Source organism: Sipha flava, unplaced genomic scaffold (genome assembly GCF_003268045.1).
Source record: "Sipha flava isolate LNK unplaced genomic scaffold, YSA_version1 217_pilon_pilon, whole genome shotgun sequence".
Lineage (NCBI taxonomy): Eukaryota > Metazoa > Arthropoda > Insecta > Hemiptera > Aphididae > Sipha > Sipha flava.
This window is the reverse complement of record NW_020272843.1, coordinates 694,987-928,527: the sequence shown is the minus strand read 5'-3', so window position 1 is coordinate 928,527 and position 233,541 is coordinate 694,987. Positions and strand designations below refer to the sequence as shown.

The 233,541-nt window shown below is 27.3% G+C and overlaps 16 protein-coding genes across 22 annotated transcripts in view; 9 read left to right on the top strand and 7 right to left on the bottom strand.

The window, feature by feature from the left end:
* Window positions 1-12,191: 12,191 nt before the first annotated feature.
* LOC112683050 (androgen-dependent TFPI-regulating protein-like) lies at window positions 12,192-25,368 on the top strand. Its single transcript, XM_025553902.1, has 5 exons — window positions 12,192-12,427; window positions 21,461-21,607; window positions 24,228-24,445; window positions 24,904-25,064; window positions 25,126-25,368. The coding sequence occupies exons 1-5, from the start codon at window positions 12,221-12,223 to the stop codon at window positions 25,188-25,190; spliced, it is 798 nt and encodes a 265-aa protein (XP_025409687.1). The 5' UTR covers window positions 12,192-12,220; the 3' UTR covers window positions 25,191-25,368.
* Window positions 25,369-29,243: 3,875 nt separating this feature from the next.
* LOC112683038 (chorion peroxidase-like) lies at window positions 29,244-39,995 on the top strand. Its single transcript, XM_025553883.1, has 13 exons — window positions 29,244-29,348; window positions 29,460-29,570; window positions 32,269-32,439; window positions 32,832-33,061; window positions 33,316-33,489; window positions 33,567-33,731; window positions 36,631-36,855; window positions 36,942-37,069; window positions 37,732-38,106; window positions 38,851-39,223; window positions 39,421-39,529; window positions 39,599-39,689; window positions 39,792-39,995. The coding sequence occupies exons 1-13, from the start codon at window positions 29,344-29,346 to the stop codon at window positions 39,939-39,941; spliced, it is 2,307 nt and encodes a 768-aa protein (XP_025409668.1). The 5' UTR covers window positions 29,244-29,343; the 3' UTR covers window positions 39,942-39,995.
* Window positions 39,996-43,310: 3,315 nt separating this feature from the next.
* LOC112683015 (androgen-induced gene 1 protein-like) lies at window positions 43,311-48,307 on the bottom strand. Its single transcript, XM_025553847.1, has 5 exons — window positions 47,675-48,307; window positions 46,351-46,500; window positions 45,326-45,543; window positions 43,661-43,821; window positions 43,311-43,588 (listed from the first exon to the last, which is right to left on the bottom strand). Exons 1-5 carry the CDS (start codon window positions 47,981-47,983, stop codon window positions 43,554-43,556), a joined length of 873 nt encoding a protein of 290 aa, XP_025409632.1. The 5' UTR covers window positions 47,984-48,307; the 3' UTR covers window positions 43,311-43,553.
* A 7,649-nt stretch (window positions 48,308-55,956) lies between these two features.
* LOC112683014 (zinc finger protein 300-like) lies at window positions 55,957-59,288 on the top strand. 2 transcript variants are annotated; one of them, XM_025553845.1, is made up of 6 exons: window positions 55,957-56,116; window positions 56,343-56,532; window positions 56,625-56,909; window positions 57,444-57,619; window positions 57,689-57,961; window positions 58,904-59,288. In XM_025553845.1, the coding sequence occupies exons 2-6, from the start codon at window positions 56,389-56,391 to the stop codon at window positions 59,049-59,051; spliced, it is 1,026 nt and encodes a 341-aa protein (XP_025409630.1). In that variant the 5' UTR covers window positions 55,957-56,116; window positions 56,343-56,388; the 3' UTR covers window positions 59,052-59,288. The 2 variants fall into 2 exon arrangements, with proteins under 2 accessions (XP_025409630.1, XP_025409631.1); XM_025553846.1 differs by having other exon boundaries at window positions 58,888-58,975.
* Window positions 59,289-61,407: 2,119 nt separating this feature from the next.
* On the bottom strand, window positions 61,408-64,130 carry LOC112683013 (translation initiation factor eIF-2B subunit delta). Of its 2 annotated transcripts, XM_025553843.1 has the most exons (8): window positions 63,802-64,130; window positions 63,041-63,142; window positions 62,848-62,978; window positions 62,676-62,790; window positions 62,439-62,618; window positions 62,235-62,362; window positions 61,739-62,097; window positions 61,409-61,660 (listed from the first exon to the last, which is right to left on the bottom strand). In XM_025553843.1, exons 1-8 carry the CDS (start codon window positions 64,015-64,017, stop codon window positions 61,467-61,469), a joined length of 1,425 nt encoding a protein of 474 aa, XP_025409628.1. In that variant the 5' UTR covers window positions 64,018-64,130; the 3' UTR covers window positions 61,409-61,466. The 2 variants fall into 2 exon arrangements, with proteins under 2 accessions (XP_025409629.1, XP_025409628.1); XM_025553844.1 differs by lacking the exon at window positions 63,041-63,142 and having other exon boundaries at window positions 61,408-61,660.
* A 1,514-nt stretch (window positions 64,131-65,644) lies between these two features.
* On the bottom strand, window positions 65,645-68,794 carry LOC112683001 (AP-3 complex subunit mu-1). The gene is made up of 10 exons (XM_025553816.1): window positions 68,448-68,794; window positions 68,186-68,370; window positions 68,006-68,118; window positions 67,819-67,940; window positions 67,597-67,756; window positions 66,557-66,670; window positions 66,268-66,453; window positions 66,049-66,207; window positions 65,936-65,986; window positions 65,645-65,867 (listed from the first exon to the last, which is right to left on the bottom strand). Exons 1-10 carry the CDS (start codon window positions 68,480-68,482, stop codon window positions 65,733-65,735), a joined length of 1,260 nt encoding a protein of 419 aa, XP_025409601.1. The 5' UTR covers window positions 68,483-68,794; the 3' UTR covers window positions 65,645-65,732.
* A 3,774-nt stretch (window positions 68,795-72,568) lies between these two features.
* On the top strand, window positions 72,569-85,566 carry LOC112683009 (Bardet-Biedl syndrome 2 protein homolog). 3 transcript variants are annotated; one of them, XM_025553836.1, is made up of 13 exons: window positions 72,765-72,881; window positions 73,863-74,048; window positions 81,600-81,788; window positions 82,246-82,428; window positions 82,659-82,881; window positions 82,988-83,130; window positions 83,228-83,275; window positions 83,352-83,537; window positions 83,945-84,103; window positions 84,162-84,383; window positions 84,459-84,625; window positions 84,692-84,840; window positions 85,219-85,566. In XM_025553836.1, the coding sequence occupies exons 1-13, from the start codon at window positions 72,765-72,767 to the stop codon at window positions 85,317-85,319; spliced, it is 2,073 nt and encodes a 690-aa protein (XP_025409621.1). In that variant the 3' UTR covers window positions 85,320-85,566. The 3 variants fall into 3 exon arrangements, with proteins under 3 accessions (XP_025409623.1, XP_025409621.1, XP_025409622.1); XM_025553837.1 differs by having other exon boundaries at window positions 72,795-72,881; window positions 73,987-74,048; XM_025553838.1 differs by lacking the exons at window positions 84,692-84,840; window positions 85,219-85,566 and having other exon boundaries at window positions 72,569-72,881; window positions 84,162-84,399; window positions 84,459-84,585.
* LOC112683010 (uridine 5'-monophosphate synthase) lies at window positions 74,954-78,691 on the bottom strand. Its single transcript, XM_025553839.1, has 7 exons — window positions 78,551-78,691; window positions 78,215-78,487; window positions 77,989-78,111; window positions 76,205-76,310; window positions 75,806-76,091; window positions 75,498-75,715; window positions 74,954-75,435 (listed from the first exon to the last, which is right to left on the bottom strand). Exons 1-7 carry the CDS (start codon window positions 78,689-78,691, stop codon window positions 75,140-75,142), a joined length of 1,443 nt encoding a protein of 480 aa, XP_025409624.1. The 3' UTR covers window positions 74,954-75,139.
* A 27-nt stretch (window positions 85,567-85,593) lies between the features above and the next one.
* LOC112683011 lies at window positions 85,594-86,389 on the bottom strand. The gene is made up of 2 exons (XM_025553840.1): window positions 86,271-86,389; window positions 85,594-85,872 (listed from the first exon to the last, which is right to left on the bottom strand). Exons 1-2 carry the CDS (start codon window positions 86,305-86,307, stop codon window positions 85,625-85,627), a joined length of 285 nt encoding a protein of 94 aa, XP_025409625.1. The 5' UTR covers window positions 86,308-86,389; the 3' UTR covers window positions 85,594-85,624.
* A 4,115-nt stretch (window positions 86,390-90,504) lies between these two features.
* LOC112683032 (thioredoxin domain-containing protein 15-like) lies at window positions 90,505-94,062 on the top strand. Of its 2 annotated transcripts, none has more exons than XM_025553876.1 (6): window positions 90,505-90,805; window positions 90,867-90,958; window positions 91,075-91,335; window positions 91,849-92,051; window positions 92,130-92,260; window positions 93,683-94,062. In XM_025553876.1, exons 1-6 carry the CDS (start codon window positions 90,754-90,756, stop codon window positions 93,904-93,906), a joined length of 963 nt encoding a protein of 320 aa, XP_025409661.1. In that variant the 5' UTR covers window positions 90,505-90,753; the 3' UTR covers window positions 93,907-94,062. The 2 variants fall into 2 exon arrangements, with proteins under 2 accessions (XP_025409661.1, XP_025409660.1); XM_025553875.1 differs by having other exon boundaries at window positions 90,507-90,805; window positions 90,867-91,012.
* An 84-nt stretch (window positions 94,063-94,146) lies between these two features.
* LOC112683031 (SET domain-containing protein SmydA-8-like) lies at window positions 94,147-96,603 on the top strand. The gene is made up of 7 exons (XM_025553874.1): window positions 94,147-94,413; window positions 94,481-94,905; window positions 94,974-95,228; window positions 95,322-95,475; window positions 95,727-95,879; window positions 95,934-96,102; window positions 96,166-96,603. The coding sequence occupies exons 1-7, from the start codon at window positions 94,243-94,245 to the stop codon at window positions 96,435-96,437; spliced, it is 1,599 nt and encodes a 532-aa protein (XP_025409659.1). The 5' UTR covers window positions 94,147-94,242; the 3' UTR covers window positions 96,438-96,603.
* A 7,064-nt stretch (window positions 96,604-103,667) lies between these two features.
* On the top strand, window positions 103,668-110,564 carry LOC112683045 (protein wings apart-like). 2 transcript variants are annotated; one of them, XM_025553893.1, is made up of 13 exons: window positions 103,668-104,111; window positions 106,149-106,374; window positions 106,440-107,704; window positions 108,088-108,215; window positions 108,280-108,400; window positions 108,456-108,920; window positions 108,978-109,200; window positions 109,271-109,380; window positions 109,454-109,553; window positions 109,626-109,808; window positions 109,938-110,026; window positions 110,084-110,185; window positions 110,264-110,564. In XM_025553893.1, the coding sequence occupies exons 1-13, from the start codon at window positions 104,106-104,108 to the stop codon at window positions 110,366-110,368; spliced, it is 3,123 nt and encodes a 1,040-aa protein (XP_025409678.1). In that variant the 5' UTR covers window positions 103,668-104,105; the 3' UTR covers window positions 110,369-110,564. The 2 variants fall into 2 exon arrangements, with proteins under 2 accessions (XP_025409678.1, XP_025409680.1); XM_025553895.1 differs by having other exon boundaries at window positions 103,669-104,111; window positions 106,149-106,359; window positions 110,264-110,563.
* A 1,475-nt stretch (window positions 110,565-112,039) lies between these two features.
* Window positions 112,040-131,212, bottom strand: LOC112683044 (serine protease nudel). Its single transcript, XM_025553892.1, has 19 exons — window positions 130,986-131,212; window positions 129,037-129,192; window positions 126,904-128,964; window positions 126,620-126,823; window positions 125,763-125,926; window positions 125,517-125,650; window positions 125,019-125,408; window positions 124,651-124,934; window positions 124,286-124,561; window positions 123,605-124,196; window positions 122,752-123,047; window positions 121,990-122,161; window positions 121,237-121,476; window positions 120,112-120,472; window positions 118,937-119,105; window positions 117,520-117,699; window positions 115,781-116,039; window positions 115,579-115,686; window positions 112,040-112,865 (listed from the first exon to the last, which is right to left on the bottom strand). Exons 2-19 carry the CDS (start codon window positions 129,188-129,190, stop codon window positions 112,577-112,579), a joined length of 6,333 nt encoding a protein of 2,110 aa, XP_025409677.1. The 5' UTR covers window positions 129,191-129,192; window positions 130,986-131,212; the 3' UTR covers window positions 112,040-112,576.
* An 8,847-nt stretch (window positions 131,213-140,059) lies between these two features.
* On the top strand, window positions 140,060-145,731 carry LOC112683021 (translation machinery-associated protein 16). Its single transcript, XM_025553859.1, has 5 exons — window positions 140,060-140,205; window positions 140,291-140,370; window positions 141,007-141,147; window positions 142,384-142,526; window positions 145,604-145,731. Exons 1-5 carry the CDS (start codon window positions 140,203-140,205, stop codon window positions 145,714-145,716), a joined length of 480 nt encoding a protein of 159 aa, XP_025409644.1. The 5' UTR covers window positions 140,060-140,202; the 3' UTR covers window positions 145,717-145,731.
* Window positions 145,732-149,156: 3,425 nt separating this feature from the next.
* Window positions 149,157-150,651, top strand: LOC112682975 (tigger transposable element-derived protein 6-like). Its single transcript, XM_025553774.1, has 4 exons — window positions 149,157-149,238; window positions 149,308-149,595; window positions 149,650-149,843; window positions 150,232-150,651. Exons 1-4 carry the CDS (start codon window positions 149,157-149,159, stop codon window positions 150,649-150,651), a joined length of 984 nt encoding a protein of 327 aa, XP_025409559.1.
* A 39,241-nt stretch (window positions 150,652-189,892) lies between these two features.
* LOC112683039 (B-cell receptor CD22-like) overlaps window positions 189,893-233,541 on the bottom strand; it is a 109,007-nt gene continuing 65,358 nt past the window's right edge. The window contains exons 2-6 of the mRNA XM_025553884.1: window positions 200,911-201,119; window positions 200,544-200,679; window positions 199,029-199,162; window positions 197,087-197,306; window positions 189,893-190,094 (exon numbers count right to left, since the gene is read on the bottom strand). Coding sequence (XP_025409669.1) covers window positions 190,033-190,094; window positions 197,087-197,306; window positions 199,029-199,162; window positions 200,544-200,679; window positions 200,911-201,119 — 761 coding nt within the window. The 3' untranslated portion in view covers window positions 189,893-190,032. The remainder of the gene's footprint in view (window positions 190,095-197,086; window positions 197,307-199,028; window positions 199,163-200,543; window positions 200,680-200,910; window positions 201,120-233,541) is intronic.

Sequence of the window (233,541 nt, the reverse complement as noted above, 5' to 3'; positions counted from 1 at the left end):
TATGTATGATAACTGATAAGACAATAAGTACATCAATTAATATCAATGTAGTATGTTATGTTATGTTTTAAAAGTATTGATTAAATACATTACATTGTATATTTAATCAATTTACAGTTTATATTAATTTATGGTAATATTGATACTATTGATTTGACTTAACATGGGGAATAATTTATTTTATAATTATACAAACGTAATTTTTATATAAATATTTTATAAAAATTTAAAATTGCTTAAATAATATTTAATATAGGAGGGTGAAATGATAAGTTTGCCCCCTCAAATTTTTTTCTGGAGGGGCAACAACCCACTCGTGCCACCCCTAATACCATCTATGGATTTTCTTGATTAACAAGTAAGTATGCAGCAAAAGTGTTGTGTATCATTTTATTGGATTGTGGACTAGTTGGTATTTTGTGACAAATAATAATTTCAAATAATGCTAGCTTATGATTCACCTAATAAATTCTAGACCAGATCCTATCAAATTCGGGTTAAGTTTATTAAAACATTGATTAAAATAATATAAAAATAATCCAACTTTTTAACTACATTTTTTGGGAGGTATATTCCTGAAATACCACCACTATCAAAACTTTTGTCAAATCATTATTTGTTTTATTTTTATATTTATAATCCGTTTTATTTTAAACAGGATTTTATAATTTTCAAAAATACGGTAAATAAATTCAAAGAATAGTTTTTTTTGTTAGTTGTGTTTGAGTATTTCCTATCTACAAAAAGATAATTTAATGAACTTGTTAGTAAGTTTTTACAGCCCAAAAAATGTTATATCAGAATATCAGACATGATTTCAAATTAACCTTCACTCTGCTTTATGTTTATGCTGACCGCACAAAATTTTATGCACGTAAACCTTCATCGTTTAAGAATAAATTTATTATTTTTTACATACAATGGTTAACGTAAATTACTGCACTTTTTTTAGTTTCTAATAAGAATTTACTTATTAAACAAAATAAGTTATTTTAATTTCGTCATTATGAGAATATATATGATTCGAACGATTATCAATGATGTACAGTTTATCGTAATAAAGTAGAGATTTTTTAGGAGATATGATAACATGCTCATATCTCCTCGGTGATTACTCCGTTTTTCGAAGAATAATTTTATGAATTCATAACTTTTTAAATCACTTGAACATAATTTTTTACTTCAATTAAATGTTTATAATAGTTATTTTTTTTATTTTATTTACTAAATCACGAATATATCCTTACACGAGGGTAGTGAAATACGTCAATGACCTCTAGAAATTCAATCATAAGAGTTTTCACGGTCATCTGAACACTTAAATAAAAATTCTTACGTAAAAAACATTCTGAAACACGATATCCTGGAATCATAAAAAAAAATGTATAAATCAATTAAAAGACTTGTACATTTTAATCCAAATAATTAATAAAACAGTAATAACTTGGCAATATTTATAGTTCTTTTAGACAGTCAAATATTTTATATAAATTGTAACTATCATAATTTTTGCTTTATAATAACTACCTTTAATTGATAGTAAAATATTTTATTTTATATACCATTAATTCTAAATTCTTATACCAATTTTATTTTTGTGAATGGAAATTCATAATACAACATGAAAAATGAATCAATAATTGATTATTTAGGAAACAATGTTTAGTGCATCAATGTTTTATGCAGGGACTGGAACCTTTACAATTTTAAGGGTTTCGGTTTCGGTTATGGTTAGGTTATATTTAAAATACAAAATTAAGATTTCGGTTAAAACCTTTTTTAACCAGTTCCAATTTTTTTTTCTTAACATGGAAAAACTATATAAAATGTATTTTATTGTTAAATGTTTCACTCTTATAAAAAAAAAAAAAAAAAAACCTTAAATTAATCAAAATAGTACAATATTATTGTAGTTATGAAATACTGTTTTAGGTACCTGTGAAAATTTTGCTATCAAATTGAAAATTGTAATGTTTTGTTTTTTTTTTATAAATCCTTAAATTTATTATGATATACTTCATTTTTGGTTTTATTTTAACTTGTTAAAACAAATTTCAAAAATGTTACTGCAGTTAAAATATAAATAATTTTTTTTTATATAATATGTATTACAAAAACATAAAATTGTTATGGTATTATAATATATTAGTTATATTATATTCGACATTTTAAAAAAAAAAATCTGTATAAAATATTAATAGCAAAATAATATATTTTATATTAATGTATATGTTAAATTTATATAATAGTTTATTTAAGAGAAATTTTTTTTTTTTTTTTAGTTTTAGTAAGAAATCTTGTTGACATGATACTCTTTTATGTTAAGTTTTGGTCTGTGATGTTTGATTTTTGTTAGCAAAAAAAAAAATATATAAATAGTTTTTATAGTCATTATTTTTTTGTAGTATCTTCAGAGTTTTAGATTTTTAGAGTCAATTTTTTCAAATAATCAAATAATCTGTTGGTACGCACTAATAATTCATTTTCTAGATTTTTTGAAAACATATAACTACATCATGTTATTCTAATTAATATATTAAATACACACAATTTTCTTTTTAAATCTATAATATTATTAATACATACATGATATATTATAAGAACTAAAATAACTTTTTGAACCTGAAGTTAAAAAAATATTTTGATCAAGATTCCGGTTCCAGTTTAGATTCTTTAAAGATTAAGGTTCCATAATTTGGCCAAGTTTCAGGCTCCAAAACAAATTTTTTTCGGTCTATTCCAGTCTCTGGTTTTATAAAATATTCTTGGTTCGGGGTAATCTGAGTTCCAAATAATTGCGTGAAAATGGATTAGGTAAATTCTGCCCAAAAAATGTTGACGTGCTAGGTAAATCCCGATTATCATGTATTATAATATTAATACAATATATAATCAGGGTCTAAGCAAAAATAGTGCCACTCCCTCTATTTTTATGTGTTATACCTACATGAAAAATATTTTATTTTTTTTATCTTAAAGAAATAATAAGTAGTGTTGGGATTATCAGGATATTTTTATCTATTTTAATATCAAATTTATAAGGTTATATAATTTATTATAAATTCATTAGGTGCATGTATTAAGATTTTAGGAATTCATATAATCAAATATTGATTGCATTTTAAAATATTTTTCACTTTTAACCTTACAAATAACTAAACCTTTGTCATCAAACAATTACATTTTCTATACTTATCAATATTCTTTTTAAAAAAAGAAAATACTTAACTTCTTTAAAATATTTACCCATTTATTAATTATAAAATATTAAATAAAAATCGTTACATCAAGGAAATGTCTCGTATATTCATTGTTCAATTTTTCAGAACCTTTATAAGTTAAATATATTTTTTCAGTATTAGAGTTAAATTTTCTCGATAACATTTATTATTAATCTTTTGGTATAGTGATATGGTAAAATAACTTTAAATTATTTTATATATTATATATTTATGTTGCTTCATACATTAGCCCAAACCATAAACACATTTCAATTAGCTTTGTATTTTATATAAAATACTCAGACGGAATTTTTAAAAACTCTGTTGAATATTTTGGGTTAGATACACCGAAGGTATTTGTTCAACAAATCAAAATTATACGAAAGATATTGCGGAAAAATATTTAGATATAAATGTTCCTATAAAATATTTAAGTAAAGAAAAAAAGCATAATTATAAAAATTCAAACGAATACCATATTTGCGAAATATCTATGAATGAAATACCTCCCTATTATTACAGAAAATAGAAACAAATAAGAAAGAATATTATACAGTCCTAAAAAATAAATATATTCAAACAGAAAACTACGAAGAAGAAGTATTGAGAAATATAGAAACTCAATTAAAATATTTTAATGAAAAAAATGTAGAGATAAAATGTATTTGAAACAAAATACAAGAAAAGTTCGGGATTATGACCACTTAACAGGAGATTACAGTGGAGCATCTCATTCTTATGGTAATATCAACTACCTAATTCCTAGATTTGTTTCTTTTTTTTCCATAAACTATTAGGTCACGATGCGCATTTATTTATAAAATAATTCAATGAAAAAAATCAAAGAATAAACTTAATTTTAAGCACTGAGGAGAAATATATAATAACTAAATAAACTAAATAAACTAAATATATAATATATAATATCTTTTTCTTAAATATTTTATCTTATGAATCAAAAGATTTTGTAAATAATCGATGTAAAAACAGACATAATAATAATACAGAGGGTATTCTGTGGAAATAAAATCGAGATAAGATTTTTAGATTCTTTAAAATTTCTATCTTGTAGCTTAACTGAATTATTTAGTAATCTAGACAAAACCCAGATTAAAGAACTTGGAATACAATTTCCAACAAAACATCTAGATTTAATTACAAAAAAATTATCTTATCCTTTTGAATAATTGTATCGAAAAGTAAGTGGAAACATGTTTACCTCCAAAAGAATTAATATTGTTCTATAATTCTCTTAAAAAATATATATATAACAGAAGATTAGTATAAAAATGTTCAAGAAATTCGCAATATATTTATTATAAAAAATCTCAAAGAATTTACAATGTTATATAACAAGATCGATGTGTTCTTATTAACAAATTTTTTTGAAAACTTTCGTGATCTTTCTTTGAGAACTTATAACATAGATCCTTCATGGAATTATACAACCCTAAGTTTCTCGTAGAATTTTATACTCAGAAAAACAGGAATAAAATTAGAATTATTATCAAACTATGATACGCATTTATTCGTCGAGAAAGGATTAAGAGGTGGAATGACATAATGCAGTGGCAGATATTCTAAAGCAAACAATAAATATATTGAAACGGAATTTATTCCTAATAACGAATCTATATTTACAATACTTGAACGCAAATAATATTTATGGAAGGGCAATGAGTAAATGCTTACCTTCTGGACAGGGGCGGGTTTTATCACTAACCAAGGGAGGGGCTAATAGAGGTTTAAGAATTTAGTTAGTTGGTTTTTTAAATCTATATAAAATTTTAAATCACAGAATATGTTTTTGAGTCCCTCATAAGTAAGTCATTTTTTTCACAATAATGACGAAGTTTAAATAGTTACATTATTAGTATCAAATTTAATCTAAAACCATTTTAAAATATAGGTAAATACATATAATGAACAACAAAAGTGAACTATTTATTTATAAAAAAAATATATAAAATAGATATCATATTCATTAATGACCATTGACGATATTTTATTATGAATATTAATGTATCATAATACTTTGCTTTGTAAAATAGATAGCTTAGTCCTAAGGAAGGAGGGCTAATGCTCCCTTAGCCCCCTCCCCTTAAGCCCGCCTGTGCTTCTGGAGGGTTTAAGTGGTTTAATACCGAAATAGATTTAACAAATATTTCTATTAATTCTTCCAAGGGTTATATTTTTTAAATCGATTTAGTTTATCCTAAATAATTCCACGATAAACACTCAGATTTATCTTTACCTTTAGGCTAGTAAAAAATAATCGAGACTGACAGATATTATAAGGCTATTTGTTTCAGTAAATCAGGAAAATCGATTTTATTATTTATAAGTTTATGGATAAATGACATATCTGTACATAGTCGTTTATGATCTAAGGTAGGAATTTGGCAACTAACTTATAGCCACATCTTTTACTGGTTTACCAATAATGCCAATTTTATAAACAATCATGCGGAAGAATGGTCTTCGAATTTTTTTAAGTTTATTTTTATGACCAACTAGAGTTGGGTTCTAGACAGTTTAACCAAATTGAGAGACATATCTTACAAGAACTAAGTATAAGATAATTAAAGAATTAGGATTGTTAAATTCAGAGTAATTTATTTTCAACTATTTTAAGTTATTAATTAATATTTTTATTTATTATTATAATCAATGGACATAAGCCCTTTAACAAAATATTATAATATAATATAAGAGTACAATAATTGTTAGCACATGAAAAAGATTAGACGAGCAATAATATAAAAAAAATAAAGTAGCACATAATATAAAAAGTACAAAAAAACTAATAAATAAAAAAAATAATAATATGTTTATATAAAGATTAAAAATTAATTATTGTTTTAAAAATAATACAGATTTCGTTTTAAAAATAGGGTGAAATATATTAAAAAAATCTAAGACAGCGGAGATTCTATTGGCATTTAATAGAGCTCTTGACAAAAATGAATTTTTTCCACAATTTGTTTTAGATTTAGATATATAAAACAAATCAGAATTACGAGTTTTCTTAATAGGGATTCTAAATCCAATTTAACTTAAAATTTCTTGGCAATCGATATAATTATTAAGAATATCATAAACAAACATAATATCTATTAAATTACGCCTGATGAAAAGAGAGCCAAGACCTATGCAATCTTGAATCAAATGAAAAGTGTCTTTGGATATAGTTCAATGGGTAATATAAGCAATTATTTTTAATAATTTATAATATTATAGTAAATAATTACTAACACATTATAATTAAAGAGGCCTAATTTCAAACCATTTATAGAAGTATTTAACCATTTTTCAATGATAAATAATAAATCACTACAAAAATTAATAATAGAATTACGAAAAAAAAAAAGTTTGATTCTAAGACCCCTTACATTTTGGTAAATTATATGGAGGCTAAATAATTTTGAGGTTTCGGTGGGGATTTTGAAGCTTTTCTGCCATTTTCACAATTCGTGGGACGCCTTTGATAAACTTGATTGTCAAACCGACATCCCCATTTGATGAACGAGCAGCTAACTCCTTACATAGCTTCTTTATGGAATCCCTTTTACATGGTGTACGATCTGAACTAATATTTATCCGAGAAGAAGGAACTTGAAGAGAAAGTTTACGTTTATTTTTAAGAACATCAAATGTATTTGATGAAGTCAAATATACAGCTTTATTGAGCGAAATTTATCACTTTAATGACGACTTAAATGAATACATTTGACAGTATAATTTCGGAGTCAACAACAATAGATTTTATCACGTTATTAATCTCATTAAAATCGTGGGTAATACATTCTTCGAAGCGAGTGGACTCATAATATACAACATTAAAAAAAAAAAATGAGATTTGTTACTCTACTATAACGATAATTTATTTCATAGATAATAAACTCATTATCTAATGAGTAATTTGAATCAAGCGAGCTAGAATTTTTCAAACTTTCAAATTCAACAAGCAGTTTTTTAATCATCATTTTTAAATCCCGCAAGTCTTTTAGATTACGATCACAATCAACACAGAAAATTTCAAAATTCTATTTATCATTGAGACACATTTGATTTCCGAAGCAGTAAGTTCCGAAGACTTCTTATGTACAAGAGCAGCACATTCATCGCATTTTATAGGTTTATTTAATTCTGCGAAACGAGTATCACATACTTCACACTTTAAATCCTAAAACTTATCACGAACTGAAAAATGTAATTAAAATATTAATGCACAGAAATAATGATAGCAAAAACTAAACGTCTATTTGCTACAAAGGCCAACGATGAAATGTTCAGAGAAGCTTAAGTTATCTGATAAAGTAATTAATAAACAGGGACGGTGCTGTGGTTTGCTAGGCCCAGGACAATACACTTTTACGAGGTCCAAAATTATTTTAATCTTTATTATAGGAGCGATTGTGAAAAGAAAAATAATACGGAATTTTTAAATAAGCTATTATTGATGATGAATAATAAGAATAATAAGAATACTTGAATATTATTTGTATACTGTATTCTAGTATACTTATTACTTGGTCCATTGGATATGACTAAAAACATTTTTTTTTTTAACGAAAGTTTCTAATAGATTTTGATAGTCATTGCTGTTAGATATTTCTTGTTCAATAGATATAAGTGTAATATCTGAAAATTTCTCTTAGCTTAATTTATTTCACAAAACGTTTTGAGGTAAGTTTCGAGTAACTTCTTTCGATACAAGCTGATGTTACTGGTATTTAATTATAAATGGTTCATACATTAATCATTGTTGTTAATATTTAAGGACAGAACATGCAAAAAAAACTACGTGAAAATTTCTGAAAAAAAATATGTTAGTACAGTTGTAGTCAGTTTCGATGGAAAATGATTAACATTTCTATGTGAGAAAGAAAATTTTAATAGATTTCCAATAGCAATTAGTTTCAATGTAAGTGAACAGTTATGTATCCTTTTCATAAAATCAGTAACTGGTTAAGATCAAGCTTTAGCAGTTTATAACACATAAGTAGAGCGGAATCTTATAGAAAATATTCAAGGTATTTGTTGTGGTATGATATCTTCAAATATGGGAAGATTGCAAGGATCGTGTGTTCTTAAAAAAACAAAAGCTTGAAAAGGATCTTCTTTATTTGCCTTTAGACACCATATATTTGAAATCATTCATATATGTTTATTTGATAAAAATATAGCTTAATCTACTACCCCTAATTTACCTTTGTTTAAAAAATGACAGCAAAATTGGTCTCAGACTGAGTCTATGAATATAAAACCAGGTATTGAGGATAAATATGTAAAATTGAAATTATATGATGCAACAGAAAATATTATTAAATATTGTAATGCAAGAATATCCGAAAATAAACCAATAGAAGATAACAACGAATTAATAAAGTTATCAATTATATTTCTGGGTGGTAAATTTTATTATGGTAATTATAATTAAACTCCAGATGACTATTATCATGCACGATGAATAGCGAAAGTAATATAAATCTTACAAATATGTTTTACATCTAGAACACTTTTATTTAACAGCTGACAAAAAAATTGGAGTTTGCCGCTTTAAAAGTTATAAATGATTGTGCCGAAAGAGCAGTGAAACTAGTTGAAGATTTTAATTATATCATAATCAAAAACGAGGAACAAAAATAATTCCTTTTCAAATCGTGACTGACTTTCGGAAAAATCATCCTGATTCAAGAAAAAATATTTTAATTGAAGGATAAAATAAAATTATGTAAAATACTAATTATAATATAATAGATATTTTAAATGATATAATAACATTTATAAATCGTAAATAATTATAAAAATAGAATTTTGCCAAAAATTTAATTATATGAATTAAAACGAATTATTTGAATATTTTATTGTGTTTCTTGAAAAATAATAGATTTAAAAGAAAATATTTAAGTATATTTTTTTTAGTTATTTTTATGCTATACAATAAAGAATCTATCAACTTGTACTCTAAGCGATATGTTTTCAACATAAACTTTAAAAAACTAAAAAATGACAAAATACAACCCTTTGAGCAATGTTCAATCACCTTGCGCCACGTATTACTTATCATAGCCAAACTTCGTAGACATTATTTTTACAATAAAAAATATAAAATGATAACATTATAATAATAATATTATGGAGAGAACACAAATAGTTGTCAACAACTTACTGGTATAATAATTTAAAAAGTTTAATGCACTACTTATTATTTTTACTTTACAAGAACACATATGTAATACGTTAAAATTTAATTTTAATACCATTAGAAAAATATAATTTATTGATATTCTTAGTTCACGTTTTTAGTATAATGATTTTACTTTTTAGTTTCTTTGATGGGAGCAAACGCAAGGTCATGACAATATTCTCAAATCGCAAGACCCTGTACAAATGTCTCACTTGCCCTATCTTAGTTCTGTCCCTGTTTCTAAATCACGAATATAAGCAAGGTTTTTAAAATTATAATCTCCAATTTTATAATTAGAAGTTATTTTTTCTTTAGAACGAATAAACGAAATAAATGTGCATCTGGAATTATAAAAATGTAAGTTTTTTATTGAACATCAAAGAGAAAAGTTATCTGAATCACTTTGAAGACGAAGTATGTTATTAGAAATTATAAATTAAAATTAGAAAATTTAAAAATTTAAATAAGTTGAATGGAAATATATTTTTTTATAGCTTGATGCATCATTCAATTAGTAAGAGTTAAATATTCAGAATGAAAGTACATCGTTATTTTATTTTAATGTTAAGCTCAATGTCATTTGATCGGTTACAGTTTATAACAACATGATTATCTTAGTTATAAGTTTATCTTATTGTTTTTTATTTTACGTGCTGTGTTAATTGTTATTGAAGATTTTAATTACTTAATAGTTAAAATGGTGTGTTTATATTGACACTTTATCATAATTGTAAAGGAGTCATAGTATCTGCAGAGATAGGTTTTCAAACTTTGTAAAAAAAATATACATATATCTACATCAATTTAAAAATCGAAAACTTATCGATTACTAACTTAAATATTTTATTTACAAAATTGAATACTCGAAAAGTTATATCAAATTGAGTTACTCTATTTTATTGAAATTATACATAAATTGACTAACTTTTGTGTGTACACACGACTACTATCCGTTAACCAACAAATCATTTTTATTCAAAACTTTAATACTTCTCGAATGATTTTTAACATAAACGTATAGTGTAGTTTAAAATTAAAATGCATTCAATTAAGCTAATTAAGCATTATACGAAGGAGGAAATAAGATGGAAACATAATTATCAATATTTCCTTTGTATGAAGTATAACTTTAAATGAATTTGATTCTTATCACGATACATTCATCATTCGTAATTTTAGCTATAGTCATGCCATACGGATAAATAAATAAAAAACGATAACTATACTTTACGTACCATGTAGTACATTAGCACGTGAACTTTACAACTGATATGAGGTTGAGTGTTTTTTAATTAATATTTTGAACCGAGATAAGCTAGTGAAATAATATTTTATGTACTATTTAAAGTTAATTGAGGTGCTGAGTTAAGAAAAAAAAGTGTCAGGTCCGCTTAGGTCAATAGTTTTTAAACACTATTGATCTTGCCGATTAAAAGTATTAAACGTCTATAAAATTACATCTATATTTATTTGGATTTTTTTTAACAAAAATAATGCCAAACCCTATGGGATTAATTATCTAACCATTTGAGTTTGTCAAATTATACTTTTGCATATTAATTTTATTGAATGAGCCATAAATATATTCAGTATAAAATATTATAATAAATACGTTAGTATTGAAAAATGCTAAATTGGAAATTAGAACCAACTGTCTAATACCCTATCTTAAACAAAGTTTCAGTCATACTTAATACATATTATACTTAAAAATTCCGTATCAAATTATCTTCCAGGGACTATCAAATTAGGTTAAGTACAAAAAATATAATCCAATTTTGTTATTGTTTTAAAACTTAATAGAATAATTAAACAATAATAATTAATACAGACTGGTGTATTTATATGCATTAAATTTTAGAAACAACAAAAGTATGTAATAGGAGTTAATTAATAGGAATTAAAAGTTAATTTTTATTTTCATTTAAAATCAAACTAATAATATACCTAAGCAATATCCTGCCGATTAGTCCGGTTCATTTTTATAGGGAACTATACTGCTTATCAAACGATTATCTGGCAACTTTATGTACCTTGAAGACCTCAAAACATTATTTATAATACATGTACATATACATATATACCTACATATATTTTCATAATTTTCGTATTTTATCTGAATTACAGTTTAATAAACACAAAAACTACGTTCTATTTTGCAAGATTTTGGAGAAATAATTATTAATAAAAAATCACAATAGTGTAACAGTCATACGAGATTGTCAGGTACCTGGTAAAAACTTTGGAAATATCGGCAAATTTCGCTCGGCGAGACGATAATCGAGGTTTTCCGATGTTTGCTTTTAAAAGGAGTTTTTAGAGCTTTTTAAGTGGTTTTGGGGACTAGGCCCGCACAAAAATGTTCTTTTTTTGTATTCTTTCATTCATTAAATGTTATTATTTTACTATTTACGTAAAAATATATATTATAAATGTGAGTAGCCAAAATGTTGTCCCTCTAAAATGTTATCGGTGCCTATGACCAACACACACACCACATACACAAACGCACGCACGTACGCGGGCACATGCAGAGCGAGATTGTTTAGAGGTGGTGCAAAATAATAGCGTTCGGCACTGCAGAGACCACGTGATTAATGGTAATCGAGTCCAAAGACCGTTTTTGGCCGATAACGCGTACATCATTATGGGCTGTGCGATTGTAACCGATTTCGTACAAAAAATGTTAGCGTGGACGGCGGTGGCGGCGGCGGCGATGACGACCAATGCGTGCGCGCGTTCGAAAGATAGGCGCGCGCGGCAAGTGCGTTACGAGCGTCCGGGCAGCCGATCATTTCGGTCCGACATGTACACCGAGGCGCAGACGGTCAGGAGGACCACCGCCCGCCAGCCACCAGCGGCCATCGTCCGGCTCGTGGTGCACGCCGTGCTCGCGTGGCTGTATGGTCACGCCATGTGGATGTCCGGTTCCGTGGACTGGGACTCGATCTCGTACCCAACCATCACCGAAGTGGGAAAGTACATGCGGTTCATGCTCACGCTGTGGACGCTGGTGAGTAACGGGCGCGCCGTGTATACGTACCGACCGGTGTAAGAGCGGAACCGCGGCTGGCAGTGTCGGTGTAACAGGTAACCCCCGGAAAATATTAGCGGCGAGGTTAAGATTTTCCTAGGCATATTTTACCCCTCGGTAAATATATCCTAGGATAATTTTACCTCCCGGTAAGAATTTACTAAGAATATTGTACCTCGAGGGAGGTATGATTTTCCTAGGATATTATTACCCCCCCCCCTCCCACCAGAACAATATTCCTACGTTCTAAAAACACAGTACAAATACAATTATTTTTTTAAGCTATCTGTTTTTTAATGTAAAGACAATGGTGTACGTATGAACGTTATTTTATTAATAAAATTTGTTTTTTCTCCTTCCTGCTATCTACTTAAAATAATTTTTATTAACAAATCATATGCAATTTTAGATTTCATTACCACAATTTTGTTAATTTTCTATATTTTATGATTTTCCGGTACCTGGCGTAATAAACATGTAAAAAAGTTCGCTGTAGTCGATAAAGCCTTTTTCCAAGAATACTATGATTTCGGTGAAATCGATAAACATCTGGTTGTCACAGTATTATTACCAATCTAAGGAAACCCATGGTCAATAATTAGATACCAGACATTTGTAACACACGTATACACGATAGTATACTAATCAAAGGTTCGTTTTTATTGGCCCGACCGGGTCAGCTAGATCATTGTATGCGTTGCGACTATTGTGACAATATAAAATCTATATTTTATTTTTTGCCATCTATGCTCTGCCCCGGTGGAAGACGTAAGCGCCAAAATGAGATAATAAAAATTAAAGTCGTATCATACAAAAGCGCCCAAAATCCTAGGTATACACAGTGAGTAATGAATGTAGTGAAAAGTACAGATATGTGAAAAAAGTGGGATTAAAAAATCAACTAATTTATTAAATTTATATTTATTTGCATGTATAATGTATATCATAATTTATTATTGATATTTTTTTTATAAAACCGCAATTATTAAATAACTACTTAGATAAAACAGTAATTTTGGTGCTTATATTAAATGTTAGGTATAACAGGTATACAATATTAGATTGGTGCTTATCAGGGGCGTATTTAGACTTGCTTTTAGGAGAGGGGGAACTCAAATTTTTTCTTTAATTCAGGTTCAAAATTTATAAACAAAATTTTGGATTATATTTAAAATCAGGTGAATCCTTAATATTTGTGGTTCTTTTTTTTTTTTTTAATCTAATGCTGGATTCACTTAGAATGGTCTCTTGTGTAGTTCTTTTTTAACACTTATCTGTGTTTTGAAAGTTTCACTTGTGATTTATTTAATATTTCACTAATTATACTTGGTTAGGTTAGGTTAGCCCATATATAGACCAGGGCTTTAATCAAAATAAAATATATTGTTTACTGTTATGGGATATTTAAACGTTACAAGCAGTTGAACGTTTAACGCTATAAATAATTTAAGCGTTATTAAATTTAAGCGAATAAACGTTATACAAATTTAAATTTTAAAAACATTTCCTTGTACCGTTATTGAAAATTAAAACGTTATGAACAATTTAGCGTTTTGTGTTATTTAAATTAGTATTAAATTTGAAACGTTTTCAAATGCAATACTTAGCAATCAATACTATGTAAAATAGCATTACATATTTTAAATATTGTACTACATATATATATATATATATTACCTTTAACCAGTGGTGTATTGGTAAATATATTTGTGGGTATATGGACTAAAAAAATATGGCTATTAATCCTAAAATAAATTTTCTTGCTTCGCTCGACAGTTATTTTCTCTCGATACATTCGAAAAAATGTAATTAATCTTGTGTAACTACATGTTTATAACTTCTATTAAGACTATAAAATATAACACCACAAGATAACATTTGCAGTGCGTTATAAAATATATGATGCAGATTTAAGAACCATGGGTTGAATATTCACACTTCATACTATTTTATTCAATGTTATTCACTACCAGTGGCGTATCCAGGGGTGGGGTTAGGGGTAATAACCCCCCCCCCCCTCGAAAATGTTTAATGTATGTATATTGTCTATTGATTATAATAAAAACACACAAAATTCAAAAAAAATTGAATGTTACATTTTCTATAACCCCTCCCGAAAAAAAATCCTGGATACGCCACTGTTCACTACAATTAAATTATAACTGATGATGCTTATTTATATATTATTAGTTAAAAAATGTATGCTGTTTTAAACATCCTTTTTATATATATATTATTTAGATTACCTAGTAATTTAAGTCAATTTTACAAAAATAACTATGTTTCAAATCATTTTTACTGATAGTTATAAATATTTTTACATGGAAATTTCTTTTATGTTTCAATCGTTAATCGTTTTCTGTTATGTTATTCGATATTAATTTTAATCGTTTTTCGTTTCTGTTTCGTTCTGTTATCGATTTCAATCGCTTTTTGAAGAGTTTATGTTATACTTATAACGTTATAAAAACGTTTTGGTGTCCTGGTATGGACACTAAGTATCGTTATAAAATGATCCACATTAAATAAATTTGAAATGTTTATCTCACATACATCATATATCACAAAAATAATCGATTCCTTAAATACGGATTCAAGAGGGGGAGTCGCCCCCTTCACCACCCCCTAAAATACGCTTCTGGCGCTTATGTTATTACATATTTTGGCGTAAATTATAGGTAAATTTTGTACCTTTGGCGCTTATGTTACATAGCCCTCTGTCCTTCTAGATTTTAATTTTCTAAAAATTGGTCCGATAGTAACTTTGAGTTGACCACCCTTGAACTATAGCATAGTTATTATTTATAGTTATCTACATTATTTGATACGTGCCTACATTTATACATAATTACCTCATATAGTCGTTGTTATTGTCACAATAGTCGCAATGCATACAATGATCTAGCTGACCCGGTCGGGCCAATAAAAACGAACCTTTGATTAGTATACTATCGTGTATACGTGTGTTACAAATGTCTGGTATCTAATTATTGACCATGGGTTTCCTTAGATTGGTAATAGTACTGTGACAACCAGATGTTTATCGATTTCACCAAAATCATAGTATTCTTGGAAATTATTTGTAAGGCGTTATCGACGGGCGGGACACTTTTCGGCCAAAATGAACCTTTCCCTTTTCGGCCATTCTGGAATGTCCATTTTCGGCCAGTACACTATTTTGGCCACCAATTAAAAATATTCTACACGGTTTTTTCTGTAATACTATACCAATTATTTTTTGTATAGTGAATCATATCTTAATAAAAAATATTAAGTTACATTATATTATAAATTTACACAAAAAAAAAAAAAATAAAACTAGGAAAATTTAATTTTTTTAATAACTGTAGCACATGCACACATATCCTCTATATTCCTCTATATTAAGACTTATTAGGGATTACTGATTATATTATGGGGAATTCAACATCTATACGTTAACGGTCGATAAAAGTAATAATTAACAACTATCTATACCTATAGAATATCTTTCATCATTATCATCGTTCTATATATTAAACTTATATTGGGAATTTTCTTTTATCAATTTATCATAAGCAAAACTCATAATTTTAATTTTTAGATATTATTTTACTTTACATAATACGAGATTTTAATTTTTTAACATTTTACCAAAGTTAACAAGTTATTAATTTATTTACTATTAAAAAAAATCTATATATATTAATATTTTTATAAATGCTTACCTATAATATCTATGTACAATAATTTATTATATAGAATGAATTATATTAAAAATAATTAAGTTCCTCAAAGTAAGTTTATATCAGTGTTAAATAAAACTGACTGATATTTGATAAAAATTATTTATTTTCAATTTTTTCAAAAAAAGGTTTATTATAAGAAAATATGTATATATGAAGTTTTAAAATTGAAAATACAAATTGGTATTTAGGTATATATTATAAAATGGATCAAATTACAACCGTATCGACCCAATGACTCCATACAGAATCATTACTTCAAAAACTTCAAAAGTTGTGAAAATTAAAAAATCAAAATTTTTCTTATTTGATGCTTCTTTAATCTAGTTTCAAAAAAAAAAATTTCTAAAAGGTATTCATATAGTGGGCATCAAAGGGTTAATTGACATAATATGAGATTTTAAAATAAATTGTAAATTATGAAAATTATGACTTTATACTTTCTATATATCATTTGACTAACGTATTTTACTAAATAATATTATAAGATTATTATACAAAAAATAATCGGTATAGTATTACAGAAAAAACCGTGTAAAATATTTTTAATTGGTAGCCAAAATAGTGTACTGGCCGAAAACGGACATTCCAGAATAGCCAAAAAGTGAATTGGCCGAAAAGGGAAAGGTTCATTTTGGCCGAAAATGGTTCCACCCGTTATCGACTACAGCGAACTTTTTTACATGTATATTACGCCAGTTACCAAAAAATCATAAAATTTAGAAAATTAGCAAAATTGTGGTCCTGAAATCTAAAATTGCATATGATTTTTTTATTAAAAATTATTTGAAGTATATAACAGGAAGGAGAAAAAACCAATTTCATTAATAAATTAACGTATATACTTACACAATTGTCTTTACATTAAAAAACAGATAGCTTAAAAAAATAATTTATTGTATTGTATATTTGTTAATATTTTATTGTATTTGTGCTGTGTTTTTAGAACATAGGAATATTTTTCTGGTGGGGGGATAAAATAGGATAGTCATATCCACTGAAGGGGGTATAACGACTGTGTAATGCCGATGTTATACGTTCCGAGCAAGAACGGTTTAAAGTTGCGTAATCACGGTACGGGATTTGTTCTTTTCAACTTTATATTTTCCGGCATTTTTCGACCTACCGTCCAGGCACGATAGGTACCTGCCAGCGATCATACAACGAAGTTTTCCCAACAAATACCGACATATTCCCACGGTCTGTCCATTATAGTAATGTATATACCGACACGGTCCAAGTGGAGAAATTGCCATAGTGAACACTGACTGGGCATTATATACAATCCCCGTGTTTTTCGAGATACGTGAATAATATTATATACATGGACTAAGTATTGTCCAAAAAATGGCCAGTACTGACAGTGTCAAGTGAACAAAAAAATGCTTTACATAATAATAATAATAAAAATATTATGTTTAAGCTTAAATATTTATTTATTTTTTTGTTACTCATTTGAAAAATATTAAATAATTCAATAAAAAAAAAAAAAGAATTGTTGTGAACATTAAAAAATAATATCGTAATACATTGATACTTATATACGAGTATTTTGATACGTAATTACGGAGTTTGGAAATGCATAATATTCCAGAAACTTTACAATTGTATTTCCTCGTATCACATTTTTTAACACAAGCGGAACGGTCATAAACTTGACCTCCTAGATTTGAAAACCGTTCAGCTACTTCTTTGAGTGATAATCGAATGTAGGATACCGGAATAAACTTATAGGTTTAACGTGTGATATAAATTATACATAGTGACCGTAAACAGTCTAACATTATAATATAATATACATTACATATATATCTATAGTATATATATAATATATAATAATATAAATAATATATACTAATAGACAGTGACGTAGCCAGGATTTTTAAATGGGAGGGGCTAACTACTTTTTTGGATAAGTAAGGTAAGAGAGGATATGAGAATTCAGCCTTAACCCCCCCCCCCATCTACCATCAAGTTTCTGAGCGTAATTCAAGCATTTTAGTATAGTTTTAAAAATATTTATTAATATATAATTTATAACAATAATAATTTTGGTTTCAGTGTTCAGTCACTTGCTCCACTCTGACAGCTGCATCCTCTTCGGCGAATTTCTGGCAAATTCAGTTATTATTTCACTTTCATCGAATTGCTCTTTTTTATTTATATTAGCCATAGCTAACCCATTCAGTCTGTTTTCCGACATGGTGTTTCTTAAATAAATTTTTAAGCGATTAAGTGCTGAAAACGTTCTTTCCGGAGTGAAAGAGGTAACTGGTAACATGGCGAATAATTGTAAAAGTATTTTAATGTTAGGTCGAAGATTGGTGTGATGAGAGAGTGAATCAAGAGCAGAATTCGGTTTTGGAATAGTTTTTTGACTCCATTGTTGCCTCCATATAAACAGGTTAGCTCTGATTGTAGATGAGGTATCATCATGGAGATCTTGGACATATATTTTAGCAGTTTTTATAATATTTTTATCGTCATACATATTTAAATTGGCGAGAATAAGTCCTTCAAGTGGCATAACATCAATAAGCCTTTGATTAAAACGAGCATCCATTGATTCTATTAAATAGTCAAGATACATTATACATATAAACACGGCCCTTGGGGGAGCTATAGCCCCCTTAGCCCCCCTCCCCTTGGCTACGTCACTGCTAATAGATATATAATATAGACCAGTCATTGTAATATTATTATAACTAGTCAATAAGGGAAGTTAATGTTTATAATTTTCAAAGCCCAAATATTTCTTACATTGTATATAGGGCGATGATAATTTACGCCACATGCCTATAATATATATCCACCACTAACAGAAACATACCGAATGCACCTCAATGGTGTATTTAGAATTTTTTTATGGGGGGGGTCCAATTAATTTTCCAGACACATTTAAGCGGGGGACTCCACTCCCTCTCACTCCCACCATAACACTTAAAAATAAATTAAATTTATTACAATGCATTAAACATTATGTATATGATATATGGTAACTCTAAGATCGTTTAACACTTTTAAACCATGTACTTTTTTTTTATTCACTAGGACTTAACAAATATATTATACTTATTTACAGCAATTTTTATTTAAAAACATATTTAAGCAAGGGTTCTTCATTTTTTTACATCTTATAATCACTTTCAAGTTTACTTGCACATTCCACTCGAATAAAAATCTCTGTAAAATAGCTGTGACTTGTGAGTATTTTTAAGAAAGCAGACATATTTAAAAGTAACATGATATTGAAAAATACACAAAATGAGACAACTTAACTATCCATAAAAAAAATTAAGGTTAAGGGAGATTCATCCCCCATATCCTCCCCCCCGTAAATACACCACTGATACACCTATATTTTTCTCGACCTATCTTTGTAAAATCTTAATTTTAAAATAGAATATCTGCTAGTACATCATTTTTTGGACATTTCTGCATTCCTAAAGTTACTTTTTAGCTTCTAACCTTTAATAATGCTGTATTATCTTCATAGTTTCTTAATCCTTGTATTGCAAAAATTTTTAAACGAAAATAATAACAAAATTTAAGAATATAAGTATAAGAAATTATTACATTATTCTAAATATTTTTTAATCACACTATCAATATATATATATGTATATATATAAAATATGAAATCGAAAGTTCATGATTGGAGCATTATTGTATAATAAATGCTAATAAATATGACAGGTTTCAATTTAAAAAATCATCATCGGGTGTAAAACAACACATAATAAATATAGTTAACCTTGGACGGCGGTATACATCAACTTCTTGGATGAAAACAATCAACTAAAATGAATTATAGACGCATTATTTTTTTAATTATCAGTCGATAAGTTATATCCGTAATGCTGATTATTGAACACTAAATAAAAATCTAGGGTAACATTTTATAAGAATTAATAGAATACTTTTGGGTATAATGAAATATTTTCTTTTAACTAATTTAAAACACAAATTTAATATGAACAAAAATGTTTTCATTTATTAATTATCAGAATAACAATACTTATTTATCTATATAAACAACTTTTATGTTTTAATATTTACTTAAAATTAATGTATTAATATTTATTTAAATAAAAAAAAAAAAAATATAATTAAATTAAATTATTGATCATTAGTAGGGTAGAGAACTTGAAGTATTTGAAAATTTGTTTTGCACAGGAACTGAAATAGCAGAATACAAAACAAATACGTTTCATAATATAATATTTATTATATATTGTTTAAACTAGCCAAATTTAATTTTCTAGTATAGAGTTTAAAAAACATCTAATATTGATGGATTAATAAACCTAGCTATTTAGGGTAAAATTCTGTATTACAATGATAAATATAATAAAATAATAATATTAACTATGATTTCTGTACCACGATAGGTACCTAATTCGGTTGTCAGACTTTATAACTACTATTAATGTTCATATTATAATATTACTTCTGTTTTTGATTTTTTTCTATAAAAACACTTTATCTTTAAATATATGTCTTCGTACATATTATTTGTATGTTATTTTATGTATTTTCATCTAATATAAATCATTCTTATCGGATTATATTATTGCTATACGCTTTATGCGCATTTGATTTTTTATAATAAATAATCACCATTGATAATAAAAAATACATTCTTGATAGAAAAACACATTTTGCTTTCTTCTTAAGTATTTTTATTTTTATATATAAACACACATTAATTTTTTTATTTTATTCTATTTATATCATATTGGGTGTAAAATCTGGATTTCTAGATAGGATTACACTACTAATTAAATTTAATAAAGAATAATATTCACGCGATTAGGATTTGATAATTAATTCTCACTTATTCTGAAACCGATTTATATAAAAATGATTTAAAGTTACATTTAATTCTATATATTATAGTTATAGTATAGCCATATTTATTATAAAAATGATTTATATTCCATTTTTTTTTTTTTTTTGTATAGTACAAATATTAAATAATGTAATAATAATAATTAATGATAATTAATAATAATTAATGTATTAATAATTAAGATTTTATTATATCGTGATTTATATTTTATTTTATTGAATATATTTTTATTATTTAAGTACCTATATATACAGTTAATTTGTTGTATAAAGTACTAATATTCTTAATATTTGTATTTAATTTTAATTAATTAACATCAAAGAACAATAAATACTTTGACATAAATATAGAACAAATATTACATACATCATGAGAATATTAGTAAAAATATTGAATATTAAAAAAAAAAAATAATGTTTTTTTTGTTTTTTTTAGTGTATGCATTTGGGATTTTTTTCAATAGCTACTGTATTGGACTTTTTTGAACTACTGTCACTGCCTGTCATTATTAGAAAAATTAACAATGCAATTCGAGAGATAAATGACTTTTTTTTCATGACCGTTATGGTGCCATTATCATTGGTAAATATTTTTTTAAATTCTTGCGTCAAATACATTGTATTAATAAGAAACAAATACTCCTACGATGATTATTAATTAAAACAATGCTCCAACTTGTAAATAAACTGGAATATTAAAATAATTAAAAAAAACCACAGCCAATGGATATTTTATACATATTGTGTTTTTTGATTAATATTTATAATAAAATAAAAGTTAAAAATGAAATAAATTTTTAACACTCGCAAATTAATATATAAATAAATAAATGCTTAGCCTGAAGTATTATTATATTTGTAAAGTATTACAAATACTGTATCTATTTATATATTGTTATTATTTCTTGTACACTACCATGCACATGCACATGTATATGAGTTATTTACTCACTTCCTTGGTTTTTTTTTTTGTCCACTTCGCGTTTTTCTACCCCCGAAGAAATTATTTTTCAGTACAAATAGTATCAAATCGTCTATTATGCAATTGATCATGTATATAATATGTACGATAATTAGTATACAAATTTCTAAAATGAGCTTTATTATGCGTTAGTGTATCAATATATACTATATAATAAATATGTAACAATAACAATTATATATATAAGATGCGACTTTAAGGTTGAATGCCATACAAGAATGGTTGAATAATATTTTTGTATTGGTCTTATAAGCTTAAAATAATGTGCTATTTCTCTCAAAAATACTATTCTGAGTGAAAGAGATATTGTGAATTGATTTATATTTTTAGAGATGGTTATTATAGTAGTAGAATCTACATTTTAAATATAGCAGACTACAATTTCAATGTATAATTTTTGCAAGAAAAAGCTAGGTAGGTGAGTAAATGATATTAAAATATTATTATGTTCCCCTGTGTAACCAAACTACAACCGAATAAAAACTAGAAATTTTTTTCAAGTACTATTATGAGTACTAAATAAATGTTTAAAGTATCTACGATCAATATTTAAAGGAAAACAATTATTTAACTAATATTATTTAATGAAAATTCATTAAAATTTCATTTTTTAACACTTATATAACTTTTTTGTGTCTTTTCACTAATTTTTTGTTTTGCTAGAAAGAAAACATTATGAAAAATTGAAACATATATTTAAGCCTTTCGTACTACTAAAATAGTCATACGAAATAAATAATAATAACTACCAAAATGTAGCAGACTTTCATAATTTTTATCGTTTTGTCAAAATGTAAAATTCAAACATTAGTTATCTTTTCTATTTTTATTAATCAGTATGAAATATGTAAAAAAAGCCTTATGTTACATTTTCAAAACTTTTTATCAAACCAATTTTCGAGAAAAGCTAAGAAAACATGAAATTTTTAATTATTTATAAATAGCATAACAAAATCTTTTGGAAATCATACAATATACAGAAAAACATGATATAATCATTTAGTACAAATTTCAAGTTTTACGAAAATAGATTTTTGAATGATGATGAAAAGAATTTGATTTTGTTGAAAACCGGTGTAACGTAAATGTAGCCGTTCTTTTAAAAACTTTTCATCAGTTTTTTTTTGTAATTATTAAGAAAATATTGGAAAATTTATCAAATTACATCCTTCATTAATATACATAAATCATATATACTTAAAAGGAAATTTATATAATGAATTGACAAGTTTTTAAAAATACAAAAGACTAATATCACATGTTATACTGAATTTCCGATTTGGCCAATATTTCAAAACCTACTTAACCTAATTTTTCATAAACCTTTTTATAACCTTTTCATAAACATTATATATTAATTAATTAAAAATTCTTGAACTTACAAATAGTGATAATTTATGATAAATTTTATATCTTAAATCAAATTGCATGATTATTTTTTAAATTTTAATTAATAATAAAATGTTGCTTAAGAATTTTAATATTATCAAAATGACCTTTCTTAGTGAAGAGAAATAAAACAATTTTAATTGATTAATGCGTAATATACATAATTTTGTGTTTTCAATAAAAAAATATTAGAATATAATTTATAGTTCTATGTAAACAACTTTTAAAAAATAAAAACAATCATACAAATACAAATATACGATTTATATACAAGTAATAAACTATGACAATAAATAGGTAACATATATAACGTATAAAATTTTTTTAATTTTATGGAATATATAGGCAACAAAACCATCTTGCATCATTATTTATAGCACTTATATAGATACTCATTAGTCAACGGAGTGCTTAAAAAATATTTGTGTTTGCGATCAAATCGATAACAAAATCGAATAAAATGTTAAGAATATTTTTGAATTTCATACATAAAAAATATTATTTTTCCTTTTTATATTTGTTTTTTATATTAAACATAGTGAAATTTTAAAACGTCAAGGAAAAGAGTTAATGGATCTGCATTTTTTATCAAAATTAATACAGTATTATTCTTTAATTATCTAAAAACTTTTTTTGTTCGGCCATCAATAAATAAAACCAACTATACAAGGATAATAACAATAACACAATGATAATCATCTACTTAACAAAAATAACATTTTACAATTGATACGATCAAAATAAAATAAATAGTTATTGCATATAAATTATTTAAATAAACATACTTTTTAAACTAATTTTATATCAAAAATCATATTTGAATGTGTTTTAGTGCGTCTGCGGCGGATTTTGGGCTGCTTGGATATTGTTTGGTAATGCTGTTTATCCGTCAGAGATAAACAACATTATCCCAGTATTTATTAATCATGTGTCACATTCAACACCTATGTTCGTTGCATTCATTGAACTACTGCTCATTTACCATCCATCGCCAAGAATAAAACCAGCTATTGCTAGTCTCCTCACTGTTGAAACTATTTATTTAGCTACGTAAGTTATTCATCATACACGATTATATGCTAATAATTATACAAGTTTTATTTCATTTTCAATTTCTGAAATATAAAAACGACTAAATAATTGTAGCTACAATTACTTCTAGTACAATTATATTCTTTTTTAAATGTATATCACTAGCTCACAGGAACTTATAACTCATTAATAATAAATTTTAATTTGATGAACGTAAACAAAATAAAAATAATTACTAACTTTTAACGAAGCCTTGATAAGTATATTGGTAATCGACTTGCATTTAAAATGCTATTTATGTATGATAATTATATTTTTAAATTTAAAATAACAACAAATAACCTTAAAAAATGCGCTACTATCTTTTGTCAATTGCAATATTATGTTCATGACCACATAATATAGATACAGAAAACGCTATAGATTTCTTCGTAGTAATATGTTATTAAAATAACTGTGACAATATTATTTATCAGGATGATCGTGTTACGAGTTCAAACCGGAAGATGGGTGTACCTATTAATCGACATTTATTTAGATACGATTCTGAAATTTATCGTAGTGTTTTCATTCCTTAGTTACATTATACCTACTATTTTCTTGGTTACTTGTCTCAGACTCAATAATTTCGTTTGGGGTAAGTTTATAGTCATTCAACTATTAAGCCTATTAACTTAAATTTCTTTTCAATTTTACAGGTTTTAGAATAAATCAATATGATACAGAAAATGATTCACTTCAACGCAATAAAAAAATAACATGAAAATATAGTTATATATAAACATGTGTAACAAAAATATGGTTTTTAAACCAATTATTTTTTTTATTTGTTAACTCTTTTGAATATTTATCATAACTTTTAATTCTTGATCGATGCATTTTATGTTCGTTAATCATATATTGTATTAAAATAATAGTTTATTTTTTAATTTGATTTTTAATACAGTCCAAAAAACATGTTATTAAAATGTTTATAATGTATATATTATAGGTAATGTCCACATTGTCCAGGTAATTTACACCTGATCCATATTAACCGTATAACATATACATTATCTACCTTAAGTATATATAATTTGTACATTATCCAATGTGGATAAAGTATGAATTAGAAAAAAAACCAAATCATATTGATCCGTAAAAACTAATTATTTATTAAGCAAACTAGGTATTGTTAAGTTATTATTTTATAAATAAAAAATTAAATATAGTAATTTATTGGAACAGTTCAAAGTCGGGTGCCATTTGGCGTTACAAAATTATCTCCATATTTACATTTAAATGTAAGACATATACTTTTATATAATAAATATTTAAAACCTTGACTGCCGGATAGATATTTTGTATTAGATATTTCACATATACTAAGTTATATATTGGCTACTATTGGTTATATATTGTTACTATAGTGGTCTATTGGTCTCAAATGATTGTTTTTAATAAATTATTTACATTTACCTATGTTATGTCATATTCTGTTTTCGTTAGAAAAAAAATGATTGCCTTATTATTATATATATATACACTATCATACATGAAATGTTATCAATCAAAAAGAATACTTAAAAGTTCTATCGTTTTTCTATAATTATTAAAAACGATTCATCAATAAGACACATTCTAAGTTGAACGTGATAATTTATCGGGTCTATTTGGAACTGCTAAGCCATTCAATGAAAGCAAATAAATACAGTTTATTCATAACGAGTAAAGCAATACTATGATTACCAATAGATACATCCGAAATTAAAATAAGTAGTTAATATGTATATTCATGAAATATTGAACACTCGAATAAATAAGTTAATGGAGCTGTAGCTATGCATTATATTATAACATTAACATCAGCAGATTGTGACACAAACATTTGTAACGTCATAGAAAATATTTCGATTTCATCATATATAAGAAATAATATGTATTGAAATACGATGAAAAAAGTCGAAAAGAAATAAACTTTACAAAAAAACCTATTTATATAACATAAATGTATAGTAATAATAATAATATAAATTCATATATTGATGCTTTTCAACTCAATCTTGTAGACTGAAAATTTTGTTAAACACAAATATTATCGGAGATTGCAAAAAAAATTATTCATAGATCAATTTTAAAGTAATTTGTTTATTGATAATCGTTTTTGATTTTTTCACCACGGTCTTCAAAAACAGTATTTTTGTATGAAAATCGTAGAAAAAAATAATATGTAATTTCATAATTGAAACCGTTATTTGAAGTCAATTTAAAAAACAGGTCTAAAACTGTATAAACCTATAATCTACACGATTATAAATTGGAAAGGTTTAGTTAAAACAATGTGCTAGCGGTTTATTGAAGTCAAATTACTGTTATTAAATATATATCCGTAGTTTGTTTAGATTACTCTTGGTAAATTTCACGATAAAATCGTTAGAATAGCCTTAAGTATCAGCGAAAGTAACTAAACTTTTCATTTTATTTTTAATTTCTATACACTTTTTGATACTTAGCTATTAATTAAATAGAAAATCTTTAACCGTTTATGTACTGGACGAAATACTCACAAAATTACATATCAATTTTTAGTACTCTACAGAAGAAATTATACATAATATTCACAGCATGACTTTATTGTAGTGAATTACATAAACTTACACATCATCATGTTCCTATGTGAACGCCACCAAACATCAACTAGTACTGTTGGTAATAATGGTATTCTATTTGATGTAAGTTACCTATTTATGGTATAAAATAATAAAATCATTTTTTAATCTTTAAAAATAAGAAAACTTAACACATTTTTAAAAAATTTAAAATCTTTTAATCTAGTATTGAACAAATTACAAATTGTGCATTATTCTTCTAATCTCACTTTTTAAAAACCTTTTTCTTCCTTATTTTATTAATTTATGATAACACTAATATAGTACTAACATATCGACCATTTTGTTTTAAAACCACTTATAAAATAATAATTTACGTGATCAAGATGTATCGGATACATCTGAAGATATGATATTTTATTTTTTAATTTCTACTTTTCAATTACTTAATAACTTGTAAGCATATATAATTAAAAAAAAAATAAAATATTAATCTTCATACACAATTTAGTTTAACACAAGAAAGATCAGTTAATTTTCATTTGAGGTTCCAAATAACGGAAGATTACTCAAACATATACTTGTTGTCTACTGTATAAAAATTTAATTGAAAATGCGTTTTTATTGGACGATATAGTAAGTAGAAACTTTCACGTATATATAGTTTTATTAATTCATTTAACTGCTATTTGTTAATATATTAAAAACTACTAAATTATTTAGAATAGGATGGATTCGATATAGTCTTCAGCTAATCGGTCAACATCACTTAGCTTATTATTATTATATAACAATAAAAAGTGAACTAAAAAAAGACGAACCAAATTAATATTTGCATAAAATATAAATAAAATATCACTCATAAGTTCTCAATAAATAAATTTCAGTTTTTAGTATGAAAAATAACTTTGCACCTGATTGTGTTGAATGCAAATGATTGCATTGTCTTTACTCGAAAATGGTTTAATCATTATCGTATTGTTTTAAGTAAATGTAAGGATAATAAGGAACCTTAAATTATATGCCTATATTAACTATTAATTTAAACACAAATTATTTTAGTACAATTATAAATGATAATAAAAATATTGTCTTTGAAATATACCTATGTATTATTTAAACTATTTATGTTTCAATATCTGAAATGTATTCGTTTAAATATTAGCTATATTGACTTTGAATGTACAATCATACATTGATATCGTTATTTTATAAGATTAAAATATTTCTATATAAAATTACACCCTAGAATAATGGCTAATCGTGTCGCTATACCATGAATGAATACGGACTACAATATAATTAAATCGGTAGAAAAAATTAATAAATACAAATTTACGAAGAATTTCTTTATAAGTAGTACTCGTATGTAGAATATATTTGTTATTCAACGATTAAAATACAAATTACCTGTTCAACAATAAATTAATTCTTAAAAATAAATAGCCGAAATAGTAGGTGTCCTCGATATTTGTGAACTCGTTAAAGAAGGAGACATTTTGAAAACATTGATATAACATTTAACAATTTATAAATTTGTTTAATATTATACTGGTACCCATGAGATAGAATGAAAAATGAAATGCATAATACATAGTAAAACGTCTTATAAACATACCTACAGGTGTCGCTAAGGGGTATCGAGGGGTATCTTTGCTACCCCATAAAAAATTATAGATTTTAAAAATATATACAAAGTTTATTATTCAAGCGAGTACGAACATAAACTATCTATTATTGTGATAATGGTATGTTACATACCTGTATAAAGAAAGCTGATTTAAATAAAAATAATTCTATACGAAATACAATTTTAAATAAAATGTGTTTTTTAAATTTTAATTTTTAACACAGTTTGTAATGATAGGTTTTTCAAACTCAATCAATAAAAAATGATGATTATTTTGATAAATTAAAATTGAAAAAATACAATATTATTTGTAATTATACTACACATAATTATAACATTATTTTATGTTTTTAATGAAATAAATGAAAAACTAATTTTGTGAAAAAAAAATTTTAATTGAAAACAATGGGGACACCCAACTTTACCATCGTTTGACTTGATTTTTATGTTTTCAAGTCTATACCAACTTGACACATCAATAAAGTTTCCCAAATTTTAAGGATTGAAACGTCATCCATCTACATATACGCTGATTGGTGTATGTTTTATGAATAAATTACTTCAACAACACATTGAAAACGAAATCGACTTTCGTTTGGGCCGCCTCTCCGTATGGCGTCCCATGGCAGCGGGGACACCTTTTATAAAAGACTGCAACCCAACGGACTGCTCATCATACATATTGTAACTATTGCAAAATGAAGTAAGTTCTGCCATATTTATCATAGATTTGCATTGCTATGCTTAATTTCATATGATTATTTTTTACTGTCTGTTTTGAGTATAATAAAAATAGTGATTATTTTTATTTTAGAACTCCAATATTGTGGCACATCCTCCTATCGGCCTTGTTGGCTCAGGGATATGCTTGGAGATCAGACAATGAAGAATGCGCTTTGCCTTTAAAACACTTCAAATATATATCGTAAGTATGAGTAGTTAAGAGTTTTTTTCTAGAAAATACGGTTAATGGATTCATTTTTAAATGCGTTCTCATATTAATTGTTTTCAATTAAAATAAAAAATAAATTATTATTATTTACATCATATTAATATTAATTAATATATTTATTATATTTTTTGATTATATTTAATATAAATTTTTATCTATTTTAAAATAATAATAAAAATTAAAGTTTATTCCAATTTGTTTGATAAAATTGAATTTGTAAATGATTGATAAAATTTAGACAGCTTAAAAATATTATAAGATACTTAATGTCCAAAATCAATAGAATCTATTGAAAAATTAATGAACATAATCTTCATTATACCTTCCATCTATTTATGTATTTATTCAAATCATGATAATAATAATAATGTATAAATAATATTTATATAAGTCATAGGCTTATTGATATTTGATTTAAAGTGTTATATTTTTAATATTTATAAAATACAATATATTATATAACATATAATTATTATACATACAGATAATTGATTTGTAAAAAAAATTTAAAAGAGTTTTAATTTTTGAAACAGGAAATAACTGTTTTTTTTTTTTTAGTATTATTTATTTATATGTAAATTAGTGATAATTTTGACAGAAAAACTACCCAATAAACTATATTTTATTTTTAAAATAATAAGCTATCATGAAATTATCCTATAATATATACTTTATTACTTCATAAACAAGTATAAACAATTCAGTTACTTCTATTTTATGTTTAGAATTGATAAATAATATTAAATAACTATTTTAATTGGTCGATTCATTTAATGAACCGATATTTTTCTATAATAATATTATCTATTAATATTTAAAAAAAAATATTTAAATTAAAAAATGCTATAAATTACAGGTTAGCTTAATATTATATTCTCAATAGATAATTTAAAAAAAAATTCGGTAACTCTATGGAACCTTTTGTCTATCCTCATTTATCGATGTAAAAAAAACTAATATGCGTATTAAAGTATCAGTTCTCGACTATTTCAGATTTTATTTATGTCAAACTACGAATTATGGATACCCTTAAGTCTTCTATCACTCAAATAAAAATAAACTTCATATAAATATATAAAGTAAAAAAATATATGCCTACATCACAATCGTATTAAAACCGTGCAAACTTACTTCATTATTGTATTGTACACAAATATGATGTCGGTGATCATGGCAATTTTTGTTTTTTTATATTGGATATTATTTAAAATATGGGTTTTTGTATTTAATTATTGAAGCAATGACACCTCAATCTAATTTTTACTCGAAAAAAATGACATTAAGATCATACGTATATCATATCGTATATGATAATTTGTTATATAACTAACATTATTCCATACAAATACATAAATTTAAATTTTGAAAAATACCACTTATAATTCTTATTAAAATATATACTATATATCTCGTTGTATCTATTTATAATAATAATAATAACTAATAATTTTATTTAGCAAAACAATATACAATTATATACTGATAAATAAAAGTATATAGAATACATATTTGCAACTCCCCTTTAAACATGAAGCTAATTATTGGAATATATAAGTTTGAGTTCAGTACAATACGAAGATTAAGATAAATTGAACAGTATAATTACAACATTAATAAATATGTATGGATTTAACAAAAAATATAATTATAATTTTACATTTTTTAACGTTCTTATATCAAATCAATAGTCGTGAAATCTAAATAATTATTAAGACTTTTATAATATTATAAATACTAATAGTAAGTTGCCTACATATTTGAGTTGCTACAAATAAAAGGCTTTTTAGATCAAGTTGTTTTTTAAAAACTGATACATAATATTAACTGATATTTTCTTTGTAACGGATATTATATGAGTGATACACACATTTAATTAAAATATTAAAATATGATTTGATGTCATTCAATACATAAGTGTTTATTTCCATGGTAAACAAATAATTATTTTATTCTATTATTATTATGGTGTATGTATCGTTATTATTGGCAATGATTACCAATAAAAATAAATATATTTCATTATTGTGATAGATGAAAAAACTTTATCGAATGGGAGAAAGTTTAAAAGCATTTCACTTACTAGGAACACCTTGCGACATTAATCTGTTATGACTTCGCTAGATGTATTTAAGAAAAAACCGCACTATCATCCCGTTTAATTTTAAAATAAAATCGATTAGCAACAATTAAATTCGACAATAAAATCATATTGGAACTGTTTTTATACATTGTACTATTCTAAAACAATAGAGATTTTTTCTAAGATTTCCGCATACATATATTGGGTGATCATTACGAGCGTGGAAAGTTAGAAATTTTCTTTCGAACTTGGAACATGAAAGAGAAAGTGTTTTGTATATTCTAAAGCAGAACTACACATCCAATGTATAAATTGAATATAATTTTTTGTTTGTTATTTAATTTCTATAAAAACAAATTTAAATTTTTTTTTTTTATTGCCAAGAACTATAATTTTCATGAATAGGTATACTTTTAAATTTATTTTATATTATTTAATTCTGGTTTAGAAATCCAGTGAAATTAAAATGTAATTTTTTCATAAAAATTTAAATATTTATGAATAGTAATTATCTATACTTTATTACACCCATAATCTTTATAAAGAATAAAACTATTTAAATTAATTTTCCCTAATACATTTTGATTGCAGGCCAGCTGGTTATGGCGAAAAATGTATAACGTATAATAATGTTTCGGAAGCTTTTCGCGAAGCATGCAGAGGCGTCTTAAACATAGAACCTGGAACTAACGATTTGACGGATATTCAGTTGGATAATTTAGGAGATGTGATACAGGAAACAACAAGAATTTTATGTGAATGGTCAGTATTTAATAATTATGTATGACTATCAAATATTTTAGGATCAATATTTTTTTATTATTTAATTCAAATATATTTAATATATTTAATAAATTTTAATTAAATATATTTTAGTTTTATATTTGATATAAAATAACTTAAAAAATTAATATTTAAATTGTGAGGTTCACTAGAAATTTCAATTTTAATTAAAAAAAAAAATGTTTTTACCATAACTATTAAATACTTAAGAATTTACTATTTTTAAGTTTGAATTTAAACTTGTAATCATCCACAAGGACTGAATTCAGTAAAATATAAATAATTATATTTCATCAAAATAATGATTTTATTATTTCTTATAAAATATATTTTATAAAACAAGCAATCTTAACTGAAGAATTTCGTTTCAGGTTTGGACTGACAAAAGATCAAGTGCGAAGTCTGTTACCGATTATAAATACAGAGAACACGGATATAGGTGGATACTGTCCAAAAGAGTTAAAGACGTACCCGGGAAATGACTGCGGAAATGGAATTGAATTCCGCTCAATCGACGGAAGGTGTAATAATTTTGTTCATCCACAGTGGGGCGCGGCAAAATTACCTTTCAAAAGACTTCTTCCACCTGATTACGGAGATGGTGAGTATATGTTATAAACTATTAATATTCACATAGTAGTACATGAACGTTGTAATACGGAAATCCTATACAAATTGATATAACCAAACTATAAATTGTTGTTTCATTTTATAAACACTACATTACAATAATGAATAATTTTGATTTAAGTAACTTATCTATCACGCCCGTGTCTAATGAAAATGCCTGAATACTAAAATAATATATAATAATATTTTAATAATAGTATAATTGATTTGAACGTTTTATTTCAGGTATAAAATCCATCAGAACAAGTATAACTGGATTTCCGTTGCCCAATCCTAGGTCTGTCTCTGCACGAGTACATAAGGACGTAGCTAGACCGCATCGCACTGATGTTACGTTTTTGTTCGCTGCTTTTGGACAACTAATCGATCACGACCTCACACTCACAGCTGAAACCAAAGGTACCTTATCCAATGAGTTATTATTATCGTTATTACATTATTTGGAATTAATTTATATTACTTCTTTATGTGCATAGATCCAATCACTAGACAAGAAATTAAATGCTGCTCAGGAGCCAATCATCCATACTGTATACCAGTTAACGTACCAATCGATGACCAATTTTTCGTTGGAAGTCATCGTCAAAGGTGTATTGATATGATAAGATCACTGGCTGGTGTAAACACTGATTGTCCCTTAGGTAATTATATCAGTAACCTAAAAGGTCATGATTTCAAAAATAATTTATAATTCATCGAACGTGATTAATATGTACACATTACAGGACTTTAAGTGATTGTGTACTTGGTTTTTTTTTTAAATTTCTTGTATGCTTAACTCATCAAAGTTATTCACTAATAGCTAGATTTCTTCATCCCAAATAAAAACTATAATGTTCATTATTTCTTTTATTCCTACTTTTATTCAATTTTTGTTTTTTTAGTGACTTTTTTTAATTAAAAGCAATATTTAGCCACATAAATAATATAAATAATATAATAATATAATAACTATACTTATAAAAATATCTATTTATAGATATTGTATATATTTTAATTGTATACAATTTAAAACAATCTCAGTCATAACTGCTCGAGTTCAATAAAATGCATTGATAATATTTTCCGACTGTTCACTAATATATTATTTTAAATTAATTTAGAATCTATTTAGTCATATTAATAATATTCTTTCATTGGTATTGATTCCAGTAAGTTAAAACTAATAACTAATAAAGTTTCTCTTTTGTAATCATATAAATTGGTTTCCTATGTAATAAAAAAACCCCAATATTGGAGTTGTAGGGATTATTTCACTTTTTTGGTTTTTCATTTGAGCCATATTTCATTTTTGTAGTATAATTATTTTCTTTATTTTTTATTATTTCCTTTAACAATATCACAAATTTAAATATTATTATTTTACTACTATTAATACTTTATTAATTTATAAATATTTAAAACATATAATATGATTTTTATGCGTATAAATGATTGAAAAATAACACAAAACCTTCCAATAATAATTAATTAACAAGCCAAAAAATTGCATTTATTTGGTTGAACCTAACCATCAATATTAATAAATTATTCTTTTTTATAATCTACAAGTTATATACTATAAATTTCAGTGAATGTCAAACAAAATTTCAATCAAATTCGATACTTTAAAAGTGACATGATTTTATGGGTTATTACATAAATCTGTTAACACGTATTGAATATTTTTAGGTACATTACTTCGTTTTGTTTGAGGATAGTCATCGAACAACGAAACACCATGAGAGAGTTAGGTAGATCAATAATTAAATGACCATAACGGGGAGGGGTAGGATATTAATTGACCGACACGTGGAGAGGGGGTAATGGAGGCAGGTGCAAAAACCAATGCTACCACTGCCGCCAAATATGTTATATAATCTCCGTTATATACACGCCCGCGATACACAAAACGTGAGGTTATCGTATATCACCGCCATTACGGGGCGTGCATGCGCAAATCGGGGGTTGATATTACACAGTCACCTTCGCACTACCGTCGGCTGGGACCCTAGTACCGGAGACCTTTTCGCAGGGTTCGGCGTTCGTTTTAAACCACCCTCGGCTTTGGTCATGGTTGCACATGGGATCCCGTTGCTGGCAAGCGATTGCAGTCCCTTTTTGCGAGCACACGTCACGGCGATCGTGGTTCTTTGTCCTCGCTCGACCGAGTCCCTTGACACCGTCCGCGAGCGAAACGGGTACAGTGTGGTATTCGCGCGCAAACCTGTAGTGCACTGGTCGGTTCATCCCCATCGGTATTCCTGCGACCCTGGTCGCCCAAGACGACCCGTTTGCGTTGTTTTGCGATGGTGCAACATTCACGACCGTTTTAAGAAACCAGCGGTCACGTAAGACGAGGCAATATAAACGTCTCGGACGACTATAGCGCGAGCGCACCACCCTCTGCGATTTTTAAAGCGGCGGCATCGTCGTTATTAATTCCAAGACCAATAGATTTTTGTTTGCTCTTTTTCTTTTTTTTTTCGCATGACATCATCGCTAGAAAGAGGGAAGGCGTGAACAAGGGAGAACGGTTTGAATGAGAACGAGCGAGGGGCGAAAGAACGATAGAGAAAGAGAGATTTTAATAAAGGACAGAGTGTCTTGTCCCGCCAGTCGTGATGCCAACAAATCGGTTTTTTTCACCTTGGCAAAAAGGGATCGGCTGTATTGACGTATATATATATATATATGTATATCCTAGCCCCGTGAACGCTGCCGTACATTCCAAGCATGATTGATTCTGCAGCTGTTTGTCCATAACCATTTTAGAAACTCTCGGTTCTTAATATTATTAGGATCCGTATAACATGCAATTCTTAAAACTAAAATTAAAAAAATTAGTCGGCATATAAATGATTTTTAATGATTGACTTATTTTATAAAACATTTTATGACCAACACACATAAGTAGGGTTTCTATATGATCTATGGCGTATGTCTTGATCGTCATTACGTTTTGCGCGTTTCTGATGATTATTTTTTACCTACCGTCCATGAGATAATTCGTACTACCGTTGCGCAGTTTTTTTTTTAATGTACATTAACTTTCCTGATTTCCAAAATATTTTTATTTTTAGATTTACATACGACTACTTTCGTTTTTCTGTATTCATCCGGGACTGGATGACTTTAAAGTAATTCCGATTCGACGATAACAAAATTAATCCGAAAGCGCACTTAAAAATATTAATCGTGTAAGAAAAACCGTGTTTCAAATAATTATATACTAAGTATCATAATCAAACTATTTGACAACAGTAGTGTTTAATATAAAAACTTGTGTTACTACGAACGAAACTTGATTTTACTACGCATTATAATCATTTTATCGATCGTCGATATTTAATCGATTCTCTGCACTTTTTCCATACAGTTTCTCATGTTAAAATCGTGTCAAATAATTATATACTAGGCATAATAATCAAACTCTTCAATAAAAGTAGTGTTTAATTAAAAAACTAGTATTACAACGAGCAAAACTTGCTCATATTACGTATTATAATCATTTTATCGATCGTCGATTTGTAATCGATACTTTGCACTCGATCTATATAGGTCCTCGGGTTCAAACGAATGCTTTAACATCGCCTATCGATGGCAACTTTATATACGGTTCTAACGAGGACTTGGCCAAAAAACTTCGATCCTTCGAGAATGGCAAATTAACTTTGGTTCCAATCTTACCGGGTCACAGGCTTAAGCCAATACTGCCTCCAAAGAAACACCAACCGGACGATGGATGCATTAGACCCCATCCGGATCTATTTTGCTTCTTAGCAGGTAATACTACATACTATTAATTACAGACGCTCGCAATGCATATAACTCTATAATATTGTTTTAATTGGGCTTTGAAACGTCATCAGGTGACAATCGAGTGAATGAGCAATTAGCTCTTGGTGTACTTCACACTATTTTCGTTCGAGAACATAATAGAATAGCTGACGAACTCTGTACGATTAATCCACATTGGGACGATGAACGACTTTACCAGGTAATGACGAAATAATTTAAAATACCTACTATTGTTTACCATTATTACAATTTATTAGATAGTTTTCTACAATATCTAACTGGCTTATCATAGCTACTAATTATAATAAAAAACAGAAGTAAAATAATATCAGTCGTTCAGTAATTACCAGACCCGGCTCAAGGGGTAGGCGACATAGGCCCACGCATTTTTCCTGGACAATTTTTATGCATAAAAAATAAAATATTTATTAAAATATTCACACTTAAGGGGTGGCAAAAACTAAATTTCGCCTATGTTTGTTTAAACACTTGAGCCGGGCCTGGTAATTACTTAATACTCTACCTACATCATTTAAAAAATGTTAATTTTTAATGATTATATTAATGAACCATATGGTACGACAAATATCAATAATTACCAATAAAGTTATATTTGGAGTTCAATATTGTCGTTTTATCATTACTCTAACTTTCCTTAACTTTTCAACACGAGTGCGTTATAAGCCTACTAAAAGAAATCAAACAGCAAGAATAGTTTTAATTGGCTGGAATTGAACTTTGTTTTATTTCCTGACTCCAGATCTTACAACCAAATGTATTATAACGGTTCCGAGGAACAATGCAGATTAGAGCGTTTTGTAAAGAATTTAATAATACTTTTTTTTTCTTTACCGTAAATAGGAATCGCGGAAAATTGTCGGTGCAATGATTCAACACATTACTTACAACGAGTTTCTACCAAAGCTTTTGGGTAGCTTTACGATGAAAAAGTATGGCCTAGAACTGTCACCGCAAGGATATTCGAATAGCTACGATCAAGATACGGATATAACGATACCAGCCGCATTTGGCGCCGCGGCTTTCCGGTTTGGCCATTCGTTGTTGCCCGATGCTATGGAACGATGGAGCGCCAGTCACAAGTTCCTGGGTTCTAGGCGATTCAGTGAAATTTTCCAGCAACCATACGATCTCCACAAGCCCGGTTGGCTGGACCAATACCTCTTGGGCATGTTAAACCAAGCGTCACAAGCTATGGACGACGCGGTCACATCTCAAGTAAGAGGAAACATTATATTTATTTTTTATATATATATTTTTTTTTCTTCCTTGTTACCTCCACTCCACATGTACACACACACACACACACACACAACTTAAAAAGTTTGTGAGCGCTGATGAAGTCTCAATACCTCATTGTTCTCTAATCATGACTATCGTTTTCTTAACAAAGTTAACAATAAGGTAATAGAAAATATGTGGTAGAATAGATTGGTAATATAAATAATGGTGGAGGGACAAAAAAAAAAGACAAATATCGAAAATCTGTTGACCAAGACCATAGCACAATCGATTTAAAACATAAAACAGTGTACAAATTAAATATTATTTGTATTTATTTATAATAATAGACTAGTAATAAAATAAAAAAATGAATATATATTATACGAGTATATATCACATTTCAATGATGACGATTTTGTGACTAAAACAAAACACATTTTTTTCCATTTTTTAAACATTGAACGATGAGATAATATGCATATATTGAATAATAAGTTATTGTGCTGAACGGTTCATGCCGATGTTAGGTTATAATGATATATTATCATTCGTATGGATTAATCATAATAAATTGTTTTATATGCTATTGCAATGTTCCACCATATTCATGTCCCGTATCAGTTGGTTCTTATTAATTATTCTTTATTCATTTACTTTACCTTTATAAAATTTATCTATTTTAATATTATGATTTAATAAATTAATTAATAACAATTTTAATCGTTAACTGTGACGTAGGTGACAAATCACTTATTCCAAGAACCGGCCAATGACTACGGCAAAGATCTGGCATCAATCAACATTCAACGGGCCAGGGAACACGGAATACCAAGTTATTCGGCCTGGCGACAATACTGCAAACTTCCATCGATCAAAACATGGAGTTCCATGTTAACGGACATCAGTAACGCTACGGTAAAGGCTTACTACGACTTGTACACAACCCCGGAAGATGTGGATCTGTGGTCGGCAGGTGTATCGGAACGGTCGAACGACGACAGCATTGTGGGACCGACGTTTGGCTGCATCATTGCCAAAACGTTCAGCGATTTGAAAAAAGGAGACAGGTTTTGGTATGAAAATCCCGGTCTCCCAAACTCATTCACTCTAGGTAATTTTTCGTACGATCCATTATTCCTTTTGGTATCCCTCTGATTTTAAATACTGAGTTCGGAAAGGACTGACAGTTTTTGTATCAGTTATTAGCATAAATGTATTTTATTATACAGTAGTAATTTATACATGTATTTCATAAATAAAATATTATTTATGACAATAATTTTGATCACAAATTATATTTTATTACAGAGCAACTGACTGAAATCAAAAAAGTACGATTATCTCGGATCTTATGTGATAACAGTGACAACATTTTAACGATTCAACCATTTGCTATGGAGTTGCCGTCACAACACAAGTACATTTTCTATACATATTTGTTTTGACTTATCATTTATAGCTAAATTTTTTTTTTTTTTTTTTACAGAAATATCAGAGTTTCTTGTAAAGGTCATATATTACCGCATATGGATCTATGGGCTTGGAAAGAATATGCAGGTTGCTGTACTAAAAAGAAGGTAAGTAATTTTGTATTTATATTTTGTTCGCATGAGTGTTAGAAGTTATACATACAGTTTGTTAAATGGTTCTACTTAACCTACAAAGTAATGTGTTTAAAGTATTCACAGACTCCGAACCTAAACAACCTAAATCCTCAAGTACACAAAGTTCAAGTGAATGAATGGAATAACGAAGATTATAATCTGCATAAGTTAATCCAAGCAATTGCTGTTAACATATCGTCATCAAAACCAAACAATTGGAGATAAAACAAAAATATTGTCATCACTAATTTATTATTTATACATATACTTATTATCGATTTAAGGATATTTTTTAATATGTTGAATATTATAATATAGTTATACATATTAAATATTTTAAAATTTCTATTATTTAATAAACAAATACTTCGCTCCATGTTTATCAGCATAGGTAGTGTTTAGTAAACATGCCTGGGTACTATATTAATGTATAACCTATAAACAACGATTCACCAGACACAGCACTCGCTAAAATCTCGACTAAATAGAAAAATAAAGCTTAAGCACTTAGGTTGTAGTATAGCGCTATCTCTTACATAAATAAGCAAAATCATGTTCACTCCCCATTTTTTATTGTCACCCGAAGAAACTATGTTAATATCCTCTTACTCGTAATTACAATTGAAATCATAGAAGCAATATAAATAATTTACCTCTGCTCCACATTTACGATATAATTCATAATTGAAATCTACTAAATACCTTAAATTCTTAAATCACTAAAATATTGATATTTATCATAAAAATACATATTTTAAATTGGTTTAACAATAATCATTCCGTTATTAGTTATTAAGGATTATATTACTAAAACATTACACAACAATTCTGATAAAAACAAAATGTGTACCTTATAAGCATATAATCCGAATACTTGGATTACAAAAAAAGAACAGAGAGAAATCATCTAAATCAAAAACAATTTAATAATTAAAACAAAGCTAACCATGCAACTTGAAAAAATATTCATAAAATAAAAAAAATACACGATAACTCCAGTAATACTAAAAAGCTGTTTTCTGGGAAATCATATACAAAGCTACGATAGGAAAAATGTAACCGATCAACAAGAATTACATGATAATAATGTATTAAGTAAAAAAATCTTCCGGCTATGATTAAATAATAAATACAATTATAAAAAGTTCTTAGAAAGAGCTGTTTACATTTAACAATACTATTTCATAATCTACTGAAAATACACTTCTTTCGCAGTACTATCGATTGGAAAGATTTAACTAACTATTGTAATCGTTAAAAAACATGCATATTAGAATTAAAAAAAATTATTAAAAAAAATGCATATTAGACTAACAATTGTATAGTAGTCACTCGATAATTCGATATTCAGGGGACCGAGTTAAAAATTCGATTTATAGAGGTTTTCGATTTACCGAATGTTCGAATAATCGAAGGAAAAAAATTAATAAATAAAATACATTGTATATACATATATATATATATAACGTTTATTTTGACATTAACTTATTATAAATATAATTATGTACATTTTAAAATTATTATTTAATTTGGTTTATTTTGGTATAGATTAGGTAGGTAAGATACGATAACATTAAACTACGATAATATTTAACCACCGTCGTTATTAGTTTCATTACGAGTACGTTAAATAGATTGTACATAATCTTTATACATATGAACGTACATATAATCGTGTTTAAAGAAATTCGAATTATAGAGACTCATGAAAAAAAATTCGAATTGTAGAGTGTGCCTCACCGACAGACATTTCGAATTATCGAGGGGACCGGAATACATGTATTTTTTTCTAATTATAAAGGTTTTCTCATGGGACTTAGCGTTTAGTTCAATTTATGGAGTTTTTCGAATTATCGAGGTTCGAATTATCGAGTGACTACTGTATTTACTCAGTCAATGACATTTCTCATTCAAAGTTACAAATTTGGATATTAATTGAATTGCTCAAAAACATAACTTTATTAGTTTAATTAAACTTGTTATATAATTCTAAGCATTATGTTTTGAATCAAAGTTTTTTTTTCAAAAATTTAAGTTTTAAAAAAAATTATACTACATAAAACAGTATGTTAATAATATTAATTATATATTAATATTATTAATCATAAATCATACTGTTAAAATAACAAAATAAAATATATTTTAACAATGGCTTATAAATTGCGAAATATGAGGTGAGTGAAATAAATGTGCACTTCGATGTAAAAACCAGATTTATCAGGTTACTCGGTTATCGGGGATAAAGAATCATTTAAATCTGAACAGTAAAAACAATATATATTATTATAAATTATAAATTTTCTTTGAGAACATTATATACTTAGTATAACATTATTTTATCAACATTTCTTTTTTTCTAAAAAACCGTCGGAGATCTTTGTCGATATACTTTTCACTTGGGAGAGGTAAGTTTACTGAAACAATTTTACTCCTTTCTCTAAGTAGACAATTATCACGTGTGTGAACTTCACAACCTGTGATGTTAGTCCGGTGGATATCAGTAAAGAGCAACCAGAACAATTACAGGGGAAAAAGACTACAGAATTAATTTTACAGAATGTTTTTTGAACTAAATATTATGAAAATATAATATATTATACATTGTACACAACGTTAGGTACAAAATAAATATGATTAATAATTATTGTAAGTCTAAAACATATACATTAAAAATATACAATTAATTCAATAAATACATGAGAACATTAAACAATTTATACAAATAATAACAAAATTAACAATAATCAAATTATTAATAAATAAATATCTCTCATAATATATAATTATAAATTTCAATTTAAATATTCAAAAATCATCAATAATAGTATTTTAATATATATTTTATATAAATATATCCTATCCATATAATTTTAAATTAATTATATCTATACTATATGTAGACTGTATATAATAATATACACTATGTATAACTATAAAATGAAAAAGAATAGAATGTTTTGGTCACGTATGGAGGGCAAACTGAGAAATGTTGAAAGAAGTTCTAGTTAACAAAATAAACAAACAACGTCCATTAGGAAGACCAAGGACCCGATGGGTGGATGTCGTGGCTCAAGACATCAAATATATAAAGAGAACTAGGTTTTTGACGACGCATATCATAGGGAGAAATAGAGAGGTTATGTGATGGCAGCTATGGCTCTTAATAGGCTGACAAGCTGATGATGATATATAACTATATCTACAACTTACTTAAAAAAAAAAAAAAATTATAATACATTTATTTTATCTATCCACTTGTATTTAAAAATTGTATTAAAATATTACCGATCTTCTTATTGTATTATATAGGAAACTAATACCAAATTTATATATGACTTTATTAGAATAATAATTTTACGAACATATTTAATATAAACAATCTAAATGTTTAGATTAATTTATTAATTCAAATTACCATAGCAAATATTTTATTAACAGTACCATAATTCAAATAGTACTCTTAAGAATGACTCTTTTGCGCGTTTTAAATTCTGTTGGAATTCTACAATATTTATGCAAAATTATTACATTAAAAATTCTTATTTGTAACAGTTTCTAATAATTAAGTATATTATATATTATGGTTATTTTCACATACACTTTTATTATATGCACTTATTATATATTATAATATATATTCACTACACAAATAGTAAATTCAGTACATTTAATGAGTTACAACCAATACCTAATTATGTTTTTACAGTAAACAAAACCAAAAATATTTATTTTTATAAAAGTTATTGATTATATGTATACGTACCCTCAAAAAATCATTAACAGATATACTTGTATGTATAACATTCACCTTGATGGTGGATACCACTTGTATCATTCCTATATCATTTTTTGTTCTTCTTTAATTCGTTGATCTAAAAAAGCATTTTTATTTTATTAATTTATAGTATAATGCGTGTAAAATATTTATATGATTAATTACATACTTGAAAACCATGAGCACAATTTATATCCAATCATCATACATATAAAAGGAATGACAAAAGCCGTTACTGCAAAGTACATAATGACTTCCATTAAACTTGATACGATTTCACCAATGATTAGATACACCCATCTTCCAGTCATGAATTTATTATAAAGTAAACTATAATTAAAAAGAGGCTTAATATAGTATATGAACAAATTAAAAATCATATTCATATACTGTAGAAGCAATAAAGATCATAGACTGAAAGGCTAAAATCTACCACCAAGATGGGTAGAGAGGAATTGAATAGTAAAATAAAATAATTTTTGAAACTAACTCAACTTAAAAAAATAAATAATTGAAAGATAAAATAATAACAATAAGTATACCACAGTACCATGCAATAATACTATGCTAAGTTACAAAATTTAATATTACTTAAATATCGAAAATAATGGTTGAATGTGGGAGGCTAGTTAGATAATCTAAGTGCTCAGCCTTCTACCCTAGTAATTAATAATATATATTTACAGTCTTTATCAGAGTCATAAAAATTAATTTATCAAATTAAAATAATAATCTCAAAAAAATCTTGAAAAGTTTTAAGCACCCAAATCAAATTAATGTACAAAATAAATTAAAACTATAATAAACCATTTTGTTTATAATACGTCTAAATTAGATTTTTTGATCGCATGTTTATCGTATAAAAGCTTTATGAATTATCAATATTTTCATGTTGGGATAATAGATTATTTAGTTATCAAAATCAAGAGTAAAACCAAAATATTTTATTGTTGTTTTTTAGTTCATAATCGTCATTCGTGAAAAAATTAATTCAATACATTGCTATTTTTCACCATTATTATTTCTATGATATAAAACATTTTATATGAGTAATTAACAATTATGTTATAGAATAATAATAATAAACGTATTAAGTTATCAAAGTTATCAAAGTTTTATGTATCAAGGTTGTAGTATTAGTAATTTTAATAGTAACTATTTAAAAATTATCTAAAATGATAAATTAATAATTTTATCTAAATACATATATTAAATAAATATTTATAAAATAATGTTTTAATCATAAAATGCAATATGCACAAATTTTTTAATTTTTTATTTCATTATAGTGGAATTATTTTTTTACATGGACTATTCAAAAAATATCGTAATATTATCAAATTTAAACTACACAGATTTAAAAAAAATTGTAAAATCAAGATTATGATTTTCATCTCGCTCTTATAAAATTAACACGTTTCATTTAAATCGGAAAATATTTCTTATGTATGGGAAGAAAATATAAATAAATATAATTATATTATATATATAGCTATAATTATATGTTATTATCTTTAATTTGATGACACGATTGTCGTTCAAAAGTGTCAATTAATATAGAAACAGAAATTAAAACTGCATTAATCTGAAATGCATTTGTAAATTGTATTTAACCTTGAAAACTAGCATGCACCTGTTTAACATTAATAATTTGTCGGTGAAAATTTTATAGTACTGCAATGATATTATTTAATTATGTATTTATTTTATTTTATGATATAAGCAATGATATAAGCAATGCGATTTTCAAAACAATAATATTTATTGGTAAATTCAATGTGACTGTTAGTAATATAATAAATTATTGCATGGTTGCCTGTCAGTATGGTTTTACCATATGACGTAGGAGCCGGACAGTAAGAAAAGCCCTGCCGTGGAGTCTATCTTTTTAGGCAGCTGATGTTTGGTGGTAGCCATATCAAATAGTGTTAGAGCGATTGGATTTGTGTGCACGGCGTGGTTGTACCAATCCGGTATCCATTTGCTCATTTCATTCGGAAATAACAACGGTTTGTTTATTGCGCAAATTATCCAGAACATTACACATACTACCTACATGGCACAATAATATTTATACGTGAAAAAACGCGAATGTAAATTATATTTTGTGTTCATTTATACAATTTTCAATAATAATCACAAAACTTCTATTAACTTATAACTATATATATATATATATAACCTAATATAATAGCAAATATTATAAAATTAAAATTACATAATTAATTTTTGTTGTTTTGGTGTTTCAACATTTAATTGATTTCCTTTAAATTAGTCATTATCAGAACAATTACTTAACCATGAATATAATAAAATAGATATAATTTTTTAGTTGGAAATTTTGATAAGAGAATTTTCAAATAAATAATGTTTAAAATTGATGAATAAAAATATTTCATATTATTGTTTCAAATGTTTTATTAAAATACCTAATTAATACATCTATTTAATGAAATACTGAAAGTTGTAATTAAATAATGTAATCCAATAAATTTTTTTTTTTAAAAACATGTTACTATTATTAGTATAAATAGCCTTGAACATCATTATAAAAAATACAATTTAACGATAATTTATATTGATTTGTTATAATTTAAAATAACATAATTATAAAAATAATTAGACAAAATAAAATTCTTAGGTTGAATTGAAATATAATATATTATTTATAAATTGAACAATAATAATTTCTATTTATTTCTAAAAATCAAAAATGGAACTATCATAATCTAAGTTAACTTATAACATTTATTCTCATTAGAAAACTGTCAGAGGTTAATATCAATTAATAATTTTAAATGGATTTTAAAGAAATTTTCATACTTTTGGCTAAATAGTAGCAAAATAAATAAAACTTACTATTGAAACCGGAAAAACGAGACTGATAAATACAAAATCTCTTATTTTTTTATTCTGTCGTAAGTGTGGTTTGATCCATAACTTTCCAGGACCTGAGTTTGCAAAATCTACGAAAACTGTGCAATAAATGAAGTAAGAAATTTGCAAGATCTGAAATATTGGAAAAAATTTATAATTTTTTAATAATATAATAAATAATTGTTACGTTAATGAGTAAAAATGTATTTAAATGAATTAAGTCATGACCGACAAAAGAAACAATAATAATGATAATAATAATGATAGTTTTTCACTCAATTTCATTAAAATACCAGATTTAAGTAGAAATGAATAGCTTTATATATTTATTTTTTACTATTTAAATACTTTATATACATATATTGTACTCTCGATTAACCACGGGCAGATTATTTATAATCTTCTGCGGAACGAAACCATGTAATACAAATTTCAACCCTCTTATTGTATATATAAAATCGAATTTGCTGATATAGCTTGGTTTCATTTTATTTTCATTCCATTTATTCGCCTACTTTAACAAGTATAACTAGCCGGACGTATAGTCAGCGAATAATCATTTAATGGAAATAGGAGTAGCTTGCATATTTTTTAAGTATATGTACATTATGTCGAAATTACGTTACATTAACATATATATATTGTAGTTATGTCAGACTATAAACATTGAAAGAACTATAACAGGCGATCAGTAATATTTATTAGTTATTGCTTTAAAATTATTATTTTAAAAATTAAGTTAAGTTATATTTTTAAACACACAATTTTTTTTTCTTAGTTGGGACAAATAATATAATTATACTAATTTTTCCGTTGAGCCAACATATGTAATAAATAATTATAAAGAAAATGTATATAATTTAATATTTAAATTATAAAACTATTAAGGCTAAAATTTAAGTTTAAGATTGTTAAAAATTAGCAAATACTATTGAAATACCGTTGACACATAGATGGTAAATAACAACTTAAAAGTTAACAGTTATAATATTTCCTTGAATTTATCGAAATAAGCACGTACATTTATATGTACACAGGACGGTGTCATATAAACATATTATACTATGGCACTATTGAAATAAGGATGAAGATTTTTCATAACGACTGAAAATATGACAAATCGTGGGGATTCGACGTTAAAAACAACACGGGATAAACGATTGTAGGGATTATTTAGCACCACATCCTGCACACAATCACAGCAATGTAGCGTAGGAAAATATTCAAACGCGATCGACGAGTATTATTATTTTTATTATTATTATAATCATTCGCCGACACCTCCTCACACCTCGGAGCCTCTTACCAGATTCCACACGGACACGCATTTCCACCGCCAATTGGAACCGTGATCACCCAACGTGGGAAATTCGATGTCGTTCAAGTCCAATATGAACAATCCATAGTAGGACACGTACACGTAGTAGCACGAGATGAACAACCGGGACACTCGGAACAGATGCTGACGCTGGGCTTTGGCGCGCGACCATCCTCTTAACCCGGCAGTGACAACGCGCGTGGTCCTCTCAGCGGACACCTCATCGCCGCGATCCATCGATGCAGCCGACCGGGTGTACGCTACAGTTTTGATTTCCGGAACATGGTCTTGATCCATTGCTGTGGTCGACCGAACGTACGGTTAATGATGGTGTAGGTACTAAAAGTTAGCCAGGGACGTGGTCGATTCTCCACGATCGGTGCGATGCGCTCGCCGTGACGGGTGTGCTGCTGTTGCGGTCGCTGCACTGCTGCCGTCTGACCATCACCCGAACGTCGTCCCGTTCGGCGCACGTTACATATTATATAATAAGCATAAATTGCGTCCGGCCATAATGGTGCCGGTCGTGCGGTACCTTTACCCGTAAGTTTTACTCCCTCCAACACGGACTAGTCGGTCTGCAAGCGCGATCCGATTTATTGCAGCGCGCGACGGAAATACTATTGTAGTCGGTTGTTGGTTTCGATTACCGTCAGATAGGTTAATCATTAATTATGAGCAACGATCGCATCGTGCCCGACGGTCCATACGTTTTTATCAGCCATTTTCCATCATGACGAATATATAAAATCGTGATGCGGTGGCAATGAGTTAAAGAATAAAAAAAAACTCGTTCGGTATAACCTTGGGGAGAGGGGGGAAAGGTCCAAGTATCTTATGATTTTTGGTACTCCGGGACAAAAATAAGTTTAAAAAATCTGATATTGAATTTGCATCCTAATTATTTTAATATTATTTCAAACGGTTAAAACCAACATTCGGATTTGAACTACGTTAGAGAACATTATTACTGTTACGCATATAAATTTCACATGGTTAAAAATACAATTTGTGGAAGCCGTCAAAAATGATTGGTTTTATCGTGCTCTAATAATTAGGTGGAAAATAAGCTTAAACACAATTTTAAGTACAGTTTTTATAAATAAATAATCCGATCCGTTTGATATGCACGAGGGAACCTATGAACGCTTACCTGAAGGCAAATTTTAAATATTTTTAAATATTAAATATAAATATTCAATGAGTATTTTAATTTAAAATTTTTGAAACTATATAAATCTACTAAAAAAAAATATTTATGAAGAAATCCATAAAATTCTCTAGAATTAGTGTGCTTACTTCTTTGTTTATATACAACATTCATGAGCCTAAAATAAAAGATAATCAATAATTAAAATTGTTTGTTTGATAATCCATATACTTTAATATTAACTAAAATAAATTTTAAATTTTATCGTTACATTTAATTGGTACCAGACCCTCTTGGCAAGAGGGGATCAGGAAATATTTTAAGTTAAGTATTAACACTATTTTGTCCAAATCTTAAGGAGAGATTTTTATTAAGACGAAGTTTTATTTTTAAATATTTTAACTTATTACTTTTTTCATTTTTGAAAATTGGAACATGCATTTTAAAAATTTAAAAGTAAATTATTTTTATTATTTACATTATCGTACATGTTTTGAAGCTCCGTGCATCGCTTAGTTGATTTTATTATATTGAAAGTTTCGATAACTCCGTCAAGATTGAAATTGTATGCTAGTTCCTGTTCTATGAACATCGACAAAAGGTTATCTAAACGTTTTTGTAACATGGCACTTATAAATTTAGTTTTTACTATGCTTAATTTCGAAAATAATTTTTCACATGAACACGTCGTCACACAGATGGATATGAATGATTTTATAGCTTTAAGTACATTACAAAATATAACTTCTTTGTTAGTTCCAAACACATCAAAACAATCCACCCATTTTTCACAGTATGTTTTATTATTTTTTGATAAATATTTTAATTGTATAAGTAACCGAATTTCAAGCTTAATTGGTAACATATAAATCGAATACAGATGAAAGATGAAAATTATCATCAATACTGGTTTCTAATTCTAATAAATGTCCCATATTTTCTATCATCAACATTTATTTCTTAAATAAATCTTACATTTATTCCAACTATCAACTGATCTAAGGTTTAATAATATCCATTTACTCTCATTTCTTTTATTTTACTAAACATAAAATGTTGATTGTTCATAATATCTATTTGAAATGATACTTTTATTTTTTTTATCAGCAGGAATAATCTTTTTAAGACAGTTGTTTAATGTTTTTTATAAATATTTTTATAATAATTTCCATCATTTTTCATAGATTCTAGTGATTTTTTTTATGTCCTAATAAAGTTAATTTCTGTTAACAAATTTATGTTCGATGAATACAAAACTAAGCTCACGTATAATATTCAATTTAAAATTGGATCTAGCATTTGCATGGTGAAAATGAACTCAAAACTTCCCATTTGATTAATGATAACAAATTCATTGGCCCTTGCATCTTATTGCTTAGTATTATATGTGATTTGTTTAATGGGAATTAACATAGCAGAATAATTATTTTTGATAGCATTGACCACTATAGACTAACATGCCCAACTAGTGATCGATAATAATTTTAAAGTCTTCTAGTATTTATCGATTTTGATATATTCCCAAAAACTGGATTTATCAATTAATAATATTATTTATTTATTGATAATAATGGATTAAATAACATGTAACGTTTTGATGCAAATAAATTAATCAACACTTATTAATCTTATCACAGGCTGTAATCGAATAAAAATACTGAGCATAAAAATAAATGTTGTCCTGTTTACAGAGTTGGGCATTAGTCGAATAAAATATTATTCGATTGATTATTTGAATAAAAAATTATTCTTTATTGATTATTATTTTTATTTATTATTTTAATTTGTATTATTATTTAGAGATTTTTATTTACTATATTTTATTTATTATTCAGTTATTCGTTATTCATTAATCTTTATTCGTTATTCCCTATTATCATATAAATAATAAATTTAAATCCTAAATAACGATATTTAATAATAATAGACTTATTATTTTAACTTAAATAATATATATAATATATATAAAAATGTTATTATTCTTGATACATATACGTTGTTATAGTTACTATAATGATAATTGTTATAATTATTACTACAATGACTTGAATTATTATTTAATCATTAATTATTATTTAAGTGTTAAATTATGTGAAATTTACGTAAAAATTTGATTGGTAATTTACCGATATATCTACAAAGATGTATGTAAAAACGTCAAAGGTGATAACATTTTTATAATAGTTTTCTGCTAGTAACCTGTTTAGTTACCAAAATTTAGGTCTTGATCGGCACAATTCACGCTCATATGATTGCGATTAATACAATACACAAGTTAAAAAAAAATTAATATCATTCATGATTTTAACGAATAAATGTATTCTGAATAATTGTTTTATTCACAAATAAAACTATTCAGAATAATTGTATTCTTTATTTAGTACACCACAATTATTCAGAATAAAAAATTATTCTTTATTCATAAATAAATTAGTTATTCATGCTTTTATTTTTTATTTTTTATTTTGATTTGTTTTTGTCCAACTCTGCTTATTTAATCTTTTGAATTGTGATATTTAATATTTACCAATTAATTATAACGGTAAAATGATAACAATTTGAACTAGGTTAAAATACTGAACTAGACCTTGACCCATTTATTGATGTATAAAACTATAAAGAATATTAACGGATGTAATAATTTATTGGAGAACCAGTGCAAGAATGAATTTTCAGAGGGGTAGTTGCATATGAAAACGATCATTCTCCTGAACAATATTTTTATTTTTTTTTTTTAAAATATCAAACATATTGCAGACATCTTCTTTGCTATTTTTATCATAAAATAGTAAAAACTCACATTATCCTCCACCAATTTTACAGGAACTACACAGAAGTCATAATATTTGTAAAATTAATATAGGTAACAATTTTTAAATATTTCAAGTAATTTCTGAGCATCGAAAGAATTATCCCTCAAGGGAGCACTAATAGTGCGACGTGAATAACGAACTCGGAGCCCCAAACTCTGAACTGAACTGACTTTAACTAGTTGATTCAGTTCTCCCTATACTAATCTTAATTATCTGGAGTAGACTGGTCATCCAGGTTGGGGGTTAAGCGTGGGGCTAACAACCTCACCTTGTAAAAATATATGTATTATGATAACATCAAAAATTCAGCCTCGGACACAGAGAATTGGGTATAAATTAGGACATGGAAAATGGACTATGGAGCTAAAGATTGCGACATGGAATATAACAAGTCTATTTCGAACTGACTCTTTTCAGAATCAGGGGGGCTTAGTCCCCCAAATATTTTAATAACCCCCTCAAAATCGAAACTTCGTTAGGAATGTTATTCATTGTTTTTATCTGTTCGTTTTTTTGAAAATCGTAAAATAAGAAATAGTAAAAATCTATTTACAATTGCATTAACAATACCAATTAGTTCGGCTACTTGCGAAAGAAGTTTCAGTGCAATAAAAAAAAATAAAAACTTGGCTAAGGACATCGTTGGTTCATAATAGGTTCAGCGATCTTTTAATACTATATATTGAAAAAGATATATCAAAAAATATAAAAAGCGATGATATTTTGAATATCTTTGCTGATACACATAGATATTTGTTATTAAAATAAAATATTAATTATTTTTAAATATACGTAATTTAGTGTTTTTTTAATACAATTTAAATATATCTATATTTTTAGTAGTAATAAGTTTTACTTGTGCGTGAGAAGAGGGTTTGGGGACGAAGCTCCTGCGGATTATTTTACATTGAATTATTATAGCCCCCCCCCCAAAATTAAATCAAATGTCTGCCTATAAGTCAGCTGAAAGTAGAGTAAAGTAAAAATATATGCCAACGATGATAATTTGTTGACAGTCTTAAGCCTGTAATAATTGGGAAGGACAATTATAAATTAATAGGTCGTGTGGTTTGTACCAACAGTATCAACATATCGCAACATAACGAGTATATTACAGTAGTATTATTTATATGTTTTTATTTTAGTTTTAAATATATTTTTATTGTTTTGACACATCAATGGTTTTAATGTTTATTGGTCTTAATTAAAAAATATTCCTATCATTGTGATTTTTTTAATATAAAAATAAATATTTTTTTTTTTTTTAGGGATGAAAAAGATAACAACTTAAAGTGGTAGGAGGTTAACATTATTAATCTTGGATTTTTTGGACCACATTAATGTTTATGTATTAAGCAAAATGTTATTATTTTATATTGAGTATTTTTGTAAGAATAATATTTGTGCGCAGTATCTTTAAATTACTTGTCGTAGATAATATTCTGTGGAATGAAAGTGTCTATATTGTTTAAAACTTCTTCTTTATTTACATTATTATGTTTTTTTATATTTATAATTTTCATTTTAAATTTTAGAGTTTTTGAATATATATAACCACAATAGGAACCCTAAAACCTATTTTTAAATAAGGTGGTTATCCTGTAAGCTGCGGGGTTGTCTCCAATATTAGCCATGCATTTTTCAACTACACTTAGATTTTACAAGCTGGTAGATATCCGTATTAGATATTTTGTTTTTGCCCTACTACAGTCTCGCAGATCTGCAATCATTTACTAGATGATAATCATAATAGGTACTAATTCGGATAAAAGCAAAATAAAAATAACCATGACACACAGATACAGCACAGGTAAAGTGATTGATCTTAAGTTTTGGAGAAAAAAGAAATTTGGTGATGGTAATATGCGTTTACTTTTAAACATGCATTTACACAAGAAAGAGATGCTTCAGCTTTTTAATTTTTAAAGCAACTACCGTTTGAATTAAAATATAGGCAACTAAATAAACATTTGGTTGGTATTTTAGCTTACATTTTACGGAGTACCATACAAACTGTTAATTTTTCCCCTCAAACAATGATATAAAATTTCAAAAACTTATGTTCTAGAGTTTTTTTTTATTTAAGCAACTTAGTATTCTGAAAGGTTAAAAAAACACATGAAAACAAAGTTAATTATAATTAGTAATGAAAATAATACATTTAAATCAATATTATACGAACACGCATGTTTTAAAAATAAATTGTAATTTATATAATACATGTATTAAGTATGTAAAATAGTAAAAAAATTATTCGTGCAATTGTTACTGAAAAATAATGTATACTTAAACAATTTAATAAAACTATCATTATATTTTTATTTTTATATAGTTTTATTTGTAAAAAGGTTAACATTATAATTTTACAAAATAATACTAAGTATATATAAATCATGTAATTTTACGTCGTCAAAATGTTGATGGCTACAACCAATCAGAGACGTCTGGAAGGCAAATGGATTTTTATATATAACCAGCATATTCAAATCGTTACTAATGGTCGAGATTTTTTTCATAGTTCATTGATCATTTAACACCTTCTAATCGACAAAAAACGAACAAAGGACTCGAGCACCAGTGATCCACCAACCGTATCATCTTCTGTTTACAACTGATATACCACATACGAACCAGTATAATCGACAACACCATGAACATCCCACTAACACAGCTGGCTTAAAAACTGGTATTTACGTGATATTTTTTTTTTGTCTTTAAATACCTATTAATTTTATTACCTGCTAATTCGTTGCAGATGTATTAATACTCTTAGGTGAAAAATAACTGATTTCACAAATATACACAATACAGTTAATAGGTATCATTTCGTTGTTCCCTACAATTTAAATAATATATATTTTCAAATACTAAATTCACATGAAAAAATATGTAATATATAAAAACAATTAAAATTAATAAACTATTAAAAGAAAATATCACATGGTAAAACTTCCTCAAATTATAACTATCATATGACATCAATAATTTATGAATATATTGTATTTAAAGTGACAATTTTTTCCAATATTAATCCATGAAATGTATTAAATAAACTTATTAAAAAAAAAAAAATCACTACTAAATCTTAGGAATTTAGAATCTTTATATTAATATTTGAACTTTATATAAATATAAGTTTAATCATTATTAAAAAGAAATAAATTAATTATAAAGCACAATATTATATACATTCGTTCATCGTTTTCAAATGAAAACAATTTAAATCCCGCTTTATTATTGTCATCATAACCTTAAAAACGACAATTGCATTCCATGGTAATCGTTTCTTCCAAGGCAATTGACAATGCGAATAAGCAATAAGCGTCTCCGCGCGGGGATACAATCATTTTCGATTTCACTCCGATATTTTCATTGTTCGAAATAATAAGTGTAACACAATGAACGGTAATAGATGACGCCATTAATCGAAGTCTGATTTTCAATTCGTAACCCAAATGAGCGTAAAAATGACCTGTCCTCGGTCATTCGTGATCGAGTATTTTGGAAAATTTAAAAATATATCCCGACAAATACGAATAATTTAATAATAATTATATTTATACTATAGATTAAACCGTCGTACGGTACGATAAAATGGGTTTTAGAGTACACGACATGCCGACTGCACTTTAATAATATTATGAAAAACGGTCATTTATCGTTGGGTTTAATCTTGCGTTTTCCATCGTTCTGCTGAGAACCGATTTTAACCATATAAATACGCGAACAATAATGGAACGGTCGTAATAATAAGTATTATATTCTGCGGGAACACGACGGTAACGATCCGATTCGGAGACGTTATCGGCGAGGGTCACGGCGCTCGCGAGCAGGCGTCGTCGATCGGCATCTTTTTCTCTCTTTCTCTTTCTTTTTTTTTCTCTTCCCGTTCGGAAACCATCATAAACTATATAGGTACCACAGTCTACACTGGTGCCGCCGCCGTCGCCACCGCCACCGCCTCCGCCACCGACCCCCTGCCTTGCCACCGTGACCGCCGCCGTGCCGCCACTGCATTCCTTTCTTCTTTAGTTATCCATACGTACACACATATACATACTTCACTACACCACTGCAGATCGCCGCCGCCGCCGCCGCTACATACATATATTCATTTATAACATATATTACGATAATGTTTATACCTGTACACCTCATATCACGTTAACGTTCCGAGTGTAATATATATGTATATATACATTACATATGTATGATATGTATACATGTATATATCAAAGTATAAATATTTTTTTATGACGGTAAACCGCGATTAGTGTTTTTTTTTTTTTCGTTATTGCACACATTATATCATTATTATTACTATTATTATTATTGTTGTAAAATTGTTGAAACCGTATAATATTATATTATTATTATAGAATGTATCTTGTTGATTAGTTTCTAATCCGAACGGGCTTCCAATCGAACAGCAGACTACTGTATGCGATCACAATAACACAGCTGCAGGTGAGTGGATTTATGTGCTATTCTAGAGTATGTTCAGTAGTTGTCTTCGTTGTCGACGGTTGATAATAATGACTATCGTCCGAGCACTGTTTACGATTAAAAATATGCCGCCGAAGTCAAATGGTTTTTCCGGTTTAATCAGGATTCCATTATTACTAGCCGCTTATATCTGGTTTTTGTTATGATTTTCGTCATTATTCGTTTGGTTGTCTGTTCATCCCTTTAGGACATTAAATCATGTTTGTGAGTTAGACGGCTTACTACCCTACGACATGCAGCAAACACAACAACACTTCTCGGCTACAGAATACGAATTACAACAGCAACAGCCGCAGTACTTAGGAAAACATGATGCTGCTGTCAAGTACATGCAACAACTTGGACTCCACAAGCAGAACATCAAAGTTGATTCTGAGGTGTGCAACTTGGTTTCTAAACACTTCACTCTCTTAGCATTTTTTTTATAGTTATGGGTAACATTTAATTCTATGTCATATTGCTGTTACAGATAAGACCCTGCTTAGTTGCCGATAATGTGATTAGTGATCAAAATAGCAGTTGTGGTAGTCCACCTTTATCCATTGTTGTTAATGGTGATGAACAACATGGGTCTAGTACTCCAGTACCCACATCTACATCAGTATCACGATCTAAACCTCAAGCTTGTCGAATATGCGGACGTGTTCTAGCTTCTACTTCATCTTATTATGTACATCTCAAATCACATTCAAACAACAAACCTTATCGTTGCACACAGTGTGAAGCGTGTTTTTGTCGTAAACCATATTTAGAAGTAAGTACATCTTATACAATTTATAGCGTTTCTTTGATTTTAATATATAGCATCAAACAAATAATTATTTAATAACTTATTATTACCTTGGACAAATATTTAGGTGTGGAAATAAATCAATGGTAAAAAAAAGTACTAAACATATTATATATATATATATATATATATATATATATTTTTTCTATTTTATTTATTTTATTTGGTATGTTTTATGTCAAAATCAGAATATATAACCATATTACAAAATATCATTAACTAAACCAACTGAATTTTTGCATTACTTATATAATATGTAATGAATTTAAAATTATAAATATTAATTTATAATATAAAACATGTCTAACTACATTTTAGTATTGTTTTGTTATTTGTTTTTAAATATCTATAGCATTACCATAAGTATATAGTATAAGTACTTTTATCATATAAAGTAATTTAAATAATTAATATATAATGTATTGTTTAGTAATAAGCTATAACCTGAATTTATTTTGTCATTTTTAAATTTCCAAACCATGTGTACTATTTTTCTAGGTCCATATGAGAACTCATACTGGTGAGCGACCTTATCAATGTAATTTGTGCCTAAAGAAGTTCTCTCAAAAGAGTAGTCTCAACATTCATAAAAGAGTTCATACAGGCGAGCGTCCCTATTCATGTGACATTTGTAAGAAAACATTTGCAGTTAAAAGCTATGTTATTTCTCATAAGTATGTATTTTAATATAATTTTACAGTGATTAATATTTTTTGACTATAATTATTATTTAATGAAATTAGATGGAGTCATATGACTGAAAAACCATTTGTATGTGAGCAATGTCAGTTATCATTTAATTCTAAGATCCAATTCGTAACGCACCTTAGATCTCATGACTTGGGGCCTGCACATTGTTGTCAATTTTGTGGTAAAGCTTTTGTGAAAGGATGCTTTTTAGTCAGACACATCAATAAAGTCCACCGATTCAATGTCGCTGCAGCTGCAGCAGCTACTGACCATGAGCCAGTACATAGTTCCTACATGCAATCAGAAACTAACTATTCTAGCATAAGGTATTAATTTATGATTACCATGGAATTTCAGGCAAATATATTAAGGCTTCTAATTTACTTATAAAAGAAAATTATTTAATTTAAAAAAAAAAGAGAGATTAATGCTGTTGTTTTAAGTAAATTTTAAAATTAATTTTAAACAACTATAATAACACACTTAATTAAAAATAATACAGAATTTTTTTTTTTTATATAAATCCATCATAATCAAGTAAATAATTTCTGAAAGACACATATAATAATGTAGATTATTTGAAGTAAATTTTAAAATTAAAGATAAATTGTTACAATTGTTGCATTTTGTGTAAGATTGATTAGTAGCTAATTCTTTGATTGTTTTTTATTTTATTTTTTCCAGCTATAGTTTATCAGAAATTTAAAATAAACTAAATATATATGTAAATTTAACATCAGAAATTTAAAATGTTAAATTTACAAGAATTTTATTTATTTTCGTTGTGTATTTAATAATTTACTAATTTATAATGCTTGAAAATAAAATAATATCATTTTTAACAGTTTATCAGTTTGTTAGTGTTAAAATTAGTTATAATAAATAATTTATACTATATAATATACTGACAATTATAAATGATAATTAATAATATTGTATTATAAATAAAATGTATCAACTAAATTAAATTAATAATAAAATGATTCCTTTAAAACAAAAATTATTACCATGATGAATAGTAATTGATGTTAATGTGAAGATATACTTAAAAATGAGTAAATATAAATATTAATAAATAGTAAATATAATTCACATAAAAAGTACCCATTAACACATACATCTGTGTTTAATAATATTAAATTAAACATTTATTTTGTACTTCCAATAAAATATTTTTATTTTAAATATTTAAAAAGTGAATTGAGTAAAAAGCCTATATTATTTTAGTACACTAATAAACATTTTATGATAGTTCAAAACGTTTCTAGATTTGATCCTCGTGAAATCAGTATATTACCAACTACCAAGAATGGACCTCGTTTTTTGGGGCCTCCACCGCATAATACAGATGGTCCACCACCATTAACTCACCTGACTCCCATGATGTTGGGTCCACCGCAGAACACACGGGCATAAACCTATTTCTTCTATATTTAATTAGTAGGTACTTTTAAAAAATATTAGAAAGTGTTAATATTAGTCTTGTTTTATTAGGTATTAAGTATTAGATTTACAATTAAGTTATTAAACATCTTCAAACATTAATAATGTCATCACTTTTGTGGTAATTGATTCTTCATACTTGTTTAATAACACAAAATATTTTTTTTATTAAATTATATGTATATACAGATTATATAATTTTACATTAAAATGATATGTAAAGATAAATCTTTGTATATGTGGACTTTGTAATTTCAAATATTATTTGATAAAAATATTTGCCCATAGTGCAATAAAAACAAAAGAATATTACTTTTAAATTAATAACTTAATTTAAAATATGTATTTTTTTGATTAAATTTGATGAGTCATTCTTATATGTTTTGCCTAGTCTTAACATAATTTTAGGCATTCATTTAGAAGAATAAATACTGTCAATTTATATTTGCTTATATATTTTTATTATGATAACTTTTTTTTTATAATCCCAAAGTTTTTTGTGATGAAATCTCGCTTCTTTTTTTGTTTATTTTGAAAATTATATTATATTCCTAATTATTCTTGCCGTTGCTACCCAAGAGGCATTCTATGTACAAAATTATGCCATAATAATACATTCTAAGATAAAATTCAAAATTTGCAATTACATAACTAATTTATACTTAATTGTTATAATTTAGTAATTGAGTTTCTTTTCTTTTTCTTTTACATATTTTTGTATTCATTTAATTTATTATAGAAGAATATTTGTGTCACATAATTTTAGTGGCCTAGATCAATAATTAGATTTACTACGATCAAATTAAATACAGGTTAGATATATTTTTATATATTAAAAGCAAATTTAATTTTCTTAGAAATTTCACAATTACTATTATATATTATTGAAGTATTATTAGAAAGATAAACACAAAACAAATATTATTACCAAAAACATAAATTAAAAAGAAGAAATTAATTTATAATATTATTTTAAGCATAATGTTTACTAGGTTCCTGATAAAATCTTTTTAAGAGTATAATAAATAATTATTATTGAAATCATATTTTTTTTTAATATTTGTAGAATTCTAATTGAAAATAATTGGCAATAAAACGTCGAGAATATAGGAATTATAAATGATTAGTATTAAATTTACATAATCTTAAAAAAAAAAGTGAATGTGCTTGGAAAACTATGTACGATATTTCAAAAGTGCTTTGTAAATTTGATGCAATATTTACAATTAAATTTATGTCTACATGTATATTAAATAAAAATTAGGCTTGTGTGTTTTATGTATGTATAAAGTATATTTATACAAATATAAATATAGACATAGAGTTACAGACTAGAACTGTTGTTTAAATTATTCATAAATAATATTATTTGTGGAACAACAACCAGAGAAATCAAGTGAGGCAATTGAAAATATTTATATATTTACTATAAATTATTGTTACACCGTAACCCTATATTTTGTGAATGTTTTTTTTTTTTTTTTTTTTGTAATCTGAGTGCATGATTAGGGTGATGACATATGTTTATTAATCAAAGATCGCAGTTGGTTATATTATTTCATTAAGTTAATATTATAGTAAAATAGATTGTCTGGTGTATGTGTATAATAATGTAAAAAAAAAAAATCAGCATTAAATTAAGAATATATTTTCGTTGTTTTTCATATCAATTTATTATTAGTCCTTTTTTTTTTTTTTGGATTTTTAATGTTTTCATAAGAAACACGAATTTGCCCTGTATAAAGTAATATATTTTCCATGTAAAATTAAAATAGTACCAGTTTTTAGTTCCTGGGAGTTAATTTTTATTTCATTTTGAGGATTGTATAAAACAGATTTTATTAAAAATCTAGTTTTAAATTTTGTATACTATAATTTGTGAAATTAAATAAATCTAGCATATTTTTGGTACATTGGTGTATTTATTATTTTTTTTTTCAATATCACCAATGCCAGAATGTAGTAAATAAGACAACAAAGAAATAATATACCTACATTATGAACAAATTTTTAATAACTTGTATTATACAATTTAGTTTAAGAATCGATTCTAATATTTCTTACTTTTGTAAAAATTACCTTTTTTTTAATTATATATATTATATGACTCGTATTCATTGAATTATTATTATTACTATTAGATTGTTCCAAACCAAAAATTGTTACCCGAAATTTACTGTTATTTCAAAACAGAATATTTAGCTTATTACATTGCATTAAAATAGTATTTGGGGTCAACTGATTGTCAAAAAGGTCAATAACATTTATACTCTGAATATTGTACAACAAAAACAAATTATATTTGTAATCTTATTAAAAATCAATATAAGTTGAAAAAATATATACATATTCTTATTTATTTTTTGCTGTTCATGTTAGTCAGACTTTTCATTTGTTAAGTATTCCATAATCATTTGGTCGTACCCTCAAAACAACTGGAACACTAGTACATGGTAATATAGCGATTTCTGTGACTACAGCTGTTACTAGATCTGAAGTAGTCACATCGTATCTTAGACATAACGGAATTAAATATCGATTGTTTAACCATTGTTCTTTGGGCATAACATCATTTTCATTACCTAAATTTAATTAAAAAACAATCAAACTTTAACATGGTAATTCATACTTAATGATTTCTGTATAGAAAGAGAACATACCAAGTTCATTAAAAACAATTGAATCTGTTTGTACACGTTCCGTAAACTTATATGTTTCACAACAAACTAATACAGGCACATTGAAATACTTGGCAATCAAAGCTATTTGAGAACTACCCGCTCGGCCCATGACGTAGCCATTAGCTAGTAGTGCATGTGCACCTAACAGTACCTTTGTTGCTCTAGTCATAATAAAACTAGTCGCCGAAAGTAGTACATAAGTGCATTTAATATTGTTATGTACAAGACGATGTAACAATTGACGACCTTCATACCATGGTGCAGAGTCAACCACAATTACACTGAACTTTTTGTTATTAGAGTAAGCTTCCGTCAATATCCGTTCAATTAAAGAAGAACTAAAAGCAAATTAATTTAATTTTTAAAAAATTAATTTTATATACAATTATTTAGACAAAAAAATAAAAAAATTATTAATTGTGGAAATTGTGGAAAATGGAAAAATAATGTACTAAATAAACTTGTTTTTTCTTACTATCCATAAGTTAGTATAACATCTTCATCAGCAATTTTATTTTGAGCTGCAATACAAATTGCCTTTCCAGCCATATGAATTTGAACATAAATATAATTATTTATAATATTTTCTAATTTATCTTTAGCCTGAAATAACAACATTTTTAATGTATTCTTATAAAATAATAAAATCATGTAATAATGAAACTCAAAATAACCATACATGTCCATCCGAAATATTAGTTGGTAATCTCTTTACATGCCACATAATATATTTATGTGCATTACTCATGGATACAGAAAATGGCCGACAAGCCATAAGATGATCAATGGCTGGACCCAAGTGTTCTTCGAATGATCGAGAAAACTGTTTGTGTTCAGGTGTAAGAAAATCTGATATTGTCTACAGCAAATATGTAAGTAAAATATGAAGTGTTAAAGGATAGTAATTTCAACATACTTGTCTAAGTGCGTACAAGAAGGCAAGACATCTAGCATTTGAACCGGCTACCACACAATTCCTCATTTGAACCCCCAGCTTTATAAAAGAAGGATGTACTTTGCCAGAATTTATCCTATAAAAATAAACATTATAAAATTTTTTTAATAAGTAAACAATGTTTAAAATATACTTTAATTTATTTTCCATCAGCAAAGACACTGAATCAGTATAAAGATGGTTGAAAAGTTTAACTTTATGTGTCATTGTTCCTAAAGGTTTTTTTGCTAGATTTACTGATTTAATATCTTTTACTTCTTCAACCTTAAGAGAAAATATACAAAATAATTATAAAATTGATTAGTAAATTAAACTTGTTTAAGTACTTTTTTATCAATATTATTTTCCTTATTTTTAATGTTAATTGTTTTTTTAGAAGCTTCTGTTTTTTGAGTAAGTTGTTTCTTGGGTACTGCCTTAGGAAGATTCTAAGATATATAAAGATTAATTGATAAAAATTAATTTTCAAAGGTAATAATTCATTGTACAATAGTAAAATAATCGCGCAACCATGACACCAACAGAGTGGAAAATTTCTCTACTAAAAAATAAAATAAAAAGAATTTACATAAAATAAATTAAATTATAATTATGAGAACACAATCATTCAAATTAGCTGTATTTAAATTTTAGGGTATATACTTTATAGATATCACATTGTTATATAAAAATTATTAATAATAAAACTATAAAAGATTGATATTATTTAAATTACTTTAAATTATAATGAAACAAGTACATATTAATAATGTGATAAAATTAATTTTATATTGTTGATATATATATTTTTATATAAAAATTATAATTTTTTTTCTAGTATAAGAGGATAATTTTAATCAATTTTAACAATAAGCTTAAACTTCAGCTCAAACAAATAAAACACTTCTAAACAACACTATGTATCATGATGTGCAGATATAATTCTGTTATTTAGGTTTCAACAATATTGAAACCAATACAAAAAAAAGTTCATAATGTTACAAATATATAATACTAAGTTGTTGCTGTATCATTATTTAATAAAACAGTTTAAATATATAGGTTATTCAGATCAATAGAAACTTACATTTTCTTATAATGTACTCACTGTTTTCGGTTTTGGTATTTTAGCAGGTTCATTAGCATTAGTATATTTAGATTGTTCAGAAGATGAATTTTTGTTTTTATGTTGATTTTCTTGATCGAAACCATCAGATTTTTGTTTTTCAAGTGCAGCTTTCTTTCGTTCTTGTTTAGCTGCTCGCTTAGCTTTTCGTTCGGCCTCAACCTCTTCTCTTGTCTTATCAATCGGTGGCTTGTCCATCACAATAACTTATTTTTCTTTTTCATAGAATACCTATTTGTTTAGTGTATAACCACTATTCGTAATATAATCGGATTAAGGAATCCACGAAGACACATAACTATTTCAAATAATAATTTTAATTAGATAAGTTAAATGATAACATTTATGGCATGTTACAAAGAGATTATAACCATATTTTCAATTTCTTTGTACGAAGTCATGGTAAAATTCCTCGCTTTTTGATGACATTAAATTTAAATACTTTTGAAAAAAAATCACCAAATCTCGGTATTTTATCGCCTCAATATCTACCACATTTTCCAATTTTTCGAACCAAAATAAAAATCTAAGATGATACTCGTTATACCAAAGACCTATTAACTAAACAACTTCAGATTTATGCATTATACTGCTCTAATAAATACGTTGAGGGATTGCCAACAAATGATGAATTTGTGAATTCGATAATCAATATAAGTGCAAATAGTGTTTGCAATTTTAGGGGGCTCAGGTCTATATTGGATGCTATTTTGTCAAAACCCCTAGTGAAATCATTAATTTTTGGGGGCTAAACAGTACCGTCTTAAGCTATGTAGCTTCCTTGAAGCATTTTAAAATATGCCACCCTTAAGAAAATTATAATTATATATTTTTTATTTGATGTTAATCCTCAAAAATTTGCCACCCTGGGCAATTGCCCCTTCTTGCCCCCCATTAAACGCGGCTCTGGGGCTAAGCCTCCCAGCCACCCCTATTACGTCTATGGTTGTCATAATGATTTAAAAACGTCAATTGCATGAAATCAGCAAGGTTTTGGGTATTTAAATATAGATTAAATAATTAATTTTTTTTTGTGTTTAAATATATTAAGATGTTTTATAATTTACCAAACTGATTAGTGTAGTTCAGTTAATAATGATATTAGAAAACATAATACTTATGTAGAATTCCATTAAGTTTATAAGCATTTACGTCAACATCCAAATCTATTTTTAAATTTTTAATAAATTTCGTATTTATTGTTATTGCTAAATGATATATTGCTATTATCATAATTCCTATAGATATTTGTGAGGTACTTATTTTTTTTTAAATATTTTATTTTATTAAAATGCTGATAGAGCTTGTTTCCTCATTTAACTTCACATATTAAAGCTTCCCTTAAATATATGCAAGTTATAAAACTTGCATTTACTTAATACATTAATAGGATGAAAACATTTTCAGTACCTATTTAAACAAGTAAATGTTATGTTAATAATGAATATCATTAAGATAATCAAGTTAATTTTTAAACCATAACATAAAAATCAATGTAAAAAACAAAAACAATACAATTTAGAGAATCCAAAAGTAACAACTATATATTTTAATAAATAATTTATTAAACAAAATAAAATAAAAATTGTATGTTACATAGAATATTTTTTAATTATTTATTTATATGACATAATTTCACTATTAACTATTAATGAATAATTAAATAATCAATGTTTATAATTGACATAAGATTCAAAGTATTTAATTAAAATTAGAATTAAAAAACAATTTTAAAACATAAACAATCAAGGTTATATGGTATTTGCTTGAACAATTTTTAAAATTATTATTAACACATTAAATACATAATGGAAAGCCATAATAACAGTATAATATGTTTTTATATACTTAATTTTTAAAAACACAAATATACAAATATTTGCATAAAAAAATATATTTCATTGGTGTACAAATTACATCCTAACTTGAAATTTTCCTGCTTTTGTAATGTATTTAACGCCTTTAAACGGCTTGTATTTTTCTCCATACATATCAAGGCGATTAACTTTTAATCCAGATAATGCTAATTGATTTATGGTAAATTTTACCTAAAAAAATTAAAAAAAAAACATGTAAAAACTATTGTTAAATTTTTATTAAGTTCAATAATACATACATTAATAACTGGATTTGAATCCGTAACAACTGGACTGACTGGTAGACTTATCTGAAGAAAAAAAAAATTAAATATTTATTAGTAATAACAATGATTTAGGCAAATATTCTTACAGTTCCTCTTATATTTGGAAGCTTAGTAGTTTCAATTCGTCCAACTTCCCATGTCAATACTTTAGAAACTGGATCAAATGAATGTTTACCCTGATTGGGAATAAGTGTACAATTTAATACACTTTTTGGCATAGGTACCTCTATTACTACATTTTCAATCTAAAAATATTTATTGAACATAAATACAATTAATATTTTAACTATAATTAAAGTATTTACTGTTCTTCCTAATGTTTGTTTTGGTCCAACAGTAATATCAAGACGACCACTACCAGTAGTAGTTTCTTTTAATGCAAGTGTGTGTCGTATATAAATTGGAATGGCCACTATTCCTTGTGACCCAATATGGTATGACATTAAACGGAAATTACCATCTGGAGGAATGAATGATAAAATTCTTTCTGACTAATAAGAAAACAAAAATATTATTACATAAAAATTATTATTACATTACTCTATAAATTATGGTATGAATATCATAATTTATAATAATTTCTATCATCTTTACCTCCCATCTTTTAAACCTAACACATGGATGGAAGCTCACATCATCAAAAAGTCGAGGATTCATGAATGATAATGAGAGGTCTGGCATGCCAGTTAGTTTAATGCTGCAATCAATCTTGAAAAAATATATACAACTTATTGTTAGTAGATTTTTTAAATACTTAATAAATTAATACATTTTTGCTTATTATTTATACATTACAATTATGTTAAATTATAAATTAAAAATAAAAATATTTTCATAATAAGAATTTTTCACAAAGATCTTTAACAAATTGAAATAGCTATAATCATAATCTCTACTTTTTGTCTAGAACATTTCAACAATGCCATTTTAGCAATAAACCATTTCAGCGACATGCTATTATGATTTAAAATTTTATCTCAAGATCATCAATATCTGTGTGTAAACAAATTGAATATCTATCTTTACATTAGCATCACCTAAATGTTCAAGTACATAGTAAATAAAATTATTGTATAAAAATTTCTCTATCTTTATTTGTCTTAATATTTATTTTATACAACATTTTGAAATAAAAAACGTATAAGTTAAAAGTTCAAACATATAATAATCATATTGTAAAAATCAATAACATTTGATGATTCAAGGTTTATTTTGATACAATTTTATACACGACCATTCACCGAATCAACAGATCGATAAATTGGCTAAATGATTTATCACTGAAACGGCATCACTGAATTGTTCCATTCCCCTATTTTCTAGTATTTCAATATTTTCATGAAAATGATTGTTAGTATCATTAAAATATTTTCTCTAAGTACTTTAAAAAGGTAAATTTTATACTTATACATTTATATAATTAAACTATACTTCATAAGATATTATTTATGGAATAATAATATCATACTTACTCTATTAAAATTTTAAAATTTTAATTTATCAACTTTTAAAATAAATTATTATCGTATAGTAAAATACTTTAATATTTTTGATATAACTATTTTAGTTTTTCTATACAAATAATATTTTAACCATCGTTGGTACAAAATTATTTAAAATTTAAAATATCTTACATATCCTTGAATTTCAGCAAATACTGTAGCTCCACCTTTATCAATAATAGCGTCTACTTCTTCTATTACATCAAAGTAAGCTTCATTATTTGTATACTTTACACCTGATCTTCTCCATGGAACATTGGATAACTGACCACTTGGTAATATAGCACTAACACTGAAAAACATAAATAAATTTATTTACTTAATTTTTGGATTAATTACAGCATAAATTATTACTTTGATTTTCCTGTGACAGAATTAGCAATTGTCCGCAGAATATTTGGAGGTTTAATAAGCTCTTTTAGAATGTTTGATTCCGTAGCTAATGGGAAACCATTATCTAACATTTCATCCAAAAGCTAATAATAATCAAAAATCAATAGCAATTAAGTAAAAATTTAACAACATGACAAAGGTAACTTACTTCATATACAACTACATAATTGTCTTTTACAACATTTTCAGAACATTCTGAAAAGTAATCCTCAAATGTATCAACTACTCTGTGAAGAAATTCAATGACAAATAATGGTGGTACTACAGCAAAAAATATTATTTAATTTTATTACAAATGAAATTATTATTGCTTTTGAGATTAACAAACCTTCAGTCATGCAAACAGCAACAAAATAAAGACCACATCGGTAGATACTGATCAGATAATGATGTGGTGTAGCTATAACTGGAGGAATGTCTTCTGGATTGATAGCTTTCCTATGTTGATCAAAAAAATAATCACATACTGATCGTGAAATAATACTTTTCCAATGTTTTTCAATGAACACATCACTGTATACAGAACCATTACAAAGTAAATGAGATTAATGTATAGGTAGCTCGTAACTGTAATTATTAAATGTACTTACCAAGCCGAGTTTATAATAAATAAACTATGAATCATTGTTGTAAATAATTATTTTCCAACACTGTACTAATTAATTATGATTAAAATATTGTTACAACGAATTAATGAGATCATAAATTACTTATTCACTAAGTAGTAGATATTGAAATGTAAAATAGTTATGCATTCTTTAATCGAAACGAAATTTATAAAAATGTTATCCGGACTCTAAAAGGACCTATTAATTCTTAGCGATATTATCTGATAACTCGAAAATTTGATATAACTTAAAGACGTTATCATATTATAATTATTATTAAAATGCACATTTTGTAAATTTGTGGACCTCCATTCTTTCATATCGTTCCTTAATTTAAAATTATTACAAAAATACAGAATTACAGAATATCTACTACTAAGTTATTTCTGTCGTTTTTGGAAATCAAAGTTAAGAGTTATTTAGTTATTTCAATTTTATAATCGATTATTGCCTGCACCACGCACAGATATATATCTGTGGCACCACGTGTCATATTTTATAATCGATATCAAAGTACAATTTTAATAACCTATACAAAAAATATAAAATATCACGCAGACTAGAAAAATATCTTACATTTATTAAACCTTATACTACAATACAGTTTCGACAAAACATTATGTATATCGTCTCGCAATACTTTTTACGCCCATAAATATTTCAAAAACTTTTTACCGCGGACCTATGTTACCTAAATGTAACATAATTTACTCAACATGATCATTTAACTTATTTTCAGTTATCCTATAGTTTTGACGGTTAAGACTTAACTAAAACATAAATAATGTAATCTGTTTGTACATAAAATATTGAAAAAACGCTAATCGGAGTAAACAATCCAAACATAATTCAATGTCTATTTGAATCCCAGATTGTAATTTGTAAAAATAGGTTTCCTTCTAACATTTCCCATATGAATAAATTGCATGTATATTACATTTTATTAATTATGTCCAACAATCAAGAAAACATTGAAAGTAACAGAATTCCAGTTTCCGGGACTCGGAAATCATAAACTAATGAAACAAAAACCTTAAAAATAATTTTAATCCTTGAGGACTCAAAAAAAAAAAAAAATGGTATTGTGATCTGTTGATCTAAACATTTAATTTTCTCTTTAAAACTCTTTAACTCAAGTCTATAAGTGTCACAAACAGTGGCACCCTATCTCCCTAATAAGCAATGTTAAAACAATAGTTTAAATGGGTTGGGTGATCTTGGACCTTCTCTCTAATGGTCATTATGATCATCTAGGGACCTACAGTGGCTAGAAATGTTAATTTATATCCCCCACGGGTTTGGTTGGAATATTTTTGTTGTACAGTATCTTTTGAAAAATATATTTGACAATTTTACTTTTTTTTAGAGTTCGGCGTCACTGGTCACTGACGGGATGTTTATAACCCAGGCACGTACACAAAACAATATTTTGGGAAGGGTTTTAAACTGTGCATTTTCATAATTATATAATATTATTACCAATTTTACTATAAAAAAACATATTTACCTATTCATTTTCGTGAATTTTGGGAGGGGTTTGAACTCCTTGTGTACATGCCTACCCACAACACCTATACTTAATATACATTTCTGACCAACTTAATTGAATATTTAACATAGAAAAATAAAAATAAATAAAAAACTCGGGACACTAATTCAACTCTATTAATTTACACATTGGTAAACATAAATTAGTGATACTATTAAAATACTGTCTGACACTATAATATCATATTGGCACGTTGATGAATAATTGACTTGGAAGTGGTCCAAACACAAAATCATAAATAATAATTTCCGACCGTGCAAATTCTCAGAAAAAGCTGAACAAATATTTTAAAGTTTTTTTTAGTTTCTCAATGTTTGATTGTTGTTCTGCTGACAATAAATACCTAACTACCTACTTCTAAAATCAATACTACTCTGCTAACTAGAAAGCAGTCTAGACGGTCAAATGTAAACTCCTACACTAATAATCTTTTAAAATGTTTACCTGAAAATCAAAGATATTGTAATCTCCTACATAAAATTTTTCCCTTTATAAAATTGGGTATTTAAATTCTCAATATTGAAGTTTTCATTATTTCCTCCAAAATTGTGGTCTTCTAATGATGCTACTAATGCATGTGAATCATTTAATAGATTTAATAGTAGTTTTTATCATTATCATCCAAATATCTATTTATTCGTGAAAGTTTTGAAAGATATACAGACCGAAACATACATTCATATTAGAAGCAGTCATACAACACAACGCAGACAGACAAAAACTATTTCTAAATATAAATTTTTACTTAATCAAAAAGATAAATATATTCGAAGAGAAATTTCACGTTTAGTGTTAATCTCCAAAGTAAAAATATACATAAATGATTATGACTTAGTATTGCTTTACTGAAATTTTTATTATTTTTTTCAAAAAATTTTGTTTTTAACGTATGTGATTTTGACTATTGTTTTATTAACATTTATATTATATTTTTCAATCAATTTTTATTTTATTTGTTAATATATTGCAAGCCTGATATTTTTTACAGCAACACGAGCGGTATTAATTTTTGTAGGAGTTAACACTATCTTTTGTAGGAGTTTACCATTCCCCGTCTAGACAGTCCAGGCCCGGATCCAGAGAAATTATTAGGGGAGGGTCATTTTATATTGTGAACATAATTTATTTATTATTATTATTATTATTATTATTTATTAATATATGAAATTAAATAATTCTATAATATTATAAGTATTACCATTTACCATAAATATTTCTTAACATTGTAAAGGAATAAACTTTCAACTAAAAGTTTTAAAAAAAATAGGTAGGTACATTGAAAAGAAAACTTTTTATTTAAGAACAATAAAAAAAATATTAAGTATGAAATTAAATTAAAAATTTTAGAGCAAAATCTAATTTTCTTTTGGGTTTTGAAAACATGTCAATACATAGTAGATCCGGTAGATCAACCCGATCCGGCCCAAAACTTAAACTTATAAATTGCCATCGTCCAGGCTCGGTCCATATTTTATTTTTTTTAAGTCTAGTCCGACCAGGCCCGTTTGTAAATAAAAATATGCATCAACTGTAATTTCCTTCTAGTATTGACTTAGCAGACAAAAACATTTTATTAAGACAATAAATGTATTACAAAAAAAAAAATATGCTAAATTTTATTAATTATATTTTATTAATTATTTAAATATAAAATTATTTATAGATATAGAATATATAATGCTACAAATTAAATTAATAAGTTTTGGTTTGACCGACCCGGCCCAATGAATAATATTACGATCCCACCTATAACCAACCTGTAATATTAAAATTATGGCCCGGTTCGGACCAAGCCCGGTGTGGGTCGGGCCGGGTCGGGCTAGCCCAGCCCGTGCTGATCTCTAATACATAGTTGCTATAGAAAAAATATAATTTTTATCATTGCTTGACGTATAATATTATAATTTTTTTTTCGTTTTGTTTCGTGACATTTAGCAGGGGGGGAAATCGCTCCCATGGAGTCCCCTTGTATTCGAGTGTGAGAGTCAGAGGTGGACTAGGAATTTTTAAGCCCAGGGAAAATGTTAAAACTACGCCCTATCATAGAACAAGAATCAAATACACTTTTTACAATTTTTTTCTAATAATTAGTATACAATCATATTTATTGAGTTTTAACCACATTATTAGTAATAAATTTAGAAATACCAAACTAATATTCAATAATAAATTATAAACTACAAAAATTATATCCTCTAAAATTTCATGTCTGAGGATGAATCCCCATCTTCATTCCCCTAGTTCCGATCCAGTATACAGCAGGAAGTGGCGTAACTGAGGGAAGGGTGATGTATGAAACGACGACCATCTTTATATTTTTAATTGATGATGTTTTAAACGCGGTTAAAGATTATAGGTAATAAAATAATATAATATTTATACTGATATTTTTAAATTGACCCTCTCCTCCTTAGTTGAGTTTTAACTACGTTACTGACAGCTGGTGAAATTTGTATTACTATACAAGCCGTTATGTGCTACTGATAACTCTAACAATATTTACTAATAAAGTTACTATGGTTACCGAAATATATTATAAGTAGGTATACTCTTGTAGACGTGCGTTGTGTATTACTATGAAAATAAAATAAAAAGGGTAATATATTGAATATCCTATTATCTATCATTTAATTTAGTGTTACACGTATACACCTAGCTATACTATATGAGAGGAGTTTAATTTAATTTATGATAATTATTAAAATTAAATTTTTAATTGTTTCGTGGTGTATGTACTCTTTCGATGAGAAATGGCTGTTCCTTTATTTTCATTACAGTTGAGACATAGTATAATACCACGTTTAGTTACAATTGGTAAATATGATGGATCGCATTATTGCGTAACAGCAGCAACGTCTGAAAATAAGGTGGGTAACAATTATAGGTACCTGTACAAGTTTTAATACGTTTTTATCAATTACTTAATTTATACCGTATTGCATATTTGTTAACTTCTTGGAATAAATAACAATATTGCAATCTCACCAATTTCATCTGTTCGATAAACAGAGAATGTTAGATCTATTTTGATTAGTACCCATTTTCTCTGTTCCCATATCGTAGATACTGATGATATAATTTATTAACTGTCGTAACTGACCGTATTAACTGGACGTCTCTAATTACTTTTTATTAGTGCCTAAACTTGATTACACTTGGAATGAGTGTAGTTGTATAATTACATAGAGGTATTTAACGTGAGAAATTATAATTTTTATTAATGGTTAAGGCCACGATACTTTGCAATGGCTTGAACTTATACATATTAATTTTACGACTTACGAGCGTTATATTTCTTAAATTTTAAACAAAATTATGTAAATTCCACTAAACTTAAATTACTGTAATGGTTTAAAAGTGAAAATTCTCTATTTTTACTCAATTTCTGTTTTACTCTTCAAACAAAAGTTAGTGCCTATAATATTCTATAGAGTAGAAAATTTAAAATAATATACAATATATTTTATAAGCTACAACCTGTCTATAGTGATGTCTATTCAATTAATACTGTTGTTACTGCAGATATTATTGTTATTACACAATTTTAATCATACTTAGAATAGTAATTAACATTTGTCACGATAGATTAAGTAGGTACATTTGTAATTATGCTTATTAGAAAATTATTGAACCTAAAAATTAGCCAAGCCACTTATATATTATACATCAATTAATTTTATTAAATTGAAATGTATAATATAATTATATTTAAGTATATTAAATAATTATTGTAATAGATTATGTATTTAGAATGTCTCAAGACTAATTAGTTGTTGCATTTATTTTATTATACTTTAAAATAATGAGAATTAGGGTAATAATAATTGTTATAAATTGTGTAATTATAGATTTTAATTCATAGTCCACACAAGCCAGAGAAGGACATTTCTTATTTGAATATTAATCAAAAGATTACAGCCTTATTAGCAGGAAAAGCTATTCCAAATGATGAAAAAGACATTCTTGTTGTAGGTACTGTTGGTAGCGTGTTGGCTTATAATGTAGATCTTAACAGTGATTTATTCTATAAAGAGGTGAGTTATATTATTTTAGCAGTATTTAGATTTTAGTTATATTTAATTTTTAAGTTAAGTAATTGGTTAAATTTAATATTCAGTACTCAAGTATCAATTGTTAGTCCAGAACTAGTCATTATGGTGTCTGTGTAAGAAAATTGTATTCTGACAATGCAAAAATATACAAAATTAATTTAAATTTACTGTAATAAAATTTAATTTCTCAATTTTCTTAGTAATGGATTATTTTTTAGAATGTATTATGGTTTCCAATGTAAAGTAATATGCTTTTTTAATGCCTAACTATTAAAAATGAAAAATTAAGTCTCCATAAAATAATAGTATCCATTATAAGATTATGTAATGACCATTATCTTATATAGTTGCAAGAAAATTAAACTAAAATGTACAATAAATTAAAATTATTGACATTGTAATATTTCTGGAATATGTTAAAATTCAAACAAGTAAAATTAATTACAGTACAAAAAGGTGATAAAAATAGTTTTGATTTAAAAAAAAAACCAAAACAAAAAACTTCTTGAAAAATATAAATGTAATGAATAAAAAATTGTTTAAAATTATTTATAATCATAACTTTGTATTTAAGTTTATTGGTATTTTAACAATTTTAATTGAGATTTAGTTTTATACTGGTAATAAAATATGATGACCACTATACATACACTAAAATGTTGCCAGCTTGTATACTGAAATATTAAATTACTTTAACCCTATACGAAATTCAACTGACAAAATAAATATTAGTAGACACTTTTAATATTTATTGCTTTATATATGTTACATAAAAATTTTAATAGTTGTAGTTAACTCATGCTAAAGTTTAATATAAAAAAATATTTAACTGAAAATAAAATATATTATTATTACTTTAAATAACATTAGTAACAATAATATTTTAGAACAATGAAAAGCACAAAACCTATCGTATAACTATTGGGTAACAAAATTTGTTGAATACATTTACAAAAAAATACATTAAAAGTGTTCTAAAATAAAATGGAATGTGTGATATTACACAAAATTCAAAGTATTTATCAATTTATAACTTAAAGTATAAGTTACACAGATATTTGATATTTTTCATTTTATGAATTTGAAACACGTTCTATATATGTATTCCATAACCATTCTTTGTATAATTTAGCAGCCTCAGCAGGATTGTCATCTTGAACAATGCCTCTACCAACGACAGCAATATCAGCACCTTTGGTTAAAATAACATCGCTAGGATTTTGATATTTTTGACCAAGTGAATCTTCAGAATTTTTCATATTCACACCAGGTGTAAGTTGAATTAAGCTTGGTGATGGAATTACATCATCTGATTGGCATACCAAACCAACAACAATATCTTTATATTCTTCAGATATCTTAACAGTTTCTATAATTGTTATTTAAAATTAATATTAATATATGGATAAATATTAAGTTAGTCAAACTTACCTTTAATATATTGTTGTGATATTAAATTTCCATCACAACTTAATTCTGCAATGATAAATACACCTCGATTACCTAATAAATCTTTATCTTCATTGATTACTTCTTGTAGGCCCTTTAACATCATTCCACCAGAAATACTGTGTACCGTCACTAGATCTGCCCATTTCACTATTTTATTATATTGTAGTTTTACTGTGTTACCAATATCTGCCATTTTTCTATAATTAAAGAAGTTAATTTATAAATTTATTATTAAAATTAAACTTATAATAGTATTATTTTATGATTCTACTTTACACTTTATTTACCTATCCTCCATTATAAGGAAATTGTATTGCTTTGCCATTAGTTTTAAACTATTTAGAGTAGCTTCTGTGACACCACTAATAGCATCAATATGAGTTTTTAAAATGCAAATGTAGGGTCCTACTTTTTCAGTAATATCTAAAAGTTTGTCAGCGGTATCAACATCAACAGCAACACATAAGTTGCTTTTCTTTTCTAAAGTTAATTTAAAGATTTTCTGAGTTATTTTGGAGGTTTCCAATAATTCTGATCTTTCATTAAATCCCATTTTTGTTCTTGATGGATTTTCTATAAAAGTAATAAAAAAATAATTTAAAATAATTCATTATAACACTGTTTTTAAAATGGGATTAAAGGTCTGATTATTGAAGGTCATATATTTTACACTAAAAAATGATTACTTCTACAAATTGTCACTCGTTCAACTTGATTATTTTCAACATAATCAATAACATCTTGATATTCTTCCTTGCTTATTTTTGCTTCTTCTTTTAGTATTGTCACAATCTAAACAATGTTTTAATATCCAAAATATAATGTTTGTAGTTTCAAATAAAGAATATGAATTATAATTATTGAACGTTTGCAACATATTAATTTTAAAAAATTATTCCTCAATATTTACTACTTATTTATTACCACTTATAAATTGAGTAGACTAACATAATAATTCAAAATTTAGTGAGCAGTAATTCAAAATCAAACAACAAAAGAATGTTTTAACTTACAGTAAATAATTTCCGTATATTATGCAGAATTATAGAAGAAATTAATCAAGAATGAACAATATTTTTAAAATTGTTCAACTAATGATAATCAGTAAAATAGTATAAATTTAGTAAAAAATAAGTATAATTCACCAAAACAGATTTTCATATATATCAACTTAAAATTTAAAATATTCAAGGTTTAAATTAGAAATGTATATTCAAATACAAGCTAAATTAGATAAAATGAATAAAAAGGAACATTAACACTTGATAATATTCACAAAATAAATATGTTACAATGCAATATAAAATAATATTTATCTCATTCATTATCAATTAAAAGCTTATTATAAAAGGAAAGTTTTTACAACTAATGTCAAATCAAATTAAAATATTAACTTCTACCAATCACAAACCAGTCAAGTCATGCAAATTCATAGCAAAATTAACATTCAAGTTAGGTTAAATTAATCTTATTCTCTTACGTGTATACAAACATTTTGAAACTATATAATTACATAAAAATACTATCTCTCACTTCATTTTAAATATGTTTCTATTCAATACTTTTTTTCTTACTCTCATTTCAATTATAATTTTCTTAATCATTGTGCATCCGTGATACTCAACTGAGACAAATTTTCTAAGGAACATGCTACAAAAGCAAAAGCTCTAGAAATAACATTTTTGACCCAATATTAAATAATATATTTGTTTTAGATACACTAACAACACTAATTTGTCATTTTATTGATAAAATATAAATAACTGTAAACAAACACTAACATAGTTATGAAAAAACTATCATAGGATTACCGTGTACAATTCTGTACAATTTTTGGAGAATGAGAATAAAACATTCTATATAATTTATTATTTATCTTAAAAACAACATATCTATATTTTTAAATAATGAAATACTCTGCACATAAAGTTTTGTTATAGCTATTTATCTAAAAATATAAACTTGATAAACTTGCATAAAAAATAAAAAGAATGAGAAAATCTTTTTAATATAGAACTACACAAACTAAGAATCTGTTTTAGTCAATTAACTTAAAAGCACATATTTGATACAAGATAATATTAATGTATTAAATTACAATTTACATTCTAAAAAACTTAAGATTATAATTAGATTCTTGTTCAATATTTTATCTATTACACAAAATTACTGTTTAAATAAAAATAGAACTGCTTGCATAGTGAAATTAATAATATCATAACAATATATTTTCAATTTAATCTTAAAATAGCATTAGAATTTTTAATATTAAAAATTAAATAAGATTTCAATTCAAAATTGATTTCAATAGTATTCTTACTCATAATTGCAGGGAGAAAATTAAATATTAGTATGAATTAGGAAATCTTTACTCAGAAATCAAAAAAGTTAAGATTATAAGTTTCAATATGTTAGAAATAATTAAAATATAAAAAAGCCTAAATAAGTATACTAATAAATTAATATTTACTTCGGTAATGTTAAAAAGACTTTTGATTTTAAGTCCTCGTTTAATTAAACGCTGTACTCCTCCTTGTTGTCTATCCACTAGAACAATTACATTTTCTACATTTAAATTGCTAGTCTCTAAATCCTAAAAAAAAAAAAAAATTGAAAACTAAAGTAAGTTAAATGTCTTAAATTATGTATTAATGTGATAATTAACATTATCTATAAATTTAAAAAGTAATACTCACCACAACTGTTTCTAAGATACTGTCTCCACTTGTGATGACATCTTCAATAACAATTACATTATCACCACAACAATATTCACCATCAATTAATTTTTTAGTACCATATTTTTTTTGTTCTTTTCTGCGGATCAACATGGGTAAATTTGTATCTAAAGACACGCCAGTGGCTATAGGCAAAGCAGTATAAGGTACACCACATAATCGTACTTGATTTTTAGAAAAATCGGAGGAATCTTCAAGAATGGCTGCGGTAACTAGCGAACAAATTTCTTTCTACAATAAAAAATTAAAATTAAAATCTAAAAAAATGAAGAAAAACTCAACATTAATACTGACAAGCAAGTACGGGTACGATACGATCACTCTTAGGTCCAGGTAATATTTTGATAATTCGCCGGATTTCAATTTAAATGAGCCAAACTTTAATGCTTTTACATCATGCAAATTAACAATTAATGAACGTTGATCAATCGCCATGTTTGAAATTTAAACTTAAAACAATACAAAATTGACTGAAAGAAGAAATTTACAGACCGATAACTGAACACGTGTTGCGCAGAGAGCCCTTCGGTAATATCATACTTGAGGAAAAAGTGTTGTCACAACACGTTTAATACTTAATGTACACTCACTACGGAAATGCGGGTAAAACTGTAAAAGATAACGTCATGCCCACCTCACATCGTGGTTCACCGGTAAAATCGTTGTGCCAACTTGATCGGCTATTTTATTAGACCTTGAAGAACGGCATAGACGGACGCCTCATATACAACTGTACTCATGTACAACTGCATTCCTATTATATTTTCATGCTATTTATATGACTCTAATATTATCGAATCAACGGCAATTATTCTTACAATTATTCACAAATGGGACAAATATTATTTACTTATAATCACTTATTATGTATTGTATGTAATTATTGTATTATCAATAGTATTGTATACATCGTTTGCATAGTTGTTAACGTATTATTATTATTATTATTATTATTACTTGCTATTACTATTCATGTTGCATGTCTAGACGGCACGATTTGAAAAGTGTTCGAGTGTGATCATGGTTTAATTATACAGCTTTAGGACACTTAAGACAAAAATTCAATACTTTTTATAAATTTATCAACAATTTTTTCAATTTATATTATATTATTATATTATCAATTTATTATTATGATTTATTATAGATTATTATACATATAATATAATTTATTATAAAACAAAATTGAATAAAATATTGTTATTCGGAATAACCAACTATCAATAGCCTATAATGTTAGATATAATCACATAAGTGAAAATTTTTGAACAAATTTTTGAAACTAATATATAATCCGGTAATCATCTCATTCTCTATCCGTGACTAGTTAGCTCAAGATAAACAAAAGTTCAACTCAAAGAACTTAAGATTTTGATTACTAAAATACTTTTATCACGTTAACGACAGATTGGTTGTTTCACGACCCACATGAAATGAATTGTTGGTTATAATTAAAACTCAAATTTGTATGTAAAAATATTTTTGAATATGCACATGTTTGTATACACGAAAATTCAAAAATATAAAAAAAATTCCTTATAATTTGCTAAAAAAATCATTACAAATAGGTAAATAATATCGTATAAACTATTAAAATTGGCTAATATTTAATAATTACGGAATAAGTACTTATTAATAAATTATATAAATTCAGAATTAACAACAAAAAATATTAATATTGGAAAAAATACCAACACAAAGTTAGAATAAACAAATATAATTTCAGATTTTTAATATTGAAGCTTTTACGGTTGTCACATAGTTTATATTTATACGTAAAAAAACTTATTTTTACGTCACAAGACACTATTAGCGCATATTTAAAACAGAATATGTCTTCAGGTAACAATTCTACAATAGCTTAATTTTCGTTACTTATTTCTCCGTTTAATATTCCACAAATTGTATTAATTTGAGAATACCCTGAGTTTTTAAACAATACTTACGTTTTAATTTAGCAAATTCTAATCCTATTCTTTCTTTTTTTTTTTAATTTATCAAATTAAAATACTATTTTATTTAATATTTATAAAATATTCATTTTTGTACAAGTATATAGATAAATACAGTAAATTGTATCGTCATTTTTACTCAAATATGAAAAATATACAAAAACAAAAATGATCCATATGAATCTATATAGTGTGTGACGTAAAAATTTGTAATCAAAATTATTCTCGGTGAAGTGCAGTAATATATGAATGTTGTAGTTATCAGGTTCACCTAATTTATTCAGATTACATATTCACTTCTTCTTTATTATTTTATATAACTAATTTTGATAGTTTTTTAATATTTATATGGCGAAAGGAAATATTATAAAATATTATGTTAACATTGTATTTAATAGGTAAAATTAGCAATAAATAATAGTTGTCATCTTTTATTATGTTTGCTATTCGAACCATGTAATTTCATTAGTATAAAAAACGATACAGATCTCATGAAAAGTTAGAATTAGTTCAATACAACAAACGTGAACACTAGTTGGACATATTAACCACTACCCAGCTAATCCGTGACTTCTGATTCTCGGGTCGAGCTTATGAACTCGTTCTTCAAATTTACCAGTGTTTTTTTTTATTTTATTATTATAATAAATAACATTAATATTTCTTTTGTATTAAAATAAAACAATCAATATTTCTTAATAATAACAAGTTATTATTTTATTCAACATCATTCAACGTAATAGAACAAGACCTTTTCTGGGAACGTTTCGGTACACTATAATTTACATAAATATTCGACCTCCAGTTGTTATAATATAAATATTTTGTTAATATTATAATATTATTAAAACTGATATTTAAAATGCAAAGCATATTAAGCGTAAAGTTATTACTTCCAACTGTAATCAATTACTTTTATAAGAAACTGAAAAATAATACAAAATTCTGAACAGTTCTTAAGTCATAACAAGTAATGACTAAAGAAGGTTCAGTATCCAAAGACGAAACTATTTCGAATTTATATATAAAAGTATAACCGCTTTCGAATAAAAAAAATAATCGATAGGTGTATATGTATGGTAAAGTCAATATAATTGCAAGTGAATATATTATTGACTTTGGATATAATTGATGATGAATTTTTAATTCGAAACCGGTCGTACTTTACAAATATAATAACACTCCAGCCTAAGCATCTATTTACTTATTTATTTATTTCTACATATAAACTTATTTTTTTATTTATGAATTAATTTACGAGTGTTAACTATTTAATAATTTTTAATTTTAATTTAATTTTTTTTTTATTTAGAGTTTTATTTAATATCTTCATTAAATTTTAACGTTAACAAATTTAAATTTTTTGTAAGTTTCATGTTGTACATTATTAGATACCTGATGGCGTTGCAGCAATTTCTATTGGTAAATTAAGTTCCATGAAAGATCCAGCAATTATTATTGGTGGTAATTGTTCAATTCAAGCGTTTGATTATAAAGGTAATGAAATCCTTTGGACGGTAACAGGTGACAACGTCAGATCTATAATTGTCATGGATGTAGATTTAGATGGATCTAATGAGGTAAATTAATAACTACATATTTTAATAACGTTATTATTCATAAGCCTAAAAAAAGAATGAATGCCAGTTGTAAAGCTAAAATGAAATTATAAGTATGCAGGTGTCTAGGTATGGTTAATGTAACTAGGCTAGGGAAAAGTGATAATTTATTAATTCAAGGAGAGTACTCGGGGTTGTGAATGTCGAGAACCTATGAGGAAAGCTATAATTAATGTAAATAGTTAATTGTCTAACATCTAACAAGATTCAACGTATGATTGAGGTTGATGGTTTTTATACGTAGTTGAAAGTTCAAGGTAGCTAATGATACGAGAATTTTATAAAGTAAATAACTATACAATATTTTTAATTACATTTTAATGAAGGTAGTTTGGTTAATACATTTTCCTAATCACACAGTTATCGGTATACTTATATACAATAAATAATTGTTAAAGTTTGATTTATTAAATTTCAGATACTTGTTGGTTCTGACGATTATGAAATTAGGGAATTTAAAGATGATATAATTGTAAATGAAATATCTGAAACCTCATCAATTTGTTCGTTGATTCATTTTTCACCAGGAAGATTTGCGTACGCATTAGATAATGGCACTGTTGGTGTGTACGACAAATTTCGACGAGTATGGAGAGTAAAGGTAATAATAACATGATAATTGCGAATGTTATATGTCCTCTTTATGACCCATTGTTTTTAAAATTTTTGTTTCATAGCCGTTAACTTTGATTAATACGTATTTTAAACTAGATACATGCAAAAAATATTGACTAAAATAATTTTGTTTAAAAATTATTACATAGTCAATAATATGTACTGTTGAAATTATTCTGTTGGAATAGCATATTAATTTTACATGAATAATTTTAGTCTAAAAGTTCAGTGAATTTCCTCGAAAAATATGATTTGGATGGAGATGGTAAAGAAGAACTGATAACTGGATGGTCAAATGGAAAAGTAGATGCACGAAACTCTATTACCGGGGAAGTAATTTTTAGAGATGTATTATCAACAAGCATAGCTGGTATAGTTGTCGGAGATTATAGAAGGGCAGGAAAGTGTCAAATGATTGTAATTTCAACTACCGGTGAAGGTATCTAGTAGGATTATTTTTAATTTTCAAATAAAAATAAGATATGTAATATATTATACATAATTATTTCATATAATACAGATATTAATGATAGTTTTTTTTTTAGTCAGAGGATATGATAATACAAGTTTAAAAGTGGAATCAGGTGTTCAAACTAATGTTGTTCATGATCTTTTACAAAAAAGACAAATATTGATGGCTGAGTTAAATAACTATACGAAAGCTTCTCACGAAGGGCATGGTATTCCAGTAAGATTGAATTTTTTTTATTCAGTGCCTATTTATAACTCACTCGTTCCTGTAAAAATATAGTATTAACTTTTATATTAACTTTTTCATTGTTTAGGGAGATACACGGCTTATTACTGAAGTGTCTGTTTCAGAAGAAACCATTGTAAGAACTAAGTCTATTATATTAATAGTTTTATTTATAAAGTCGTCACAATGATTCGATAATATTTCATCTTTAGGATCCATGTGTATTATTAAAATTGTCAACTAACAATTCAATGATTTTAAAAGCAGTGACAATATTTGCTGAAGGCATTTTCGAAGATGAAACTCAGGTTATACATCCGAAAAGAGATAATGTTTCGTCTGAATTGAATATTTCTTTGATACCCCCAAAAGATATATTATTAGATATTCACATTCGAGTAAGTTTGTACAACAAATTCTTTTGATATTTTAATGGGATTATAATAATTATTTATGTTTCAAAACATTTCTTTTTTAATGATGGAATAATCTAGTACCTAAATCGGTAAAATCACATTCTCGATAGAAATGTAGATAAATAGTAAAAGCATAATTTAGAGGAAAATCATACATTATAATTATTTTTTGATTAGTACTATTTATGAATGTTTTTGAATTAACAGTTTTGCATTTATACTTAAATCTATGAATTAATTATATAAATCGATTCTATAATACCTATGCAATATTATTATTATTAAGTTATATTATTGAACTAAAGAAACAATTTAATAATTAAATCAATTAATTATTAATTTATCCTAAATTATCAATATCCAAATGGATAAAATATAATTTTGATCAGGCTTTTGTAGGATCAAGTGTGGATATTGATCAATTTCATGTATTTGAACTTACTCGACAACTCCCAAAATTTTCAATGTATTTATTGGTTAATTATCCAGAAAATGAGGATGTCTTACAAAGTTATGTCAAATTTCGCTTAGTTGAAAGAGTGCAAAGGGTAAGATATTATGATTTCATACAATCAATAATTTTTTATAATAATATTACTTTTTAAGTTGGATTTATGGTTAAGTCAAAATTTTATTGTGCCACAAACAACTCCTGTAAAAAGTGATGGTCAACACTTTTGGAAGATAGCAATCAAGTCTTTGAGAGATTCTTCACTTACCTGCATCACATTTGAAAAAGAAATGATGAGTATATTCTCTGAGAATATAAACCTTACAGCCGATATTATACAGTCGCTAGCATCATATCTAAACCTTGATCAGATTGATGTATGTTACGGGGAAGGTTATTAATGTTATTAAATTATTTAAATTTTATATTAATTACCAATTATTTCTAAATAGTCTTTAGCAGAATTTCCCAAAGTCCTCGATGATTTATGGAGAAATATGCAAACCGTGAAGACACTTCAGCAAAACTCGATTAAATTAAATACGTCAATAGCCGATAGTTCAACTTTGTTAAAAAATCTTATTGTACAAGCAGAAGACTTTCGACTTTTAAATGATGTGTAAAAAAAGACTGATTTATTTATTGTATAAAACCTTAGTTTAAGTTTTTTTTTTTTTTTATTCAGATTTAATATGGAAAAATGCTTGAATGAGATTTACCTTATTGATAAACAAATGATTCAAAATCATCAAGTCACATGTGAAAACCATGAGCAATTATTAGCAACTTTAAAGAAAATTAATACAATTATTCAAAATGCGTCTCGAATTAGAGGTAAGATCATAACTGCAAATAAGTCATACTAATATGAATCTAAACCTAAAATGATTACGATTCAAAACTTACAACTTAGAAGCATAACTTACTCAACAGTTGTAAGATTTGTGGTTTATTTAATTTTTGTAGAGAAAATTATACAATATAAATCTACTAATTTAAATTATGATTAAAGCAAAAAATGTAATGATTACTTATTATTTATATTTACTCACAGACCGTACCTTAAACCAACAAATTTTATTTATTTATGTTCTAAAATAAAATATATCAGTTAAAAATAATAAATCACAAACCAGTTTTAATTTAGTACTTTACTGTTATATGTTATCTACAACTTTCTTTTAAAATAATAATATTAACATTTTATATTAGTGAACAATAACAAAACCGAAATCATAACTACTTATCGGCAGGCCGTGGCGTCAGAAAATATGACCATTTTGAAAAAACTTATAGAATCCGGAAATAAATAAGTGAATATATAATTGAATTGTTCAAAACTAACAAAAATGTAATTTTTTGATGTAAAAAGTACTACCAAAGTATGTATTCATATGTTATATTAAGACACTTGTTATACAAATTATATTCAAAAGAACTACAAAAAAGAAATATGTATAGAACAATAATCACGTCATATGGAGATAATTATGAATAAATGTTACTTATGTATCTAAAGAATACACATATACATATCCTAAGATTAAATATTATTATTAAACAAATCTAATGTACAAAATAAAAATAGTATTAATAATGATTGAGTGTGCATTACTTATTACAATTCTGTATGGGAAGAAGGGAATCTTTTTTGTATTGCCAGGTATAAAGTGCGAAATGAGTATACCGCCATTGCCACAATCAAGACGAAGCTAGTAACAAATACAACGGACATCACAGTGTCACTGATTAAGTTTTTTTTCTTCCCGTTCTTTTGGAAAGCAGATCTACAACCATTTCCAGCCTTCTCTTTGAGACGAATTAATTCTCGCATAATTTTAATTTGTTCTATTTTCTCTTCAGCACCTGTCAACATCATAATAAAGAACTTGGTTAATTAATTTAAATTCATTTTCTTGTAATAATAATAAAAATTAAAAATACCCAATATCCACAGTATAGATATAACATTTAAAAAAAATGACAAAAATCCTTAATATTTAATTTAAAAAGTATTTATTGTTACCTGCTGTTTTACATTAGAAAATGCACTAAATTAATTTAATACGACGAATAATTGAATTCAATATCTCAGATTTAATTATTGGATTTATTTAGATTAATTACCTACATACCTCCGTAATTATCTAATAATAAGACTTTAATAACCATTTTTTTTTGTGATTTTTTTAAATTTAAATGTAAACAATAACATATGGATTAAGATTTTAATTTTATATAATGTTATAATTTTTAAGACTTACTCATTCCGTCAATGTCTAAAGATGTGGCTTTTGACATTTTATTTTATTAAAATACTAATTTATTTTAGTACAAAATGTTAAACTTTATCTGTGGGTAAGCAGGAAAATTAATAGTGTTATACATACCCTTATTGATTTTCATCTGAAATTCAGGGCTACCATAGTTACATTAAAGATGCTGGAAGAGAGTTAAAGGACACACTGCATCCCAAAACTTGTTGATGACAGTGAAACATTGCAATAATTTTTACTCTCAAAGTCTCGTTGTTTTTATATATTAGACAGGCTAATATCAAATAACATAAGTTGATCCTTATATATTTTAATCTGTTATTATTAGGACCAAAACATCTACACAATTCAATAATACATAATTGAATTAACCATAAAAAATTGTATTGTTTGGGCTTTATAATTGATTTGGAAAGTTTTTAAATAAAAAAATATTAATTATTAAACTGTGAGTGTTAAAAATACAAGTTTCAATCAACTAATTTTTAATAAAAAAACTTTAAGAGATGTGATAAATATTTTACACCCAATGACTAAGTTATAATTAAAGCTATAACTGTATAAGTTTTACAATTATACAATATAATACTGTATAAAAGCGGAATATTTAACAAGAATTGGAGTCTTAGGTACTTATAATATGTCTCACTGTCACTATGATTCATATATTGCGATATTTATATGATGTTAAGTTAAAGATGATCGAATTCTGATTTTTTTTTAATAAATCATGTGTAAAGAACTGATTTTATGTTATATTTTATTATTTTATAAAGTATTTTATGAAGTATTATTTTACCGTCTGCAATAAAAAAAAAAAAAAGTATTTGTTTGCACAGAAAATTCACTTACGTATTTTAGAACAAAAAATTAATTTTTTTTTTATCTTCATAAACTTTCAAATTATTTTTAAATTAGTGTATCTGTATTTGTACAATTTTATTTAACGACGTTAGTGTCTTTTAATTTCATAGCCCGTAGGTATCAATGTTCGGTAGTCCTCAGTACATTTGTAATAAAGTAGCATCAAAACACAAAATTCATTCATCTTTTGAATTTGATTCAATATAAAGTATAATAGTATTTTGGACTTTGTTAGAAAGAAATTACAAAGTATATCTATATTTTTGACTTAATCAATTTAAAAGTACTAGATAAAACTGTATTTTGAACTTTGTGTAAAAATACAAATTACATAAAAATAAACAAATTAAAAGAAAATTCGGTAGTGGTTTTCATTCAGATTTTAAACAAGATATGACAATTGTGGATGATAATTTTTATGGATGTTGATTATTATAATTTGTTATTTCATTCGTTTTAGTACTAGAAACAATAATTGAAAAAACATGAGTTTTTCTTTGAAACTTGACCGAAAATAAATTTAAAAAATCATATCAAATCCAACTATAAATATTTAAGAAGAAGAGTTAGCCAGTTAAGCCAGTAAGCCAGTTATCATATTAAACCTTTAAAAATGTATTTTGTAACTTTCTAAAAATAAACTTTGCTACCCCAAAAAGTGGACTTTAGTGACGCCCGTGACTATTAGCATATACCGACGACGTTGTAATATTAGGCGAAAGTGAGCAGGACATTCAAAAAGTAACAGAATTGCTGATACAAGGTGCGAAAAAACGGGTACTCAACATTAACGAGACTAAAATAAAATATATGCGAATCGGTAGGAAAAATGGTCAGGTGCAAAATACTGCTGTACTACAGGTCGGAAGATATATGTTTGAAGAGGTAAATGATTTGAAATATTTAGGCACTAACTTAAGTAGCACAAATGACAACCACGAAGAAATAAAAAAACGCATTACATCAGGGAACAAATGTTTGTACGCCCTCAGGGGTTATTGGGGTCAAAACTACCGTCAAAAAAATTAAAAGAACGACTTTACATAGTACTAGCCAGCAGGGACTCCGGAACATAATATATTTTGTGGGGGCAAACTGAAGGTAGCCTCTAATCAACTACTATTACTATACTAATTTAAATTTTTTTTTTCAATACAACAATTATAGTTTTCCTGGTAGGATAAAAAAACAATTTAAGTTATTTTAAAATACTCAACAACCTTATAAAAAGATAGTGGTAAATAAATCAGTAATTTAAAATCACTCAAAAAGCCATGCAACTAAGAACCACGTATCATAATGACATAATAATATGCAATAATGACTACTGACTAGGTATAAGCTGTACGTACTGCACACGACAGTATCAATACTATAGAAACAATACTTTTGTCGAAAATAAACAACAAACATGTTATCAACAAAATATAAATATTAATGTTGATAACACGTTTGTTTTTCTTTATTATAAATAGCTCGAACGAGTGAAGATAAATTCTGTATGGAACTGTAGTCTTATCTTCAAATCAATTTTTTACTTATAGACAGAAATACTGTGTTAAATATACCATGGGATTAACTGTTAATCCCATGGTAAATTTAATTAATTTAATCTATAATTTTAGTCATAATAGATTATTATTATTACCAAAAATATTATATATATGTATACCCAGTTCAAATTCTTCTCCAAGCTGTTCCACATGAAGTATCAACTGAGTTCGTACCTATATTTGAAGGGGCGAAACATACTCTTTGCCCCTTCACAAAAAAATCTGGAGGGGCACTTGCCCCTATTACGCCCCCCGTTCCAGCGTCCCTGTGATAATGACCAGTGATAATGTGAGATATGGTCCACGACCCAAGGAAATGAGAATAGACTAGCTATCATGGAGAGGAAATTCCTTAGGAGAATCTACGGATCAAAAAGAAACGAAGACCAGACATACGAAATTAGGTCTAACAGCGAATTGCAGGAACTATTCGGAAAACCAAACATATTATTAGAAATACGCCACAAAAGACTGAGTTGGCTTGGACATGTGTTAAGGACTAAGTCAATAGCAAATGATGTATTAAGGTAGACTCCTCAGGGAAGGAGGCCGGTTGGAAAATTAAAACAGAAATGGATGGACAAGAATAAAAAAGAATTAAGCCAACTTGAGATAGACAATATTTTTGAAACAGCTCTGAACAGAGATAGATGGAAAAAATTTGTTTAGCTAGAAAATAAGAAGAATTAATTGATGTAAAAAATAGAGTAGGATTATTAAAGAATTCGAATAATGTTTTGAAATTAGTTAAATAGGTACATTGAAAATTTGTTAGTTAAATTAACATGCTATTTTACTTCTATTATATCTGGTTTTTCTGTAAAAATAATAATCTCAGCTAAAAATTATGATTATAATTTCAATATTTTACAAAATATAACGTGTTCCAATTGTTGTAAACGTATCACGTATTACTAAGATAATAAGTAATTACGATGAGTGGTGTGCTGATTAGAAACAACCACTTAAGAACGAATGACATTTCAAAAACGTGGACATAATCGACCACCTCTGACGCACATTCAGGTATAATTTAGTATATAACTACACTCGGGAACTATCATAAGACACTCTTTGATTGGAACTCACGAATGTGAAATCAATTAATCTATTTGTCAAGAATTCTGTCAAAATCTTACTGTTTAAAATTGATAAAATATAAATATTTACCCATCTCCAGTATTCGTGTTTGAATTTTTTTTTACAAATCTAACTTAATTATTTGTGTTAAAAAGAATGCCACAGTGAAAATCAATCAGGTCCACAACACAATAGTTTTACAAAATCAGATTAGATTTAGTAACACTAATTTGTAAAAAATATTTAAAAATACGACTACATCTTATTGCTAGAGCAAAAACTTCAAATATTGTTAATAAACGACATCAATTAACTAAATTTGTTTTATTTAATAAAATGTGATAGATATTGTGATTTTATTAAAAACGAATATGTTAAAACCGTTAATGTCGTCAAAAATATAGTATTTGTGATAAAAATTGTATTTTTTCACCTTAATTATATTTAACTTTTATGTTTTCTCATTTATTTAAATTTGACTTATTGAAGAACTAGTAAGAATAGTACCCAGCAAGTATTTAAAATTTTTTGCCAATCGAAGATATGGTAGATGTGTGATAAGAGCACTCCCGCCAGACTGCATCATTTTTAATGATTAATGCCATGAGTAGCTTATCTAGTTGGTACAGAAGTCTATGACCACGGTTTAAGATATACATATATATTTTAAACCGTTTCTATGACTATATTATGCTATCATATAGCAATTACCATATACCATTGTGTTTTGATAATTTAGTGTAATTCATTTTTTCGTTTTATATTTTTATATATTTCATATGATTAAGTAGTATTGGTCAGGTGTTCGTATCCATTTTTCTACTAACGTGTTGATTATTTTCTTAATTGGTAAACTGTTAAGTCTTTGAAATGGTCTAATGTAGCTCATAAATATAACCTATCATTTTTGTTGGTTCAATTTATCTCTGTTTTTATGTGCATTTAGACATTTGTGTCTTATTTAGAATCAAATTATGTATTTTTCTAATATTTTGTCATTTTTATCTTATTGTGGACTGGTATATGGTGAGATACTATTTTAGAATATTGCTCCAAGTCCAATATAACATTGAACATTTATTTTTAGCTGAATATGAAGAAAATATACACATAGACGATAGTAAATTTGGACCACTGGAAGCCCCAGATTCACCAAAAAATCTTTCTACTATACCACAAGTAACTGATTTTTCTGATATCCTAGCAATAAGCAATGCTATTAAAAACTTTCAGGTATTAAACTATTTTTTATTTACTGAATAAGAGTTTGAATTTAATTTTAATAAATTTATTAGAAAAAGTTGGAAAAAGAGCATAACTACCTGCCAACTATGCAAGCTTATTTAACTACTAGTACTGCCAGTAATGGTGGAAAAGACTTCAAATTCAGTTCCTTTTTGTCATCTGTTCTTTACGCAGAACTAATTACTGATAATACAAATACCAGTTTACCATCAATAAATGAACCATTAGCTAATGTTACAGTTGCTAACAATTCAAGGATTGTAAATTGTACTGGTTTTGTACCATTAAATCAGACTGAAGTTTCTGTTGAGGTAATATATTTTACAATTTAAATACTTTATTAATATTAAAATATTAATAAATGGTTTTAAAAATAGTTATTAGTCAATAATTGATATTTTTTTTTATCGTCTATGGTTTATCAAGAACTAAAATTAACCACTCACTCTGACTAGGTAATAGATATGGTGTATTGAAAATAAAAAATTTCTAAATCCCTATGTTATATATATATATATATATGGATATCAGATTCAGAAAACTACCATTTTCAAAGTCCCTAACAAATAATTTATTATAATCTAACATTATAACATGTGTAAATCTCTAAAATTTTTTGTATAGTTTATAATTTGAATATCATATTATCATTGTGTACTAAAGATTAAAATATCAACATTATTAATCTTGAAGTACCGTTTAAACATTTTTAGAATGACTACTTCAACACTCTTAATCTTATATATATTTAAGTTGTTTATATTAATATATTAAATTCCATTCTTTAAAATCTTTTGTGACATTTTGAATCATTATTTTTTCAGGTTGTTAATTCAACTCGACTTGGTTATGTCTTAAAATCTGATCCTGAAATAAATAATCGTCAAATGCCAGCAGTTTGTTCATTGGTTTTATTTTATGCTAGATCATGTCAATTTAGCATTTTAGCTGCTCCTCATTTCAATGTACTACCAAGAATATTTCCTCAAATTAAAATGGTAGCATTTAATGCTATATCAGAACAAAGGTACATAATACAAACATTTAGAATTTATATAAAATATACTTGTTAAATTAAAAATATTAATAACTTAACTTATAAAAGGTATAACACAATGTATGGAATAATTGGTGTGCCATCATTAGTTCTGTTCCACAATGGCAAACCAATTGCTAAATACAATGGTTCCGACTATTCACTTTATGAGTTTACCAAATTTGTTATTAGACATACAGGTATGTATGATGATCACTTATTATGTATAATTGTATTTATTTGATACTATGTTTATATAATATTTTTTGTTAGTTATTACCAGAGCTAGGATTTGTATTCAAAAAAAAATTGTAAAATATGCATTTAAATTATTATAAGATAATCATAAAAATAAAGTTACAAATAAATTATTTATTTATTGAAATACATCAGTGGTTAGCTGTTTATCTTAATATAATATAATTGAGAAATAAAATAAAATAAAATAAAATGTATGTTCAACAAAAAAATCAATGTTTATACTTTAATCAGCTGGGCTAGAATTAAATATGAAATATTAATATTAAATTATAAATATCGACTATGAAATATACTATAAAACATTCATTTTTTGCATTCTTATAATCGAAATATGCAATAATATGTATTTTATCCAAAAACATGCAAAATAAAAACACCACCATTTATCTCATGAGGTGATTTGTGGACATTACTGATAAAATCAATAATCAAAATTCCCAAAAAAAAACATACTGTTGTATACAAATCCTAACCCTAGTTATTACTATAAAACATACACCAGTAGATTTAATATGTTAAAATTATATTTATCAAAAAATGAGTGCTTGAAGATCCAAATTATTATTATTATTATTTAATATGAATTTAGTATAACATTATTAATTATAACATTCACAATTTGACATAAGACAATATAAAATTTTAAATATAAAGTAAATAAGTAAAAGTTATAGTAATAAGTAAAAATAAATATATGATAAAATATTGTGTAGGTAATTTATTGTACTGCGTCTGTTGTGGCTCTGTGTAAGTCCTTTCTTGTAATTGCTTGATATTATATTTTTCAACAATGTGTGTAGAAGTGTTGGGGATTTATTGACTGATAATCATGAAATTTTACTTGTTTTGTTGTATAATAGTTATGAGTTTATGACTGACTGCATTATATTAAATAGTAAGTGTCCTAGTGTACTAGGTCATGATCACATAAGAATTAGAGTAACCTTGGTAATAGTAATTTACCCTAAGTTACCTGTTGGGGAATAACATTATTTTTTGTCCAGCCACTGTTTTAATTTTAACTCTAAAAGTAATGATATCACCTTATGCCTACACCACAGGTATACTATTATAATTAAAATTATATAGTATTTTGTGATTTGATCCTGTTAGAGTAGTTAATTTATTTTGGGTGGAGATATAACAATTGTAGGAAAAATACTTTAAATATAAGTTAAAAAATTATGAACTGTCTAGTTTATTAATTCGAATACTAAAATTAGACTATAAACATTTTTTATAAAATGCATTTTAACTATAGTTTAATACTTTTAATGTTTAGTTATAAATATTTTTTTTTTAAAAATAAATATAACAAATAATTGATATATCAATGTATAATTCAAACTATTTTTATATAGATCTCCCTCCTAAAGAAAAAGTGGAAATTTCTGTAGCTGATTTCGTGAAGCCTGTTCCTGGATTTGGAAATCATGATTATGACTACTCTCTTTGGTTGGCCTGGTTTGTTATTATATTTTGGACGCTATATTATGTTAGGACAATGAATTTCTGGAGAAAATGTGTTGAAGACATTAAGAATATTTGGCGTGAAGCTGAAGCACAACATGAACATGCTGATTGAATCTGTATAAATATTTCCTATGTAAAATTAATATTTTGTACATGTTTAAATTTAAGTTTCTTTTTTTTTTATGTATCAATTCTTATTAGTTACAATTTCTATGATAATAGTTATAACTTTTAAGTAATTTGAGAAATTAAATGTATCTTTTTATTATTTCAAGTGTTAGTTTTCTATCTAGTTTGGGAACCATTTGTTCAGGCCATTTACTATTTATAGTGAATTCAAAAATAGATTATAGACTGTTGTATAATGCCTGTACTATACCATTTGTAGTGCCTATGCTTGTAAGTGAAAATAACGTTTTTATTAACAGTTTATTTATTAACATAGCAAATGTTGATGACTGATGCAATGAATTCTAAAAAATTAGGAATTAATTGTTGTGCATTTTGTGGTGTTGTTGCAAGTAATAAATGTGCAGCATGTTCTTTGGTTGTCTATTGTTCTAAAGAACATCAAAAAGCTCACTGGAATAAACATAAAAAAGAATGTATATCTTATGAGGTAATTTCAATTGTAAATAATATAATATTTTAAGTACAGCATCTATTTCCAATTTACTATGTTATAGGTACAAAACAATTCTAAATTATGCAATTTTCTGATTGCTAAACGAAATATTAATCAATTTGACGTTATAATCCAAGAGGAACCATTAGTTTTGGGTCCTAAATTTCCAACTTTAGAACCTATATGCGTTAAATGTTTACAATATTTGAAAAGATCAGAGTCTACAGTTGAATCTTTGTGTGAACAATGTTTATGGCCTATTTGTGGTTTTGGTTGTAAAATATCAATTAATCCTCATATTCACAATGAAGAATGTAAAATATTGCAAACAGGAGCAGACAAAATTGCCAAAACAAATAATTATATGTATGAAATTTTAACTCCTTTAAAGTGTCTTTTATTGCAGTTTAATGATAACAAATGGAGTAGGTTAATGGAAATGGAGTCTCATATGAAACACAGAGGTCCAGATTCTCAAGTATACGAGTATGCTACTTTTTTCCAAGTGAATAATTTGCTTATTAAAACATATTTAACTATTTATGTTACTTTAGGGAGATTAATTCAATTTGTAATTACTTAAGAACAAACTATTTGAGTGAAATAAAAATTAAAGCTTCGTCAGACCTTATACATAAAATATGTGGTATTTTAGATGTAAATGCTTTAGATGTTCATGTAGCAGGAATGGAATTAACTGCCTTATACCCTAATGTAAGCAAGATGGAACACAATTGTTTACCAAACACTAGTATAACATTTGATAAATTTGGTCATATTTCTGTTAGTGCTGCTAGAAAAATAGCTAAGTTAGTAAATTAATAATAAAGATTAAAAGTAAAATAAAAAGTTCAAAAATACATAGTATAAATCGAAAATTTGTTATAAATATTGAATAATAGGAATGAACATTTAAGTACTATGTATACAAATGCATTATGGGGTACTCGAGAAAGAAGAGCTCATCTTTTGTCAACTAAATACTTTGAATGTCATTGTGATAGATGTTCTGATGCTACCGAACTGGGTACCAACTTCAGTACAGTAATATGTAATGTAAGTTTTTAATTTTTAATAGTACATTTTCTGTTTTATGAACAATACAGTATTGATTTACACAATAATAATAATTATTATTATTTTACTCTAATAAAACAATAATTGTTTTATTAGATAGTAAGATACCTTTAAGTTATGTTAAAAAAAAAAGGGGGCCAACAATTTCTTTTTGGAACTATAACATAAATGTTTATTATTGAAACAAAAACATTTATTGTTGTATAAATTTATAAATTCGTATTTTATAGGTCAAAAATTTTTGTAAAGGAAATCTTACCCCAAAATATCCTCTAGATGATTCTAGTGAATGGGAATGTGATAGGTGTCCAACAACAGTTTCATCAAATAAAATTGATGCAATTTTAATGGATTTAAATCATACTGCTGAAAAAGCTCTTACAGTATGTAAAATTTAATAATTATGAACAGATATAATGTATTTTTATTGGTTTTAGAATCCGAGTATTAACTCATTAGAAAATGCCCTTTCTAAATTAAAAACTCATCTCCATTCAAACCATTATTTATGCTTCAATTTAAAACATACATTGATACAGTTGTATGGTCATTCAATGGGTTACAAACATTCAATGCTTACTGAAGATTTATTAAAAAGAAAATTAAGTATGGACTATGTTAAAATAACTTTATGTTGAGAAATAAAAATATATTGTTGTAATTTTGTAGAATTATGCAGAGACATGTTCAATGTACTAAATATTTTAGATCCTTTATACATACGGTTAAATATTTATACATCAGTGGTATTATATGAACTTCATTTGGTCTTATTGGAAACAGCTGCAAGAATATCAGAAAATAAAGCTGAAAGTAAAGGAATGTGCAATGAAGCTAAAATATTATTGTCTAAAGCATTAGATATGCTTAAAAATGAACCAGAAGGGTCTCCTGGTTTTAAATTGTTACAAGCTTATAAACCCAATAAAACCAATCATTAGTAACTTGGAATTCAATTGCTTTAGTTACATTTAGCTCATTAACTCTTTTGCAGAAAATTATTTATGTGTAATTTTAATAGTCTTGAAATAATTTTAATGAAACTTGAATTGTTTAACTCAAACCATCCTGACCTTGATTTTTATTTTATACATGTAATTATGACATTATGCATTATGTATTTTTTTTTTTTTTTTTTTTTTTTTTTTTATTTTTTTTTTTTTTTTTTTTTTTTTTTTTTTTTTTTTTTGCTTTAATACATTTAAGTGAATTCACTTTAATAAATAAAAATAAAAATAATTTTAAGGTAGAAATTTTATTTATTATTTTTTCCTTGAATTAAGTATGTACATAATTATAAAAATTCAAAATCAATTCATAACTCATTTAAAAATGTAAAGTTATGTTACTTTGATAAATAATTAATTTATACATATCTACTTTTAATTGAAATCTGAGAGTAAATTGTTTAATTTTAGAGATTCTATTAAATTCTAAACAATTAAATAAATAATAATAAAAAAGTGATTTGCTATTTATTGATTTTTAACTATACATAGAATTTATTTTCACCAACGCTATTTTATTTATTTAATAGAATATTTAATTTGTGGTTGTAGTTACCTAGTTCCACATAACCTATTGTAACCATTGCTTATAATTTAACATTGGTTTTCTTACATATATGTCATAATTAAAAATATATCAAAGGCTTTTTTTTTATGTTAGATGTATTTTGGAGCTATTTAAAATGTAAATAATAATAAATAATTGTTTATAAATATATTATATTTATCTGTGTATGTTAAAAATTGTCAGTTTTTGTTTTTTAGGTAAAAATTATTTTTGTTAGGTTGAATTTCAACTACCTGTTAATTTTCTTTAGTTGTGGCTTACGGTTTAGGAAAATGAATCATAGGAAAATGTTTATGAGGATCGAGGAATTTAAAAATAAATTTGTAATGATGTAAAAGAAATGTAATTATTATTTTAAAAATATTTCACTAAGTTGGAAAATGCCTTCAAATGCATAAAAATATATCAAAATAATGTAAAAAAAAAAAAAACAATAATACTAAAGTAAATAAAAAATTTCAATATTTTGAAATACATTTAGTTGTGACATATCAAAATTGAATATACTAATGGTCTGTAAGACTGTTACTGTATAGTAGTTACATAGATACATTTTAATTATTTATATATTTCTTTAAAAGACTTGAAAGCTAAAAGAAAACTACAAAAAAATATCATTTAAAATGAAATAAAAATGCTTTGTTAATTTTCAACTAACGAAAGGCGTGGCAAAATAAAAACTTAATACTAAATAAAAAAAAAACTCTATAGAATTCTTTGATAATCATATGAAACAAGTTATATGTTGGTAATCAAGTAGCGCTAAAAAACAGTTGTTAACATCGAAATTAGCGCCCCAATAATATTAAATAATAATGAATTATTTTATTAAATTTAATTAATTTTTGTTTATTTCAGAAAGAACGAAATTTTAAAGAAAATTATTGTGTACTTATGGTGACGCTCTACAGTTCGTGAGCAGGCCCTGATTTATGCAAGTGCAGATGGAGTACTTTGCACTTGGTCCCCAATTTCTGGGGGCCACTGATCTCCGTAAATTGTAGAAAACTGTATTCTTAAATTAATTCCATAAACATTTATTCTGTAAAATGTAATACCAACTGTCAATGTTCAGAGTTCAGTATATATTGTCAGTTGAATTTTGGTTATTTTTGTCATTCCCACCCTAGTGCCAATCAGTTACTATCACAAAATATTAAAATAATAATAATGGAAAATTGTTTGAACATCGGAAATATTTAATACCAAATAACTATTTATAGATTTATTCAAACCCAGTATTAACAGATTTACCCGTCGTTGTGACGCTATGAGCATTTTGTTCACATAATTAACATTCAAGGGCGCCCATTGATGAAAATTAAGGGGGGACAGCATTAATTTTTATTGCTAATCAAACACTTTTATTAACTAATGGAACACAAATTGCAATTTTATTTCATTTTTCCCAAATTCATCCACAAATTTTTCAGCTAAATGGAGTTCTTCGATTTTTTTTCTGTGTAAACTTAACATACATAATCCGGATAAATGATTCTTATACATTGTTGAACGTAACCAACTATAAATATTAATACACCTTGGTACCTACCAATTATGATTTTTAGGATTTTGGGATATTTAATTTGGATACAATTATTTTAAATGCCTGGAAAGCTAGGGGGAGTTGTTCCCCCTTGCCCCTCCTTGCGGGCGCCCTTGTTACCATTTTCAGAACCTCTGGTTTATATTTCATTTGATTTTGAAAATATTATACATATAATATGCTTCATTCAGTTATCTTAATCACGTGAATCAATATGAAAAAACATTAACATTAATGTTTTAAATAAACTAATATAGTTATTAAAATCCAATGTTGCCGTTTATATTAGTGTTGTGCTCGCACATCATTGATCGCCTTACCATAATAAAATAATATCATAAATTATATATTATATTATATAATCTGTGGTAATACTATTATCTCGTTATTTTATTATTATATTATTTTATTATTATGAATATTATGCTTTGGCAGTTAAATATTGATATTTGTCAGTACTGTGGTATATAAATTTCTACGCTTACACGTGTATTTGAATAGGTGAGCATTAATGTGATAATTAATATTCGAAATTTGTTTTTTCAATTTTCATGAATACTGTTTAGCATTTTAAATATAATTGTTTTGAAAGCTTGGTAGGCAATAACTAATATGTCACGCAGTATTTAAGCGGGGTGGCAAAGTGGAAAATTAAATTAGGAAAAGAAGAACGAAAAAAAAAAGTCGGGGTCTATGGATCGATCATCAATTCTTTAATAAAATACTAGGCAAGTGCTAGGTTACTAAAACATAAAATATAATATAATATGATTATTAAAGTACCTAATGTTAATATGAATTGTTAGCCATAAATCATAAGATTTTAACAAAATTAACTCAACATATTTTTATAAAAACAATAATTTATTGTTGGTTTCAAATTTCTAATAATATTTCTAAAAATATAATTTAATCTAATAATTTAATATAATTTAATCTAATAAAATAATTTCTAATAATATTTCTAATGTTTATGGTTGTAAAAAAAAAGTTGCCCACTGTGATTTTTTATTTTGTTTGTTTAAGTCTGAATTCTTGGTATATGATTAGAAATAAATTTTTAAGTCTATACATGATGTATTTTAAGTTTATTTATTTTATTCTTCGATACATTAAAATAAACTAAGAATTTATTTCGAATTATTTTATATTTATTTGTATATCATCTACATTTTAAATAAAACTGTTGAACGTTCATCTCTTACATAGACACTAATTGATTCTTCTGATAATTTTGTTCTTATTATGATAAAAATGTGATACTTATTTCAATTAATCATTTACAGAAAAATAATTTACTGTTAATGAATAAAAATATTAATTGGATTTTTCATTTTCTGAAACTGTTTGTAAAAAAAGTTATGTGGAATATTTTAACAACATTGCAATTTGGCCTGATGTAATACACTTAGTTTGAATAGTAGTAAAATAAAGTTTTCTAGTGAATTTAAATAAAATTACTTCATATTTAGTATAATAACTTAGTACAATATCAATGCATTTTTTAGATAGGTTTTTGTTTTATCGTAGCAAGAATATAATAGTTCTAATTTTGAGCTTGGCATTTTTTACTTTTTAAAAATTTTTTCGGGGAATATATTATTTCACGTCGCTACTGCATACAATATAGGAATAGGTACTGTGTTTCACTAACAACTCATTTATTAAGACAACCAGATAACGGAGTTCATTGTAAATAACTAATAAGGAACCAAAATATTATGTAGAAATTAACAAAACAAAAAATATGAATATTGATTAGGTACCTGTTAACTGTAACTTGTTAGTTTAATCATTTGACATTACACAGCAGATCGTATGTAGCGAGAGGTCGTTGAAAACAATTAATTGTGCGCGTGTGTCGGGCAACCGTGTCTTTTTGACTTACGCAACACACCGCGGTATTTTCACCGTAAGGTCCAAAAGCGTTTTTTACGTAATCGTCTAGTTATATGAATTTATTTGTAAACGGGTAAATGTTTTATGAAAATAAATATTACTACCATCTATTTATTTACACAAACAAATGGTATGTTTCCATGCATTATTTTTACATCAAAACCAACGCTGTATGGATGCAGTAACTATATGAAGTAGAAAGCACAACTGTTATATTCTTACTTCTTGTAGATCGTTAATACGTGTTAAAAGATAAATTAGATGAAAAATATTTTCAGTTTGGCGTCCCTTTCGTACTGGCGACCTGGGCAATCGCCCGGGTCGCCCATAGATTTCGCCGGCCCTGGATATACGTAATACATTTCTTAATAATATAAAATAATATTGCAATAATATAAAATATTATTGCAAATATACTTGACAATGCCGTGTATTAGCTGTACCAGTGAAAAATATTTTTCTGCATTAAAACGAATTAAAACACATCTCAGGTCTTGTATGACACAAGAACTTTTGGACAGTTTGTATTTGTTAACTATTGAAAGTGATATTACATTACATTAGATTATGATTAGATCGTTTTCCTGATCTTGGGTTTTATCTTCATCAACTTTCTACATCATTTAGTGTGGACATATTCGTACTATCATTGATAATGGAAGTCTTTACATAATCGTCGAGTAATATGTATTCTTTATCTGTAATGTTATTGTCAATCAGCTTAATGAGATTGCTAAGTTCTTTAGTTGGTGTAAATTGGTAACAACATCAGTAACGTTGATACTACAGAGCCTAAAGTCAGACCACAAAAAACATTACCTGGAGTAATTAAAATCAATATCCAAATTGGCAATAATTTTACGTAGTAATTGGGTACGATACAACTTCTTAAAATGCTGGATTATCCCTTGGTCAAGTGGTTGGCACTGGATGTCATAATGTTGAACACAAGTTCAAAATTTTTCATTTTTAAATGTGGATGAGGAGCAGCATTGTCTAAAAAGAGTAACATTTTTCTCTTATTTTTATTCATTTTATTATCAAATTTTATAAGCCAGTCGCTCATTATTTCAGTTGTCATCCAGGCGTTTTTGTTCCAATACCAATCGACGGGGAAGTTGTTGATTTCCAATTTTTTGAACGCTCGAGGTCGTTTTGCTTTTCCTATTACAAGCTGTCGTTCAAATTCACCCAACATGTTGGAACGTAAGAGCACAGTTAAACGCTTTTTTGAAATTTTTCCTCCACTGCATGTTTCGCTTTTAAACGCCACGGTTTTATCTGGTAGGTAGAATTCTAAAAAATAATCCTGTTTCATCAGCATTGAAAATATCGCACTCGGCGTAATTGGAATTAATGTCGGGTATTTTTGCTTTCCAGTTATTGACTGCCTCTTTGTCAACACTTGTTGCTTCACCACAAACAGATTTGAAAGTTATGTTATTTCTTTTTTGAAATTTTTCCAGCCAACCATTTGAACCTTTAAAATCGGTCAATCCATGTTTCTTAGCGACTTGCTTACTTTTTTCTTGAAGCATCGGTCCTGAAACAGGTAAATTTTTTTCTCGTAGTTTTGAAAATCAATGTAAAACTTCATTGTCGATGACAGAGGTTTTTGTTTTTTGAAGTTTTGTCCATTTTCGATTCTCTTCTCCATTTTCACCCCAATTTTTGTAAAGCGTATCTTTACAAGCTATGATATCCGCGATTTATGTTTTACTAACACTAAACTTATCTGTGATCGCACGTACACCTATATTTGTATTAAATGCTTAAAATTCAAGAATTTCAATTTTTTCTTTCAAACATAAACTCTTTCGTTTACTAGCTATTGCAATACGTTTACGAAACAAGTTACGTTACACTAGCACATTCGAATACAATGGAATCACTAACACAACTAAATACGAGTACGATAACTTCACAGAACATAATCTAGAAAAATGTTTCATCGACGCGATGAACCAATGGACAGATAAGATAAACTATAATTAAATAATAATTTATAGTACATAGTAGTAAGATTAGATCGAATTGGCATTCAACGATTATTCTATATTTACGATAAAAATTGTCAAAATTAAAATTAAATTGCCATATAAGTGTCCGGTATTTAGGGGTTTTCCTATATAAAAGTAATGAAAATGTCCTCGTTCCCATAAAAACGTCCGTTATTTGGAGGTGTCCGTTAAGGGAGGTTTCACTGTATATATATGTCTACTGGACTATTTCTATAATAAAATATGATATGAATAAAATGTATTTATATAGCATTTGTTATATAGTTAACTCTTAATAATAAATTGAGAACCATGAATTGAGAACCTTAAAACATTTTAATGAACTATTGAAGTACAATTGAATAAAATAAATGTATGTAACTAGGTTAAAATAATTTTTCTATTTTTTTTATAAAATTATTTCTAAATAAGCATAAAGCACAAAATATAACAAACGTTTAAAATAATTTTTAAGTTTTTTGAAACATTTCGGGTGGGGGGTTGTAGCGCACTTCCCACCACCCTCCCCATACGCGACTGTGATTCATTGTTATTTGTTGATCCAATTATGTAATAAAAATTAAGTCATTACTCATTTTATATTCTTATCTAATTTACACCTTTTTTTTTTTTTTTTTTTTTTTATAATTCAGGAGCCGGGCGGGACATGGGTTAGCATTACTGCCGCCCGGATCTAATTTACACCTACAGCACAGGCAAAAATGCTATTAATGCCATCAATTGATTAAAAAAACAAAAAAACCAAATATATAAAGTGAATCGTTCTTTTTTTGAATTGTTCTTTTCATTGCGATTTGGATTGTTTCATAAAATCGATTCATTTCTGAGAATCGCCATCACTACTATGAATAATAGTCGCAGTCTCCGGAACTTTGCAGCCACGCCCACTCGAATGTTGTGTAGGCAGTGTAGGTTTTTTTTCCAAGTCTAATCTTGTAGGTATAGTTAAGTAGTTTAGTAAAGTGATTGTTTTTTTTTTTATGTGAGAAAAAAAATGTAATGTACACATAGAACCGTAAATATGTATATCATGGAAAGATCGCGTACGTCCATGGAACACTAAATTAATCGATACCATTATCGACTGGTAACCGTATAGTGCGCGTGCGCGTTGTTGCATATTTTGTAATATTTTTCGGTACCGTTGTGCACTCTTACCGACTGTCGCTCGTGCCGCTCTTTACGTCCGTATTCGTGTTTGCCTGTGTGCACTGCTTTCGTGTTGTGTACCTGTGCATGTGTATGTGTGTATATTTATACGAGCGTGTGTGTGGGAAATGTGTATATGTGTACGCGCGTGCGAGTGTGATTTGTTTACAATATACATTTTTTTTTTCTTTAAGTCAAACGCGTACGATCTCTTGTTCCGTACGCTTAGCTTGTTGGTGTGTTGAAGTAATTGTTATATTTCTCCCGTTCGCCGGACAACTAGAAAATATTTTTGAAAACATTACGAAATGTGTCGGATGTTGATCTCTGATCGCACGTCGGTCACCGCGAAGTGAGAAAAAAAACGGTTGGAGTTGATCAGATGCATTTAGCAGTTGATTACGTCTACCATAATTAACATGCAGGTATATAAAGATAGTTATGGTTACATAATAAGGAAACTGTTTTCTTAACATTTGTGTTCAGTACATTATTCCTTTTAAATGGTGTAATGTTCGCACTGTTGGATAGTCAAGTGTTCTAAACTCGGGATTAAACTTTTTACAATTTATTTTCATTGCCAAATAAATTGTAATTTATTAAGTTTATAATCTAGTTTAGTGATGGGTATTATAGGATTTTTAATAATATAGATTTCCCTTTTGAATTAGACTGATAATTAAGGTAGTTTTTATTACATTTCTTTTAACACTTAATTATTGTATTAGGTATATTTAAAATGTATATTTAAGTTGTTCCTTTAGTCTTTGATATACATTTCTTATCATTCCATTGCATATAAAGCTACTTTCTCATTATGCATATGCCTTATATATTCCTTTTTAGGAAGAAAAAAAAATCATTAAATTAATTTTTTTTAATATCACAATATTACGTTAGTTTGATTAATTTTGGAAGTTGGTATTATGTAATTCTTGTAAAATTAATAGGTACTAGATTTTGAAACAATATATATTCTATTTTAATTATTTATTTTTTAAAAAATACACATTAAGTACAGTTATTCTATATTAATATTGTAATTTATTTGTATATATTTATTATTGTTTTTAAAGTAATGCTTCATAGAGTCTCTAAAAAAATATTTTTTTGAAAGTCTTATATTTTAAGTAAAATTAGATTATAAAGTTAAAAATAATAAAATATTTTCATAAAATTAATTAATTTTTAATTTTTTATGTTAAATAAGTTGATTAATATTGCATTTTTCCTATTAAATGTACTCTTTTAATATTGTGTGATAATTTAAGAATTGTTGCTATGGATGGTTTCTTTCATTAAACTTTTCAATTATTGTTTTATATTATACTATTTTTGTACTTGTAGATCCAAACTGTACATTATATATTTACAATTAAATATGTATATCTAGGTATATTTTGAAATTTTTTTTAATTAGGTTTAAAGCAATAGCATGCTTCATTTGAGAATGTATTTAAGTCAAAACCTTTTATAAAGAGTTTTAAAATATTTATAGGCAATCACCATATCTTTCATATTAGATATCTTTATTGTGTATGCTAAATAATGAATATAGTTATCGGTTGTGTATAATTTAATAAATGTAGTATTAGGTAAGTTCTATAATATTATTTTACAGAATATTTTTCTTGAATTTATGAAGGACCAAATAGTGGTGTTAAGTAATAGGTACCTATTTTATTTTTTAGTTCTAAGTAGTTTTATACTATATTTTCAATTTATTTACAGTTTATTTAATGAGTAGGAGAATAAAAAGAAAATTCAATCAGTCATAAATGATAGATAAGAAAGAGTAACTAGTAGTAACTCAGTGAATTTAATTATGATACAATAACTATTAACTTGGAGTTTAGGTTATCTGAACTCTCTCAATCTTCATTGTGATTTATTGGGTTTTTCATATTCATTTTAAATATTTGTGTGGAGAATTACATATTTTATGACATTACTTAAATTAATAATGTACTTATGATTTTTGAATGGTAGGACTTAAGGTTTTTTTTTTAATTAGGTATATTAACATTGTAGTAAATTATAACTTAAAAACCTAGTAATGGAGACACTGGCTTTAAGGCTACTATCATATATTTATAATTCGTAACTAATCACCATGAGTGTTTGTGACTTTTAGATATATCTCTGTATATATATTGTTGCTTTTTTTAAATTTATATTTTATTAAATACATAATTAAAACATTTATTTAATTTCCAGTGATTCAAAATTAATTTGATTTTAACTATATTATTTCAAATTATGTGAAATAATATCTAATAGGTGTTAATTTTATTAAAAATATAAAAGATTTTTAGTTTTATAGATAAAGATTTTATATTATATTTTTATAAAACCTGTAGAATGTCATATCAATTTAGACATTATTTCAAATTAATAAAATGTTTATGTTTAAAAATTGTAATTTTAAATATTTTTATAGTGTAAATGTATTTTTATTCTAGAGTACTGCAAAAGGTCCTCGATCTTACATGAAATCTTATGGCCGTGCTAAGTACTCTAATAATCCTAACAGTGTTGTACAAACGGCCATCAATTTTGATAAATTATTGTGTGAGAATACTAATAGGCCTACAGCGGCTAAATCTGCGGGTACAGTTGGTAAATGGGGTGTTACTTCATTTACTTCAATTAGAAGTACTAATTTTGTCACAGGTAATGCAAATACAGGTAATACTAGAAATATATTTTGGTTTTTAATAAAAATATAATTATTTAATTTAATTTTTCTTTAGGAAAAACTGAAGAAACATCAGGATCTCGCTTTAGTGTTGGGAAGAAAAGGCAACATCAAGAATCTAGTCCTGCTCCAAAAATTACTGTACCAGAACCTACTGTAAATGTAGTGAGACCTAAAAAGTTTTTTAAAAGTCGTAATGCTGATTCTAATAGATCTGACCGAAAGTATGGTGGATCAGAAACAACCAAAAAAACCAGAACTGTTATTCAAAAAACTCCAGAATCTTCTCCTGAGAAAGAAGATAGAATTCCAGAAACAAGTGATTTATCATTTTCATCATTAACACCTACTAAAGATCCAAGTAAGCCACCTATAGTACTTCGAATATTTAAGGGTAAATCACAATTAGTGAATGAGCCAAATTCTACTCAAAAACCTTTGCAAGCTATTGAAGTACCTGAAAGTAATGACCAAGTTACTCCTACAGTAACTACAAGAAGTCTTCGAAGACGAAATCCACAAACTACATATACTGAGCCAGAACCTGAAGAAACAGAAGAATCTCCTCCTATTATTGATATTCCAAAGAAAAGACGTCATGATAGAGCTAAATTCACAGTTCCTGCTTTAAAAATCAATATATCTACACATACAGTTATTAATCAAACTGATGATGAGTTAAGAGAGAAAATAAATGAAAAAGAAAGATCTAACATAAATGTTGATAAATCTAAAATAGAACAATTGGAAAGTGATCGCAATCAATTATTGGCTGTATTAGAAGGTAGTGATGATTCAGTATTTAGCCCTAAAATGGATACTCCTGTTGATACTCCTGTTGAAAATGAAGAAAAACTTGATGAAACTGATGATTTACTAAAACAGCTTGAAGTGCATTTCAAGTCAGATGATGAAAATTTTACTAAAGAAACAAAAGAAGATGTAAAGGTTCAACCAGAAATCCTTCCTTCAAAACATAAAGGAGTTTTTGTAGAAACTGAGCCAATAAAGCTTGATGATAATGACTTAACTGAAAGAATGGAATTGGAACAACAACCAGAAACAATTGTCCCTGCCAAAAAGAGTATTTTTAAAACTAGGAATGAGAGGAATAAAAAAGGTATGTTTCTTTATAAACATTCATGGGCTGATAAAGATAAAAAAATTGATGAAGAGAAAAAAGAAGAATCAATTCCAAATACTAGTCCAAGCAATAGTTTTGAAGAAAAACCTTTACAGAGAGTCACAAAAACTACTGATGTGTTTGATGATGATTTTGATTCAGTTACTAGTGTTAAATGTGACAGAAAAGAAAAAGGAGTAAGTTATTTTTTCATTTAATATTAATAAAAATATTTTTATATTTCCAAATGCATATATGTATACATCGTTTATTTTAACCATTAAAAACTAATTAATTTTATTTATCCATACATTTTGTCTTTAAAATTTGTTTATATTTTAATTAAATTTAAATTTGTTGTAATGGTAATTAGTTATTGTTATACATTTTTTAGCATTTTATATTAATGTATTTTTAATTTTTGGTAATTTGATTAATATTATATTGTGTAAATTTATATATATATATATATATATATCACTAATATAAAATCTTATATATTTTGTTAGATAAAAAATAATTGATAAAAATGCAGATTAAAATTGTTTAAAATAATTAATTTTTAAATTATATCTTATAGTTTTATACTGTGGTTCGAAATGTAAAAAAAGCCCATCAAATTCAAGAATCTGGAGAATTTCAAGAATTCAATGATGATGTTGAGTATATTTTAGATGCTTTACAACCAAATAATCCAATTGGAACTAGGTTTGTTGGAATTAATCATTTTATTTAATGAGCCATTATTTTATGTAGTACTCATTAACTTTAGATGTCTGTCTGCAATAACATTGGCAACTAAATGTATGACTCCAGCTTTCCGAATGCATGTCAAAGCACATGGAACAGTTGCTAAAATATTTCGTGCATTGCAAGATGCCACTAAAGATCAAGTAACATTTTTTTTTACTAATTTAGTGACATATATCATGCTTAATTATTGTTTAGAGTTTAGGGATGTGTACAGCTACAGTCATGTTTGTTTTAAGTCAAGATCGTTTGAATATGGATTTAGATCGTGATTGTCTAGAACTTATGTTAAATTTGTTGGAAAATGATACAACTCATGATCAAGCTCTTGATGATTGTGGTCTTACCGATCATCAACTACAAAAGACAAGAGAACGTGTTATTCAATTGTGCTCAGAGATCAAGTCTCAAGGAGCAGCTAAATATTTAAATACAGATAATATCACAGTAGGACAATTAGCCATGGAGACACTCTTGAGTCTTACAAGTGCTCGAGCTGGTGAGTGGTTCAAAGAAGAAATGCGACAGCTTGGTGGTCTAGATCACATTGTGCGTACAGTTGTTCAATGTTGTAAGCATGTTGATTCAATGACTAATGTGTGGTCTCCTATATTACTTGAACGTATTAAGAAAGTTGATCGTTGTTTAAGGATACTTGAAAATGTAAGTAATAAGTAAGTTTATTGTGTAAGATAATTATTTATGTATTTAATTATTTAGGTAACCATTCAAAATGAAGAAAATAATGTGTATTTAATACATTTTGAAAATGGTATTTTGATCAATACATTAATTAGAATGTTTAAAGTGTGCGATTATGAGATACCTTTGTATCCGAGTTATAATGAAAATGATAAAGACTCAATAAGTGCTGTATTGCGAGAATGTCTTACAGCCAATTTAAAAGTGCTTATTAATTTGTCACACGACTCAAATCAAATTAGTAAGTATTAATTTAAAAATTATACTAATCTATACAAATTATTGTGTTTAAAACTACTTTAAATGAACAGATGGCTCTAAAATTGGATGTAAAGATGGTGTAATTGATACAAGCTTACACGTTCTTCTCAAAGTCCCAGATTATGTTCCTAATGATGACAAGTTTGACATAATGTTTTTAGTAAGTAAAAAATCATTTGAATGAATTTTAATAATAATATAATCTTATATAATTAAATTATTTATTTTATTAGACTCTAACATTGCTGATTAATTTAGTGGAGATTAATGTTGACAACAGAAAACTTATAGCAGAAGCTCAGGCTCCTTCTAAGAGTGATAGTCTTCATGAGTGTATGTTTAATTATTTCAGTGTTATTTGGGACAATATTTTTTATTGTATTCAAATTTTTTTTTAATTTGCAGCAACTAAATCTTTTGCGATTGAAGCATTGGTGAAAATGTTCTTCCAACAAGAAGAATTAGCGAAGACTGAGGAAAAAAAGACTGATGAAATACTGGATGGTGAAAATAAGCAGACAGAGAAACCAGCTAAAGATGCTCCATTAAAAGCACATACACAATACATTGAAGAAACAATTGCACTACGTTAGTATAGTTTTTAAAAAAATTCTGTTTTACATGTCATTTATTACATCTATTATTAGTATTTATTGTTAATTATGAGTGACTTGTTTTATCAATAATAATAATTTTAAATTTATCTTAAATTCTTAGTTGTCGAAAAGGCAGGACAAAACATGCAACATACAGTAATAGCATCATACATTGCTATTTTACTTGGTTACATTACTATGGACGACAAGGTAATTAATACAATTTTTCATTATTTTTGTGAAATAATTATTTATATTTATTAATAGGAGTACCTAGAATTTGTTGGAAAGCAGTTACCTGATGGTCGATTTACAGCAATGTTAGCTGTTTTGGATAAATACTTAAATTTTATGAAGCTCACTGCTGCTGTAAGTTATATTATTGATACTAGTTTTTATATTTATAAATTAATTTCTCATTGATTTCTTTATGTCATTTTAATTTAGCCTGGTACCAGAGGAATAAAATCTGTTGAAATGATTATCAAACATTTAACTAAATGTGAAAAATTACAAGCTGAAGCATCTATTGTGCCTGGTACTTCATCATAAATGTTTATTCATCATCCATTATAATGATTAAGAATTGCATCATTGAATATTTTAAAGTTTTATCTTCAATAACTTATTCTGTATTTGCATTTAATTGTATTGATTTGTAATTAAATTGACTGTAAAGTATTCTTATTGAAACAGTAATGGAGTAATACATTTATTTCCTATTTTTTATGGCAGGTTTTCTTTCTGTTTTTACATTTTAAACTGTCAAAAAAAAAAAAATAATAATAATAATCCGTCTGTTAAACCTACGTGAATTTTTGTATGTTGTGTTCATAATTAATTTTTATATTATGTTTGTAAAAAATAATTTTTATTGTTTGGACTTTGAGCATAGTTTAGTTTTAAAACCTTGAAAAATATTAATACTCATATAAAACTTTATTAAAATTCATGATAAAAAAGAATACTGTTTTATTTTTATGATCCTATTGTTTATTTTATTGTATTTATTAAAAATTTTTTATGTAAAGTATTGATTGATATTTAATAAAAAAAATAGCTTTTTTTTAATTTGTTCATAAATAAATATTTTTAAACAAAATATTTTGTATCCATTTATATATCCATTTACAGTTTAAAAATTTTCTTTTTATTTAAAAATGTATTTATATTTGAATTAGATAAAAAAACTACAAAACTACAACTAAAATGTTAGTGCTTTGAGCCTAAAAAACTCATGTTTAATTTTTTTTAAAAAAAATTAAACGGACTTTTTTATTGTTATGCTTTATACATGATTTTGTCTAGATTTAATTTTGGGGTTAAAAATTAGTACATTTTATTTTTATATAAATTCTATTAAATACATTTATTTATTTTCGTAACATTTTGAGTATTCATATTTAATTTATTAAAATTGTTCAGTTTTCTGTTATTGTTTTTGGCATTGTTAGTTATACTAATATATTAATAATGTACAAATAATTCATAACATACTGAAATGTAGAGAAGAATATATTTTCTTTAAATTAGAGTTTTAATAGTTTTTGAAGATTTAGTGAAGCAAGATTAGGTTCCAATCATATAGGATTACATATATTTATTATTATTTTCAAATATTGACTTGTAAACTAGCACCAAAAGTTTTATTCAGCAAACTATTTGATAAAATAAGAATTGGATTTTATATTTTTACACTAATATTTAAAAATATTTGAAAATAATTTTTAATCATTAAATTAAAGTATTGTTGAATTAATTTTTAATTACTTTATTTATGCCAACAAATTAATTTTTTTTAAATGTTTATTAAAGCCAATTTTTCAGATAAAAAATAAATCACAATTGCATCATTATTGTATCTATATCTGTATCGTTTTAATTTTGCCACAAATAGTTTCTCTTTTTGACTTTTCCCTTAAGTATTTAATCAAAGCCCTGTGGACAAAGTAATCAATAATTTGATCATTTAACTCTAATATGGGTGTATTGATTGAAAACTTTGTACATCAGCCTGCTGTATGAAGTCAAAATCTTGCTCATGCACATGAATGGCTATTATCAGTTTTTCTATAATGCTTTGGTCGTTAAATTTTGATTCAATAAAATAATATATAATACATGTAGGTACAGTAAATTTTATTCAATTAAAAATAAATAATAATGTTTTTATTTAGTTATTCGTCATCTAATAATTATTCTTGGTACAACAACAGTAATAGTATTGTAATATTATAATATTACGTCAATATTCAGTGGATTAAATTTAATTATTATAATATAAAATGATATATTGTTACACTTAAGCAAATCCTACGGTCAGCGGTCGTGTATGCAGTGTACGATCACACGACAACGCGTCCGAACGTCAAAAAACCGACCGCGTGAATCTCGTAACACCGCGCGCAATGATAATCCCTAGGGTTGCGGAAGAATGAACGATCTCTCGGAAAACGGTTTTCTATTAAACGCATAACATTTATCTACACATTAGTTTTTTCTGTTTTCTCGCACCCCGTCATCGACACCGCGCGCGGGACCGAAAGTCCGAAACGAACGGGTCATCCGGAGAGAGGGCGTCAAACGATCGCGAAACAACCGTTGACGACGAGTCTTACACACTACACGGCGTTGGAACAGGTTGCGGTCGTAGGGGGTTGGGTGGATTGGTGTGCGGGAAAGGGGTCGGGGATGCGCGATAGGCACGATCGACGATCACGCCGGGCGCGACGGGGGGGGGGGGTTAGGTTAGGTTGGTGTCTATGCCGCACTCGCGCTGCACACCACGTACGTGACGGTGCACGGACGGTCCGTGTGCTGCACGATGTCGTTGGTCGCCGACCTGACGGCCACATCCGTGCCGTTGTTCAGCTGGACGATGGTGAAGCTGTCGAAGTCCACCTGGGTGCCTGCCGTTTTCCTGATGCCCACCGCGTGCCTGAAGCCCAGCCCGTGGCACAGCGAATGGTAGTCCACGTCCGTGTAGTCCTCGGTGATGCACTGCGCGTGCCAGTGGCCGTACGTACGGGTCGCCAGCACGCCCTCGTTCCTGAAAAACCGGGTTCAGGCCAATGTGATTAGGCTGGTGGTCGTACCGAGGCGTTTTCCGCCCGCATTTATACACGGATACGAACGACAACACCGGTCGTGCTATACTTGTTCCGGCCGCGTTCCATCGAGCAGAACGCGTCAAAAAAACGTACGACCCGAATATCGCATGCGTGTTTTCATTGCGAACGTATTGTTTTAGACGTAAGCTATAGTCTCGCCCTGCGCGTTTTGCCGCTCCGGTTTGCAGCCAACATTTGCAACAATAATACTGTTCGCGATTGAAATCGGTAGCAAAATAGTTTAACAGACGTTCCGTTGATCATGCGTAGAGCGTTTTATAAAACGTGTAGCACGACGGTAGTGGACTGTGCGTCAAATAAGCGCGCGGTAAAACGCGTGCGACAGAAAACGCATGGTATGACCCCGGCCTTAGCATCGCGCGTGTTAATCGACCGCAAAATGACGTCGAGTGCCCTGGACCCAGTGGTTAAAGTGTAGGGGGACGGAGAACCCCTTCTTATTTAAGGTAAGTATATGCGTCTTATTTAATTTAAGTCGCCAAAAGTCGGGGTGGATGCATTGGTCACTAAAATACAATATTGAATATATAATACTTATTACAATATTACAATATTACATGAAATTTATTTTCTTGATTTATTTGAACGAATGGAAAAAATTTCGGAGAAATAATATTTAAGTATAACCATTGATTATAGATAGTACTATCTATAATCAATGGATAACGATAAGAAAATATGGTAGATAATGTACACAATGGGTTAATTTAATTGACGCTATGTCTAATTATAGATGATCCCGAGCGGTTATTACCCATAGCTCTAAAATTAAAGTGATAGTGATATCGATTATTACTTAGAATAAATATAAACAAAATAGAATAACTATAAATAGTATAAATATTAAATTATGATAGAGGATAGACACTATCTTATAATATAGACAGTATACACCTTACGTGCAATGTACGTATTTTTTACTGTCTACGATGACCAACAACTAGCAAGGTTAGTAATTGATTCTTTTAAGTTTTGTTAAGTTTAAGTTAACTTTTTTAAAGTTTACCTACTATGTATTTCAATTTATTTTTTTGAGCAGGCATATGTATAAATTTTTTTTTGGGGGAAATTTGTTTTTACACCTTATGTAAATAAAATTTTTATGAGCATATATGTGTAACAAAAGAATCTTAGATGTCATGGGTTTTCTAAAAAAAGTTGGTTAGATTTAAAATTAGGAAGGGTAACACTCCTCAATTTTTGATTAATATAGTCCCCCCACAACATTTTCCCCACTTTACTAACTGCCTGGACCGGACCTGAGTCGAAGGGCATCAGGTGCAGTACAACGTCTGAGAAATGCTTACGATCGTAGGCTCGTGTGAGGCTGTCTTCGGGAACCTTAGATTTCCCTTCCTCCACCCGAAAATAATGTAACAGTATTGCGGTAAAACCGTCAACGTTTATTTCTATGATCCATTATTTTAATTCTTGTAAATGTACATTGTTTACTTATTTAACATAATATTCTAACGTAATATTGGTATTTATGTTTTGTAATAATTATAAGTTCTTATTATTTCATATTAGGTGTATTATTTTTAACATATTTTTTATTTTTAAAATTCTTAACATTTAAAATCATGGATGGACAAATTTATTTATGAGATGAAAATTAAAAAAATTATTTTAGCGCCTACACGAATAATTTAAAAATGTTGCCTAAGGCAAGCGCCTCTTGATGGCCTCTTCCATCTCTTAGTAAATACGGCTTTGTTATTTACTGTTATGCGAAACAAAAGTTAAAATATTTTGATCGTCAGTTGACGAATATAAAACTGTAATATTAACGTATCCGAAGCGGATATTAATGAATTAGAAACGGGGTTATTTGTTTGACCAGGAGCTTTGGTTTAAGTTATGGTGTAGACGACGATGGCTGAAAAGATTCGGAAGTAGAGCTCACTCCGTAAAATGCCAACCTATATTTTTTTTAATGTTTAATTAAAAAGTCGAACCGTGTATATACCGGAGAAGAGAGTGGAATCCATCGATTTCCCCTTCCAGAACTAAGAAAAAAATTAGTTGTATACATTAAGTTTACGGAATAAGCGAAAAAGAGTATAAAATATTTCTTTGCAATATTATTGTTTTTGTTCCGTTTAAAATATTATTAAAATATTGATGATTTTTTTAAACCCCACATGTATTTTGTTCAAATATTTCAAAATAAAAGCTGATTTTTTAATTTCTATTTTAACGTTTAATTTTTATTTATTTTTATTTTTAAATTCATTTTACAAAAAACATAGTTGTATATTTGCAGTGATTACTTTATTTAATATATTATACGCTTCTGTGTCAGCGTCCTAAACAATCACTCCCCTGCGTATACGGGGCATCAAATCAATAGTAAATCATAATTATAGGTACATTATTTTCCATTTTTTTTTCTTTCGTAATTTTCACCCGAATCGAGAGCAATTAAACACAATAAACCGATGTAGGTTTTCACACATTGTGCGTGTGGTCCATCGCAAATGTTCTCGGAATAAAACCATAAGTTACAACCTTTCACCTAGCAGTTGGAAACATTTTGCCAACGCGCGTCCCATGTACATAATGCTCGGCAATAATAACAATAATAATGCACACGATTATAGTAGTCGTTATAAGTATAGGTTTACGTACTTCTTTTTAGCCGGTGCGATAAATCCTAAGCATTCGGCTTCGTCGTCCGATTCCGGACAGTCTTCTTCGCCGTCGCACACGAATTCCGACGGTATACATTTACTCGAACTATAAACACACACACACGAGACTCGAGTATAACTTCCTTTTTCCACGTATATTTACATGATATGCGTACATACGTGCATATTGCATTACTCACGATTGACATTGATAAACGTTCGTTCTGTTACAGTAGCCAGCTGGACAGTTCGTGAAATCCTCGTCAGTCTTATCCAAACAATCCCATCGTCCGTCGCATAATCTTTCCGGGTCTACGAGTTTTAGATAATCCACGCACGTGTTTTCTCGGCAGGTCTTTGGTTCGTCCGTTCTGTCGCCGCAATCGTCGATCCCGTTGCAAAACGTAGTTTTTGGCGTACACCTTCCGTTGGCGCAACGAAAACTGCCCACTTCGCATACTAACGAAAAAAATAATAAATTAAATAATAATAACATATTATAATATTAGTTAACTATAACGGTAAATATAAGGGCTTATTAGACGTTTAAAAATATAATTAATTACAATCGGTAGATGGATGGATTTATTCTTCGTGTGTATTTAAGTATGAGAACATGGTTGAAATGAATTTTAGTACTTTTTGATTTAGTGTAACCATGTAATAATAAATTTACTGCATCGCCTGTATAGTAGGCTGGTTAGTTTTGGGCGCAATAGAGAAAAACCAATGTTGCAGTAAATCAATAACTTAGTCCGGGGGATAGAAAAATGTAATGATATTCTGAGATCAGTGCCGGCTCGACGGTTTTCGAAGCCCAGTGCAGAATTTTGCAAGGCCCATATATATATATATATATTAATTTATTAATTTATTAATTTTTTATAAAAATCTACGTTTGTTCATGTTATTGTATAATTAAATAATATTTCGAACCGTCGTCGACGATAAACAATTTTACAAGTGCATGCGCGTGCAATACTTCAAAGCTATGCGTAATTGGTACCGTCTAAAATTTCGTCGATACAACCAGTTTCCTGAGAAAATCACAAGATCACACGGGTTGCGATTTGCGTACTGGGACTATATTATTTTTACTTATAGATAAAGTGATATTCGTAATACACAATTTGTGGGGCCCCATACAAGCGCGGGGCCCAGTGCGATCGCACGGCTTGCCATCCTTTAGGGCCGGCACTGTCTGAGATAATGTAGCTAACATTTTGTAGTAACAATTGAAATTTCTGAGCAACTCTAGCAAATTTATTATAATGCGTTTATATTTATTTATTTGTTTAATTATTCATTGTATTACAACACATTGAACGTTTATCTGAAAATTATATTTATTAATTCAAGTTTAACTGGTCTACAAAATAAAATAAATTAAAAATGAATACCTTATAAATATATTATACGATAGATTTCGTCTAATACCAAGCACGTAAATAAAAATTACATTTCCTTTTATTTTTAAAATCATTACTGGAAATAAAAACACTCTTGATCTTGAGTATTTTTAATTGAACGTTCTTCAAAAGTTATGTTTTATTTGAATAGAATATATATAACGCACTTGTTAACGTTATAGTTTCGAAGAGACCAATAGTTGAAATGACCTGCGGATGGCTCCTAACGACAATATTATTACATACTAAATTTCGTTGTATAAAACATTAAAGCCTAATAGACAATTAAATTGGTAGATATAAACCGTTCACATTTCCTACATGAACCTGCGCTTTTGTTGTATTTAAGAATAGTCGTTTGACAGATTTTCAAAATATAATGCATAAATATCGAACGTTATACAAATATGTAAGTACGATTTTATAACTATTTATTTCGCAAATTCTAATCCTAAAAGTTGTTCTTAAGTCTAATACACGTGCGTGTATAATACGTATAATAGCGTAATAATATAAATCGTGATAATTACTGCACAAAGTATCGTTGGTTTTGCACTTATCAGTTCGTGCTTGGCACATTTCAATCGTTTCGTCTCGTTCGTCGAGACAATCAGATACTCCGTCGCACACTTTTTCCCACGGAACGCAATTGCCTAGTTCACAGCGTACACCGTTGCAAACAGGAACCGGTGTCGATTTTACTTTTTTATCTGCAATAACACGACAGATGAAAAATGCACTTGCTTATGTACTAGAATTCAACACCAAATATGTTTCATTTCTTGTGCAGCTACTACACGCCAACAATACAAAACGGAATCAACTATCAACATTAGTGTTTTAATTTCTTCTCGACAAGCCCTGGTGGTCTTATGGTCCTAGTGGCACGGACATAATCCGATATTATAACAGACTTTGAAATATTATGTCTTATGTACGGATTCTGAATAAAACGGATATCTGCATTGGTCCGAAATTCGATCATTTGGATGAAAGCAGAAATAAGAGGACTTAATGAACCTGTCTATGAGCGGGATATCTGTGTTAGACCAGTTTCACTGTACATATTCAATTAAATTACACATTTTTTTCATTTTCTATTGCATTGGTGCATCATATTCACTTTAAAGTAATATTTTTAAATTCCAATTATTTTTTATTGTAATTTGCAGTAAAAATTTAGCATAGCTCGTGTTTAAAACCTTTACATGTTTTTACTTGTGTCGCCTAAATAACTAAATCATAATACTTATTTAAAAAAAAATAACACATATTCATATCAGCCCCTATTTTTTATAAACATTTTTACAACACATTTTTTAATGTACAATGATACAATACAGAGCCCCCCTCCTTTACCTCACTTCCTTATGATTAAAATGTTTAGTACAATGTCAGTAATCATTTTTAATAATAGTTTTTTTCTTTATTAATAAAATTGCACATAATTAGGTAACTTTTAATATGTTATTGTTTTTAACTGAAAATATACTTATGTCTGGTATAAATCTGAAAACGATTAACATATTATTAATTTTAATGTGGGATATATAATTTAAAATTTAATAGATACATTTAAATCCTCATCAGCTGTCTTCCTGAAAGACACCTTCATAGTAATCTTATTTATTAGTATTAGTAGGTACATATTTCTCGAATCCGTAGTGCATATTTACAATTTCGGACTACATACTTTGTCTCGGAGTTCACTAAAAATAGGGACTGATTCATAAAGTAAATACATAACTAGTATGTTGCATCTGGATAAAAAAGTATAAGCAAAAACAGAATGTCTAATGAGTCTTTCAAACATATGAGTTCATGAGAATAGAGGATTTTTCATGGTATCAATATTGATTCGATATGATGAATAATGACTATACCATACAATTCAATAAATTTGGATAAACATATCGATTAATTAATTATTAAACGATTATAATGTACCAGTGATAGCTGCGATTTCATCAATTAAATCATCGGCCATCGGTAGTCGAATAAGCTTATTGTGATCACAAAAGTTCATATTGTTCTGAACAGTCGTAGCCGCTAGAAACAGACCGAAATTGCTTGATTCGCAGACGATTGCCGTCACGTGCGATGTGTTTCTTCCGTTCTGTAATCATATTAATCAACCAAAATAAAAATTAAACAAGATGTATTTTGGTTTTTCGAGAAGTTATAACAACAACAAAAAAATAAAAATATATTTTCGTAAAATATAAAAATACAAGATCACCATAAATTATAAAGATACGGGTTGTAGTGACAACATTGACCAAGAATCAATGATCCCGTTAAAACTTTTATGTACGTTGTATCATACTGTATATTTTTTCAATTATTATAAATTTGGTTATAATGACCGTTGTCACAGTAATTTCTCTGGTAGTTCTATATTTTATTGATATATTTTTTACATTTGTTTACACTTTATAGAAACTGCATTTGTAGACGTGTAGCATAAAACGTAGTACTAATAAAACCAGAATTACAAAAATCCATACATAGATATAGAGGTAGAGGATTCATTCTATAATGATTCTTGGCTAATGACGGAGTGGTATCCAATTGATATTAACATGTATTGCACACTTTACTACATGGTCCATACATACGATCAAACACGATTGTTGTGGACGAGAAAATCAAGACACTGATCAATATTTATCACCAACGAACCAGAACAGTATAACTCGTTCAGTTCATCCCTGTGAACCTAGCAATCCCTCAAGTGTTTTTGACAACGCATGCCGCGGATGCTGTTATCATTCTGTCCCAACAGTCGAGCGCGGAAAATTGATCACCCGATAATTGAATGATAAAAATGATTACGATTGGTCGATGCGAACAAAGAAATACACGTGAACAATTCGATCGCTAGAACATTTTTTTAAACGAATCGCTCAAAATATTCAACTCATTATCGGCGTATTTATATAATTTTTTTTTTTTTTTGTATTACTCGCTATGATATTTCTCGATTTTTTTTCATCAATAATCACTGTTCTACGTAAAGTGTCGCGCATATATTTTTCCATGCGCTCGACCGCGTTCCGCTCAACATTTTCCGCGCTCAACCGTGCCAGTGGTACCCGCGGACTGCGGCCACGCACCCTTACCGAACACGATCGAGGTTTTCGCGACACCGCGAGGCACAGCGCGTTCTCGTCGCACCGCCGTTTCGCGTCCACCCGCAGCAACACGGCCTCGGTCCCGCGGTAACGGCCGCGGCGCTCGTCAGCGTAGCCAATCGCGTAGCACGTGTCGTTCGCTCCCAGTGGCGGTTGGAACAGCGGTACGCCCAGCGGCGTGACGCCCGCGCTCACGTTCGCCGGCACGGCCAGATGGAGCAGATCGAGTGCGGCGCCCGACAACCGTCGGATCGCGTCCACTCGCGCGATTTGTCGGTATGGCGACTTGATCCAAACGCTCGAGTGCGCGCTGTTGCCCAGCACTGCGGTCACGTAATTCTTGTCCGGGCTGTAGTCGACCGAGAAAAAAAAAAATTGAAATAAATAAATAAAACGAAAACGGTTTACTATTCAAAAAATATGCGACTTGAGATAGGCGGATAGACGACCCGTAGCCGAGATAAAAATATTATTTTTGCTTTATCGATCTTTTTCTTATATCTGTGTGCGTGTACACCCATTTGCATAAGCTAGTAGCCCGACTGACGATACGAAATATCGAGCTTTCGGCATTTAGTCTGTTGATATTATTGTTTTTTTTTTTTTTTTTTTTTTTTTTTTTTTAAAACTACAATTTATTTGGCGCGCGGTCGCTTACTCTTCCTATCCGATTGTAGTCGGCCTAATATCGTGATTTTATAGTCACGGGCTAGGCCACTTGTGACCACACCGATATATTTTGTTTCGCAAAAGAGCATAGATTCGAAAAACGATGTTTCAAGTTTATTATTTAATGTGGCCTCTTCCATTAAATTGTACTAAATAAGAATAAATATAGGGCAACGAAGATATTTCCATCAGGATGTAATGGTGGGCCACATTGTACCACGACTGTACTCGCTTGAAGAAATTCATTCAAATGATTTTAATCACGCCTAACGAAACTATAAATCCCATTGCCCATCTATAAAAAATACTGCGTGAAACTTTTAGTACTCTTTTTTACCACATAGAAGCATTCGAGAGGAAAACAATACATATTTTATTGTAAAACCTATGTATTTAATAATCCGAGAACGGGTCGGTAATCTAATACGCGTCAGGCATACGTACTTGAAATCGATTGTCCTTTTCACGAGCACCCACGAATCCTCTATCAGCACCCCGGACCGGTCGATTCTTCCATCGACTAAGATATCCGCATGCCAATGGTACAGTTTACCGTCTACCGTCTTTCTGGCGTGACCACATTCCACGTAAAGTCCATGACACACGTCGTTAACCATTAATTCCGCCGCATTCAACGGCAATGGCTTTTTCCATGACAATCGCTTTTCGTAAAACTTCGAATCTCTGTAAAACGAGCGAATACAATTCTTAAAATCGTTGTTACGTTTTACGAAAGTACAAAATAAAAAAAAACGACTACGTGAATTCACAAAATAATATTCTTAAAGTAATTTATCAAATTTATTCGCCATGTTTATTGATGAATCGGTGTCCAACAATCAATGGACTACCGGTTAAAAGTCATAAAATCGATCGTTTGAAAACGGTTACGTGAAAAATTGTATTATTCACGAAAAGAGATAAAACTTATATTCGTCGTGATAATATTATATAATCTAGATTTAGTGTTGAATAGAAAATGACGTCAATCTAAAGTTTGGGTTTTGAAAAATGTTTGGAAATGTGCATTACTACCGAAACAAAAATGTGTACAGTTTTTAAGTAATTACGACTTGCAGACAAATTTTCTCTACATTTACCGCGAGACTTATAACACGGTAACGTATCAGTCATAATATTACAATATTATAGAATCAACGGTTGTGCCAGAAACGATTAATTCGAGTATTTTCGTACGTAAAATTCAGTCTCGAACAAGTTTCATAGGCGATCCTGATGGCTGCTTCCCCGTCCACACATCGCACCCTCCAGACTCCGTTGCGGTTTACTGCCACCATGCCGGACCGACGTAGTACCGGCCGCCCGGTCGCGTCCGTTTCCACAGCGGTAATGCCGTCAGTAATTGTCGCTGGGGAAAAACCAATCGTAATAATTGCATTAATTTATCGTTATCTTTCTAGGGCTGTACTTATTCATTCAACTGTATGAAATCGAGTTAAAAAAAATAATCAACCGATCATGTTATAAATGTCTAGCTCTTGCAATAAAACACTATGTGATTATAAATAATTTAAATTTCAGGTGATAACATTTTATTCATCGAACAGTATTTAAAACTGTATCGTAAAAAATTGCTCAAAAACGGAAAAAAATAAATGTCAAAAACTGATCACCGGACAAGAAAGTTAATTACGTCAATGTAATAAAATATTAGTCGTGACATTATCCACAACATATTTTATATTATGTCATATACACGTAGTATTCTTATGATAACTTATTATAACGCACATGAAAAGTAAGAAAAAATTTAAAATACATTAAAATCGGAGTCCCACACAACTGCTGTAGTCACAGGTTGGAGTTTTCGTTTGAGAAAATCGTTTCCGAAACTCGGTTCGAGGGACGCGTTTCTGAGATGAGGGAACAACTCCATTACAGGCAATATTCCATCCCGTCGTTCTAAAATTACACCACGTTAATTAATATTCTCCTTACTGCAATGTCTTTCGTCGCTCCCGTCACCAACGCAATCCACTACCCCGTCACACCACGCGCTTTTTTTGATGCATAGCTTTGATTGGGCGCACCTCGTCTCGTCCGGTTCGCATTCCGGCACGGCGCACCCTATCTCGTCCGCGCCCCCGTCGCAGTCTACGATTCCGTCACAAATGGTCGATTGGCCGTACATGCTCGTCAGTCTTGTCTTGCAGTCACACCGTTGCTCGTCCGACCCGTCTTCGCAGTCCACCGTCCCGTCGCATCGATGTCTCGACAGCACCACTTGCGTTATCCTACAGCAAACGCCAGACAATCGGGAGTGAAATATTTTCGCCAACCAATATAAATTTATGATATTTAAAAGTATAAATAAATATGTATGTAAAAACGGAGATTTGTAAGAATTCAAAATCGATAAGACAAAACTAGATAACAGTAGTTATTAGTAATTATCTTGTGGGATTAATGGTATTACCTGTCATATGCTAATATGATAAAAATTATACAAGAGGAAACAATTAATATTTACAAACAAGAAAAGCGTAATGTGGCCATAAATGATAAAATTGGAAATTATTTCCGTGTTATTTAAAAAGCATAACACTTGGTCCAAAGGATGATTAAAAAATATATACGTATGGTAATGTACGAGTAATTGAAATTCATCCAAGAAAAAATAACATGTGAGACTTAATATTTAGTCTTGATTGATTTAAATTAATATTAGTTGTTTGTTTATCCGTTATAATTTAAGTGGAGACGGTATCTAATTTCTATAAAAAAAACATGTTACCAAAAGTCTTCAGATTTTTAGAAAATTATATTAAAATTATTATTTTTAACGCTCTACCTTCCACAACTGAATGTTTCTTCGCTGAAATGGTTGTCAAACAATTGTCTAATGGCGTCCAAAATCGTTTCGTTCGTCCCCATATAGTTATTTTTTACTTTGACATCGATTGCCGTTTGGGTTTCGACTTGAACTTCTTTGTTCCGGAAAGTAGCAGCAGTAATAGCGTTACTAGTTATTGTATAACTTGCAGTAGTAGGGTAACTAGTTGTAGTATTACTTGCTGTATTTGTGTTACCAATTGTCGTGTTACTAGTAGTAGTGTTACTAGAAGTAGTCACAATTTTACTGCCAAATGTCGTCGCCGTTGATCGTGGTCCGACCGTTGTCGTCGAGGTGTTTGTGAGTTTGTCTAGATCTTCGGCGCTTTTCAACTTGCTATACCTCAAGTTGCTGTGATCCGTGTTCCTCGATCGATAAAAATTGACTTGATACTGAGAACCGGTGTAATCACAGTTTTGTTCGTCTTCCGCGTTCATGCAGTCCACGTATTTATCGCATTGCCGTTTGGTCGGTATGCACTGTTTCCCGGTCATGCACCGGATACCTGGACAATATTGCTGCGGACGTTCCGCAGGCAAATCGTTATCGTCTGAAACAAAACGTTTGCGCGAACATAATGAAAATGGGATTTAGCAAAAAAAAAAACAAAATCTAGGGCATTTAATTTATGGATCTAACCGGTAACTTTAATAATCCAATCCATGAACAGAGCGACTCTGGTGTACACTCCGGGCTCCATTGGTCTCGCGCATCCTTCGCCGTGACTGACGATGCCGGCCACGTACCATTTGTTCAGATTATTCGGCTCTCTACAAAGCAAAGGACCTCCGCTGTCCCCCTGGCAGGTATCATGACCTCCGCTCAGATATCCGGCACAAATTTCTTTGCCGTCTATATCGCTTTTGTGCGTGCACTCGGGGAGAATCGGTACTTCTACTTCTCGCATGTTGTCCGCTGATAAAAAAAAAAAAATTAAAAATATATGTACCATAAGATTACGGTCCATACGACCATTGGATATTTTAATGCATCAACAATCTTACGATCCGGTCCGTGTTCCACTGTAGCTCCCCAACCGACGGCCGTGCATATTGTCCCTGGGAACGGTATCCAGTTCAGTTTGCGGTCGGGCAGGCACACCGGACGAATCCATCTGTTGAACTGTAGACCACGTTCCAATCTCATCACGGCCAAATCGTTTTCCATTGTCGTGCGAACAAACTGAGTGTGGACCATCACGTGCGTGACCATTCTCGACTGCTCCATGGGCGAAAACGAAAATCTTCGCAAAATGCCAGCTTGAACTTCGTAAAAGTGCTTTTGGTATCTGCGTAAAATTGTGTGCCATTGGTTTTACATAACTATGTAAGACTGTTAGAAATATCGACCGTAGAAATCGCACGACCCTTACTCATTAACGCAATGCGCGGCTGTCAGAACCCATTGGTTGCTCAATATGACGCCTCCGCAATGAAACACACCGTCCCGGTAGAGCGCGATAAGCCACGGCCAGGCGCCCGGATTACTAGCAGTGCCTCCGACCACTCTGGGATCCTTCGATCGAGCGAAACGCGAAGTGACGTTCAAAGATTCCCAGTATGGACTTCTTCTCATCCTGTCAGGATCGATGTTTTTATTGAACTTCAGGTCCGAACGTATACCACAAATCTCTGGTTCACATTCAACTAGAATACCTTGGTACTTGCACGAACTCAACAGTGTAATCTGATTGGTTTCATCGATATTTATGTAAGGCCCATCGTACGTAGTTAATTCATTGATGTATTGTATTTTACTCGGCCTAGTTGCAATTCGAAATGATTTTTTTTTTTAAATTTTTTTAAACAAATTATTATAATTAATTAATTATTGTTCCGTTTTGATTAAATAATATAACACAAAAACACACTTGGATTTTTCTCCAGACTCCACCGAACACGCTTTTTCTGCCCATGTTTCAGTTTGATCATCGCCACACATAGGGTACCAATTTCCTTTCCAGTTATGATGTAAATAACCGCTTGAATATGAAATGAAAAATATCTAAAACCATAACATAATACGATACGTAGTATTAATATTATTTAAATATATAAATGATTACAACAAATTTTGTTATTAAATTAATTTATATTAGATTTTTATCAAAACTTACTTGATTAGGATGCTCAAGGTGTCTAGATAATAAGGTACATTCGTCTTCATCGCGACCATTAAGACAATGTCTAACATAATCACAACGATGTTGTCTTTCAAAACAACTGGAACTCTGTAAAACAGTATTCCAATCACCGCAGCTAAATGTTTCGTTATTACAACCTGTAGAAAACATTTATATTATTTAGTTTTTGTTATCATTATCATGTACTAAATTAGAGTTTAGTCTTGTAGTGTCGAATTTTTCCTGGATCTTAAACTATGGTATATATTGGGGAAAGTTTTTAGTTTATTCTACTATCTGTACAAACTGGAGTCCGTATATTTTTAAACCCTCAAGGCATAAATTATCTTTTATCTCTCGATTGGTAATAAAAAACAAAAAATGTTAAAAAAAATTTACATATATAATACAGGGCATAAAATAATGTTACATAAAAATGTTGAGAGTGATCTCGTGTTAGTGAAATGAATGTAAAATAAATGTTGCGTTTTATAATCGCGAGAATTTTAGGTTACTTATGAATGTTTTTTTTTTAATATTTTAAAATTTTAAAAATTGTATATCAAAATAAGGGTGACTTAAAATCGTACGAGGAAATAATTATTCCAAAAAATTATCGAATGAAATAGTTGAATTTTAGTCATTTGACTAGATATAATTGTGCTTGTACAGTTCAAATTTATTTGAACAATAGTTAATTATAATTTTAAAATATGCTGAATAATTAAGTATATAATAATATATTCGATTCATAAGAGTATCCAATATCCTTCTCTCTATCTAACCGGGACTGTGATTATTTCTTATAATTATTATTATAATGTTTGAAACCAGATTGTACTATACAATACCAAAACAACCCAATTCGTCCTCTCCGCTCGGACAGTCGTAATATCCGTCACACAGTTTGTCCTTATCTATTCGTTCTTTGCAGTTGCACTGGCTTTCGTCACTCGCGTCGTCACAGTGTATTCTACCGTCGCACCAATTATCGATTTCCACGCATCCGGAATTGTCCATACACGGAAACGTATTCAAAGAACATTCAAGATCACCTGTTGGCAAAAAACGACACGGATTAATACTGCACTTGTAATTAAATCATTATACATATAATGATTTGTTAATGTTTTACCCGTCAGAATCTCTTCCCCATCCCTTGCGTTTTTTCCCTTTATAGTGGCCGGGGCCTCGGTGTCATCGACGTTACTTTTTGTTATTCGATTCGAAGCGTTTTCGTCGGTTTTGTTGTTCACGTGTACGAGTTGTATCTCGGGCAACGAAGATTTCAGCATACAGTGTAACATATTCGCTTGTCCCGCGAAATCGGTCATCGGACAAACCATACCCACAGGACAGTACGATATTATCGGATAATTATTTTGAATTACCGTCGCGTCGGAAACCACGGGTGCAATTCTTTTATAAGTGTTCAACGACTGCGCAGAATACTGTATTGTTCCTTGGTTCATGTCCTGTGTATTTTGCTGGTAGCTCAATATATTCGGTGAACACGGTGCTGGATAGAAGCATATGGGATACCATTTCGGTTGCACCTGTTGTGTCGTTACTACAAGACGTGGAGTAGTACTTTTATTGTCATAACCATGTGGTTTTAAATCATTTTTGTTTTCTATTAGAGTTCTTTCGGTTTTCGGTTGATTAATTATTTTCTTGTCATTTTGCTTACCAAAATCGATTTTATCTTCATCTTCGCCGAAAGTTCTTCCTTTTGAACCAGTTGTTTTTTCGCTTTGGTTGGAAATCGATATCTGGGTAGTAAATTCTTTAATATTCTGTTTTGCTGATGTGAGTTCAAATTGTAATCCTAGGAGGCTACCATTTGTGTTGGGATCTGATGTTTTTGTGGTTGATTTTGAATTAGTATCATCTACAGTCGTCAATTCAAAACGGCTTATTCTAACTTTATATTTGTTTTCATTGTTATTAAATCTTGATACTTCTGTAATTGATTTGAATCTCATATCGTTTAGAGTCGTAGATTCCATATTTATTTTCGTAACATCATTTTTTTTTTCATTTTTATCAAATTCTGATATTTCCGTAATTGATTCTGAAATATTATAATTTGGAGTTGTTGATTCTGTATTTGTTTTCGTAATATTATTGCTTTCGTTTTGGTCCAAGTCTGGTATTTCTGTTGTAGATCGTAGAATATCCTCATCGTCACCTGTTAACTTTGAAGACACTTTTTTATCCGATATTAACTCTTCGTGCACAGAATATGTGTCATCATAGTCGAACACTGTAATTGTAACAGTTTCGTCTGGAATTGTAGTTGACTCTGTCAACGTTTTTGGTGTCTCAGATGAAAATAATGTTTGTACGTCCTTGTAATCCTTTGTAACGATTTCGTTGTACGAAGATTGCAATTCAGCTGTTTGTGTATAACCGTTAAGATTTAACAAATTGGTAACCGCATTAGACGTATCCGGAGACATGTCTTCTCTTGGTTCTGTGACTATAACCATTTCTTTCTGGGTAGTTATAATATCTTCGAGTACCTGTAGTGCAGTTGTAAATCTGTTATCTTCGTCAACAGTAGTCGCAGTACCGATTATGTCCTTATCGACAACATTTCTAAGTTCATTATTATTTGTAATATCTACATTACTTGTGATCACTTGAGGTTTGTAATCAGACAGAATAACTTTTTTTAATTGTTTCGTCTTTTCACCAGAACTAGATATTCGATTGATATTTTCTAAAGTAAAAGTCGTCAACTCTAATGGCAGATCCGTGATTTCTGTTGAAGTTCCCATAACTTTATCCGACGGACATTTACAATGATATGTTCCATTCTCGTCGACCATCGATAAAGTTTTAGATATCCGATTTAAATCATCAAAAATTTTCTTGAAGTTTCCTTTCATTTGTACACAATCGACAATAGCTGTTTGTTCGTTTATTCCTCTATTAAACCGTTTTCTTCTGTTAACTTGATCAAACTGTGTTAAAACGCTGTAAAGCCTTTTTATCTCACTGTTTAGTTCTTTTATTCCGTTGTTCAATTCACTTGTCATAGATATTAAATCCTGTCTAAGGGTTACATCTAATTGTTTTATTCGAATTTGGTCGGAATTGGTTGTTCTATTATTATATTCCAAACTAACAAGATGTTCGATTTTAGGCTGTGATGAATTACATGAATTATGATCTACATTAGGACATGTACCTGAAATATATTAAAAATTTCGTTGATAGAATCGCATTATAAAATTTGTATACCGTAAGCATTAAGACGTACCTTGATTATAAATCTTATTGGCTGCTAAAAATGTTAAAAATCCCAGTACTGCACTGATAATTAATGTCATATTAAATCGAAACCATTTTTTTTTCCAAAATGGCATATTTTGTTCGTATAATAATTTTAACTCAGCGGAATTGTTATCGATCATTTCTAAAAAATGTTAATGAATAACGTACTAATTTAAATACTTTTATAATATTTCCCTTTTTAGATATTATATAATAATATAATAATTATAATTATTAGTGATGGGTCGAATCTGATTTTTCGGTGTCAAACTGAACTAAAACTGAGCATTGTTAAAGTATTACGAACCCCAACCGAATCGAACTTATAATTATTCAAACAAACCTAAATCGAACTGAACTATTTGAATTTTTTATCGAACTAAAATTAGAACTCATAATTTTTTTCTATTTATAAATAGATTGAAATTATGAAAATTTACTTAAAAAATAATAATACTTCAGAATTAGCTGTGATTCTTGTCAATTTAATTGTAATTAATAGTTGATGAAACAAATGATTCGTTTGACCCAAAAGCCAACACGTTTGAGTACAAACAGACACAACATTTGGACACATACAATAAAAGGTATTTTATAATTTTAACTCGGTAAATCAGAAACACGAAATAACCACGTGATCTACAATAGTGGTAAACTCATTTATTGCTTGATACAAAACCATACCAAACCATTAATATTATTGTGACTACTATTATATAGTAGTTATAGTAATATACTATTCCATTACATGGAAAAAACCGATGTGTACGAATTGCATCAAAGTTTTTTTGGTTTTAGTGGTATATCATCCGATGAGGTAAACAATGGTTTTGTAGCTCTAATGTCAGATGCACCAGTCCACGTAGTTGAAACATTTACAGATTATGTTCTAGAGACTTTTATTCATGAAAATAGTTCTTTTTTGCCATATTTGTGGATTCATCGTTTGATCTTAGGACAACAAATGGACCCAAAGCATTTTGTTTAAACTTTAATAGTTAGTTTTATACAAGCCATCGAAATTGTTTTAATGTAATTAATACGTCGATGAAAATTCAAGAAGAAACTTATTTAAAAATATGCAGTATTAAAAAAAAAACATAGAACATATTACAAGAAAAGAGGATTCAGGTAATGATGAGTACATTTTCAAAAAATACAATGAATTTAAAATTTACAATGATATAAAAAATTATCTATACATATACATGGGTCCACTTTTTGTCGGAAAAATATAGATAAGTAAATATATAAAATAAATTTTTAATAGTATTTTTGTAATGAAAGTTCAAATATTTTAATATAATATGATAAAATAAAATAAAATATTAATAAATTATTAATTTTAAAATATTAATAATAACCTGGGTAATGATATACATCTAAAAAATAAAAAATAAATGTAAAATCATAAAAGTAAAAAAATGTGTACCTTAACGTTGCTACATAAACGTAGTATTATTTTAAAAATATTATGTACCCAAACGTTGTATTGATTTTTGGGATCTGAAAAATAGTTTACCTAAACATGTGTTCCCAATTGTTCTTCAAAATCCATGTAAAAATATCGTTTTGTGCCCAAACGTGTTACGGACGGCGAGAGAGCACTGTGGTGGTGGCCCACCTCAATAATATTACCTACAGATATTTACAAACATTTTTCGACAGAATTATTTTAAATTATTATACTTAATCGAAATAATAATAAAAAAAAAATAGTTAATACTATTATGATACTCACTATGAACTCTAAAGTATAGAAAATTAATTTTAGATTGTTTGATTAAGAATATTTCACGTTCAAATTTCGAAATTAACGAAATGGTAAATAGTTTGGTTTGATTTTCTTTCATTTTGAATTCGGTTCGGTTCGACATTCGAACAGTTCGATCCATCACTAACAATTATATATAACATAATTGTAATATTACTTACTTGTAGAACTACCGAATGACACCGATCTTGGGGTTGATGTATTTCCAGTACAATTGATCACAACCGGTTATCACGTGAAAACTATAAAGCTACTAAAAGTACGTCATAAAAAATTTCGCACGAATATATAAACAATATGGTATTTAAAAATTAAATTCGGAAATTAAAATATATTTAGTTTGAAACGGCAAACATTTCACGACGAGAGTGGTTTGATTACTATGTGTAAATAAGTACAATTGTATAAACGACTGAAGGCAGTTAAATGCTGAACTGACATTATGAATGGTTTTTATGAATATACATGTAGAAAAAAATTGCAAAAAAAACGAAAATACGATATCATGTCAAAGGAATTATTGCTTCATTCATTAACACGTGAATTAACATAAAATTTCATTACATTGCTAAACATTTTATAATATAACTGAGGTCGGGTATTTAAAAAAAAATCATAATACATAATGACATTGTATAAAACTATAAAGTTATAAACTATTTGATTTTAGTATGATATTATTATTCCTTTATAAAATACTTTTCAATAAGTAATTAAATGTATTACGTTTCTGATTGTGTAAAAACCAATAATATTCAAAATTATTTTAACAAATGATTAAAACACCAATACATGTCCTTGCTTATGTGTCTAAAATATTAATATCTATTAACAAAAGTGTAATGTTAATTTTAATATTATACTCGATATAAATTATACAAATTATCAACTGATAAGTTTTATGTACCAAATTGAATAAAAGTATTTGAACTATTTTTTCATATGCCTATTATTATAAAAAAAAAATGGAAATTTTACTTTTTTTTTTTTTTGTTATTACTTCATTTTTATTTCCACAATCTGTTACATAAATTTTAAAGAATAAGTGAAATTAATGAATTTGATAATTATGGCGTGAAGGACGAATTAAAGATACTTTCCAGTGATGGCACTTTTACAGTTAAAAATGTAAAAAAAAAAAAATGAGAAAAAAATGTTAAACAATAATGTTAGGAAATACTAGAAGAGAAAAGATAAATAGGAATAACAAAAGTATATATAGAAGGAAGAATAAAGGGTATTAGATTGGTCTAGAGTAATAGGTTCCTACACCACCGCCTTTTCAAACTTTTTTGTGGGTTGCTGGGTATATTTATAGACGTAACTTCTTAAAGAATTTTATGGTTTTGTAGGTTGAAGTTAAAACGTCTGTAGAAGGTCTTAGCTACATCGTTGACAGGAGAGATGTCTAGGTCATTATGTAATGTATGATTTGATACGTAGAAGGGTGCTTTGGTTATAGCACGGAGGACTTTGGACTGGAAACGTTGGATACGGTTGACATTTGTAGGTTTTGCGGAGCTCCATAATTGGATTCCGTACGTCCAAATTGCTTTTAAGAAAAATTTGTATATTAATAATTTTGTGGATTTGATATGATGGGAAGTAAGGAGAGAACGGAGAAGATGAAAACGATTATTTAGGGTTAAGAGCTTGTTACGTAGATGAGGAGCCCAGGTGAGACGTTGATCAATGGTAATGCCTAGGTAGCGAATGTATGGTGCGACAGGTATAATTTGTTCATTAAGGATGATAGGTGGACATTTTTCCTTCCTAAGAGTGAAGTTGCAGTGTATGGATTTAGATTCATTAATTTTTTCTCCCCATTTCTTGTACCATTTTTCAAGGAGGGAGAGATGTTCTTGGATGTTCAAGGAGGCAGTGATTGGGTCGATATTATTGGTTATTATTTCCTTATCATCGGCAAAATCACCAACAAGGGATGTGGGTATTGTTAGTTGGTTGGATATGAAAATGTTAAATAAAAGAGGAGCAGTGACTGCACCTTGAGAGACTTCTGCGTTGATTGATTTCGGTGAGGAGGTGGATGACCCGTACCTTACCAAAAAGAAGCGATCTTCTAGGTAGGAATTCAGAATCAGGTAGTAGCTAGATGGTAGAATAAGCTTCAACTTGAACAGTAGACCTGCGTGCCAGACGCGGTCAAATGCCTGGGAAACGACAAGAAAAGCACCAGTACAGTATTGTTTTTCCTCTAAGAAGAAATGTTAGTGCGTGGACTATAAATATATTGTATTTAAAATAACATTAATAATTATCAGACATGTTTAAATGTTTCATATTCCATAACATTTTATATCACTACCGGAAACGAACATAATTTCATAAATCGATTATTCATTAATAATACTTTATAACCATACTTTATTTGGTAATTTTTTTACACCAGGGCTATAGTTTGCTAATATTGTAAAAATTATAAATTATATTATTAGGTATAAATATTGAAATTAGTTAACACTTATTGATATATTGTAAATTAATTTGAAAGAAATATTTTTCTCAGCTGTTTATCCTGAGGAAATTTCTGTTTTATAAATTCATTATAAAATCTTAATTATATTAAAAATATGACGAATGATAATTTTAATGCAAGTTAAACTAAAGAATATGTTCGTAAATGTATGGTAATTGTTCATATATATAGTTAAATTCGTTATAATAATAATTATGTAAATATACTTGCAATTATATTTAGTTTTAATTTAAAATATAACTATGGTAAAAACATAATTTATTAGACATTTTTTTTCTTCAAATGTACAAAATACAAGTTAAGTCAAAATGGCATTTTGTAATGATCACTATTGATGAGAAAATAGGTACGGACCTCCACAGAGGTTCAAAAACACGAGTACAATTATTTATTTGAATTTTAAACAATCGTATGTTACTTACTTTTATCGATTTTTATCGAAGAAATAAAAATTATTTTACATGTTTACAACTTTTATTACTTTATCCCTTTAAATGTTGGTACCTAGTTAATATTCATTATTTTAGTAGTTGAATGAGACAAAAGCCTAATTTTTATTTTCACCTCTGACGTAATTATAAAACAATTCATTTAGATAATATTCAATTACTTACAGTGCAGTTTTTAATTTTACAAAAAAATGTCCAATTGCAATTTAAAACAAAACCTGATTCTATGGTATGCAGACAATAATAAAATATTTTATCAAATTATTGTTCGTATAGCATTGCATTGTGAACGTTTTTGGGATTTTAAGAATTATTATTATGTATATAGTTAATTATTTCTGCAATTATACTACATTTATAACAACGATGTATTTTTTCAGAGTCTTATTTAAGCAGTATTTCGGGGTGGGAGGGGGGCAATAGGCCATTTGAAATATTTAAAGTGGTGGCAAGAATTTTATGATGATTATAAATAAAAACAAACCGATTTTTTTGCATTCTCAATGAACTGTAATTTATGAATGATAAATAAAATGTTATGAATAATAAATGTAATGTTGTAAAATTCTTTATATTATTTAGTAGCGTATAAAATGTATGTATATTTAAAAGGGTTTATTAAGATCTAAGTAATGACCGGATTTATATGCACTTTAAATTATAAAATATGCATGCAAAAATGCACTAAAAAAAGTCAAAATTTGCTAGAAAAAATGCAAAACATGCAAAATAAAATGTCAATTTTATTAAATTTTATATTTGATTGTAATTTTGCAGTGATAGTTATTTATTAATTTTAATAAAATTTTCAAAACAAAAAGTAAGATGGAAGTATGCAATACGGAAATGTAATTTGTTAAATTATACGAGTTATAAAAATAACAAATTGAAAAATAAATGAAAAATATCAATACAAATTTCTCCAAACGTATTGTAAAAAAAAACAATATTTGTGTACCCATATGAGGATGCTCATCGCTGATGGTTTAACTTGACTATAACGTAATTCTAACCAACAACTGTATAAATGTAGCAGTGGTTGTAATGATGTACCCGTTTATGCTGTTTTGGGTATTTTATCAAGAAGATTAAATAAAATAGGTAAAGTCATGTCTTCACTATAAAACTCGTACAACCAACCTATGGAAATTTAGTAATCTACACGTACCTACATATAATCAGTTTTTTTACTCAACATCTTTTTGGATTGTTAGGTGTATATTTGTACGGTTTTTTTTTTTGATAAAATATGCAAAAATATGCACTAAAATCAGAATATGCTAAAGTATGCAATATAAAATGTTGATATTTAATCAATCAACTAAAAATTTGTGGGCACTCATTGACTGCATGTATATAATGCTGAAAATAGTAGGTTAGGAAAGGGGGCCAACTGGGGCATACATTTGTTGTCAGTTTTGTATTTCAGGGAAGAGGAGTGGCAACATTTTAAATACGGTCCTGTATTTTTCTAGATACAACAAAAATACATAGCTGGAAATTGTACTAGTCAATAGTCGATGGATATTATTTTTCCGGTTCATCAGCAAAAATTAACTAAGCTACGTAAGTTTCAGTTTTATTAAGATTTTGGTCGCTGATTATGAATCAAAATACCCGAATCTATCGTAACTAAGTAATTTAATTGATTTTAAGATGAATCACCTGTTTACCGTGAATTATATTTATTGTTGTTATTATATTATATTAGCCTATGATTTAGTCATTTATAATTACGCTATTAAGTCGTAAGTTACCTAGGCACCGATTTGTTATCGTTACCCACACCATTTAACTTCAACTAAATCCGTACGGAATGTGTTTAGGATCATAAATTCAACTGATATTAGCAGATATTACTAGTATGATGACTATGTAATATTTAGTATATTAAATATACCTATATATTTATATATATATAATTTATTTATTTTATATTATTTTGTAACCTAATTCGTAAATAATGCAAAGTTGTGTATTTTACTAATGAGCATTTCGATATTCAACAATATTCACGTGAATGTTATATATATATATATATATATTGTAATAGAACTCGTGCAATACTATATTACTTTATAGTGTTATAAACATGACGAAAGTATGTTCGGTCTCACGCAAGTGAAAAAATGCCATTATACGCTTAGTATTTTGGTCGCGTGTAAAGACGCGATAACTTTCAAATATTGCAAAATGTGTGATGGTTTCAACGGTGTTTTAGTATTCTAAATAGCATTTTAGTGAAAAAGAAGAGAGAGCGAAAGAGAGAGTGAGAGAGATTATATAACCACCCTTAACGGAATGACGTTCATTTTCTAAGAAAACCCATATTATAATATACCTATTATACGGTATAGGTTTCGATTTCATGTTTAATTATTTCGGTAAATCGAATAATTGATTAGGAAAACCACGAGATATCATTACGCATTTACGTAAAACATACTTAGATATATGCATGTATAATACAAATACGTCAATACGTCAACGACAATTCGTCAAGTCGAAATAAAAATTCCCTTTATCATAATCTACCATAAGCGCGTATATATCATTTCACTTGGCATTATTTCAAACAATGAAGCATATACTTTAGGAAAATACGTTATCCCTTCTTTCCGTATTTGAACATTAATAATATATTCTCACGGTGAAAAATTGACACGGTACGTCATTGTGTTCGAAATACTTAAGCAAAGTTTCATGCACGCGTAAAATGTATTTTAAAAATCTTCAACGGTAAAACACGACGGGCAGCACTGAAGTTGTTAAGTATAATGCAATCAGAATTTTTTTTCTTCCTGTTTTCGGCATAGTTTTAAATTCCAACTTTTGACACGATAATTTTTACGGTTAAATAAAATTGATTGGTAGGTACATTCCAGGTTGACGATTTTTTTATGTAATTATTTTTCAAAGGAAAATATGATTATAAAGCAGAAAAATATTATTTATGGTTTTATTTCTCTGCGTAGTGATCTACGTGCGTATAACATAAATTATATAAACACATACCTAAAACGTTGGTGGTCTATTATGTACGAATTGTGTGGAAAATGCGTACGAGTTATTATTATTGGATGAGAGTATAGATGTGCGAGAGAAAATGATAAAAATGCATATGTTATGCAAAATATATGTGGGTCAGCTGTGACGCTACGGGTAGATAGATGTAAATATACTACGGGGTTGTTGAAAATGAGTAATCCTATTAATTTATCATTTTCTTTTATGGTGCAAATATATATTTTATGACGATTTGCGCTAGTTTTCTTGATGAAGAATATTCTAAGGTTGTCTCATGTGTATATATATATATATATATTTAACCGAAATTTGTGTAAAAAAAGAAAGAATGTTTGATAGGTAATCATATTTTAATATTAAAATTCATCACATTTGCATTATTTATTTCAGCTATTCCGATACGCATTATGTAAACATTACATTTATTGTCTTTGCATTCAGTTCATATAAAATATTACAATATAAATATATATATATATATATATTTTTTTTTTGATATATGTCAATATCACAGTTTTCATATTGATATGCAAACATATATGTACATATTGGTAAATACGTTATTTGATTATTACTTCTTGGATTTACAAATGATTCGTTTTAGCCAGTACTACACTGAGTATAATATTAAGTTATGTATTTATTATAGATTTTAAATTTAATTATTTTAAAATAAAATAATAAAGCATAAATAAAGTAATTGAAATCGAATATTTGTTAGTTTTTTCTATGTGAAAATGATAATATTTTATAAACCTACATATATTACCTTCGTACATTTATTAGTAAAGAAGGACCTACACTAAGAAAATATATGTATATTTAGCTATATTTAATAAGGTCTTACAAAAATCGATTCACAAATTCTAAGGTTGATTGTGATCAATATATTATTTACAGAACTATGTCATAGGTAAGTACTAATATAGTAATGTACATAAATCATAATATTTTTAAACGAAAAATGATTTACTATTGTAAGATATTGTGCTCTTTATTTGGAGAAATATATATTTATATACTATGCCGAATTATTCACTATCACTACTATAGTATAGGTATACAATTCAAGGCCGTATCTGGGAGGGTCCAGGGTGTCTGGACCCCCTCCCCCGAAATTTCTTCAATATTTTACGAATGTTTAAAATACTTATTTATTTTTAATATCAACATAAATATTTTCAGTCAAAAATGACTTAAACTTCAATTAATTATTGACTGCTTTTAGTTTTATATTATATCATATGAAAATATGATATTAATTTTAATAAAAGAAGATAAAATATTTTTCTGTCTTATTTTTAACCAAATATCAAAAGTTAAAATCTTAATTCAATAAAATTACAATATTCATGTTTTGGATCCCTCCCAAAAAAAATTTCTAGATACGGCCTTGATACAATGTATACTATACATATAGAGTTAAACACATTTCTTCAGGATGGTATAGCTAACAAATTTCAAAAATCAATTTGACTTATTTAAAACTTAAAGTTTTGTAAAAAAAACATCTTACTTATTATATTTTATTCGAATGGTAACTTTAAATATTTAATACGTATGAAATTAAATTACGTTATTCCATTGAAGTTTGCGCATATTTTGCTGTATATGGGTTTTGGTGATTATGTCAAACTTTAAGAGTTATTTCCTTTACAAATTTATATAATTTAACATCGAAAAGCATATAATAAACAAAGTTGTGAATTTGTAAATATTTCAAGTTATAATCGGAATACTATATGTCCATATTAATGAGTTTGTTAATATATTTTTGGCTACATAAACAAAAATCATAAATTCTATACATTTATCGAATAATTTTATTGTAATTCAAGTTTTGAAGTTAATAGACATTATTAATTTTTAAATACTTTTGAGATTTTTAAGTAATATAATTATAATAATATAAAATAAATAAGTTCTTCTAAGCCTTTTAGATTATCGAAGTAAAAAATTTTCCAATATTTTAAATTATGAATTACAAAATGTCTTTTTTACACTCGTATATGTAAGATTTTCATTACATATATAAATAAAAATTATATAATAATAGAGATTCCACGATGTGGGGGTTATACAGGGAAAATTATTAATGAATTTATTTTTTAAGCTTGAAAATAATGTACTAAGTATGCTGTCAACAAAACCAATTCTGCGTGAAAGAGGTCGGATGTATGTAGTAGTAGAACCAACTTTTTAAGGTAGAAGATAATTAAGATATAAGGTATATTGAACTTTTAATGTTATGACTTTCACAACAAAAATTAGAAAAAAAAATCGAAAAATTGAAGTGCCTATAGACAGCACGAACTTCATTAAAATAATTAGAAATTATGAAATGTCTATAACTAAATAACTTATATCGTTAAATGGGAATTCGTTGAAATATCCGATTTCATTAAAATTTCATTTTAAAATGCAAATAGATAATTTTTGCAACACTCCAGTTATTTTAGATTCTGAAGAAACGAAAAATGTATGGTTTTAACAATGATTTGTATTTTTTTTTAATATGTCTATATAAATTAAAATAGGATGAGTGTTCCGATAATCACCAAAAAAATAAAATAAAATTTAAGTAGTACATTATATAAAGTTGGTACTTTTGGTGGATCTTTTTTTAATTCCTTAGACGTTTTCTAAATAACTGAGAAAATCAGAGAAATAATTGCAAAATATTTAAAATTTTATTCTAGATTCAAACTTTTACTACTAATGATTGCATATTATTATATATTTATATATATGCATATTGTTCCAGTAGGTGGACAGGATTATCTCAAATAAAAAAATACAAACATTAAAAATTAAATATAAATTTAAATTAAAAAGTTTCACGAAAATCTAAGCAAAATCATCGTCTAAAGCATTAGCTAATCTGAGTAGGTCTCAGAGATGAAATGATTACTGACGTCTGATGAATCGGTTATTTTTATACAACATCATTGATTATAAATATAGTATTTAAGTAGTATCTATCAATATTTTCCCCATCGTAGTATTTAGCGATAATACATTTTTGTGCAGGAGAAAGTTACCTATGGCCTGCAATACACCACGTTAAAGCAAGTGTATTTTGTTTTGTTGATCGAAGTTTATTTATAGTTGTTATGAAAACTAATTGGTAACAGGTATTTCAATTTAAGAATTTTTAGTCATTGTATTTTTTTTAATTTGTCATTAAAAATATTATATTTGATAACCTGTTATCACAAAACATGGACTATTATCAAAAACGATAAATGTATATATATTGTTGAGACAAAATCACGTGTACCGATAACTCGTATCTTTTATGTTATTTCATTTTATGTAAACGTGCATATAAATTGAGATAATTTTTTGGGAAATAGAAAATAGTTGATTTTTCATTTAATAATCATTGTGTGTCTACTAATAGTTATGGTAAATTCCGTTTGACTATTTTTCAATACCTAATAATGTTTTGTACTTACCAGTTAAACCTTATTTTTTATTAATTATTTTTCAGGGTAAACAAAAAACCACTATATTGAATGCTAACCATCCAAACAGCAGAAAAACAAAGCAATTAATCAAAACTAAACACAAGTATGGTATAATCCATTCATATAAGTATATTTATGAAATAAATAATTTAGAGTTTTTAAATACTTAACATCACACAATATAGATGTCTTAAATTATTAAAAGAATATATTTGTAATAATTTTTGATAAATTACATTAAATTGTTGATAGCATATTTACAATATGGAATTAAATCTTTTAATTTTAATCTTATGCTGTAATTAATATCACATATATATATATATTATTTTCCTACATAATTTATACTATCTAGTTAGTGCATACTAAATATTATTTTAGATTCTAAACATTGAATGAATACTAATTTAATATTAACTATTGTGTTATATTAATATGTTTATAAACAATTTAAATAAATTGTTCATCTTAAATAAAAGTTAAATATACTTTAATATAATAAAGTAGAGTTTTATTATTGCTGTAATTTATAAACACTGCATTGTGTCTCAGTTATAAATTTGTTTTAATTAAAAATATTTGAAAATTAAATATAGTAAGAAATAAAAATACTTATTTACAAAAATAAGTTTCATATGTTTTAATAATTTCCTATATTGTATCTTTTAATCAATTTAGTGTTGAAAAAATATATAGAGAATGTATACTTACAATTGATTTATTTATTGTGTTATTTTAGGATTGCATTTAGAGATAAAAAGAAGATGGTGAATTTAGCCAAACCAAGTTTACTATGCGAAAAATTAGTTTGGTTTCGGGATAATGTTGATAACACAGTTGAACAATATACACAAGATACCTTAAAATTATTAGTAGAAAAGTAGGTATTAAATGATTAGCTTTAAGATTATTAACAGTATTATAAGTAATATTATTAACATATTTTCAACTATTTGTTAGGTAAAATAAAAAAATAAGAGATTATCCAATAAATTACTTGTGTTATGATCAGATGTATTATAAATTATATTTAAATTTTATCAAATTTGGTTTTACTTTATTTACTTTCTAATTAAAAAAAAAAAAAAAATATGTTTTGCAAATTAATTATTATAGAGCAGGAGTTTTATAAATTAAAGCATAACTATAACAATAACTCAATAACTTGGCATTATAATTTTATACTATAACATAATAATATATATATATATATATATATATATATATATATTTTATTTCAAGTGTATAATATTAAATCAAAAATAAATATTAATAATAATTAATATTAATTAATTAATTTTAAATATTATTACTTTTTAATTTAAGTACTTTATTTATATTTTTCATCTTTGTATTCTATCATATTTTTCTCATTCCATAAACTGCAAATTTTATGATATTGTCATTCATCTTGGACATCTATTTTTTTCTACATGATCATTTAGATTTAGGACGGTTAAAGTAAGGCAACAATTTAAATAAGTTAAATAAATAAAAAATAATATTTACTTTAGTTAAAAAGAATGTATTGATCATTTTATAAAGTGTATGTATTTTAATATTTAATTTTAGCCAAAAATAAATATTTATTTGGTGTTTTGTTAATACATTAAAATGTTTCAGTGAAAATAGTATTACATAATTGTTTACTTTGTAATTAAATTAAATATTATATTTTACTTTATTTTCCCGTTATTTTTAACAAAACCATAGTTATAATAATAACTAAGCACTAGTATGTGGGTGTTGACTAGAGTTCATTATCAAAATTTGTAATAAAAATAATTAAACATTATAGTTATAGGAAACAAGTTAAAATGCAAATTTAATCAATAAGTATTTGATTATTGTTACAATTTTGAATTGTATTAAATTATAAGATTAGGTATATGTAATTTTGTATACATTATTACAAAGGTACTTTAATAAACATAAATAAAATAGTTTAACTTAATTTAATAATTTTGAACTGATTAAATAATTTAATAATGAAAAGTTGTATTATATTTGTACAAATATTGAATTTTTGAATTTTGACATAGAAAAAATAGACTGTTTTATTTATTCTAAAATTATTTTATGAAATATTAAAACTATATTATTAATTTATTTTTAGGTATCTTAATCGTTTTGAATATGAATTAAATATAATCAAAGGGAGGCACAAGGATAAAAATAACAGACGATTTGCTAGTCGAGAAGATATCATAAGACATACAAAGGAACGAGAAAGAGAAGAGTATAATTCTGCTGGCATTGGTAATTACATAAAGTATTTTTTGTATGTATTAAATCAGTTTTTATGTTTGGAATGACTGAGAAGTATGGCATTTCTATTTATTATTTTTGTAATCATCTCAATAATCATTGTTACACACAATACATTTGTAAAACTTTAATTCAAAGTAAAAATGTCTTTTATGATTCCCTTATTAACTACTAAGTTTTTGGTACATCTTATTAGAGTTCAACAAATCTATTTTAAATCAATAAGATTTTCCAATTACTGTTACTTTTATCATAAATTAAATGTGTATATTTAATTTATGCTTTTATTCTCAGCTTTTATACCGTTTACTGAAAATTTTTATATTTTTGTTATATTGTAGTGATTAATTAGCCTTTTACATATGATTTTTAACATTTTTTTTATGTATTGTTTAGTTTGCATTTTCTGTAGTTATAGAACTATTTTATCCAGTGGTAAGGCATGGTTAGGTTAGGTAAGGCATGAATCTTTTGGTCAGAGAAACGTTGAAAAAAATGGCATTATACCCCCTATGATTTTGTTTTATCCATAATATTGGGGCGTCCTCAAGGAGGGTAAATGGAGTCACTCCCTTATTGCCTCTTTTTTCAAATGTTTATTATTTTTAGTTTATATCACACTAGAAAAAACAATAACGATGTTATAAAGTAAAAAATAAAATGTAGTATACATTTCATATACAAATGCAAGCTGCATTAAAATGTGACTTGTCAAAATAATTTTTAAAAAACAAATTACAATAACAATATTATGAATTTTCATGTTTAGACAATCAACAGAAATAAATAAATAGTATGATTATATGTTATCGAGTTAATAACAACTACTTAGGGATAAAATAAAATAAAAATATGAACAGTGAGACGCGTAATGATAAGCTACATTCGCTTTCCAATTCCCCCCAACACCGAATCCAGAAAAGTTAGAAATCTATCGTTTTGCCACGACCCGCACGGCCCACAAGTTGTGTTGGATCTAAGGGAGGGGGCTTTTAAACTTTTTAAGTTTACAACTTTTAAAGACTTGTGATCGAATTCTGAGTTTTTCTAGGTTGTCGCGATCGATAAAAAAAAAGATTGTAACTGAGCAAAAATATATTTTATACACATGCATGCAGAACCGTGTTAAGGGGGGGGGGGTCAAAGGGGGCAATCGCCCTTGGGCGCCGTAGTTTTTTAAAAGTAAGGGGGCGCTCTTATCTGCACTTAATATGCTACCTGTGCCCAGTGGCCCCGTAGAAAAAATTTTGCTCTGGGGTACTGAAATGTTTGACACAGCTCTGCATGCATGTTACACTTATTTTATTTATTATATTTAAAATATCAATACGTTATAATAACTTAAATTTTACAATATTATGTAACACGCATTTTAATATATATTTCATCAATTCATACCAAGCGATAAATACCATTATTCAATAGGGAATATACACTAGATCATTTACAATATACCTACATTCGATCTCTGTATAATTTCGTTTTTTATATTTATTTATTACTATATATTATTACCACATGTATTCTTCATTAATTGTAATTATTTTAATTTTTATATTTGTGGGTTAAACAAAAGTATAAAAATTTACAAAAAATAAATGAATATTTTAATCGTTTTCTGAAAAAATTCGAAAAAAATGAAAGTAAGTCGCGACGGTATTCGTCTATTGTGCCGAATTTGGGACACTACCTGTATAGTATACATCTATTGCACTTGTATAAAAAGGGTATATTAAAAAGGTATACATCTATTGTGCCGGTATAAAAGGGGTATATTTAAATGGTATACATCTATTGCGCCGGTATAATAACTATACAGTACAAGTAAAAATCATAATGGCTAAAAACAAAAATTAAAATTAAACTTATCATTTTACATACTTGGTATTTACACTAATATTATAATATATATATATTTACACTAGTCCAACAAATTTTGAAAAGTTCTTAAGTCTAGTATTAAAATAAGTAATGTCTATTTTACTATTTATTTTTTTGTCATAAATTTAGAGTTTGGTATATTTGTAATAACTAAGAGAATACTTATTGTGATTATTGTGTTACATTATTTTTAAAACTTCATAAAAAACAAAAATATTTGGATGGGGTGAATAAAAATATTTCCCAAACGCTGAGTGAAATGCTTCACAGGCATTTGTTGTTGTTCTTAGATACGAAGGAAAAATTGCATTTTCATCAATATATGTATCAATGAGGTAGTCGCAAAATGTATTAACTTGAATATCGATCGGCGCAACACATGTACACCTATAAATTATATCCTTTTTATACCGGTGCAATAGATGTATACCTTTTTCCATCCCATAATTTTTTTTTCTTTACCTGCGATTTTCGGCGCAATTAATATAAAACCAGTCGCAATCGTCTCAAACTCTTTTCACGATCGACCTGTTGGCCACCCCCGATGTATCATTTATAATTTTTATATTTATACGAGTTAATATGTTTATTACGTATTATATATTACTAGTATATAACGTTTTATGACACAACTGTATTAAAAAAAATATTTAATTTAATTGTTTAAGAATAATAAAACCTAATTATTTGTCCGTATTCTAAGGAGGTAGACGTTGTCTCATTGTCTCTTAGGACGTTTCGCTACTGATCCATCTATTGATAAAAAAAAAAAAATAAATAAATAAATATACAAATATATTTTTACACAGGTACGTTTATTCATCTTAGTTATAAGTTAAAATATATATGCGTTTTAAAATAAAATACTTATATATTCTTGCATTAAAATTAGTCTTTAAAGTTAAGACACAAAATTATTTTATTAATTATTTTTAAATAATAAAATAATAAAACAATAAAAAATTAAATGAAAATTAAAAAATTTTTAATGGTTAATTATTATAATTATTTACTTATTATGTCTAGTCTAATAATATAATCAACATTAGATCTTTGATTTTAATTTGAAATAAAAATCATCAAAATAATGAATAAATTATTATTTTGACATTTAACATCTACCGTTTTATTTTTTTAGTAATTAAAATTGTTAATAAATAATTAGTTTTGTTATTTTGTTTTTTTAGAAGTGCCAAATATATTGGAAGCCGGTCAATTATTATATTTGCGTTCTTGGGATGGTGATATAAGGTATCTACCAAATTTCAAAATAATTCGTTTCAAATGTAAATGTAATTAAATTATAAATAATTTTAAATATAAAAATAATTATTCTGTAATATAGATTTTAATTTTGTGTATTGACTTTTATTGTTATTCCTAAAGCATTTTAGTTGTGGTATTTTACGTTACTGAATAATAATTTCCATAGTGTCTGAGTTTGAGTAGTTAATAATAACATTTTACAAGTCCTTTCTAATAATTTTTAAATAATGGAAATTGTAGTTATTTATTTTATGAAATTAAGTTACAAAAACAAAAGCTCGGAAAAGTATTGAATATTGTTTTATATTATTTTTTTATTATTGCGAGAAAATGTTTTATCATTTTAATTAAATAAGAAAAAAATCTGTTATTTAATCAAATAGAGATGGTCGAAACAAAAGAATAGTTTTAGTTCTTAACTAATATTGCTTAGTCATAACATATTTTATACATATTTAAATGAAGTTCTTATAAATTATAGTTTTCTTGAATATTTTGTGAATATTATAATTTCTAAAATGTTATGTTTTGTTCTCTTGTAATGTTTTATTTATATTCTATAATAATTTAAAAATGATGTATTCCAAAAAAATAATAACTGTTTTTTTTCTATAGTACTATAATATTTCAATATTTTCCTAATTAAAAATTATAAAAAAAATATGAGTAAGCCTATATTTTTTTCGGGTTACATTGCCTGAACCACGAACCTTCAATTGAAATAATTTTAGGGTGATTGTTTTGAAATCGTGAATAATTCAGCGGAGGGAGTCGAATGTATCAACTTTACCCTCGTAATAAAAAAAATATAAAAAATAAAAAAAATAAAAAAAATACTACAGACACTGGGGCTATGGGTCGATGAGCGAGCAGTGTAAATCACTTTTATTTTGGTCTGATGCCGCGCTCTTGTCCGATTATAAAAACATAATAATTATAATACTTTTAGGTGCATCGTTTTTGTTGTTATTGTTATTGTAGAATTCGGTATAGACGTACGGGATCTCCGCGCGCCGTGACTCCCGTAGTCCGTTCCTTCGTGCCCTATATTTTTTTTTCGTCTTTATTACTATTATTAATCGGACGAAATCTGCCGCCACCGCAACACACTTTCCAGCCGACACGTACCGTTTTGTGCGAGTGGCGTACGTGACGCAAAATTTAACTGCCCACGTGCTCTACACGTTATTGTGCGCGATGGGTGCATCTCCGTCCAGCCCAGAGTCCGCCAACGGCAGTGAGACGGTACCGGATTTACCGGGTGTGCAATGCACTCCAAGTATGAGAGTTTCGTTTTTCAGGGTTCCTCGGATGCACGTTCGTTTTCTTGACGGTAGAGTAACCTGGGGTTTAATGGCGCACCTAACATTTAATATCTGTGTGGTAGCATACCTACACGTTTTAGAAATATTGTTATATTGTTTTCTTATCATAAATATTCAGTAGATTTCAATTTTCGAGTCAAAAGTTGATTTTACTAAAGCAAACACCAAATTCTAAATTATATGTCTTTTTACCCCATTATTGGCGTAAAAATGTGCACCTAATGAGGTATAGGACGCGTGCTAAATTAATTCATAAAAATTCAACAGTTTTCGAATTAACATGTGAGCTATGGTTATCAAGAATAAGGAGAACTGGAGAATCTAAACTTGATCTTGTATGTTTTTGAAAGTGAACTAGCCAATGAATAAATTAATCTATATTATTATAGCCAGTATCTGATATCATTCCTAATGTCTCAGGTGGTGAACCATCTAGTAATTCTACTTTCATTATTTTCCTTGGAAATATAAAAGCAGCTGCTCTAAGTAGCACATATATTCCACTTGCACTGAAACAACATACAATAGTTAGAAGTTCTCATCTCTCTGCAGCAACTGTTTTTTTGAATATTTTTTTTACCTCTTGTTGATATAACTTTGGGTACTTTATTTGGAACAGTTGACATGCCTATTTCATCCATGTTGAAAATCCTACATGGAGGAAATTTAAACTTTTGATACATACATTTTAAGTTGGAGTAAAATCTACCTATCTGTACACGATTAAATTTTATCATGCGAGCAACATTTATTTTCTGTAAAGTAAGTATCTATAAATTATGTCGTTTTAAGAATGAAGCCGCCCAGTCATACCTAGCTAACTTATTTTGATCATTTAATCTGTGGTTTATCTTATTTAGATCTGCAAACTGATAACCAATCTGCTGTAGTTTTTTAAATGACAGACCGAAAAATCGGTTATCAAGTGAACGGCAATGGTCAGCTAACTCAACTTCTTGCTCTAAGAAAATGTCCGGCGGTATGGACCTAAACTTGTTGTAGATACTGCTTTCAGCATTCTCCTCAAACTGGACTCCGGTATATTTAATTGTCCAGCTATAGATCTAATAGACTCACCTCTTTCGAATAAAATCTTCGCTGTATTAAATTGATTATCATTGATTGATTTTCTGGTAGTAGTTCTAACTCGGTTCCTAAGTAAAATTTATATTATATAATTGTTATCTATTTTATTTCTATTAAATATTAAGTTATAAATATATAAAATATGCATGTATAATTTAATAGTCCCTAATATAATATATAATTAATTCAGTATTAGTAGTAAATACTATATTACAGTAATTTTTTTAAGTATAATTTATAATTATTCAATAGTTATTCAATAAATATTACATATTATTATTTAATCATTTGTTATTACATCATAGATATAATTACATTTTTAGACATTCATTTTGAAGCTAGAAAAATTAAATGTTTATGAAATACTAATGTTTATGTAAGAATTACTGCGCACTTTTACCCAAAATCCACTAAGCCATTTTATCCTAATATGATTTTCTACATAATATGTATACACCATATTATGGTAAATACTATTTACCGTATACTACAATATTATATTATTCAATATTTTAATATACTACAATACTATTTACTAAATAGTATTGTAGTATAATCAGTTTTTATCATATTAATATTTTACTAGTACAGTAAAACCTATCTTATGTGAACCCTTGATAAGACGGAATCCTGTTCTGTGCGGAAATTTTTTATGGTCCCGGCAGATTTCTATAGTTTAACATAGGATTAAACCCTTGATAACATAGAACCTGTTTAACGTGAAACGGAAAGCTATTTTTTGGTACCGTAAATCATATAAACCTTTAACAAACGGAAAAACACATCATAAAATGAACAAAAATATTTTTGATGACCACATTTATTTTGCTACTAAACAATTATTAAAGTCAGCGATTAATACGTATTGATAGATAACTAAATTTTATCTTGATTCTATAAATTAGCGCTTATTATTGTCACCGTAGTGGCGTAGTCGAAGTTCACCTGTCGTTTCGTATCGTCGTACCTCCTTGTTCTCACAATGTCTAAAATTTGTTTAAGTTTAAATGAAAAAATAAAAGTAATCGAAGAAAGTGAAAAAGGAAATAGTGCTAAATCATTAATGAATACTTTTAAATGCGGGAAAACGCAAATTTATAACATAATTAAAAACAATATTAAAATTAGAGAAGAATGGTTAAAAGGTAAGTTCATATGAAATAATTAAATTATTAATTACATTTTATTTAAGTCATATTCATTAATCTTATTAGGAAATGGGAAAAGCAAACGAAGTTTAAAGAAGACTGTTAATGATGAAATTAACAAAGCAGTTTGGAATTGGTTTGTTAAAGCTAGATCTAAGAACATTCCAATTAGTGGTCCAATGCTTCAGGAAAAATCCAAGAACATCGCGATTAAATTGGGGAACACCGATTTTAAAGGTTCCAACGGTTGGTTGGAATGTTTTAGAAAAAGACATAATATTTTATGGAATCAAGTATGTGGAGAACCTAATGATGTCAATGTTGACGAAGTAAATGAATGGAAATCAAAAATAGGTGAGCTGATAAAAGATTATAATAGTGATTGTATCTATAACTGCGATGAAACAGGCTTATTTTTTCGTGCTATTCCTTCAAAAACATTGAAATTAAAAGGGGAACAATGTAAAGGTGGTAAACTTTCAAAAGAAAGAATAACATTTCTTCTTTGTGGAAACATGGCCGGTGAAATGGAAAAACCATTAGTAATAGGAAAAGCAGAAAAGCCTCGATGTTTCAAAAATATTGATGTAGAAAAATTGCCAGTACTCTAACAAAAAGGCTTGGATGACTGGAAGTATTATGGAAGATTGGTTAATAAAATTTAACAGTAAAATGTTAAAAAAAAATAAACATATCATTATTTTTTTGGATAATGCCGCATGTCATCCAAAACTCGATTTATCAAACATAAAATTAGCTTGGTTCCCTCCCAATACAACTTCGATTACACAGCCTATGGATCAAGGTATTATTTACTGTGTTAAGTTGTATTATCGCCGACTTCTGATGCAATCACTTATTGCTAATGTCGATAAAATATCAGTACTATCTGAATTATCTAAAAATATTACAGTACTACAAGCTATTCAATGGTTAAATGTAGCTGTCAATAAATTAAAACTATAAACAATTAAATCATGTTTTGCAAAGGCTGGGTTTTATGAAAATGAAATAGACGATAAGCAAGACGATAATGAAGAATATGAAGACGTACAGCGGTTATGTACTTTTATGGGTATTTCACATAGCGTTTATGATTTTATAAATTTAGACAATAATGTATACACGGATAATGACGACATAAATGTTTTAATTGACGATCAATCAATAAATCAATCGGATTTTGAAAATGAAGATAACGAAAGAAGCAATGAAAAAAATGATGAAGAAAACCAATTGAAAACATACAAGGAAGCACTTATTTACATCAAGAGTTTGGAACAATTTTCAATAAATAAATGTGATAGTGAGTTATTGGAAACGATATCGTGGGCAAAAATAAAAGTTGAAAAAAGCATTGCTACAGAAAAAACCAGACAAAAAACATTACACGAGTTTTGGAATTTATAATTGTATTATAATCGACCTACTTTTTTTTATTATATTACATATATTATTTTATTAATACCTATTTTATTTTATTATATTATATTATTTTATTAGTACCTACTAAATGTTTTTAAAATTTTAATTTATCATTATTTTGAAATATTTAATTAATATACTTGTTATTATAATTATTTACTAAAAATTAAAATTTATTGTAGCCTATGATATTTATTAATTTTTAATATTTTTATTTTTATTATTGACCGGAAAATGTTACAACTTTAATCGTGCAGTATATCGTAACTGTATAGTACGGAATTTTCTTATCCTGCCTAAAACGGAAATTTTTATTGGGCCCGTGCAATTCCGCATAAGACAGGTTTTACTGTATTGACGTTTAGTCACCTACTTGTACTAAACGAATATATATAAAAGCAACACCTAACGTGTCGTTATATAGTACACATTACTACTTCTATACTACTTAAATATTATATCAGACGAATACAATTAATACTTTATCTCATAACGTCAAAACTTAATCAACTGTTGAAAAAAATGTTTCATCACATTTGGTAATATAATCATAATAACAAAAATGTTTGACCAGATAACAAATATTAAATTACTTGTATACAATAGTTCATTTTGCCCCATTCACCATTATACCCCAGATTACTCTACTAAGATACTATACACGTTTCGATTATGTAATGTCTTATCGATACAATTTTACAGAGCCGTACCGAGCAATTTTTTATCCTGAGGCAGAACTGAAGGAATGCGCCCTAGGTTGTAGGGTTATCACATTCACATTTTTTAATATGTATAATACGATTCGGAAAAAATCAGAAAAATTGTAATTAGGTTTCTAGCAAAACAAGAAATAACGTTTCTTAAAATAAGTTAATTATTTAATATTTTTGCGCCTCCCAGCTTTAGGCGCCTAAGGGAAGTGACTCGCTCGCCTCACTCTAGTTACGGCTCTGCAATTTTACTGTCGAACATCAATTAATGATATTGTGTTCGACAGACAAAACGGGTGCTGATTAAATATGAGAAAATAGTACTTCGGATTGTAACATTAAATTTAAATCGAAGTGTTCTTATTGATATACCGACAAATTTGAGTAAAAAAGTACTCTTGTAGTTTATTTGAAAACGCACTTAGGCGTTAATGATCCCAAGTATGTAGTTTTAGTTACTATGTGAATTGCAATCTTAAGATGCTGAATAAATATAAAAACAATTTTGAACCTATTAAAATCAAATGGTTTAAATGAATATTTACTAAAAAAAAAAAAAAAAAATGGGTGGCTAAAGCTACAGATGGAGTATTATCTAGTATTATGATTGGTAAAAACCCAGGTGTTGCGACTCATTACGTGAAAAGTATCTTAAAGTTTTTGTTTGGCATTGCTATAATCATAAGCTTGAAATATAAGTATCCGATACAATAAAAGACGTTCGTGGAATCAACCATTTTAAATTGTTTATTGATAAGTTACATAGCTTGTTCAGTCAATCACCAAAACTGCTTAACAAACTTGTTGTCAAGATTTAAATTTGCAGTTTAATAAAATAGGTCTTGTACATAGTACTTGATGGGTGCCCAGTATAGTCTAAGGACAGTAAAAGTAGTTTGGATGTCATTTACTGCCCTCTATTCTCATTTTAAAAGTTCTTATTATGATAAAAGAAGTAATGATAAAAATACAAATTCAGTATCTATTTATTGGATCGAAAAAAAAACTGGAAAGTCCAGAATTCGTTTTGAACCTAGGTCTTATTTTGACGTATTTCAAGAACTTTCAGTTTTATCACGCTACCAAAAGTTGAATAGTTAATAAAAAGAACAAAATTACGTTCAGATTATTCCGAACAAAAAAATTATTCCCATTAATCAAAATCAATTAATTCAAAGAATAATCGATAGAATGACGATAAGGTTAAGTTTAAGTTCAGGCGATGAAAACTATCAATTGCTTAATGATATTTCAGTACTTGATCTAGATAAATTGAAAATTAGTGAAAAGGGAAGTAATCGGTATGAGGAATCAGAACTTTGAAGAATTTGTAGAAGTTTTGATGTTAATGAAATTGAAGCAGCTCATGGTTTAAGAGCCTTTATCGAAGATTATGAATTGATACCAAAAAACTTTAAACTCATTTTTAATATAATCACATCATTGCCATGTTCAACAATTGGATGCGAAAGGGGATTTAGTCCTGTGAATAATATTATTACAAATTTGAGAGCATCACTTTTAATTTCAAATGTATCCAGTTTAATGTTTATTAAATCTAATGGCCTATTGAAGTGTTAAACCATAAATGTACGTGCGGTAATGGCTAGAAGAGCATTCTGAACGATAAACTAATGATAAATAATCAAGAATCTGTTCAAAAAATAATTTAACAAAATTAAAATCCAAAGTACCTACACTTATGGAATATTTTTCAATAATAAATATTTATTAATAGTGATAGTAATACATTTAATAGTATTATGTAATTAGTAACAAGTATTTAATTAAAAAATGTTTTTTTTTTTATTTTAATTTGTTCACAATATGTATTTTGTGTATGTATACCAGAATATGTAATGATGGGTTAAAACACCTAATAATTGGTAATAATAATAAATTATTAATAATAAATTGGTTATAACTTTTATAGTATACCCTCTGATTTTTTTTACGACTACAGTACTGATAGTAGATACCTGTGTTCAGTGGCTATTTTTGCTGATTTTCCGTAGTGCACATGTTTAAGTTTGAACTTAGTTACTATCAGTTATGGGCAAAATGTTGAATTTTTTTTATTATTACATAAAAATCGCTTTATAATCGTCATTTATTTTAAGTGGTCCACCTTAAAATGTTGGTAAAATATTTTTATATATTTATTATATTTACAGGCTTAATTATATATATTTATATACTTATGTTTGTAATAAAAAAAAAAAAAAAAAACAAAATATTAAAAACTTATTTTTGACTGGTGTTTTATTGTACAATTATTATGTGATAGTACTAAAAGGTGGTGCACATTTTTATTTTTCGTAGCGCACAAAGAGTGACGTAGTGTACACAAAAATAGCCACTGCCTGTTTTTGAATTTTTTACTATTTTATGATGTATGACTTAAGATTTCCAAAAATGTCTCAGGAAGGGGCTTCATTACAGCCACCTCTGGTCATACACTCGGGCAAAACCAATGGATCCCGACTGTTTTCAAAGGGTTGCCGATGTGGGTGTAGGAAATGCGCGAATCGCGAATAATATTATGCAGATTTCTCTTACGACAAACTTTTTCAGCTCTCACTCGCCCGCTACCACGGCCCTCACTCTTTCACTCCGTTCGCTGCTCACTACGTACTCTCTCGGATGATACGTGATCAGCGCTCGCGGTTGGGTTATCGTACATTAGTTGCTGGTTACCTACGTACGCCGTGCACACGCCGTCATTCGGAAACCACCAAGTCATACGTAAGTAGCTAGGCGGCAGTGTGGTTTAGACCGAAAGGATTTAGACGTCACGTGTACTACCCCCTCGGTCTTTGTCCCATTCGTTCGGTCGCGTTCTTGAACTCACCCCGCAGACTTAACGGCTCGAACGCGGTGTATTCGATCACGTATATATACATATAATATGTACGTGTACGGTCGAGGAGGGTCGGTTCATGTGCGTCCGTCATAAATCACACGCAGTTTTGAGTGATAGAGGCTACTGCAGCCCCCTCAGCTTTATATATATTTTTACTACATAATAATAATACATAAATGTATACTCATGTGGCAGACGTACTATGAGTGTGTGTGTATATATATATATATTATGTGCTCGATACACGGTTTAATGGTGTATGTACGCTAAAGCGTATTGTCTCGTTGTCGTCGTAGATACTCCGTCATCCGCGTTCCCTTCGGCGACGACCTGCAACGGCTCGCGGTGATTTACGTCCGTCTTTTAAACGAAGGACGCATTAAATATGAAACGTGTGCGGCGAAACGGGATCGGGGTAGGGGCGAGGAAAACGTGGTCGATCCGTTGCGGAAAAGAAAGGAGGAAAAAATAAAAACGATGTCAACGGGGATGGGCTGAAATTAATGTAGGCGCGTGATTTGTTTAGTATTATCCGCGCTGTGGCGAGCACCGTTCGAGTGGTTAATTGCGAATGTAGTGATTGTGTTTTACGCGCTTCGATTGAGTTTTGCCGACTCACTCGGATGGAGTTGATCTCACCAGAGTCCCGCATATTCATTATAATATAACTGAGAGAAAAACGTATTTTACCGTTTTCATTTTCGTGGCGCGTTCGTTTATTAAAAAATAATATTTTTAGACGGAGAAAACGGTTGCTCTATACCGTTGCGGCTACTGTATCGGCGTATATACATATTGTTTGTTTCGCGAACCTGCGTTGCCTCGGAGGCCTATTGTCACCAACTGCCGTCGAAACGAACCATAAATTATTAATTAAATTTTCGCCATCGGGTCGCCCTAGCTGCCGTTACTGTTACCACAGACCGGCGACGATTGGACGAGGATTGGGAAATTGAATATAAGAAAAAAAAGTATACGCAATTTTTGGCGGACACTTAAAATTTATTTCGTTACGAATATCGTCCACGGCGTTGTCGTCCCGGGAGGGGCATGAGGGAGGTGACTCTCGGCGGTGGTGAAGAGAGAAGGGTGATACATTTTTACCGTACGGAAACCAAGAGTTATGATTTTTTTTTTTATTATTAATTTAATTTTCACCGCATAAGAATAACCGCGTCATTTACGAAGGAGAAACTTTTGTTTGGCATTTATTCTCACTATATATAGGTACCTTATACAAGCGAATTATATATACGGTTGGATTTTAGATTTTTCGGGAAACGACACGTGCGCGGTTTTTTACTTTCATCATGATATATCGCTTCGTGGTTTATTTTTTATAAGATTTCATTCCGAAACACTCTTAACGGTACTCCGACCTATACCTATGATTTTATTTCGTTATATTAGAACTTTTTAGCATCGTTGATAGTTTTTCGGCTGAACATTTTACGAAAAATTACAGGTAACTAAATAATGGTAAGTAACCAATAACGGGTTATTTCGTTGGTTAATTTTTAACTAAATTTAATTAACATTTTTAATGGTGTAAAACAACTCTACAACGATAGAGTAAAAGAAATCAAATTTTCTAGTCGTATTATTTATTCCAGTGCTTATATATTATAATAATAATATACAAGTTAAATGATTATCCATATAATCTCTAAGTTTATTATAATTCGGATTAAAAAGTATATTACTACCTAAATTATTATTATGTTGACAATTTAAAAGAGTGAATTCAATCATCTTGCAACTATTCTAAATGCACCTGTACGGTTGTTGATTTGGAGCGATTATCTAAAGTTGCGATAAAAAAATTTTTCTACGAGTATAATAGTAAAAAAATTTTTATTATATTTTTAATGGTAATTTTCTAGACCTACGTTATTTTTTCATTCCCTGAAGTTTTATTAATATGCCACTTTTTGGTCATTTTTAAATGTAATAAGTTTGCGGTATTGTTCCTTTATATCTCCTTCGATTCCAAAAACTCGTAATTAAGTGTAAATCTTATTGATACAAATGTTGAGTTATCAATAAACAATTCTTAGGTCATCAACAACAACATAACCATCTGAACGTATTGAAACGATTGGCGGTTACATTAGAGATCCAAAAAATAAAGGTACCACATCAATGGGGACGGAATATGAGCTGAATAATACTGTGTGTGGGGAGATCAGGATTTGTCCGCGTTTGTCACGGATAAAAATCAAATATAGCTTCTTGTTCTTCCTCAATGTATTCATCATTGAATGCGAATTTACGTTATTCGAGTCTTTTAATAATTTGGGTGACTTGACTTAGTTCAGCGCGTTAACTTAGTCGGTACGTAATGAACAATGGTTATTTTTGATTGAATGGAAAATGCTAATTTATTGTATTTAGTTTGTAGTTGCTTAGTGTTTAAAATAGCTGTAGTGCTTTCATCGTCAACGAGTTACTGTTTACCGGTTCATTATTATTCGATTATATGGTAGTGTTTCAGGAGACGACGTTCGAAATGTATACAAATCTCCTTCCAAAATATAGAAGTTTTTAGGCGCATTAACGTGATGAAAAATTATTTTCCATATTATCCTCCATTGTCCAAATAAGGAATTTTAGTGCCTTGTTTGATGTCTTTCCGAGTATTAGACCGACATTAACCGACGTTATGCATAACATCTAATTGTCGTTTGACGATAGGTACTCGATAGCGTTTTCGTGTTCAACGTAGGGAATTCTACTTCCATGCGAAGCGCAGGATTCCGAAGGCCCTCAAGTGTAACTACTAAGGTCTTTCTCCGATCACAATGGAACTTTCTCGCGAGAGTTGTGTTAGATCAGATAGATGCGAAGAAAACCATGGCATACGATAATATTACGTATAAAAAGGGTTTACAGATTAAGATCAGTTCTGTTGTTGCTCTTTCAGATGTCACTAAGAAAAATAGATTGTTAATCGAACACATTCCTCCTATATCACATTAAATTTAAGTTTTATTTTAGCTTCTTTGGTTTTTTATCAGTTTTTTTGTTAACTGATGGTGTATTCCAGTAACAACAAAAAACGTAAATAATTTTTCTCCTCGGTTTATCCTATAACGAATGCCTTCCTGATTTCTTAGTAGTATTTCGCTATTATTTTGAAACACCATATTGTACTGTTCTACAGGATACGATATCATACTATAAATCGTATCGTGTTAAGTATTTAGTCTTTAGATATTGTTGACCAATCCTTCTATTTACGTTAGATATTTATGAAATTTAAGTACTTCTATTCATAACAGTATCTAGATCACTTACTACGGATACATTTAAGTACCCTATTACAATTTGGACTTAGTCATATTACTTTTATTATATTATAGAGGTAATATCATTGATTACAGTAATTAATATCAATGATATCAACAGTAATTATTATATATTATAAATGTTACACCGAATTGGTGAAATTGTCAATTTCATGAATTGGACAGACTTCTCAGCTGATTGTATGAATTTGGTAGCACACTATTCGATGACGTATCGTTATGTATCATTGTCATTGCTGCGCGGAAATATTTTCGGAATTATTTTCGTCAACGCTTGTCATCAGACGGCATACATCGAGAATTCACTTACTTGACAACAGCATTGTTGATTTCATGGAATTGAATATCTTACCAATATTTGGCGTAACATAATATTATGCATAGAAATGTAATTTTAATTATGCACTGTGAAAATCACTAAAATATTCATGTATAGAATTACTGAAATAGAACACATATTTTTATAGTTAATTAAAAACGTTTGTACACAGTGGTCATTAATTATTTTTCAGTTATTTGTAGATATATGTTCAATAAACCAGGAAGAAGTTAATGATATGTATTGAATTACCAATGCAATGTGTGTTTAGTTTTATTTTTAAATATTCATTCGTGAGTTGGATTTCCTAGTTGAGTGATAATTGATGTTTAATTTAAGCAATGGTTAATTTTGGATACTATGCCCTGTCAGGCATTCGAATTTTGGATTATTTGAGCAATTTAAATTTAATTATTTTCTACGGGTAGTATACATTTGGGTGGTTTAATTCTAAGGTTAAGGGCTATTTTCAGAAACTAAACACAATTAATTTGAATAGCACTTGCTTATGTCATGATAAAATATTGAAAACTAAATATTCTTTCGTTCGTCCTGGGCATTTCTGTATTAATTAATTATAAAATATTTTTCTATTTATAGGTCTTTTAACTCTGTGTATGTTTATTTTACTACAGATAAATTATCGTATGTTAAATAATATTCCGAAATTCTGAAAAAAAAAAAAGTGTACAGTGATTAAGATAGATGATTTTACTGATTTTATTTAGGTAAAACTCTTTCCAAATAATAAAATAATTTCAAGTATCTTGTAGTTATTCCAATCTTCAAACAGGTAAAAAATTCAATACAAATATTTCTAATTAAACATACAATAAGATATTATATAATAATTAATATAATATAAATAAATAACGTCTAATGCATCTTTCGAAAAAATTGCAAAAAGCTTATAAAATGTGCAAACGAGCATTTAGTTTTTAGTGAAATATTGACTAGTACTTACTCGTATTTGCGAGTGAACTAAGAAAAACTTTCTTTTATATAGTAATATTGTTCAAAGTAAAAATATTAATAAACGATTGTCAAAATGTTGAATTAAAACTATTGTCAACTTCATTAAAATGAACAGATAAACTTTTAATTTTTTTATATATATTGTAAAGAAAATACAGAAAATTCAGCATTTATTTTATACAATAAAACTGATTTTCCTTTATGTTACAAAATACTATCTAATCATTCATCATTGATTTTTTTTAAGATAAATGTATAGATTGTCATTATTTTTTGGTAAAAAAAGTAGTCTGAAAAAATAAGTTTTAAACATTTGTCCTTTTTAATTTTATAACAATATAACAGTTATAACCTAATCTCCTATTAATTAAGAGTTAGTTAGATTATAATATTACCTTAATATCTTTATTGTGTACTTTTTTAACGGTTTTATACTCGTTTAAATTATTGTTTTTTTTATTTTATTCCATAGTTTATATTTGTGTACATTTTTTTCACAAACCATATATGGTTATTTTTTTTTCAATAAACGCAAATAAAATGCTTAGCAACTAATACAAGTTTAGTTTAATTATTGCCTAACTTTTTGTGGAACAATAGATAAAGTACACATATTAAGTAAATTATTTCAGCGATACTAAATAATATAAATAAATAATTGGTGTAATATTTAAATTAATATTATAATTTAAAATAATTCATTATGATTAGAGATCGGATTTTTATGTTTTTACATATTTTTACCGATAAATGTAATTTTTATTGAATAAGCTTTCTCGACGATTCATTTTCCTATCAACTGAAATACGAAAATTTTTAGAGCATAAAAGCATATTTCAACGGTAAAGAATATATTGTGCTAAATAATATGTATTAGGAAAATAGTGCCATATTGGTGTTTGATTTGAACATTGTATATAAAATGTAATGGTTTATAAAAAAAATGCAAAAATGTTTTTAACCTCAATTAATTTCTTTCCTTTTCAATCCAAAATGTGTTAAACAATATTAATCAGAACATAACATTAATAAGAAAATCAATTATTCTGTGGTTAGAGATGAGATATAAAAAGAAAAACTTCACTAATATTCATAAACCTTAGACTAATAGACTAGCTTTTTGTACACGTAGAACGGTCATTAATAAAGGGCGCTCTTCAGTGGTGGCTCGTGAGTTCTGGAGGTAGATATGCGACTTTAAATATAATACTCTTAGTCATACGCTATGTCTTAGCTTACACGTGCACGCACCACCGATCGCAATTCGTTTAACGCATGCGGATCCTCAGAATTACAATCGTACTAAAATAAATGTTGCTGTCCAAATTGTGGCGGTGCGATAAATATTGGCGCTCACACAACTTTTCCGATGTTTGGAAATCAAAAATGTTTGTATTTTTGTCATATCCATATTCATTTCACATGCGAGAAGTGGTTCAGTGGTGTGAACTTGTACTAAATAAATATGTTTGTATACAATAAATTCTTTTGAAATGTCAAAAATGGACATGGAAAAAGCTGAACTTTTAAAACAAAACTTGATTTGCTCGTAAATGCGAATACAGATGATGGAATTCTCCAAGTATTAATCTATCTTTATAAATAATATTTGGAGATGATCTCCTAGTTTTTTTTTGATAATTTTAAGTAATTTACACCTAAGGTATACTTTTTCTATCAATAATAAATTCTGAGTAATTTTTCCGGACTGCATTAAACAAATCTACAAATCTAAATAATAACAATTACAAAATATTATGATAAGTGATAAATGTAAAATGATAACCCTTGTAACAATCGTCGTCCATAGCTAAATTTCAAATACGCGGGAAACGTAAACGATTGTTTTGTTGATGTTTTGTCGCACTAAATTTGTCATGTGCACGTGCCTGTAATTTTTTGTGGTGCAGCTCTTTAATGCATTACATATATATTCTGGGTTACAATACGTTGTAATACGTTACAATACCATCTATGATATAGCGTCAGGTTCAACATATTAAATATAAAATAATACACTGTTTAAACAATAGCAGTTTTCCAAAAAATAATTTTCATAAAAACCTTCTTCTGGCAATTATGAACAATTAAAATAATTAGAGCCAAATCGACTCAGCCGTTCTCAATTGATGAAATGTTATACATTTTTGGCTCCATTTATATATATATATATATATACAATTATTTGAACGAATTTGTTATATATATATATATCATGGAGTGTTGTTTTCTAATGTACAAATAAACTTATGCCTTACGAACAGTTTTGATTTAAAAAATCAACACCAAGTATACAAAAACAAACTAATAATACTTTGTTAATTTTTTAAGAGTATTAGCCACATTAAAATGTTGTTAATTTATATAATTTGAGTTAAAATTGTTGAACCTGCTTACGTCATTTTGTTGGGGTTTTGATGTTTTGTTGATTAATTTAGTTGATTTAAAATAAAATTATATTGAAGCAATATAATAATTATTTGAGATGGTAAAACTCACACACTTAAATTTAGAGGCCTGATTAAAGTTTAAAATTGATCAAAAAGAATTATTGCTAATATTTATATTAATATCACCACATATTATGAATCAATTTCATTATTAGGTTTTATATTTTCAATGTAATTTTAGAATTTACAGCTTTTAAATTTTTTATTTCGTTTAATACTGATTCAATTTTGGAATTAAAAGAATCAAACTGATTGCTCATAAACTTCATTGAAATAATTATTTCTTCTAATTTATTATCCTTACCAGAAGTTAAATCCATCTAATAGTAAAAGCAAATAATTAATAATATAAATGAAACTTAAAATATACGCTTAGAAAATATGTGTAAGCATGAAAAAGTTTGAAATGAGAACATAATAGTAAAATTAATGATTTGAATGTTAGGTGTTTGAATTTATGAAATTCATTTCCAATTTATTCTAAAAATTATGAAAAACAAATGAACAAATTTTATTTCCTTACAAGCAGCTATAATTGTTACAAAACGTATAGAGTATTAGATTTATTCTATTTTTTGAAACATTATGTTTATGATATTCAGAAAATAATCTTTATAGCAATACAATTTAAGAGGAATGTGTAGTTAGTTGATGGTAGTTTTTGAGTCACTGTTGAGTAGATACGAATTCGAAATGGGTATGTAATAATACAAAGATTCAGTATAAATATATAAATAACATTGTTAAAGAATCCACAAATTCGTTCAAATAATTGTTTCCAAATTAATAAATATGTATTTTCCCATATACGTGTATGTTTCTCCCATTTTTTATGTAACTCATTCTGAAAATGGGAATAAAAATTCAATCTAATTTGTATATTTGTATACTTATATATATCTATAAAAACACATTTAATCAAATCTCAAATAATAATCGTACATGACATTTTTTAATATCTCTTAAACAGATATACACACATACACACACATGAATTAGAATTAAACTAAATTGTTTTTATGGTGTATTTTCATTAGTATTGTTTGGATTTTTCAGTTATTAGTCTCTACGTTTTAGGTATTTACTATTTTATCATTTTTTTTATTAGGAACTTTTAGAAGTGTGTAATAAATAATAAATAAACTGCCGGTGTTAGAACTATTGTTTATAAATGTTATTTGGACTGTGATCGTGTTTTTTAGTAGTAATACGATTTTAATAGATTAAGATGAAGAGCAATCGCTCAGGTACACTGTTGTTGAGTAATAAGAACGTTAATTTACACGGTTTGAATATTATCTTTGCAGATATTTACGATAGAAATAACGACAATAGCATAACCATTTTGATAGTGTAAAACAGTAATAAAACATTCGATTTCTCCGTTACAACAATACGTTTTCGATGTGTAGAAAATAAGAAAACGAAAGAAAAATAAAGAAAAAACGATTTATGCGGGCGTTTTCCCGAACTTCGCATTTCTCATTGTCTCGCAGCAGTGTGTGTATAGGTCGTGTGCACAAAACTACTATTTCTCTCACCCTCTCTGTGACTCCCTTCAACCCACAAGTCCTCTTACGTAGTTCAACAGTAGCCCTCCGTTCTTATAAATCGTCTTATCGGACTACACAAAAACGCAACAAGAAAACAATTTCTTCTATTCAGGGTAACAGCGAAAAAAATACTTACACACTCACACACACGAACATACAAATATATATACTTACGAATCTTATGTGTATATGGTACTTACTACGATTTTCTGCATGGAATAAGAAGAATAATGAAAATATAAACGAATTTGTTACCTTTACGTAGTTACTGTTAAGTTCCATCGACCATTCGAGTTAGACACAAATCTTATAACTCATAAAATCTCGCGCAAAAACAATAACATAAATAATATTGCTAAAAATACAAATTATTCATGTTTTATTTAAAAATTCCATTCGTTTTATTTCGAGATGAAATTTCGAAAAGATATTCACATAATAATTGAGAAAAAGTGAACAATATTGACTAGGTACGGTTTGGTTTCACTTTTTAATATTTTTGTTTTATAGTTTATTTTTTTTTATTTACAAAAAAGAAAAAATATTTTTGAAAATTAAGAAATAAAATATTTTTCAAGTTTTCATTGTGAACTTGTGATAAAAACAAATGCATTTTACGAATAGTTAGGCTAACGTAGTTATGTGTAGTTCATTAAAATAATTATCAATAAAAATTAAACTTTGATTTGTCTTATTTTATAGAATTAAAATAAAATTTTAATTATTTTGATAACATCATTATGCAGTTATATATATATTTCTTTTACTTTGTAATGTATTTAATTTTATAAAAATTTCCTTCCATAAAAAAAATTCACTATTTTATTTAATGATTTAAGGGGAACACAAAATACTCGTATATGTACATTAAAAAAAAAAATATTGAGAAAAACTAGTGACTTAACAATATACAAAGATATTTTCCTTCAGCGTGTCAAAGCAAAACAGTTCGAGAGTCGTAATAAAATAATAAAAAATGGGTTGAATTTTTTTTAGTTCTCAAAATCTCAGCCATTATAAACATTTCACGTCTTTCCGTATAACTGTTCTTTAAATATAGTTTATTTTCGTATTTGCTTGCTTTGGTAGTCTTTGAATTTACTTAATATAAATTTGACTCTGCAAATTTGTTAATTAATTTATCAGGAATCATATTTTCATTGAAGAAAATAAAATTAAATAATAATAATAATATTTTTTACTAATTATTTCCATTTATCTTAAAAGGATTTAATTCTCATCGTGCACTGTTAATGTATTTTGAAGCTTGCTTATAAGTTGATTATTAAAAACTTTTAAACATAAAAAAGAATTATCGAAATTTCGATTTTATAATATCTGTGATGTTAAGCTTACCTAAACATATTTCATAAATTATTCTTTTTAGTGGCCAAGAACGTTTTTAATTCAATCGACATACGCCTTTGTAGTTGCTAAAAATGTTGTGTAAATAACTGATATCAATGTCATTGGATTAATTTGTTAAAACTATATTAATATAATTTACGTGAGACTATTGATATCTGTGACAGAATAAGTTGGTATCGATTATTTTTAGTTTCTTGATAGCATTTAATTTTTGACTTTGAGCATGGTGGGAAATGTATTGGTTTTACAATAATGTATTTTTTTATGGCAGGAGAACTGCTTTAAAAGTTGAACACGCCATATCAATCGATTAAAAATTTAGCACAGATGGTACATTAGAGAGGTAATTTTTTTACTATACAGTTGAACCTTGATTAAACGTGTCTCGATTATCCGTGCTCACTCTTCCAAAATTATCGTCGTTTAAAATTGATCGTCTAAAAAGTTGTATTAGGTCGGACGAACGTATTTTTATATTATATACATAATATACATTGACGAAAAACGTAAACGACCTTTTCGTCGATAAAAATATGGCCATATATGTCACTGGTAGTTAAGAATTATTTAAGATCAATAGACTATTATATAGACTATTATATTATTCACTATAGGTTATTCAGCAATCATACTTAGCTAATCATGCTATAATTAATACACAGTGGCGTAGCGAACTATAAATAATATGGAATCCAATAACTTATTAATGACCCACTCAATCACACCAATCGATTTAGTGTTAGCGTTCACTTTACACCTTAAATTTTAAGGGTCATACAAATTTGACTGTTGTCTTCCAATATACCTAAACATTTACCAATAAGTGATCAAGTCATATTCCACCACCTATTCCTTCTAATTTTCAGAAGCAACTGCTTCTGAAAATCATTGTTCGTGACGCCATCGCTAATACATATAGGAAAATTTCAATTCTGTCGAATTTGTTCCATACAATTAAATGTATTTTTAGAATTTTCTATAGCCGTTTCGAAAATATTCATTAAGAAAATAACATTGTACACATGCGTTGATAATATTGTATGCATATTAAGTGCACTTAATATGCATACAAAATTATACATTTTTTCACAATTCGTTTAATAAATTGTCTTGATTAACCGTGTTTTTTTTATTCGTGTTATCTTTCCCCACCATTATCCCGGATAATCGAAGTTCTACTGTACCTAAAATTTGTAAAAAAAAAAAACCAGTGAAATTTATGACACGCCTGTTTTTTAAAAAAAATTGATTTTGGTTATTTTATTGTTCGTAAAAAAGTAATAAGAATCCTAAAGTTTTGATTTTGTATGTTAATTATTTGTTTTTGTCATTTTTTAATTACGCATATATAATATTATAAAATAATTTAATTCCAAATTAATGATAGCTGAAAATTGAAGTAATTTAATGTCGAGAATATAATACATCAAAGATAAGCTGATATATTTTTTTAAGGGTGATATAGGTCAAGTATATTGATAAACACAATTTGTATGAAATCAACAATATTATTGGTAACCATGGGAACTAAAATAGAGATGCACCGACTCAATAAGCATATAAGGGATTGAATATATTCCTTTATTATGTGATAAGAGATCTAAAATGTGGCAAGTGAAATGAAAAAAAAAATCGGTTGTTTAAGTTTTGATCGTGATCACATTTTTCGAAATAAACCGTCTAAAACTTTGGTCGTCTAAATCCGATTGATTCAGAAATCCGAATTTAGATTGCGGTTTAAGATTATACTTCTAGAATTAGACTATACTTTTAGAATCACATTGCTAGTTATATACTCGTATATATTTTTTTTTGTTGAATGATTTGCTTGTCTGAGATTCTACTTTTGACTATGGTGAACTTCAAGATAACAATAATAATTCGAGTGAATAATTCGAGTTTAATTTATTGTTCAAATTTCATTTATTTTTATTTTTAATACCATGCTTACCCAAGTTAGCTTTATATATGCATATATTTATGATTATATTGTCAATATTTGATATATAAAATATTTTGAGAGCCAAGACACATTAAATTTCTAGTTTTTTTTTTTTTTTACTACAAATAAAAGAAAAAAATTGGGATATGGGTTTATATTGGAATACAGTATCATTCAATAGCATTAAAAATATTAATTTTATAAAATTATTTATCATTCAATCACAGTTTTTAGTTGACTTTAGATAGGTCTATATAGCTATTTTAAAATATTCAAAAAATATATACACTGATACAATATTTTTTCCTACGAGAATCAATTACTCATAACTACAACAGCAGTTCTTAACCTTTTGTAGATCATAGACCCCTGATGAAAAATTTTTAGAAATTGCGGACCCTCTTACTAATTTTTTTTTCGAATATATTTTTTTTTACATATTATTTTATTAAAACCAAAATTATTATAACTATTTTATATAATAAATTAGTAGACATAACAAAACATACATATTTATAATTATTTATATTATACTTAATTTTTCAGTTAATTTAAATTTAATTATTTTAGTTTTCATTTTTTTTAATATTCATAAAATTTAGTTTGTATTAACTTAATGAGAGGATGGTGTTATACTTGAGACACAAGTTTTTGAACATTGTATAAAGATAATATCTATCTGTTATATAATAAAAATATATGAAAAAAAAATAATAATAATAATCCATTAATATTGTAATAATGCACTCATGTCATGTATTGACGTATGTTATGTGTTAAGGTTGTCGTGGATCCCTGACATGAGTATCGCGGATCCCTAGAGGGCCGCAGACCACAGGTTAAGAACCGCTGAAATACAATAAATATTTTTTAATAAAGAAATAATCAATTTTTATAAAGACTTTAAATTTTTGTTGCTGTGCGGAAGTAACTGCTTAAAAAAAATAAAAATAAGGATGCTTCGAGAACTAGGGTTATTAGTCCTTTCTACTTGGGAAATCGTATGTTAGGAGTACAGTAGGAGGTACAATATTAATTTTTGTCCTGACAGTCGTGCTTTGAATATCTGGTTGAGAATTGATGGTAGTTTCTTTTCTTAGGATTGTGGTCTAGCCTGGAAAGCGAAATCTCTGATGACCAGGTTCTAACTGGTGGCGATACGATAAAGTATAGTCGCTTAATCCATTAGGTCATAACAGTTTCTCAGAGTAACTGTTTGTTTATTAAAAAAAAAAAATTAAAGTTATAATCCTTAGGCCAACATAAAGAAAATTACCACAGAAAATATTATTATACCTTATGCTGTAAAGTATTTGAATAAAAGTATTCAAATACTTTTTTAAGAATTGAATAATTTTTTAAATACTTTCAGAATGAAGTATTTTCAATAGTATTTTAAATACTTTTTTTTCTATTGAATACTTATTAATATTGAATAGCTAGTTTTTTTCGAACATTTTATTTTTATTCAAAATATTTGGTTGGAAAAATATTGCCATCTATATTCAAATCCCGAAGGTTTGTGAAAACCAGGTTTCTAAAAATAGATATTCAATAACAAAATTTCTTTTTTTATTATTAGATAGGTAACTGTTAATATTAGATACGATATTTATCTGGTTATACGGGATTACAAGAATAATATAGATTTTTCCACAAATCACTATTTAGTTGCAAGCCTACACCATTTTTATTTAATTTAAAGACTTGTGTAGTTGTGTTTATAACCTATTAGCTACTACAATTACTTCAAGTTTTAATATAAGTAATTCTAACTAAAATACTGATGATGAAAGTGATTCAGAACCGCATAATGCATCCCTTTCGACTATTTCTCTGCAAAATGTTGGTTTACCATAGACTAATTACTCCAAATATTTTTTTACAAAAGTATTTGAAAAGTATTCCAAAGATTTTTTTAAAGTATTTGAGTAGTATTTGAAATACTATACAATTAAAGTATTTGAACAGTATCTTAAATACTCGAAAAAAAATGTATTTGAGTATTTACTTTAATACTTTTTAAAAGTATTCTTTACAGCTCTGGCTATACCATAATTTCTTCTGTTAAGTTAAAAGTGAATGCTAAATTCACCAGATATATTAGATTTTAAAGTCAATTCTACTACTTTACAATGACTAGGTAATTTTAGATTTTGATCAATACAAGAAATATATCGGTTTAACAATGCGGTTTTCTTATTTTATTTTATTTTTGTTAACACATATTGGATGGTAAATTTTCTGAACAATAGTCTCACATGTGGATATGAGGTATTACTGATTTAACTTAGTAATTAAAAAAAAAAAAAAGAAAATAAATAAATAAATAAAACTATGTATAACAAATTTTAGGATGTCTGAATAAATTGTATATTAAATAATATTTTTAAAATGTAGATTTGGACCTGATCCTAGATAAACATCTCACCTGGGGCCCACATTTAAAATCAACAAGAAAAAAACTTAAATCAAATCTTTCCCTCAACAATAAACTCATTATTTATAAGTCAATGTTAAGACCCATTTGGGCCTATGGAATACAGATATGGGGTTGTGCCAAAGCATCCCAAATAAAAACAATTGAGGCATTTCAATCAATTATCCTCCGTTATTTAACCTTTGCACCTTGGTACGTTTCTAACATTTCATTCCAAATGATCTTAACATTGAAATCATAAACAAAGTTGTATCAAATCACTACAAAAAATTCCACTCAAAACTAGCCACTCATGCCAACCCACTTATTGCCATTCAAGGTAGAGTAAACTTGCCTGAAAATCCTCCTTGTCGGTTAAAAAGACGTCGATGTAGGGATTTATTAAATCCCTAACCTAAATGCCACTGAGGGTACTGTTACTGGATAGCTTCCCTTCTCATATTATTCATGTGATGTAAATATTATTTTATTTTTATCAAATTTGCTTATTGTACATATGTTACAAATCGTACATTTTTCTATTTTAATAAAAAAAAAAAAAAAAAAAAAATGTAGATATTTCGCAACAAATTTGGAATATTAGTATAGTATTAATATAACATTTATTAATAATAATTATATTTATTAATATGTTAATATAATAATATATAATTTATGAAATAATAGGTTTTGTTGAATTAAAAGTACGTTTTTTCTTACACATCGAACAACACCGCTTTTGATTGAAAAAAAAAAATTATATTTTGTTCAAATTTCAATGAAATATGTGGCGTGACATATTTATATGCATACGAACGACAAACTTGCTACATTGTTTTACAGTTTTAGTGAAAATTTGATTTTTATTTGTGTCATATTTGAAATGTGAATACATTGTGGTTTTACTCTATATATATATATAATTTTTAAAATATAACATAGTGTAATCTTCGTTTTAAGATGATAAGAAACGGTTGGTTTTACATTTAAGACTATTTGATATGTTGACAAAATCCGTATATGTACCCGGTACGGATAGACTTTTTGAAAATAAATTATGTTTTAAACAGCCTATTGCGCTTTTACCACTCCAACAGACTTTACGGTTTGGCGTACGTGACATTTTCTCCGTAAATTTTCAGCGGTAGCGAAGTCTTACGCGTATTAAATTTTCACGGAATAGTTTTACCGTATATATATACATACATATGTATAGAAACCGAGCTCTCAGTTTTTTCGCACGTAACTCGGTAACTCGGAGCGGATTTATCTTAACAATTCAATTTTAATGTAGTAAAATGTCTTTATAACGGAAAATAAAATGTTTTAAATGTATACTTAAATGACGTATGTAATGTGGAAATATTATAATTTCATCAAAAACAAAATATTCTGAATACACTGGAAAATAAACTGTCAATTATAAAATGTTACTATACATATTTTGCGGCAGATCCTCTTCGTAACGGTTCTCTTAAAAGACGGAATTACATAATTTAAAAATGGCAATCTACTGTGTTTGAAATAATTACTGCATTTTCAACCGATGTTACAAATGCTGAGTTATTGGAATTAAAAACGTGCTCGAAATGCGCCGTCCTCAATCATCGAAAACAAATAAATATAACATATTATTTTTCTAAGTCATAAATTTATCATAGATTGATCACATTATCAAGTATATTAATAATTATAAGTTACAAGTTTTATTGTAGAAGTAGTCGGACCGCACTTGAAAATTATGGTTTTTATAATCAGACTCAACGAGTTGTCTACCTTTATCATAAATATTTTCTGGGATCCAACTCGGATTCGCTCGCTGATAATATGTGACCGTTACTTTTGGTTGTTGGTCATGTTTCATATGCATACAAACTAACCTTGTATAATATAATTTTCGATTAAATTGACATCCATTTTGATTTGAGGATATTCGTTAATCCATAATATCATTTATTTGCTATAGTTGTCCTTATTATAATTTCTTGATGATTATTACAAGAATATTTTCCATTAATTGTAACGCCTAGGTTAGTAAAACTATGGATTTTTTCAAATTTATAATTTTCTATTTCTAATTGGTCTTCATGACTTTCTCGTTTAGAAATTACCATATATTTGGTCTTTGATTCGTTTATTTGTATTCCGGTATTTTTGCTATTTATTATTAATTCCTTGGTGTCCATTTTCACTTTTTGACCAACTGAATTCAATATGACAATATTATCTGTGTATGCTAGTATTTCGTAATACTTTCTTTTATTTTCCAGATATTTCTTTAACTTACTATTCTTGCTTTGAGTTTTCTTAACCACCGTTACTAATGCTATATTAAAGAATTCCATAGATAGGACATCTCTCTTTCGAAGTCCAGCTATAACTTTAAATCCATCTGACATATGCTGATTGAATCTAACTTTACATTTAGTTTTATCCACACATATTGTGATCATTTTCACTATTTTATTTGGTATTCCAAAGGTTATATGGGTTTAATCCATAGTACTTATCTATTAACTGAATCATATAGCCAATAAACAGCATATGGAATTCTTTGTCAAATTCATGCTTCTCAATTAACTGTTTAATAGTGAAAATGTGTTTTATAATAGATTTATCGCTCATAAATCCATATTGATAGTTTCCAATGATATCTTCTATGTAAGGCGTTTTTTATTTAGTATGAGTCCTGATAATACTTTATACATATTATTCAAAAGTGATACATCTCGGTATTTTTGATAACTCAAAATATCTCTCTTTTCATAGATTGGATAGAATATTGCTATTCACAAATTTTTTGGTATTTTTTTTTTATGCTAAAAATCTCTGATTAAGTTTCTTATTTCACATATCAATTCTTTACCATCGTATTTAAAGAGTTCTGCGGCTAAGCCATCTTCACTCGTTGATTTGTTGGTTTTTAGTGTGTTTATAGTACTTATAATTTCGTCGTCCATTGGTTCTATGTCTTCGAGTTCTGCTGTACAGTATTCTATTTACGAACGAATTTATGATGTTTGTAGGTTGAATAACTCCCTAAATACTTTCCTAAATTGTTTTGCAATTTTATCTCTTTTTGTTATAAGTGTTCCGTTTTTATGTCTTATTATTACTGTACTGGGGATATATCCTGTTTTTAATCCTTTTGTTTACACATTTTTTTTATCAAACTTATGTGATATACGCGTATACCACATACAATACATTTTGAGTTTATTTATAACCACACTTATAATCCAGTTAATCCACACAACGGACACTCCTTTATAAAGGAAAAAATGAGTTGATCCTGAGCAATTTCTGACTGGAAGAGGTCTTACTGTAATGTGCGTGCCGCTGAGAAATTGTATCCATAAAAACCGTATGCATATTGATATAGGTATGCCTGAAGATGATCATCAGCTGTCGGCGTATGTTTGACAGCGACCTTCTCGTAGTGTTACACATACATGAATACACGCCAACCGAGTTTGTGTTTATATGGCGATAATATTGCCGAACGTGCCGGATGAAATGTACGTGTGGTAAGTATAAGGTATATGCGGTATACTGTACTCACTTGAGGCGCGGTACGTATGACTGCTGAGCGCGGACGCAGTATAAAATCTTGCGCGACTGAGTCACACCGGCGCAAATAGTAAAATTAATGGTTTTTTTATTTTATTTTTGTTGTTCGGATTTTATTTAGTTTTTTTTCCATTTCTTTTGTTGCGCTCCTATAATATGGATCGATTGTTCTTTTGCGAAGCGGATTTCGCAGGTTAGACTTTAGAATAGGAAAAGTTTGCGCTGACCGACGACATAAAATGTGTACGCAATCGTATAACAATGATACCTACTGTATACGTACGTCTCGCGTTTGTTGAATCGTTCGAGCATAAGAAAAACAGCGTAAGAAGACAAATTCACCGCGAATCTGTAGTAGAGTATTTTATGCTTGACAGCCACTTCCGGGGCTAATGGTTTTTTTTTGTTCCCGGTTTTCTTTAAAATATATATATATATATATATATATATATATATAGATATTGCTATTGATTCCATATTTTTGTTACTTTTCTGCTTATGAATAAAAACGCATACGTGATTACGATATCACATATTCGCATTATGGAATAAATTTAAATATTAATGAATATTGCTCATTAAAACAATATCTATTATGCGCAATATGTGTTCTTGTCTCGATCATTTATATTAATATAAAATTAATAAAATTAATATAAATGATTAATCATTAGTTAAAAGTACAAGTAAAAATGGACTACATTGATTAAAGTCAGGATTAGTAAGAGTACGTTACGAATTGCGACTAATTTAACGGTATCCGTAGCTACCTGTTTCGATTCGATAAAATATAAATGTTGTACGACCTACAAGGTAGACAACTTTATTCAACTTTATTTTGCACGTACGTGCAGTATACAATGTAAATATTTTTATTTACATGCGACCATATTGATTTATCTAAAATGTTTTTTTGAAGTAGAGCCACAGGAAATTAATTTAATCATTATTTTTCAACAATATAAAATACTCGACGTTTATATTTGATTGTTAATGTTAATAGCAGTGCAAATGTAGTTTTATCAACTAGTAATTAAATATTTTTATTTAAATACAAGGAGTGTTCATATGGCCATGTTTGGCCATTTGATTTTTTGAAACTTAAATACCGTTAAATGATTTATAGTATATGTACATAAATATAGATTAAATTACATTCATATTCATTACTTTTCTGTTCTATACCTGTGAGTAGTGAGACTGTATACTATATAGCGCTGAAGCTACCCTAATAGTTTGTAGTTTGTTTTCGGCATTAATAACTGTATTTTGCCATTTTAATTTTAGCCGATACGAATACATGCATACCTATATATGTACAAACAATAAAATACTTACTTGCTATGGCCACATAAGTCACATGATTAACATGAGTAGACTAAAACCCAACCTACCGACAGAAATGTAATATAATATAATATAAATATAATATAAAAAAATAATATAGATTATAGCCACGGTTAGGTTATAACAACAAATGAATATTAAATATGCCCTCTTTACTTCGCAAATATGAACTATCTTTTGTTCTACTACAAATGATAAAATAACTGTAATTATTTTTCCATTAATTATTTTGATTATAGTTTAAAATTTCATAAGACTTTTTTCATTTTATTGAATTTTATTATTCGAAAATATAATATTTGGAAATGTGCGTGAAATTAAATCTAGCTAGCGACTCCAAACCTTTACAGGTTAGGTTATTATAATATCACAGTTATTATGTTATCACAGGTTACATTATTATATTGTTATATTTAATAGAAAATCATTTTTACTCAATAAACATTTTAAAAAAAAGTTGTACTCATATATCAATTACGTGATTAATTAATTAATTACAATTAATTTACAGATTTATTTTATTTTGTATTATAGTAAGAAATGATTTATATTACGGTATTTTAAAATTTTATACGAGTTATGAGTTGAGTTGGTGTTATGTACAATGCACATATTATACTAATATAATTATAGTAACATATAATATTCATTGTGATTAAAATATATTACAGAAATAGATGAATTCTAAGTATACTCTGTACAGCTACCAGGCCTTTTTGGTTTCTTGGTATTGTTTTGTGTATCTAGTGGATTAGTATAATACTATCCACACAGTGTTTGTAAATTTAGACATTCATACAGTTAATATTAATTTATATTAAATGATATTTGATATGGTTCAAATAATTTTTCATATTATCAGTTATTCAGCGATCTGTGTTTCAATTGGTATGGTATTCAGTATAGTATTCAAAAACTATTTATTTCATTTTATTGTCAACATAATGATAAATGACATTAGGAAATACACTACGACCTAATTAAATAAATTCTGAAAATTTCAAATCATAAAAAAATTCAGATAATTCCATATTTAATTATATATGTAAAAATCTAAAATTATTTTTTTTTTTTAGATAATTATTTTAAGTTAATTTTAAATAAACATAAGAAATATTTAAAAAACTTAATTATTTGAGATATGTTTATAAATAATTTATGATTAAAAAAAAAATGTAACAAAATAGTAATAAACAATCTATAATTTAATTTATTACTTGAATATAGGATAATTTTTAAACATTTTGTACGATTTAATTCTTAAATGAAGTTAAAAAATAACTAGGAATTCTATCATAAATAAAGTATTTCTATAGGGGAAACGTAATATTGGCTTTTTTGACAAAATTAAGTTTACTTCAGATTTTATAGAAGAAATATAGAAAGAAGACTTCAAAAATGGTACTTAAATTAATTCTAATATTAAAATATTAAAACTTTTTGAAAATGGGGGGGGGGGGCATAACAGGAATTATTTGAAAATTATGAGTTTGTTTTCTTTAAAACGTTTTACATTAAATCTTAATAAAAACATTTTTTAGTCTTTCAAAATGAATTTAAAATTAATATAGTATATAACATACACAATGTGTTCAATCATTTTTCTATTTAAAATTTTTAGATTCTGAGTAAAAGAGGGATGTATTTGAATTGCAAAATGATTGTTTTAATTTATGTATACAATTTTGACCAGAAAGAGGGCTCCGATACTTAAAAACCTAGTACTCGTCAAATTAATCTAAAGCACTCTGATCAGATGAAAAAGTATGTGTAAAATTGTAATCATACAAGTGTTTATATTTGATAACTAAGAAATATAATAATATTTAAGATTAATTAATTTAGATATTCCCACGAAGCCCCAAAATTTCTTTAGCGGTGTCCTAGGGCTCCACGGAGCATAGTTTAAGAACCACTGATTTAATCAATTATAACCAAATTATTTTGAATTTCGATTATACAGGCCGTCAAAGAAATGTTAACGTACGATGTGTACAAAACAAAATCAATCAATTATTTTTTGTTCAAACTCCATAAATAATTATTATTACAAAATTGTTTTATTTTCTTGCTTTCTACATATTTTTCAAATATTATCATTGGGCCCTATTATATTATATAGGCTATGAGCCCGTGTGTTTGATACACACAACACACACGGTTATTGCGCCATTGATTCTGATGTATTACATTTTATTTTATAATTTATGATAGTTTTATTTTATATTTTTGTATTGAACATCCAATTATTTTCAGCATCTTATAACGGGAATTATAGCAAATTAATTGCAAATTCCTGTGAATGTTTGGAGTCGCTAGCTTAAAATAGGGGGTCAACTTTACGCACATTATTTGGAAACATAATATTTCATTAATAACGTGGAATTGTAAAGAACATAAAAGTAAAATACTCACAGAAATATTTATTATGTATTCAACTACGAGATAAAAAAAAAAAAGCGTAGTTATTCGAGTAATATTGAAGTAATACAGATGAATAAAGCAAAAAAAAAAAATTATCCAAATTGGTAGTAAATTAAGCACCTGCTAATATCTAATACATCTATAATATTCATAATTATATATAAGTATATATATATAATTATATAAATAGTTAATATATATCTTATAGTTAATATATTTATCGCTCAAGGAGCGATTTATGCTGCTGTGAAAACGTTTATACCTTTTGAGCTTCATATTTTTTCAGTCGTTCTGCAACCATATTATCTATAGCCGTGGATTATATTTTTAAAATAATATTTCGATGATACATCAAATATCAATACTGGCAAGCCGATCTCAGATAATAGATAATAATATAAAATTTACCTGTTATTTTCTACATTATAATATAATCTTTGTATACATATGGAATCGTCCATTTTTGTAGAGATAACAAGTCTTGTGCTTTAATTTTCTCAATGGGAATTTTAGAGACATTATCATTATTTAGAGATCATATCTTTTACCGGTTTATTTCATAGACTAAATATGATTTTTTATGTAATTTAGCACATCTTACAATGTTATCCATTAATATGGCTCATAAATAACTTTGCCTTTTTTGGCACACCCTATAGTAACCTGCATACTGCCAACTTCACTTTGGGTATGTCCCACCTCTAAAAATCTACGGACTATCGTTAATTTAAGAATTGTTGATGTGTATTCCCACTGAATTCCTCTATACCACTTTTAATAGGCATTTAGTATTAAAATCATTTAATTCTCTTAAATTTGATGCTCGTTTTCTTTTTGGAGATTCATTCATGCTTGCCTTACGAGTTTTTTTTTTGACAATGGGCGTATTCTCTTTAATAAAATTAAAATAACTGTAGGTACTTTGTCATAATAAGCGAAATATCTATTTTAAGTCATGAAAAATCAATATTTCTCTTATAATTGATTATTAGTAGAGAATAGTTGAGTATACTAAGTATTAATACTTAGTAATCCGTATTTTGTGAAATTTAATTTAGACATTAAGATAATATGATTTTGATTCATATTATTAAATACGAAAATAGGTTATTATTAATTTTGCTGGGACCTGAAGCCTCTGAATTCTGCGGGCTCCGTTTATTGATTACCCTCAACAATAATAGTTGTGTCACTGCTGCTTGTTAATCACAGATCGGGAAAAAGATTTTTAAAATAATTAAATAAAAACATGACATTTTTAAAAATAAAGAAGCAAAAAAACATGAAATATGACAACTCTGCTGGTATAACTTTATCCTCTTAGATTAATGAATATAGAGTAATACATATTCAATGTATAATCTAAGAATGTAACAGCGTGCGTTCCCGAAAATGTCGAAACATCAATAATATGCTCTATGCAAAGTATACGATTTCATCGGTTGACAGAAAGTCAAGTGCGTGCTTAGCGGGGGAAGGTTGGGGAGGGGAGAGGGTTTGCGTAGCAGTTATTTAATATGTTATTCGGCAGCTATAAATCGTGTCGAATAGGCGTTTTCAGCAACCGCTGCTCCGTTAATGTAATTTACCCATACAATCCAATCTCGGTGCAAACAAAACGCGAATTAATTAATTGCGTGATATCGACGCCACGAGCTGGGTCAGCACATAAATCGCTGTACGCAATATAATAACATATACATTACACATAGCATTAGTATTACATAATATTTTGCATACGTTCGGATGACATTGTTGCAAATCTTATTTTTATTTAAGTATAACATTTTGCAATCTTTATATATATATATATGTATGTATATATACATAATACATAAAATTACTAAAAACAAAAAAGATAAGACTGTGATAAGAAAAAGTTTGGGGTGAGAGAATTATCCATTGGCAATATATGATTTCTTGCAGGTATTAGGTGTTTACAGTAATACTAATAATAATTTTGATGTTGTAAGATCTCAACACCAACGTCAATTCATTCATTTGGAATATTTTCTAATGTTGATTCTCTGGCAAATGGATGTAGATGGCTGAGGACAGTTCTAAAAAATACATACGTCTGTAGAATTTTCTTGCTACATTGGAGACAAGAGGTATGTTGCGGCATTTGTGTAAGGTGTGATTAAATACCCAATGGAAGCTTTCGTGGTTTGTCTGATGGTTTTGATTCAAATATCGGGATAATATTCTGAGATGGATTGGCTAAAGCTTCTCCTATTCTTGTATAGCGTTTGAAGAGGAGTTGGTGAATGAGCAGTTTGTTAAGAAAATTGATATTTTTAAATTTTAATAGTTACCGTAATTTTTTGTTTCTATAGTTTAGTGTTTTTTTCTCACGCGATTCTTTGAAATTAAAGAAAAATTAACTTATGTAAGCTAAACAATATGATTAGGACCACTGTACATGACTACCGCTATCATGGGTATCGCATATTTTTGTTATATTATTATTATTATTATTGACAACCATTGTAGCGAGGACGAGGAGTAGCTGCAGTTTCTGTGTACACTTTTACAAAAGCTTAAAGCCAAAAATCTACGAACAGTCTACTGCGGTATGCAACCAACCCAAGGGATATAAAATGCGGGTAGAAATTGTTATCAAAACTTGAAGTAATCATTTGTTTCCAATACTTTTCAAGAAGTTTCAGCCTCCACTCTAATTTTTGATTTTGAATGATTTTATCTGTGTCTTTTTCTTTTTGATTTTTTGTGTTTGTCTGATCATCAAAAAGAAAAATGAAAAGCAAGGTTGGAAATTTTATTAAGTTATCTATTGTATTCTGGAAGCAGTTTTTCGAATTTCTCAAAAAAAAAAAAAACTGGAAAAATTAATGGATATTGTTGGTTTTTGATACAATAAATTTTTTCGTAACTTGAAATTTTCACTAAATGCCATTATACTTTTAATTATAACAGAGTTAAATTGTTATTATTTTTCTAAAAACATTTTATCGCATGTTTAGTCTTAGCTCTGCCTACGTATGCGTATGCGTATTCCTCGTGTAATCCATATTTGTGGAACGTATTATAATGTTACATGGGTACAAACAAAGTTAATCTCGGTCGCTCTCCAAGGTTGTTGTCGAGCAGTGTCATGTGGTTGGACTTGGTGGTAACCGCGGTCGAACTTGTGGCAGCTAGAATGATATAGTAGTACAACGGACAGTCGTAACACTCAATTATAATCTGAAGTGCGCAGGTAAATTAAAGTGTGTAAGTGTATACCACGCTGCAAGTACAATGTTGTAACCCTCACTCCAAAAGAATAGCTTCTCGTTTATCTAGGTGGTAATTGGGTCGCGGTCTCGATAGTGGTGGGTAGGGGGCACATAAATCGGCGATTTAACTTTGTCTTCTGTTGGAGATATGCAAATTATATGCAAAACGGAAACAACTCCAAGAATGGTATTTGGCATTTATGCGAGGTGAATGTTAATATAATGCTCGCACCTTGTGTGTATCCTGCAATCGAGTGTATGTGTGTGTAACCGCTGTTAATTGCAACGTTCTGTATAACTGCATTGGCCTTCGGTCGCTATCGTGTAGTTCCGGGACCCGCGACATCGTCGCCACTGTTGTTCGTCGGGCAACCCGGTAGCGATTAACACATAGTTACCCTCTCGCTCAACAACTTCCACCCCGTTGTCACCGTCACCCACTCACAGGTCCGTTGAAGCTCACGATATTATACGACCAAATTGCACGTGTGCGTTTTATGGTTTTTGTGGTTTACACTACCATCACCGCCTTCACCACCACTACCGCCATCATACCGCTGTATACGGTTATTACCAACGCCACCGTCGCTAACTTCGTATCATTATCGTCGCCGTCGTTTTCGGCCTATTTTGACACACGAGTGTACTAAATGAAACTAAACGACGTGTGTTTTGCTCTTTTCGTGCACAAGGGTGCGCGTGTTTACGACCAGAATATACTGCTGCTGATGTTGCTGCTACTGCAGCAATGTTTAATGATTATCACGTTAAAAGGGAGATAAATTAACAAAAGAATAAAAAAAAATGTTTGCTTTTAGATTTATCGTACCATCACCGAGACCAATGCTCAATTTAATAACGCCTCATCCAGCTTTTTACCATGTGTATTTTCAATAGTTAAGTTCGGTCAGTTGTGCACACGATATGCCGATACGTCGTATGAACTCGAAAAACGAACGATATTTTATTTTATCAACGTGAAATGGTTAACAAAATACATGATTATGCGGTTATTTTATGAACAATTCAATACTAACATGGTGTTCACTTTATAGTATACGGAATTCATGGTCTAAATTACTAATTTAAAATCTTTGATTTATTATAGAAAATTTATAAAAAGATAGGCATTTATTTATTTATTTATTTATTTTTTTTTGTTGAAACTTTGTAGGTTTACAATTTATTTCAACATTTACAAAATAAAATTGGTGTAAGCTTGAACATTAAGACATACATTTCATTTAAAATAATTTAGATATAATTAAACGGCTAGACCAGTCTCACGGGGCATTTATTTTTATTCAAATAAATAAAACCAAATGCAATACAAAAACTTTATTGTAGGTATATGTTTATTATATTTATCAATTATTGATATATCGGAATCATAAGAATTAAAATGTTCATCTAAAAACTGATTTATAATATCATGAGTTTATATTTATAATGAGTTATAATATGTTCTTCTTGCGAATTAATTTTAATGTAAACACTCAACGCACTAAGTTATACTTCTATGGTGACTGTGAACGTACTAATCTAATAAATATTACATATTGTGTTGATATTGTACATATTGTGTGATAAGTGTTATCAAAATATAAATTATAACTTACCTATCAGCTTTAGAATAAAAATGGAATATATGTGTATAAATAAGCTAAAAATAGAGTGCCCAATGGCCCGATGAGATGTCCAGGGTCAGTTAACCTTCCTCTCTCATAAGAAACCATTGAAAATATCATTGCTATAACAGTAATGACATTTTTTGGACGATTTTTATACTATTGCTATAACAGTAATATCGGCAACTGTCCATCAAAGTGTTAAGCAATTAAATTTTATAAATTACTCTAATTAAATTGTGGAAAAAAATAAAGTACTATTCAATGAAGTTTTTCCACAAATTATAAAATATTAACAATTAAAAACACACGACGTAGTGTTTATTACATTTTGTATTAGTTTTATATATTCAAAACTATGTTTAATGTGAATACCGATTGAAATTGTTTGATATAATTTTTTTTTATATGTAACCGTTTGATATAAATTAATAAATAAACAATTACCGATTTTATTTTTTACTGGTCAACGTAGGCATGACATAAAAGGAATTAAAATTTCAAATATGTTTGAGGTCGTACTTAGAAAAAAAATCGCCAGGGAAAACCAAGGTCAAGGAAATAGATAAAGGAACAATTCTATAATAGTTTATTACAACTGGAGAGTTAACTATTCATAAATTAAAGTAGTGGGTGGTCCAGGACAAAGGATGACTTTATTGAAAATGAGTAAAGCGACTTTACCATGGGTGGTATTGTCAGTGTGATAGGCTCTTAATATTTCAGCACCATAGACTTTGAACTGATTTATGTGATACGTGAATTTCAGAGATTCTAATATAATATAGTGATGTCAATTTAGTTTTTATTTAGAGATGATTGGAGTGCTCTTATATTATTTATTACTTCGCAGAATAATAATAAAAACATAAAATTATATATCGAGTAACTTTATTTGTTCATTAACGGCAATATTAAATAGGATGTTTTTTTTTAGGGACAGTAGTATTAAATAGAAAAATTTAAGGTTGCTATATGAATAATTTTAAAATATTGCGAAAAGTAGAAAAATTATGTTCTGAAGATATTTTTTCTTCGTTTGGTCAAAGTTTTAGTGGCTTGAAACGATTTAAATTGGTCTTCTTATTTTAATGTTCATTTCGGAAGTTTATTTGGGGAGTTTAGTTTTTTGTGATGCGTTTTGAGCAAATTTTTATAATTTTAGAGCGAATTTACAAATTTGAATACCCTTATGATATGTCGTATAGAAACATCTTTTAAAAACAGTTTAATTTTGTTTATTTTACACTCATCATAAAGTGGTAATGGAGGTTTTAATGACTTATGGAGAACTTTTGTAATATTGTTTGAAATAGATCCCTGTGCCATGTAACATGTGACTTTTTTAAGCGTACAAGAAAAATTGCTCGAGAACGCATAGGAGGGCAGTATATCAATTAGAGGATTACAGAATTATGGAGGCAGTTGTGAAAGTTTTTACAATTATGAATCTGGATATAGTTGTTTGTTTTGCTTCACATATGCGTACAAGTAAGTTATTTTAAATGGATTCATTAGATAATATATACATAGAAAGCAGATAGTTGGGACGTAATTGAAAAATCGAAGTAAAAATAACGTACATAATCATTAATGAATTTAGTATTTAATTATAAATTTATAACATTTTTTCCTTTTATCTGTTTATCATGTTCGGTGAACACTGATAAAATTATTTTCTCCCATATGAACGTGGTATATTAATAATGAAACTCTCTCACACATACACACTTGACTCAAACTTCTCTGAAAATAATAACAGCCCTTTTTCGGTGTTGATGCAATATTTAGTTGTACTTATATATGTATATTGTATGTATGGATGGTTGTAAATAGTAAATTAAAGACGCGCCAGCCCCACTGATCTGGGAGTGTGTTTTGGGGTTTTGTTGCTCAAGGGGAAATTGATTAAGCTTGGCGGAACGAACTATACCCTTTTTATCATATTAATGGGTTTTCTTAAAACTCCTTTCTTTCGTCTATATAAATACGTTCGGATGACACTTATTGCCATTCCGGTTTAGCCTGCGATGTTTATATCGCGTTTTGTCAGAACTTGAGTTGCAGATTATAAAATGTCAAGTTATCCTTAATGCTATGTTTTTATGACTTTAATTCATTGCGTTTCACTGCATAAAATATATATTCAGTGTGCGATTGGATATAGATTTTGAATGAATAAATATTATATTTACCTGTAGTGAAATATTATTTAAATTACAAAAAATAGTGCAATGTTTTATTCGGAACAATTTTTTATCTATATATTTATTCTAACCAAGTTTAATTTTTTCTTATATATATATATATATATATATATAATGAGTAATATGTGTGTGTAAAGTAATTACTACAGAGCAGTTTATGCAAAATCAAAGATCTTGTGTCAATATTTGATCTAATAATAATACACCGTAAGTCTTATATAATTTAATGTACCTATAGTGTTACTATCGAATGTTATAAACTAAAATTAAATAGAAAAACGAACTACCTGAAAACATTACAAGAGATTAGTTGGGGGCTATTGGAGTAAAGGTACAAAGTCAGGTAAAACCACTTAGTGGCTTATGGTACTAATTATTAAAAACATGGGTCTAATGGCGGAATTTATAATAAATGAAATATAATAGAACAAAAATGTTTAGATGTGATACTGAGTATCGGATGTTTATTTTTTATTCGTATCAGAATAAATTGTTAAAAAGGGGAAAGAGTTATTGAATTACAAATAATAGTAATTCCTAAAACGATTCTAAGTGACGGTCACTAGGTATAACTCGTTTGTATGAAATTTCTGAAAAGACAAGTTTTAGGAATATCATCATATTGCTTAAGGAAATCGATAAATAAATCTTAAGGGCAGTTGCTAAGTGTTTGTGGCATAAATCTTGAAAATGTATGTTTTTTCACATGGCTAGTTATATGTCACCTGTTCTCGTGTTAGAATACCAACAAAACTATTTATATACGCACAAGAAAAAAAACTAAGAATGTTGTATATCATAAAGCATTAGAATAATAAACACTTTTTTTTAAAATATTTTTTTTATTAATCATACTAATTCGAATTCAACATTCATAATTAAGACAGGACAACGTCTGTTGGGTCAGCTGGTGTTTTATAAATATATTTTCATTTATTGAATATTAATTGATTAAAACATAAAAAAGTTTCAAAGTAATGTTAAATTAAATTCTATCAAAATGTATACTTCTTTCAAATAAAATGTAAGTGAATATTTTCATTTTGTAGTTTGAAAACTGTACGAAAGGCCTAATTTGTAATCTAGTAAGAAAAAATACCGTAGATTAGGATCAAAACATAATTTTGACTAATATAATCTTGAAACATATGGTATAAATTAATGTTTATACGTGTATTGATGATAATTTTTTCTTTTTTACTCCTCAAGGTGTTTAGTACCTAAATATAAAATTGTACACCAACCTTCAGTTAGCATTGATTTTGCTGTACCTATTGATAATGGAAGCGAAGTACATATATTAAATAATTTTCTCAGTAAAACAAACGTTTGTAATTATTTCCACTTTATATGCATAATATGATGAGGTTAGGTATTGGAACAATATTCATAGTTATTTTTAATAGTTTAATCCATGATCACGTTACTGTACTGAACATGAAACGTATGAAGTTCGAAACTATTAAAATAACAATCGGTCTTTCTTTTTAAAATGAGTGATGTAAATCAAGTCTTAATATTAGAATCACTCACCGAATTGTTTATTATTATAGTATCAAGTTGAATTTGAAAATAAATGTAAAGTATACAAGATATATTTTTATAATTAGTGCAGTCGAATGGTTTTTAAAATAATTTAAAACAAACACATTAAGAATAAATAAATCAACACATTATGTTATTGTCGGAATTGTACATAAAAATACATCTCACAAAAAATATTGTTTTAGAATAGAATAAACAAAAAAAGTAAATAATATTAATGAATTACAAATTATGGATCATAAACATTCGTTCTGCGTGTGTTATGTAATCCTAAACAGTTAAGGAACTCTATTTCCACAATAATAATTAGGTAATTACAATGCATTTTAATTGTGTGTTTATTTAAGATACTAATTGTGTGATTTAAAATTTACATAGTTCCTACGTCCGTTATGAAACTGTTAGTATTAATTTTACAATTATTTCGAGAACCTGCAGATGGTACTTTCTCCGATAAAAAAAAATTATATTCTACGAATCGTATAGAAATTAGAAATTTAAATATATTTTTCTGAGTTTAAAAAAAAATATATATATTTTTATGTTTACTATAAATTAGTTATAAATTATAATATTTAATCTAATTTCATGCCTGTTGTGTGAAAAATTATTTGCTCATCATGATTAGGTCAATATATGCAATTTGATTTGGTTTATGTAAATTTAATTTATATAAAAAATGTCCAATATAATCACGTTAAATTAAATTTATTATGATTTTTTATTATAAATTGAAATGTGGAAAATATACGATTTAATTGATAGCATCATGACTAGGGTTTGAAAATTATAGGAGTTGCATATTGTTCTGTATGCTCTCGATTTATAGCAAATCAAGCTAGAAATCCGAGCTATACAATGTTGGTTTTAAAAATTGAAAATTAAAAATGCATATCTTGCATATTTCGTTGATTTTCATTGATATTTCGCATATTTGTAATGCATATTTAATATTTTCTAAAAAGATTAATTTTTTTCATTCTTCAACAATTTATTTTAAATAATGTTACATAATACAACGCTAATATAACGCTAATAACGCGGAAACGTGCATCATATAAAACTCATTATTATTTTTCGTGGCTATTTATTGTTATTTTTTAATGTCTACTATGAATTAATACAATTTTTTTTAATCATAGGTTTTTAAAATTTTCTTATTAACTTTTTATAAAAAAATTAATATTTTTTTTTTGTATATTTTACAATTTTTTCATGCATATTTTATCATTTTTTCGTGTATATTTGCATGCATATTTTGCCTTTTTTGGCTCCTATAACTTTCGAACCCTATTCATGACAAGGGCGTAATTAGGGGGGATTAGGGGGATGGATCCCCTCCAAAACTTTTTTTATGTATTTTTTTTATTTATTATATTATGATAGTATGATTATAATCATTATTATTATTATTACGATTACTATTATTATTATTATTATTATTATTAAAATTTAAATTATTAAAAATTTTGTTCTGGTGGGGTGGTGGGGTTAATGTATGAAGTGTACAGATTTTGCTAAAACCTATAATCCCCCTAAACCAAATTCCAAATTACGCCACTGAATCTAGACATATTTAACACATCATATATTTAATTGTTAACGTATAAATTATTTAAAACATAAATCAATGTATGGGTATTTATAAGTAGCAGTATCAATGGACAAACTTTATTGAATAGCCATTGTTTTTTCTTACCTAATACGTTGTAATCCTTTGTTAAATTTGCGCTTGTGCAACAATTTGTGTTTTTTAATTGTCTTGTTTAATTTCGACGTATTATGTAGCAGTGTACATTGATGTGTAATACAGTGTAAATTCTTATTTTGGTTCAAAGAACATAATATACATTCATAAATAACATATGCAAATTAAAATAGGACCTTATCCTTTATTATAGTAACATATATATTATAAGATTATGAATCAAGTAGATGTAAATTTTAAAAATTCAATTTTTTTCCCTAACTATTATACTATTATACTAATATTTTGAATATTAGTTAATAATTCTGGCAATTTTATGTAAACGTTGTTTTATATTTCAATGGAAGTAAGGCATATCATTAAATTAAAAATACGTGATGCGTTACTTCATAATGATTTTCGATAATTTGGTGTCAGACTTTGATATTTACAATAGGTAACGAAAAACTTATAACAACTCTTATAGTAATATTGTTTCTATTTATGACTTAAATGTTATAATATTAATTTAATTTTAGCGATAAGATTAGTACGTACTCGTATCCTAAATCCGGACCATCTTATTAAAAGTAGCTTTTAAAATATGGTGCACTTTGTAGCCATGATCACAAGAGGAAAAACGATCAGCGTAAAGTTGATCAAGTGTGTATTATAATATGTTGTTTTAATGGTTTCGACAAACTTGCGGCGTATCTAAATTATTAAAATCATCCATATATGACTGTTGACTACGCAAAATTAATCGCGTGGCAATTCATTGAGTTTCATTATGTGACAATAAATTGACCATGACAATTCACCACGTTTGGCAAACGACAATTGATTGCTTGCAATTTATTAATAATAAGTGTTATCTGTTATTAATATCAGTTATTGATGGGCGTGCATAATACATTACATAAAGGTTACGCTGCTTCAAAAGAAGAAAATGTCAACCGCACAAAAATTGATCAATATGTCGTTGCTAAATCGTTTTTTTTTTCCGTAAAAACTATACTTATCTGAATAATATGATACATAGCAAGTAAAAAACCAAATAAATCTATTTAAATTTTGAATTTGAACGGGTTATATAATTTCAACACATTGTTTAAAATTTTCAACGTAATAACCATGAAAATGTTTGCAACAGTCGTTTTTTTTTCAATTTATCGAGTTTATTCAAATTATTTACTTGACTTACCTGTATTATATTATTAACATGGAAGAAAGATTTTTTTTTTTTATTATTAAATTCTTTTAAACATTCGAATATTCTGTACATAAACTTCAGTTAATCGTGAAACGATTAATTTTCGTACCATCAACAATAGTATAGTTATAGAATAGTTTTTACTCATTGAAGTGTAGTTGATCTTATTGATTTCAAAAGTGTAAAATATTAATATTATAACAATTATTATTACAAGATATAAATACTATTTCAAATAGTGATTATATATTTTAAACCAACGAAATTATTTCACAGGATGATGAAAATAAGTATTATCCGATCAGTGGCGTATCCAGGATTCATTTGACGGGGGTGTTTTGAAATTTAATAGACTTATGGTAAGTGGAAGGCTCTACCCACCTTCTATATTACATAAATAAATACCATGTATTTATAGAAATTATTATACTAATGAAAATAATTATATTAAGACAGTGTATGTAAAATCAACAAGTTGTATACAAGGTTTATTCAAATTATAATGTAAGTTTGTAATTTAACGAAAGACCATAGAATATCGATGGGGGGTGTTACAACACCCATATCACCCCCCCCCAAAAAAAAATACGCTCCTGTATACAATTAACCTGATGATACAAATAGAGCCGAATTTTTGTTGTGTTGAAGGCACGTTGTCAAAAGATCTGTTTAACTACGTAAAAATTAGGTGTCGCTTCACATCCTATGGTTAATTATATTGAAAATATTTTTAAATAAATGAAAAAAATAAGACACACAAATATTGAGTGACACTATTAGTTTATGATATTAAAAATCGTATCCATGATTTAATTTTTAATAAATTATAAATATAATAATGTTTAGATGGGAGAACAGTTATGTTTAACTGAGTCTTCAGCTATTAACCGATGTCATTAAACTTTCTGTATTTATTAAATCCTATTATTATGTGGATAAAGAAAAGTAATTTTTATCTATTTTAACTTATCGTTTGACTATAATATTATTTGTTGTTTATGTGTGGTAAAAAAAAAAAAAAAATAGTAGTAAAAATATTAACTCAAGATTTTACTTAAACCACAATTTATTTTCTAAATATTACATTTGTGGAATATATGTATTTGTACAATATTGGAATAGTAATAAATTGTATTATTTTACTTAAATTTTACTTTGGTAAACACTTCGTACATTATTGACACATTAGATTAAGTTCTAGCAAATAAATGTCTTACAATAACAACTTATAGTATTTTTTCAAATAATATCTATTTGAGAAGTAGTAAAATGTCGGTTCTCAACTTTAAAGGTCGTTCATATTATGCATGTTTCTTGCTTTTCGTTTTGCAGTGTTTCGTAGATACGGTATATACACTATGCATGTTACGCATTTTTCGTTTTGTAGTGTTTCGTTCTGTTTACAGTTTACTGCTTAGTACGTTTATTTTATATCAACATATAGGTTGTTCGTTTATTTTTATTTAAATAAAAATGAAGTAGAATAAATAAAATAATATTAGAATAAATGAATTAGTGATATCGAAGATGAATTATCAATTGTCAGTGCAATTTATATTGTATTGGCTCCAAAACAAAAAAAAAAAAAAAAAAAAAATAAAAAAAACCAAAAACACGAAGATGGTGGACTTGTTGGATAACTTGAATTAAAAATAAAGAACTGTATGTATATATGAAAATATTTATTTTAATATTCTAAATGATTTTACATAACATCCATTTACCTATATTTAACATCTAATTTAATTTTTAATTCAATGATATGAACTTCCTGTTTACGAAAACATATGCAATGCGAAACACAACGAAATAATTTTTTCATGTTCTTTGATTTCATCAATTTACCGCCTCGCTCGCGAAACACTGCAAAATAGTTTTCACGAAAAAGTTTTTCATAAAAAAGCTACACTATTTACGAAATTAAACGAAAACGTGAAAACACGAAATGCAAAACGCAAAAAATGCATAACATATGCGACCTTCACTCAAACGTTTCGAAGTCGTTAGTGCATATGTATAGTAGTAGTGCACGTAATACGAAGATTCTCTAATAATACGTACTAGATATCTAAGTTTAAATGAGTATAATTTAACTGTAACTCAAGGTAAAAGATATTTTCTCGTTAGTTAAGAATTGAAAACTCGTTATTCTAGAATGATGTGAAATTTCCTATTGTTTTGTATAGGGATGTCGCTCAACGTCTTTTACACAACGATATAATAGTTTTACAACCTTAAGTTCTTTTTTCATACTATTATTTTATTTTGAAATAATTAAGATATGAAATCATCTCATGTTGATATAGACTGTTATATATTATAATCATAACACAGTACATAAATAATAATAATGATAATTCTTGCGGTTTAATATTTTTTTTTAATTTTTTTGTAGGAAACAATTTTTTTTTTATAAGTAAAAAAATACTTATACTTAATAATTATTTTTTAAGTTTTATTTTTAGCAAAATAATCCAAGGACTAATATTGTCTAATTAAAACCGACATTTTACACTTCATTCATGAATTTTTTTTAATAATGTACACAAACTTTTTACACGGAAATTAATGGACATTTTTCCATTTTACGTTGGACTTGTTACCTCATGATCACAAACGTGATCAATACGATTGCACCGATCGGATATGCAGATTTTGGTCCTGAAAAAAAAAATCACACTGAAATCAATATTTTTAAAGATATAAATATTTTTCGATACACAAAACATTTACTTGGAAGCGTAATATAATTTTGCACGTCATTAGTATCGATAATAATATTTAGGTTTGGCCGATATTTTCACCGTTGGAAAAAAGTAATGCGTACAACGAGCGTTATGTTCATAAGGTTGAGTGTCTCAATTTAAAACACGAGTTTTACTAGGTATAAAGATGTTATTAATGGCTTCGATGGTTGTCACGGTTGTAATCGATATATGCGCGCAGTAGTGGTGGGTATATAAATATTTATGATGGCGACCAATGAGGAGTACAACGTTTTACAAAAACATTGCTGCAGTAATGATTATAAATTATAATATCGCTAAAGCTTATTGCGATAATTTATCAAAATTCTTGATTTCAAAGATGTTCAAATTAACTAAAGAATAACCGTAAACGTTCGCGGTACTTAATAATGTTTTATTCGGAATCTTGCTCTTACTAATGAGTCAACAAAACAAACACAATTACGAATTGTTTTTTCGGTTGTATATAGTATGCATAGTAATGAAAAAAAAGTCAACTTAAATATTCGATAGAATTCTTAATTATATGTTACGGGTAATATGAAATAATGGGCAATGTATACATGTTGGGGCACTTTGGTCCTGCCCGGGCAATTTGAACCTCGAATAGAAATAAATAACTGTTAAAATTATTTTAATATACTGTAAAATAACTAATAACTTATTTTAATTTTATAATAATACAAAACAAAATACAAAATATTAGTATAATATTTCTTACTGACTATTTATATTATTCTGTTTTATATCTATTGTTTATCCATATCACATTAACAAAAGTAATAGTTATGCCGACTCAATCAGAAAACAATATATGAACAGTAATTTATTATTTATTTATATTCGAGGTTCAAATTGATCAGGCAGGACCGAATTACCCGAGAAATGTGTACATTGACCGGTATTGCATATTGTCCGTAACATATAAGTTTATGTAATATCATAACTATCTAAAATTATCCGGCCTCGTTCGGTACATTATTATAATATATATATATATATAATCTAAAATAATATATACATATATATATATTATTTTAGATTAACGCAATAATAACTATTTTAACGAAAAAAAATTAGTTAAAAAAAGTTAAATTGTAAAAAGAATATCGTCGTTTATTCTAATGATATAATATTTGTATTTACTCATTTTATTATTGTTAATATATAATTTTTATTTTATATAGCATACTAATTTAAACATACCTCACAATCAACATAATATGTATATTATTCAAAATAAAATATTTCTTGGGAAATTAAAAATGTTTCGAAAAACTGTTTCGACTTTAAATATACCATTTTTGAAAAATCCTTTCTCTATACACTTGTGCATAGTAGTTAATACATTCTCTTTAAATTTTAAATGAATTAGTATGGTATATTCAGGGGTATTTTAATTTTATGTTTAAAGTTTATTTTAAATTACGAAACTCAATTAAGATTTTATAAGAAAATACATGATAATAATTTGCACATAATGCTTTTTCTTAGTTATAGAATTTTTGAAATGATTTATTTGAACTTAAGGTTAGAAATAAAGAATAAAAAAAAAAAATAAGAAAAACCTTCCAAATTATAAGATAATAAGTATTGAATAAATACTTCAATTAAAAATAAAATAATTTCAAAAGGCAATCTATAAATTAAATTAACGATGTAATAAATATTTAGCTTATTTTAATTTAGTTTAGATATTTAAAAATCAAATAGAAAATAACAGAAATTCATAAGCTTACTAAGGGTTTAAATGTATCACTTGAATATTGATCATTAGAAGTTATTAAAACAGTAAAATTAGTCCGATATAGTCAATCTTAACTCATGTTTTACTGTAATTTTATATTATGTTAAACGATACATTCTTAGTTAAATGCAATTATAGTCGTATTCTAATGTTCTCAAAGTAATTAAAAATAATTTTTCAATAATATTTTAGTATAAATCGTACTAGTTGTTTTGAATTGTTTAAAATAATGGTAATTTCTATCAATATTTTGTTTCTTATTCATATGATTGTATTTTTGATGCGCAGATTTGAAAATATTTACAATAATTTATTATATTTCAGTAATATCAAGTGAGTACAACTGTTAATGTTCAATTAATGTTGTGTGTTTCGATTAGATCAATTTATAAACAAAATAAAAATCGAAGACCTCTTATGATATTTGTATAAATGGTTCATTAGTTAAGTAATTGAATGAATATAATTGTACCGGACGTTTACAAATTCATAATATTATTAATTTTATTATTATTGTTAGTTTAAACTCTTCGAGTTATCCACAGTAAACGATTTTAATTTAATTTCAGTATTAGAGGTTCTTTTTAAAATGAAGACTGCAATAATTGAAAAAATGTATCAAAAAATAGAAGGTGTTTATCGTAAATCTCGGTTACATGATGGCGTTGGGGATATATCTCAATTTTAGATGACCATTAATTAAATGTTGAAATGTAATACTTATTTTGTGTTTAGGTGTTTTAAATTATAATTTATGATTTCTAATAATAGTCTAAGCTGTACTATCACTGGCATTAATATTAATTCGCTATTATAAGTTTATTCTCTTTTGTATTTTTAATATATAAATAAACGATTTTTATTCCAGACAGGTCGTGGTAATGGGGATTTATTATTAAGTGTAAATAATAGTGACAGCTTTTCATTAATGGTCATAAAATATATTTAAAAAATAACTTTGATGTCCTTAATTAATAAATATTTTTATTTTAAAAATTAACTACATTTTTAATTTAACTAATGATGAATTGAATGTGTTTTAAAATTATGTGGCTTAAATATTTATATTTTTTTTTTCTACTTTAAATAGGATAACTACTATAAATGCTCATATAGGTATATTTGAAAGAAAAAAAGGTTGAAAAGAGTTGAAAGATTTCAAAGGGCCCATGAGGTTTTATATGAGAAAGAGATCTATTAGACTTAACGACTAAGCAATGACCAACCCAGTGCATCATTCCCTAAGGACAGATATGTTTACCCTACTACATCATTTTTTTAACGCTAAATTCGCATTTTTTCCTTCTTTTCCTTTTTGTGACCAATAATATACTAATTATAACACTCACACACCTTTGTGCAGTATAAATTACATTTTATTATGTGACTCATTTTTATGTTGGGGATATATATTTCTAAATTTCACTATAATTATGTGTAAGTGTATTTTAATAATTCATTTTCGACTAAAAATAAATTTGTGAAATGCAAAACTTTTATTATTTTCCTTGAAAGTACGTATTTAAAAATACAACTGTTTGATTTAAAAAAGCTTCACATTTAAATAGTAAAACTATTTATTTGAAATTAGATTTTTAATATTTTTGTTGCATAATAATTATTTATATTTAAATATAATACTGGTCAGACTATTTAAATAATATTAGGATATTTTATTAAGCTGTAAAATAATAAATTAAATTAATTTATATTATCATATAAATATAATTACACTAAACATTTTTCCTTAAATACTTTTATTTTATAAAGTTTAAACATTTTAAAAATATCAGGAGTATAGATACAAAATGATTTCCGTAAACAATTATTTTATGAGTTTTAAATTCAAAAATAAATTTTATGTGTGCATTTTAAGTTGTAAAAATTACTTAATAAAATTTATCTCACCGTATTGTAAAATATATATATTATATATAATACGTAAAAAGTATTGTGTACCTCAATTTTATTAACTATTGATAATATGAGTATAATATTTAATATATTCTTATTTAAATTTATATTTTTTAATTGTGTATAGCTAGAAGTATATAGTCTATAGTGAATAGTCTATACCATAGACGTATATTTATTTGTTTCCTTTGACTTGTAAAACGCTTTTAATGTATAATATTTTGATAACAAATTATAGTAGGCTATTTTGGTAGATTAAATTAAAATAATTAAAACATTCTTAAACTGTATATTTTTTTAATTTATTATTTCACAGAAAAAAAACATGCTGAAATGGTAGCAGGTGCCACTTAGCCACTTATAGAATACGAGTAATAAAACTGTAAAGTTACCGTACTGTAATCGTTTAATTATTAGTTTCTGTACTTAACTTCAACGAGTTTTTATAATCAAATAACAACTCAGCTCGAATAATTATTCTATTGTTTGGAATATTAATGAGTTTATCTTGATGACTTGTATCACCGAGACTTTTAGTAATTCAACAATCATCAACGGATTACACGCCTAAGAATAATTATTATTTTCCGAGCACCAGCGATCAACCGCATTTGTCTTTCGGCGCTGCTGTTCAGTTATGTCCAGCGTTACTTCTGGATGGATGGTCACCCGGGACTTGTGCAACAAAGCCATGTTTTCTCACACTACGGAATTAAACCAAAGGACCAACAGCGTACAGTATAATACACCCAATGTTCTGTGCTTTTACGGGTCAAGTGAAAAAAAAAAAAAAAAAATAAAGAAAAAAAATTGTATTTTTGTGTTATATAACTATGCTATAGATGTTTTAGCACTAAGTGTTGAAATTGAAGGATAGTATAGTTCAGAGATGGCCAACATTTTACAATAATTTAGCTACATTTAAAAGCATTTTTTTCAAGTTGGTCAATATATATTTATTTATATTATTACATAAAAAAAATATGTCTATTACACACCGGTACATTAATTATCATACCGATCGATTTATTTTTTTTTAAGATTGTGATCGACGAATCTATACCCCCGGATATAGTATATGATAAATACTTGAATCAAATGAAAAATATATTTAAACATAATTCTTCGTGTGTAAAATAATATTGAATGTACATCATTATTCATAGTGGTCAGTTGAACGATAAATTGCAATTAAAATATAAATAATTAAAACAATATAGTGCTCTCGTTCATTGAAAATTAAAAAATGTTTTTCCTTTAATATCATCATTACGCAACTTTAAAAAAAGACAATCTTAAAAGTATTTTTTTTTAAATACTGTAAAAGATATTACATCGCTTAGATATTACATTAAAAAAATAAAATTCACTTGAATACATGCTCTGGATTATGATTCATGAGTTATAGTTACTGACTTTCTAATTAATTAACATAGTGTTTACTACTATACTATATTAATATAAGCAACGTAGAGTCGCAGACTAAAATGATTGTGGTACCATGCACATGGTTATTAGTACGCCTCATATTGCAAATCACATACAAAATGTATGTATGTTTAACATTTCATAATACTTCTCTTGACTTTTGTATGCAACGAGCAATCCAGTGAACAAGTTGATAGTTTTGGTTATCAGTTTTTAGTCGGGAATATGTATCCAAAAATATTTGACTTGATAAAACAAAGAAGAGTTTGTGCTAACCAGTATACTTTAATCACACAACAAAAACACAGTGAAGACAAATTGGTCGAGGAAAATAACGTGTGAGCAAGTAAAGTGTTTGGTCGAATAATCTCTTGTAGCGTAGATATATTATAATGGTTGTGTGCATGTAAAAAAGTGGTAGTGATAATATTAATTTTCATCACAATGTAAGTATAACCGGCTATCTTGTTGATTATGTGGCCCGTCTACCTTTCGCGGTACACCAACGTATCTTGGTCATGTCGATGTGTTTGATTTCCCGAGGGATCAAAGTCATCCTTCTCATTTCAGCGTTTTGAAAAAAGTTTCATTTCGCACGGGTTTGTCTATGGCAGAAGGTGTCACCGATGTCATTTTTTTTGTGCTTCCTGTTTTTATTATTCTATTATATATATTTTATTTTATTTTTTTTTACATTTTTTTTCGTTCCTATAATTTCGTAACAGTTAACGCCCAGGTTCACTGGCATACACACTCGGTTCCGCCGGCGAACTCTTATTGTGCCGAAACGTCACATTAAAAGCTGCGGTGCGTTAAACCATATTTTTCTATGGTTTGTTGTCAAAATCAACACATACTTTTAGAAAACATGCAATCCACCCATATCAATTGTACTTTTTAGTTTAGCTTGTACGGTCCGATCCCATGCTCTAGGCATCTATCTATTATTTCAATGTCGGCGTACGATGTGTTTACATATGAAATCTTTCGATTCTCGTGCTCACATGCCCATAATATATTGTCTATTACACTTTATTGACAAATCACTTTTGACGACAGACTTCTAAATAATTTTAACGAAATTTTATACTTTTTTCGGAAGCCAAAGTGTCTAGATTACGCCACGCGTTTTATCAGCATTTATTGTAATATATCTCGTAGTACGTTCTGCCCTCACTTATCTCAAGACAATATATAGGTAATCGTGTTGAAAGCAATACGCCTGAAATCTATCAGTGATTTTTCTAGCGATATCTGTACAGTTTAATTGCGTTTTTATGTAATTATTTCTTTGTTTGTGGGCAATTATTGTAACTTAATATCCGTGAAACGGACCATACCGTCATTTGGTCGTCTAACATCAGCTGTTGTAACGTATTGTATTACGCGTGTACGTAGTATATAGGTCACGGTAGCTAATTTAGATCTAGACGTTTTATGTTGGCGAACTTATACATTCATTTTCATGTTTTGAAATTAATATAAAGTAACTGTTCGTGATTCCCGTAAGATTATAATAAATAGTTAAAGGTTGCGCTGCATACTAATATAAAGTTTTTGCACAATTCATTGCACAAGTATTTGACATATAATTATAGACTAGTTTTATTTACGAGAATATTTCTTATTTCAATCGAGCTTATTATGTAAAAAAAAAATAAAAATAAAATACAAAATACAAGTAGTGTTGTCGCACTTTGATGATGTATTTCGGAAATATATTTCATTAAAATAGCGCATTAAACAATCGAGTTTTTACTTTCGAAAAATTAGCACAACAACAATATTTATATTATGAACCTATTTGAATTGCTTACCCGCTGAATGATCATGTGGCTGTAGAATGGACGCGAGTCTTGGCTTGTCTTCATCCAACATTACTTCGGTTTCTGAGGTGATCACGTGGTATATGTCACTTTGACATTTTATCTTCAGTTTCCCAGCAACTAAAACGTCGTATTCAATCGACGATAGAGTTTTGAATAATGTACCAGAAGGTCTTTTCAATGGAATTTTTAGTATGTGACCATTACCCAGCTAAAAAAAATCATCAACATTCACAAGTATTATAGTACACTGTCATCCTGGTACACTAGAATAAAAAACAATATTATAATTTAAGTTTAACAGTTTGTTTGTCGCGAATTTCATCGTTTTTATCTGCTAACTAACTAAAGCTCTCATTTCACTTTTATTTTATGAACTATTATTATAACTATAATATAATTATTGAACGCATTCACCGCAATAAATAGTAATAATTTAAAACAATCAATCATGTGGTTGTGATCATACAATTAGTGGAATTACAAATAAATAAACGTTTTTTTTTTTATTTTTACTATGAGTATATCATATTTTCGACCTGATTGGTTGATTGTTATGTATCTCATGTTTCTACTAAAACCCAATTAAAAATCTAATTCGATAACCAAATACAACTTTCAAATGTATCTCATATTAACCACCAATTAACGTTCTACGAATTGAATTAAAAATGTTTTTAAAATATTTCTATTAAAAAATATTTTCTTAACCTTTAATTTCACAATCCAATAGTTAAATTAGGAATCAATGATTTGAAGTTTTTTGTAGTATTGATATATACTATATATTACACTAAAATTGGAATGACCTAGTTTAAGATTTCAAAATCAGAAATATTTGATCATACATATAACTTATTACAATACTGATTCTTATTAAAAAAAATGTATTAATCTTATCAATTTATTTATAGTTTTTGTAACTTAAAACTATTTGAAAATCAAACAAAATACTTTCATAATAATATGTGATGTGGTATTATACTAAATAATATGAAACATTACGAATAAATACAATAATGAAAAATGACAAAAAAAAATTCTGTTTGCATATAGCCAAATGATTGAGGTATTGGCCATTTGAATTTCCATTATAAGTAAGTTATTGATAAATAAATTATCTATGAAATGATTTTAAGGAGAAACTGATTTCATTCTTTCCTCAGAAATATAATTTTAAGCTTTTTTGAGTTCTAAAATAATCAAAAAATTAAGTCATAAAATTTTAATTTCAATCTCAACTATTTGGCAAAGGGAAATATACCTATATATTTAAATTATTAAAAAATATTATTAAAATATGTTAATATTATAAATTTATTTTTTGAATTTTGTGTAAATTGATAAATACTCTCATATGGAAAAATACAAGACATATATCATGCTAATTTTTTATTCTCGTTGTTAAAATACATGGTCACAAAAGTGTTAACAAAGAAGTTTTTGGAAAAATTTATTTAATCAGACATTTCCTAACAGATTTAAGACCATTGAATATTGAACGTAAGGCACAAAAAGGTTAAAAAGTACCTAACGAACTTACTTATACACAATAGACTTTAATTAAAATATCATTCTTTTTAATAAGTTTTCGGGAAAATAGTTAACGTACCAAGATACGTCTATAGTTAGTTTAATTAATTAACCATGCTGCGATAAGAAGACGCGTTGTCTTATGTCTACTCAATGAAAAGCATAAGAAGAAATGAGAAGAAGTTGGACAATAATAACGGATAACACAAAAAACTTAAGATAAAACTGTTTATTTATTTATTTACTTTTTTTTTTTAATGATGCAGGTATCTATAATATAATAAAAAATCTAAATTAAGAAGCAAATAAAAAATTTACTGAAGTTTAATAAACATTAACATAATGAATATTATATTTAAGTAATTATCGTGATATATGCTAAATTATAGTTATATTGTACCTCTTTATCATTTATAAACCAAGTGATATTAGCCGCTGGGTTTGAGGGTGGCGATGAACAATTTGCTCTCAATTTTTCACCAATAGAATATTGTGACTTTTCAAGATGCAGTTCAGGTTTACCATCCATCGTTCCTGAAATACAAAAAAAAAAATAAATAACTGCGCTATTATTACTTAATTAACATAACTGATGAATGTTGTAAAAACATGATATTCTATTGTTATTTTAATTTTTAATTTCTTTAAATTTTTATGATTGATAAACATCATCATTTAGTGATGATATTTATCAATTATAACTGACTCGATGTTTTAAGGATGAAATCTTCCAATGATCTCACTTCGGCATTAGTTTTAAGTTTAGTGGTGACTATTTTAGATTAGAGTATCTTAAATTAGATTAGATCCCACGACCATGGCCACTTGAGTATTTTAGGAGGTTTCTGGAGGTAGAAATAGTTAAAATATTTTAAACATGGATATTGTTGTGGTTTTGAAGCTGGTTTCTAAATTTGGCCCACTGAATTTCTATTCATATTACACTTATATTTGTATTATATTTAATGTTACAAATTTATTTATTTGTTTTTGACTTAATAATTTTTCCATATTTATCTAAAATTGTATTCTGTTTCATGAAAACGAATAATGTATTATAATATTGTGAAAACAAATCATTTGTTTATTATTTGATAGAACTGACGTATCCAACCAATAAACTAATAATATTCATATTAAAAATTATGAAATGTGATGTATACATAACTAGCATTCCCCTTTGGTACTATTTTTATTGTTTAAGTTTAAAAAAATGTTTTTAGAATAAAGCCTTGTACTAAATTCTAAGATTTTTTTCATTGATCCTTGTGGTATTCCATTGGAATAAAGGAAGTGTTGTGTTCATTTATTTTGTTTTTAATGATTTAATTTTTCGATTAATGATAAACTATATATTACAATTATTAATAAGACATATTATATATAATTACTAATAAGACATTTTTTTGATATGCTTTATTTTGATTATAAGAATATTTAGTTATATATTAGTTGATAGTAAAAAGCTTAAAAAAATATTTAACTATTAATTGATTTTTAAAGTTTAATATCAATAACGAATTTTGAAAGTCATTTCAAACTATTAAAATAAATAGTCACAAATTTCAAAATAAATGCCAATAAATCACTCAAAAATTGCGTTTAATAATATGTCATATATACTTTAAATACTTCAGTCATTTTTGCAATTTATAATGGTAATAAATGTTTTTTATTAACAATTGAATATTCGAAATACTTTAAACACATTTTAAAAAGTTTTTTTAAGCTAGAAAATGAAATGTTATAACCTTTTAATATCTTTAATCGCTATGGGTACACGTCTAGCTTAGGTTTGTTACGAGTCGATTTATGTTTTAAATAACGAGGGTTTCGGACGCTGTGTCCTTAGCCGACACTATTTTTGAACTGTTGATATAAATCTACGAGATAAATATTTTATTATTAAACTTACGGACAACATGCATCCAAGCCGCTACGATTTGTGTGTGAAACGTTGGCGCGTCCGCACTAACTTCGCATCTGTATTTGCCGTCCAGGTCAGGTGTCACATGTCTTAACACCACTTGGTTTTGTCCCGATTCGCTGACCTATTGAAAATATGATTAAAAAATATACATCTCAAACACACATTTTTCACGTTTTCGGAATACATATTTAATTCACTGCTAGAGGGAAGGGGGGGAGGGAAAGCGTTTTAAAACTTAGGGTGGCAACGAGCCACGTGAATTTTATCAGTTATTCCATTCGGCCGGTTCTACTGGAAACGGTTACGCTACACTAATTACATATGCTAGACAGATATACGTATGCATACTTACGTCTACGTTTATGGTGGCCAAAGGGAACACCCTCGTGTGCGGCAACTCTTTAGGTACGTAACGAAAAAACTCCTGCCTGCCTTTGTACCACTTGACCGTGTACAAGGCTTCTTGTTCTAAGTCGTAATCACATCGCATTACCGCTGTGGTCCCTTCTCTTATAGCTATCGGGACTTCGATGAACACGTCCTTTAGACATGTGACCGTACCTGTAAGAAAAATGTAATTTAAGACCAATACAAGCAATACGACGTAATCGAATCAAGTATACACGTTTTTGAATATACTGTTCTATGAGCAGTAGTTACGTAAGTATGATATGTGTGTGTGTAAAAATTTGTATTTTTTAATACTGATTTCCTATATGCTATTAATTTTTAAAAATTCACGATTTGATTTTTGTTCAATTACATTTTTATAAAAAAAAAATGGTATTCCTGGATTTTAAACTAAAAATACCGGTATAGTTGAGTTCTATGAGAATCTACCATTAGTTTAACGCAAGAGATCAATGTTAATTTTTAGGGATTTTTCAGTTACGTGCTCTATTTATGATTGATATTGCAAGTGCTTGGTTTAGACTCTTATAGCTAATAAGTCAAATTTTATGTTTATAAGTAACCTCATAAATAGAATAATTGATTCTACAATTATTTTTCTATCTCATGTTCTAACTCCTTTTCCACTTAACATCCATATTATTTCTCTTCTTATTCCAAAAACCAATACGAGTATACGATATGAGAATAATAAACCACTACTCCGGTTTATAGCGGCTGATAATCAGAATTCAAACCTCTCTTCTTAACTAATGCAAAATATTTTATTTTAATTAAGAATTATAAATTTATATGTTAACTTTATTTATATGACTATAATTTTTTTTTTTTTTTTAGTAAACCTGTAAATTCTGTAAATTAGTTTAGTTTAGTTTGATTGAAAATTAAATTAAGATCAATTAAATAAATTATAGCTTTCTCAAATATTTAAATCATTGGTTTATGTTTTGTTTTCGTCATTAAGTTTGTATTTCGAATTTCCTGGTTAATAATATATAATTATATTTATAATAATTATAATTTTTAATTACTTCGAACGAAGACTTATATTTAGTTAGATTTATGTTATTATAGTTGTCATTTATTGGTTTTTAAATTAGCTTCTAAACATTTTAATATTTTGTTTTTCTTTTGTACTATATATTTGACAATGGTTCATATATATATATTTTTACCATTTGAGACGATTTTTATCGTGTTAAAATAAGTTTCTGTAAATATTTGAAGTGTCTATAATTTGTATCCAACATTTTTAATATGATAAATCGAAATAAATACAATAATAGGAATACTGTAACCTAAAATAACATTTGTGCAAAGGCGAAAGTTATATTAGCTATAGGTCGCTTACCTAATACTATTACCCCTTGAGAGAATCTTGAAAGTGTAAATATGTAAAACCGACAACCATTTTGGGTAAATGCCCGCGTGTACAGCAGTTTGCCGATTGACTTGGTTGCCAATTTTAGTAGAAATCTGTATGTGCTATGGGATCTCCCTGGATTTTCGTGTTTTCTTCCTACGATGTTGGTGTTTTAAAGTTGTTGTTTATCACTTCTCTTTTATTGGAATTCTATTTATTTTATTATTGTTACCTGGGATGGATTTTTTCACTGACTCGTTAAGAGTGATCGCCTCAATTTTAATTCAAATAGATTAATTTTTTTTAGCCTGGCGACAAATTATCATTTGAAATTATATTTTCACTGTGATTTGTACGAACGTAAACAGTCATAAAATAATCTTTTTTTATTCACGCAATACTTTATCACTTTATCAAGTTTTAAATACTTTTTCAATTATTGTTTGATTCGATTTGTGTTATTACGATTAATATGATCATATATTCAAAATTCAAAATCAACTTCAAAATCTACTGTAAAAAATATTTTATTGTTTTGTGGAATTCATGTCTATAAATTAAATGTATTTAATTTAAAATAAATTAAAAAGAACCAAGAAAATTAATATTGCTTATTTATTAAAAAAAAAAATCACTTTATAATATCTAATACGTAGAATTCGAAGTATGAATATTTTAATATAAAGTTTTGTTCTTCACTGTCACAGATTTATGAAGTTGTTATATCGTAATATGTCGTATGTGATGATTATAATAATTGTCTTACGTACAGGTTATTTAATTATGTGTGAACGAGAACTGTCATTAATCATTAATGATGATTCATTACCGCGAAATCAAAACTGATCGATAATGCTATAGCGATTTTTCATATTATCATTGTCATGTATTTCCATATACATCGTACACTCACTGATAAGTTGAAAACTATTACGCAAGAATCATTGGCTGTATAATACTCCAATAACTTTATCCTCTCGAAAAAAAATAAATCGATTCGGTCAGTGTAGGTTTAAAAGAATAGAAAGCGTGCAAACTTATCACTCAGCCTTAAGTATAATTTTATATACTAAGTCAGAAAATTTGATACTCAGGAATACAATATTTTTATATTTATATTAAAAATAATTAAATAATGTTTCATAGCAGTTTTTTTTTACCATCAACTATTATAAAATTAAACTAAAGAAAAATAAATTCTAAATTTCTGTATTATAATTTTTAATGTGTGATTAGTGAAGTAGTATTATTTGGGTACATATTCAATCAAGTTGTCCAGTCCTATAATAATTTGCCCATATTATCTTCTCGTATTGTATATAATTACAGGTTTTATGTATTCTTGTTTACTCTTAATAATAATAAGTGATTTGTGTAAAGGCAGTTTTTTGATTTATATAAAAAATTTTTAATTTTGAACGTTTTTATTTAGATAAATCATCAAGATCAGTGGTTCTTAATCTGTGGGCTGCGGCCCTCTAGGGGTCCGCGATACTCATATCGGAGATCCGCGGCAGTTATACCAGGTTATACCAGTTATAACCGGCAGTTATAGTTAACATATATAAAATTGAAATAATATAAATACAAATATAAATAACTGAAAAATGGAGTGTAATAAAAATAATTATAAATCTATATGTTTTGCTATGTCTACTAATGTAATTTATTATATAAAATAATTATTATAATTTTGGTTTTAATAACATATGATATTTTGTAAAAAAAATGTATTTGAAAAAAACAATTTGTAAGGGAATCCACAATTTCTAAGAATCATTCATCAGGGGTGGGTCCATAATCAACAAAAGGTTAAGAACCGCTGATCTAGATAATGTACAGCAGTGATTATAATACATAGTTTCATTTATTCTGACACGATGAAACTAGAAAAATAATAACATTCCGTGTTGGTTATTTGCTAGAGTAGGTTATTTGACTGATTTTTTTCACAAGTATTTTGTCTTTTTAAAGATATGTATATTATAAAACCATATTACAATAAAAGCTAGCTTATTTGTCGATGATTTAATCATTACTTTTTTTTATAATAAAAATCTAATACCCGGATTACTGAAATTGGATATGTATATAAAATGTTTTGTTTATTTGTTAATAGGATTTAGTAACTACAAAATTATACCTATATTTGTATAATGTATATGATAGTAATATTTACGTTTGATAATGATTCCAAATTATGTAGAAAATAGAAGATTGAAGATACAAAAATTATATAAAAGAAACATTATAAGTACCTATAAAACTGCTATTATGTATTAAACGGGACATTGCAGGCACTTAATTATTTCATGACATTTTATCGTTGCATTACCGTTAAAACACCCAAATGGTTTACAATGTTGATATAAATGTCGTTACATGTTTATTATTTTTAAGTAATTTCAATTAAAAGATAAAACAAAAACTATTGTCTTATAATAAACGGCTGACAAGAAATACAAAACGTTCATAAAAAAAGATTGTTAAACATAGAACGAGAAATTTTTAGGTACTTCATAATATATATTGTACTGAATTTTCTAGCAAATAATTTGCATATGAATATTTTAAGTGAATATAAGCCTGTGGCTTCTGGTCGTTGGTCGATTATGCATTATTTGATTTAGGTTATACGAGTATATTGATTCAAAGCATTATAGATTTAGATTTCTTAAATAAATAATTTTATCAATTACTAATATTTTGATCTTCATGCATCGCATAATATTATAAATTAATTATATGTAGCAAACAAATAACACATTTTTTTGAGTAAATAAATGTAATATTTTCTGGATTAGGAATTGGACCTGTATATTGAATTTTGATTTTTTCAATAAGAAGGTATGGTTAATACCTACGAAAGATGTAAGTTTATAAAAAAAAGAGGTTCAAATTTATCATTGCAGAATCATCATGTAAAAGAACTTAAAATGATTCTCGGGTTTCAACGAAATATTTCGTTATATGTATTTACTTATAACTTCTAAACAGTCCAAGAATATTTAAATTTCTACGAATTGTTTATTTTAATATTGTTTTTATTTGCTTCAGTTATATAAAGTATAGTTGATAACTTGTGGATTTTACACAAAAATAATATTAATTTAAAAATATATATTCTGTTTCGGTTTTTTTTAATTTATAACATTTGAGATTTTTTATAAATACTGGAAAATGAAATTCAAACTCTTACACATTTGTATTCATTATATATATATTTTTAAATCATTCATAAGTTTTATCTTGCACGAAATTACAAAAAAATCTTGTAAACACTTCATATACTTAGTAAGACACGTTTAGAGTTGTTTTTAAATGTGACAATATATGACCATTTTTATATTTATAATAATAACATAGGCTAAAACCAAAAGGAGTATTCAACACCATTATTTATAATAGTATGCAGTGTTCATATCAAAGTAAATCTTTTTTTTTTAGTTAAGATATAGTTGCAAGTGCATAAGTAATAATCATATTATAATGATCATTCAGATTATATTATCGTTCAAGTTTGAATTAAAAATTGTTTTGTATTCGTTGGTTTATTTTTGCTCATGGAAATAACCAAAATATGAATTATGTCACACCTGTTTGATTACAATTTTATTTTAGTTCTCTTATTTCAATAAATAATAACAATAAACCTAGAAATTTAAAGTATAAATAATTGTTTATTTCAGAGATTTACAAAAATTAAGTATAATTATTAAAATAAACTTTTCTCATTTCAGTACAAAATTTTACTTCCTTGAAGATTATTTTCTTGCGTTTAAGTGATACATCTGATAATTTAATACAATATAATTATAAAATTTAATGACCGATAATACAATTAATAACTAAATAATCTTGATAAAATTTTATTATAAGCATTTATAGTTTGAGTTATAACAAATAAATAAATTATTTTTACAAAAAAACGACTGTTTAAAATCATTGATATGAGTAAAATTCTTGAGTATCAAACTCCCTTAATTAGTAAAAAAAATAAAGAGTCTTTTATAGAACTATCATGTAATGGATGTTTGAAATTTGATTTAATTGAACTCAAATCGGGTGAATTTTGGCCGAAGGAGATACAAGACAATCAAAAACTAATAACTATCGCCTAGAAGAGTCATAATTTATTTTCAATAGCGATATTACGCCAATATGTATCTTTTTGAATTCTCAACAATACTCACAACAAAGAACATGTTTTGAAACTGAACTTAAATTCAAAATTTAGTTTGAATTTAAGTTTAACTGAACATATTCTCATTGATACCAATCTCACAAGTACATCCATTCTCTTGAAATGTTGCAATTTTTCTTTAAATGTAATACCATACGAATATTCTATTTACATTGTAATAATTGACTGCTTTATTGATTTTATATAAAACAATATGTATTATAACACTGAATAGTTTTACGGAGATACAAGACCGATGCCCAACTCGCACAAGTGATAGGTGATCGATAAAAAAAGAATTTGAGAATCTCTGGTCAGTGGTACAATAACTACAGAATATTAAGAACAGTCGAACCATATTAAACACAACACAAACAATATGTATGCTATGCACACGTGATTACATGAATAATGCATATTTTATATGGGGAAATACGGCTTACCGTTTACTTCACGCTTTGTCACTATTTGTTACCGTAAATGAATAGCCAATATCGTCAATTACCGCTATTCATATATTAAAAACATTGTACAATGGACTCCTGGAGAATATAATGTAATGTAGGTTCACAATGATAATTGACCAATATTATAATGTAATTTTAGAAACGGTCAACTATATTTTGAATTTACTGAAAAATACTCAGTAAAAGTTGTGAAAAGTACTAGGAAACATAGAAAATATTTCAACATATTATTTAATTTTGCAGGAAAGATATTTATTGTTATTCTTTTATTATTTTTTTTTAATTTTTTTTTTTTTTTTATTATATTGTTCGACAAATTTATTTTGATTTTAATAAATTTATTTGACATCACAGCTTACAAATTATATTTAATACCATGATACTGTTCATTCTTATACTCTTATATTTTTTATTACTTATTTGTTGATAAACCACTGTAATAATTCATGTATAATAATAATTATACATATTATGAATCATTATAAATTTTATTAGTGAACATCAACGTAATTATTTTCAAGTTTTAATAGCTATTTAGAAGTATAAATTGCAGTTGCGGCTTATACCAAAAAAGGACCCTTCATATTTTAATTGTAAATTATACCTATTAATATAAAAATATAAATTAAAATTTATAGTTAGTATTATTATTCTTTGATAATAAAATCTTAAGCAAATTAATAACTACACCATATTTTTATTTGAATTTAAATTACATAGAAAATAAGATTGAATGACAAACAAATTGTATTTTCAATTGAAATTTTCTTTATGTGTTTTTTTTTTTGTACAATTGTTGTTACTTTTGTTAAATTTTATTGACGTGCTCGTCACATTGTGCTTCGTAAATATTTTTTTATTAAATTTATTTTGGAAAATGAGTGGTTTGCCGTTGCAACTGTTACAGGGAGTGTCGAAAATATAATACACGCTGAAGCATGTACAGTCTATATATTTCAGAAAATATAGTTAATTATGATTTTTCTACATATATACTCGTATAACTGGTGAAACGTTTTTTTAATAATTAAAAGAATAGCAATTGATATGTTATTGTACTATCCAATTTTAAATAAAATACAATGATTTTAAAATGTACATCTGCTGAAGTAAAATAATAATATTGGACAATTTCACCATAAAATATTTTTATTCTGAGGTTTATTTTTTCTTGGTATTTTTATGGTAGGTATACCCTATTTTTTTTTTTTTTGCTATTCCTATGGTTATTTTTAAAAAGTTACTGTATTTTAACTTGTATTCTTGAAGATTTATCAACACATAATTAGGTAAAAAATTATTCTGGTTAGTTCTTGTTTAGGAGATTGATGAATTTTTGATACAACATTTACATTTTCCAAAATTTTATCTATGAAATTTACACAAAATATAAATTGAAAATCTTCCATAAATATTTTTAAATAATCTGCTTTGAATATTTGATCTTTATTATGTATAATATCAACATAACGATGTCGAATAGCTAATAAAGAATCAAATTTTGATAATCAATGAGTTGTATAAAATAGTTTTAATGTAGTTGTAACATATAATAACTCTGAAGATAAAAGTAATTGTAACGTTTAATAGTATAAGAGAAAATGTATAAATATTTTTACAAGTCAAAAGAAAAATTTTACTTCCGTTGACGAATTTATTTTAAGTAATGTAAAGGACAATGATTATATTTTGCTAGTTTTCATTACAATTTTAACCTATTCTAGACGACTAATCACCTCTCATAATAGCCTCATTACACCCTTCATCACGAAGTTTCAATAAATTTAAATTATTTTTTGTAGTATAATTAATAATTTACTCTTCTAAACCAGGTCCTGATTCTACAAAGTCAGTCGATCTGCAATAGTTTACATTTATCATTGGAGTCTGGAATAATTGAAATGCATCTAATATTTTGAATTAGTTGATGAATCTTATTTATATATAATATTTATTATTATTTTTTTACTTTTTTTTTTTTTTAATTTTTGTAATTACATTTTTTTAGAAGGAATTTTCAAAGATAACAGATATGTATAACATGTCACTGATAAATTAGATATTTAAAATGTATCATTAAAATAAAATGTTTATTTGCATTTTTATGAAACGGTTTAACTTTTTGGGGAAAAATATAGATGGTATTTAATATTATATTTTTGTATGAATAGATATAAATTATACAAGCTAAAAAATAAAAAGTTTTTAAACCGTTACTAAATTTTTTAAAGAATATTTCGATAGCAGACATTTATTTTAAAATTATTTGTTACCAAATAAAATTTGTGTTTACAATACATAAATAAACTTAACCTAACCTAATTGGAATTCGTTAAGTATTATTTATTATTAATACTAATATTCTAATTGGAATTCGGTTAGGTTAGTTATATTTATGTATTGCAAACAAAAGTTTTATTTGGTAACAAATAATTTTAAAGTAAAAATCAGAAATTTAAATTTAAGAAATTTAAACTTATATTAAATTTTATCCTATTTTACTATTTTTTAATTTTGTAACAATAATAATTCAAACAATAATATAAATATTGCATGTATAGAGTTGTCATTTTTTATTTTTCATTAGTTCTCACATCAAGCTGATACTTATTATGAAATCGGATAAACATAACATATATGTATATATCATCTATTTTCGCGATGTATATTTTAATTTAAATCCCATTTATCGGGTAATATGTTTAAAAAATTATGATGTTCGTTTAAATAAACAAATTTTTAAATCGTCGAACTCTCAAATACCCTGACCCATATTCATCGCATTAAAATGTTAGTATAGTATTAAAAAGTTTGCCTGGTAAACGTTCTTTTATGAAAAATGATAAAACCGAAGGCGGTGAACGCTGACACTAAAAAGTCTTCAAACGACAATTCGGCTGTTGATAAGTTGACAATTTCTTAATTAGCCTCTAACGGATGATTTATGACTTTAGTTTTCACATTTTAATATGCTTATTTAATATATATATATTCAATTTTTTTTTAAAAATGTTATGAACAATTCTTTAAAGTTATTTTCTATTTTTTAAACATACATTTTTAAATGAAAAAATCACTTTAAAATGTTACGTTCTTTAGTATTATATAGTGTATACATAATATTTTGAACGGGAAATGATTCGATCTATAAACAATGTTTATTAAATTGTTATAAACTCCAGCGTTTGAAACACCTTCTATACACTGATTATATATATATATATATATACACCTAAGTTTGACATTTATCGAATTTGCCTTTACATCGCTGTACACGGGTTTCTTTACTTTGATAATATATTACTTAAATATACAGTGTAGAACAAATTATTTTGTTCGTTTTAGGACGGTTAAATAAGTTTAATTTACATAATTCAATTATGATGTATCAAACTAAACTAGTCAAGGTATTTCTTAATTGAAATGGATCTCCTCTCGACAGTTAATAATTAAACTGTTTTAAAACCGAATTCGAAGTATATAATTTGGTAATTTATACAAACCTAGTGGATTTAACAAGTTATTATGTAACTAAATATTAAATTGTACTAAAACAATAAGTAAAATTTTAATATAAAACATTATTTATCCGTTATCAGCCAAAATATATGTTACCGAAAAAGATGATCGGTTAGGAATTATAATCATTCCTTAATTAATGTTGACAATTCCTGATGGTGTTAAGCATTGTTGAATATTTCGTATTTGTATGATACAACTTGTATGTATTTACATTTCCGTTTTATTTTAGACAATTTTGAAAATTAAGTTTAAATTGTAAGCCGATCTAACACGGCTGATAGATCACACTACAGATAATCTCAACTAAGTTATATGTTATCGACTTATCCATATTTAATTTTACTGCACAAAATAATTGATTATTATACATTGAACTCTGTGTATCTTATCGTAACAGTATGTAATAATGATAGCGATGTTTATGTAGTGTTTGAGAAAAGTGTTAAATTAATATTTTCAATAATGGATTTAAATTAAATGCATTTTTCAATCGAAAATCAATAATTGAAAAAAAACCTAATGACAGTAACTTTTTTTCATTCGTAACGAATATTGCCAAAGAATTGAAGAAATAAAGCAGTTAAAAATAACGCTATCCACGTCCGGAAAAAAGGAGTGTACAAAAGATAATAAGAACATATGTAAGTATGACGTTGTTGCTATCAACGGTAAAGATAGTCTTATTAGAAGTATGGCCAATATAACGGACAGTGTGTTATTACGTGAAAAATTAAGAGCTTTTCGATATAATGAATTCTATACATACAATAATCGCCCATGAAAGTCGCGACCATATAGTTGAACTTGTATTCAAATACGCCAATATCGTAAAGGAAACAATAATGGTTAATCCATGTAGAATAAATAATATTAAGTAAATAATAAATCATTATTAATTTGTTTAATATTTTAAAATAATTGCAATATTCAGCAACAATGAATTTTTTTTAGGAACTGACGTTAATTACTAGTCATTTATGACAATTCCTTTTTAAATCAGGCATTTTTGACGTTAACTAATTATCATCTTTTCCGGTAATATATATATTTAAGAATAAAATCATTTCACTAGTCACCGATCACGATAGTGATGTTATTGTGATGATTATATATCTGATGGGATTGTGTAGATAACATATGTTATATATATATAACTAGATGGAACAGCTCGTCGGTATTGTATAGATCAGTGGTTCCTAATGGTGGTCCACGGGTTGATGTAAAGGGTTTCGCGATTGCGATAAAATTTTAAATATTAATCGTGCAACGAAACTTTGACGAGATAAGAAAGAAAAAAAAGATTTCACTCATTTCACATAGTTTAAAAATCAGTGCAATTACTGATTTGGGTAGTTTTTAATTAAAAAGTTTTGGGTATAGTTATAATAGAGCGGATACACGTAAAAAAAGGACTTTAGAAGAATTTTAAATATCAAGTGAATCTCTTGGTTTACTATTTTCTGAGAAAACTTGTGTTCGTATGATCACGAAAATTAAAAAGAAAATCATTTTTCCTTCATTTACAAATAAAAATGCGGTTTCCGGTCCAATCTAACTTATAGCTAAGGGTCTGCAAATATTTAAAGTTTTCAGATCCGCGCTGAGATACCGTTTTGCGTCCTGTGTTGCGCATACACCGTTGTGCGTCGTTCGATGGACGGGGACACGGATTTACACAGTGCAAAAATAACCGTCGGACTATACAACTACGATTGTAAAAAAATACGAATCCACCACGAAATAACGTTACATCTGTACGAAATCGTATGATTCATGTGTATAATGTGTGTTGTTTCATTCCGTTGTGGGTATTCCAGACGGATCGACCGCAATTCGGTCCCGCTTTAACAACGACAGTGTACGTGAACATGGATATTGTAGTGTTATCATTATTAAGTCATATGGCAAGCCGAGAACACGCAATGATTTCCGTCACATTCATCATTGTACAAGGTGAGACGGCTGATTTTGTGTGATCACGTCATCCGTAAGACCGTAATCGGTTTCTCCCCGGCGGCGACACGTATACGCTCGCCGAACAAGGAGATCTCATACACGGTTTGAGGTTTTAAACGACTGCATCGCACCAACATCGATTACAGTTGATCAACAGCACATTCCTGTACTGATGGTCGAAATCAAACGATCCCGACTAGCACATCAAGAATATTCGTAATTATTAGTGGACACTTAAATTTCATTCTCATTTTCCAAAATCGATGTTCTCCAGTGTATGCGACAAGTCATCATAGACGTTTGATAATATTTGCGCTTTTTTAATATTATCATTATTATTTTTATTATCTGTTGTATTTTGAATTTCGTTTTGTAGAGCACACTTTTTTATTCCAACGTGAATTGAAGATGAACTAATGGTATGTTGACTTACATATGATTACACACACACACACACACACACACACACATCGAGAACTATTGAAGTGTGCAGAAATGATGGATTATCAATAGTTTTGATATGATTAAAATATATATATTATTACTACAAAGCGTACTCGATTTTTACAACACATAAAATATGAATTCTAATAAACGATTTGTATGAGCTGGAGTCTTAATAATTAAGAAAATTGTCAGCATTCATACTCCAGCTCATATTTATTATAATTATTATGATACGTATTTAGATTTTGAACACAATTTACGAATATAAGACATAAGGCATACAGTATAACACGCAGGGTGCGTGCGTCATAAAAATATTGCAAATATTTGAAATCTGTAGTGCATAATTATATTTGCACCGAGTACTTACTAAGTAATTTAAAAGTTTTAAACTGAGCCAAGTATATAATTTAACTTTAAATCAGTAGTAAATAGTTTTGCAGTTGATAAACTTAATATTTTTTAACACTAAAATTGCATAATATAGTAATCAAACATTGAAAGTTTCTATTTTATGTCCATTTGAAATATACAACAATTGTATTTATTCATGTATTTACATTTAATATTTTATTTGTTTTTTGAAAACTTTTTCTTATTAAAATATCAAAACTTAATAGAAGAACTTAGAATTTATTCTGCCAAATTTACTCAAATACATAGTATGAAGTGAATAACAATTTGTTTTAATCTCAGTCTCAATATTGAACTATTACTGTAAATATTTCGGACTCATATGTTGAACATGTAATTTTTTTTATCTGTACTTCTATCGCAATATTGTTTGATTTTTGTCGCAGTACAATTTTATGGCTTTATCCATATTATAATAATCGACTCTTGTAACAGCTTCGTGACTCAGAATTTAGGTACACAGATGAAAATCTTAAAATTGTAAATCGAAAACTTTAGCCGATTTTAACACGTTTTTTATACCATACATACGATCATAATACGATCATTATATTATAATGTATTTCCCCCCCAAAAAAAAAAAAACGGGATAAGGTTCACCGGAACATAGTTTGTGAAACGACATATACATATACACTGAAAGTTATGCGCTCAGATATTGATTTTTAAAACTCTACTCGATGTCATCATCAAAGTTTATATCGCTCAATATCTAGGCGAACAGTTTAAATGCAGATCCAATTAAAATTCTGTGCCAAGTATTTCGTGTTTCTATGCCTCGTGGTTCGACATATTAAATATGCAATTTTGGGCTTACATTCTCAGATGGTAACGGCAATCGACCGTCATTATAAAATTTTTAATACGTAATAAGTACGATTATTTTCACTATTTGAACACACCGATGAATCGATTACGTATAATGCGAATGATCTATTCACATAGACTTGTATAACTATTAATAATATTGGAAAAAATCATGTTCCGTGTTAACAAAATTTTATTAATTTTGCTTATAGATGAATTTTAGTTTTCAATTACACAAATTTTTGTATAAAGCTTCAAGATGTTTACCTTAACTTCAACATCGATGAATTTAAATAAAGTTCTTGATTCTAACAATTTACTATGTATACTAAACTATTGGATTTATTAAATAAATTAAGCCCGATGGCGACTCCTGAGTACTGATGGTGGAGGTTCGACTTAAAATATAATATCCCTAGTCATAGATTAAATGTAAATTAAATCTAGTACACTATACATATATTATTACTTTTAAGAATAATATTTTATTCGTCAACGTAAACTTTAGACTTAGTACCTATATGAGTATATATTATTATATAATTTCAATGAGAAAAGTCCATGTGCCTGTTTTTTGCTAATGAAAAATGATCTTACTAATTTCTAGTGACTAGACACTAGTTTAGAGTAGTCTAGACCAACGGTTCTCAAACTGTGGTACGCGAAAGACTATAAGGTGGTACGCGGAAGGCCGTGATAGAACGGAAATTAAAATTTGATATTTAACTCTTATATTAATTTAAAAACACAAATACATTTTTATTAAAAAATAAATAGTAATTTTATTGTAGTATTTTACTGCCTTTATGTTTAAAATAAATGTATTTTATTATGTAAAGTTTATATGGTTCTATTATTAGTGGTACATTACTGATAATATATTCAAGTGGTACGCGAAAAAAAAAGTTTGAGAACCGCTGGTCTAGACTCTAGTCGTAGGTCGCAGTAAAAAATATAAATACAATTTATAATGTTACAGACAATGCTGCTAGTCGTCCAAAACGCGTATATGAAGATTGCAGTTAAAACGTAAACATTTACGCCGTCTACAAGATATAATATACTTGTTCAGAATAGTTCGGAGGACGCCACCGTTTGTCCCAACATTGCTCAGTGCTCGGGTTTGCTTGCTTACATGCTACATATACACTCTTGATATTTGAGGAAACAAATTTAATATTTGCATACGACAAAATGTATTTAATAAATGATAATATTGTTATATAATATATATATACATATATTAATTGTAATTATTTGAAAAATGCAGTTTAATAATATTACTTTTTAAAAATATGTAAATATACTATTAATTTTCTTCTCTTCGTTAATTTTACTAGGGGGTGATCATCCTGTTGTCCAAGCTATGAGCCGCCATTTTAAAACAACAAATTAAAATAGAATATTGTATACGTATCTCATAAAAAAAATTTCATGATCCAGGAGTAAATAATAAATTTATTTATTTGTACGAATTCGATATAAATAAAAGATAGTGGTTTGAAATTAATCAAAAGCTTTACACTAAATTCAAGGATCTGAGAAAAAAGTCAAACAATGTCTGGCCTGATTTAATTTTACGGTAATGTATTTTGTGTTGTAATTACTTCATATTTGTTACGTGATCTGAATGCCAATATTTATAGATAAACAAAATACTAAAATAAAAATAGAAAAAACCGATTGATTGATATTTTTCGAAAATTCAAAACCGTTACAAATTAATGAATAGCTATAGATTATCGGTACCATTGATTAGTTCAAAATAAGCCTAAAATGACTACCATAATAGTTTATTAAACAAAAATTGATGAGCATAAAAATAATTATATTTTTTCATTGATAATTTTACATTTTACAAATATATCCAGTGTAATGGTAAATATGTATTTTTTTAACTATCATTTTATACATCCATATACTATCATGATGTATCAAGAACATAAAACTTACTATGATTTATTTAACTTACTGAATAATAATAATAATGATATTATAGAAAATGTTTCAATAAATATAAATTTTAAAGTTCTGAAAATATAACTTCACAGTCTATCTCTCTATCTAAAAATTGCTCAGTAGGAATATAAATAAATCTATATAATTTTTTGTACAAGATTTGTGAAAAACGAGAATAAAATATTAAGAATAACTAATTATTAACATGGTTTAAAAATTATTATCAAATATATTAATACGTTGAATGTACAAGGAAAGAAAGGGGCTGTTGATTTATAGCACTTGTAGGCTGTAGATGATAGATTGGTTAGTGCATTATACATAGACTTATACAGTAAAACTTCAAGAGAATGGTTTTTATAGATTTTAAAAATATGGAAAAGTTTAAACTTAAAGCTACTGAAATTTTGTCGAGGAGCTATTTTGTAGATAATAAATTTCCAAATCAGTAAGAAACCATTATTTCTGATGTTTTATTTAAAAGTCAATACCGCAGCACTAAACTTTATATAAGTTTATATATATGTATATATATATATGAGTGTGGAATTATCCACGTATGGAATTGAGGTTAGATCCTTCCTAGTGGCATGTTTTTATATTGTGAATTCTTGCGAATTTAATGATAAATAATTATTATGATATGTAGGTAATATGTATTACAGCTTTAAAACCACTCGGTATCTCAAACTCGGTAAATAATTCAGACTGTTTTTGTATCAATTTGTGTTTTACTTTACATTGGAACAAATTAATTTTACAAAATATGATTGAAGTATGATTCGTGGCATGTTATTAGGCACGGTATTTTTCAAGCATATATTTCACGCCATAATTTTATAAATTAAAATTTTTAAACAGTTATTTTATTTATTTTTAAAGTTCTTTTTATTTATATTTCATAATTTAATAGTTTTTCAATATGAAAAAATGTAAGTTTTTGCGGCACAAATAAAAACAACATCTGACTCGTTCAATATTAAATTTTAAAAATCAAATCCTCATTTCGATTATAATTTTTTACTTGTGTGTAATGCAATATTATTTCGAATAAACTCGAACAGAATCATCTAAGCGTGATAATATACTAATTAACACACAACGTGATATAAAATCAAAATTTAAGTAAAAAAAAAAAAAAGAAATTTATCTATGAAAGTAATTTAAATATAGTACGATGGTTAGAAAACGAGGACCGGCACGATCTTGGCTTCATATTTCATCCACCACAGTTGCAGGCGTCTAAGGGGACAATTTATTTTCTACAGCTGCGCCTCGCACATTACACGTTCGCCCTATACGAGCAATTATCAAAAGCGTTAACTAACTGCTCCATGGACGATCTATGTACATAAACGACAACACAATATTATTAGGAAGAGTCCAGTATGCTGTAACAATCTTTATATATCCCGAGGTCCAATGCGTTTAAGCGAATAATGCGTCAAAATTGTTAGACTCTAAGTCAGCGGTTTTCAAACTTTTCAATACTATTACCTGCAAAACGGATAAGATATTAGTAAATACCCTTCCCCACCAAAAAAAACGCATCTGACAGGCCTAACGTAAAACCCAAATTAACGGGTTATCGGTTATCGCAACCCAATTAGACCGATTTATGGAATCGCAATGATGGATATACCATATGTATTATGTAGAAAAATATTTTATTTTTTTATTTTTTGTTTGTACTTATGTAAAAATGGTTTTTTTTTGCAAAATATAATCGAGAGTACACTGTATAAATATAATTTGAAGATAAAAAGCAATAATAATAATAATTATAATAAAATAAATACATAATAAGTACAAAAAAAAAAAAATCCAGTCTTTACCTCTCAAAAAATCTTATCTATCCCTTTAAAGATAATTACCCCCAGGTTGGAAACCGCTGCTTTAAGTGATACGCGATATTCGGTGCAAAAAATCTCTATGAGTAAAAGTGCTCTCGACGTTTGAAAACAATTTTTTACAAAGCTTTTAGATTTCAAAACAAACACTTTGGTGAATTAATTCAATATTTTGAGCATAGAAAAAATTTACGTTCATGTTTCAGCAACGAATTTAAGAAAAAAATTATTTTAAAACATCAAAAATAAAATTTATAAAAAATAAATTAAAATCTTATAATGAAAACCCAAAATAAGTTCACTTTTATATATTTTACGTTGTCCGTGAAACTGACTAGTTTACGGAATGGGCAACGACAAATGTTGAAAATGTCCTCGAACTGGGTCACAAACAATGTCGTATAAATATATATTACTAACATAATAGTAAATTTTGGGTACATATAATAATAATATTAATAATTGCAGTAATAATACTATTAATATAATAGTACTAGACTTCACACGAAAGCTACAAATGTTATGCAGTGACTAGTAGTGTTTCCTAAAGAGTGTACCATGCCATTTTAATAGTATACCACAAGAACTTGCACTTTTTTATTTTAAAAAATATAAAAAATAAAATTTTATTAAAAATAATGGGAAACGTTTTAAAAGAGAATATAATATTTATCAACGTGTTAAATAATAATTTTTATATATACTATCTTAATTTTAAATGTGTTACATTTTAGTGTGAAACGTGTGCTAAAAAACTACCGTGATTAATATTAATTTATAATCCGCTGTGATGAAAAACAATTTTGGAACCACTGTAATAGTGATATGCCCACTTGGCGATAGCAAAAGTGTTTATTCATTCATCGTTGTAATTAAGATTCAAGAAGGCAATCAAAATCGTTTCGATGCGACAATTGAGGTGTTGTTTAATTTTAATATATATTTTTTCTTTTTATTAAAGCTTCTAGTAAATTACTAATAAGCTCGACAATTACGATAATAATAATAATTAATTAAAATAAAATACTATAAATAACAATATCGCAATATTAAAAATATATATTAAGTAATAATATCTTAAATAACTCCAAGTTTTGAATTAGATTTTAGAATTTCGAATATATTAAATTGGATATTGAGAGTCTTAAGAGGATTAAATAGAATATTACGTTTAATAAATAGGGAGGGACAATCAAAAAAATATGTGGTAGATCACAGATATTTTCTTTTTAATAAAACATACAAAGGGTGATTAAGATTAAGTTTGAAACAAGATAAGATATAATGACCAGTACATAATCGGTTAAATTTGATTATGGGAGATCTGAGCAAGATAAGATCTTTAAACCATATTTTATTGGGTATAACAGGAACAATCGATTTTAATTTCGAAGACAACATTTACAGTTGTTCAAGTGAGTAAATCATAGTGTGAGAACATGGTCGAAGAATGGAAGTGAAATTGGACCAAGGAATTATTAAAAAGAGAAAATAGCATATTAAATTGGCGGAGGATTTGACCAACCTATTAGCCATCTCATTACTACAGATCTCCACATTTTTGGGAACTCAGAGGAAATTAATTAAAAAATCTTATTGGCATATTTGAAACAAAATAGATTTAATTTTAAGAATAAGAGGAGGTACATAAAAGCTGAAGAGGTTAGAAATAAGAGATTGAAGACATGACATTTAGTCTGATGTGATTAAAAATTTGTTTGGTGGAATGAAAGAGATTAACGTGAGCGTTTCGATAATGGCATAACATTTAGAAGTATAGAAAAAGGGAGAAGGTAGAAAATTACTGGAAAAAGATATATGAAACTTACTTTCGATATACTTACTAGCTAAAATTGTATTATATAGAATTATAAATATTTATCCACTAAAAATATCTAAAAAAAAAAAAAAAAAATGTTATTGTAAAATTTATTGACTTTCGTTTATTTTTAATATTTCTCTAAATTTCTTTATTGCAGAAGACTGTTTTTTGTCGACTAATGTATTAATAGTAAACGAAATAAACTTGAAAATATAAATTGCAAATAATATGCAAAGAGAATATTAGAAATATTTTCAATGTCATCAAGTATTATTTTGTATTAATAATATTATAATTGAAATGATTAATTTCTCATTCATTTATTGAATATTTAAAGGAGGTCCGTCTGGTTTAAACTAAGATAAAAATAAACTGTCGAAGAGGTTGCAAATTAAACGACTTTATCCTTCGATTAATTTTCTAAATAAAGTTTTTATATCATAATAAACATGGGTGATAATAGTTGTAGAGACATTACAACAGACGTATTATCCTAGTATTCTACAAAACTGTTACCCAAACCTGCGTACTTATCAATTATTCGAATATTCAAGTATTTATACTTCCACGCCATGGAGTAACACCATTGAATAGCTCCTTCTTTTGAGCCTGTATCTCCAATACAATAGAGAAATTATTAACTACTTTTAAATTTATTTATCTATATTTCGTATTACTTACTTACTTATTAGTTATTTGCACTATTTTTAGAAAATATTTGTACATATTATGCTATGAAAAATGAAAAGAAAAAGAAAAGTATTATAATATTTCCATAGATGATTTCAATGACGGTGGCACCGCTGAATGAAGTTTATCGAATCTTGACAAGAATATTTCAAAAGGCATTAAGTTTTCCAATACCCAAATCAGTTCTCCGAATATTTCCAGACCAAAAGACGTAAAATTTTTTAACACTCAGTTTTTATACGGAAAACGGCTGAAATCCAAAAATATTTTTTTTTCACCAAATAAACTATAATCAATAGGTCTATTAGACTGATAATACTCATAGTATAGGTATACAAATATATAAAAATATCAAAAATAAACTTAACTAAAAACTATCTTGACATAATACTATCTAACTTAACATTCAAAAGTAACTCAAAGTGGATCCCAAATAAGTGTTTACGACGATTTGTATTTCTTCTAACGGTTTTAATTTGACCGATAAAAACAGAACGTTTCCATTGGTATCAACCATAGGCGTGTCCAGACCTTTATAGCAGGTCGTTCACAAGACAAATATACAGATGCGTTACTGGGTTAACAAAAGGAAAAGAAACTACAATCTTCATATTATGTTAAAATCATAACTACCTACCTTATATTACTATTAAAATTACAAATTTTCTTTAACTCCTTCTGTAGTTCTAAACATCGCTCTGTTAAAATAATAATTTTAAACTAGCATAAATTGATGATGTAATTAAAGTTCAATTTTGCAGGTCATGTCTGTACATGAGAGAAACGACCCGTAGACACACCTCTGGTACCAACTTCTAGCGGATCTAATTTATAGAACGAATCTTACCGCAATGTTTGAAAACCACCCAGAGAACCGTTACAAAATGTGTCCATTCAAACGGACCATCATAACATGTACACGCGTATATAAACCACTGAACCGGCATTCAAGTCCAGTCAACTATTGCCCAAAAACCGACATCGCATCGTAATCAAGCAGGACTCCTGCGGCTCCACGTTCGGCACGATTTCGCCAAGACGTTTTGGCATTGTCCAATAACAATTATAACAATACGATATGCACGTACGTTTTCAATCATACCGATAGAAATAAGAGGAGGGGAAAGTAACGGTACCATTTTGCCCCAGACTCCAGTCTAGGAAAATTTAAAGGGCGCTCCTTAAAGTCCAGACTGATTAGAATTCTCGGCATTACCTATTTTGATAATTTCTAAACTTTTTTCTTTATGAAATATTTATAAATTAATTTAAATAAAGAGAGAGAGAGAGAGAGAGAGAGAGAGAGAGAGAGAGAAATATCTTTAAAAAATATCTTTAAAGATTCGTACACCGCACGCTTTATCTATGGTAATAACGATCATGTGATACGTTTAGCGATTATCGTCATCCGTAAGACAGAATTTTTCTAAAGAAAATATCATTCCATAACCTATTCTATTTCTTCTGCTTGGATTCGAAAAAACAAAATAATTCAAATATAAATGAATTTCTTACGGTTTAAGTTAAATGACCCACTATCTATAAGAGTATTATTACGAAGAATATTTTTAAAACCGTTAAAAGAAATACAAATCGTCGTAAACACTTATTTGGGATCCGCTTTGAGTTACTTTTGAACGATAAGTTAGATAGTATTATGTCAAGATAGTTTTTTAGTTAAGTTTATTTTTGATATTTGTATATATTTGTATACCTATACTATGAGTATTAACAGTCTAATAGACCTATTGATTATAGTTAATTTGGTGAAAAAAAAATATTTTTGAATTTCAGCCGTTTTCCGTTTAAAAACTGAGTGTTAAAAAATTATACGTCTTTTGGTTTGGAAATATTCGGAGAACTGATTTGGGTACTGAAAAACTTAATGTCTTTCAAAATATTCTTGTCAAGATTCGATAAACTTCATTCAGTGGTGCCACCGTCATTGAAATCATCTATGGAAATATTAAAATACTTTTCTTTTTCTTTTCATTTTTCATAGCATAATATGTACAAATATTTTCTAAAAAAAGTGCAAATAACTAATAAGTAAGTAAGTAATACGAAATATAGATAAATAAATTTAAAAGTTATTAATAATTTCTCTATTGTATTAGGGATACAGGCTCAAAAGAAGGAGCTATTCAATGGTGTTACTCCATGGCATGGAAGTATAAATACTTGAATATTCGAATAATTGATAAGTACGTAGGTTTGGGTAACAGTTTTGTAGAATACTAGAATAAAACGTCTGTTGTAATGTCTCTACAACTATTATCACCCATGTTTATTATGATATAAAAACTTTATTTAGAAAATTAATCGAAGGATAAATTATACAATCATGTTTCAATAAACCTATTATTATTATTATGTATCCAAATGATAAATATTGGAGGTAATCATTTTTAACATAGGTAATGAAAGTCGACGTCGTATTAAATACAATATATCAAAAATCTGAGATAAAACCTATAGTATCAATTAATACCTGCTATCCATTTCAAAGCTCTTTAAAGATATATAACACATATAGATTACCATAAAAGTGAATGGCTGGTGAAATTAACTGTAAGATACGTTGACGTCGCAGTATTTTAGATTTTGGGCAGAGCAGAAAAAGCTATTGGTTTTACAATCAATATATTTTCATACATTTTTTCTCTTATTTTTCTTTTTTTTGCGTTTTCGAGCACCAACATATTTAATGTAGTGGGTAGTCCATTAACTATAACCCTACGATAATGCTTTATAATATTAAGTTGTAATTTTTTTTTCAATCCTCATAAAAACTAATAATAATGCGCTTCTATTAAAGTACCCATTAGGTTGAAAAAATCTCCAGTTTTAATGTAGAGCTAAATTGTTATTGAAAAACAAAATCTTACTTTTGTGAAATTTATAGTTACGATTTTTAAGATATATACTTCTTGAAGTATTCGAATTCTTGAGACATTAATTTTACATTTTTAATTTTTTTTTACAATATTTAATGTTTCTACAAATTTTTTTATTTTTAGGCTATAAAATAGTTTTAAATACCTTAAATATATATTTAAATTTACATGAATCCCTTAATTAAAAAATACAAATAGCTAAGTAAATTTTATTACATCTAATTTATTTTGTATTAAATGTATGTGTTTAGGCTATACTTTATTCATTTTAAACATTTTAAATATTAAAAAACCTATACCACTTATTTGAAATTAAATTTAACTAAAATAATGTAAATATCTTAGAGTTTCATATGAGTACGTACTTAAAGCTATTTTTTCAACAATTTTCCCATAAACAAACATGAAAAAAATTATCGTTTAATAACGTTTTAACACAGATTTATCTTATGCAAATCGTAGTTATGTAACACAAAGGACATATCAAAATTATATATTTCATAAGTAGATCTCTAAGAAACCATAACAAAAAGAAACAAAAATATTTTTAAAAACTTTTTTGTGTTCTATTTATTTTTACGAGTGTTAATCTTTATTATAAATTATAATAATTTTACTTGTAGGTTTTTAAATAGATTTTGCTTTTTACTAAATATAAGAAAGTATCTTGTAAGTAAATGTTTTTGTCAAATTTCTTTTACTAGAACTCGAAATAGTGTTTGCAGTTTTATTTGTCGATAGTTATGTAATAACATATAAATAATTATGTATGAAATCCAAACTTGAATCGTACATTGATTAGAAAAATATTTTAACTCGAAAGAAAAATTATTTTCTGTTCAGTATATTTTTCCGAATAATACATTTTTTGGATAAAACAAAAACTCTATTGTAGTATAAGGATATCTTACTTGTTCTCTTTGTCAACTAAACTTCTCAAAAATCTCGACTAGAGAAAAAGTAGATATTTTTACCCTATATCTCACCAATGTATTTAAGCCATGCGATGTATTCCCTAGCCAAAATATTTTTAAGTCTGTTAAACAATATGTTATTATTATCTTCTCTCAGTAATTTTTCTAGTTAAATATTAACTATAATAACTATAATTAGTATAAGAGTAATAAATGTAACTCGTAAATGAATAAGTTAAGAAATTCAATTTATTCAAAATTATTAAATAATTGTCTGCACATAATTAATGGGTTAAAATAATGTGAAACCAACATTTATTATTATTATTTTAACTATACATTATTGTATAGTCGAATAATATTTAATGCGTTCAGATGATAATTATTACTATAGTATGCAATTTTGTTGACTGAACAATGCACATGATCATAACCGAGATAATATCTACATTGCAGTTTTTTGTATTATAGCATATGACCAAATTACATAGTAGTATTACATCTTTAGAACTTAATCGAGATAAAACGTCAATATTGACGAATAGGATTGGTTTTTTTTTTATGTAGCTACTAGTATTAAACTATGATAGTTTAACGATTACAAAGGCTAAAACAAGAGAATTAATTACATTGTAATTTATAATAAAGTCAGCATCCAATATAAAAGAAATAACAATTTATATAGCAGTTGTGGATCACAATTTAGTATGGGATAGAGATTAAAAGAAATATTGAAAGTATTAAGAGAATTAATTTAAATAAGAAGTTTAGCCTGCAGAGCAAGGCAGTTAAATACAATATTGGAAAGGTCACAGACATATTAATTTAAATGGAGAGGGCAAAATTCTGAATCATTTAGGCCAAATTTAAATAAGTGACTGAGAAGTAGATGATGTCCCATGCGTAACCGATTGAATTGTATTATATACGAGAATGGTCTATGTAGGTGTAAATTATTAAACCAAATTTTTTTTAGGAAATTGGATATAATGTTTCTATATATTGAAGCGTAGCGCTCAGTTAGGTTATTCTAATGAGAGAGCCACAGGTTGGAGGTGTATTGTTTACTACAAAGGGGTGAAATCAGACTACGGTAGAAGAATAAATGAAGGTAAAATAAGATTAAATATAGATTTTCCCAGTTTGTCTGCAACCTCATTACTGTGAATTCTAGAGAAAGTGAATGTTACAATTTAATTGATTTAGGGTGAAAATAAGTAACTTAATGCGAAGTCCAAGTGGAGATAGATGAGAGTTAAATTTATTGGAATTTAAGGCTTGAAGATATAACATGGATTCTGAAGCAATTAAATAATTATTGGTGGCAAGATTGGTTGATTAAAACGTTTAAAAATGCATAATCAACAGTATACACATACACCAGACAAGAATTTATATATTTATCCATAATATTATAACAGGTGATTACTGAATCCATTTCAAAATAATGCATTCCGCACTGTATCGCTGGTTAATTAAAGTGATACACTATGCCTAAAATCTCATTATAATGGACATTACTTGCAATAATTGGTGGTCAATGAGCCGTCATAACAATATAGTATTTATAATTTTTACATTATTAGTTATGTCCTATAACATACTTCAAAAACTATAGTTATATTAAATTATTATTAATACATATGTAACCTATTTTAAGCTCTAAATATTTTATTTTATTTTATATTTTATATGAAGGATTTTCAATTCTTTTTGTTCAGAATTTTTAATAAAAACAACGAAAAAGTTTTTTCGATAATTTAGTTTATTATAATAATTATTATTTTTTTTTTAATAAACTATAATTTATTCGGCCTATCAGTTATCGGCCATATATTCCGTATGTCCCATGATATATTATTCTGCCTACTGTCGTTGGTCTTATAAACTGTCAGTTCTTCGGTTGTTGGCCCAATGTCGTGATCCTGTTACAAAATGTATATATACTGAAACTCTGGAGCGACAAAGCTACGAGTGTGGCTTACATCAACACCAAAAGCCTAATCTGTTTTCAGATATGTAGTTAATAATATTACAATTCACTATTAGATATCATACATCCGGTATGGGAAAAAATGTAATGTCAAAAGTAATCGAAAATAAATTATCGAAATATAATCGTTTGAATTAATTTTTGATCGAAAAATATAATATCGAAAATTCAAGTGATCGAAATGTCATGTATGTTATGTATTAAAAAATAATTATATTTAAGTTTTTATCAAATCATGTAATAAAATATTTAAATATTTAGAATAAGTATTAGTGAAGTTATTATAATATAATAATCAAAAAATGATTAAAATTTTAAATTTTTTTAAATTTTATTTTTAAGTACTTTAATAAATCATAACGTGGATCAATTTTATACGTATATTGTGCAATCGTATTTGATTTTTCATTTTATTGCTACTACGCCCGTAAAGTGCCATTTCACATAATTTCTGTTTCAGTTTCGTTTTGAGTAGATACTAGTATTTTGACTAATTAATGCATTCCTGTGGCAGTAGGTCCTACTACAATAGACCTACATACAGGAAACATTTATAAAAATATTATCGTAATCTCAAATCTAATGATTATATTTACTTTGTCCAAAAACTCTGCTCGGCCACAAAACATTTCTACCATTTCTGTTTCAACTATAGTACATTTTGATTACATGATATTTTGATTATACGAGTATTTTTTCAATCACTAAACCATCGACCAAATGACTCGCATCGCACGCGACGGGATACACATGAGAAATACAAGTATACACAGAATAATTCAAGACAACTGTTCAATAAACCATATTGTTTACCGAACAAAAAATATATAAGTACTAATATTGCTTTTTATTAATTCATGAAAATACATCATTTGTAGAGGTCCTCATAGTTCTATAATCGGTAGCCCTTGCAACTTGTAAACATCTTCAGGCACAGCACAATATTCTTCATCTGCTACATTCGTCGGATCTGTGCGTATGTGTACGTTATACGTTATATTAAAACATATCGCATTAATTAGTTTATCCATATAAAAATCCGGCTTATTAACTATACATACTACCCTTGTATAAGAAAAAAAATATTTTTGTATATAATTCTGGACATCAACGGTACTCACCTAACAAATTATATTCTCAAAAATTATTATCTAAGTGTATAAGACATTTTTTATTTTAAGATTTATTTAAAAATTTTCTTAAATCACAATCGCAGTAAAAAGCTATAAAAAAAGCATTTATTAAATTCCAATAAAACGAAAACTATCATAAACTTCAATAAAATGTCATAAATATTAATTATAACTCTTTTGTGAACGAATTTTAGTTCAATACATTGTTCAATATTTTTATATAAGTGGAATTCCGTTACAACACAAATAATCGAAACAACAATACATTTTGTTTATTTAATTTTTAAAATGATTTCTCCGTCTAGAATAGAAAAAATACTTAAAAAATCCGAAAAAGTGTCTTTATTGTTTTATACCATTTCTTACCATACGATATAATGAAGTTTCACAATGCATATATGTATATATAAATTATGTATATAGGGTGTTCCACAGATTTGAGCTAATTTCAACTAAGATATTTAAATTATATTGTTGATTACTTTTTAATGTATTTAAGAAAACAAAAACTATAGCTCAAATACTATAATTTAAAGAAAATACAACTCAATCGTAGTTTTTATATTGTCAATAAGAAAATATTACAATAACTAATAAATTCTTGTGCGATGTCCTTTATACTATAATATACTGTATACAATACATACATATAAATTAGATAATTCATTAAAATAGTAATCTGATCATATTTAAATCGATCAACTAAATTCGTTGAGAATTTCATGTACATAGTACTTATTTGGGATGTAAATCACTTTGTGAATATGGAAAAATGAAATCAATTAAATCCTTAATTCTTGACATTTCATCAAAAAATCCGTGATAGTTCAATCGATTTCTAAAAATAAAACTTCAGCAAGTACCATTAAAAGCTTTAATCATTAATCATCAACTAAATATTTATAATAAACAAGTAATGTTATATAATTGTTATTATTGTTGTAAAATTATCTATTAAGCTTACATTACGCGTTAGGGAACGTTATTCATGGAATATTTATTATTTATTTATGGTTATTCATGGATACATATGAGTTTGTTATTCATCGTCGAGGTTCCGTTTTACAGTTAAATCGAGTATTTTATGATAATCATATCATAATAATGGTCACGTATATGTACTAATAATCAGTGTTGAGTCCAGATAACAACAATTTTATCTAGATAAAGATAAAGATGAACTAAAAATATTTTATCTAGGCGAAGATAAAGATAATAAAGTTAACTTTTATCTAGATAAATTCAAGATAAATTTTATATTTATTACCATAACCAATCAGCAATTTTATTGTGATATTTTAAAAATCGACATAGTTACAATAGACTACAGTAGAAATATTGCAGATTCAGTAGGTAGTTGTAATAATCAATTAATTGGTACAAATTATTATAAATCAACAATTTGTATAATAATACAATAAATAGTGAACATAATAACCACAGACTATCTATATTTAATAATTATTTTACTGATATTATAAATACATAAATTATTATATTAGTAATAATAACATAGAACTACTCAAATGGTTGGATAACAAACCAGTGTTCGTAATATCTTCTTTGCATTCTCCAAATAATACCCATGCAGTAAAAATAGAAATAAAATATGAAAAAAGCTATAACTTAGCAGTTATCACTATTGCGCTATTTAATAATAACAATTATTCCATTTATTTCATTTTGAAATTAGTTCTACCAACTTAAAGGTTTAAGCATTAATACCACTTCATTAAATTTGTGAACATCAATTATATTATATAGATGTGTTCTTAGTATTAACAAAATGCCAAAATTTATTGTAAGACAAAGTCGCAGTTGATTTCCATAGATAGATCGATATGTATATACACGTTGTTATATACTTATTACATTTTGGGGACTAAAATATTTATTATGTTTATCCGAATGCATTATTGCTCCGCCATGTACATTGTAATATAAATAGTCTTTTATCGAACAATTCATCAAATTGAGTGGTAATATCCACGGGATTGCAGATAGTACTTTAGACTTCAGTAGTGCAGTGGCCAGGAGGTATTATATCAATATCATATTTCATAATATCGTGTTATTTGATTATTTCCATGTTTTATTGGAACAAATATTTTATTTTTAGAACAATCGCCAACTATCGGATAAGCTATTCTTCTGAACAAGTAATAGTAAACACATCGATGATAAATGAGAATAGGTACTGAAATAAACACTATTTTTGATAATATTATATACCATGAATTATACCGATTAGCGAATAGTGATTACTGTATAAAACAAATGGAATAATAACGAACAAATGTATACTGTCTAGCACTATAGTCTGTTCGGATTAAAAGTGCCCGAACTAGCGTATATCACCGAGAAGCTGATAACGGTCGGACACTCGTCGATATCTAGACGCTCTATGATTCGTTGCCATTGTTCGACCGCCGTCGTTGTTTATCAAAGTCGGTGACTGCCGCCTTGTATACAGATTATTATTAAAAAAAAAACCTTGTTATTCAAAATAGAACTATAGCTTGGCGTTACTAGAAGAGTGTGATAATACAGTTCACTACGTATAACAACGTCGTAACACGTCGGCATACTACAACGTTCCTAGTGAAAAGGACACATGCACAGTAAAAAACTAGTTTTCGTCCAAGTGACTGGGCACTCTTATTCTGAATAGACTAATAATATGGACAACTTTTGGAAAATTGAAAAATATCTTTACGATCACGAATAATTTATCTAATCATCTAGATTAGTGATTTTTTTTTATCTCAGATAATTTTTTCAATAATTTTCAATGGTTCATTTTTTATTATCTAGATAAGATAAAGATAACAAACATTTTTATCTAAATAATCCCAACACTGCTAATAATATACCTTCTGAACTTAGTGTACATTTACAAATCAGAATACCAATTTTCCAGAAACATTTCCGAAATAAAACGTTTGAATTAGGATTCCCAGTTAGGTACGTCTATTGATATATTCGTATACATGTTCATGTACTCCATACCTTAAATATTAAAATATATGACTACCCATTTTATGGTCCAATATTATTATATCAAAATCATTAATTAGTGTTATAAAATGTTTAATGTTGTAGGTATTTTTTCGTAATTATATTTTGTTTAATATATTTTTATTTTTTTTTTTATTTTCTTTATTTTTTCTTTATAATTCATCTAAAAAAAAAATCTTTGAAATTAATTTTAAATTATTCTATTTATAGTTTAAAAAGTTAATTTATAATTATTTTTTAATTTAAATTCAAAGAAAAATTCAAATACGAAAATATTTTCATAGTTTATGGTTTGTATAAATAATTTTGTAATAATTAAGAACAATTGTCCTGAATTTATCCAAAATATACTTTAGTGTGTATCGAAGTATAAATTATATTAAATAAAATACAAATTAACATTATTGTTATATAATATTTGTTTAATATTATACAGAAAATCTATTTGGGTAAATTAATTCTTCAATACACTTGTACGCATGTATTTTAATAACACGCACTCTAACACCATTTCTATTATAACATGTATGTGTACTTAAAAACATGTAAAATAGAGAACCTAAGTTTAAATTAAATATATTTCACAATATCTGTTACCTGTTAAATTATATCTATTTATCTATTTAAACAGATTTCAGGAACGATGATTGGAAAACAGAAAGTTGTGAATATTTGATTTGCAATTGAGCCCTTTATAGTGGCAACATGCTGGCAAGCTATTGTTGTGTAATATGATATTTTAACTCATTAATAATTAATACTAATAATTATTTACTGTTATAAACAAAATACGATGTCTCGTTACCAGTTAAATTGAGATTTTTTACCTGTAGCACTGTTTATTATAAATCTAGAAGACTACTAGTATCTACCATTGCACCTATCAATTTTATTTAAACTTTTTACTTCAACAGTTTTCATATCGATGTAAAAAATAATACCCATTAAAAAATGTTCATTATTTGTGATAATTAATAAATAACATTGCATAGAAAAAATATTTGTGTTTAAAATTATATCAGTAAACTATTCAGAGTTATTATGACGATTGATGAATCATTAAAAAAAAATATTAATAATAATTAAAATAATAAAATAAAATAAATATGGTTTTAGAATGAAATTTTTTAATTTTTCAATGTTATAATATTGAATAATATTGAATACTACTAATTTTTTTTTTTTTTTTAGAGAAAAAATAAAATAACGTACCCAAAAATACGGTTTGATTATACATATGGTTATTAAAATACTAAAATTGAGAATAATTATAAACTGACAACTAAATTTCTAAATCCAGTATACTAAGTAACACTAGTTAATTTTGTCATTGTTGTCAAAACTGATTGACCTCCTTTTCTTTAGGCGTTACTCATATAAATGGATTCTAACCTGAATACTTGTATAATTAAACAAGTTACCTCAAAACTTCTTAGAGCATAATTTATACATTACGTATTATACCCACGTAAAAGTATCAATTTCTATGATAATTCAAATAAACTTATATCTTAGTTACTTACAAATACAACCCTTTGCGCTCTCCTCACCAATAGTCGTATGAATACAATAATTGTTCATGTATGTACTACAGTCCACAAAGATGAATACAATATATACATATGGTTATTATGCATAAAGTAAGATACACCTTGAACATAGTTAAAATGAACAAATACTGTTTTTTCTCAAAATATCAGGGATAACAGAAAAAAAAGTTACCGAATGTTAATGAATGAATAGCACCGCCACTCCAGGGAAAATAAATTAATACCGTCCACTGAAAATCGGTGAAATTTACATTTACTGAGAAATCACAAAATCATACAAAATAACCACTTATAAAAGATCATAACAATACGTCTGAATCCTAGTAAATAATTGATCCTTAAAGAAAAATAAAACATTTGTTGACTACACTACATGTAAACACAAGGAGGTCTTTGTTTCAAACATAGAATACTTGAACATAAGTGCCCTCACGTGTTCTATTTATTCATTGTTATACATAAGTTCATTGTTGATTAGAACCAGTTTATTTAGCATTAAAAGATATTCATTATATGTAATAATAAAACGTACATAAATATTCAAACGTTATGTTCGTTTTATAAAACAAAATAGCATTACATTTAAAATAAAATTATAAATGCAATGTTTATCATGCCAAGGTATTTAATTGTAAATTAAAACAAATAAACAAACTGAACTAGAAAAGTTGTTTAATTTAGAATGATCAATTTTAAATTTGGGACTTGTATCGGTTGTTTTATTTAAGTTTGTATATCCAATAAATTATATAATAAAAACATTTAAAATTGGTTAAATGTTAAAATTAAATATTTTCTTATTTACATTAATCAATTTCAATTTTAATAGTTTTTCATAAATTATTTTGTTTAATTTCTAAAACTAAGTAAGTACATATTTTGATATTTACAAAGTACGGAACAAATTAATTCGTAAAAAATTTACATCGTTATTAATTAAAAACTAAATACATTGGGATATATTTTTACAAATGTATTACATTCTTCATAAATTATCATAATTAACTGCCGTAGAGGTTATTGTAACTTTCTATTTAATCTCCCAAAAATATTGTGTGGTTTTCAAAATTTACAGTTATTATAACAATATTTTGAACTGCACTTTAAAAGGTTACGAAAAGGGTACAAAACACCTAAATCGTTGCCAAAACGATCCCTTATTAAGGAAAAAGAAAAATAAATTAGCGGCCTCCTGGGGAAAGCAATAAATATGTAGAAAACCACTAGGTATGTATTAGTAACGAAAATAAAACATATTTATCGGTTCGTTAATTTTACACGGTTCAGTTAAAATATTCGAATATTTAACGTACATTTATGATGGAATAAAATTTTATAACGTAGGTAGTAATTTATTTGTCTTTACTATTCTACAATCAAAATTCGATTAAATATGCAGATTATATAGAATTTCATTTTCCGATAAATTTTCTTGTTTGAATTAAAACTTATTTTTTTTCATATTAATTCATTGTTAATAAATATATATGTACTAATAACATTGATAAGTTCTTTCCGTCGACTTATATGTTACATATAAATATGTATTATAGTTAGGATTTTGCAGCTCTAAAAACTCTAAAAAAA

Coding starts and splice junctions, on each gene's coding strand:
- LOC112682975 (XM_025553774.1), top strand. CDS start 149,157: ATGAATACTTTTAAATGCGGGAAAACGCAAATTTATAACATAATTAAA. Junction 149,596..149,649: donor TGAATGGAAATCAAAAATAG/GTGAGCTGATAA, acceptor GCGATGAAACAG/GCTTATTTTTTCGTGCTATT. Junction 149,844..150,231: donor TTGATGTAGAAAAATTGCCA/GTACTCTAACAA, acceptor TGTTTTGCAAAG/GCTGGGTTTTATGAAAATGA.
- LOC112683014 (XM_025553845.1), top strand. CDS start 56,389: ATGCAGCAAACACAACAACACTTCTCGGCTACAGAATACGAATTACAA. Junction 56,533..56,624: donor ACATCAAAGTTGATTCTGAG/GTGTGCAACTTG, acceptor TTGCTGTTACAG/ATAAGACCCTGCTTAGTTGC. Junction 57,620..57,688: donor AGCTATGTTATTTCTCATAA/GTATGTATTTTA, acceptor TAATGAAATTAG/ATGGAGTCATATGACTGAAA.
- LOC112683009 (XM_025553836.1), top strand. CDS start 72,765: ATGGCTGTTCCTTTATTTTCATTACAGTTGAGACATAGTATAATACCA. Junction 81,789..82,245: donor ATTTAGATGGATCTAATGAG/GTAAATTAATAA, acceptor ATTAAATTTCAG/ATACTTGTTGGTTCTGACGA. Junction 84,384..84,458: donor TAAACCTTGATCAGATTGAT/GTATGTTACGGG, acceptor ATTTCTAAATAG/TCTTTAGCAGAATTTCCCAA.
- LOC112683015 (XM_025553847.1), bottom strand. CDS start 47,983: ATGGATCAAGACCATGTTCCGGAAATCAAAACTGTAGCGTACACCCGG. Junction 46,501..47,674: donor GCGTGTCCGTGTGGAATCTG/GTAAGAGGCTCC, acceptor CCAATATTTCAG/ATCTTGCAAATTTCTTACTT. Junction 45,544..46,350: donor TCGTTTTTCCGGTTTCAATA/GTAAGTTTTATT, acceptor TGTGCCATGTAG/GTAGTATGTGTAATGTTCTG.
- LOC112683001 (XM_025553816.1), bottom strand. CDS start 68,482: ATGATTCATAGTTTATTTATTATAAACTCGGCTTG. Junction 67,757..67,818: donor TCTGTCACAGGAAAATCAAA/GTAATAATTTAT, acceptor TATGTTTTTCAG/TGTTAGTGCTATATTACCAA. Junction 65,868..65,935: donor ATTCAAATCCAGTTATTAAT/GTATGTATTATT, acceptor TAATTTTTTTAG/GTAAAATTTACCATAAATCA.
- LOC112683011 (XM_025553840.1), bottom strand. CDS start 86,307: ATGTCAAAAGCCACATCTTTAGACATTGACGGAATGA. Junction 85,873..86,270: donor TTTAGACATTGACGGAATGA/GTAAGTCTTAAA, acceptor TGATGTTGACAG/GTGCTGAAGAGAAAATAGAA.
- LOC112683013 (XM_025553843.1), bottom strand. CDS start 64,017: ATGGACAAGCCACCGATTGATAAGACAAGAGAAGAGGTTGAGGCCGAA. Junction 62,979..63,040: donor AAAATAATATTGATAAAAAA/GTACTTAAACAA, acceptor TTTTCTCTTAAG/GTTGAAGAAGTAAAAGATAT. Junction 61,661..61,738: donor AATTGTTTTTAATGAACTTG/GTATGTTCTCTT, acceptor AATTAAATTTAG/GTAATGAAAATGATGTTATG.
- LOC112683010 (XM_025553839.1), bottom strand. CDS start 78,691: ATGGCGATTGATCAACGTTCATTAATTGTTAATTTGCATGATGTAAAA. Junction 75,716..75,805: donor TTCCTTATAATGGAGGATAG/GTAAATAAAGTG, acceptor CTTTAATTATAG/AAAAATGGCAGATATTGGTA. Junction 75,436..75,497: donor ATCACAACAATATATTAAAG/GTAAGTTTGACT, acceptor TAACAATTATAG/AAACTGTTAAGATATCTGAA.
- LOC112683044 (XM_025553892.1), bottom strand. CDS start 129,190: ATGATCGATAACAATTCCGCTGAGTTAAAATTATTATACGAACAAAAT. Junction 125,927..126,619: donor GGACGAATTGGGTTGTTTTG/GTATTGTATAGT, acceptor TGTTTTCTACAG/GTTGTAATAACGAAACATTT. Junction 112,866..115,578: donor ATCGCACCGGCTAAAAAGAA/GTACGTAAACCT, acceptor CCGGTTTTTCAG/GAACGAGGGCGTGCTGGCGA.
- LOC112683021 (XM_025553859.1), top strand. Junction 140,371..141,006: donor TTAATCAAAACTAAACACAA/GTATGGTATAAT, acceptor GTGTTATTTTAG/GATTGCATTTAGAGATAAAA. Junction 141,148..142,383: donor TTAAAATTATTAGTAGAAAA/GTAGGTATTAAA, acceptor ATTTATTTTTAG/GTATCTTAATCGTTTTGAAT.
- LOC112683031 (XM_025553874.1), top strand. CDS start 94,243: ATGTTGATGACTGATGCAATGAATTCTAAAAAATTAGGAATTAATTGT. Junction 94,906..94,973: donor CCAGATTCTCAAGTATACGA/GTATGCTACTTT, acceptor ATGTTACTTTAG/GGAGATTAATTCAATTTGTA. Junction 96,103..96,165: donor TTTATTAAAAAGAAAATTAA/GTATGGACTATG, acceptor GTAATTTTGTAG/AATTATGCAGAGACATGTTC.
- LOC112683038 (XM_025553883.1), top strand. Junction 36,856..36,941: donor TCTATTTTGCTTCTTAGCAG/GTAATACTACAT, acceptor AAACGTCATCAG/GTGACAATCGAGTGAATGAG. Junction 37,070..37,731: donor ACGATGAACGACTTTACCAG/GTAATGACGAAA, acceptor TACCGTAAATAG/GAATCGCGGAAAATTGTCGG.
- LOC112683032 (XM_025553875.1), top strand. CDS start 90,754: ATGTATTTTTCTAATATTTTGTCATTTTTATCTTATTGTGGACTGGTA. Junction 92,052..92,129: donor AATGCTATATCAGAACAAAG/GTACATAATACA, acceptor AACTTATAAAAG/GTATAACACAATGTATGGAA. Junction 92,261..93,682: donor ATTTGTTATTAGACATACAG/GTATGTATGATG, acceptor ATTTTTATATAG/ATCTCCCTCCTAAAGAAAAA.
- LOC112683045 (XM_025553893.1), top strand. Junction 108,401..108,455: donor AAGATGCCACTAAAGATCAA/GTAACATTTTTT, acceptor ATTATTGTTTAG/AGTTTAGGGATGTGTACAGC. Junction 109,554..109,625: donor GAGTGATAGTCTTCATGAGT/GTATGTTTAATT, acceptor TTTAATTTGCAG/CAACTAAATCTTTTGCGATT.
- LOC112683050 (XM_025553902.1), top strand. CDS start 12,221: ATGTACACCGAGGCGCAGACGGTCAGGAGGACCACCGCCCGCCAGCCA. Junction 12,428..21,460: donor TGCTCACGCTGTGGACGCTG/GTGAGTAACGGG, acceptor TGTTTTTTTTAG/TGTATGCATTTGGGATTTTT. Junction 25,065..25,125: donor ACTCAATAATTTCGTTTGGG/GTAAGTTTATAG, acceptor TCAATTTTACAG/GTTTTAGAATAAATCAATAT.